Source organism: Panthera leo, chromosome E3 (assembly GCF_018350215.1).
Source record: "Panthera leo isolate Ple1 chromosome E3, P.leo_Ple1_pat1.1, whole genome shotgun sequence".
Classification (NCBI taxonomy): domain Eukaryota; kingdom Metazoa; phylum Chordata; class Mammalia; order Carnivora; family Felidae; genus Panthera; species Panthera leo.
In genome coordinates this window covers 19,104,758-19,337,434 of record NC_056694.1, presented here as the reverse complement: position 1 = coordinate 19,337,434, position 232,677 = coordinate 19,104,758, and the positions used below count along the sequence as shown (strand labels likewise).

Genomic DNA, 232,677 nt, shown 5'->3' with positions numbered 1-232,677 from the left:
TGACCGATGGATGGATGGATGAGTGGATGATGGATGGATGGATGATGGGTAGATGACGGATAATGGATGGATGATGAACGAATGATGGGTGGATGGAAGGGCAAAGAACATTCTCTACTTGGGGGAAAGCTCTAGAATTCCTTCTGGGAAGAGATGAGGCTCTGGTTCAGACCCCAATTCTGCCATTTGCTAGCTCTGTGATCTTGGGTAGGTTACTTCATCTCTGTGACTCTAAGTTCTCTCATCTTTACAATAGGCCTGTTTCCCCAGGCATCTGAGCCCTAGGACTTGATGTAAAGGTAGCTCCAGACACAGGGTAAAGGGTCCCCAGGGGGTCAGGGCAGCGTAGGGCCCGGGCTTGAGGGCCTGTCTCCCAAATTTTCCTCCTGCCTGACCCACCCCCACCTCGCCCACCCTCCGGAATCCAGGGCGGCCTGCCAGCCTGGCTCCACCCCGACCCAACCCCCTAGACCCAGCTACACTCTGCTCTCCTTCCTTCCCGAACCTCAGTGTCTGGCCCTGACCCCAGCACACTCAGGCCGTCTCACCTTCAGGTTCCTTGAGGACCCGACAGGGTGGGGCCACGGGGGGCAGCCACAGCCCAGAGAGCAACTGGCCTCCACACACAGCAAGACGACAGGTTCAACAAGCATTTATTGTGGCCCTGCCATGTGCCTGCTGTGTGACCCCCCTCCCCCCTGCGGAGCCAGCGCCGGGAGGCCCCACCCACTCCCTGCCTCGCGCGGGGCTCCACACCGCCCGGCCCCTCCTGAACTTCCTGGCCGGCCCTCAGCGGCCGATGACCTTGCCTCTCCTGGCGTCCCAGCTGCACCGAACAGGGCGCCGCATGTGACGGCAGCAAGGGTGAGGAGCTGCTGTCCCAGAGTCGCCGTGCGCAGCCCTGCGCATTCCCTCAGGCCACCCCGGCTCCATTGCCAGGGCCCCGAGCCCCAGACAGCGGTGGGAAGGGTAGGCCTGCGTCTCCCACACAGGCTGGGTCAGTTCACAGCACACGGGCCGGGTCTCCAGGGGCGCCAGACCGGTGGTCTTCTGGCAGGGGGCCGGTTCCGACGACCGCCTGAGGTCCGGGGGCCAGGCTGGGTCACACCCAGTGCCCCAGGACCCAGCACTGACGGTTCAGCTCCGGCATCTCGTGAGCGGAGCTCCGCGGCCAGGAATCTCCCATGTGTGGGTGGTGTCCTGCCAAGAGACGGGGCGGTCAGTGCCGACGGCCGCCCCCCGCCACCCACACACCCGCTGCCCGCCGCCGGCACCCTCCTCTCACACTCTCCCCACCCACAGCCCACCCGCTCGTGCCCCTGCCACCTGTCAGCACGCCCGCACCGCCCATCACAGCATCCTCCTCCCCCCTGCCCCCTCGACGCGCCCGGCGGCCCCGCTGCCCTCATCCCCATCCACCTGCAGCCCGCAACACCCGCACCCTCCGCCTCACCTGCTCGCTTGTCCACTTCCCAACCTGCCGCCGCGTCCGCTAACTCACCGCCGTGCACCCATCCGCCAATGTTCCATCCGCCTGCCCTGTCCCCCCCGCCCCGCCCCCCCCGCAACCACCTCTGCACGTACCCGTGTGCCCACCGCCCCGTCAAGCGTCCCTGAGCTACACTGTGTGGGAGGGCGAGAAGGAGAACAGGGTCCGTGACTCCGGCACCGAGGGGGAGGGCCCGGGGGCACCCAAAGCAACTGTGAGCAGCTTCCTGGGCCAAGGCAGCTGGCAGAGACCCCACCACGCCCCTTCCACCGCCCACTGCTCCCAGGGGCCCCGGGCCAGCGGAAGGCTGGCTGCTCTCGCCCCAACCCGACATGCTCGCTCCTGGGTTTCTCTGGATTCTCAGACGCTCACCGCCTTCTAACACACCAGACCCACCTGCTGAAACGTCCCCATACCTATTGTGCGTCCAACCCCCCAGGCCCGGCTCACGTCTCCCCTCCTACAGGAGGGCCCTGCCATCTCTTTGCCGCCCCTGGGTGTTTTGCTCATCTCAGAGCACACACCCCAAGCGGCAGTCCCCAGCTCCGCCCCCGTTAGGCCCTGAGCGAAGGAGAACGATGGCTTGACCTGTGGCAGATGTTCCCTGACGGATCAGAGCCGGAGGAGCCCGAGAGGGGAAAACAGAGGGAGGAGAGACGGGCCAGCGACCTGGCGTTCACGGTCTACACCCTACTTGATTCCAGCCTCACAAGCCTGTGAGGTAGCAACCACCCATTTTACAGATGAGGGAACTGAGGCTCAGCGGGCACAAGCAGCGGTCTCGCGATTCACAGCTATGGTAGAGCCGGACTCAATCAAACTTCCGCATTAAAGATGTCTGCTCCGTGTTCTGTTCCCCTTGGAGCGCTCGTGGATGCTCAGACATTCCTGTCATCCTTCAGGGTCAGACGGGCCCTTTGTAGCAAGCCCCCCGGAGGTGGGAATTCCTGCTGAGGCCAAGCGCCTGCTTGCACACCTCTTAAGACAGGCAGCTCATTACTCTTCCTGCACCCCCAAAGCAGCTCTATTGGGACGGTCTTCCTCATGACAAAGGCCAGAAGGGAACAAGCAAAGGTGAGGACAGTTGTGCCCATTAGGGGGTGGGGGACGGTTGTGGGTTTTGTTCTGTGTTTTTGCTTTGACTTTTTGGTTTTTTCTTTTTTAATTAAAAAAAAAATTTTTTTAACGTTTATTTTTGAGACAGAGAGAGACAGAGCATGGACGGGGGAGGGTCAGAGAGAGAGGGAGACACAGAATCCGAAACAGGCTCCAGGCTCCGAGCCGTCAGCACAGAGCCCGACGCGGGGCTTGAACTCACGGACCATGAGATCGTGACCTGAGCCGAAGTCGGATGCTTAACCGACTGAGCCACCCAGGCGCCCCTGACTTTTTGTTTCCAATATTTTTTAATGCTAGTGCTTTGTAATTTTACCGTATTTTAAAAAGGGTGCGAAATATTTGGCAAACATTCTGGAACCGTTTGGCCTCAGGAAAAACATTTGTTTTGGCCCCAGTCACCAAAATAGTTGCATTCTTTGGAAGTAAATGCTGCCAAGATTATAGGTGTTTGGATTTTTTAAAAAAAAATCTAGAGGCAAATATTTGATGTGCAGAAAGATTTGATTGTTTTTCTAAATGAATATTTAAAAGTGATCGTGGCTGCTCTTACCGTTGCCAACAGACAGAACCCCGGAGAATTTGTTGGAACAGAGAAGTGATCATGCATTCTGAAGGAAAAAGGAAGGCCATGATCCCTGCCCTTCCTTGAGTTAAAATCAGGCTCCTTGTCTCCTGGATCCAGAGGCCAAATCACTGAGGACTGGGGCCCTCCTTTCCTCTTCGGCCTCCCGGGAGGGGGTTGGGGCCCAGAGTCATTTACAGTGGAGAGCAGGGATTCTGTCCTCCCCATGCCTGAGGAGGTCCCCCCACCGCCACTCCAGGCCACCATGACCTTCTCTTCCCTTCTCTCAGTCCCTTTACTTTTTGGCTAGTCATCAGCCAGTGTAGGCAAAAGAACACCTTATGCTGTAGACTGCAGAATCCCACCTCAAAATGTCAACGAGGCCCAATCAGATGACATAAATGGGTGAAGCAGCCAGAAGGGGCCATTCTTCAGCTCTGGCCAACTGTTGCCATGGAAAACGGGCCCTCAGATTTTCCAAAAAGTTTAGAGACAATGAAAATCAGAATTTCGTAATAAAATCTCCTGGCTTTAAATAATGACCATGGACGCTTTTAAAACCATCTGTGGGCCAAGTAGCATCTCTCAGGCTGGACTCGGTCCCCATGCACAGGAGGCCATTTCTGACCTCTGACTATTTCCCGCCTGCATTTTCGTTCCAGGCTCTGTTCCGTGGCTTTACACATTCTGGTCCCTTGGCCCAGTGCCCTTCCCTGCTGTTCTCTGGCTATTGAGTGCCCCATTTGTCTTTCAAAGGCTCCCCCCCGCCCCAACTGGAAGAATTCCATGACCTTATAGGCACAGGCCTCGCTCCCTCCTCTGTGTTCCCACAACACGCTGCAGATCTCTTCTCCCTGGGCTTGTCACTTCGTGTTAATGAGGGTCCCCCCGGCTAACCTGGGGACTCAGTGCAGGCGGGAACCGGGGCTGCTGTCATCCTGGAGCCTTTGGCCGCCAGCACCTGGCCGGGCACAGAGCTAGTCCTGAGCTGACTTTTTATAACAAACGAAGAAACCATGCGGGACGAGGATGGAGCGATTCTTAAGCTTGGAGAAAGAGCTCTGCCTGCCGTTCCTGTTCAGAGATGCTGTACGTTACGAGAGGCTCTTTGGTCAGTCTCTCCTTTTTTGGACCCAGGCTGAAGGGGAAAGACTATACTTGCAGTCTGGCAGTCAAAGGTTCAAATCAATGGGGCGCCTGGGTGGCTCAGTCGGTTGAGCATCTGACCCTTGATTTCGGCTCAGGTCATGATCTCACGGCTGTGAGATTGAGCTCCACGTCAGGCTCACCCTGAGCGTGGAGCCTGCTTAACATTTTCTCTCTCCCCATCTCTCTGTCCCCCGCCCCCCATGCTTTCTCTCTCTCAAAATAAAGATTTTTTTTTGTTCAAATCCAGGCTCCACTGCTTTCAAGCTGTGTCAGCTTTTTTTTTTTTTTCCAAGCTGTGTGACTTTTGACAAGTGCCTTCTCTCTGAGCCTGCAATGGATGTGGGTTACAAAGGGGTCAGCAGGCCCAGCGGGCCCCCTTGCTAGAAGTCCTTCATTATCTGACTTCGGACAGATGTGGAAATAGCAAAATACCAGCACTAGAGAGGATCTGGATTCAACCACCTCTCTTCACAGATGGGGGAGCCAAGGCTCCAGGGGGTGGTGGGGGGCAGGGGGAGGGGGGAAGAGATCTGTCCAAGGTGCCACTCAGAGGGTTGATAGCAGGTACTGTGTTTTAAATTCCCTTGGAAGCTCCCAGGCTTAGCAGAGTATTTGGCCCAGATGAACATGAACATATTTAATGTCCTGTCTCTTCGGTCCTAACTTCTCCATCATTCAGTGGAAAATCATTGTCACGAACTCCCTCAAGGCACCTAGATCCCAGGGGATCAGCTCTTAGCTCTGCTGAATTGTGTGCAGTCACATCCTCTGTTCTGGAACGGATTCATTGAGTTGGAAGGGTCCTTTAAAGCCAAGAATGCCGATGCCACCACACAGGTGTCAAAAGGGAAAGGGGGGCACTTATAGGGGATGTAACTTGTCCAAGGTGCTCTGAAGCTGGTAGAGGAATCGATGACGGTGGGCACGTGGCTGGGATTGGCGTTTCTGACCCCACAGCAGCCCAGCCCAGAAGAAACAGAGGAACGCCAACACCCCCGCCCCGTCCCATCAATCCCCCCACATGCACTCTCCAAGGTGCTGAAAGCCTCTCTTCAAGACTCATGGCCCCACCCACGGCCTAACCTCGAACTCTTTCCTCTAGAAAGAGATGGGATTAGGGGAGTGATGAAGAAGTGAATCAAGGTTGGCACTGAGGTGTCTGGCTTTGGGGGCCCTTCAGCTAGTGACACTATCATCCCTTTGCAGTTCCTAAAATGTCACCACCTTGGCGAGGGCACTATGACTGCCTCTCCAAGCCAACCCTGCTCCATAAATCTGTATCCTGAGGGCACTTCAGAGACTCTGGCATATTTGGTAATATCCATTTACTTGATTCCTCCCAGTTTCCCCTACGAGGCTCTATGTGACATGAGGACACAGACTAGCTCTGCTGTTCTTACTACTGTGTCCCCAGCACCTAGCGCAATTCCAGGGACGGGATTGATAATGCAGATCTGGGGAGAAGAGCAGGTGTGTGTGAGATCCACGTGGAGGGGAGGCTGGATTGTGTCTACCTTGGGGGCAGCTTGTTTTAGGAGCCCGAATGGGGGCCTCGTCCTTATCCTCGCTGGAGTCCATCTTCTTTTTTTATATATAAAGGTATTTTTTTCTTTGGGTATTTATTTATTTTGAGAGAGAGAGAGAGAGAGAGAGCATGTGCACAAGGGGGAGAGGGGCAGGGAGAGAGAGGGATAGAGACAATCCCAAGCAGGCTCTGTGCTGTCAGTGCAGAGCCTGATGCAGGGCTCAAACCCACGAACAGTGAGATCATGACCTGAGCTGCAATCAAGAGTTGGATGCTTAACCAACTGAGCCACCCTACCCCTGGAGTCCATCTTCTGGGGACCCCATGTTTCTTGGGCCATAACATGCTCCTCGTCTGTTTTCCACACTTGGGATCAGGTTGAATCCACGTAACCTTCCACCTCTCCCAGGACCACTGATTTCTTCATTCTCTCATCAAACATTTGTTGGGCACCTACTGTGTGTCAGCCTCCATGCTGGGTGCTGGATCTGCACACCTGGGTGAGACCTCTGCCAAGTGCTAGTGAGGGAGACAGACACACACCGGAGGAAGTGACGAGGGCACACGTGTCCCCAGCTCTCCCAGTGTGGCAGGACCCATTCGCTGTGCCTCACGTACACTGGCTCATTTAATCCCCTGAAATATGAGTGACGTGCCATTACTATGCCCATTTTACAGATGAGGAAAGTGAGGCCCAGACAGGCTAAGTCATTTGCCCAAAGTCTCACTGCTGGATTTCAACCCAGGCAGCCTCCAAAGGCCGAGCTTGTAACCACCATAAAACCCCACCTTATAGGGGCGCCTGGGTGGCGCAGTCGGTTAAGCGTCCGACTTCAGCCAGGTCACGATCTCACGGTCCGTGAGTTCGAGCCCCGCGTCAGGCTCTGGGCTGATGGCTCGGAGCCTGGAGCCTGTTTCCGATTCTGTGTCTCCCTCTCTCTCTGCCCCTCCCCCGTTCATGCTCTGTCTCTCTCTGTCCCAAAAATAAAAAAAAATTAAAACAAAAAAAAAACAAAAAAAAAAACAAAAAAAAACCCACCTTATAGACATGAGCCTCAGGGCAGGAAAATGCAGAGGTGAACATGTCCACCTCTGGCAAGGGGTGAAGAGGGGGCCTGGCTGTCATCCCCAGACCCTTGAACTAGACTTGGAAAGCAACGTGAAGCGCGCAATTCCACTGGTAGGGTTTGTTTTTCGCCAAGCAGAGGAAGGGAACAGGTCTTTTCAGGCAGAAGGAACAGAGTGTGAAATAGGTTCTTGGCAGGTAAATGAGGTTTTCAGGAGGTGTGAAAAGCCTAGCAATGTTGGTGGCGAGCAAGAAGGTCTGTGTGGCTGGAAAGCAGGGTGTACGCGGCTGGCGGGGTGAGGCGTGGAGAGCTGTGGTTGCCAGAGTCGCTGGGTGCCGGGGGGTAAAAGGTCCAGCAATGCCCCCTCAGGGGGACAGGGTTCATCTGCCCCTGGGGTTTGCACCTTATCATCAGACTTCCCTGATGTGGATTCCTCGGCCCTGCCCCAAACCAGGAAAGTGGAATCTCCAGGGATTTCTGTATTTTAACAAGAGCCCCCAGCGTTTCTTAGGACCAGGCGCCCCTGGAGGAACACTGCCCTGGGCAGAAACGGTCATGGACTAAGCTAAATCATTCGCCAGAAGTGTGCTGATGGCCGACAGCAGGCTAGGCACACAGATGTGGTGACGAGGCCCCGTCCTCCTGGTATCTCCATTCTAGTGGGGAGACACTTAGCAAAGAAGGATTCCGAGAGGGACGGATGGCGGAGAAACAAAGTGGGGATGGGATGGGGGGCGAGAAGGCCTCTTTGGGAACGTGCAGGAGGGGTTGGCATGGTGCCTGACACCCGCCATGGGAGCCAGCATGGGAGGTTTTGGAGCTAGAGAGGGATGGGGCGGGGGGGAGACAGGATCAAAACTGTGTCTTAGGAGGATGGATTGGGGAGGAATTGGCCCTAGAAGCAGCAGTTTCCATCCAGAAGCCACTGAAGAGCCCGACCAAGCGACAAGATGCAAACTCGCTCCCGGCCGCAGCTTCAGAGGGACAGGTGTTGGCTCCAGGCCGAGGACTGCTCAGAATCTGGTCCACAGAGCAGCAAGAAACAGTATCACTTGGGACCCCTTGGGAATGCAGACTCCCAGGCCCCGCCCAGCCCTCTTGAGCCAGAAACTCAGAGATGGGGTCCGGCAATCTGCATTTTAAGGAGCCACCCAGGTGATTCTGGTGTCAGCGCTGGCCTGGATCTCTCAGCCCCCAGTGCCGGGGACTCGGATGTCTCCAGGCTGCACACCTGTCTGGTGCCCAGCGACTTGGCGTTCGTGTTTATTTCAGAAATCTGTCTGTTTCCATTTTAATAAAGGAAGCAGACTTGAGCAGTACGATATTGGATTTGATTTTGATCTAATAAAAATGCCAAGCAGCTCAGGACCCAGGAAAGTCTTCGCCCAAATTCCCTCTGCTATTTTGAGGGCGGCGGCGGCAGAGACCCATCGAGACGGAATTCCCAGAAGCCACCTCTGCACCCGGCAAGTGACAGCCTCTTGCCCAGCCTAGCCTGGCCTTACAGACACACCTGGCAAAATCAAAAGCTTGTCTCAGGCATTGAACCTGACAGCTGCAATCAGCTGCAAACCCCAGTTGCCCCTGAAGGAAAGATGCAGACACCTGGACCGTATGGCAGCATCGCCTCCATCAAATGTCACATCCGATGTGCTCCCGAGCTAGCTGGTGGCACTGCAAAGCCCCAAAGGCAAGTTTCAAAAGCAAATGCCTTCCTCGGGAAAAAGAAACTGTGGCAGAATCCCTATCACAGTAGCCCGAGAGAAAAATAGCGACTCCCGGAGCAGTTACGATCACCAAAGGTGCATGGAGTGGCTTAGGGAAAAGCGGCGGCTTGGGCGGGAGGTGGTGGGAGAAACCTGGAGCCAACAATCGAGCACCTGCTGTATGTAACGCACTGTTCTAGACTCTCAGAATGCAGACGCGAGCAAAACAAGACGGGGCACGGTTCCCTGGACCCTGGTTGGGAGAGACAACCAAACAAAAATCAAGCCCGTAAACATAAAAGGTAAGTTCAGAGAGGGACAGGCGCTATGAAGAACAGAAGGCAGGGTGCTACAAGGGCCACCAAGGAAGCTGGTGCGGTCAGGGGAAGCTTCTCCAAGGAAGTGGTCTTCTGACCGAGCAGTCAAGGTGGGACAAGGTGAGACGTGCGATGAATCAGAGGGAGAGCATGCCAGGCAGAGAGAGTGGCGAGCGCAAAGGCCCTGTGAGGGGGATGCTCTGCATGTTCTAGAAAGAGAGAGGCCAGGGGGGCTGGGGCAGAGCGAGGGGGGGGGGGAGTGAGAAAAGGTGAGGGTGGGAGTTTGGGGGCCGGAAGCAGAGATAGCACTGTACCCGGAGGAAGGGGGAAGATGGCCCCCTGGGCTGGGCTGTATCCGCCAGGGGACCAGAGATCCCAGCAAGTCAGGGTGCCTTTCAGCTCCTCACTTTTTCCACGCCCACAGGGAGAGCCATCACCCCTCCTTCCCAGGGCTGCGAAGTGCTGAGCAGAGACCTGCAAACAGTAAGCCTTTAATAATGTGGGCTCGCTGACGTCCTTCCTCCCCCGCTCCTCCTGCCCGCGTCAGCCCACCACAAAGCCGGAGCAGCTGTTCGGTGCAGAAATATTGCAAAACTCGACCAGGCATTTCCAAAATATTTTCTTGGCCCAAACCCCACTCGCGGCTAAGAGGCTGCATGTTCTGGAGATGGCGTCGTCTCCCCAGACGGCCCGATCAGGCTGCTTTTGTCGCCCGTGAGGTCGGCGAGGACCAAGTCCTCGTGTGGCTGGGCCCTGGGTCCCCGCACCCTGCCGGGCGTCTGTGGGTGGCTGTGCCCAGCCCAGGAGCCACCCACCGACACGGGGCGGCTCACCTGGAGCCAGACAGGCTGGGTGCAAATCCCAGCTCCGCCACTTGCTGGGCCTCGATTTCCCTGCCTGTAAAACGGGACGGTGTTTAGGATCAAATTAGTGGATAAATGTCAAGTTCTCGGAACATACACCGGGGTGACATAGTGTCAGCGGGCCTGGTGGCACCGAGCTCCTCTTGTCGGCTATTTTGGTAACCTAGCCCGGGAAGCGGTGGAGCTGTAGGACCCTACCAAGTTGGATCGCTGCTGGCCAAGTGTCCCCTCCCTGTCCTGCAGCCCGCCCCCAGCCCGAGCCAGAGGAGGCGCCGCGCCTCCGCTGACACGGCGCCCGCGCTGAGCCTGCTTCAGTTCTGGCCACACCACACGGCCATGCTTGGGAGCTGCCCAGTCCAGGAACACACCCCCCACGTTCCAGAACCCGGCATGGGCCCGGCCCAGAGAAGCATCTTTCCTAAAGATGTGTTGAACAAGTGGAGGAACAAATGACTTTCATGGGACCGCAGCAGCAGCCACCTGAGGGTAATTAAAGTGCCCGAAGCCAAGTCCCCCTCTGACAGCAGATGGGATCTTTCCTTTCCTGGCTTTACTGGAGCCCCCAGTGCCTCCTGTGGCCCCTGGGGTGGACAGCCATCCTCCCCCACTACCCCGGCTGGGCTACCTGATAAAAGGCACTCCCTGGGAGAAGTGTTATGGGATCCGCCGAACCTCCCGGGGGCCGCAGGCAACCCTCCCAAGCCCCTTCCCCACCACCTTCCATGGCTCCTCTGTGACCCCCAAGGCATTAGGATCTGGCTGCTTCGCCGTCCCTCCCCACCCCAGGTGTGCTCCCTAGAGGATCTCATCGGCTTCAACTACCTCCCTTCCCACCCTGCGAGACGCCTCAACCCCACGCAAACCGCACACCACGGCCGCCCCAACCCGTCCTCTCCATACCCGTCGGTCGGGGATGCCAGGCCCTCGATGGCTGGGGCAAACTTCTGCACCTGACTGCCCCGCCCCTCACCTCCAATCAGACAAGCCGATGCTAGGGGTGCCCCCGCGGAGGAACAGGCTGCTGACCTCCAAGTGCGCCAGGGCTCGCCCACCCGCCCCAGCGGAACGCAGGCACCGTGCCCCACCCCCAGCAGCCCTCAACGCCCGAGGGGATCCGCTGTTGAATCTGCGGCCAAAACTCGGACACGTGCGTCCTGCACTGGCTGCCCGCGTCCCCCCGCGGGGCTCAGGGTGGTCCCCTCCACACTGTGTCCTTCCCTGACGCCCGCCTCTCCCTGCTTAGGCTGCCTTCCCCGCTCCTTCTTGTGTTTTCTGGGCTCACCCAGACAGGGGCTCGCTGCTGAATCCTGATCTCTGGCTCTGCTTCGGGGAGAACCCAAAGGAAGCCATTCGGACAGTTCTGCCAGCAGAGAGTTCCTGAACCCACCCACTTGTATCTTTATCGCTGCTTTCCCTGCTGCGGCCACACTGGCCTCTAGTCCTGGCTCCTCCTCCGTCGTCGGGGACTCTGCATTTGCGAGCTTCTGCCAGAAGGGTCTTCCCCTGGCCGGCCCCTTCTCATTCATCAGGCTCCCCCGCTCCTTCTGAAGCCTGGTCTGTACCTGAGACTGTCGTGTTGGTTCCTGAGTCATTTCTTACTTTCTCTCTCCCCCTAGACGGTGAGCCCCGCAAGGTGGGGGCCTCCGTCTGCTGTCGCTCATGGCTGTGTCTTTGAGGGAACAAATAATGGATTCTCTGCTGGCTGCGGACCTGGTGATTGCATGTGATGCTTGTCTTGGGGAGGAAACGCTGCTTGGGAGATGACATGGGCGCCAGGGCAGGGGTGAGGGCCGTGGGGGCTGGGCTGTGGGGGGAGGGCTTCTGCAGTTCCCCCCACCCTGGGTGTCCTCATTCTTAATTCCGGGGCTTGCTCTTCGAGCCAGACTGGGTCTCCTCCACTCTTTCTTCGTCCTCGGGCTTCCGGGATTGGCCTTTCCTGCCCCCAAGACAGGCCCTGTGGCTTCTTTCCACCCAGAGTTTCCTACCCATTCTACAGGAAGGCATGGGGAGGCCCAGGATCAAGCAGGAGCCGATGGCACTTGCACACGGCCAGGGTTCTCAGCCTTCGTCCGTACTACGTGACTTCTGAGCCCCTCGGAGGGATTTCTGCACCTCCCTGTTATCCCTGAGGTGGGCCCTCCCCAGCCCCCTCCATGCCCTGGTTCCTGACCCCTTCCTCCAGGAAGCCCTCCACTCCAGCACAGACACCTGGCCTGCAATCTCAGTGTGTGAGCCCAGGGTCCACTGCAGCGCCCCCCCCCCCCCCCCCACCGCCCCGTTCCTCAGGCAGATCACTGGCATTCTGGCCACCTCACCGGGCCAGCGCGTCCTTCGGGAGCCCCCAGAGTGAGGACCAGACCTCTCCTCTTCTCCTCCCAGGCCCCTCCCTCCAAGCTGAGCCATTTCTCCTTCAGTTCCCGGGATCTGAGGTCAGACAGACCTGGGTGTAAGCCTCTACTGTCTTAGTGTGAGTCTCCCCCAGCAGACCTTGCGGTAGGGATGGGAGCGTGTGCGATGTTAAGCAGGTGCAGGGTGCACAGAAGGAAGGCGGCCAGCCCCGGGAGGGCTGCGAAACCCACTACCCGGATCTGTCACCCTGCAGGGGACCAGGCCAAACACAGGCCCGGAGGGAGCCCACGCAGGGAGCTCCCCAGGCACTTCCCTCCTTCTGTGATAGCAGGTAGGGGAAGCCCCCTGGCACAGAGATGCAGATACTGGCAGCCGGAGGGCACTGAAACTTCGCTTCCCACAAGCCCTGAGACAGCAGGCACGGACAGCGTCTGCTTGAACTGCTCTGCCACAGGTGGCCAAGCTGTGTGACCTTGAGCAAGCTACCCCACCTCTCTGAGCCTTAATTTCCTCAACTGCAACATGCTCGGGGTCAGCAAGCATATGAGATCAGGCATGAAAGGCCCTTGGTAGGGGGGTGAGGTGGGCATCTGGCGGGCTTAGCTGAGATGCTGCCATTTTCACTTTAATCTCACGTTGGCTCCCTCTTCTTCCGTCTGGAACAAGGCCCTCTCTCCTTTCGCCTCCCTTCGCTTTCTGGTTCAGACATTTGTTTTCCTAATGGGTGCCCTAGATTCTGCCGATGGCATCCCCCACAGCCAGGTAGATGAAGACAGTGCACTCTGGCTGCCACACGCCTCCACGGCCCAAATCTTGCCCACTGTCACCTGCCGTCGAGCCCGGAGCCGTCCTCCCTTCCGGACAACCCAACTTGGACTTGAGCTGTGGTTCGCCTGCCTGCCCTTAGGCACCCAGCGTCCCTCTCGCTTTCCCAGCAGCCCACCCCCATGGTGAGAGGGCCACGCCCGCTGCGTGCAGAGGACTTGCTACAGCCCAAGGTGCCGGGCCTCGGTTTCCCCATCTGCGGTGTGTGTCTGCGGGAGCGAGCAGGGGTGCAGGGAGAGGCGGGCCTGGCTCATCTCCGGGGTCCCCTCTCCGCGGATGGCCCACGAATCTGTAGCGCAGGCTACTGCAGACGAGGCCACTTACGGGCAGGGTGTCTCTCGTGGCGACAATCTAAGTGAAGGTCCTCCTCCTCGAGCCCATCCCCCTTCTCGAGCCTGGAAAGAAAAGGACCCAAAAGCCTCCGTAAGAAAGAGCGAGCTGAGTTGGCAGAGACCCAGGACCCCGAACAAAGGTACAGTCCTTTCCCCTCGAGAACAACTGTGCAAAGTAACTCTGTGCCACCACCCCCCCCCCCCCCGCCCCGTGGGAGCCTTCCCGCAACCCCCTTAGATGGGCGTCATTATCTCCACTTTGTCGATGGGGAAACGGAGGCACTGGATGCTAATGAGACCAGTCAAGTGCCACCAGCTAATAAGTCAGAGGCGGAGCAGGGACGCCAACCCACGTGTTCTCACAAAAAGACGTTCCGCTATGTACACGACAAAAGACTGCGCACAGTTTGATTTAAAAATTATACACTGGGACGCACAAAAGATTATTTGGCAGAATCTATACCAAAAGGCTAACAGGAACTAACCCTAGATAATGAGAATATAGGGATTAAATCTGTAGCCTTATTTTTGCTTCCCTCTATTTCCTGATTTGGGGCCAATGGACTCCTATCAGCTGGGTCTCTTTTCTTAACTAAATCAAAGCACTTCCTCGAGGCACGTCTACGCATAAACAAAGCCCCGGCCCTCCGATTTCTGGCACAGAAGGTTTGGAAGGTGGCTCCTTCCCACCAACGTGTGTGGCTGCCTTCTCCTCTGGCGTCTCAGGATCACTGCAGCTCCAGAGGGGGCTGGCATTGGTGTGGCGGAGAGGCGAAGCACGGAGCAGAGGCTGACGAGGGTCTGGTGGGGGCAGCTGCACACCGAAACCCTCACCCCTGGCCCAGCACTGCTTGGGCCCGAGACTGGGCAGGGCCGTGTTCCCACAATTGCGCTCGCCTCTTTGTAACCCAGATAAATTGCAGAGCTCCGCCTGGTCCAGTCCAGAGGAGCATCACCCTTCCAGGAGCACGGTCTGGTCCCCAGAGGTAGACACAATTCCAATCATTATCATGTCTGCGGGAGAACACCGCCCGTGGCCGTACGTTTTGATATCTTTCCTCAATTCCTTTTTGCCTTTTGCTTGCTTTGCACTCCTCCACTCGCCTCCTCTTTGCACCGATACCCTCGTTTCTCTCATGCAGGGACGTCTCCGTCCTCTCCCAGGCAAATGCCCCACCCCTGTTTTCGGATTCCTCCTAGCGAGTCTTATGTCTAGTTGCCCGGTGTGTCCAGATGCGTGGGGCTAGAGAAGGAGACATGGGAAGGTGATGAATGACCAGCGAGCAATGCCAGATGCCTAGTAGAAGGGACAGGAACACTCGTGCACTGATCATTTTGGTTCCCTCAGACTACTCATTCATTCATTCATTCATTCACTCAACAAGAACTTCCAAAGGACCTGCTCCGTGGAATCTACACCACATGCTGGGTGCACCACAGAAGTGCCTACGTCCCTTCACAGTCTCTGCCCTCAGATTGGGTAGGAAGGCAGCTTGCACACGAGTCAGAAAATGACAAGTGTTGCGGCGCCTGCTGACGCAGTTAAGTGTGTGTTAAGCATCTGACATTGGCCCAGGTCGTGATCTCGCGGTCCATGAGTTCGAGCCCCGCGTCGGGCTCTGTGCTGACGGCTCGGAGCCTGGAGCCCGCTTCGGATTCTGTGTCTCCCTCTCTCTCTGCCCCTCCCCCGCTCCCTCTCCGTCTCTCTCTCTCTCAAAAATAAATAAACATTAAAAAAAAGAAAGAAAAGAAAATGACAAGTGTCGTATAACGGCACCCAAGATTGCCCACTGTACTGAGGGGCTAGGCCTAGGCTTCCCAGGGAGCAAACACTGAACACAGTTTTTGTCGTCGTTGTTGTTGTTGTGTTTTGTTTTTTTAACAAATATTTTCTAGGGCCTGGATGGTTCCAGACAGCAGAACAAAGCCCTAAGTGTTAACGCTACAGGAAGGCAGACATCATCGGCCGATAGCCTCGTCAATGCTATGAGAAGGTTCCGTACAAGGAAAAATGTTGTTTTTTTTCTTTTCTTCTCTTTTTTCTTTTCTTTTCTTTTCTGTTCTTCTTTTTTTTCATCCCTAGGAGAAGCATCTTTGTTATTTTCCTGATAGCACAGGCTTATTCCAACAACTATAACTCCCACACAATAGAGCAAAAGTCCCCCTATAATGACACCTCCATGTGATGGGATCACCACTGTTAGGAGTTTAGTGTATATCTTTCAGAACTTAACTTTTTTTTTAACATATATAGTCTCAAATTAAACATGCTTTTCGGGGCGCCTGGGTGGCGCAGTCGGTTAAGCGTCCGACTTCAGCCAGGTCACGATCTCGCGGTCCGTGAGTTCGAGCCCCGCGTCAGGCTCTGGGCTGATGGCCCGGAGCCTGGAGCCTGTTTCCGATTCTGTGTCTCCCTCTCTCTCTGCCCCTCCCCCGTTCATGCTCTGTCTCTCTCTGTCCCAAAAATAAATAAAAAACGTTGAAAAAAAAATTTTAAACATGCTTTTGTAACCCGTTTTCTTACCCACAAAAATCTCCAACATCTTTCCACGTCAGTACACGTAAACCTCACTCGTCTGTTTCCTCATATTGTATGTGAAAGAACAGTTAACATTCAGTCCCCTACTGACAGATATTTAGGGGTTTGTCCAGTTTCTCACGCGTCTAACCTGCAAGACGCTAAGCCCCCATCCCCAGAGGTAATCAAGGAGAGAATATCACCATTTGTGAAACTCAAACGCTGGATGGAGGCTGGACTGTGTAGCTGAGCCCATCCCTGTCCCAGAGGGCCATCTTTCTGGCCATGTCCAGTGACTCTGGGTCAACAGATGCCTGCCCCGTCATGTAACGGGCCTTGAACATCCTCCTGCGTTTCACAGCCCTAACCCTGAACCGATTGTTCATCTACCCCAGGCTCCTAGTTCTCATGGCTTCTTATCTTCTGAGATCGTTCTTCACCAGGCCTCATGCGGTGCACCTCTCCTTGGGCTCTGCCGGGACCCTCAGCCCTGGGGAGAGGGGTCAGTGAGCCAAGGAGCTGGTGTTTAAGGAGAGAACCGGCCCCACCCGGTATGGTCCCTCCTCTCCCTGGTCACCCAAACCTCCAGGCCAAGAAGCTCAAAGTGCAATAGTTAACATATCAAAGAACACCTGCCAATTAGTGAGCATTTGCTGGGGCCAGGCCTTGTGCTGGGCTTGGGGGCCACAGGTACCACTCAGAGGGGCCTCTGCCCTTAAGCTCACGTTAATCCTGACTTAACATGCCAAGTTCTAGGCTAGAGAATGTTCATTCAGAAGGTTGGCAGGGCGGACAACTGCCTAGACCAGGTGTTGGCAAACTTCTTCTGTAAAGCTCTGGGTAGTAAATAGTTAATACGTGAGGCCTTTCTGGCCATACGGTCTCTGTCCCGACTACTCAACTGCCCCTGTAGTTTGTAAGCAGCCGCAGACCATGTGTAAACCAAGGGGCGTGTTGTTTAGTAGGTTATTTACAGCAGGTGGTGGGCGAGATTTGGTTTTCGGGAGACAGTGTGCTAACCCCTGGTCTTAACAAGGGTTCTCCACTTGGAGGCCCACCGAAGTCACCCTGGGAGGTTTCAATCACCAGGAGACACTAACGCACAGCCAGGGCTGAGAACCACCTGTTGGGACCAGCAGAGGCTGCTTTGAGGGAGCCCGCCTGCACCTGCCACTGAAGCCGCATGCTGGAGGCCACGGGACCTGCTCACTTCTCAGACAGGGAGCTGGACTCACACAGGTCTGCCTGTCTCTCTGCTGTGCCGTGTGGCCATTCTGGAAAGAGCTGGTTTCCTTGCTCCCACACAGCCCCCTTTACCCGAGTCGTCCATGAAAGTAACAGATTTGCGGGCCCTCGTGAGGGGCTACGGCGTGGCAGCAGTCACGGCACGAGCTGATGGCCCTCCCATAGCCCCCCAGTGCTTCCCAGCAGGAAACACGTGAGGACGAGGAGATGCTTGGGGCACGACTGAGCCCTGCGCCCTGCGGCGAGGAGGGATCGCGGCCAACGGCAGCCCTATTACCAGGCAGCGTGGCCTTGTGCGGCTCACCTGGATCCCATGGTCTAGCGGTTTCTATGTGGCAACGGGCACACAGCGGTAAGCATGAGCACACTGCCCCGCTGGCGAGTGCGGAGCCCGGAGCCTGGCACCTGACGCAGTGAGGACGCCAGACAGGTTCACCACCACTGCTCGTAAACCTGCTTAATCGTTCTTCCCCGGTACGCTTTGGAGTCCGAGAGAAGAGGGTGGCATCTCGCTCATTCCCCACTCGGAGGCCTCAGGGTCTAGCCGAGCGTTTGGTTAGCCGGGAAGGAAGGGAGAGAGGAGGCGCACAGGCGGCCCGAGGCTGAGATCAGCCCACGTGGGGAGCATCCAAGGTGCTGAGTGGAAAGGAGAGAACTTTCCACCGTGCGGAAAGGAGAGAAACCATGGCAAACGGCACCAGGTGACAATTACATTTGACCTGACCTGTGATTTCCTGGAGGAAATATTATGTGCTTTCTGGAGACAGGCTTTTTTCTTTTTTAAACGGTGGTGTGAGAAATTACCCACAAATCCCAGTAAGGGCCTTGCTGGGGAAATGGGGGGTGCTGGGACCGAAGCAGTGCTCAGAAGGGTGGGCGGCGGGTGGGGGGAGGGGCAGCGAAACCCCCCCCCCATGCGCTTCCCTCTGCGGGTGCTGGGCGTCTCTTCTATGAGCTACTTGAGTCTTGACATGTCCCGATCGCCTGTGAGTCTTGATTTCCTCCTCTGACCAGTGGGCAGAAGAAGGTTACCTCTCGAGGCGGCTTCGGGATTAGCTGAAGGATTCCATGTAAAGCGCTGTGTAGAGTTCTTCCCGATACCGTTATTACGATGGTCGCCAGCGCCCTCATCCCCCGGGGACTTTACGGCCTGTCCCTCTGTGACTTCACCTCATAGCCCCTGGCGTGGAAGGATGGTGTTTTAACATGCTCACCAATCCCCACCCCTCAAAAGGAGCCACACACCCCTTCCCTCCTTCCATGCCATCAGTCAGACCTGAGCCACGTGCTGCCACAGGAAAGGGGTGTTTTGGAAAAAGCAGGGAAAAGGCTTCAAGGCATCAGGCATGTCTGGATTCAGAGCAGAGGGCACCCACAGGAGGAGGAGGAGGAGGAGGAGGAAGAGGGGGAGGAGGAGGAGGGGGACTAGAAAGGGGAGGAAGAGGAGGAGGAGGAGGAAGAGGGGGAGGAGGAGGAGGGGGAGCAGGAGGAGGGGGACTAGAAAGGGGAGGAAGAGGAGGAGGAGGAGGGGGAGTGGGAGGGGAGGAGGGGGAAGAGGAGGCGAGGAGCCTTCTGCCCCAGAAGAGACAGAGTCTTCCCAAAGTGGGGACAAGGAGAGTCAGAGCAGAAACTCACAGTGAGTCGATGCTGTGGCTGGTGCCCAGTGAATGACCCCCGGGGAAGGGTGACAGGAACCGCGGTACCCGCTCTGACTTGCTGGCGCAGGTTAACCCTGGCCCAAGAGCCCTGCTTTGCGGCATTGGTGACTACTCCCGGCGTGGCTGATCTGAAGGGACCGGTGTGACATCACTGACCACGGAGCACATCGGCTCCAGCCCCGCGGCTGGCTAGCGGCAGGACTGCGTGTGAACTCAGGTTTATTGGTCCTCGTATCTTGAGTGTTTGTCCGTGTCCTGCAGGGATTCTCAGCCGCACCCCCCCCCCCCGCCCCGCCGGGTGGTACCTGCCCCACCTGCGTTGCGAGGTCCTACAGGCAAGTGAGGCCGATGTCCCGCCTCCTCAGGAGGCCCCCAGTACCTGCCCGCTTAATTCCAGGGCCAAACGTGGCCACAGCAGGTCAAGTCGCCACAGCCAGGGGCTCTGCCAGGCCTTCCCTCTGCTGTGGCAGGAGCCCCGGGGCCTCTCCAGCACAGCCCTTCCAGAATATCCTCCCTCCCCTGTGACCTTGTTGTGCCATCCTCAAAGCCGGCCCCTCTCTCGCCGTGCCCGGGTTGGCTTCTGTTTTCCGAGCCACCAGCCACTTCCAGGTATGAACTGGTACGTACGTTTCCCCCTCAATCTTCAATCTACCTTGGACCAATTTTTTGAAATAAAATACAATAAAAATGAGTAACTAGAAAATGAAACGGGAAAACCACATACGAAGAGCAAGCTCGGGTGTCCCAGCAGCCCCTTCCTTCCTTCCTGCCTTCCTGCCTTCCTGCCTTCCTGCCTGTTGTTGAGAGAGCTTGTGCATGCTCGAGCAGGGGGCAGGGGCAGAGGGAGACAGAGAGAAAATCCCAAGCAGGCTCTGTGCCATCAGCGTGGAGCTGGACTCGGGGCTTGATTCCACGACGCCGGGATCGTGACCTGAGCCGGAATCAAGAGTCGGATGCTCAACCGACTGAGCCACCCAGGCCCCCAGGCAACCTCCACTTTCTGCGAGAGCCTCCAAACTTGGACCTCAACTCCTGTCCTCACGTCACTGTGGATGTCTGCAAATGGGCACTGGTTCGGGAGCCACACTCTGCGTGCTGCTGGGGTGCGGGGCCTTCCTTTACCCGCTGGCCACGTCCGCCTCCTGAGTCACGCGCGGGCCGCCTCTGCTCTGTGCTCCGGCCCCCGTGTTTCCTGGACTTAGTAGTGCCCACCAGTCACCGGAGCGGCTGGTTAAAACGCACATTAGGGTTCGGCAGGTCTGGGGCGGGGCCTGAGATGCCGCATTCTAGCAGGTTCCCAGGCGAGGCTGATGCCGTTGGCCTGGGATCACATCTGAGGAGCCAGTCGCCGGACCCTTGGCTTTGGGAGCGTGTGGGGCTCCGCTAAGCTTCGTCCCGGTCGCCCTCTGCATCCTAGGCCGCGGCCCAGCGGACCAGGCCTCCAGGGTCCCCCCCATAGTCCTGGCCACACATGGGCATCACCAAAGAGCTGGGAGCAGTGCCGGTGGGGCAGGAGGGCGCCGGGGGCTGAGGGGGGAGCCTAGCCAGCTCCCTGCCGCTTCTCATGTCCCCTCCAGCTGGCTGTTATTTAGGAGAACACGTGGGAGTTCAGGGAGCGGCCGTTCCTTCCAGATGTTCTCCCCGCTCCCCTTCGATCGTTTTCCACTTCAAGGGCCCATCTGTGCGCTTAGCTTTCTTTTCACGCACCGGCGGCCGGCGGCCTAATCGTGGAGCCGGGCGGGGGTCCTGCAGTGTCCACGGGGCCACCTCCAATTTCTGGGCATCACACTCCTCTCCAGAATACACGGTGATTTCAAAGGACCCCAACAAAGAGTAAGGAAGCGTAAGGCGCACTGCTGGCCGTGGAAACAGCCGGGTGAGAGGATGTCGTGCCTGAATGGGTCTCAGAGGCTAAATATCGGGGGACAGTCGCGGAGGACAAAGGACACCGTGATTCTGAAATGATCCATGTGCACTGGAATAAAAGGCTGGAATTACAAGAAACGTCGGCAAACCGATGACCACAAATGGGAAATTAAGATTCCACAACGTCTTATCAAAAGCGCCATTCCAAAATAGGGGGCAATAAATGAGTTTTTCCAAATGATGCCTTTTTTTTGCTCTTCCCATCTCGTGAGTGGTATCATCATGATGCGAAAGACACATTTGGAAAATAACGGAAAAGATAAATAGCCACGTAGCCAACGCCTTCCCTGATGGTTACGTGCAGTTGGCAATTTTTTTTCCTCTCCAGTCTCTCCGATACTAGGGTTTTAAGTGAGACCTCTAGAGAAGAGTGCCTTGAGATTATTTTCAGAACCACATGGGTGAGAAATTGCGACTTAGGAAAAAGAAACAAATAATCACTAGAACAAAGTGGAACCCCCACCTCACCTTCAACGGCCTCTTGGGGGCTCCGGGGGCCCTGTGGTGCCCTCTAAGCCCCTCCGTCGGCCTACAGGGCGGTGGGCACACCTGAGGCGGGGTGCTGTTCAGCTCAGCCAGGGAAACAGGGGGAAACCGCACGCTCTACCCATCAGACTGGTGGGGGGTAAAACAGGTGAGCGGACAGGTGTCCCTGCCCCGTGGACCTTGCTGAGTACCTGCGGGCTTAGAACTGAGTGCAGCGGGGGACGGTTCACGGGGCTGTTACAGGACAGATGGGGGTTTGCGCAGCTCAGGGTCAAGGCCGGAGGCACCACCTGAAGGCTGGACCTCGACACAGCAGAGTGGGGGGCACTCCGGGCAGAGAGGACGGCAGTCCGGCAGCTACCTGCAGGCAGGGGAACCATGTGGCTGGGGGACTGCGAGGGCCCAGGGGGTGCTGCACACAGGGGAAGGGGACCGGGGTCCTCAGCGAAGCTAGGCAGTGGCCGCATAGGTGATGGCGAGAAGCTATCGGGAAATGGAGAGGTGTTTTAGGCAGAAAGCTGGGGGCAGGGGTGCCCGGAGACTAGGAGTGCAGAGAAGGGGAGGGGGTGGGCTGACGGCAGAGGTGAGGCCAGATGCAGGAAGACCACGCAGGGCCCGCAGGGGTCTGGCTCGAATACGCCGGACCAGGAGGCAGAGAGATGCGGCAAAAGACCGGGTTTGGAGGAGACCATCGTGAGTCGGTCCTGGCCCTGCTGATTTTAGGTGCTTTTGAGAATCCGAAGTAGCAGGAACAAAGAGGCAGATGGATATGGAGTGAGGCGGTCTGGGGTTGACTAAGAGTGTGGGAGTCCTGGCACATGTGCGGCCACTGAGGCTCATGTCAACTGAGGACAGAAGAGGGCCTAGAAGGAGCCCTGGGAGCATTGCCATTTAACAGAACGGGGGCGGGGGGGGGGAGGGGGAGTGGGTGGGGCCGAGGGAGCTGTTTGGGGTGGGGGTGGGGGGCAAAGGGCAGACTGCAGGGGGCTGTGCGGTGAGAGAGAGATGACGAAGTGGACACAGACCTTTCCGAGAGCTTCCCTACAACAGATGGGAGAGGAGAAAGCACAGAGCCCCCTCTGCACCGGGCAGGGGGATGGGCAAAGTGGGGCTCAGCCCCTCGACGGCGTGTGAGTCGTCCATGCCCGGGCCCATCTCCCCCCACCCCCCCCCCACCCCGGCTTGGCATCGAGCCGCTCCGTGTCTGCCTCCAGGGACCAGCGAGGGCTGGGCCCCGGGAAGCAGGCCTGGGGAGGGCTCCCAGCCCACACTGTCGCCCCCGGAACTGTGGGAGGAGGAGAGAGATCGGGGATCCAGGTCCAACTCCCACTCCTAAGTCAACCAAACTGCTCAGCTTTTCCTAAATACGTTTGTGTGCCCCCCCCCACCCCCACCCCATCGCCAGCTTTTGCTCATGCTGCTGCCTGAGCCTGAGAACGCCTTCTCTCACCCACCGCCCTCTGGCCGCTGAGCGCTGCACGTGTCTTTCAAAACTTGGCTCAAGGGCCTCATCTCTGAAAGCCCTTCTATCTTCTAGCTCCCGGGGATGGGCCCAGGCCCTCGGCCTGCCGTCACCTCCAAGAGACCCCATGCTTGGGGTGCTCACTAGACGCCGAGGCAGGGGCAAGGCGGGTGATGGAGAGCCCCGAGGACTCCCCAGGGGCACCTGCTCCTCCCTCCAGCCCACAGACACCACGCAAGAACAGGGGCCCAGCGAGGCCAGACCCTCCGCTTTCTCGTGAGAAGCAAACCCCTGGATGTTTTAACGTGAACTCTCCTGATTTTTACAACTCAGCCGAAATCGAAAAATGTGGAAACCACCCCGGGGGACCAAACAAAGCACGTCTTTCTGCTGAGTTCTCCAGCGGCCGCCAAGAGCACAGCACGTGCTGTGCCCCTTTCTCGGGCAGGGAGCGTGTCTTACTTGCCCTGGGTAGGGAGGTTTCTGGCAGGGGTGTGGCTGGGGAAAGGGGGGCCCTGGTTTAGTTACAAATGCTCCGCTGCATCATCTCACGTAATCTTCAAAAGTGCAAAGAAGGTGTCAGCCCATCTTCCAGCCAGGAAAACCGAGGCTCCAGGAGGTGAGGTGACCCACAGCTGGGGACGGACCCACAGCCAGTAAACTCCGGCGTCAATTTCCACCCTGGTGGATTTCTTAATGAGCGCAGCCGGGGTTCGACGAGGACGTGCAGGCCAGGCCCAGGAACAGCGCCCGCAACAGGAAGCACAATCCTGCATTGTGATCGGCAACGTAATTATTAGGGAGGGTCAGTCAGATACCTTATTGGGCCCCTGAGGTTCCAGGCGCCAGGACCCAGTGGAAACCAGAGAGACCATTCCCGGCTTTCTCTGGCAGCAGCATGCACACGGGAAGGAGGCAGGCACGGACGAGGCAGTAAGGGAATCAACACGTTCAGAGAGGGCCATGCCACAGAGCAAGGTGAAGGGCCCCAGCAGAGGAGCAGGAGCTGTCCTCCCTCCGGAAGCCCCGGAACTTTCTCTCTCCCACCCCCGCGGCTTTCCCCCGGGAGGCGGGATGTCTGTTCAGTGCAGCTGAATTCCTCCTGGAGTCCAATCCAACAGGTCTGGCTCTCCTCCACGCGTCGTTAAAGCAGATCTCAACATTAAGCATTCAAGAAAGCCGGGCCTGCAAATATTTACCTTTCGTTCAACAGCTTCCGACCCTCCCCTCAGGAGGCCCCATTAAGACGCCCTCCTCGGGGATGGGAGGCAGGGTGACTGGGAGAGCTTAATTCCAGACATTTCTCTGAGCAGGAGAGGCTGTTCAGACTCAGAGGGAGGCTCCCCAGTCTCTGCTCTGCTCCGCATGCGTGTGCACATGTGCACGCGTGTGTGTGCATACACACACACACACACACACACACCCCTTTCTTCCACATCCCACTGCATTTCAAAACCTCTAAAATTGTCCTCAGTCCAGGGTACAGCAGGAGAGGCCTGGAGGAAGGGGGATCCACAAATGCCTCTCCCCCAGACAGGAATGGGAGGGATGCCTGGGAGACCCTGCACCGTCTCCCAGGGCACCAGCCCCACTCTCACCCTGTGACCCTCGGCAGACTCCCCTCATTCACCCCTGCAAACCCAGCTCCCACCTCAGTGTCAGGCAGAGGCTTCTGACCAGTCCTGAGAGGCCACACCTCACGAGACTGACCGTGGCCTGCTTCAAATCCCAGCTCTAGCACTTACCAGCTGTGTGACCTTGGACAAGTCACTTTACCTCTCTGTGCCTTGATTCTGCATCTATAAAATGGGGACACAATAGTACCTACCACCTCACACAGGGGCTGTGGAATTCACTGAGGCCACAATCTAGAGCAGACAGAAGAGTGTTTGGCACAGGCCATGCACCATACGTCTGCTGTGGTTATTCATACGGTTATTAGATTCCCAGTATCTGAAATGCCGTCTCCTAGGCCGATCATCCTAAACTCATCATTACCAAGCTTTACGTTTCACATGAGTAGCAGACGAAATGGATGCCTAAACACAAAGCGTACCCAGCACATCACCTGGGGTATCAAAGTGTGACTTCCCAGGCTGCTGACGGCTCAGGGCTCTCCCACTTGGGGTCGGAGGACACTGGCCCAGACAGGCTCAGTGCCTTACCCGAAGTCACACAGCAGCGAAGCCACAGGACTGGAACATGCCTACACGCAGATCGAGTCTTCCTTCCACCCCTTGCTCCTTCCACAGCACGCCCCAGCCCCAAGGAGGAGGGAGCAAAGGCATGGTGGGCCCCCGGGACCTCCCCCGTCCTGTCCCTGGCTGCAGTTCTGAGGACACTGGCCACTGCACCCGTGCAGAGATCTATCCATGTGCTCTGAGCTCTGAGTGGGGAAGGCACCAAAAAAAAAAAAAAAAAAAAAAAAAAATAGAACAGCCCAGCTAAGCTGAAATGCTCTCCTCAGAGAGGAAGGGAAATAAAATTTGATGAACCTCTGCATAATGTTCAAGTTATGAACGCGTAAAGTGATATTCTGCACATATGCTGGGTCCCATTCATCTGCCCCCACATTGCTGGGGCCTGAGCTGTTAGGGACCGTTCCAACCAGGGCACTGGCAAACGGCAACTTCTTGCTGATGGGGTACTGTCTTCTGTCTCAGCAAAACAGGGCTGGCCGTGGGTGCCCCGGGCTCTCCCACGGCCGAGGCGGCAGCTGGTGCAGTGTTAATGGGGCGCTTTCAGACATTGGGCTGTATGGCTGCTATAAACGCTTCCTGAGCTCCTACTGGGGGTCCCGTGCGACGCCAGTCACTGCCACCTTCCTAATGAGTGTGCTCTGTCCACGCCCGGGGGCAAGGCGGCCCTGTATGCCTGGTTAGTCTGACTCCCGTCCCGGCCCCAGCTGCCCCGGGACTGGACCCCTGACCTGGGACTTTGGCGTGGGGGTGCTGGGAAGCTAAATCGCATCCTGATGATCATAAAGCTTGAGCTGAATGAGCGTGAGGCACAGCCAGGCCTGAGGCCTCCCAAGAGAAGAATTCAGTTTACGACCCCGAGAAAAAACCAATTTAATAAGCACCTACTAGGGGGCCTGGCCTAGTTGTAGGTGCTCGGAATACAGTGGGGAATATGACAGCAAAGGCCTTCTGCCGTGGAGCTCGCAGCCTGCAAACTATCCTACAGACAAACAGAATAAGGTCAGATTGTGTAGGTGCTCTGAAAACAACAGCGACTAGAACAGAGTGTGTGGGGCAAATTTAGACCGAGTGATTAAGGAAGGCCTCTCTGAGCAGGCGGCATTCAAGCCGAGGCCTGAGTGACCCAGCCAGCTGAGTCTTCTAAGCAAGGGCGTAGCAAGTGCAAAGGGCCCCAAGGGGGTGAGCTTGCAGTGCTCAAGGGACAGAAGGGACACCCACGTGGCACAGGAGAGACAGGTCCATGTGTGCCTCTACATGCGACTCCTAGGCTTGAAGCCCTTCTAATGCCCCGCAGAGAGTCCAGCTCCTCGATGCTGCCCAGCCCCGCAGCCTCCTTCCCCCTTTTCCTCCCCAGGCTCTGTCATCACTCTGGACAACCCTTCAGTTCCCTGCCACTGAGAGGCATTATTACACATCCAGTGTGCTCTCCTAAAAGCAGACCCTGTGATAAGGATTTGACAGGTAGTTTATTCAGGAGGTGGTCCCAGGAAATATGCTAACTAGAAAGTTAGCCTATCTTCCACTCATTCATTATCCACCATCCATCCATCCATGCATGCATCCATCCATCCACCCACCCACCCACCCGTCCACCTGTCCGTCCATCCATCCATCCATCCACCCAGCCACCCACCATACATACATACACCCAACCACCCATCCACCCATCCACCCACCCAACAAAACATACATACACCCAACCACCCATCCACCCACCCACCTACCCATCCACCCGTCCACCCACCCATCCGTCCATCCACCCACCCACCCACCCACCCAACAAAACATACATACACCCAACCACCCATCCACCCACCCACCCACCCGTCCATCCATCCATCCATCCACCCACCATACATACATACACCCAACCACCCATCCACCCACCCACCCATCCACCCATCCACCCACACACACATCCAACAAAGCATACATACACCCAACCACCCATCCACCCACCCACCCACCCATCCACCTGTCCATCCATCCATCCATCCATCCACCCACCCACCCACCATACATACATACACCCAACCACCCATCCATCCACCCACCCACCCATCCACCCATCCACCCATCCACCCACACACCCACCCAACAAAGCATACATACACCCAACCACCCATCCACCTGTCCATCCATCCATCCATCCATCCACCCACCCACCATACATACATACACCCAACAACCCATCCACCCATCCATCCACCCACCCACCCATCCACCCATCCATCCACCCACCCACCCATCCACCCATCCATCCATCCACTCACCCACCCACCCAACAAAACATACATACACCCAACTACCCATCCACCCACCCACCCACCCGTCCACCCGTCCATCCATCCATCCATCCATCCACCCACCCACCTACCCAACAAAACATACATACACCCAACAACCCATCCACCCATCCACCCATCCATCCATCCACCCACCCATCCATCCGTTCATCCATCCATCCGTCTATCCACCCACCCACCATACATACACCCAACCATCCATCCACCCACCCACCCATCCACCCATCCACCCATCTACCCACACACACACCCAACAAAGCATACATACACCCAACCACCCATCCACCCACCCACCCACCCATCCACCTGTCCATCCATCCATCCATCCATCCACCCACCCACCCACCCACCATACATACATACACCCAACCACCCATCCATCCACCCACCCACCCATCCACCCATCCACCCATCCACCCACACACCCACCCAACAAAGCATACATACACCCAACCACCCATCCACCTGTCCATCCATCCATCCATCCACCCACCCACCATACATACATACACCCAACCACCCATCCATCCACCCACCCACCCATCCACCCATCCATCCATCCACTCACCCACCCACCCAACAAAACATACATACACCCAACTACCCATCCACCCATCCACCCACCCGTCCACCCGTCCATCCATCCATCCATCCATCCACCCACCCACCTACCCAACAAAACATACATACACCCAACAACCCATCCACCCATCCACCCATCCATCCATCCACTCACCCACCCACCCAACAAAACATACATACACCCAACAACCCATCCACCCATCCACCCATCCATCCATCCACCCACCCATCCATCCGTCCATCCATCCATCCGTCCATCCACCCACCCACCATCCATCCACCCAACCATCCATCCATTCATCCATCCATTCATACACTCACCATTTATTGTTACTTCCTCTATTCCCAACTGGACTCTGAGGACTCGGGTGATCAGATGCCTGGTGGTCAGTCCCTGACCTTGAGGAGACTGCTCCTCTAGCAGCCATCAACAAACAACCCCACTGCTGGGTCCTCTTTTCACTCAATGCTGTGACAGAACCCAAGAAGGGGACCTGGGTTCACTCTCTGTGCACCCTTATCTTGGTTCTAAGAAGCATGGGGCTAAATGGCAAACTCTCAGACTCAGTTTTCTTCTTCTTAGTTCCTTGGGTTCTGAGCACAAGGCAACCTCATGTCCAACAAAACATCAAAATGTCCCAGAAATTCCAACGCAATGGGGTCCAAACTCTGCCTCACCCAGACAGTCCCTTCTACCCCACAACCGCCCAGGGATGCTTCTGTCAGATCACTCACTCCAGTTTTTGACTGGAGCCCTGTGGCCACTGAGGCTGAGCCCCAGGCTTTGGCTTCCCAATGGTGGCCAGAGGCAACCCCGTGTGTACTGACCTCTCCCGGAAGTACTTGATGGCCTCAGGGTCTATGAAGGTTGGCTCCTCCCGGTGGCCCTGCTCAAAGACCTTGCGCTTGTGCCGGAACTCAATGACCGTCTTGGTGTAGGAGTTGAGTGTGGTGACAGAGGCTGCCATGCAGCAGGTAAAGGAGCCCCACGCCAGGCTGCCAACAGACGAGGAGAGAGGTGCCACGGTGAGGGTGGGCCGGGGACAGGAAACCCCACCCACCAGACAAGCGCTCCTCCTGCACAGCTGCCTCCTCTGGGCCAGACCTGAGCAGGTGTTGCTGTAGAGCAGAACAGGATTTGGTCCCTGCCCCGCTCACAGTCTGTGCACTGATGCAGACATGACAGAGTTCATCACTGGGAGGCAAGAAAAGGGCGAGGCCTTCTATCCAAGGGGGCCAGCCTCCGGGAAGGTCACCAGAACACAATGATGCTTGTGTTGCACAGGGTCTTGGAGGATGAGTGAGCCTTTGCCAGCGGGAAGGGCATCCCAGGAAGAGGGAAGGGAGTGTGCAAAGGTGTGGAGGCATGAGGCAGTAGAGAACAGTCTCCGGTCTGCAGGAGGTTGGGGATGCTGGAGTGAGGGAGAGCGTGATTAGGTGAAGTTGATGATAGAAAAGGGGATGGGGGCAGACACCCAAAAAGCTGGGTTCCATGGGGGTTAAATTACCTCTGTTCATGCATGCTTTGGGCAAGATGCTTAACCCCTCTGCCTCTTATTCCTCATATCACTTCAACGGACACATCAACAGCACCACTTCACAGCATGGTTGCAAGGGTTAAAGGAAATGAGCCATTCAAAACATCTTAGAACAGTGCCTGGCGCATACAGCGGGCACTCAAGAACAGCTTGCAGTCATTACTACCATTGCTATTTTCAACCTTCTTACTACCCACCCACTTCTATCTGACTTCATCTCCAAACTCTCCCCCTGAGAGATTAAGTTATAACGACCCGTGTGGCTTTCTGTTCTCCACTTCCTCCAAGCACAGCTGCGGACTCTTGGCCACACGCACCTGATGTGTATGCTGAGCCAGCCGGGGCTGGAGAATCTGTCCTACCAACAACTGGAAAGCAGGGAAGGGCGGCACGGGGGTAGGAGACCAGCTGTCCAGGCTGCTGTGTCTCTGACCCAGTGTCCGTTCTAGAAATGGTCTCCCACCTACTTCTGACCAGGAGTGGGTACCAGCCTGGTTCTACCGGTCAGGCCTCCCGGTCCCTGCTCCCCAGTCTCTGCCCTGATGACTGGTTTCCTCCAAATCAAGAGTTCAGCTTTGCTGCCCTGTCTCAGAGCATCCCATCTCCCCTTTTGCCCGCCACCCATTGGGTCTCTCAACGTGACCACCACGCATTCCTCAAGGTCAGTGCAGCCCATCTCCCACACCCACTGCTCTCCTCTTTGTCAGCCCCTGGCCATCCAGAAGAAAAGGAAGGGGAAGTATGCGGATTCAGCCTTTTTCCCAAGGATCCCCTATCATCACCTGAACCTTATCACCAAAACCATTAATGGATTCCTTGTTCTTTCATGATAATGAGCTAATTTTGATCTCCCAGAAACTCTGAGTAGCTGTAATAGACAGGCATGGGGTCCACTTGGCCCCCTCTTAGAACGGCCTTGTCCATCAAAGAGTCCAGTAGGTGACCCCGCCCCCCTGTTCATACATGACTGGATGAGGGCTGAACATCTGGGAAGCTGGTCCAATCAGATACTCTCTCCTCTGAGCAATGAAACTCAAGACTAGTTCAATGTGGGGTACGTGTTTAGACAGGTGGAAATTAAAAGCATGATGATGGCAAATGAAGAAGCAGGCTTTTTCTGGGATTCCACAAGGATACATTGGTTAGTTTTGCCTGACCAGCATCCATTCTGTTAAGGGACCAGTGCTCCCCTCTTCTCAGGTCATGTGGTTTGTATGGAGCTGGCCTCACCCCCCCCCCCCAACCTTTAGGCGTGATCACATGGCCAACACCTGGCCAATGAGAGCATCACTTCCCTCTGGCCACAGATATTGGTTCAAGGATGGGCATGTGACACCCGATCCCAGGACTCTTGCTCAAGCTGTTGGAAAACAGGGCTCATCTTTCTCCTGGGGTACCACACGGGTGGGATTTGAGCCTGGAGCTGCTGGGGCCTGCCTTGCCACTATGCAACCTGCTAATGAGGCTGCCTCAAAGCAGAGCCACGAAAAGGAGCTAGATCCTTGAGCTGAAGCCATTATCCCTGGATTTTTCAGTGATGGGTGCCCAAATTCCTTTATCAGATTTTTTTTCCCCTAAGCCAATTTGAATTGGGTTTCTGTCATTGGCAACCCAAGTTCTTATACAATTACTTTTTATACATTCCCTTCTTCTACATAGCTTAGTTTTAAAGTGAATTTCTAGTCTTGTCTAGGAGCAGGTCAACTACCAACTCTGATGACCCAACGAGAGGAGGAGTCTCTCTCTATCACATACCCCTGTTCAGCGTCCTCTCAGCCCTCACCACACCCTGTAATTCCCCTGTAGCTTTGTTTCCCCCTATTATTTATTATTCTTTGTTTTTAAATGAAACTTTCTATTTTGAGATAATTATAGATTCACATGCAGTTGTAAGAAATCATGCAGAGCGATCCATCCATGTACGTTTTCCCCGGTTTCCCTCATGGTAACATCTTGCAAACACAGAACAAGCATATTGACACGGATACAATCGAGATACAGAATATTTCCATCCATCACCGCAATGATCTCTCCTGTGGCCATTTTACAGCCACACCCACTCCCCTCCCAAACTCTGGCAACCAGTAATCAGTTCTTCATTTCTATAATCTTGTCATTTTAAGAATGCTATATAAATGGAATTGCACAGCATGTATCTTGGGGATTGGCTTTTTTACTCGGTGTGATTCTCTGGAGAGTCGTCCCTGTTGCATGTATCAACCATTTGTTCCCTGATATCGCTGAGTTTCTCCACATCTGCATCAGCATTTCATGTTGTCACTTTTTTTTTTATTTTAGCGATTCTGATAGATGTGTAGTAACACCTCATCATGGTTTCCATTTGCATTTTCCTAATGGCTAATGGTGGTGAACATCTTTTCAGTTGCTTACTTGCCATCTGTTTATCCTCTTTGGCAAAATCTCTGTTCATGTCTTCCTGCCCACTTTTTAATCGAGTTGTTTTGCTGCTGTTATTGTTTACTTTTGAGTTTTGAGTGTTTTCATTGATCCTAGCTACGAGTCCTTTGTCAGAGCGGAGGCTAACAAGTCTTTTCTTCCTCAGCAACTTGTCTTTTCAACCTCTTAACAAGGTCTGTCACAGAGCAAAAGTGTTTAATTTTGCTGAAATCCAATTTATCAAATGTTCCTTTTATGTTTTTGATCCAATCGATATTAAATCTAAGACCTCTTTGCCTAGGTCTAGATTCAAAGATTTTCTATTTTTTTCTTCTAAAAACTTCATCATTTCACAATGTATATGTAGGTCCATGATCCATTCTGAGTTAATTTTTAGATAATGCATGGAGTTTAGATCGAGTGCTTTTTTGTTGTGTTTTGTTTTGTTTTTTTTACCTATGACTGTCCAGTAGCTCCTGCAATATTTGTTGAAAAGGCTACTCCCCCCTCCACGGAACGGAAATGCATCTTTGTCAAATATCAATGAGGCATATTTTTGGGTTCCTTATTCCACACCGTTGATCTGTGTGTCTACCCCTCCACCAATACCACACAATCTAGACTACCGTAACTATGTATTAAGTCTTGAAGTTGGGAAGACTTCCCAATTTTAGCCTTCCACTTTTAGCCTTCTTTTTCAAACTTATTTTAGCTATTCTAGCTCCTTTGCCTTTCCTAATAAATTTTAAAATAATCTTACCTATACCTACAAGAAATCTTGCTGAGATTTTCACAGGAATTGCATGAAACTGTATACTAGCTCGAGGAGAACTGACATCTTCACCACAAACACGCTGTCTCTCTCCATCTATTTGGATCTTCTCTGATTCCTTTCATTGGCATTTTGTGGTTTTCACCATGGAAGGCCTACAAATGTTTTGTTAGATTGATGATGAAGCGTTCACTGTGTTGAATGCAAATGGTATTGTATTTTTAGTTTTGTTGTCCAACTGTTCAATGCCGGTTTATGGAAACATAATAGGTTTTTACATTATTTGTCTCATATCCTGAGACTCTACTGAACCTATACATCAGGTCTAGGCATGTTTTGGTAGATGTCTTGGACTTTTCTACATAGACAATCCTGTCATCTGCAAACAAGTCTGGTTTATTTCTTCCTTTCCAATCTGTGTGCCTTTTATTTACTTTTCGTGCTTTATTGCACTAGCAAGAAATTCCAGCACTATGTTGAGGAAGAGTGGCGCTCCCAGTCTTAGGGAGAAAACGTTCAGTCCTGTTACTGCCTGCTGGGGGTGAGGTCCAGGCTCCCCGTGGGATTTCCACTGCCACTTGGGGATGGGTGGGGCTTGTTACTTTCCCAGCAAAGTGACAGTCCCAGCTCCCTACTCTGGCACCACCACAGCAGGTGAGGGGGCATGCAGTTAGGTGCCTCCTTATAGCCTGGTGAGGGGAGTCTAAGCTTGGCATGAGTGGGGGTCAAACCACAGTTGTTGGGGTTGTTGTTTTTTTTGTCTGTTATGTATCACTATACGGTTATTGCTAAACATTCTGTCTTGGTAGGCTGCCCCTTTCCTGGTCTTTGGCTATAGAAAGCAGACTCCATGGTGTGTGTGTGTGTGTGTGTGTGTGTGTGTGCACGCGTGCACGCCTTTTCACATTGCTGGCTTGCTGACTTCTTCATTTGTAGATCGGGATGCGCTAGACAAAAAGTACTCACCAATGTGCTCTCAGTCCCTGGCCAGCCTGCTGTCTCGTGTCTACCTTTTAGCATCCTCTTATGCTGCTTTATGTATAATGTTCCAGGAGTGCTAGCCGGGACTTAGCAGGAGGAATAGGGAGAAGGATGTCTATTCCATCATCCCAGAAGCGGTAGCTCCCCCACTCCCGCCCCAGAACATCAGCTTCATGAAAACAGGAGCTTTGTTTTGTTCCCGGCTATATGCTCAGCACCAAGGACAGTGCCTGGCACATAGCAGGTGCTCAATAAATATTTGCAGAATGAACAAACACAGATTGAACAGCTATAAAAATACTGCCCTGCTTTTAATGTGGGTGAGGGGCTCAGAGCCTCATCCTCCCTGCCGTGCCTCATCCCAAGACCCCTCTGGTCCCTCACGCAGGACACTGTTTGAAAACCTCGGGACTGGAACGCTTCCTGCTGTTTGCAGCTTGCAATTCTGAGCTGGTGCACCCCTGGGCTGCTGCCTGAGGTACGTGGGTGGTTGGCCTGGTTTTTGGAGCCAAGAGCAGAGTGGACACTGTGGGGAGGAAAGGGGAGGGTGATGGGGTGGACAGAGTGACTGTCAACTACTCTGTCCTCTGGGAGCTGTGGGGGGCAGGGGCAGGGGAATGCCGGGGGCCGATTCAGAGATGCATAGATGCCACCTTGCAGTGTCCCCCAGGCCCTCCTCCGTGGGAAGACTGTTAACTGACCACTGAGGGGGGCAGCCCTAGTTCTCTTTCAGGCCAGACGGGCACAGAATCATTGTGCCCAAATGCTCGGTCCAGGCCATGCTCAGTGCCCCAGAGCTGATGGGACCAGGAGCTGATGACGGCAGGTTCTGGGGCCCCAGGCAGTCCGGCCATGGCCAGCAGGCGTCCTTGGGCGGCCACACCTCTCCTTCCCTTCCCTGGTCTTAAACAAAAGGAGGCAAGAACCACCTGCCTTGAGGGACATGAGAAAGAGTGAGAGCTTCCTGCTGATCACACAGCCTCTCAGCAGGGACACCAGCAAACACATCCTCCCCAGTGGCTCTTTGGGGCCAAGGTTCTTCTACGGTCATGGCAGCAGAACCCCCCACCCCTAAGGGATCGATCTGCTGAAATGCCAGCTAAGGCCTGCAGAGAGGGCAGGGCAGCCAAGGGTCCTGAGAGAGAGGGAAGAGGCTAGCCTTCTATTTCCACAGGGTTGTGGAGACTGGAAGGGAACAAGGGGAGGAAGGGAGGGGGCAGCAGTGAGGCCATCACACTTCACACAGATGGGGTCCCAGAAGCAAACAGAGAGGCACCACCTCTCTGGGACCTGGCCCAACTTGCTGCTCTCTTGCTGTGTGACCTGTGCCAAATCGCTTAACCTCTCTGGGCTTCTAGCTCTTATAAAGCTACAACTCCACGATGCTCTCCTACCCTCAGTCTGCAGACTAAATGCTCAGGACTGGGGTTTCACTGTGTGTGTTGTGGTAGGAGGGGCCCTTTTTTCCTATCTTTCTCACTTTGATCAAATTGAAAACAGAAGCACAGAGTGACTAGCTTTCCCCTTCCCCGCCATCGCCAGGAAAACGGACACGCTGACATTCCACGTGGGGGTCACAAACACATTCCCGCAGACTCAGCTGGATGGTGAAGTGAGGAAAGTATAAGGCGAGAAGGAGTGGTGGGGACAGGGGTGAACCGGACAGCATGGGCCCCATCTACGGGGGCAGCCACCCCTCAGCTTCAGCTGCCGGCTGCCATGTGGCAATGCCAGTTAGGCAAGGACATAGCCCCTAATGGTCAAGAGAAGCCCAAAACTTGGATTTTTGCCTAAAATGTTTGCCTTTTTTTAGACTGTTAAAAGCAAATACAACTTTTATAGAACATCGTGGCAGGCCACCCAAAACGTCTACTGGCTGGGTTCAGCCCCTGGGCTAAGAGGAGAGTTTTTTTTGGAAAAAAAAAAAAAACAAACAAACAGGCGGGAGGGCTGGAGGGGCTCCGGGCTCAGGGTGAGGATGGGGTTCTGAAGCTCTATCACGGCCACACCAGCGAGCTGGGCAGTGACAGGAAGTCACGGCCAGGGCTGGATACTAAGAGAACACTAAAGTCCTGGGAGCAAATGCGAGCGGTGCATCCAGGGCGGATGGAGACCCTGTGAGGCATGCGTTATTATTATCGACTCGAGAGATGAATCACTTGAGACGCTGGGTTGCTTGCCTTTAATAATAACATGCGTGGAGCACATCCTCTGTGCTAAGCACCTCACACGTGTTATTTCATATAGTCCTCATTGCAGCCCCTCCCTAAGGATGCCCCCGCCGGGAGCCTCACCTCCCGGGGTTCATGCTTTGTGTGGGCCCCTTCTCCTTGAATCTGGCCCATCACTTGCGCTTGACCAACAGACGCAGCGGAAACGACAGTGTGACTTCTGAGGCAAGGTCACAAAATAAACTTGTAGGTTCTGCTCGGATCTCTCGGAATGCTTGCTCCCCACAGGGGCCCGGCCACCGGCCTGGAGAAGCTGGTCCTGCTGACAGCCTAGCTGAGCCCCCAGCCCCCGGCCAGCACCCACAGCCAGTGCTGGGAGGGCCCAGCTTGGACCGCCCACCCAGCCAAGCCCCAGATGACTCCAGCCCTGGCCAGCATCCCACCGAAGCGTCATGGAAGACGCCGAGCAAGGAATACCCAGCTAAACCCAGTCAACCCGTTAAGCCATAAGAGACAATAACACATTTTTATTTTAAGCCACTACATTTTAGGGTGATGTGTTGTAAATCCACAGAAAACTGACAGACTGCTTGCCAAGAGACTCGGGCCATCTCCCCATTTTACAGCTGAGGATACTGAGGCATGGGGAGGCGGAGGGACCTGGTGCGAGTCCACGGCTGGTGAGGGTCAAAGTGGGGATATGCTCCCAAGTTGTCTGAGCCCAGAGGCCACCCTTCAACCACCCCTCCGCAGTGCCTGCCCCCAGCGGCCCAGCAGTGCATGTCGGCAAGGTGTGAACGAGGCCGTCTGACTCTCAACCGTGGACCCTTCCCCTTCCTGGGCACGTGTGCCTCCCAGAAGCCGGTGCCCAACATCAGCTGGGCATCTCTGATCCCCGACCTCCCAAGTCTCCGCGGCCTGTCTCGCTCTGCTGGGCGGGGAGGCAGAGGCTGGCGCTGTCTGGCCTCAAAGCTGCTCTCCTGCCTGGTGCCTGGGGCGGGGATGGGGGAGGCGCTGGGGCCAGAATTTTGACAAACGGCCTCACACATATTAAACAAGAGAAATGACACAATGACGCTGCACAGCCCTGGCGAGGCCCCAAAAGCAAGGGATGAAAAATGGGGCTGATCCATCTTGCAGGCCTTGGTGACAAGAAGAAATGGATCAGCCCTAATAGGGACCGCACGTTGGGCCCCGGCCTTAAATAAGTCAGATGAGAATGAGGCCAGCCCCAAGGGAACAGGAGCAGGGCAGGAGGCCTGGCTTCCCGGGAAGGAAAGCTTCCCATGGCCGACACCGGCAGGGGTCGGAGAGTGCCAGGGCGGAGAGCCAGGGGCTTCTAGAATCCTATTGCTACTTAAGGCTGTGGGACTCCGGGTGCGTGACCCAACCTTTCTGAGCAACACGGGGGGGGGGGGGGGGTTGTGTGTGTTAAATTTCATATGGAAATCAGTAACATCAGAAGGGCTGGTGTTTGAGAGCACTTCCCGTGTGTCAAACAGCGTGCCACGCACATCCACAAAAAGTGTCTACGTATCACCCCGTTCTCGCAGAGGCAGAATACAGAGGTTAGGAGTGTGGGCTCTGAGGCCACACTGCCCGGGTTCAGATCCCAGCCCTGCCGCTCAGCGGCCAGAGAGAGCTTGGGCGGGTTACTTAGGTTGCCTGTGCCTCAGTTTCCCCTCCACAAAATTTCCACCGCACCGCGCCGTTGCGATGGTGACATACCAGGCCTCGATACGTGGCATAGGTGGTCACATACGTGTTCACACCCAAGAATGTTCATTCCTTTCCTTTGCCCCCTTCTCTAGCTCAGGTGACCACCGTCCAAGGTCGAGAGCTCAGGCGACAGCTGCTAGGAGGAGGGAAGTGTAGGGCAACAGGGGGCACCAGAGCCTTAGCTGGTTTCCCCGTGAGCCTTCCACTTAAGAGGGATCAACGATGGTGTTGGGAGGGTCAAGGTCCCTTTAAGACACGTGCCTTTGCAAAGCAGAAACCAAACAGAGGGTGGGAAGGGGTGAAATTAGCAAGAGTCCCCAGTGGTCTGGAAGGGGGTCCTTCTTACTTGAAGCTCTACTCCTACTCCTACTCCATTCTGAGGATCCTCCAAAGTCTCTGTACCTCCTGTCCCCTCTGCCCAGCACATTGTCTTATTCCCTTCTCCACATTTTGCCCGATCACATTCTCCCCAGAGGACCCTCCCTGCCCGAAGCTGGGTCAGCAACCCCTCCTCTGTGCTCCCACAGCAGTCTGTGAGCCACCCCCATATCCACATTACAGCTTGTTTCCTTGTCTCATTCACCTGTCACCACGCTGTCTTCACCACTGCTGTACCCCCAGCACTTAGGAGAGCGGCTGTCCCCGAGTAAGCAATCGGTAAATGCATGTAAAGTGACTGAGTGGATAAGTGATTCCCGGCCACCAGAGGCAGGCCTGCATACCTCGTGTAATGGACAACTGAGGTCGTTGTCTTTCCTCCTTCTGATAACCCCGCCTCACCCCTAATTTTCCACTGGGGAGGCTCCTCCTCCTGTCTCTGTCCAAGGGATTGGGTGGGGCCAATCCCGCCGCCTGGACCTTGTGACTCAGGCCAGACCAATCAGGGTCGAAATCATTGGTCACGGGATGGGCACACGACTTAAGCTAATCCAATGACAGCCATAACCAGGATTTTGGCGGGAAATATGGGAAAGAAGCCTCATCTCTCTGCTGGTATTGCTACGTTTGTAAAATGGAAGCCTAGAGCTGGGCATGGTGACCATCTTTGCTTAGGGAAGGCTGCCTGTGAATGAAGACAAGACAAAGGACAAAGGGAAGAGAGACAGGCAAGGGGGCGGGGAGAGCTCCTGATAAATCACCTGAGCACCTGGACCCAGCTGTGCCTGGGGCAGATGCTCACCCAGCACCCATCCCGGTCATTCACCACCGGAGAGCTTTGGGCTCATTCCTCGCCCGAGAGGTAAGCGGGGGCAAGCAGAGCCAATACGCTCCTGGCCCTCCCTCAGCTGTGGTGATGATTCGGGAGAGAGAAGATGACCCGTGGCCCCTGATGGGCCCATCAGGGGGAGACCGGGGACTTCGGTCAACGTTGGGGAAAGAGGAACCCTCCCTTCCCCCGTATGTGAAGGAAGAAGCACCAGGAGGGAGCTTTCTCACCACCAGGAGGAAAGCCCACCCAGGGACAGGGTTAAATTCGCAGAGGGTCACGACGGATTTTTCCGTCGTGACCCGAGGCCCCCCAGCTGACCCAACTGGACTTCTGGGTCACCCGAACTAACACACACCCCTTGTTTACTTGGCTCGGGAGTCTACTGATTCTGTCTTGCTCTTGCATACAAAACTTATCAGACCTCCCAGGCCCGCCCACCCCCACCGCCCCCAACTCATCAGCTTCCACCTCCACCTTCCAGAACAGCCTGTGTGGCAGGGGTCGGAAGCTTTACTCTGTAAAGGGCCGGGCGGTGGACATTTTAGGCTTCGTGGGCCACTGAGTGTCGCCTGCAACTGCCCAGCTCTGCCATTGTAGCGTGAAAGCAGCCACAAGACAACGCGTGAATAATGACAGTGGCTCTGTCCCAATAAAACTTTATTTATGGACACTGAAATTTAAGGTGCACATTATTTCCACACATCACAAGATGTTATTCTTCTTTTGATTGATTTCAAGCATCTGAATATGTAAAAACCATCCTTAAGTTGAGGGCTGCATAAAAGCAGGTAGTGGATGGGCCATAGTTTGCCAACCCCAGAGCTAGAGTCTCAAAGTCCCTGTGCACTCTGGGTTACCCTTGCCTTCTTCTGCCCTTCCTCCCTCGCCTGGGCCGAGCTGCCGAAGGCCCAGCATGCGTGGGGGCTCTGGTGTCTGAAGGTCAAAGGCCACTTACCAGAAGGACCATCCGTAGTCCCAGGAGTGGGGTCTCCAGTCTTCAGGGCCGAGGCTCACGGTGACCTGGAACACCTGTGTGTACATCATGTGGGCGACCATTCCCAGGAGGCCTGTGGGGGGAGCAGAACAAGAGGTCAGGAAGCAAGGTGGAGCTCTGTCCACCTTTGTCCTGTGGGCCTGTCAGTGCTGGGGGACAGCACGGAAGGGGAAGGGCCGTTGGTAGGACCAGAGCGGGGAAGCCAGAGGGTGGTGTTTTCTAAGCCAGCCAAGGAGCTTGAGTCTGAGCAAAAAGGTACAGGGAAGGCGTGGAGAAATTAAACAAAGGAGACACAGGGTCAAATCTGCACAGATGGGCAGACTTTTTCTTTGTCTTTTTTTTAAGTTTACTTATTTATTGTGAGAGACAGAGACATCATGAGTGGGGGGCGGGCAGAGAGAGAGAGAGAGGGAGAGAGAGAATCCCAAGCTGTTGTCTGGGAGCCTGACTCGGGGCTTGAACTCACGAAACCGTGAGATCGTGACCTGAGCCGGAACTAAGAGTCAGATGCTTAACCGCCTGAGCCACCGGGAGCCCCGAACCTTTTCCGTTAAGTACCAGGTAAGTAGATATTTCAGGCTCTGTGGTCCACGCAGTCTCTGTTGTAACTACTTCTCTACTGTCGTAGCACAAAAGAGTCAGAGACAATAAACGTATGAATGGATGAGTATGGCTGTGTACCAATAAAACTTTACAAAAACAGGCACCGAGCCAGATTTTAACCCGTGGGCTATAGTTTGCAGATTCCTGTGTTAGGAGGTCATTTGGGAGAAGCAGCCTAGAGGGTATTTTTCAAACTGCAGGTGCTGATTCGCTAGATTAGTGGGTCATGAAATCACCTTCAATGATTGCCACTGTTGACTGCCACATTAAAAAAAAAAGAAGAAGAAGAATGGAACAGAATGGAACGGAATAGAAATATCTGATACGTCAAACGTAGCAGGAATGAATATTGTTTTGGAGAACTTTTCAGTTCTATGCATGTGTACATGGGCGCAGTGACTGAAACATGAAATGTTTTTCTGCGGCTCATGGTCAAAAATCTTTGAGCCCACTGGCTGGAAGAACTTGGATTCCAGGGGATCTGAGTGGGAATCCTCTTCCACCACGTTTTCATCACGTAGCACGGGGCAAAGCCTCACTCTCTGAGCTTCAAGTCCTTGAATCCGAAGACGAGGATTGTGACACGTAAGGCAAAGAGTAAGTGAAGTGAGGCAAGGCAGCCTCAAGTCTGTGCTCAGTGGCATGTAATCATTATAGTCACCAGGATTATTATAAATCTGGGGACCTTTCTCTGTGTGGACTGTGGAATCTGGAGCCCTTAGGAACCTAACCTTAAGATAGAGTGATACCGGGGCGCCTGGGTGGCTCGGTCGGTTAAGCGTCCGACTTCGGCTCAGGTCATGATCTCACGGTCCGTGAGTTCGAGCCCCGCATCGGGTTCTGTGCTGACAGCTCAGAGCCTGGAGCCTGCTTCGGATTCTGTGTCTCCCTCTCTCTCTGACCCTCCCCCGTTCATGCTCTGTCTCTCTCTGTCTCAAAAATAAATAAACATTAAAAAAAAAATTAAAAAAAAAAAAGATAGAGTGATACACTATTAATGAGAAGGGGAGGGGTAGATAACAAGAAGAAAGGAAAACACCCATGTTTGTGCACCTGCTATGTGCCAAGCACTCTGTATGATTACTTCTTAATTTTCATAACAACCCTCTGAAGTATCATGAAGTACCTTGATCAGGACTATGTACCGTTGTTCAGGTTGCCCACTGCACATCTCCATAGGGCCCCATTCCCAATACAGTCTATGTTGAAGCAGAGTTGAAGCAGAACCATGCCTACAAGGCCGTATGTGGTAGCCCTGAATATGATTATTCCATTCCACAGGGGAGAAAATAGAAGCCCGGAGTGGGAAAGTCTGTCCAAGGTCACAGAGGGAGTCAATGGCATAGTTGTGACTGGTGCCCATATCCAAATGCCCTCAACTCCAAGGCTCTCCACCCTCTCCCCTCTTCTTGAAGAGGAGGCCAGAGAAAAGATGGAGATAAGGAGTGGAGAGATGGAGGTTCAGCAAAGGCAGAAGTAAAGAGGGAGTGGGGTTCTGTGTCCTGGAACCCAGGGTGGGGAATGGAGGGAGGAAGCCATCCTGTGTTCCCACAGGGTGAAGATAAATGGTTAACAACTGATTCTCCAGAGGCAAAAGAAAAGCCCTGATTTGTAGCGTCTGTCAGGTTCCACGGTGCAACTACGGCCAATGCCAAGCGACCAATGTGAGGTCACGGAAGGCAGAGCAGAGGAGAGGTGTGCCCAGTTGGCACCAGTAGGCTCCAGCACACCTCGTGCCTGACGCCAGTCACTGGACCCCAGGCCCAAAGGAGACCAAGGACTCTGTGGTTGTCTGCGTCTCTGAGCCTGGGTCAGCCCCTCATAGACACTTCTCGCTATTCTCTGACTGCAGATTAGAGCTGGTGGGGAGCCCTCGAGTCAGGAAATCCCAGGGAGGAAATCCAGGCACCACGACAGGTGCTGAGGCCTCCTCAGGAGCCTCCTAAAAGTCCATCCTCCCCCAGGCTGTCTCTGCCAGGCCCGAGTACATCCTAGACCACATCCTTAGTTGTGCCCTGGCAGGTGGCGCAGAACTGACCTGGGCTATCCCACCCATTCAACAGCACCCTCTCTGGTCCTCTCTGCCTTGGCCCAGTCTGTTGAAAGGAGGCGAACGGTGAGCCATATGGATATCTTCTTTTTCGTCACTTGACACAATTCTGGGTGAACTTGCCAAGACGTACGTAACTGATATAGCTTATTCTTCGGAGCCAACGCATACAATTGCTTAATAACGAAGGAATAACGAAGGAATTGTTTTATCTACCCAATCGATGGATGGTACTAGGTCTTGTCCCGTTTTCGGCTCTACAAGAAATGCTGCGATGAACACCTTTCTACAAATCTTTTTGGGGATGCAAGCAAGTACTGCTCCAGATGGAATAATAAGAGTTGCTGGGTTATAAAGTATATGCATTTTAAATTTGAGTCAATGTCAGAAAATTGCTCTCCTGCATGGTAGCCCCATCATGTGTTTCTGCCAGCTGTCTGGGGGTACTTACCTAAACCTTCACCAACACTGCAGATTCCAAAACATGAAAAGCTGTGCCCATCGCATGATGCAGAATGACACCTCAACATTGTTGTAAATTTTATATTTCCCTCATACTAGTGAGCTTGGGCGTGTTTCACACGTTTATTGACCATGCCTATCTCTGTCTATATAGCGCCTGTCTGTATCCTTTGTCAATTTTTTCTTTAAAAAAAAAGTATTTTCTCTTATCAGTTGGTAGGAATTTTTTATGTATTCTAGATACTAATCCTGTCTGTCACGTAGACTACCCAAGAGTTTACTGCTCTGTCTTTTCCCATGTACCAAACACCTTTTTGTTTTTTTAAATTAATAGACTTTACTTTTTAGAGCAGGTTTAGGGTCACAGAAAAAGTGAGGGGAAATTATGGAGAGTTCCCATGTGTCCCCAGTCACCACCGCCACAATCTCCCATATGATTAACATCTTGCATTCGTGTGGTACATTTGTTACAATTGATGAGCCAATACTGATCCATTATTATTAACTAAATCCTGAGTTTACATTAGGGTTCACTCTTCGTGTTGCACATTCTATGGGCTTTGATAAATGTATACTGACAGGTAACCACCATTACTGTGCCGAATCGTTTCATAGCCTTAAGAATCCCCTGTACTCCACCTTTTTATCCCTCCCTCCCTCTCTGCCTCCCTGAACCCCTGGCAAACACTGATCTGTTTATAGTGTCCACAGGCTTGCCTTTTCCAGAATGTCATATAGTTGGAATCACATAGTACATAGCCTTCTCAGGCTGGCTTCTCTCACTTAGCAATATGCACTTAAGGTCCCTCTCTGTCTCTTCATGGCTTTTTAGTGCTGAATAATGTTCCATCGTCTGGACCCATCACAGGCCATTTACCTGTGGTCCAGTTATCTGTGGAAGGACATCTCAGTTGCTTCCAAGTTTTGGCAATTGTGAATAAAGCTGCTTTTGTCAAACACTTTGATATCTGATATAGTCAAATTTACCAGGCTTTTCCTTTGCAGTTTTCACATGCTGTGTCTATCTTTTTGGAAAAGGAACACCTGTAAATGCATTGTCCTATATTTTTATATTAATTCACCTAGAATTTATCTTGGTGAATGGTGTGAGTTAAGGATGTAAGTTAAGTGTTTTTAATGAGTAGCTGATTGTCTTGAATCCTCATAGAATGACCTGTCCTTTCCCCCACTGATTTCATTTTTATTTTATTTATTTTAATTTTTTTAAATTATTACGTTTCTTTATTTTTGATAGGCAGAGAGAGACAGAGCATGAGTGGGGGAGGGGTAGAGAGGGAGACACAGAATCGGAAGCAGGTTCCAGGCTCTGAGCCGTCAGCCCAGAGCTCAACGCAGGGCTCGAACCCACGAACTGTGAGATCACGACCTGAGCCAAAGTCGTGAGCCACCCAGGTGCCCCTGATTTTATTTTTATTTTATTTATTTATCTTGAGAGAAAGAGACAGCACGAGCAGGGAAGGGGCAGAGAGAGACAGAGAGAGAGAATCCCAAGCAGGCTCCACACTGTCAGCACAGAACCCGATGTGGGGGACAATCTCATGAACCATAAGATAATGACCTGAGCCGAAATCCAACTGAGCCACCCAGGCGCCCCTTCCCAGCTGATTTTAAATGACACTGACATTCCAAGCCCCACCTGTACATGAGTGTTTCCTGATGTCACTCTATTCTACAGGTCTGCCTCTGTTCTTGTGTCAATGCCACACTCTTTTACCCCTTATAAGTCACAGTAGAGTCTGTTATCTGGGAGGACAGCCTACCCCCCGCTCACTTCCCAGTGCTCGTTCCCCCTAGAATTGCTGCCTTACCCAGGAACCTTGCGCCTTTAGTGGGGTCCTGACCCCTTCCCTAGCCCCAACCAGTCCCTTTCTGGGTTTGTGGGGGTGGGGGGGTGGGGGGGAGGGCTCACTCTCCAAACCCTCAGCTGTTCTAACTTCTTGAGTTTCTTCTGCACTATGCCAGTCCAGATGCTCTCCGAGTTATGTGGCCTCTGCGTGTCTTGTTTTCTCATCTATAAAATGGGGACATCAGTAGACACAGGTAATCCCAATGAGCATCTACTAATGAAGGAAAGCGTTCATGAGAACAACCACTCCTTCTATTAGGGCAGTGGGGACATGACGAAAACACCTAGCGAGACCCAGAAGCCAGACCCAGCCTGTTGGCAGAACAATTTTCTAAACTGTTAGTTTGGAAAAGCAGTGATTTCTCAATCGGATTCCATTTACTCCCAAATATGAAAGGCCTTGCTTTAAGAAAAGTCAATAAATGAAAATTATTTCTTCATTCAAAGAATTCAAAGATAGGCTGGTGAGTTTCTCTGACTGCCTTTTGAAGAGTCTCCTTTAAACATCTGATCCTCGCCTGTGTTTCTGGAAGCATGTCTGTTCTGCACAGGGAAGTCCGTGGTAGCGTCTGTCACACAAACTCTCCGCAGAAGGAATTGTTTCCAACTCCTGCGAATTAGAAAGTGACTTTCTGCAGTTACCGCACCTCCTGAAATTGGCATGAAGGAGGCTTTCCTGCTCTGCGACTGCTGCTTCCTGGCGGCCGCACACCAGGAAGCGAAGGGCCGTAAATCTCATTTTCCAACTCCTGACACCGTAAGTGGGGGCCCCGACCCACATGGTGAGGCAGGCGTGGCTCCTTCCAGCCCCTGGGGGACACAGGAGGGCACTGGGGGCGAGGCTGACTGCGGGGTCAGAGCTGACCCCAGAGCGGGCAGGGCTGCCGTGACCCCCGCCCTGGCCTCCGCTGCTCACACTGAGGAAGGGAAAAGTCTGCTTTTAAGTCCAGAGGGGCTGGCGTGGGCCCAGAGGGAAGAGACAATGTCGGGAGGGTCAGGACGTTAGGCCCAGGGTAAAGCCACAGTGAAACAAAATGAGCACCAGCTATGTGACCTTGGGTAGGTGACCTCCCGTTTCTGTGCCTCAGTTTCCTCAACATAACACAGGGATAACAATAGCACCTACCTCATGGACTCATATGAGTATCCAGTGGCTTATATTCGTAAAGCATCTAGAACAGTGCTTGCATGCAGGAGGTCCTACAGTGGTGTTTCTTGAATGAATGAATGAATGAATGAATGAATGCTTGAGGCTCACTATATGGGCCCTCTAGACTCTACACTCGTCCAGGAACCTGGTTTGTGGCCCCCAGCACTCGGTAATATGTGTTGAATGAATAGATGACCACGGATGTCAAGGTGCGTGGGGGAGGGGCACTAGGCTGCCTGGTGGGAAGTCCTGGGTCTAGGATGTGGGAATGAACGAGGGCAGGGCCAGATTTTGGCAACTTTGGAGAGCGAGTTATCTACAGGAGCTAAGATGCGAGTCATCATTCATTTATTTATTATTCATTAATTCAATCAGTCAATGAATATTTATTGAATGCTTTTCATATGCCAGGCATTGTTCTAGCGCGTGGGGACCAGTGACACAGACAGACCGATGCCTTGCCCTTGAGGCCCAGACAACGAGCACGTAGGTTAACGAGAACACATCAGGTAGTGAAAAGTGCCACGATGCATTATAAAATAGGACAATGTGACGGGAGAGATCCCAGGGGCTGCTCAGACTGGGTGGTCAGGGAAGCCCTCTCTGGGGAGGTGACGTTTAAGCAAAGGCTTGAATGGGAGCTGGAGGCAGCCACAGGGAGGTCTGGGGAAGAGCACTCCAGTCAGAGGGAGAGGCCTGGTAAAGGCTGAAGGCAGGATCCTGACCTGGTGGGGTGGGGGGAGGGAGAAGAGGCTCCTGCAGAGGGGGACGGACAAGGTGTTTCGAGACCGGCCAGGAGGGCGGGCGGTGGCCAGGATCTGCTGGGCCACAGTGATGAGCCCGGCTTTTATTCTAAGCGTGACCGAAGCCAGCAGAAGGCCAAAGCAGGGGCCCAATTTATGTTTACAGCACATTCCGGTTACTGGGTAAGGAGAGAGGATGCAGGAGGGGTGGGGAAGAGGGTCCCCCGGCTGGGAGGCCTGAGGCTTGGCCCAGAGTTGCTGGCAGCTCCGGGGCAGGTATGCAGCTGCAGCCACCGGGACGTGCTGAGGGACTGGACGTGGGGCCGAGGGGACCTGGAGCCTAGGATGACCTCCGGAGTCTCGGTTTGGGCAACTGGGCAGACGGTGGTGCCGCCCACTAAGGCGAAGAAGATAAAGGAAGGAAGATGTTAGGTTGGGTAGGCTCCAACGTGGGCCACATTAGCTGGAAATGCCTATCTTATATGCAAACAGAGATAGCAAGCAAGTAGCTGGGCGTGCAAGTTTGGGATTCGGGGAACAGTCCGAGCTGGGGATTAAATGCATGAGGCATTGGCAGAGAGAGAGAAATGACCTGCAGAGACGTTGTAGGAAAAGCAGGCCCCGGACAGAGCCGATGCCGGGGCCGAAGGCGATAGGAGGGAGCCAACAGCAGAGGAAAGCAGAGTGGCTTCACCAGGGCCGGGTGAAGCACCCAAGTCAAGAAGGAGGGAGCAGCCGGTGAGGTCAAAGATGAAGACAGACAAGTGACCATTGTATTTACCACCATGCAGGCCACTGGGGACAGGTGATCGGCGACAACAGGCTGATAAGAGGAGAGAAAGCAGCGAAATAGTCCCAGAGAAGGCAGAAGCGGGGGATAAAGGGGTGATGGTGGGGCTCAGGGAGGGCTGCTGAAGAGGGGAGATTGAGCGTGCTCCCGCGCTCACCCCAGGGGCGATCAGGTAGACAGGGGGACACTGGCAATCAGAGGAACCCCAGGGCGACTGCGGAAGCTGGGCAGAGGGAAGGTAGCAAGCCGCTACGCAGGACAAAGGGGCTGGAGGCAACTCTCCTCCTTCCTTTCCACCCAGCCGGGCAAGGCCACCAGCTGAGCGCGAGCCAGAGGGTGAAACAGTCTTTTCCGGGAGTGGGGGTGGAAGCGCACGTGGCCCGGGGCAGGGCTGTGTGCGTGCAGGACCTGTGCTCAGGAGCCTAAACCGAGACCAGGCCGCAGGGCAGCAGACGCCGGCGCTGACACAGGACACGCGGGGGCACCGAGCCACGACGCGTCCCCGCAGCAGGGGCTGTGGTGGACCCTGGCCCAGGTGACCCCTCCTGCGGACACCGTCTCTGGTCCGGAGATGCCGCCTGGATCAGCATACGGAGCACTGATGGCCAGCTGGACTCCAGGACGCGTCTGGCATTTGACCTGGCTCCCTTTTGCGGGATTTGCACACGGGGCGCTAACGGCATGCTCCGTTTATTTGCGGTATCAGGGAAGCGGCCGATTGACTCATTTATAATGGAGTTTATTATTGAAGATGCTACGTTATTGCTCGGAACGCTCAGAGAGCATTCGCGGCTAAATAAATATTCTTGTGTCCCCGGGCGCTGATCTGGATTTGCCAACATGCCACGCATGTCATGTCGGGATGGGACACAGAGGGGCTGGTGGGGACCTGGAGGAAGCTGAAACCCGATGACAAAGGGCAGGATGGCGGCAAAGGGGACACCCCTGCTGGGGTGGCCTGACTTTCAGTTGATTAGTCACTGAGCACATATTGAGTACCTGCTGTGTGCCGGGCTCTCCTCCAGCTGTGGGGGATACACTGGGAGCCAGTGAAACAGCATCCCTCCCAGTGCTCTGGAGGGATGGGAGAAGCGGACAAGCTGGGGACGGGCATGTGCCAGGGCAGCCAAGGGGGAAGGCCAGGGGTGGGAAGCCCGGCTGGGCTCCCCGAGGAAGGTCAGAACAGAATGTCTCCCAGAGGAGGTGATTTCCAAGCTGAGAGTTAATAGCTCGGAGGGAGCAAGAAGGCGGGCCGGGCAGCGGGACCGGGGACCGCAGGCAGAGCCCCCGGGCAAAGTGGCTTGGTGGGCTGTAAGGGCCTGAGGCAGGGCACGTGGGTGGGGGAGCTGCTGCTACAGGAATAAACAAGACACTGAAAAGTTCTAGAACCGTCGTAGGGAGTTTGGGCTTGGTCCTGAGGGCAAGTGGGCAGGGATCACGTAACTGTAAGCAAGAAGGCAAGAATCAGACAAGAATCAGACGTGCTTCTGTAAGATCCCTCTGGCTGGTGTGTAGAGAACGAGAGGGTGGGAGGGAGTCGGGAGAGGCCACAGCGGCGCCCCAAGCGACAAGGACCAAGGACGTGGCCCGGCCAAGGCTGCTGAGGTCAGGAGGCGGGCCGGCAGGTCACCAGGGTGGGTGGAACTTTGCTGAGATGGTTGAATTCCCAGTCAACCCGCAGGCACTGAGGAGCCCTGCCTCAGGAATGGGGAGAGACTGGGGGTAACTGGTGGGGCTGACCCAATTAACAACAGCTCTGGAAAGAAAACTTTGACATTCTAAAGGCTGGTATTTCATGACCACCATCCGTGGGGCGGCAGACAGGAAAATAAATCTCTTATCTGTACATTTCTAAAATATCCAGTTGTTTGGACAGAGACCAAAGGCTGATTCTGACTGTCCCTTGTGCCCTTTGACCTGGGAGGGACCACATACAGCGCGTCCTCGTGCACGGAAAACCGTGGCCAAGAAGCCGAGCTGAGGCTATGTTTAAAGCTTGCCCAGAACTATTTTTAAAGAACAGGCTATTTTTAGACACTCTCCCGAGAACCCGAAGCCTCTCTTGGTAGCATATTTCAGGGTTTAAAAAGTTCCTCCTTACACATAACCTAAATCTTTCCAGCTCCAATTTAAGCTAATTTCTCGCTCTGCCCTCGAGGACAAGGGGCCGAACCGGTTGGCTTCTTCTCAAGGGGAACCTTTGGGAGCTTGGCAATTACCGAGTCGCCCCTCAACCTTGTCTGCCCGGTACTAGATCATTGCCATTGCTCTGCCCTTCCTGCAAAGGTCTCCTTTCAGACCACTTGAGTCATTAGCATCACTGCTTGTTTGGATTCTGCTCACTCTTCTATTTGCCTTTTAAAGTGAAGTGGCCCAAATCAGAAGTGGCATTTAATAGGGGGCCTTCCCATTTTAAAAACTAGGTTTACTGAACCACCACTGGCCTCGTCTACCCCAGTCACCTCCATCAAGCCCCGAGGCAATGAGCGGGCTCAGACCCTCCCCAACACCCCCGTCCCCACCCCCGCAGGTGGGGGTGGGGGTCTAGAAGGGTACTTGAGGCCATGACCCTAGTTCCTGGTGAGTCTTGGGGTAGCCCAGGGCAATCTGGTGCTGGGATGGATGGCTTTTGATATTAAAAATCACAGATTTGTCCCCCCCCCTCCCCCCACCCCCGGCATTTCTTCATTTGGGTAACTGGAGAGAAGATCTCAATGACCTCGGGGCACAGGTATCAGAGAAGACTGGGAAAACCAGAGTCAGAGTCCCAAAGCCCACACTGTAGGTGTTCACTGAAAAGGTTCGGAAGAGCGTTTGATGAAGCAGAGCCAGCTTCTCTCCCCTCCACCTGGAGACCAGGTAAGCTTCCCAGCCTGGGGTGGGGGGAGAGGGAGGAAACAGAGGAGGAGAGGTTGGTGGGTCCCAGGAAAGAGTGAATTCAACTTCGCAGACGGGAGCAGAGCAGCCCCCGCAGGGCCCCCAGCCTCCGCCTCGGGCCCCCTCCAGGACTTCCCCGCGGGGGGCACATGGGCTTGAGATCAGCCCCCACCAAGGGTCCTCTCCCAGTATGAGTGGACAGCAGACAGCAGTGGACGTCCTATGGCAGTGGGGCCACGTGCTCATAGACACAGCCAGTGCGCCCTCGAGATTGTTCAGGGTGATGTCCTCCTGGGGCTCCCATGTGACCCTTCGCACGCACTAACCCCACTTTGATGGCCTCGGATGTTCATAAGCCCCCCACGACAGAGGGTGGGCCCTCACCTGCAGGAGGATGGCGGGAGGAAGGGGAGCAGGTGCCCTGGCCTGTGCCTGGGTAGGAATGAGGGGGGCAGGTTAGAAGGCCCCCTCGACGTGCCCACACCCCTCAAATCACAGTCCTGGCCCTCTCTCTCCCCCTGCCTTCTGTATCTCTACCCTGGAAATTCACATGCCCCAGGAATGTGGTGCTGACATTCTACCCAAGCCCGGGACTCGGGCTGCATCTGTGGGGAACAGCCCCGATTCCAGCATGATAATCAAAGCCTTGTCTGCCGAGGGGTGCCTTCTCAGCAGCTCCCAGCCGGCCCCCCCCCCAGCCTCTAGGCCCTGCTGCTAAACGGAGATGCTCCGAGCACCCCGTAAGGGCAGGGTCCCTGAGTGGTGGGAACAGGCCCGCTCTCTCAAGCCTCAGTGACTGCTCAGCTCTCCACATGCCCCACTAGACACAGGGCCTGAGAGTGAGGGGGGCCGATCATTGACTGTCCGGGCCGGGACACTGGAGACGAAAGGGGGTCCAGTTATAAATTACCCCGGGACAACCTGATAACCGCAGAAGACATGAATGAGGCAGTGAGCCCGTGATCTCTCCAGGGACCCCTGCCACTTGCTGATGGCCCCTAACCTTTACCCAGGGCTTTCCTTCCGCCAGGGACTTTTACACATGCTGGGTGCTACTGGGGACAGCATTCCTATGAGTGTGTCCCGTTCACAGGTGAGAAACAAAGTACCTGACAGCCAGCCAGACAGTAGGGGATCCGGGACCCCCACCCAGCTATCATTCATTCCACACAGGAGCACAGGGGCTAGGAGCCAGGCACCGTGCTGAGGGCTAGGGGACGGTGAGACAGGTGTGGCCCTGCCCGCTTGCAGCTCTCATCGGGGACATGGACGTGGGCAGGAAAACAAAGGCCAAGGGTCAGAGCGTCAGGAGATGGGAGGTGCAGGGTCCACAGGAGCTGACACCTGGAGTCCTCTGCTCTGGGGGTCTGGGGAGACATCCCTGCGGTGGGGGGTGCTGCAGCTGAGTCTGAAGGATGAGGAGCTAACGAGGTCAGAGCTGCCCAAGTGTGGGGCACACCTCCCTCGGGCGCTCGAGCTTATTTTAGACCAGAAGTTCTAAACCTCAGCACCATTGACATCCGGGGCCAGATAACGCTTTGCCGTGGGGGTGGGATGGCCAGCCGCACCCCCGGCCTCTGCCCTTCCATCAGATGCCAGGAACATTCGCCTGCCCCCTCCCCCAAGTGCCGACAACCAAAAACATGCCCAGACCTTACCAAGTGTCCCTGGTGGCGGGGTGGGGGATGGGGAGAGGGCAGAGTCGCCCCAGGGGGAGACCACTGGTTTAGATGCTACGCAAACCTTTTGACAGTGGTGATGTTTTTATTTTTGCGGTTTTACAGTCCCCTTCTGTTTATTGCAAGTGCTACCGGCTTTTCATTTCCGGCCGTGATCTGAAGCTTCCTTTCTGAACACATTTAAGTTTGACACAAAAAAAGTGAGTGATTGAGGAAGAAAAACGGCGGTGGAATGGCGGCCTGTGGATGTGGATGTGGCGGTCGTGGAGGAAGAGGCAGGGGACAAAGTGTGAGGAGTGCAGGGTCAGGTGAGAGCAGGCTGCGAGGTGCCCAAGGCGGCTGCAGGCTGCGGTGTGGCCCATCAGCTGCACACCCAGGGACAGGCTTAGGAATCTGGGTGTGTGTGGGGAGGGGGGGGCATTCTAGAGGGCATACACTCTCTCATGGAAGTTCAAGGCCAGCTTTCCTCCAATCTGCCCACAGATTGTCTCTCTTGGGTTGGGCACCAGAGGAAGGAACTGGCTTAACTTTGGGGCCCCTGTGGCACGAAAGAGAAGAATCCTTCAACACTGGAAGCACGCTCTTTGAGGCAAGAAGCTGGCATTAGGGAAAGCACTGGGGGCCCTGAAATCACGGCGGGGGGCGGGGGGCGCCCACTAGACAGTGACATCTCACCATCCATCTGGGGTATGTGCTCGCGGGGGCCACTGGGCAGGCCCCTCCCTTTGGTTGTTTTCTCTCTTCCTGCCTCTTTTTCTGTTTCCTTCTACCTCTGCCTTGGACTGTTCCTCCCTGTCTGGGTCTCTCTCCCTCTCTCTCCCGGGAGTACCTGTACATGCGCCCAAGTTATAGGCAGATGTACTCACTGTCCTCGGGTGTCACGCAGTGGGCCTCCCCCTCACCTCCCCATCCGGCCCAGGAGGGACCCTGGCCTGCACAGCGTCACCCGTGATGGGTCCGGGGCCCCCGCCTCATGCCTGGCCAGCCTTGAAAACATTCCTCCCGAAGCTCCTCTTCCGTCTGCCCGTCAAGTTAGCTGAAATGCAAATCCTATTCTCCCGGCCGGAAGCTCTGAGCTTCCACACTTCCCTCCGGCGACGCTGTGATGCCATCCCATTAGCTTCACTGCCCAGGAAGCCGCCTGGGCACCAGGAAAATGAGCTGAGTGGACGCTTTGCCGCAAAACCTCCGGACAGCCCTCCCTTCCCTGGGCGCTTTACGGTGTGCAAAGCGCCCGACCATCCCATTCATCCCGCGTCTCATGCTCTCCCTGCCTTATCCCAGGAAGGCTAGGTTTGGCTGCGCCGGATCTGACGAGTGAGTGAGTGAAGCTCAGAGAGGGAAAGCAATCCACCCAGGGTAACGCAGCACAAGCGGGTCCAGGCCCACCCAACTCCAAGTCCAGATGCGTTCACATTCCATCACAGCCTCTCTCTCCCATTCACACCTTCATTCAGCCAACGTTCGGTGAGCACTTGCTGTCTGCCAGGCTCCCCTCGTGGTTCAGGAAATGAAGGCGTGTCTAAGACACGCCAGGTCCCTGCCCTCACGGAGCTGACATGCTTACGAAAGAAGATAGAAAAGAAGCACATACTTTGAGAATTCAGAGTTTAATAACTGCTTTGAAGGAAATGAGGGCATGAGAAAGTGGTAGGTAGTTTGGCCCAGGAGGATGGGGCTGGCCCTTCTGGGAAGGTGACAGGTAAGCTGAGACCTGGCCGCAGGTCTGTTCTCAGACTCAGGGCAGGGAGGCCAGAAGTGCGCCGGGGGGAGCCGCTGCGGGGTCTTGAGGACATGGGGCGGGGGGGGGGGGGGGGGGCGGGGGGCGCTGTCGGCCCTGCCTGTTTGGAAGCCCAGCCTGTGCCTGTCTTTTCCGGACCCCTGGCTCGGGGGCACTCACAGAGGGGCACAGATGCCAGTGGCCTGCAGGTGCCTCCCGGCCCACCCCTCTCCTGGGACAGGAGCCAAGAAGGAGCCACACGCGGCCAGGTGGCAAGAGGACGAAGCTGGGGTGACGGTGCAGAGGAGCTTGGAGTCGGGTGCTGTCCCCGGGTCACCCTCCGGCCAGCGCTAAGAGCTCCCACAGGGTTGGTGTCTGCGATTGCCTGAGTCTGAGCAAATCTCAGGGCGCAGGGGGTGCTCACGGAGGACGGTGAGGAGGGGCCCCGGGAGCCCGGGCTGTGTCACGGCATCAATGCCAGGCCCTTATGTGGCTGCCTTGGCTCCTGTCGGCCCTGGCTGAGACCTTCTGCTCGCCCCCTCCGCGCTCATCTCGGGTGGGCATAGGTGGGCCTGTCTCTCCTCTGAGGAAGGCCCGGGAACCAAGCTCCCAGCAGGGCTCCCTGGGGCGCAGGGCAGGGACCAGACCGCAAGGCCCTCAGACCTCAGACTGCCGGGGATCAAGGCTCAGCTGAGTTTGTGAGCTGCTAAGCAAGGGGCGGAGGCAAGTGAGGGGTCGCTCTACGCACACTCCGGGCACAGCCTACAGCTGGGGCTCCTCAGTCGGCCCTGCCTGCCCCAGCAAGACTTGGCGATGCAGCCAGAGATTCCTGGCCACAGGCTCAGCTGCCCTGCTCCTGACCCAGGGCTCCCGGGGGTGGGGTCTGCTCACCTTCCCTAGGCCTGGCCCAGCAGTGGCCCTGTGGACCCCACCCTGCCCCCCAAGCTGACAGACACCTCCCCCAACCATACCGCCAGTTCCCTCCCTGGATAGCTGACTGTCTCCTAGGGCTCTCGGGAATATACCTTCCCCATCGGCCCACTCCTGGATCCCAGACAAGACCATCTCTCCCATCCCCATATACGGCATGGGCCTCTTCCCCCACCCAGCAGACCACTCAGACACCGTCACGGTAGGCCAGACAGTGTGGACTCCGGAGTTAGACCGCCTGCGTCCAAATCCTGCCTCTAACACTTACTGACAGTGCGACCCGGGCAATTCTGTTAAATGCTCCGTGCCTCAGTCTCCCCACCTGGTATAGGAAAGAGCCATGAGTTCATAGAACGGCGCCTACAGCAATGTCACTGCTCTACAAGTGTGGGGGCCCCCCTGATCGCTGACATGCCCCGCTCCCGCCTGACCCCAGGACTCCTGTTGCAGTGCTCCGCCTGCCGGGCCAGACGTCCTTGGATGCTGGCACATGCTGGGCAGAGTCTGAGTTCTTCTCATCCTGGGGACCATGCGATCCCACTCCTGCTAGTTCCCCCCACATTCCCCAGCCCCCCCTCCCCCAACCACTCTCAGCTTGTTCCACTCCCCTACCAGACCACGGGGCAGAGGGCCCTCTGTGTCCCAGGTCAATGTATAATACCTTTACTGATATATCTGCTTGGCCATGACTTGTCCCTGCAAAGGGGGTTCAGGAATGATGTGTGTGTCCTCCGGGAGAAGAATTTGGAGGGGAGCAAGTAACTGGGAAGTGTGGTGGCAATTTGAGAGATTATGTAGGCATGGGGCACCCCAGGCAGGCTTTGAGGAGGGAAGGAGGCCTTGTAGGGCGATGCTTGGGCTACATGGTGACTAATATGAAGCTATTGCCATGCGGTGCTTGACAGGTGCCTGAGGGAGGGATTCTACATGTACCGCCTCATTGATCCTGCTTGGGGACTTTACGAAGGAGAAACTATTACTCTCTCTCTCTAACAGATAAGGAAACGGAGGCTCAAAAAGATTCAGGATGTGTGCGGAGGGCCAACTGGGCTGGCTCCAGAGTGGGCACCCCTGAATATTTCTCTGCTGCCCCTGGAAGGGCCAGGTTCTCCAGATGAAGAATACCAGCCCTGCCTTCCCATGCAAGCCGAACCTCAGGAGAAGAGGTACGACTAAGCATGATGACAAGAAAAATGGGAATGTGGCTGGGGAGGAGGAGGGACTGAGAGCCATCAGTGACCCAGATGGTGATCCAGACCTTGCCTGCCTTGTCACTGGTTGACTCTTACGTGGTCTCCGCCCTCAAGGGTCTCAGAGCCCGCAGGCCCTGCCAGGACATGTAATGTCACATGAACGGCATATGGTGTGGTTCTATCCAAAGACAGGAGGGTGAGGAGGGCTGCCCCTCATTCCAGCTTGCTTCCCGGACTCCCAGCACACCTGCCGAGACACTACTCACCTTCAAGTTCCCAGTATTGGCCTGACAACTGCCAGTCCGCTCTGGACAGCCAGCGACGTCTATCAAGGCCAACCGGCTAGGGAGAGGGCACTGAGCTGGGCTCAGACACACCTGGGTCTGAATCTCAATTCTGCAACTTCCCAGCTGTGTGTCCGTGAACGAGTCACTTCACATCTCTAACCCCCCATTTCCTCACCTGGAGAGTGAAGATAATACCCAGTCACATCCACTCATACAACCACTATCCCTTGAGCACCTACTGTGTCCCAGATATTTTACTAAGTCTTGGGGACACAGAGGAGAGCAAGATAGAGTCGCTGTCCTCATGGAGCTGAGAGTCAAGCGGGGGAAACAGATAATCAAGAGGTAATTTCAAGGAAGAAACAGAGTGAGGAGACAGAGTGACTAGAGGAAGCTGCTTCAGATCAGGTCATCGGGGAAGGCCTGAGAAGAGGCTTCAAACGGCAACCTGAAAGATAAGGAGTTGGTCATGAAAAAGCCTGGGAACAGTCCCAAACAGATGGAACAGAGGTTGCCGAGGCCTTTGGGTGGGGAGAAGTGGTCAGTGTGGCTGGAGCCTGTGAAGAGGTTTGGGGGGGGGGACATTCAGGGAGGTGGGGAAGGACCAGTTGGGGGAGGGGTTGGGGTTTTATTCAGAACACAACAGGAAGCCACTAGAAGCTTTGAAGCACGCAAGTGACACTTCCCCCACTTAGTCATATTATACACAAAAGCAGAGCACACAGGGCATGCTCGGTGAATGGTGGTTGCCGTGTATGTGGTCTCCACCCCAGTGGGTCTCAGGGCCCCCAGGCCTCGCCAGGCCTTGCAAATGTCATGTGGATAGCGTGTGGCTCGGCTTTCTGCAGAGGGGGAGCACAAGACGGCCACAGCCTCTCCTTCCAGGCCAGGTGTTCTCCGTGCTCTGCCCTCTGGCAGACTCTGCCAGCCGGCCACCTTCTCAGAGATAAATGGTGGGCAAACACAAACGCAACTCATTGTCCCAAAACAGCCATCAGGGAATTTCCAGCACCTGGGAAAAGCACACAGAAGGTACCGTTTGTGAGAAGAGTTTTCCAAGCGCGGAGAATTTCCATCAAGGGGAAGCGTCCTCCAAGGGGCTCTTAGACTCCCCAGCCATCTGCAGCGGCAGAGGCCGTCTGGAGGGAGGGGGCGACCGAGGGAAGACGGGAGCCTGGGAAGACAGCACAACCCTTTAATGTGGAACAGCCAGGAGAGGACAGCAGGCCAGGGCAGGGACCAGTGAAGTCAAAGGCATGAAGGACCCTCAGAGGAGGCCGGCAGGAAGGTCAGCTCTTGGGGAGGGAATTTAGCTGCCAAAGCTGATAGTGCAGCTTCCTTTTGACCCAGCAGTTTCACCACTGGGAATTTACCCTCAGACATATTTGCATCTGTGGACAAGGATATTCATTGCCGTAGAGGGTTAAAAAACACCCTGAACGTCCACCAGCCAGGGACTAAGTGACGGAAAGAGAAATCTCCATCTCCATCTCTGATCAGACCTCCTCCACCTCTCCCATTCTCTCCTCTCCAGCCACTCTGGCCTCCTTGTCTTCCCTTCAATGTGCCGGGCATGGTCCTACCTCAGGGCCTTTGCACTTGCAACCCCTCTACCTGAGCCATTCTTCCCTCAGATCCCCACTTCTGCGGTAGGCAGCTTCAAAGATGGCCTGGTATGATCTCTGCCTCGTTGCGGAACCATTATGGAATCCCCTCCCGCAGAGTACGGGCTGGGCTTGCTGACAGAATACAGATGTGATGGAATGTCGCTTCTGACGTTAGCTGCAAAAAAACACCATGGCTTCCACCTTGGGCTCTCTCTCCCTCTCTTCTTGGCACGTATTCTCTCTCTTTCTCTGTCTCGGATCAGTTGTGCCGGGGGAAGCAGGTGGCCCTGTTGCAAGCGGCCCTTGGGAGAGGCCCAAGTGGCCAGCCCGTGAAACAGAAGCTGCCACAACCATGAGTGTGGGCTTGTATGTGGGTGCCTCGGCCCCAAGCAAGCCCTGGGGTGACCACAGCCCCGGCCCCCCGCTGGACTGCGACCCATGAGAGACTTGGGGCCAGAGCTTCCAACGCATCTGTGCCTAGATCCCGGACCCCATAAAACGGCTGAGTTTGGGGGTGATTTGCTGCACAGCAAGAACAAATTCAATTTCCTCCTCAGATGTTTCTGCTCAGATGTCTCTTGGCCATAACGGCCTCCCCTAACCACACCCACCACACCCGACACGTCATTTGTATACTTACCCGTTATCTCTCCCTACCAGCCCAGCAGCTCCTTGGAGCAGAAACGGGGTCATTTTTTGAAAATTTTTTTTTATTAGTTTTCTTTATTTTTGAGAGGCAGAGAGAGCCACAGCACGTGTGGGGGAGGGGCACACAGAGAGGGAGACACAAAATCGGAAGCGGGCTCCAGGCTCCGAGCTGTCGGCACAGAGCCCGATGTGGGGCCCGAACTCACGAACCGCGAGATCCTGACCTGAGCCGAAGTCGGACGCTCAACCGACCGAGCCGCCCCGGCGCCCCGAAACGGTGTCCATTTTGTTCACTGTTGTGTCTCTAATGCCCCGAACGGCACCTGGCACATAGAAGGTGCTAAGTAAAGACCAAGCTAATAATCCACAAGTGAAAAAGAAGTGGGTAGATTAAAATATGCTGACCCAAAATGACCCCCGAGAAATATTAAGTGGAAAAAGCAAGGCACAGAAAAGGATAGACAAGAAGCTGGTAGCCGCGGCTGAGGGTTTCACAAGGAGACATTACTTGACCCGGGGCTGGAGGGGAAGGCAGGAAAAAGGAGGAACAGGGTTTTAGCAGAATGAGCGGCCTGGGTCTCCTCTGGACCCCGTGAGGGTGCCAGCCCAGGTGCTCTTCTGAGGCGGCCCAGCCCGCTCCCACACACGGGGCTCTTGGCCACACACAGCGCCCGCCCAGCAACCTGCTGGGCCCTCCTGCTTCCTCCCCACCTCAATCCTGCTCCTACTCCAGGTCTACCGGGCACCTGACCTTTTATCTTCCTGCTCCTGGCCTGTACCTTGGCATATATTTTCCCGAACTGGATTCATCAAGATTCGTGGGGTGCCCGGGTGGCTCAGTCGGTCGAGTGCCCGACTCTTGGTTTTGGTTCAGGTCATGGTCCCAGGGTCACGGGATCGAGCCCCAAGTCAGGCTCCGTGCTGCGCATGGAGCCTGCTTGGGATTCTCTCTCTCTCTCCTCTCTCTCTCAAAAAAAAATTAAAAAGAATCATCCACAGGCCCCTTTGGCTTGATATCTCCCTGGGAAGTGTCGCCTGCCTCAGCACCACCTGGGATCCAAGCCCTGGCTATTCTGTCTGCTTGACTGGGCTTCTCAGTCCCTGGGGGATTCAGAAACTGCCACAGGGTGGGGAGCGGAGGAGGTACAAGCGGCCTCACTGGATAAACATGAACAGCACGGCTTGGCTGCACCCCCCGCCCCCACCCGCACCTGTGCCCTAGACACAGGCGGTAAATGTACTTTCGTAGACTCTCCCTCTATGTACCTCTCCAGTTCTGCCTCCCTGTGTCTCTATCCCTTTTCCCCTGTTTTTCTCTGTACGTCTCTCTGTCTTCGCCTCTGTCTCTGTCTCTGGTTGTCTATGTCTCCATCTATACTATGATTCTCTGTTTCTGGGTGTCTCATACTCATCCTTCCCTCTCTGTGTCTGGCCTGGTCTGTGCTCCCCGCCGCCCCCCTTACGTGAACTATACACATCCCCACTGTAATGCTAAATTGCAGCTGCCATGAAAATCCCCAAACTGCCATGATATTACCAGTTGTGTTACAGTCATCACCCCGAGAGCCAACCACATACCAGGCACGGTGCTAAGTGCTCGGCACACGCTGACTGCTTAAAATCCTCACAAACCCCCCTACGGTAGGTGGGGCTCTCACCCTGTTTGGGGGAAGGGGTAGTTAAGGCTCAGGGAAAACAGAGGACTTGACCAAAGACACACAGCTGGTGGTGAGGCCAGAATCCGCACCCAGGCAACCTGCCCTTCATCCACACACATCGTGGCTCCTCACCTTCACCTCTCCATACCTGTGGTGGAGCACTTTTCAGGGAGTCTCCAGCCTCCACCCTAAGAATGAGCTCAGGCTGATACATGCAGCTTAGGTGCAGCCCCCCTCCATTCCCTATGGGTGGCCCACCCCGGCCCAGGGGCAAGGGGACTGCTGCTGATGTGAGGGGCAGGAAGGTTTTGCTGTCCCCCCTCCGCGTGCCCCTTCCACCCACAGGCGCCCTCTTCGGTCGCTGCGAGGCAGGTTCTGTCACACTCCTGTCATGAACGAGCATTGACGAAGGCCAGCTTTGTGCCAGCTACGGGAACGGCGAGACAGACCCGATCCTGTCTGAAAGCTCATGCTCCAGCAAGGAGAGTGCCTGGGACATCAGTGCCGTGAAGGGAGTCCCTGGGAATTGAGGGTGGGCCTGGCGCCTGCCCTGATCAGTCAGGCCCGGTGCAGACTAGTGAGCCCTGCCCCGACGAGTTGTCCCAGGAGTCCCTCGGAGCCTCCTCCCCTCCCGTTAATGGAGAACTCCGGTCCCTACACTCGACCTTCACCCGGCTGCTCCCCACCCTCCCCCCCACCGAGTGTAAGGGACTCCAGAGCACAGCCTTTTCTTCTACAACAGGGCTTTGGTCTCAGTTTCCCTGCTTAGTTCCCCGCCCAACCGACTTCCCTGGGTTTGCGCCCTATGCCTGTATAGTCCCCGGCCGGCTGAAGTCCTGACCACTGGGGAGAGGACAGACCAGGCTCCTCCTAAGGATCTCCAACTGCCCTGCCCACTTAGTGTCTACCTAAGGCGACACCCCCAGGCCCTGCCCCTTCCCGGCCACACCCCCAGGACACCTTCCTGGCCATGCCCCTCAGACTCCAGCCTTCCCTTGGGCCAGTGCCTGGGCCTCCTCATGTTTCCCCTGAGACCAGGCCCCTGAGCGCCCAGCTTCCCTTGCTATACCCACTCCGCTAAGTCATTTAAAACCGCTAGAACTGAGCAGTTCCAGGACTGTGGGTTTTACTTCCAGTTTTTATTAAGCTTATTAAAATTCTCACCTCCTCCTATCCCCCAAAGCCCAATTTCTGCCTGGCCCTGTGCCTGGGGCCAGACTCATTTGTATGAGAGGCCCAGTGGCCTGCATATTCCCCCAACCCGTGCTTCCAAGAGTACGCAGAGGATGTGGCAGAATTTCAATCACCGTGACCAGCCTCGGCAAGGCCAAGGACACAGCCTGCCCCCTCAGCCCTACCTCCTGAAGACACGCTGGCTACTCCCAGCTAACGGATCCTGGGTCCCACCTAGAATCTTCAGACTGCTCTGCAGGCCCTGACTTGCTTCTAACATTCCAACTCATTCCTTCAGCAGATATTTATTAAGCGTCCTCTATATGCAAAGCATTGGACCAGCCACTGAGAATACAGCTGTGGATAAGGCATGGCCATTCCCCCAAGGCTAATGAGGAGGACGACATAAATAGAGAAGTAAAATCAATTATTACAAATACTAAAATAGAAAGACAGAAGCTGTATCTAAAACTAGCAGCCCATGGGCTGAATCCAACCTGCAGATGTTGGCTAGAGCTGTAAAAAATGGATATATTTTTTTTTTTTGCCAACATTTAAAAATCTGGAGGATTTCCATTAAAATCTGGGAGTTACGGCTTCTCTTGTAAAAGTAGGAAACTCTGGCGACCACGGGTCCACAGTGTCCCTCGGCGACCCTCAGCCGTCTGATCGGACCCGTGCCGTTTAGTTGGAGCCTGTGGCCACCAAGCCTCACAGGCCCCGCCGGGCCCATGTGTCCCTGTCCCCTGCCTGTGCCATTCCTGTCCCCTGTGCCATTCCTGCAGTATTCCTACTCTCTCACCCATCTTCCCTCCCAGGCCACTGAAGGCATTTACCTTTTCGACCCCCGAAAGGGACCTGAGGGAGAGAAAGGCCCGCTTTACCTGGGCGTGGGGGAAGGCCTGGAAAAGGAGGTGAGCTTCGAGCTGGGTCTGGCAAGGTCAGCATGTGTTCATCGACAAGGGGCAGCGGGAGGGAGGGAAGGAGGAGACAGGCAGCGGGAGAGGCCCAAGCAAAGTGGGAGGGGCAGAGCAGTGCACTCTGGGCTTCCCATGGCTGCTGAGTTTGGCATCACCTGTTCTCCTGGGGCCCCAGACTCAGGACTGTTCCAGTTCTGCTTCTGATCTGCTGGGACTTGCCACAGACAGGTGAGAATAATGCTACAGGAGAGTGTGGGCCCAGGGGCTTAGGGAACACAGAAAGGATAGGTTTCCAGAGCGCCTGGATGGTTCAGTCGGTTAAGTGTCCTCCTCTTGATTTCGGCTCAGGTTGTTATCCCAAGGTTTGGGAGATCGAGCCCCGCATCGGGCTCCACACTGTAAGCATGGAGCCTGCTTGGGATTCTCTCTCCCTCTCTCTCTGTCCCTCTTCCACTTGTGTGGAACTCTCTCTCAAAATGCATAACTTTAAAAAAAGGACAGGTTTCCAACTGCATCGCCTCTAAGGCACGTTCTAACTCCAGTAACTGGAATTTTTTTTTAACGTTTATTTATTTTTGAGAGAGACAGACAGACGGCACGTGAGGGGGAGGAGCAGAGACAGTGAGGGAGACACAAAACCCAAGGCAGGCTCCAGGCTCTGAGCTGTCAGCACAGAGTCCAACGCAGGGCTCGAACTCCTGAGCCGTGAGATCATGACCTGAGCCGAAGTTGGACCCTTCACCGACTGAGCCACCCAGGCACCCCTGGAATTTTCTTTTTTTAAGTTTCTTACTCTGAAATAATTATTGATTTGCAGGAGATTGCGAAGAACTGTGCAGGAATGTTTCACACACCCTTCCCCCACTATTAACACACAACTCATACGGTCCTAGGGTACAACAGCCAAGTCAAGGAGTTGCCCTTGACCCAATCCATGGAGTTGATTCAGGTTTCCCCAGTTATGCATGCACCTGTGAGTGTGTGTGTGTGTGTATAGCTCTGTGACAATTTTGTCACGTCCGTAGCCTGGCCTACTCACCACTGCAGTCAAGAGACTCGACTGCACCATCACAAGACCCCCTAATGTCACCCCTTTATAGCCCCACCCATCGTTCTGCCACTCCTACTCCCTGGCAACCCCTCATCTGTTCTCTGTGTCTATAATTATGTTATTGCACAGATGTTACGTGAATGGAATCACGCAGTATGTATCCTCACAGATTGGCTCTTTCCCGCTCAACTTAATACCCTTAAGGTCCGTCCAAGTTGTTGTGTGTTATCAGTGACCAGTTCCCTGAAAAAGAATCTTATTGAAGTATAGTTGACATACAATGTTGTATTTGTTTCAGGTGGACCACGTAGTGATTCGACAACTCAATACATGACTCGTGCTCTCCATGCTGAGTGTCGTCGGCGTCTGTCACCGGAGAGTGTTACTGACTGCATTCCCTGTGCTGTGCTTTCCACCCCCCTGGCTTGTTTTGTCACTAGAAGCTTGTACCTCTTAATCCCTGTCACCTATTTCACCCCCCCCCGCCACCTCCCCTCTGGCAACCGCCGGTGTGTGCTCTGTATTTAAGCGTCTGTTTGTTTTTGTGCCCGTTCATTTGTTTTGTTTTTTAAAATCCTGCATGTCAGTGAACTCATACGGTATTTGACTTGCTCTGACTTATTCGCTTATTCCCTCTAGGTCCATCCACGTGACAAACGGCAAGATCTCATTCCTTTTTTATGGCCGAGTAATATTCCACATCTCTATCCACTCATCTATGGCTGGGCACTTGGGCTGCCTCCATTTCTTGGCTATCGTAAATAACACTGCTATGAGCATAGGGGTGCGTATATCTTTTCAAAGTAGTGTTTTTTTCTTTGTGTGAATCCCAGTAGTGGAATTTCTGGGTTATAGGGTACTTCTATTTTTAATTTTTTGAGGAACCTCCCTGCGGTTTTCCAGAGGAGCTGCACCAGCCTGCATTCGCGCCCACAGTGCATTCCCTTGTCTCCACATCCTCACCAACGCGTGTTATTTCTAGCAGTTGGTTGGTTCCTTTTTGTTGCTGAGTACTATTCCATGGTGTGGATATGCCACGGCTCATTTATTTACTCCTCCACTGACGGACATTTGGTTAGTTTCCAGCTTGGGGCTCTTACAAATGAAGCTGCTATGAACATTCATGTACAGTTTCCTGCGTGAAAAGAAGTCTTCCTTTTTCTGGGATCAATGCCCAAGAACGCAATTGCTGGGACCGTTTTTACTTCTGAGAAGGAAGTGCCGAAGTATTTTCCAGAGTGGCTGTAGCGTTTCACGTTCCTGCCAGCAACGTACAGGCGATCGACTTTCCTGGTAACTGGAATTTTATTTAAAAACAAAACACTACAGTTCTCATGGGGGCTCAACTTTGCTGCAGTCTCGATCTCTCTGAGCAACCCCAGGACGAGGACCTCCTCCACCCCCCATCCTTGGCAGCCTGTCGGCTGGCCATCCACCTGGCGATAAGCCCGCAGAGAGCAGGGCCGGGCCCTGCTCAGATCTGCCCCCCGGATCTGGCACACGCATGGGGCCTAGCAGTCGCAATCACACACAACAACTAGTGAAGGCAGCAAAGACCCACAGCCAGCCAATCAGAGGAGGGCAGAGGCCAGCCCCGGGGTTCGCAGGGCATGGCTTAACTCCCTCTGCCAGAGGCAGCCTCACGGGAACATGCTCAACTCAGCAAGGCCCCCATCAGGAGTCAGGCTTGAACAACACGGGTTCGAACAGCACGGGTTTGAACAGCACAGGTTCACTTACAACATGGGTTTTTTTTCAATAAGTACAGTACTTTAGACGTATTTTCTCTTTGTTGTGATAGTCTCTTTTTTTTAATTTTAGAAAGAGAGAGAGAGAGAGAGAATGAGCAGGGGAGAGGGGCAGAGAGAGAGAGAGAGAGAGATCCAGAGAACCTTAACGTGGGGCTCAATCCCACAACCCCGGAATCATGACCCAAAGTCAAGAGTCAGATGATCAACCAACTGAGCCACCCAGGCGCCCCACTTAGGGTATTGTTAATTGTATTTTCTTTCCCTGGTTATTTTATTGGAAGAATTAAAAAAAATTTTTTTAACGTTTATTCATTTTTGAGAGACAGAGCACGAGCAGGGGAGGGGCAGAGAAAGGGAGACACAGAATCCAAAGCAGGCTCCAGGATCTGAGCTGTCAGCACAGAGCCTAACACGGGGCTTGAACTCACGAACCATGAGATCACGACCTGAGCCGAAGTCAGATGCTCGACTGACTGAGCCCCCCCGGGCACCCCAAGAATACAGTATTAATACATATGCCAATATGTATTAATCGATTCTTCATGTTGTCAGTACGGTTTCCTGTCAACAGTAGGCTATTAGTAGTTAAGTTTTGCGAGGGTTAAAAGCTATACATGGATTTTTGACCGCATGGGGAGTCAGTACTCCTAACCCCCATGTCGTTCAAGGGTCACCTGTACATGCAAAAAAAATCTAACTCTTCTTATAAAAAAGCACAGATGAACACAGAATACGTACACAGACATGCGGCACACCCGTGGAGTTAAAATTTCACGGAGGAAGGGAGAATTAGGAAGAAGCACTTCTAACAAGGCTCCTAGGAGAGCAGTGATGAAAACAGGGTTGAGAAACACTGCCCTGGAAGCACATCCTCGCCCCTCCGCCTGTGGAGGAGGCCGCTCTGACTGGCCGAGGAGCAGAACAGGACCTTCCAAAAAGGCACTCCTGCCTCTCGCACTCCCCTGATCTAGCACCGCCACTGGCTCCCACTGCCTCCAGAGGGAGGTCTGAACCGCCAAGCATGCCGTCTCTCCAGCAGCATCTCTCCCCGCACCCCCCATGCTCTGGCTCACGCCGAAGCCGCAGGTGAACTATGGATTCACCCTGTTGGGCCTCCTTGCCTTTGCACCTGCTGTTCCTTCTGCCTGAAATGCCTTTCCCTACTCTCTGCCAATCTCTGTTCGAGGAATGGCCCACTTGTCACCTCTGCGGGGGTCCCTTCACCTCTCCAAGTGCCCCAGATGACTGCGATGTTCCCCGTGCCTGTGTGGCAGCCTTTAACGCACCCGGTTGCCACAAAGCTGTGTCCTACATGTCCTAGATGGTTCCTCCAACTCGGCTCTGGGTTCCCTGGAGACAGAGGCTGCATCTCTCACCTGCAGCGTCTCACAGGCATCTCGAATTAGCCTCGAATCTGAGCTCCTGATTCCCGCCCCTGTGCCCATCCCTCCTTCCTCCTCCCCAGCCTTCACCCCTCCCCCCCTTCATCTCCTTGCCCCTTCTCCGCCCCCACCCCCACCCCATCCCTCCGAAGTGCGACCCATCAGCACCTCCTGTTGGTTCCACCTTGCAAACATATCCAGTAGCCAACCACCTGTCACACCTCCACCATTGCCGCCCTGGTCTAAGCCACCCGCATCTCTCACCTGGACCATCCCAGTAGCCCTCTCACATCTTCCTTGCTTAAAACCCTCAGGGGCTCCCCACTACCCCACCATAGCAAGCCCCCACGTCTCCTGGCCCGGGATCCTCAGACAGCCACGAGCCCGCCCCACTTCCCCACCCCCACCCCCACCAGCACAGTCCCCACCAGCCACTCCAGGTGGCACCTTCCCCGAACCTGCCCTGAAAACCCTTCCCTGGCTTCCTCCCTGATGCCCTGGGGAGAAGACAGAGGCCTTGCCCCCTCCACCTCTGATCTCACATCCGCCTGCCCTTGCTCTCCAGGCTCCTCCCACGGCCACCTCGTCATGGATTGTCCGTCCTGAGAACATGCCCCTGCCCGGGGCCCTCCTCCTTGCTGCCCTTCTCTCTGGAACACGCTCTCCAACCCCCTTTACCCCCTCCCCCCCAACTCAGCCACCGACTAACCACCCCCATCCTTTACGCCTCAAGAGGGCGCACCCCCTTCTGGGCAAGGTCCCCTGTGACAGCCTTGGGGCTGCTTCTTCCTATCAGTGGCTCCACCACTGCTTAAATCACCGCCTCCGCCTCTAGACAAAAGCCCCCAGGACAGAGAGCCTGTGGGGTTCTCCCCGCACCTGGTCCCGGGGGAGATGCTCAAGGACTATCTGTGGAAGGAAGAAAGGGAGGGAGGGAGGGAGGGACGGATGGAAGGAGGGAGGCAAAATGAAGGAAGAATGTCTGTCTGCCTCTGTCACCCGTTACCTGACAGCGAGGGCTTTCCCACCTTTCCAACCAGCCTTTAAGGCTTAATTCGATGCGGAGCGTTTCTCCAAGTTTCTGTCTGTCCCAGGGTGAAAGACCCACCTGCGCCCAGCGGAGAGGCTGGCGGTCCGGGCCCACCTCCCCCAGCTCCCAACTGACCAGCCCTGCCCTCTGCCCCCCAGCACCACCCGCCACCTGCAGTCACACGGAAAACGAAGCCCAGATGACCGGCAGCAACGCGGAGTCAAGACACATTTGAAACTGAAGTCCCGTGGCCCCAGGAAGCAGAGAGAAGCCAAGGGAAAAGAAGGAGCCCGGAGGCAGGAGGAAAGAGCAAATCCGAGGGAGGGGCTGGCGCTGGGGCAGGTGGCTGGGTGGTTTCCGCCTCAGGAAACACGAGGGCAAGATATGCCCTCTTTTAAGGAACTAGGGATGCAGACACGGAGTGATGTCCGTGCAAAGTGCCCCATAAACGGGGCAGGCAGATAGCTTATCGCCCGAACCAGAGCGGCCAGGAGGCATGGTCGCCGATCCTTGGTTCGGTTAGGCACGCACCAGTGCATCCGGGCCCCTGTTCTCACCCGAGAGCCCAACCCTGTTTAACACACTCCACGTGGCCACTCGCGCCACCGGCTCTTCTGTGGGTGGTTTCATCTCATTGCTCAGAATCATCCTGCCGCTGCTTTTTCACAGGCGACGCGGGGGCCCGGAGAATACAGGTAACTTGCCCCAGGCCGCGCGGCGTGATGCGGCTCCGCTGGGGTCGGATCCCGTCGGTCCAGTTCCAGGGTCCACGCTTGCTCTGTGAGCCCAAACTGCAAACCCAAAGGCTCAAGCACCAGCAGCCCCGCTGCGGGGACTCTAGTCGCCTCTGCGGCTCTCACGCGTTCACTGAGGATGAGCTGAGAGGGCCAGGCTTTCGGGTTGCAGCAGTGAAGCAGAGAGACAAGGCCCCCGCTCTCACAGAGCCCACCGTGTAGGGCATGGTCCTCAGCCAGGCAGGATTTCGCCTCCCAAGGAACATTCGGCATTGTCTGGAGACACCGTGGTTGTCGTGACTTGGGGACGGGGGTGCTACCGGGGCATCCGGCAGGCAGAGACCAAGGATGCTGCTGATCCCACCATGTCCAGGACAGCCCCTCTCGTCCCACAACAAAGAATGATCTGGCATGAAACGTTGGGCCAAGGTCGAGAAATCCTGGTCTGGGGAGAAGGGAGGGGTGCCATTAGTAACCAAAAGGGTATATAAGTTCTTGTATCATTCAACAGACATCCACTGAGTGCTGAGTGCGTGAGGCAAGCTGTGAACCATGAAGAAAAACAATACAGGAGGGAATAGATAGCAAGGGTTGGGGGAGAGGACCCCCTAAGGAGATGACCTTTGAGACAGGCCTGAAGGAGTGAGGGAGCTAGCCAGCAGCCCCGGGGTTGGGCTGGACAAGCTCAGAGTGCGAGGAACAGCCAGGAGGGACTGAAATGCAGGAGAGGAGTTAGTTCGAGAGGAAGGCAAAGGCCACGCTTTGTAGTCAGGGGAAGGTTCTGGATCTGATTCTACAAATGTAACCTTTGATAAATACCAACCAGAAATGGCAAAAACAGACTTCGTTTTAAAAAAAAAAAAAAAAATCCTGAAAGTGGTCAAATTAGGCTAAGTGAGAAAAGACTTCTATATATTTTTACATCTCTAGTGGGGCTGGAACTTGATCACACAGAGAGCTGTACATTTGATGAATATTAACCTCGGGCACACCGCGGTATGCCAACTGATCCTTAAGCAAATGGGTGTGGCTGGATAATATTTTAAGATGTTAATTTGTGTTTTTTCCCCTTGATTCCAATCCCCCTCCCCCCCCTCCCCGCCTTAGCTTTCCCATCATTCAGAGGCTCTGAACTTCCTTATCCCAGAGGTTTTGCAGGAAAGGGGCAGGAAAAACCCATCTGCAAATCCTTCCGTTCCTGGCTTTCATTTCCAGAAGCCTTAATTTACTGAGATTAGGTCAGGGGCCTCTGAGTGGGGAGGTGGGAGGAGAGAAAGAGGGAGCTGTCTTCGCTCTAGTCCTCAGGACGAAAACCAGTTGGTTTTTGATTTTGGCTGGGGCCAGGGAGGGAGACGAGGGTCTGCAGTGAGGTTCTGTCGGCTGGCACATTTACAACGTTTTGAGTTAAAAAGTTGAAGCTCAGGGTCACCACACGACCCGACCTTTCCTCCCCTAGGAAAGCACACGTCCCCACAAACTTTGGTACGTGGGGGGTCGTGGCCTCACAGCGGAATGCTCCCAGCTAGCCAAAAGGTGGAAACAACACACGGGGCCATCCACTCCTAAGTGGAGAGGCACGACGTGCTGTGTCTGTGCACCATGGAACGTTGTTCGGCGGCAAAAAGGAACAGAGTGCCCACAGCCTACTGCGACACGGACGAACCGTGAGGACCTCACGCCGAGTGAAAGAAACCAGTCGTGAGAGACCACGTGTCGTGTAAGTTCACCGATCCAGAATGTCCGGGACAGGCAGAGCGATGGAGACAGAAAGTAGACTAGCGTTGCCCACGGCTGGGGGACTTGGAGGCAAGTAAGAAGGGTTTGTGGGTACAGGGGATTTTGGGGGGGGGTGATAAAAAGGTTTTAAGACTGGATTATGGCGATGGTTGTGGGAACCCGTTCAACTGCACTCTTCACATGGGTGTGCTTCATGATATACCAGTCGTGCCCCAATAAAGCTATTTTAGAAACAACGGAGTTAAAAATCTGATTTTCTCATAAAAAGCCAGATTTGGGCTTTCCCTGGAGGCCAGCCGTATTTCTCCGTGGCAACCGTGGGCTGCTGACGGCGTGTGCCATCCCATTTGCCACGGTCCTCAGGGTCACTGCTGTAATGCTTCCAGCTGGCTTTACCCGTTGCTGTCCCCCACACTGTCCCTGTGGGACCTGGATTCGGGACCTCTGTTCCGGAGTGATAAGACCACGGGTACCGAAAGAAAGTGTCAGCCTCGTTCTCCCATCTCCCATCTGGCCCTGGCAACAAAGCACCCTGGGGACCAGAGGGGACGCTGTGCACAGGGCGGCAGCAGCGGCCTGCATGCACCCGTGCAGTAGTGAAGCGCCTGGAACTTCCCTTACCAGCCCTGTGCCTCAGTTGTCTCAACTGTAAAATGGGGCGTAGTAACAGCACCTATCATCACAGGGTTCCACAGAGGGAATGTGTTTAGAAGGTGCCTAGCCCACAGTAGACACTCAATAAACGGCAGCTACCGAGCCTACAATTTCGTGTCTACGACTTCAAATTCTCTGAAATTCTGAAATCCAAAAGCTTCTTTGTAACTCATTTGAGACACAGAAATCTGACTTGGCCTGAACTCATTTAGCAGGAAGGCCTGACCTGAATGGATGTGAAGCTACTACCTTTATTTATCCCCCTAGCATGAATATTCATGGGCTTTATGCAGAAATATGAACGTGTTTGCTTACAGGGTGCTGCCCAGCCCCCCCTGCAGTGTTAGGTAATAGATGGTCTAGGTATCACGTTACCTTCCCAAATCTGGAAAGTTCTGGATTCTGGGATACTTCTGGCTGGAAGGGTTTCAGACCAGTCACTGTGATCAACCACCTCGTGGACACAGGAGGGGTTGGAACCGGGAGCTGGAGAGAGGCATCCCAGACCCTCCAGGACTCCCCACGGAAGCCCTCGGGCCAAGCAGGCCCAGCCCTCCTGCAAGTGCTTAAGGTACTTGTCCCAAATAGGAGGAGACCGTCCAGGCCCCTCCCCGCCTCAAATGTGATCGGTGCCGCCAGTCGGCCCAAACAAAACCCAGCTGCAGGCAGGCGACAACTCAGCCACGGGTCCGGCTTCCAGTTCGCCCACCCAGACCCCTGTTTAATAAAGAATGTGACTGGCCTTCTTCCTCCATTCTGAGAGGGGAACTCTAAATCCTTGGGATTTCCTGAGTAATTGGAGGGTCTTTGTTATTCAGGAGTCATTGGATCACGCCTGAGGTTTTGCTAGTGAATGAAAGGACTGAAGATGGGGGCTGGGAGAGAGAGAGAGAGAGGGAGAGAGAGAGAGAGAGGTCTCCAACCTGTGATCAGAGCATAGGGCTTTCAGCTGGCTCAATACCAATCAATCAATCATGCCCGAGCAATGAGCCCCCAGTAAACACTCTGGCCCCCAGGCTCCAGTGAGCTTCCTGGTTCACGAACAACACTGCTGGGCCACAAGGACGGTGCACTGATTCCGCCGAATCAGGTGGGCATGGAGGGTCTGCATCTGAGGCCCTCCCAGACCCCACCCTGAGAGTCTCTTCCTTTGGCGGCCCCGACTGCATCCTTTACAACAATACTGTAATCCTAAATATAGCGCTGCCCTGAGTTCTGTGAGCAGTGCCGGTGGACTATCACGAGGGGGTTGTGGGAACCCCGAATTCGTCAGCTGGTCAGAAATGAGGCTGGCCTGCGGTAAGGCCGCCTCGGGAGTGACTCTTAACTAGTGACGGCCAGGAGCTAGCTGGCAAGTAAAAAACTAGCTTTCTCACTCGTTGGGTGCACAGTTCCGAGGTACGTTCTGCACACTCAGAGGGGCCCAGCGGGACAGAACCCCAGGGGCCCACAGCAGCCGCCTGCTCATCAACTCTCCCTTTACTGGCTTTCCTCCCTTCCTGTCTTCTTCTCCACACTCCCGCCGGACTTCCTGGATCACCTTCCACATAAACCACCTGCACCCAAATCTCCATCTTAGGATCTGCTTTGAAGGAATCCAGATTAAGACCTCTGCCATTCCTGGGGCTGAGTCCTTTCGCCCCACCGCTGACCTCCTTGACGACCTCCCGGCTTGACAGGCCATTTGGATTGGCAGTCAACCTGTTCGTCTGGGCAACCACTTGTCCACCACTGCGTAATAATCCTGCTTGGTCCATGGCTAAGCCCATGCCATGGGTATGGCTAGGGACCCAGGCCTGGCTAATCGGAGTACTGCATTCTCTCGCATGGAGACTGGTTCAGGAATGAGTCTGTGAACCTGTGGTCCAGTCACGATACTCCTTGAAGTTTCGTAGGAGCTATTGGAAAGGAGCTCTCTCTACCTCTGGAATCTTATGTGAGCCTGGAGCCTCTCGGGACCATTTTCTCTCCACATGGACAAAGCCTAGCTGAGAACAAAGTCAGAAAAAAGCAGGGTTTGGAGATATAGATAGATACCTGATGACATGAACACCTGGATGCAGCCATGCCTGAAGCTCAGCCACCTTGTATTTTTCAATTACATGAATCAATAGGGTCCTATCATCACCCTCTTTTCTCTGGTAGCTAATACGATTGGGTTCTTGTCACTTGCGACCAAAAGAATCCTTAATAATATGGAAAAAACTCTTTTCTCTGACTTCGACTCTCTGCATTTTTAGACGCAAAAATACACAAAAGTACTTGCTTCTAGGTTATGGACAAAAGACCCGGTCTGACCAGAGCAGGGAGACTGAACAGAGGGGGTTATTAATGTGGGATTCTTTTTTAGCCCAGACCCAAGAATTATCAAGAAACTCATCCTAAAATAATAAGTGATGGTTTATGGTAAGAAGTTACAAATCACCACACTAAGAGAAGCTCTAAGGTCCCTAAGCCTCTGTCTGTAATTTCCACCTTGCAGGCCGTGGAGCTGCTCCCTCTTCAATTCATACCTCGCTCTGAAAATGGCTCCTGAAACCCAATTCCAAACAGCAACCTCACCCTGGCCATTTGTTTGTTTTATTGCAAAATCTCCTTCCCTTCTTACTTAACAAAATGCTCCTTCTGGCTTCTGCACGAGGTCTGATCATTTCCCAGAATTGGTCACGTTTCTTTTTGTGCCACCGCAGTTTTTACTAAAAGCCCACAGTTAGCTCGACTGTGCAGGGACTCTCCAAATGACTTTGTGTTTTTCCCAAGTGGATCTGTCTCATTTTTCAGAGGGACTGGGCAAAAACGGACATCTTCCGGCCTGCTCGCACACCCCTTCGGGTGTGTAAGACTCTGGTCACTGGGGAAAGAAACAGGGAGTTCTGTCTTTCCCAGCACCTCTTGGCTGAAGTCACAGGACTGGGCAAGGGGACACTGCTAGCTGGAGTCACCCCCCTGTGCTGCAATCGGTCTTGCTCAGTCCCGAGAGCCCGAGAAAAGCTGTGGCCCACTGCAGGGTCACATCAAGACGTGCAGGGGCCCCAAACACTTTTGTCTCCTCCATAAAGGAAATGGTAGGGGCACCTGCGTGGCTCAGTCGGTTGAGCACCCGGCTTCAGCTCAGGTCTGATCTCACGGTTCGCAGGTTCGAGGCCCACGTTGGGCTCTGTGCTGACAGCTCGGAGCCCGGAGCCTGCTTCGGATTCTGTGTCTCCCTCTCTCCCTCTCCCTCCCCTGCTCACATTCTGTGTCTCTTTCTCTCTCAAGAATAAATAAACATTTAAAAAAAAAAATTTTTTTTTAAAAGAAATGGTAAAACTTGTATGTTATGACTGCAACAGTTAGAAGGACAATTATGATCCGGTCTGGATTCACTCTTACAATTTCATTATTATTACATTAATTTTTTTTTTCTCCCAATTTGAAAAGTAGTCAAAATTAAAACATTTTGTGGGGCCCTAAAAGTACTGTGAGCCCTAGGCCCTGGGCCAGTGGGCCAGCAACCACAGCCCCCACACCCAGGCCTCAGGGGCCGTCCCTGTCTGTACAACCACCTTGTGCCAGGAACACAGCCCCGCTGGCCGGAACCTGTCACCAGCTCCTCCCTTCGCTGAAGAGCATGAACCCCTGGGCCTCGCTGTGGCGGGGCTGGTCCCTGGGGCCATGATCTGCCCCTCAGCTCATTGGAAAACGGTGGGGGCTAGTCATAACGACAAGAGTCCCAGGTGCTAAGCCCTACTCTAAGCACCTTATAGGGCAGGCTCGGCTGGAGGTCCAACAGCCTAGCAGCTACGTGCCTGCAGGCAAGTCGGCATTCCCATCTGCGGAACACATGCAGGGTCAGACCCTCCCCTGCAAGGGCACCGTGAGGGGTAAAGATACTGGCACGTGTGGCAGGCTGAACCCCGTGCCAGTGCACGGTGGCACCTCGGCCAGCACTGGCTATTACCGTTAATCATAATCACTTGGTTCATTTTAATAACTGATCATAATAATTGGGTAACAGTAGGGGCTGCCCCAATTCTGCTTTCCCGTCTACCATAGAAGGTGTTGACCTTGGGCTGAAGACCCCTCGGCATAAGCTGGGCTGGCAGCATCAGAGGACTTGGTCAGGGGGCTTGCGCACTCCTTTCCCTCCCATCAGAGCAAACCCGAGGGCCACCCCCCTCCTCCGGGCCCCTCCCCACCCCTTACCCTGTTCTCAGGGGGCTCCGGAAAGGCCAGGGGCTCCAGGGCCACGCAGCCCTCTCTTGGTGTCCTGTTGCCCCCCCCCCCCCAACTTATCTTCTCCCAGGCGTGAATACAAAATCCTTTCTCTCCACCACTTGCTACTTCTGTCTTATGACGTCAGCTGGCTCACACATGCTTCTTAGTTACTGTTTTCGGAAGACTTAAAAGTCTTCTCCCTCCAGCCCGGTCACCCCTGCAGCTCGGATCCTATGAAAAGAGCACGGGGCTTTGAAGCCAGCAGGAGCTGGGTTTAATCCTGGCTCCGTAACTGACCAGCTGTGTGACCCTGGGCAAGTCAATTAACCTCCCTGAGCCCTGTATTGTTTATGTGTCTGGAATGACTGAAGACAAACTTATTTTCTTCAGCAGTGGGCCTCTGGGGGCAGGCTTTTCGAGGGGTGAGAGCTTTGATGAGCCCTTTGAGGCAGGGGAAGGAGCCCCCACCTCCAACCCCAAGAGAGGTCTGCTTGAAGACTTGGGGATGGTTGCCTTGGGCCGCCCACCAGCTTTTGTTCTGTGACTGGAATGAGCAGGTTGAGGGGGAGGGCTGGGTGCCCGGGATAAGGGGGACTCTTCGATGCTTGCAGTGGGGAGAGGAAAGAAAAGGTGAAGCCGCTAACAAGAGAGAGGAGACCGGACACCCCACAGCACATCACACCCCACCTGCTCAGATCGGATCCATCACCCCCACTACCTGCTTTTTCCACCTTCCCCATCTTGGGGGTCCGGGCCCATCCCGTCCCTGCCCAGATGCCAGCCACGGGACACAAGATCAGGGGCTCTGGCCATCTGGACCTATAGGTCCCTCCTGAGAATCGCGTCTCCGGATACACAAAATAAAATACGTGGGATTATAAAGCAGACCCCTTATATGGAAATCTAGTTAGCGAAACATTCAAACAAGCACGTGGCATGGGAATATATGTGCTTCTTCGTTAACGCGCGAGTTTGCCTCCACTCACATTTGAAGGACAGCCTAAGTGTCCGTTACGAGTTAGAGAATTACAGATGGAACTTCTTCCCCACCAGGCTCATGGAGCCCCCGAACTGTGTGGATTCCGAACTAGGAAGCTAACCTGGGTTCTCTGTCTTCCGGGCCCACCCGGCTCTCCTGACTTGGCCTCCTAGCTGGAGGGTGTGTGTGCCCGCGACCCGCGTTCCCACTGCCCCCGCATCCGGGTGGGGCCTCATCTTTTCTCACCTCCAGGCCGGTCACCTCACCTTCACCCTTGCTCTGCTCTGTCCACGCCGCAGCCCGAACCCTCACCCCCAAATGCAAACCTGACCGTTATCCCCCTCTGCTCTGGATTCTCAGCGCGGTCAGCTACATGGTAACATCTAAGGATCACTGAAAAGCACCAAGACCCTCACCCAGCTGTCCGATTTCATCTGTCAATTGTGCTCTCCCTACTCTGCCTTCCTGTCATTCTGAACTACTCAAGGTTTCCAGAATATGCCACCCTTGTCCATGCTGTTCCCTCTATCTGCACTGTCTTCCCCAAGCTGTCCGTCAAGCAAACTCTTCGGTTTTTTTCCAAGTCTCATGCCCCACCCCGCCCATCCCCACTCCACCCCCAAACAGGACACACAGGACCAGAATCGTCCGCGGCGCAAGAGCTAGGAACCAAAACCGACCCTTGGCGATGACGATCACTCTATTTCTCTTTTCTTTCATTTGCTATGATGGTCAGATTTCCACATCCTGAGAAGTCACGCGTGTTTTCATCTGCAGAGCGTGCTGTAATCTCTTGGATGCAGCTCTCAATCTTTGAGGGACTCCTCTGTTGTACACACATACTTCAGTTAGGGGGAGATTATGTCCCTTACCAAAAGGCGCCTCGTTTCGGTTTCATTAAATAGAGGCTTCTTCCAACGCATGAAGAATAGGATTAGATTTATAGAAATTCAATTTACACTTGGCTTTTTAGGAACAGATGTCTTGCACAGCCAAGCCACCACTCTATCTGTCAGGCTGCCTGAAGTTATGGTTTGGAGGCTCCTTTTACTCCTTTCTGGCACATTCCCTGCTTAACCCCTCGTGACCTGGATCTGCTGAAACAACTCTGGGCTCCTGGCCACCTGATCCAATGGCCTTTTCTTGGAGTCTTCTGTCTCCGGCTCCCTGAGTCATAATGTCCTGACCGTCCTGTTCCCCCTAAAGCCCCCAAAACCCCTGGCTCTGTGGCCTTTACGCACCGTCTCTGCCCACCCCGCACTGGTAGCTGAGCTTCTAGAAGTGTTTGCTCCCCTCCAGCTTCCACACGTTTGTCTCAAAGGCAAATAAGCCAAAGCAGATGAGTGATGTGCGGGCCACCCCAAAACCGGCCCCCCCTTCATGTCTCTATGGAAGACACCATCATCCACTCATTCCAATACACCACCTCCCTGTGCCCTGTCCCACAAACACAGTCCGCCACTAGGGCGTGGGGTGGTCATCCCCTGAATACACGTCAGGCTAACCCACCTCTCTCTCCCACGCCTGTTAAACTCCACGGGCTCTGGAACGGTCCCTCCGTTAGGAAAGCCCTTGTTAGCACGGTACCTGGCACACGATATTCAACAACCACCGAATGAGTACGCGAGCGCGCAAATCCCATTTTAAAACCGTAACGCGGAGGCTCAGAGCAGCGGAGTGATGGGCGCAAGGTCACCCGGTGGGAACAGCCAGGACTCGGCCCGGGGCGGCTCCAGCACCCACGTTCCGCTCTGCCGGAGGTCCAGGGTTAGGCTCCACCGCCAGAGGCCCTCCGCCTTACCGGACAGCACCGTGAAGACAGCTGCGAAGGCGTTGAGCTTGAGCCCGTCGATGACATTGCTGGAGTGGAAGAGCTCGAGACACATGAGGCTGAAGCCGACCACCAGCAGGAGGATGTACAGCACCTCGGACACCACCGACAGCCACAGGACCCCTGCACGACAGAGGCAGAGCGGCCGTGAGATGAGGGACGCCGCAGGGTGGCCCTGCCCCGTGTACCTTCCACACCACGCCCCGCGGCTGGGGTCCGAATTGTTGGAGCAAGGGCCGCAGTTCCAGGGTGGGTCCCCGTGACCCAGCTGATCACGGCGTCCCGTCCTCCGCGCCAGGCCTGGCGCAGGTGCCCAAACCTAAGTTGGTGGAGGCCAGCGCCCCCTCCCCCAGCCCGGTGACGCTCACCGGTGGGCAGTGGCGTGCGACCCCTCTGTGGGCCCGTTCTGACGGGAGGGAGGAACCTGCGTCCCGGTCACACTTTCTCTTCGCACCTGGTAGATGGCTGCGCCAGGGAGCCACCTGATGGCCAGGAGGGTACCCGCCTTAAGATGAAGCTGCCACTGTAGTTGCTGAGCAGTGGTGACACCACTGGGGCCAATCACGAGCCCCGAGGGCTTCCCACCGTCGAAGCTTTCGGGGCCAAGTTCTCTGTCACCCGCAGCTAGGAGCGCACCCCTACATTTCTAACGTCCCTGTACCCTACTCCACCTTTTTTCTAGAAACTGCTACTCCTGTGGCCACAGCTTCAACCTCGCGACTCTCCCCTGGACCCGCGGTGTTCTAAAGCGGCCCTGTCTTCCTGGGCAGAGCCGATTGGTCGGGTTTGATCACGTGGCCTAGAATTGGCCAATCAAAGTCCTGCCCTGTAGCAATCCGCGCCCTCGGAAGCACCGAAGTAGATAGAGGGGGTGGGGGGGGGGGGTGTTCAAATCGGGGTGTGAGCCTTTTTTTTTTTTTTAAGTTGATTTATTTAAGTAATCTTATTTATTTTTAATGTTTATTTACTTTTGAGAGCGAGACAAAGCCGAACAGGGCAGGGGCAGGGGGGGGGGGGGGGGGGGTGGGGAGAGACACAGAATGTGAAGCAGGCTCCAGGCTCTGAGCTGTCAGCACAGAGCCCCGCGTGGGGCTCAAACCCGTGAACCATGAGATCCTGACCTGAGCCCAAATCGGTGGCTCAATTGACTGAGCCACCCAGATGCCCCAATCATCTTACTTGTTTAAAAAAAAAAAAAAGATCAAGGTGGGGCTTGAACTCACGGGGGGGGGGGGGGGGGGGGGGGGGGTTCGCAAGCTCTTCCAATTGGGCCAGCCAGGCGCCCTGAGAACCTGAGCCTTATGACAGCGTGAGTGCCTGGTTCCAGCTCTTCCTGAAGGCCGGCTGCCCCACTATCCTTTCAGTGGTTTGGCTGTTCAAACGTTTACGTTCCCTGAGCCGCCACAGCTCCCTCCCCCCCCCCCCCCCCCCAGTTTTTTCCAAAATTCGGTTGCCATCATTTGCCCCCTAGTTTAGGGGGCATTTTCTGTTTTTCCCACTTTATCCCTCCCTTCTGACTACAATCCTTTCACTGGGGAGTCCCTTTCTTCTCTCAGTCTGTGCAATTCGGATGCAGCTGGCTCCATGTTTGGGCACATGACTCCTGTGTAGCCAGTCAGAGCTTCATAGCCCCTATGACTCTAGTCATTGGTTCAGGAGGGAACCTCTCTATGCCTCAGTTTCTTTACCTGTACAACAAAGATAAAAATAACGCCGATTTCATATACTGTCATGCTGTGAGGATGCATTTGCACAGCAATGAAAAGAGCTTGTGCTTAGCATCTAGTGAGGGCTCCATTTGTGCGATAGTATCATTGTTGTATGGGCGGAACATGTCCCCGCCATGATCCCCTGGAAATGGAGCCCGAGAGTGCTTGAGGGAGGTCGAGGCAGGAGACAGAGTCAAGAGGGACAAATACAATTGTGGGAGCAGGTATCATTTCTGAGGAAAAGGGTGGCCAGGGGAAAATGTAACACCTCACATGACTTACCCTCCAAACCACACTAATCAGTGAGCGAGGCCCCCGCTTTAGAGGAGGGACTATGGACAAAGCCTGGCCAGTCAGAGATGGACATATGACCCAAGTCAGTTCAACGAGAGTCAGCCGCTGGACTTTTGCCGGACCTATTGGTGGAGAAAATTCCTTTCTACTGGGTTTGAGCCTGGGGGAGTGGAAGGATGAACCTGACTGAGTCACCAAGTGGCAAGGGCCTTCCTGAGAGCAGAGACAATGCCAAGGAAGGCAAAGCTGAGATAGAGGAAGATTGTGTCCTATGACGTTGTTTGAGCCCCTGGATCCAGCCGTGCCTGAAGCGTCCCATCATTTGTTCTTTCAATCGCATGAACCAATGAATTCCTTGTCTTTGCCTAAGCTAGTTTGAGGTGGAATTTCTATCACTTACAACAAAGAGTCCCGATCTTCACCTTTTCTGTTCTCCAAACCTGTCAAACATGTCCTTCCTACATCTCAGCCTTTATAAGATTGTTCCTTCCACTGGGAATGTCCTAGGGACATCCAATATGTACTATTTAGTGAATGAAGCAAACAAACAGAAAATTCTCGGTCCTTATCTGCTCCCTGACAAAGAATCCAGATTCTGAAACACCCACTATCATTCCTAGCACAACGGGCTTTGAGAGCTGTGGAGAAATTCTTTTTTTCTCCCCCCCCCCCCCCTTTTTTCTTTGGCTACAAAAATATCACATCTCCTGGGCAATCCCTTGGATTTCTGTAAGAGAATAATGTGCTCTGGCAGTCTGGATGTTGTTAAAACACCCCCTGGCTTGGCACACGCATAGTCTCCGAGGCCCTTCTCTGGCCCGAGGCCCACCGAGGCAGCAGGGAGGAAGGCAGGAGATGTGGGGCGAGCTGAGCCTCGCCAGGAGGGCGGCAGCTCCCGCGGAGGCCTGGCCTCCCTCCCAGCAGCCTTCACCTCCAGCTGCTGTTGGCCTGGTGGCTTGAGGAGGCCGCCCCTCACCACCGTGCTGCTTACTGACTCAGTGCCTCTCCCGAAGCACCCCTACTCTCTCCGGGGGGGGTGGGGGGGTGGGTTGCTCTCATCTTTGCCCTCGTGGGCCCCAGGCCAGGCTTCCACCCCACTCCACCCCCTACCCCCGCCTCCCTTCCCAACAGTATCCAGCTCTGTTCTGTCAGATAGGCTGAGAGGTAAGGTTGGTGTTAGGGGCTGAGATGCTTAGAAAATAAGTAAGTTTAACCATGGAGAACCAGGCACTAGCATCCCCAACGCCCGGCTAGGGTTACTTAGGCTTCTTACTCTCTCCAGCTTGATTTCCCTGCCCTGCCTCCCCCAGTTTCCCTACCACTCTCCCCCGGGGCATTTCCTTTATAAACGCCTTGAACGTGAATCCTCACCTCGGTGTCTGCTTCTAGGAAATCCGATCTCAGACACTGGCATTCACGTGTGTTCTTTCCCCCATCCTCCTAAAACCTGACGAGGTAGTTTGAGCCTGATACTGTTTGAGCCCCTGGATCCAGCCGTGCCTGAAGCGTCCCATCATTTGTTCTTTCAATCACATGAACCAATGAATTCCTTGTCTTTGCCTAAGCTAGTTTGAGGTGGAATTTCTATCACTTACAACAAAGAGTCCTGATCTTCACCTTTTCTGTTCTCCAAACATGTCCTTCCCACATCTCTGCCTTTATAAGATTGTTCCTTCCACTGGGAATGTCCTAGGGACATCCAATACGTACTGTTTAGTGAATGAAGCAGACAAACAGAAAATTCTCGGAAAATTCTCATCTTTTACAGATGAGTAAACTTAGGTTCGGAGGGACTAAGCAACTAGTCTACGCAGCCAGATAGTGGTACAGTCTGGGTTCAAACCCAGGCCTCTCTGACTCCAGGATTCATCATGGCTGTAAGCTGGCAGGCTAGAGTAGCCACCTTGAAATCATATCATTCCCTGCTCTTGGGCTGGTCAGAGGGGCCCGTCTGGGTCTGAGGGCACAGGGTTCCCTGGCCATGGCTCTTATCTACATGCTCTCCAGCATCCCAAACAATTCCTGAGCCAGAGTTCCTGCAAGGGGGTGGCCACTGAGTGGGATGGGGAAGAGAGTGGATTTCAGTCCCCAGAGATCCTGAGGCCAGCTGGCCACCAGATGTCGGGGGGAAGGAGGTCCCAAGGAAGAGCAGACAGGTCTTGAGGATGCCAGAAGCCAGGCCGTGGAAGGTGGGCTTGGCCCATGCTGCTGAGGCAAGTGGGGACCTAAGGGTCTTAGCAAGGAAAGGACACCTGTCAGGAGGCCCTCTCTAGAAGGATGGGGACCACTCTGCTCCAGTGCCTGCCCACCCTCCAACCGTCACCCGCCTGCTGGACTAGGGGGTTGACATCCCCGTCCTGCCCCAGCTGCAACCCCCCAACGGATGCCTGATGTGAGCTGCTAAGTACCCCAAGTGAGTAACACTGGGGGGTGCCATCTACACGTCTGTGTTTCCCCCCAGGGGAGAGGTGGCGTCACACTAACCACAACACTGAATTGTCTGAGTCAAAAAGTGAAAAAGCTATTCACTTCTCTGTTATTTTTATAATTCTTATCACCTCGATCAAAAGAGCCTCCGTTTGGTGCTAATGTGTCCTTAACACCTTTCCACCACTTGTTAATTATTTAAAACTGTGAGAGGGCTCACAGAATCTTCAGCAGGTCCCAGGCAGACTCGAAGGACATTTTGACAATTTCCTTCAGCCCCGCTCCTCTCCCGCCCTCCCCGAGCCACTGCTCTCCGCCCTTCTCTGCCCGGCTCTGGGCCTCAGGGGCCTGACTCCTTAGAACTGCACCCCCAGACTCCCCAGCCCTCTGGCTGAGCAATGAGGAGCACCAGCTAGAAATCAGAGGGTGGGAGGAGGAAGGTCTGATTGTTTTCTCTCTGCCCTGCTCCCTGTCTGGAGCCCCTTCTCTGGCAGAGGCTCCATCCCAAGTTTGTGGGATCCAAGCATCTGCGGCTTTCACACTGTTCCCACCCTTTCTCCTCCCCCCGCCAAGGCTGGTGCTAACAGCTCCCCTCTGTTGCCAGCTTTTGGGGGCCTCAGATGCTCTTAGCCCTTCCCGTGCCTCTATGTGGACTTTTTCATTAAAGCGCCTTCATTTGAACCTTCTGGGGGATTCCGATTCCTGCAGGGGCCCTCCCTTACACTTCGCGTTTTATGGCAAGGGGTCCAATTAGAGCAGCGATCTGAGCCAGCATTCTCCATGTGGCCCCCAACCTGCAGCACACAGGAACACGGGATGCTAACCCTTGGGCCTCCAGACCCATGTATGTTGTAACGAGCTCTCTAGGTGATGCTGATGCACCCTCAAGCATAAGCACCACTGATCCAAAGTTCCCTTCCGAATGTTTGTACAAGAAAGTGAGTCGACTTCAGAAAAAGACGGAGCCAATGCCAGCCGGCAGATGTTGGCGTCTGGCACACAGAGATAGAGAGAAGGTAGAACTCGAATAACAAAACATTGGAACCGCCACACAGGGCCTGGCTGGCAGTCGGTGCTCGTCACGATTCGTGTTAGGGAGGCACGCGTGTGACTAAAGGAAGTCAGAAAGGACAGTGGGCGGGCAGCCTCTGGCCGGGACGGTGGGGTCTTGCCTTGGTGACGCCCGGAAAGCCTCAGTAATCACACAGATGATTGTTTCGGGTCTCTGAAACTTGGCACGAAAGGCTCGATTTGCAGCTGAGAACCGGTGACCTCCCGGGGCAGAAGAAATGAAATGGCTTCTCATCAGGTACAGGGCCCGTGGGGTGACAGCTAATCCCGTTAGCTGCACTTTCTGCCTTTTTAAAAAACAGCTTCATAACATCAACCCTGACCCTCCATTGATGGAATTGATGGGTTTGCAAGAACAAATTCCCTTTCGCCCCAGTCCCTCCTTTGCCAAGATAGTTTCCAGGGCCCGTCTGGCTGAGTGGGAAATCACGGGTGGGAACCGTGTCTTGCATCTATGGCCTTGGCCAGAGGCCTCATCCGACTCTGTCCCTCGGTTTCCTCATTTGAGAAATGGGCATAACAGACTTGTCCTGAGCATGAAGTGAGACACTATCTATAAATCGCGCAAGCCTGACACTTGGGAAGTATTCAAAAGAGCTAAGTGTTACCATCGCTTCCCGCTAAGTATAATTATGGGCGATTAGAATAATTATAAGTGGGGGCGGGGCAACAAGTGTGATGATCACGGACCCGGGCTGGGCCACCTGGGTTGATCCCCGGCTCTGCCAGGCGCTGCCTGGGACGCTTGGGCAAGTGACGTGCTCCCACTGAACCGGTTTTCTCGTTGGAAAATCGGGGATAGATACAGCACCCAGTTTGCAGGCAAAGTGAGGACAAAGCGAGTAAATTGATGAGCAAAGTGCTTAGGGCAGTGCCTGGCGCACAGCAGGTGTTATATAAGCGTGAGCTGTTACTATTATTGTCATCGTCATTGTTAGTCCCGTAGGATGTGACCAAGGAGTAGGCAGCCTGGAACCGGCACATCTCAGTCACTGGACAAATAAAATCCTTCTGGGGAGCAGAGGGGAGTTGTTGCAAAATCAGATGAAATCCCAAGGCACCACGGCATTTCAAGAGAAAACATTCCCCCCCACCCCCCAAATCCATCAGTCTAATATGTCAAATCAATAAGGTATGGCACAGTGGCTGCTGGCTCTGGGCTCGGCGACACGCCCCCTGAGACCCAGCATGTGAAATCGTGTAAATGACGCAGGCCAGGACCTCTGAGGCTGCAAACGGCTTCGTGACAGCTGCTGTTTGCGAAATGTCAATACGCTCAGGCTCCGGGATGCTCAGGGGCTGGGAGGAGAAGGCCAGAGGCCTCGGGACAGACTCCAGGGGTCGCTGAGCCCTCCATCTGCAGATGAGAAGTTAGCCCAGTGAGGACTTAGGATGCCCATGTCACAAAGCAGGTTGAGGGCAGATTGGGGGCAGCGGTGGTGGTGGTGGTGGCGGGGTGGGGGTGGGGGGGGGCTTCCACCTGCCAGGCTGCTTGCTGTTGTGAGACTGGGAAGCAGGGTGACCCTCTGAGAGGTGCAGGGAATGAGGTTTGGGGGAGGGGCATGGAAAGGGGCTTCCCCGAAGAAGAGCGGCCGCAAAAGACCACAGGAAGGTGACTGCACCGCGTGTCAGCAGCCCTGAGTTCCCGCCGGCGCCGTGGGGCCTTCCGAAGGCGCCTCTGCGGGCCTCAGTTTCCCTCGCGGTAAAACAAGTGGATGCTCCAACAAGCTGCCAACAGGCCGAATCCAGCCCACAAAAATGTCTTGTTTGGCCCACACAGTATTTTAAAAATATCTGAATTCATTATCAACATTTAAAAATAGGAGCCTTCACATAAAATTTCATCCAGGTTTCTGGATTCGCTTGCAAGACGGGTGGATACAGCCGTGCCGGACCCGCATCCTCATACAAGGACTGCGGGGCTGAGCTGGGGCTGCTCCCCCTCAAACAGGACACGTACTTCTGAGTCAGCACAGTGCCCATCACCCTTGGCTCCCGTCTAGCTCTCTTGAGCCTTTGAGTTTACAGCCCCCCGTGCAACGATGTCTAAAGCCATTTCTGTCCCTGACGCTCTGCAGCGAAGCAACATTTTAAGACCCTGCATGGTCCTTGCTGATATATCTCCATGTAGGAGTGAACTATCCAGCAAAGCCTCAGCTGTCCCCTTGCTCAGGGACAGGGGAAGTTCCAGCAAATACCACGCCACCCCACGCACGAAGGTGCCAATTTTCAAAGAGTTAGATTAAAAGGAGAGACAATTCAGCTCTAAAAATATGCCCACATTGTTACAAGGGAGTCAAGAGCACAGATCTGAGAGCTGTTCCCGAGAGTCATCTTGTCCGCCCCAGCCCACATCCTTTCCACGAAGGCCTGAGAAGGCTAGAGCGATCCTTTTCTAAAGCTTCGCTAGCCCGCCAGCAGCAGCTGCAGCCCCTGGGAGCCTGTGATAAATGAGGATTCTCAGACCCCACCCAGACCTACTGACTCAAGGTGTGTGCATTTTCACCAGATCCGCAGCCGTCCAAGTGTGAGCCGTCCACTGCTCTAGAAGACGAAGTTCAAAAAAAAAAAAAAAAAAAAAAGATGAAGTTCAAATGCGCCAACGCGGAATTCAGTGCCCTTGACGCGTGGGTCCTGATCAGCCCCTCCCAACTCTAACCCCTCAGCCAGGCTGCCTGCTGAACATTCCACGCCCTCCCGTGCCTCAGGCATGGGCCCGGCCCTCAAAGTGTTGTCCTCTCCTGGGGTCAGCTGAATAATGGCCTGCAAAGATACCCACATCCTAATTTCCCGAACCTGTGACTATGTTATCTTACAGGGACAGAAGGGACTTTGCAGATGTGATTATGATCTTGAGATGGGGACATTATCCTGGATTGATTTTGGCCTCCCTAAGGTTCATTTGGAATTCTGACCTCCAGTCATTAGGTTTGTGCTAATTTGTCACACAACAGCAATGAGAAACTAATACACCTTCTTTCTTCGTATAAGGTCACCTCCTCCAAGAAGCCTTCCCTGACCACCCCAGCCTCTGCTGTGGCCCCCAGACAGACCTCTGCAAAGAAGGCAATCTCTCCACCCCTTCCAGGTAGATGCCTTGCTAGGGGGGGAAAGAGCCTGGACTTGAGGGTCCAAAAAGCCTGGATTTGAGCTTGGGCATTTATCTAACCTCCCTGAGCTTCAGTCTCTTTGGCTAAAAAATGGAATCAATGCTACCACCAGTTGTAACACGTTTTCTGGACCAGTTAAATGAGACCATGGCTGCAAAGCCTCCTGGTCTGGTTTCTGGTACCCCGTAGGTCCTCAGTAAGTGTGGGTGTATCAGGCTGACAAGCTGGGCCCAGAGAAATGAGCCCTTCTCATTTGCTCACAAGTGGACAAATTATCACTGGAAGGGTTTCTGACAATGCCTTGTTGCCCCCAGAGTTCTGCAAGGCTCTAGTCCCCGTCAATTTAAAAATGACTCTGGCAGACATGCCCTTTAGAAACTGCTCTGTTGGAATCCAGGGATGGTCACTGAGCATTTGAGATGTGTCATGCTGACCTTGGCCTTCAGCATCAGACTGCAATGAGCTTTCTTTCTCTTTAGAGTCCAGGAGCCGGCCTTGAAAATAAGGTCTGACCCACATGGGCTGGGGCCTGGGGAGGAGGCTGGTAGGGGGAATGTCGTGGGTAAAGCTTGGAAGGCTGAGGTTGGGGTCTGGCCCCCAGCCCCACGCTGGCCCCCCGTCGTCTTGGGCAAATGCTCTCACCTCTCTGGGTCTCCCCTTCTCCCCAAATGAGGCTGCTGTGCAGGCAAAGGAAGTGGAACAGGTTAAGTCAGAAGTTGCAGACTGGCCTAAAAACAAGTTTCTGAGATTTTGTTGTTTTTTGCAGGGTGGGGGGGTTGTTGTTGTTTTCTCTCTCTCTGTCTGCCTCTGTGTGTCTCTTCCTCTCTTGGTATACGAGGTATTTTTTTAAATTTTGAATTAGATGCCACCATTTAAAAATGGGAACACCGGGGCGCCCGGGTGGCTCAGTCGGTTAAGCGTCCGACTTCAGTTCAGGTCATGATCTCATGGCTCGCGAGTTCGAGCCCCGCATCGGGCTCTGTGGTGACAGCTCAGAGCCTGGAGCCTGCTTCGGATTCTGTGTCTCCCTCTCTCTCTGCCCCTCCCCTGCTCATGCTCTGTCTCTGTCTCAAAAATAAATAAGAACATAAAAAAAAAAAAAAAAAGAACACCTCTGTGGACATAAAGTGGGGCTGGTCCCTGCGGAGGGGAGGAAAGAAGAGAAACACTTCTCTGCTGTGAGGTGGTGGTGTGCCCAGGGCTTAAGGCATGGCCTGGGAGCCAGACCACCTAGGCAAGCCCCAGCTGTGCTGCTGACTTGCTGTGTGACCTTGGGCAAGTTACTTCACCTCTCTGAGCCGCAGTCTCCCCAGTGGCCTCAGAGAGTGGTTGTGAGAATCAGACGGGGCATGGAAAGAGGCATAACCAAGGCTTAGCTCATGGCGGGCCCCAATGCACGCTAGCTGTCCCCATTCAACAGATGAGAACATTGAGGCTTCGAAAGCAGCGGAAAAAACTCATCTGGCTCAAGCCTGACAAAGCCAGGCTGAGCGGGTGGTGGGGCGATACTATCAACTAGATTATCTGGATTCATTATGTGCCCAGGACCCCAAGGTGACGTGTGCTCTAGCCCTTTGTCCTTGCCTCCCTGTGGCCCCCTTGCTGAATCCGGGGTCCACTATGGCCGCGGGGGCATCCGACTTGCCCTCCATGATCCTGACCTCTAGAATAAGTGTCCCTTCTCCCTTAACTCACGTGAAAAGTAGCACTCACTGCAGCAGACACATTTCCTAAACCCAGACTCTGTGTCAGGTACTATGGGGGATGCAGAGGAGAGCAGGACTCGGATCCGGCCCTCCGGGAACCCCAAACGTAACCTGAGGGGTGAGACGCAGCCAATAATGACCACCTTATACATCCCCCAATGCCAAGCGCCGTGCTGGGCCCTTGGCACATAGAAACTCATTTCATCCCCGCAACACCTTATGACCTAGGTGCCATTATTACCTCCAAGTTATGGAGGGGAAACTGAGGCACACAGAGGTTAATTGCCCAGCCCAGGTGATGGAGCTGGGAGTCAGAGCTCAGCCAGCCTGGCTCCCCACTCCCTGCTCAACAAGCCCAGCTGGCCTCAAAGTCCTACGCGCCAGTGGAAGAAAGGGCACGGTCTGGTGCCCCTGGGTGGCCTGGCTGGTTCCTTCCAACAAGCATTCGAGATAGGTGCTATCTTCCAGGAGGCACAGAGGAGGAAAGCAATTTGCCCAAGGTCCCTCGGCATTGGCAAAGGGAGTCAGGAGAGGCATCCAGCTCTGCCTGGGCCCCCACCCCCACCCCCACCCCCCCAGCTCTCTGCAGGCGTTCTGTACCTTTTCTGGGCCGCGGACCCCTATGGCATCTGACAAAACCTAAGGACTCTTTCTCTGAATAACATTTTTAAATGCATAAAACAAACACACACAGAATTGCAAAGCAAGCTAATTATTTTGAGATGGAGTTATCAGGACAAGTTTTTAAAAAGTCAGATGTATGATATTAACCTACACGCCTCTTTATGAATGCATGAAATAACAAGATCTAATAACTCCCACGACTTCGAAGCAGCGAGGAGAAAGTGGTCTTTTCAAGATCTCTACACGCCCTGCAATGTGTTGTGAAAATTCTGTGACTCCAACTGGCGACAAAGTCCCAGGTGTAGCTAGGAGGGAAACGCAGACTGCCAGTTAGAGGCTGGGAGAGAAGAGACATAGTATTTTGCTACCCGAACTCTTGCGGCCCCTTGAGTTCTGTCTGCTGACCCCTTGGTAATTTCCACGTGAAGACCCTGAACCTGAAGCAGTGGTGCTCAAATCTGTTACGTGCTGGTTAAAATGCACATTCCCAGGCTGCCCACCCCCTGCTCCCCCCCCCCCCAGTAGCTGATGCCGCAGGTGAGGGCAGAGGCTGGGATCCACCCGTTGAACAAGGGGCTCCCGGTCGCTCTGCTGCCTGAGCCATATTCGGAGAAAAAGGGATCTTTCAAAAATGTAAACGCCATTAATATATCTTGAAATCTGGGAGCGTGATACCTCCCGCTTTGTTCCTCTTCCTCAAGGTTGCTTTGGCCACTGAGGGTCTTTTGTGGTTCCATCCAAATTTGGGGATTCTTTGTTCTAGTGCTGTGAAAAATGCTGTTGGTATTTTGATAGGGATTGCGTGAAATCTGTAGATTGCTCTGGGCAGTATGGACATTTTAACAGTATTGGTTCTTCCAATCATGATCATCGAATATCTTCGCGTTCGTTTGGGCCATCTCCAATTTCTTTCATCTTATTGTTTTCAGAGTACAGCTCTTTCACCTCCTTGGTTAAGTTTATTCCTAGGTATTTTATTCTTTTCGGGGCAATTATAAATGGGATTGTTTCCCTAAGGTCTCTTTCTGCTACTTTATTATTAATGTATAGAAATGCAACAGATTTCTGTATGCTGATTTTCTGTTCTGCAACTGTACTGAATTTATTTATCAGTTCTAGTAGTCTCTTGGTGGAGTCTTCAGGGTTTTCTATATAGAGTATCACGCCGTCCGCAGATGGTGAAAGTTTTACTTCTTCCTTACCAATTCGGACGCCTTTTATTTTGTTTCTTTTTCTTGTCTGATTGCTGTGGCTAGGACTTCAGTACTGTGCAGAATAAGTCTCTCCCTTGTTGTAATCTTCTGGAGATTCCCCACTGCACTTTAAATAAATGCCAACTTCCTGCCTGGCTTTCAAGGCCCTACCAGGTTATCAAGCCACTGCACACCCTTTGAGGTCTCCTTACCCACCAGACTCCAGCCACCTCAGGGCCTTTGCACTTGCCGTGCCCTCTGTCCAGAATGCTCATTCCCCGGCATTGCTTGGTTGACTGCTTCCCAGCTCAGATGTCACTGACCGCTCCATCTAAAGTAGCCACCACCAACACACACACCACTTTCTACCCTTTCCCGTTTTACTTTTCATTATTTGAAATGGTGTTATCTGTCAGTTTACTTATGTGTGGTCTGCTCCCCCCTCCGTAATGAGAGCCCGCTGCGGGCAGAGATTTCGTCTGGCACGTTCAGTGCTGTCTCTGAGAGCAGGAGGCACTCAGTAAGTATTTGTTAAGCCAATGAATAAAGAAATGACAAGTGGTGCCCGGGTGGCTCAGCTGGTTAAGCGTCCGACTTCGGCTCAGGTCATGATCTCGCAGTTCCTGAGTTCAAGCCCCGCGTGGGGCTCCGTGCGGACAGCGCGGAGCCCGGAGCCCGCTTCGGACTCTGTGTCTCCCTCTCTCTCTGCCCCTCCTCTGCGTGTGCTCTGTCTCTGTTTCAAAAATAAAGAAACATTCAAAAAGAGAAGAAGAAGAGAAGAAATGACACAAGCAAAGAGGAAGAAGAAGTGGCCAGACTACTTCAGCAGCAAAGTTAAGGGGAGAAAGTAATCCCAAAAGGAGGAGTCGCTGTTGTGAATACCACCCAAAGGTCAAGGGGAATGAGGAGGGGGAGGAGAAAAGTCCGCAGGCTTTGGAGATTCGGGCCCTTCTTATGACATGTGTGGAGAGGGAGACAGATTCTTCAGAGGCCGATGCCAAGGGGAATCTGACTTCAGTGGCTGGCTGGGGGCTTCAGCTGCCGAGACTCCCTCCTGGGGACTGTGGAGGGACAGTGGCCTCAAAGCTGGAATTGGCCAGGGGATCAATTCTTGCAGAGCAAGCCAGGGATCTGGGGCTCAGCACACAGAACGCAGCACCCACCCTCCTCCCCACACTCCCATGTTTGGACTTCCTGACCTCAGGAGGGCCCCAGCCAAGACCCTCTGGGGCCTCCATGAAACCATTCTGAGTAGGCGTGCCAGCTGGCTCAGCCTTCACCCACCTGTTGGGGTCAGCAGCCACCCGTGCAATGCCTTTAAGTCCCCCACACCTCCCGGCCTCATCGCCTACCCTCCTGCCCCTTGCTCACTTCCTTCTAGTCATATTGGCCTCCTTGGTGTTTTTAACGCTCCAGGCACACTCTTGCCTCAGGACCTTTGCAGTAGCCATTCCCCCTGCCTAAAACGCTCTTCCCCTAGATCTCCCTCCCCTCCTCTAAGTTTTGCTCAAATGTTGTTTCTTTTTTTAAAATTTTTTTTTACATTTATTCATTTTTGAGAGACAGAGAGAGGGAGACACAGAATCCAAAACGGGCTCCAGGCTCTGAGCTGTTAGCACAGAGCCCAATGAAGGGCTTGAACTCACGAACCATGAGATCATGACCTGAACTGAAGTCGGACGCTTAACTGACTGAGCCACCCAGGCGCCCCTCAAATGTTGTTTCTTAATGATGTCCCCCTTGACCTCCCTATGTCAAATTGCCAACACCTCTCCCCTGTACTCCCGAGTTCCCTTCCCTTTTAATTTTTTCCCTGGCATTTATCATCATTCGGCAGCCAAAATGATCTTTCTAGAATGTAAATCAAATCTCCTTCCTTTAAGCCCTTCAGTGCTCCAGTGGTTTCCCATCACACTCAAGTTCCCACCCCCCTGTCCAGCCTTTTCCCTCCACAAACATACAAAACTCATTCCTTCCTCAGGGCCTTTGCACATGCTTTTTCCACCTTTGCGAGAAACATGGGAATGAGAAATCTCTTACTTTTCCTCCCCTAAGTAAAGGCACAGTCCCAATAATAAATGGGAACTGACTCTGCTTCCATGTCAGGAAGACGACCAGACCTGATGGCAAGTGCAGCGACCTGGACCAACCCCTTTATCCCCAGGATAAAGGAAGAGGCTGGAGCCAAACGGCAGCTCCCAACCGGTGGGAGCATGTGCCCAGGGTTGCTAGATCTTGCAACTTTTCAAGAGAGGCCAGAAATCCTGATTTTTGTGTGAAATCTCCACATTTTGAAACATCAGTGAGGCATTCTGACATTTTCAAACATCAGGGACGCCTGGGTGGCTTAGTCAGTTGAGCATCCGACTCTCGATCATGACTCTCAGGTCATGATCCCGGGGTCATGGGATCGAGCCCCGCATTGGGCTCCACACTGAGCATGGAGCCTGCTTAGGATTCTCTCTCCCCCTCTCTCTCTCTCTCTCTCTCTCTCTCTCCCTCTCTCTCCCTCTCCTTCTCTCCCCCACTCTCTCTCTCTAAAATAAACTTAAAAAATATATTTTTTTAATTTAGAAAAAGCATCATGTGAGTCAACTAAACACAGCTGAGCAGTGCCAGGGCCCTAGGACACCTGTGCCCAGCCCTTCACAGAACTCAGACACCCCATCATAATTGAGTTCACCCCGCTTCGTTTTCCAGATGGTAAAAATTCATCCCAGGGAGGACGCCAGAACTGAAAGAGGTCACACAGCTTCTGCAACCAGGGGGGGGGGGGGTGGGGGGGGGCTCCCACCCAGGACTTCTTAGCAACAGACATGTAACTCCCACTGTGCACCAGGCTGGACCCACAAATTGGAAAATGCTGTACAAGTTCATGTCAGCATCTACAAGGCATGGACAGAATAAGGGGGAAAAAAACGTTTGTGGGCAGCAACCTTTTAGGGCTTAACCCCGAGGTTAAGCACACAGGGCTATTGTAGCACAAAGACTGGACTTTTTTCTGAGCAGGATATTCATCTTGCTGGGGGGGGGGGGGGTGGAAACTAATGCATGATTTTTGCCTGAGTCTCCCTTGCACTCAGAATCCCTATTTTATTACGCGGGAGCCAGACAACATCTTTTCTCTTGCCACTCCCCTCCCCCCACCACCTTGGCCAAAGAGGATCTTTGTTTTATCACGCCAGCAGAAGAGTCTAAAAATATCTAGACTCACCAACTTCAGGGGTTTATTCTCTCATCCGGGAGGCACCCACAAAGCTTTTGCCAATATAAATGGCATTTCCTTTGATATTTTTAAAGATCAGAGAATCCAGGAGAATATGCAAGCTGGATGGGCCTTTGAGATCAGAGCTCCCAAATACCTCCTGTCTCAGGTTCAGGAGAAAAAAAAAAAAAAAACTTTCCTAAGGAGGCCCAAGAGGTTAGGTTTCCAGATAATTCACAAAAGAAGAAATAGACCCAGTCAAAATCATATGGAGGCATGGATTCAGCCTCATTAGCAATAATTTTGAGATTGAAACATCCTTGAGAGGGCGCGTCAAACTGGGATATTGAGCAAAGATTTTTCAAACGGTAGAAGGTGGTGAAGGGTGGTGGGTTTGCCCTGCAGGAACATTTACCTCTCCCTCAATAGCCATGCCATTCCCCCTGTTTCCAGGGCCCCCCCCCCTCCGTGCAGATGGGAAGGACGGGGTGACTGGTCACCCGGCTCGGGGCGGAAATACGCATCACTTTCGAGAAAACGCATAGAAACACCTGGCAGGGGAGCTCTCCAGCTCTCACCCCTCGCCTATGTTGACATGTCCGTGTGTCCTTCAGCCTGGGTCCCCGAGAGACCAAGTGTCCTTCAGCATCAGGCCCTCTGCACTCAGTTGCTCCCTCTGGAAGGTTCTTTCTTCTTGCCTTCACATGACTGCCGCTCTTTTTCCATTCAGGTCTCAAATGTCGACTCCAGACGGGATCCAGAAAGGCCCCAATCTATCCACCGATCCAACCCGCTTCTCCCCAGACCCTCCCCATTCTGCCATCTTGTTTCTCTTCCCAGCGGCTTCCCCACTTTGAAATGACCATATCCTTGGCTCAGTCTCCTTGTCTGTGAAATGGGCAGTCGGACAACAGTTCCTAAGGGCCCTTCCCTCCTCGACGTGACTCCTGGGACCGTGGTAGGTACAGACACCCGGCCACCACCCCTCCTTCTCCTGTGCCCTGAGCCGGCCCAGCGTCCTTTCTGGGAATAGAACCTGCCTTTCCTCCCAGGGACCACTGCGCCCCTTTCTCAGCCCTTGCTAGTGGGGCAGGGCAGACCCTCTCTTCCCTGTTCCAGCTGGGCTGTGACCCAGGCCACAGTGATTGGTTCAGGGGTGGGCGTGGGACTCGAGCGGGGCCAATCGGAGCCAGTCCCGGGGCTTTGCCTAAACACCTGGGAATGAGGTGACCCCTTGCCAGTGGTGGTTGCTAAACAGGGGAGGATGGACCCAGGAGCTGTCGGGGGCATCTCGTGGCAATTCCACAGGGCACCTGAGAATGAGGCCGACGCCGGAAGGCCCCGCTGAGAGTCAGATGCTGCACGCTGAGAGCACTGGCTCCAGCTGTGGATGACGGAATCCACCCCTGACCGCTGAGTTACCAGAGCCAGCAAATTCCTCCTCGGGCTCAGGCCCGTTGGAATGAGTTTTCTGTTTCTGCAGCCAAAACAGCCTTTAGCCTCCACCGTCCGCGTAAGGCTGTCTGTCACAGCTCCCCCGGAATGTTTGCTGATAGTTAGTGTCTCTCCGGGGCTCTGAGCTCCCTGGGCAGGGCCTCGGGCCTCTCTGCCCCGTCACTGCCGCCCACAGCCTGCTCAAGTGACCAGAGGGGACAGAAGCTCGCTGCTCCGGGTCCTTAATTGGGGAGGTTTTCTGTCAGTCCTGGGAGCCTCAGACTCTGTGATCCAGGCAATTAACCTTTCTGCAGAGGCCAAGGCCAATTATATCCCGGGGGCCATCTGCAACATCTGTGTAACAGACCAAGGGCCTCGGCCTGACTCCTGGGTTTTTATGGGACAAATGTGGCATAATCAATCTCTCCTGTCCCCACCCCTGTTGCCTTGGTCCAGGCCTGTGTCCTTGTTTGTGCTCGGAACGGCTTCCTTCCTCCTCCCTTCTTCCCGATGGCCTCTGTGTCCTCCCCAGATCATCCCCCATGACCTCATCTGCAGCACGGCCACGCTGCAGCCCTTCAGCACACGCCCCCTAAACTCCCTGGGTGCCAGACTGCAGACGGGGACCCGATGCCTCACCCCTCCTTGCGTCCGTGCCCTCTGCATGCACTTTGGGCTCAGCCATGTGACCCGCTGCGGCCGGCAGAGTGTTAGCACAGCACATCGCACAGCTGGGGGCTCCCCCCGGCTTGTGGTTCTTTCGCCACCACGAGGTCATGCCCGGGCTAGCCTGCTGGCGGATGAAGGACCCACAGAGCAGGGCCGAGCCCTAATCATCCCAGCAGAGGCCAGCCTAGGTCAGCAACTCTCAGCCCCTGCCTAGACACCTGAGCCACCCAGCTGGATCAGCAGGACACGTAGCCACCCGCCCCAGGAGCTTGGCTTCTCCATGCTCATTCTCAGACGCATACTGTATGGGCACACACACCCTGTCGACCTGCTTTACACAGCGGAAGCCTGCCTCTGTCTCCCCAAATACTCCGGTTCTCTGCCTGGAGCCCCAGGCAAGTGCTGGGGCCCTGACGCTCTCTTTACATACAACTGCCAGACCCTGCCACCCCCATCATCTCTGAGTTTCCTGGCAGCCCGAATCAAGAATCAAGGGTGCCGTTTGCGTGGCAGGCACAGTGTGGCCCCCTTCCTGTCTAGCCCCGTCTCCTCTTACTCCCTCCCCCATTCTCTTTGCTCCAGGCACACTGGTCTCTTTGCTGCTTGGCTGTTCTTTGAACATCCTGCCTCAGAGCCTTTGCACCTGCTGGTCCTGCTGCTTAGAACATTCTTCCCCCAGACGCCCTCACGGCTTGTTCCTACCACCTTCAGATCTTTGCTCAAATGTCACCTTCCCAGTGAGGCCTGTTCTGGCCACTCCATCTGACGTGCAAACGCCCGCCTACACCCCCCGTCCCCCTCTACTTTTCTCCACACTTCCCACCGCCTAATAACGCTTTATCATTTTGGTTTTTTGGATGTTTGTTTCGCTCGGCAGGAGTGTAAGCTCCATGAAGACAGTGATTTCTGTTCCTTTTATGTACCACTGTCCCTTAGCATCTTGACCCCTGCCTAGAACACGGGAGACATTCAATATTTATCAAAGAAACAAATGATTACCTTGTCAGCTTTGAATTCAAGCTATAAGACCACCGACCACCTGCTGTGGGGGGGTCAGGCTGAGGCTTGGCCAGGTCCCACGACTCCTACAAGGGTCTGACTGCCACCATCCCCGCTCCCAAGCTCCCAGCTTGCCCGTGGCCCAGGCCCACTCAGGGTAAGACAGCTGGCATTAAGCCTAAAGGTCTGGTTGTCATATCTTCTGACTTCCCAAAGCTTTGGGGTGTAAGGTAATACACTCAATAACAATATTAAGATGAAAAATTATTAGGGTACGAAGGTAGCAAGTGTTGGTGACAATATGGAACGACTCTCATCCCGTGGCGGAGGGAGTACGGGTCAATCCAACCACCTTAGAGAACAACTAGCTTTACCTAGTGTAGTTGAAGCTGTTCAGATCCTATGACCCAACAATCCCAATGTTATTTGAGCACATTAAAGACACTCTCGCACCATAATACAGGCTCAAGAATGTTCTGAACAGAGTCTGAAATGGAAAAAAAAAAAAACAAACAACAACCTGGAAACAACCAAAGGACTATCCACAGGACAACGGATAAATAAATTATGGTAGATTCACACCACGGAATATTATGCAGAAGGGCAGAGAAATGGATCAGATATTGGAATGCACCTATTGTCATATTTAATAAAGTCATTTTTAAAAAGGAAAACGATAGTAAAGGTTGGGTAGAGCAGAGATTGGCAAACTATGGCCCATAGGCCAAAGCCGGCCCACTGCTTATTTTTGTAAATAAAATTTTATTGAAACACAGCCACATGCTTTCATGCTACAGGGGCAGAGTTGAGTAATTGCACCGAGACCATATGGCCTGCAAAGTCGATATACACTATCAGATACTGGCTGTCTGGCCCTCTTTTTTAAAAATTTGCCACACCTTAGGTTAGAGCAAGGAGCCATTTGGCTCAGACCGAGCTTAGTTATTTAAAACAAACTTTTAAACTGATTTTTAAAAATTTAAAGTAAACGTGCTTATTGTGAAGAATTTTAAAAATACAGAGGCGCCTGGGTGGTTCAGCGGGTTAAGTGTCTTGATTTAGGCTCAGATCATGATCTTGCGGTTCATGAAATTGAGCCCCACATCTCTCTCCGCACCGAAAGCATGGAGCCTGCTTGGGATTCTCTCTCTCTCTCTCTCTCTCTCTCTCTGCCACTACCCCTACCCCACCCCTACCCCCACTACCCCTACCCCTACTTATTTACTCAAAATAAATAAGTAAATAAATTTAAAATATATATATATATATAGATAGATAGATATAGATAGATAGAAACATGAAAAAAATAAAATTTTTCCATATAAAGTCATCCCCCAGCAATAACCACTGGTAAAATTTAGGGTTATTTCCCTCCAGCTTTTTTTTTTTTTCATGTGTCTGTACCTTTCCCCCCCTCCATAATCAGAAGCACACTGATTATGCGATTTTGTACCCTGCTGCGTTCACTTAATATCATCTCAGGAACATTTTCCTGTGTGGCTTAATTACATTCAATTTTTGCTATTATAAGTAATGATGTGATTAGTATCCTTGTACACACATTTTTGTTGACAATATGAAATATTATATAGTCATCCAAAATGAGTTCTTCAAGGCATTTTAATGATACAGAGACTGTCACAGCTGCATTATTTATACCAGCAAAGAGACTGGAAACAATATAAATGGCCTGGAAGTAGGAGCACCATTAGGTGAACTTTGCACATCAATGGATGCAATCTTCTGTAGCTCTTAAGTGCGATGTTCACAAAGAATGGTAAAATGACAACCTTTCTGAGCCTGTTTCCTTATCTGGTGTTTTTAAAGCATCTCACACAAACGAGCCCGGCTATAGGTGGCACCTCTATTATTATTTTAAATAATAATATGTAGGGGTGCCCGGGTGGCTCAGTCTGTTAAGCGTCCAACTTCGGCTCAGGTCACGATCTCGCAGTTTGTGAGTTCCAGCCCCGCGTCGGGCTCTGTGCTGATGGCTGGGAACCCGGAGCCTGCTTCGGATTCTGTGTCTCCCTCTCTCTTTGCCCCTCCACTGCTCACTCTCTGTCTCTGTCACTCTTTCAAAATTACATAAACATTAAAGAAACTTAAAGTAATAATATATAAATGGGGGTGGGGTGGGGAAGGATACAACCGGGCAGATTGGTCAGTCCTGCATCCTGCCAGCCGCTCAGTATTTGGAAGATCGCCCTGTACCCACACCTAAGGAAAAAAAAACAAGCATCTGGAAGGAGCCCAGCCAAGTGGCAGGCGGCACTCTTTCAGCTCAACTTTGCAGCTCTGTGATTGCTGCTCCCGTATCATTTGTGTGATAATCAAAGGGCTGTGATCTCAAATGGGCTTTGAGGAGAACCTGCCTGCAACCAAGCAAGAAGCAAATGGCTCCTGATTGCAGGCATAACTAAGCCGCTACAACACAGGTATTGATTGGAGATAAGGCAAGGCCAAGCTTGAGTGATGGGGCTACCACTGGTGAGGACGGAGAGCATTTCTATCCGACAGGAGGTATGCACACTCATGCACACGCATGCACGCACACACACAACTGGTTTCAAAAATAGGAAGGAGGGGGGTTAGGGCAGGGTCTGTACATGTGGCGTGCTGCCTGGGAAGTCTGGTGATTTAGGGGGCACTTGCCAGCCTTCTGTTTCAGATATGAAAGAAATATTTGAAGGCAAAGAAATCCATGAACAGCGGGAGGCCTTGTGGGGCCATAAATAAAGACTGGGCATCCAGGACAGGGTAGTGAGCAAACAAATGACAGTGGAGAGTCAACGTGGCTTCCCGGGTTCATGGACCCAAGCAGCCCTCATTTATTCCACGAACGTGATTGAGCACCAACGCCGGGCAACGTTGGAGGCACCGGGGATAGAGCTATGAACGAAACGGGGAGTCTGCTCCCTTGGGGAGACTGAAAATGAACAAGTGAGGAGGTAAATAAGATCTTTTCAGATAGTGACAGGATAGCAGAGCGGCTGAGGGAACAGAATGGACAAAGGCACAGAGGAGGGTTGGGAGAAGAGTCTGTCGAAAGTGATTTAAAAGTCCAATTAACCTAGAGCACAGGATGCCTTCATCTGAGGCCAGAGAAAGAAAGTGGGGCCAGACTGCGGGAAATCTGGGGTGCCAGGTGAGAATTTGAACGTTCCTCCCAAGGCAGCGGAGAGCCATTCAAGTTTGAAGTAATGAGTATAAAACCATCTGTTTGTTGCATATTGAATGTAAAATTTATATCAGTCGTCTTTTAGGTGTAAGGGACAGAAAATACAACCCAAATAGGCTTAAACAGAAGAATAATTTTATTGGCCGAAAAGGTGTAAAGGCAGGTCCAGCTTCAGGTCCAGCTGGACTCAGGGCTTGGTCCTCTATCTTTTGGTTCCACCTTCCACTCTGTGGCTCAGGTCTCAGGCTCCATGCAATGGCAAGAAAGCTGCTGGCAGCTCCAGGCCAGTGGCATGCTGGCAGCCTGTCTCTTGGGGGACGGGAGAGCCCTTGATTTGTAGCAAATGCTCCCACTGTGGCTGATTTTGGGCTCCCAGCGTGACATCACTGAATGTCAAGTTGAGAGGACATGTACAGAATCAGCACTCGAGGCCATAGGAAACAGCCCATGTCCCACCACCTTCAAATCCACAGGGCACAATCTCCTTCCAGGGGCTGCAGCAAACATTTCGTTATATCCCCTAACCTATGTGCAGTCACGGATGCTTGAGATCTCTCAACCTGTTGCCATGGCTGGAGGGCTATGGTGGCAAACGCCCAGGTCTCATGCTCTGTCCTCAGCTCCAAAACACATGGCTTGAGCATAGAAGGGATTGGCACCCAAGGAAAAAACCTGGAGATGGTTACCAGGAGAAGGGAAGCTGGGTAGGAGGCAAACACAATGGATTGTTAGGATCAATGAGAAAATGGCCATAAAAACTCTTTGTAAAGTGGGAAGCCCAGCGTAAGCTCCCTAATTGCCAGACATTTGTGTTCCCGGCTGGCGCTCCAGGCTGATACATCTGACACAAAGTCCCATAAAATGCTAGGGGAGACACCTCCAGGAGCGTGCAGTCTGGATGTGAATGAATCACCGCTTCCTTTTCTTTACCCATGGCAGACATTGCTAATCGATCACGGCACTCTCCCACAGACCGTGGGTGATGCACACAATCCTTCTCCTCACAGCTGTCCAGGAAGGCACTGCCCGGTGAAGAGAAAAGGGACGAAGGATGAAATCGCCTTGTTATCCTTGAACTAGTCCAATTCCATCATGAACCAGAGTGGGAACAGGCCCAGAGAGGGGGTGCGGCTGGCCCCTTTCACTGAGCAAGTTATCAGCAGAGCTGGAGGATGTTCCAAATCTCCCAGCTCTTAATCAAACCTGGTAATATCCAAGATACCTCGTATGGAGAGAGATGTCAGAAGCAAAGAAAGTTTGAGGGCGTGGGCATGCCCAAAGTGGTAATGGGCTTCTCACTGCTGTTAGAATCGACTGCAAATTCCCTACTATGGCCTTCAGGGCTTTCCATAGTCTGGCCCCCGCCTTCTTCTCCCACTTCATCTCCTGCCACCCTCCCCTCACCCTCCCTGCCTGGCCATTTGGTCTTTCTGTTCCTCAAAACATGACAAATTCAGTCCCGCCTCAGGGTGGGGCAAGATCTCCCCCAGCTGCCACAAAGACATTCGCTGGCAGCTCCAGGCTAATGCCCCTCCCGCTTAGCCTGCAAGCCCAGTTGGAGAGCCCCAGTTTCTCAGTAAGTACAGCAAAACCCCAGAGCTGAGTCTCATTAGCCTACTAGAATCTAGGGTCCATCATGGTGGCCAAAAAGATGGAAAACTCTGGCCAGGCCTGGACCCCATGCCCATCCCCTGGAGAGGAGAGTCAGCCTCTTCCTGACCACGGATTGAGAGTGATGGAGAGGTGGGTGCCCAGGGAGAAATTACAGCAGAATGGTAAAGGAAGGAGGAGCAGGCTCCACATTCCACTCTAGTCGATAATATAGAGTTCATATCATTTGGTTTTCACCCTGAAGGAGGAAAACGAGAGACAGGATGTTTGGATGCTTGTTTATTCCCTAGGAACAAGAACAAAGGGTACACAGGTGAGTGGATTTCTCCCGTCTCTCTTGATGAAGGTCCCTCTTACCCCATGCCAAATGACATTTCAGAGGGAGCTGAATTGGGGAAATATTGAGGAATCTTGACAGGGGCGGGGGTGGGGCGGGGAAGAAACCTCCTACAACACTGTTATAATGTCCTCCTCTGAGGCATACTTGAGGTCCTTCAAGAAGACAAGGGAAAAAAAAATCGCTCATTGTCTTATTTGAAGCTACCGCTCAGCCCTGAATAGCCAACCCTCATATCCAGGCTCCTATAACATTCAGGCTTAGTGGTGTCACGATCGATTAGCAATGTCTGCCCTGGGCAGAGAAGCAAGGGAACAGGGGGTATGCATGCTGTGTATTTGCTGACCCTAGTCTATGGACTTTCTTGGACTCTTAGCGTGGCTGCCTAAGGCCAAAAAGATCCCCACCTGGACCTGAGCTGTCAGCACACCAGGCCGGCTTAATTAAAGTGAGCAGAATTACTGAGTCATTATTTAACAAATGTAAAGAGGCTCCGGGAGTTGTTGGAAGCAGGCACCACCTTCAGGGGAACCGCTGTGCTTTCTGTCCTCCACCCTGGCAGCACGGCCCTCTCTTTTATCATCTCTCCTGCTCTAAGTGTTTTCCCCGTTTGCTATCTGATCTTGCAAAACGGGAATGAGACATGTTTTGCTCAGGAAAATGCAGAGCAGCCCAAGGAGCGTGGGCCGGCCACTGGGTACAGCCACCATGCAGGGAAGCTGCTGTTCATCGCCGCACGCTACTGTCCCCCTCCCAGCAGCCTGCAGGAGCCCTGTGATGGGCTGAAAGGCCCTCGGGGAACCTGTAATTAAATCCCAGAAGACTGCCAATGCTCCTGCTGGTGAGGGGAGGAAAGAGCAAAGCACAGCAGGCGTGTCCAGACAGGGCTGAGTAGAGACAACCAGCCAGGGACAGAGGCAGCTTGGGCTGCAGTGGCCAAGAGCAGACAATGTGGGGAGCTAGGGATATGTTCAGTCACAGGGAAATGAAGAGCCAGATGGAAACAGGTGATTTCTGGCCAGGAAGGACTGAAAAGGACTTTTACATTCTGTCAGATGGAAAGAAATCAGCCCAGATCCCTATCCATTCCAAAATTCTATGACCCATCAATCCACCTGGTAAACAAACATTTGCTGTGACTACAACCACTCTTCAAAGCATAAATCCAATTGTAACACTCCCCTGCTCTCAACTCAAGCCTGATACGCAGCAAATATGCACCAGTACAGTCATTCTGATGGTTCAGATATTGAAATGCTTTCATATCAGTTAATGCCGGTAAATAGTTGCTATCTTGAGCCCCACCTGCCCCCACCCAGGTGCCCCCCGCACATACACACATGGCTCCTGCCCATCTCTCCGAGACCTTAGGTCCCCCTTCCAAGACTTGCTCCAGCACCACGGCCAGCGCCCATTCTTCCCATTGGCCTGTTGGCTGTTAAAGGATTTGAGCATCACTCTTAGCACTATTTGAAGACCATAGCCTTTCATCTGGCACATTCTTTTTCAACTCTTGCCCCCACTAACTTTTCCAGCCTTATCTCCTACAACACAACCACCATGAACCCCAGCTACATGAATTCCCCAGCACTCCCCCAAAGAAGACAAACAAGGCACATTCTCACTGCCTGGGTCTCCTTTCCCCACATCTTTCCTCCAAAACTCCTACTCATCCTTCAAAGGCTTTCTCAATTGTGCCCCAGTTCATATAGATGGACTTCCTGTCCAGCTGGGGTACGGGATTGATAGCTGGGATACCACCTCTGTATAACCAGATCTCTGTCTTGGTTTCTTTTCCAAATTCTTGTTTTGGTGACGTGTCTTAGACGGTAGCACCCTCCTGAGATGAAGATTCTGCCTTGATTGTCCGTGTCGCCCACCCTCTTTGGCAGCAGCGAGAGACAGGGAAGGAGACCGAGGCAGCAAGATGTCACAATTTCTGATAAGTCAAGTCAACCCCCCCCCAAGACCACCAGGAGAGTACCTGCCACCCTTCCCCCAGTCCACTGTGTCCTCTATGCAGCTGTGCTGATGAACAGAACACAATAAACAAATTCATCAACATTTCATTTATTTACCCTTGCTGTGACCATGCCCATACACATCTCCTTTATCCATCACCCATCCCTCCTGCCTGAAAATGACTTATTTCTCTCTCCTCTGCACTAGTCTAGTTCCTCCATCTCTCTAGTGGCCACAAGAATGTCAAAACTGCAGTTTCCCTCTCTTTATCATGCCCGTGTCTCCAAGCATCTTACTGCACAAGATATTTGTCTGATTCCATTGATCTTTCTCCAAAAAACCCATAACTACAATATATTTTCAAATATGCATGGCCATATAATTATGCTTTCTCCTTCACATACCTATAACCAAATACATCTTATATATTTATTACTGAACCTAGTAAGTTTCCCCACTTGATTACAATAGAGTGGCCCCTGGTCGATATGACTAGTCACCCCCAGGGGAAGATGGGATTCACTGATGCAGACGCTGACCCGGATTCCCAGTCCCTGCGATTCCCTCCCCAACTCCTTTCCCTGTGTTCACTCCACATTCTGCTTCCTCTCATGACCCAAGCCTTCTGCACTGCCTGATGGACAGCTCCCCAGTACCATTTGCCCCAGGATTTGAATCCAAGGATGGGTAGTACTCATTCCGCATACCAGCCATTTCCCCAGTCACAGACAGATAGAGGTATCCTATGCTAATGTTCATGAACCTCCTCACCCCCCCCCCCTTAGCCTCCACAACTGCTTTAACACGTCACCATTTAAGCATACCATTTGCATGTACAGATTTGACAAATTGAACCAGTATTTACTGGCTGGTTAAACCCTGCTGCTGGGATACGGGCTGGACACGATCATAAAGCTTCGCTCTGCTGCCCGAGGCCAGGATCCAGCCTGTGTGTGGCACTCAGAACACCACAGCCATCTGGGCCACACTTGCTGAACGACTGCCTCTGTCCCTGCACTCTCAAGAGGCTCCATACCCCCTCCCAAGGTGAGGACCACCTCCCACTCCCATATCCCTGACACACTCTGTCAAGCCCATGCCCTGGGATTACTAGCAAAACCAGCTAGCATTATGGGAACCAGTTTTTATGGACACTCAGAGGTAGGGCGCCATGGTGATTAAAAGCCCAGCTGCCTGTGTTCCAGTCTTGTCTCCCCACACACCAGATCTGTGCCCTTGCACAAGTTACCCAGCCTCTTTGGGCCTCAGTCTCCTCAAAGGAAAAGGGGAATGACAATCATACCGTCCTCAGAGAGTTTGTGAGGGTTAATTCAGTTTCATATGTAGGAGGTACTTAATATTTAATACTTATAAATGTAATATTTATATTTACAAAGTGCTTAAATCAGTAAGAGCAAAATTACATATACACAGATATATATAAATGCATATATAAATATACATAATGTATATATATAACTATATGAATATGTGCCATTGTATACAGTGCTCTGTTCAGTATATACTATATAGATTTATTGAGCCATGTGGTAAATATTACATATCATTATAGCATACCACATACTATGTACAGTAAATTCAATATTATGTATATGTATGGGTGAGTATGTACATAGCACGAAAGGTTGCAAGAAGTGAAGGAAGAAAGGAACAGGTTTACTACCCTAACACGGCCATCACCTTTTTTAAAAACTACTTTCCTCTGATCTTTTCTCATTTGCATACATTTCTGTATCATGCTGGACTAACAGTTCTGTGTCTTGAGTGCTTTGCATAAATAATGTCATAATGTTGTTTCATGCAGCTACACAACTCAGAGTTTCTCTCTTAATGGCTGTATAACATCCTCGCGAGCAGACAGGCCTACTTTGACTTTGCTATTGTCCTTGTATCTGCCTGGGTGCTTTAGGCTGCAAGTAACAACACACCCTGACTCGACTGCCTTGAACGATAAGAGATTTTCTTATCTCACATGAAGGAAACCTTGGAAGGAAAGCATCTCTGGGGCTGGTTAATTTAGCGGCTCAACAATATCATCGCAAGGTCCTTCCCACATTTGTGTTCTGCCGTCCTGACAATGACAGATGATGGGTTGTCCTAATTTTGACCTTGACAGTCATAATATGTTGTCAGCAATCCAAACTGAATTATCTCTTCTAAGAGTGAGAAAAGTTTTCCATGGTCTCCCAGCAAAACTGGGTCACACACCTACTTCTAAGCCAATCACTGTCAAGGGGACAAGATAACCTTGTTGATTTAGACCTCGTTGAGTGATCAAGATTCACTCCTGGGCTGGGGACAGGGGCCACATTCCCCAAGAATGGATACATGTGGATTGCTGAGCCAAAGCAAATTCTTCTTGAAAGGAGTTGGGCAGGGTGCACAGACATCGGGGAAACAGCCAACCGTGTCTCTCTTATTCCTCGTCTGGACATTTCACTTCCTTCCAACTCGGAGGAGCAATTAAGTCTGAGCAAAGAGACTGAAATTCGTAAAGGAGATGGCATTTGATCTGGGTGTTGAAGGATGTGTAAAAGTCAACAGTGGGAGGGGCCAGCATTTCAGCCCGCAGTTCCGGTTTGAGTAGAGTCGGAGGGGCGGTCAGCTGAGGGGCATCTTCCAGGAAGAATGAGTGCCCCTGGGAAGTTGGGGTGTTGGGCGGTGGGAATGGGAGGAGGGTGGAATGTATGGCTATGCTGAGGCAGAACCGGGGGAAATGTTTAAACGCTGGCTGAAGGAGGCTGGACTCAGAAATGTGGAGCCATGGGAAGCCACTAAAGCTTTCAGAGAAAAGAGACACAGGAAAGCTCAGATTTGGGGAAGACTGGGTGTGGATACAGGATGCATAGCAGGGGAGAGGTGGGCCAAAAGAGACCAGTTAGGAGCGAGCCACCTTTGCCCAAGGGGAATACCACAGGCTCACCCAGGACTGCGTTCGTGGGAAGGAAGTGAGAGAATCCACCCATCCAGGGAGGCGAAATCCACGGAACCTGCGGTGCCTTTATGCTAGGGCCAGGGGGCAGGGGGTGACAAGATGAACGATGGCATCACTAACCAAGCCGGCAAAGACGCAAAGACGAAGGATCAACCAAACACACGGTCCCACCTGCAGCACGCATGAGTCCTTGAACGGTGACAGCAGAGGGCAGCCCGGGAGGTCCAAGCCATAATGTATTTATGCCAACGTCAGAGGGGGAGAGAAAAACCTGCCGAATAAACCGTGTGCGTTGTGTACGTTTGAGAGGCACGCTCCGTGAAAGTTTTTGTACATTAATTGAAGTGGGGCTCTTCATTGGATTTCAGCGAAACAGCCTTCACGACTATGAGACAGAGAAAAGGAAAGACAAAGCCTTACTGTCGCTACTGCTCCACCTGCTCCCAGAGGAGGCACCAGACATTAGATCGTAAGTGTGGGAAGCCATCACTAAGTGCTCCAAAGCCCCTGACCGCAAGCAGTCTGTACTCAGTCCAAAAAACGTATGCATTCGTGAACACATTTATTAAGTACCGCTGTGTGCCAGGCACTGGGCTAGAAAGGGAGCCCTGATCAAAGCGGTTCCGGTCTCTGCCTTTGCAGCGCTCCCGGTTAGCCCAGCGGGGGCCGCAGACAAGTGCCACACAGTTGATAAAATGCTTTGACAAGGAATCCCAGCGGAGAAAGAATGAGCTGGAAGACGTGACATCTGGGGCAGGGACTGAAGAGTAAGAGGGAGCTGCCTAAGTAGAAGTAGCCGGAAAGGTTGACATCAATCAGGTGCCTACTGGGATGCAGGCAGTTCATTATCTCCCCTTTAATGATCACGACGACCCTGGGAGGTGGCTATTACTACTACCCTGGCTTTTCAGATGAGGAAACTGAGGCTCCGAAGAGTGAAGAGAACATGGTCAGAGACTGAGGCCAAACCCAAGCCCTTGATCTCTACACTGAGCTCCCCCCTCATCCAACCCTCTGTCTCTGCTCACCCACGCGACTGCCGTAGCCTCCTCCGGGGTCTCCCGTGCCCAAACGGATCCCCTTCCCATCCACCCTCCACACAACAACTAGAGGGATCTTTTGAAAGTGCGCCCCTGACCTCGTCACCTCCCGCCAGAATCCTTCAATGGCTCCCCTTACTGCTCGGATGGAGGAAAGATGTCAAAGTCCTGTGCAGTCTGGCCCCTCCCCTGACTCCGCACTCATCCCCTCTGTGCTCCAGCCACACTAGCTTTTCCTCAGACCCCCTCCTCGGTGCCATCCTCCTTCAAACCACAGGGCCTTTGCACTTGCTGTTCCCTAACCGGAACTCTCTTTTTCAGCATCGCCCCCACCGAGCCCTATCTTAGTAGGCTCATATCTGTCCCTCAGTTCTCACCTCCCCCAGGACCCCCTCCCCGACCTCAGTTCAGGCAAGTTTCCTTTGTTGTAAACAGCTTGTCAAACATCCTTTTATTTGGTCAGTGATTCTCGACCTTGGCCACACACCTAGGGAGAGTTTAAGAACACTGATGCCCCAACCCCAGCCTAGGACCGGTGGATCAGAATCTCTAAGTGGCAGGGTGGGGCATCCGTATCTCTTAGATGTCCCCCAGGTGAATCCAGTGTGCGGCCACACCGGAGAATCCGTGCTTTATCACAATTTCCTCGATGCAAAAATCATTCCTAGCTTCATTTTATTCATATTTGTCTCTTTCACTAGACCATAAGCTCATGAGGGCAGAGAGTGTCCCCGAGTACCTCCGCAGGTCTCGGCGAGTACTTATTCGGCAGGTGACGATGATCGTCACAGCCCGCATGCGCCAGGCCCACAACCTTCACTACGCTGCCCTGTTCCACCCACAAAAGCCCTATCAGGTAGGAATTCCTATTAGCCACATTTGACAGGCAGGGAAACTGAGGCTCAAGAGGTCAGGATCAACATCACAAAGAGAAGCGAGTCCCAGACCGTGGATGGCCGCCCTCAGTCCATGCGACTCTAGAACTTTCTCCCGACCCAATGCTGCCCAAGTCCTCAAGATATGGTAGAAAATACACCTGTGAAGATGCTTCCCCTGAGGAGACCCTCATTATGTGTCCCTTGGTCCTTCCCTGGCTCTTCGCCTCCGGGCCCAGTTCTAAGGAAAACGAAATCCTTGTGAGTAGAGAGAAAACTAAACAAAGACCAGGGCTCGGGTTGTTTAGGGTCCACCTCACCCCAAGGAGAGGCAGCTAATTGGATTCCGTTCAGCTGACCACACGCTTCCTGCTGACACAGGGCTGGTGGCCAAGGCTCAGGGGCGGGCTGGGTCAGGGGGCCCTCGGAGCAGTTCACGGCCCAGGTGGCAGGAGTTTGACCTCAGCGGCTTTGATGCCCATCAGAAGCCACTGTCTGCTGAAGGCCATCCTGGTCCCCGTCCCAGGAGACCTGGAGGCCAGTTCAAGCCTCAGTTTAATATAAGCCAGAGACCGGCTAAGGGCTTAGAGCCCAGTTATGGATTCCTCTGCTCCCTCTTAATCTTTCCTTATAAGAAAATGGTAATACATGCAGTGAATTAAGGACTGGGGACCCGGAACCTTGCTTCTCCACCCTGACGGCAGGAGGAGCCTTTAAAAAATAATGGTGTGGGGCACCTGGTTGGCTCAGTCAGTGGAACATGTGACTCTTGATCTCAAGGTTGTGAGTTCAAGCCCCCCATTGGGCATGAAGCCTACGTTCAAATAATGAGATGGAATGGAATGGAATGGAATGGAATGGAATGGAATGGAATGAAATAATATAATATAATATAATATAATATAATATAATATATATAACATAACATAATAGTGGGGGGGGGTGGCCTTACCTCAGACCTAATGCACCTGCATCTGTCAAGGTAGGGCACAAGGCACCTGTATTTCTTTAAATTGCCCCGGGGTGGGGGCACCTGGGTGGCTCAGTCGGTTGAGCATCCGACTTCGGCTCAGGTCATGATCTCACAGTTTGTGAGTTCGAGCCCCGCGTCGGGCTCTGTGCTGACAGCTCGGAGCCTGGAGCCTGCTTCGGATTCTGTGTCTCCCTTTCTCTCTGCCCCTCCCCCGCTCACATTCTGTCTCTGTCTCTCTCAAAAATAAATAAACACTAAAAAAAATTTTTTAATTACCCCAGGGTGCTTCTGAGGTACAGCCAGACTCAAGAGCCACTTTGCTAGTGGGTAAATGTCTCCTTGCTGGTGTTGGAGGGTGGAAATCATAGCGTGGGGGGTGGAATGACACGGACCATCCTCCCTTCTGGTAACAGCTGCCCGGGTTTTCCTTAGAGAACCACCCTTCTCCGCCGGCCTCAGTCTTGTGGTTGGAAAGATCTCGCCCCCAACCCCAGGGATGAGCCAGTCCTAGCCAACTAGAGGTTTGCATTTTCCCAATGACTGTGATCAATTCAGAAAGGACAAGTAGCCAAAACCATCCCAGGGAGAATCAGCCTGGGGCTTTTGTGGGTGCTGCTGAGGGAAAAAAGCTCTCTTCCTTCTGGGATTGCTGTACGTGGATGCTCCAGCAGCCATTTTGCTACCTTCTGGAAAGAATCAGCTCCAGAATGAAGCCATAACGGATGAAAGCCGAGAGCTGACAAGAAATCGATGTAGTCTGAATCCTGGATCCATCCGTGCCTAAAGGGGGCTTTTCGGTCACTTGGACCCATACCTTCTCCTTTTCCTTTCAGCCTGTCTGAGTTATAGTTCTGTTGTGTGTGGTTTTTAAAAGTCTTGACTATTGTGGTGGTTATTGGTACATCTGCCCCCTGACAAGCTGGGTGCGGTGACCCAGCACTGAATGAAGAATGGGTGGGCAGGGTCCCAGCTTCCTTCTCTCTTCCACCACCCTCTCTTTTCCTGTTCTGATGGGTCTCCTACAGTCCAGATTACCCCCGAGAAAAGACCCTCTGCGAGAAAGCGGTAGCCAAGCCCCTGCATAGCTGGCACCCTATGTGTGCAGCAAATTTACGGGGTGCCTCACTCTGAGTGTGTCAGAGACCTGGGTCTGAGCCCAGCTGCACCTCTTAGCCAGGACCAGGACTTGCACGCCTCTGAGACCGAGGGTCTCCTAAACTTTGTCCACTCAACCCCTCGTCTTAGTCCCAGCCTGCTCCTGTGACTTTAGGTGGGTCGCGTGACCCCTCTGGGCCTCCACATCCCCGTGGATAAGCCCTAATGGTTTTCCACGCTGCCCAGCCACTGTCGGGGCTGCTCCAATAGCTTTTCTAGAATGCCTCACTGACCCCACATGGCTGGCCGCCTTACCTCCTTTGGGTGTTTTGTTGTTGTTGTTTATTTCTTTTAAGAGAGAGAGAGAGAAAGAGAAGAAGGGAGAGGGAGAGCCAGAGACAGAGAGCGAGAGAGGAGAGAGAGAATCCCAAGCAGACTCCGCAAAGCAGAGCCCAACTAGGGGCTCGATCTCACAAACCATGAGATAATGACCTGAGCCGAAATCAAGAGTTGGACGCTTAACAGACTGAGCCACTCAGGCAACACGTGCCCGGCCCATAGTAGGTGCTCAGTCAATGTTTGTCGACAGAGTGGATGGATTCGATTCCCACAAGCCCCCTGCGAGGTAGGTCAAATTCTCATCCTCGGAGTGGTATCGTTATCCCTGAGAATTCAACGTGTAGGAGGCTGCTAGCACATAGGAGGTTCTCAGCTGGGGTGGCTCAGAACCGCCCTTTTCTCGATTTCCATAACAGTTTGAGGAAGGAGGGCTTGGGGGGGTCTCGTCAGTGTCTCCCGGGTCACTCGTAATACACAAAACAATCTGACATCCGCTTCTTCATTTGGGTTCTTCACAGGGCCAAGCAAAGGACAAGTTCCCCACTCAGAGCTGCGGCGGAAGGCTGAATAATCAAGGCCAGGACAAAGCGGACGAGCCTGGACTTCTTTCCAGCACCACGTCTGGCCTGTGGCCCCTGAGGACTCAGCCACGTGGATGCCCTGCTCTGACCTCAAACCCCCTGTGTCCAGGTGGGGGGTCTCCACCCCTGCCGCCCCCAGCCCAGCCCTCTTCCCAGCCCCCTGGCCTCTCTCTTGGTGGAAGGCACACAGTGCAGAGGACAGGAAGAAGCAGTTTCCAGAAGCAGAAATCCGAGCCTGAGGCACACGGGTAGAAACACTCAGAGGCACCACTGATCCGAGAACTGCAAAGGAAGGAGGCAAGGAGGTGTCCCTCTGTGCTTTCTACTCGCCAGACAGGCAAGCACGAGCTGTGGGGGGAACAGGCTGGCGTTCATGTTGCAAATAAACAGACCCCGCCCTACAGCCCCGCAGTCCTGCTCCCGGGCTCACGCTCCAAGGACATTCGCACACGCGTCCTCAGGAGCACGGGCCTGAGGACGCTCCCTGCAGCCACATCCGCGGTGACAGGGAACAGAGAACAAGCTGGGCGTCCATCTCTAGGACAGGACATCAAGCAGCACAGGGAGGAGACGCTCGGCACGGAGCGTCGGGCAGGTGTTGGGCTCGGGGCGCACGCAGCCACATGGATGCCTCTGAAACACGAGGTGCCTAACGGGCACTTCGGAAAAGAGACCCATAGCACACGGTGGGATCGACCGCATCACTGTTCTCAGCAAATACTCATCCCCCTGACTCGCGGGGCAGAATGCGCTCCCCCACCTTACTGACTTGGGGCCTGGCCACGTGCCTTGCTTCGTCCACTGGGAGACGGGCAGACGTGGCTGTGCAATGTTCCTCAGCTGAGGCTTACGGGGCATCGCAGATTTCCCTCCCGTCTCTTGCGCTTCTGCCACCGACACGAGAATCTGCCCCAGGGAAGACGCTGACTCCAGAAAGACAGGAGACGCGGGGCGGGACCTGAACCCAAGTCTGGAAGCAAGCCCAGTCAGCCCACAGCCCACAGCAGGGACCCCACGCAACTCACAGACCCGCAAGCAACAATAGTCCTTGGGACGCCTGGGGTGGCTCAGTCGGTTGAGCGTCCGGCTCTTGATTTTGGCTCAGCTTCCGATCTCACGGTTCGTGGGATTGAGCCCCGCGTCCGGCTCTGTGCTCGCAGTGCAGAGCCCGCTTGGGATTCTCTCTCTCTCTCTCTCTCTCTCTCTCTCTCTCTCTCCCTTTCGCGCTTCCTCTCCCCGACTCATGCTTGCGCGCTCTCTCACACACACACAAAATAAATAAATAAACATTTGAAGAAAGGACAGTCCTTGTTTTTGAAAGCCACTGAGTTTGGGCGTGATTTGTTACAGAGCCTTACCGCAGAAATAGCTAAAAATAATGGACATAATTGTGACATCGATTTAAGATGGACAAAAGCGACACCTTTGTAAGAACACCTACAAACATAACTACGTCAAGCAGAGTTGCTGGCAGGGAAGAGAGGGGAAGGGGAGGGGATAAAGAGAAATGAATAGATCGGTCGGTCGCCTGCAGACCTGCGCGGACAACTGGTGATCACCGACTTGAACTAAGAGTAGCTCCAGGCCACTCTTGTCCCCTGAGTTCCTGCCTCGCCAAACACAAGTCCGTGGGGACAGAGACCTGAAAGAGTCCCTGGGAGGCCCCCGGTTGGTGCTCAATACATACTTGCTAAACCGATGACTTAAGGTGAAGAATCTGAAAGCTTCTGTGAATTCTCAGGAACCAGAACCCCCTTCTGGAAGGCAGTTTCACATTATCTTGTCAGAATGTAAACCTCAAATGCCTGGGGTGGGGTGGGGGGGGGGCGGTCTTCGTCACCTTTATCTCACAGGCTCAGAAACAGGTCCGAGGTCCCCGCACTCAATGCCAGATCTGCTGGACGAGGAGCCCCTATCTTGAACCCGGCCCACCCCGCTCCCTCCGCTGGCGTGAGTGCAAGAGAATAAAGGGCGTGGAGTGAACTAAATTAAATCCTCCTCACCGTCTCAGCCAGTTTATTTGTCAACTTTAATCCTAAAGAGACACTGATGAAAACTCCACGGGAAATAATGAGACAGCCGAGGGGAAGGCTCACCGCGGCCAAGTGAGAGCCCCCCACCTTCTCCTGCTACCCTCCAGCTCACTGGATTCTGGATAAACCTCCAGGGAGGGATGCCATTGAGGTGCAGGAAGGGAAGGAGGGCTCAACAGGTGAGCTACGAGTTTCATTTCCAAAGAAACCCGAAGCGGAGCAAACCCGGAGCGAACAGCAGGGGCCCCACCACGGAACCCCAGCGTGCAGTCTGGTCAGCCCTGGGCCAAATCCCGATTCCGTCACTTGGTGGCTGGGCGAGTGCTGGGTAAGATACTCAGCTTCTCTGTGCCTCGGTTTTCCCGTGTGTGTAAAGGGGGCAAGAAGAGCCCCTACTTCAGCGGGCTGTTGGGAGAATTAGAGGAGATGGTCTATGCTCAGAGCACCCACTGGGGGAGCGCTGAATGAGGCAGGTGAGACCGCGCCCTCCCGGAACCCCAGTGTCTTGTGAACACAAGACAAAAAAAACAAACAAATGCACACATACAACAAGGTTGTCCCAGGGATCTGTGGAAGCGGTAAGACAGGACGGCTAGAGAGGAGTCTTTTTTTTTTTTTTTTAAGATTTTATCGGGGTTTGTTTTTTTTTTTTTGGAAGTTTATTTTTTTGAGAGAGAGAGTGACAGCAGGGGAGGGGCAGAGAGACAGCGAAAGAGAGCAACCCCAGCAGGCTCCACGCTGTTAGCGCAGAGCCCCGATGCGAGGCTCGAACGCGTGAACTGCGAGATCACGACCTGGGCTGAAACCAAGAGTCCGACGTTTAACCGACTGAGCCCCCCAGGAGCCCCTAGGAGGGGTCTGTGTTAGTGCCGTAAGGGAAGGCTTGTCCAGGGATGGCGCTGAGATGGGGCCTGGGGCTGAGAAGGAGCCCATCATGCAAAGGGTTAATGGAAATGGGGCTCAGGAAGAGACCCCACTCCCAATTTCAACCCCCTTCCCCGACCAGGAAGGGGCAGCCAGGGTGGCTGTTGGGAAAAGCCCCGCTTCCCCGGCTCCTCACCCCGTGATGGGGAAAGGAAGGGTTCAGAGTCAGCACCCAGTCTCTGCTTGGGTTTTTATTCCTGGTGCCAAATTGCTTCTATAAAACAGGTTCTGACTTCAGGCTCCTTCCCCCTGGAGGCTGTGAAACATGGACGTTGTCAAACTCTCCACTGCGCACTCACGCGGCGTCGGGCTCCCAGCCACCCTGCAGACACAGGTATGCAGAGGGCATGTCCGTCAGGCCCTCCACGAGCTCCCTGAGTTTCGGTGACCACTGCTTCCCCCTCTGTCTGGGGACAGCTGTGAATCAGCTTTCAGAGCTCAGATCGGATCACACCCCATCCCCCAGCCACAGGAGCCCTGCCAATCACTGCCCCCCTCGGGCACAGCTTCCTGATGAAACTGACCACTGTCTTGTGTGACCCGCCCCCTGCCTGAGCCCATGGGATGTGAGCTGTTTCCAGCTCGGAAACTGGACCAATCAGATTCTCTCTCCTTGAGTTTTTGAAGTGGGGCCCAGAGACTTAATTAAGTGCTGGAAAGTTGGGAGACTACCACAGGGCCATGGACATCGAGTAGGGGTCGCCACAAGAAAAGTGAGAAGCAGCTGTGCTGAGGGATAGAGTCAGACCCTGGCCAGCCCCCTTCTCACGCCCCAAAGTTCTGGTCTTCTAATACTTCATCTCTGGAAGCTGCGGGGTGGTCCTCTCAAAACCGCTTGCTAGGGGCGCCCGGGTGGCTCAGTCGGTTGGGCGTCCGACTTCGGCTCAGGTCATGATCTCGCAGTCCGTGGGTTCGAGCCCTGCGTCGGGCTCTGTGCTGATAGCTCAGAGCCTGGAGCCTGTTTCGGATTCTGTGTCTCCCTCTCTCTCTGACCTTCCCCCATTCATGCTCTGTCTCTCTCTGTCTCAAAAATGAATAAACGTTAAAAAAAAAAAAACAAAAAAAAACCTTGCTAGATCCGCTAGTCTGAGCAGGCTTTCGGTCCTTGTAGCCAATCTTTCTTCTTCTCAAAAACCCCCACCAGTCCCCAATCCAAAGGTTGTGCCAAGGATTTAGGAAGTGTTCTCTGCGTCACTGCCCTGGTATGTCCCACTAGGAGAATGATCTAGATGTAAATGATTGCCTAAACGGTTGACAAGGGAGATGGTCTCCCGAGGGGGCGGAGGGCCACGCAGGACGCCCATTGACTTCCCAGAACGCTCTGCCTCCCAAAGGCTTCCAGAGAGCCTTGGCAGGGATGGGCGCAGGCGCCCCCGTGGGGAAGGGAGATCTTGTAGGGCTGGGCCAGCGCCCTCTGCAACAACCGCTGGCCAGAGCTACAGAGGGCTCCGCGGTCCTGTTCAGTACAAGAATAACAAGACAGGGAGGAATGGGCAGCTCGGAGCCCAAGGTACGGATGTCAAATCCCGACAGCAAGCGAGCAGAACTCTCCCGATTCTGCTTTGTTCCTAACTTCTCTGGCAAGGAAGCAATCTGCAAGCCGGAACCCAGCTAGGACCCTCCGTGGGGGATCCACGGGCCCTTTGTGGACGTGCAGTGGGGAAGCCTGGGGGACCAGGGAGGAATCAAGTCCCTGAAAGCAAGGATGACATTCCAATTTCAAATAGAGCAAGAAACTAGAATCTGCAAACTAAAAGGCGGCAGCCAGTCAGCCAGATTCTTGAGTGAACTGGGGCAGGAGAACACGTTGAGACCTTCACTGAGGTTTCCCACGGCCCTCCTGAAGCCCCTGTCCTTGGCCACCTGTATTCACTGCTGCAGGGGAAGGCGGGAGCTGTGGGGAAAAGCAAGACCAGCTCTTGGGCCGCAAGAACAAGGCTGCCGAGCTGCCCAAGTCTGCACTCCTAAGTTCACACGTCGCAGTTTGTACCGTAAATGACGTATTTAGGAGGATGGAGGAAAGTCTGGGCCACCTCCCCTCTCCCCCACATCCTACGGTTAAACTACATTTCCCTACATCCATTGTAGTTGCCTGCAGCCTTAAGACTGAGTTTGGGCCAAAGGAATGTGGGTGGGGATGAAGTGAGCCGCTTCTAAGTCTGGCCCTTAGGGACCTCCCCCATCAGCCTTCACCCTCTCGCCCCAGCCACTGGCTCAACAGAGAACACTCCAAAGTCCTGCAAAGGAAGGAGCCTGGATCTCTGGGTGAACATTTGGAAGGGTGCCGGCCACCAGAACACCCACATTGGCATCCATGTGAGCAGAAAATCCACTTTTATCGTGGAAAGCCCCTGAGATTTGGGGGGTGTCTTTGTTATGGGAGCTAGGGTTACTATACAAAGGGGAGTGAAGAAAACAAGGATGCCGGAGTGGATCACCGAAGCGGGCCCCTGCACCCTCCCCCAACACACATACGCGCGCACAAGCCATCCCATAAGGGAGAGAGTAGCAGGCTTTAGGAAACCTTAAAGCAGAAAGAAAAACCACTTGATCTTCCAAGGAGAGACAAGGACAGTAACAAGACTTGAGTTATCGTACCCCCAGCACCGTGCAGGAGCAAATGAATGCAAAAGGTCTCCAGACAAATGGATATAGAACAGCACTGGAGTGTTGTTCATGAGGGCAGAACTGGTGTGTGTGCAGCTAGAGAATCAGCAGAGCTACCGAAATTTTGAGGTCAACAAGGACCGAGTAGAATCTGCACAGATCAACATATATATCCCCAGTATCTGATACAAGGTAGAAGATCAACAAGTATTTACTGGATGGATGGATGGATGGATGGATGATGAATGGATAAGTAAATGGATAGATAAGTACATAGATGGTCTACAGCCATCACCCTGAACACACCTGATCTCGTCTGATCTCAGAAGCTAAGCAGGGTGGGGCCTGGTTAGTACTTGGATGGGAGATAGGTCATAGATGAATTGATGGATGGATGAAGGATGGATGGATGGATGGATGGATGGATGGGTACATAGATGAATTGGTGGATGGATGGATGGATGGATGGATGGACATATGTACGGATTGATAGGTGAATGGATGGGTAGATAGACAGATGGTTGCATATATGTATGGATGGATAGGGGGATGGATGAGTGGAGAGACAGGTGGATAGGTATATAAGTAAGTGGATGAATGGATGAATAAGTTCTGGGTATGCTCATGCTCTTAGAAGAAAACATAGGGGAAAACTTCATGACATTGGATTTGGCAATGACCTCTTAGATACGACACCAAAAGCACAGACAACAACAACAACAAATAAGGGCTCCTGGGTGGCTCAGTCAGTTAAGCATCTGACTCTTAGCACACACTTCACAGTCAGGAGGTATAGCCCCCTGTCAATCTCCACGCTGGGCGTGAGGCCTGCTTAACATTCTCTCTCTCCCTCTGCCACTCCCTGTGTGCACTCTCTCTTTCTCTCTTTCAAGAAAGAAAGAAAGAAAGAAAGAAAGAAAGAAAGAAAGAAAAAGAGAGAGAGGAGAGGAGAGGAGAGGAGAGGAGAGGAGAGGAGGGGAGGGGAGAGGAAAGACAAAACAAATAAATTGGACTTCCTCAAAATCAAAAGCTTTTGCACACCATCAACAGAGCAAAAAAGCAACCCACGAAATGGGAGAAAATACTCGCATATCATAAATCTGATCAAGAATGATATCCAGAATATAAGGAACTCCAAGAACTCAACAACCGAAAAACTAACAACACAACTCAAAAACAGGCAAAGGACTTGACATTTCTCCAGAGAAAGATATCCGAATGGCCAAAAACACAGGAACAGACGCCCAACATCACCCGTCACCAGGGACATGCAAATCAAAACCACAGTGAGATACCCTATCGCACGCATTAGGATGGCTATTATCAAAACAGAAAATGACAAACGCTGGTGAAGATGTAGAGAAATTGGAGCCCTTGTGCACCGTAAGTGTAAAATGGCGCCGTTGCTATGGACGGAATGGCGGCTCCACGAGCAAACATACAGTTATCGTCTGACCCAACAAGTCCACTTTCGAGTATCCATCCAACAGAGCCGAGTGGGGGCTTGGATTGATATTCCTACCCCAGTGTTCACCCCAGTATTATTCACCAGAGCCAAAAGGCAGAAACAACCCAAATGTCCATCAACAAATGGGTAAACAAGTTGTGATATATACGCCAGTCCGCAGCAAAACATTTGCTCCCGACCCATGCTACCGTATGAAGGAACCTCGAAGACGTCATGAAAAGTGAAATCAGACAGACACAAGAGAGCAAGAAATATCGCACCTTATATGAGGTGCCTGAAGCAGCCAAATTCTTGTTGTTGATGTTGTTGTTGTTGTTGTTGTTTTGTGTGTATGTGCGTGTACGTGAGGGAGAGAGCGCAAGGGAGGGGCAGAGGGAGAGGGAGAGAGAATCTCCATGCCCAGCCCAGAGCCCAACACAGGGCAAAATCTCACAACCTCGAGACCACGACCTGAGCCAAAATCAAGAGTTGGACACCGAGCCAACTGCACCACCCAGGCACCCCTAGAGTAGCCAAGTTCTTAAAGACAGAAGGTGGGACGGTGATTGCCAGGGGTCAGAGGGTTGAGGGAATCGGGGGGTTAGTGGTTAACGGGTACAGAGTTTCAGTTGGGGAAGAGGTAAAAGCTCTCTAGAGATGGATGGTGGCGATGGTCATACAACAACATGAATGTGCTTAATGCCACTGAGTTACACGCTTAAAAATGGTTAAAATGGTAAATTTCACGTTACGTATATTCTACCGCAATAAAAAAAAAAAATTCAGAACTTCTGTTCCTCAGAAGACATCTGTGAAAAGGTAAGCCACCAAAGGAGAAAAGGAGTTTGAAATACCTGTAAGCCCCAAAAGATTAAAACATGTAAAAAAAATTTTACACTTATATAAATCAATAAGAAAAAGACAATCTAATGGAAACATAGGCGGGAGACGTGAACAGGCACCACAAGAGAAAATCCAAATAGCCATAAACATGAGAAGATACTCAACCCCGTTAGTAATCACAGAAGTGCAAATTGAAAACCACAGGGAGATACCACTTCTCATCCATCAGGTTGGAAAATGTTTAATATCTGATAAAGCTAAATATTGTCAAGGAGAAAGCAGTGGGAATTCTCATACCCCATTAGTGGGCGTGGAAACTGGTACACCCAACCCACTTTGGACATTGGGAAGGCCTTGCCTTGTAGAACTGCGGATACACAAAGTTGACCAAGCAAGCCCTCGTCGAGGTAAACACCAGAGCGGTGATTCTCAAACAGGAGTGGTTTAGTCAGAGGGCTTGTCAGACAGAGACTGCTGGCCCCAGACCCAGAGTTTCTCGCTCAGGAGTTCTGGATGGGGCCTGAGAGCTTCCATGTCTAACAAGCCCCTGGTCTCAGGATCACATGTGACAAACCAGCAGCGTTATTCATAATAAAAACAGAAAAGAGCCCACTAAGAGAATCCATTAAGAGTAGAATGAGCAGGGGCGTGTGGGTGGCTCAGTCGGTTAAGCACCTGACTTGGGCTCAGGTCACGATCTCACGGTTCATGGGTTCGAGCCCCGCGTCGGGCTCTGTGCCGACAGTTCCGAGCCTGGAGCCTGCTTCGGGTTCTGGGTCTCCCTCTCTCTCTCTGCCCCTCCCCTGCTTGCACCCTTTCTCTCTCTCAAAAATAAAGAAATACTACAAAAAATAAAAAAGGAAAGAAGTTAAAAAAAAAAAAAAAGAGGAGAATAAACAAACAGAAGAAGGTTTAGTCATAACGTGGAACATTACATAGCAATGAAAATGCACAAAACACAGGTCGCTATATGATTGCTATAGACCGAAAGTTCGTGTCCCCCGGAACTGATATGTTGGCTTCCTACCTCCTGGCATGATGGTACCTACAGGCGGGGCCTTTGGGAGGAGATTAGGTCATGAGAGTGGAGCCCTCGTGAATGGAGTTAATGCCGTATAATCCCCCAGAAAGCTCCCTAACCCCTTCCACCACGTGAAGGCACTGTGAACCAGAGGCCATGTGGTCTCTCTCTCAACCCCTTAATTCTGCCATTACAGCACAAAAGCTCTACCCACATAAGACAATGGGTGTGGCTGCGTTTCAATAAAACTTTATTTACACAAACAGGTGGCGAGCCATGCTTTGCTGCCCCCTGCGATACCCTTAAGCCAGGCAGTGATTACTCTCCTCTAGGGTCAGGAGTTGACCCCACTTGTGAAGAAACACATTGCCAGGGGGCAGGGCGCCAGCGACAATCTCTGTCTTGACCTCAGTGGGAATAAAAAGTTTTTGCTGGACAATAGATTACTAAGCTACGTGTTTGTATTTTAGGTATGTTTCTGAACTGTGCTATCTTTTGCAATTTTAAAAAGTTTCAATAAATAGGGGCGCCTGGGTGGCTCAATCAGTCAAGCGTCCAGCTCTTGACTTTGGCTCGGGTCACGATCTCACGGTCATGAGATCGAGCCCCGCTTCCCAGGCCCCACGTTCAGCGTGGAGCCTGCTTGGGATTCTCTCTCTCCCTTCTTTCTTCTTCACCCCTGTGTGCGCTCTCTCTCTCTCTCTCTCTCTCCCAAAAATAAATAAATAAACATTTAAAACATTTTTTTAAGTCTCAAGAAATAAATAAAAGATAAAAGATAGTATACCCATACAATGAAATATTATTTGGCAGTGAAGAGAAATGAAGGACCGACACCTGCTACGATGTGTACGACCTTGAAAACATATTACGTGAGAAAAGCCAGACACAAAAGTCCTCACGTGACACGATTCCATTCATATGTGTCCAGAATTGGCAAATCTACAGAAAGCAGACCACGGGTTGTCTAGGTCTGTGGGGTCTGGAGGATTGAGCGGGGGGGGGGGGGGGGGGGGGGAAGGCTTAAAGAAACAAGGTTTGTCCTCAGGGTGATGGAAATATTCTAAAATTCATAGTGGCAATGGTTGCACGTTCCTGAATGTACTGAAAACCACTGAGCTGTACACGTTTAAGTGGGCGAATTGTATGGTAAGTACTCATATCTCAACAAAGCTGTTACGGAAAAAAAAAAAAAAAATTAAAAGTTAATGAATCAAATCGACAGCCTGTGTCCTCGCCACCAGAGACGGGCCAGGCAAAGGGGCACGAGTGCCGAGACCAGCCAGACACCGGCTTTGGAGAAGCCACCTGTGCGTCCTCCCGTCTGCAGAGGCACCCCATCACCGCCCCCCACGTCACGCCTCCATCAGCCTCTGGCAAAACGCGTGCTGAAAATCCGAAGCCCAAGAGGCCGGAGAGACTGCGGACAAGCAGGGGCCGGGGCATCCCAGCCAAGAGACGCCAGGCTTTTTAAACTCAGCATGAGATTTCAGGCAAAAGCCTAAAGGAAACAAAGCCTGTAAGAGTCGGGCTGGCCCCGGGCATCCACCCCAGGGCTGTGGGAGTCAGTTCCCGGGCAGCTAATCGGGGCAGAGGCTTCAGCCTTCCAGAACCTTCCTTTTGAGACGGCTTCTCTCTTGGGTTTGTAGTTCCTAGTGGCTTCGAGGCGTGGGGAGGGTTTCAGGGGGCTTGAACCCCTCTGCTCCCCAGGCGGGCAAAAGGCAGCACATTCGGGGGTTTCTGCGTTACATCCCAGGCCTTTGCGGGGCCTCCAGGGAGCCCGGCAGATGGCTGCAAATGATGAGGCTGGAGAAGCCAGCAGATGGGATGTGTGAGGAGCAGAGGGTGCCGGGAACAGGCGCAGCCGTGGGGCCCCTCGGCTGCTCCCTCACAGCTGTGAGCCAGTGGGGCCGCCTGGCTGGCTCAGAACACACAGCAAAGCCAACCAAAGACTTTTCTGGGCCTCAGAGGCAGAAGAGGGGCCGGGAGGCACCAGGCAGAGCGGAAAGACCTGTGAGGCGTGGCGGCAGCAGCCCGGGACTGAGGGATGCATCGCTTTGCTGTGTGACCCCGGGCAAGTAGCTCAACTTCTCTGAGTCTGTGTCCTTGGCTGTAAACCAGAAATCACAGCACCTACTCCAGAGAGCTGTCGAAAGAATTAAACGAAACAAGGGGTGGGGAAGTGTGTAGCAGTCATGGGATCCTGGGATTTTTTCGAGAAAGGTTAGTCGAGTAGAAATACATGCAAATTGAGTTACTTTCTGAGTTAGCTTTCTTGCTGACTGAGCTGGGGAGCTGGGGAGCTGGGGAAAAATACCACAGAACATTCAAGCTGCGTTGACCGGGCCAGACCCCGAGCCAACCAACCCCTGGCACAGATGATTCCATTTGATTCGCAGAAGAATCCCACAAAGGAGATGCTATTATCCCCATTTTGGGGATGAAGAAAGTGAGCCACCAAGAGGCTAAGTGGCATGCCCGAGGCCCCCAGCCAGTGAGGCAGAGTCAGGATTTGAATCCAGGGCCCACGCTCTGCATGAGCACTGCCCTCGGGAGCTCTGTGTTTAAATCCCAGCTCTGCCAGCACCGGGACCGGAAGCGAGTTTCTTAACCTGTCGGAGCCTCAGCTTTCTGTCCCGAAAGGGGGGGGGGGGTGATAGTAAGAATACCTACTTTGCGGGCCCATGAGAGGATCAAACGGTATGACACGCCTGGAAGGGACCGGTATGCAGCGGGCGCTCAATACGTGCTCACTGCATCGCCAGGGCTGGCCCCGTTTCTCAAGAGTACTCAGTTGGTATGCTCACTATACTCAGTCCATGGCAGCCACGGAGAGCTTTTCCCTTGGGGCCTCAGTTTCCTCATCTGCAAAATGGAGCAGGTGAGATCAAGTCCCTGGGCCCTTCCGACCTGGACGGTGTGTGCGTTGAGGCTTGGGCTCCCTTCTTGGAACAGGAGGTGCCACAACAAGGACGCAGAGGAAGGTGCATGTGGTGCGACCGCCCTGGGGGATCACGAGTGACGTTCCCACGCGGTGTGATGGCTCTTTCTTCCTCCCCGGCCCCCGTCTGGCCAACGTGTAACTTGTCCTTCTCTTTCATTAAGACCTCAGTCCTTCCCAGTCCCGACTCGTTTTAAGATCCTTTTCTATTTTATTTGTTAATGTTTATTTATTTATTGGGGGGGGGAGGGGGAGAGCACAAGCAGGGGAGGGGCAGAGAGGGGGGAGAGAGAGAATCCCAGGCAGGGTCTGCACGGTCAGCGCACAGCCAGGCGTGGGGCTCGAACTCGCAAACCGTGAGCTCGTGACGTGAGCCGAAATCAAGAGTTGGACTCTCAACCAGCTGAGACACCCAGGCGTCCCTCTTTTCTATTTTAATACCTCGTCTTGAGGCAGTAAGTGGCACGGTGCCATTCGAGGACTGCGGCCCGCGGGCCCGGGTTCCCACCCCGCCCCGCCGACCCATATGGTCTTGGGTGAGATGACTTAATCTCTCTGGGCCTCAGTTTCCCCACCCATGACTCGGTGTACCAGCAACCCACACCACATCAAGCTGCTGGGGGCGCCGCTGGGTCTGGCATGTTGGCAAAAGGGAAAAAAAAATGGGCGAGGGGGGTATTATTATTATTTACTCTAAAGCATCTTGGAAAGAATAAACACTCACACTAAACTGTGAGTTGACAGATATCATTACTCGGGACGAGGCTTTAAAAAGTAGGCTTTCTAAGCAGCGTGGAGGTTCCTCAGAAAATTAAAAATAGACCTACCCTATGACCCAGCAATAGCACTGCTAGGAATTTATCCAAGGGATACAGGAGTACTGATGCATAGGGGCACCTGTACCCCAATGTTTATAGCGGCACTCTCAACAATAGCCAAATTATGGAAAGAGCCTAAATGTCCATCAACTGATGAATGGATAAAGAAATTGTGGTTTATATACACAATGGAATACTACGTGGCAATGAGAAAAAATGAAATATGGCCTTTTGTAGCAACATGGATGGAACTGGAGAGTGTGATGCTAAGTGAAATAAGCCATACAGAGAAAGACAGATACCATATGGTTTCACTCTTATGTGGATCCTGAGAAACATAACAGAAACCCATGGGGGAGGGGAAGGGAAAAAAAAAAAAAAAAAAAGAGGTTAGAGTGGGAGAGAGCCAAAGCATTAGAGACTGTTAAAAACTGAGAACAAACTGAGGGTTGATGGGGGGTGGGAGGGAGGGCAGGGTGGGTGATGGGTATTGAGGAGGGCACCTTTTGGGATGAGCACTGGGTGTTGTATGGAAACCAATTTGACAGTAAATTTCATATATTAAAAAATAAAAAAAAATAAAAATAAAAGTAGGCTTTCTAAATGAATCGGTGTAAAAAGAAATAGTGAATAATAATTTTTTTTGGGGGGGGGGAGTATACAGCCCAAATTGGAAGGCAGTGAAAAATGAAAATGCTGCACCCGTTGTTAGAAAACTTATTAAGAATTTCAAGACAGTGACCGTAGAGCGTTAAACCAAATGTAAAGCCCTTCTATGCGTGAGACCTTATGTGACTATATGGGTCGCATGCCCATGAAGCTGGCCGTGTTTTTTTTTTTTAATGTTCATTTATTTATTTATTGTTGAGAGAGAGAGGTAGAGAGCAAACAAGGGAGCGGCAAAGACAGAGGGAGAATCCCAAGCAGGCTCCACGCTGTTAGCATGGAGCCCGAAGCTGGGCTCGAACTCACAAACCGTGAGATCATGACCTGAGCTGAAACCAGGAGTCTGACGCTCACCCGACTGAGCCATCCAGGCGCCCCATGGCCATGGGTCTTTATCTGGACAGGGGTATGAGCTACATGCGTGTAAGCACTTCTTGAAACTCACTGAACTGTACATTTAAAACCTATGCAATTCAGGGCGCCTGGGCGGCTCGGTCGGTTAAGCGTCCGACTTCGGCTCAGGTCACGATCTCGCGGTCCGTGAGTTCTAGCCCCGCGTCGGGCTCTGTGCTGACCGCTCAGAGCCTGGAGCCTGTTTCGGATTCTGTGTCCCCCTCTCTCTCCGCCCCACCCCTGCTTGTGCTGTCTTTCAAAAATGAATAAACATAAAAAAAAAATTTAGAGGCGCCTGGGTGGCTCAGTCGGTTAAGCGTCCGACTTCGGCTCAGGTCACAATCTCGCGGTCCGTGAGTTCGAGCCCCGCGTCGGGCTCTGTGCTGACCGCTCAGAGCCTGGAGCCTGTTTCGGATTCTGTGTCTCCCTCTCTCTCTGCCCCTCCCCTGTTCATGCTCTGTCTCTCTCTGTCTCAAAAATAAATAAATGTTAAAAAAAAATTTTTTTAAAAGCCATGCAATTCGCTGTGCCTAAATTATACCAATGAAGTAATATCGATGAAAACAAGGAAACCCGACAAAACAGAGTCACAAATCCCCAGCTCATACTAGGCAGAGTGGTTCAGTGTTGAGGTGTAGGTATAAATTGTGTGTTGAATGTTTTCCTTTAACCTTGCCTATGTATCCCTGGCCCCTACGTACAACCGTACGGGATGCGTACTGCCCAACCCCACGCCATTCGCGTAGACTCCAGTACGAACCGTGACTCCTAGACTCGCACAGTGAGTAACCTGCACAACTGAACGTGGTGAACCTGATTTGTAGCTGTATGTCTAACCTCATTTGAAGGAATCATCGTGGGTCTAAAGTGAAAACGCTTTGCGGATGCAAGACCCGGGCTAAATCGAAGGGCCTTGTTGCAAATTCCATCCCGAGGAGGGGTCCAGGAAGAACCAGCCCATGGAAAGACTTTTCTGGGTTCTGGAAAGGCGCCAGCATCCTTCAAATTCTGCAGGCCCCGTGCAGCTCAGCAAACCCTATCCCCTTTCCCGCCCCGCCCCCTCCACACTGCTGAAAACCTCTGCTCAGGCAAAAGGCTGGATTGAAGCGTCCAAGCTAATTTCTCACACCAAAGTATGATAAGACACGGAGTCATTTAGAAATTTAAATTACCACTGTTTACACTTAAGAGGGTCTTCTCACCGTGGGGAAACTGTTTCCAATTACGAAACACGAAAGCTGGTCACCGTTTGGGGTTAATACGACGCTCTCTGAGAGAGTGAGCAGGCAAGACTACCCAGACACCCAATTACCTAGAAAGATAATCTTGAATAATTGGAATGAGGGCAACTAAAGCAATTACTCGATGTTGTGATCTCCAGAAGCAGTCCTCCACCAGCCGTCGGGATGTAATCACCTTTAATAAGAGCGCATAATTAGAGGAATCCAGAATTTCAGGACAGAAGGTGACAGATCCGTCACTTGAGAACGAGGGAGGTGAGAGGACCATTTGTGGTGCTGGAGAAAATGACACCGGCGGGTGGTGGGAGGGACGGGATGGATGAGAATGGGTGGGTGGGGTGGCAGGGTGGGCAGGCTGCTGCTGCTGCTGAAAAGACCTCAGAAGCCTGGGGCGGGGGGGGGGGGGGGGGGGGAGGAGGGGGAGCCTGACTCTAACCTAAATGTGCTGTGTGACCTCGAGCAAGGCATTTAACCTCTCTGGGCTCCACCTTCCCTCTTCCTTTCATCCCTCCAGTAACCGTGCGTTGTGCATCTGCCTCATGGGACTCTTGACCTACGGGCCACTCATTGTTCCAGGAATGACAGCCCCTGGGGCCCCTTATGCACCAGTCGTTCGTCCTTCGGGACCCTCCCTGCTTGGCACCCCTCCCACACGGCCTACCCAGACCGTCCTGAGCCCCTTCCACAGCCCTCTGGGCCCCCGGGTCCGCAGATGTGAGTCTCCTCCTCGTCGGTCCCCCACTAGAAGGCTCTGCAACAGCAGGAGCTGCGGGTGACCCCCCCCCTCACTGCCCGGGATCCTGGCACACAGCCTGGCACCGGAGGATACCGACCACCGGCCTGCGGCAAGGGGGACGAGGTCAATGTGGCCGGTGTCCGAACACAAGGCTTCGGCCTGCCCTGCCTCCGAGAACGGCACCCAGTGAGGCGGCCTGTGTTATGAGTTTATCGAGAATGGCCAGGAGAGAATCTCTTCCTTTAGGATTCCAGGGCTCTGCTGGTTCCACAGATGACCAGGGCCATTCAGATGATTGATGAGTCCCCACCTCAGCCAAAGGGCTGCAAGAAGGATCTCAATATTGTCTGGGAATGGCAGGTGAGAGGGAACAATGGACGTGTCAGCCATCGGGGCTGGTCCCCTGTCTCTTTGTGTCCTGAAGTCTCTGCGTCATGGGATGAAAGCATCAGACCTCTCCTTTTGCCAGGCCCCGGGGCCACAGATAGGTACCCGGGAATTTGGAAGCAGGGAGGACTCTGCAGAGGCAGGACCTTTGGGCTGGCTCGTGACGGTTGACAGAGAGCTCCCTAGGCAGACAGAGCGAAAAGATCACCCGGGATTAACGCACAGGCCCGGGATGCGCCGGCCACCCGGCGTGCTGGGGCTGCAGCCAGCAGGCTGACCTGCGCGAAGCTCCGATGTCAGATCCCGGGCAGCCGTGACTGTTGGTTTGTCCCCTTCCTTCCCTGCCCAGCGTGTTCTGATCTATGCACGTTTCAGTTCTATGACATAAATCAATGAAATGCACTAAATAAATTAAGTGAGCAGCAGAATTGTAAATCGATTTCAGACGCAGAACAGAGAGGTTCGGGGAACCAACAAGAGACTATTATAGAAACTGAAGGGAGAAATGACTCAGGCAAGACTCAGGATTGTGGCCGTGGAGCCACCACATTGTTACACGTCCCTGAAATATGAAACAAATGAAACCTACAAGCCTTGGAGAATGTTTCACCAAAAAGCTGCCAGCTGGTGGCTGCCAGAAATCCCAGCTCGCTGGGAAACGCGAGCAGGGACGACTGGGCAGCTCAGCCCAGGGGGGTCAGGGGAGACCACAGACTCTTGAGTCAGGATCCAAGTTTCCAAACCCAAACGGGTCACCCAGGGTGTGCAACATGGACCTCCCTACCTTCCTTCATTCAACAAACATGTGCTAAACTCTTGCTGTGTGCCAACCCCTTCTGGCTGGGGCATGGGAGCCGTCAGAAGGACAAGACCCGGTGCCTGTCCTCCGGGAGTGTCCAGTCTGATGGAGATGATCTCAATGCAGAATGACGGGTGTTCTTGGGACCAGTCACCGTGGGTATCTCTGCGTTCAGGGGTGGCTTGGCAGAAAACGTCATGTCTAAGCTAGGTTTTGAAGGGTAAATAGAAGTTTTCCAAGGTCCACAGACCAAACGGAGGGAACGGCATGTGCAAAGGCACAGAGGCCTGACAGATGGCGGAGAGCTCAAGGAAAGTGGATGCAAGGAGAAGGACAGGGCTGGAGCCCAGGGTCCACGTCAGAGACGGTAGGAAGTGGAGTAAGAAAGGCAGACCAGACCACAAAGGGCCACGGACACCGTGTTCAAACATCCTGGGATATTTAAGCTTGGGAGCCAGGGAAAGGGTTCAAGCAGAACCCTGATACGGTGGGATTTTTCACTTCGGAAGGATAATTTAGAATTCAGTGTGGGAAACTGTTTGACTCTTTCTTGAAGCATCACATACAGACAGAAAAAGCGCATCTATCGTAACTACACGGCTTGATGACTTCTCATAAACTAAACACATCCATGTAACTAGCACTCAGACCAAGAATCGGAACATCGCCAGCCGCCGGGGCCCTCCGCACGTCCCCCATTCAGGCGTCGAGGGCAACCGCTGTCCTGACTTCTCACAGTCTAGACTCATCGTGCCTGTTTTCCAGTTTTACCTAAGTGGCATCGTCGTAGGAGGTATTCTCTTGACTCTGGCTTCTTCTGCGCAAACCCACGGTGTAGACCGTCCACTCCCCTTGCCGAATTGTGCTCCACTGTGTGTGTCGATGGGGACTGAGGAAAAGCAGATAGGAGCTGAAGGGTGCAGGCTTGATGGCAACTATGGGTCACGGGAGGCTCCTTCATTCTTTCACAGTGACAGCCCATCGACCTGTGAGGGACAGCTCCCAACTGGGGTGTAGGAACCGGGAGCATTCCCCACATGACTCCGTGACAGGTGACTTGGGACCAATCCTTACCGGGGAACACCGTTAATAAGGTAAAGGGAGGAGAACCCCAACATCTTCCCGGACTCTCTGCAGGGATCTGAGGCGGCAGAACATTATTCCTCCTGCCTTTTCCAGCGGAGGGTGGATTCTTTAGCCTCTGTCGGAGCCCCTCCCCGAAGTCTGCTAACCATTTTTAGCCCTCTCCCCACCCGTAGGGCAGAGACTTTTTTGCCCCGTTCGTGTCTACACCGCCAGAGCTTAGCCTAGAGCTTGCCACGTAGTGGGTGCTCAGGAAACGTTTGTCACATGGAAGGGCGTGCGTGCAAATGACTGGCATGCAGAGGCTGTTCAGTTGGTACCCGGCAAGGAAACCCACCCGAACATGTGGGTCCCTTTTGGAGAAATACATAAGTCACTTTGGGATGACAACGACCGGGGTAGACTTTGACCTGCAAATCAATGAGTCTCACACACACACACACACACACACACGCCCAGAAATCCGGCTGAGCCAATTCCAACACAACCATCCCCGAGGCTGTGGTCAGACCCGGAGGTCCCCACGTGGGTAGTGTATTTCTTGCCTCGCCGATGTTGGCAGTGGCCGTGTGACTTGCTTTAGCCAATGGGATGTTGGCAGATACGATGCCAGCAAAACTCGAAAACGTTTTTGTGCGGTTAGGCACCTTGCGTTTCTGTCCCCTCTACCCGGCCCCCAGAAGGAACACACGTGGAACAGACGTGAGCCCAGACCACATCCTGGAACCAAGATAACCCCCAACCACGGGAGCAAAAAGTAAATGCCGAATGCCCCTGCGCTCCAGGGCGGCTTGCTACCCAGCACGATGGTGGATGTGGCATGATTGCATGGTTTCTGAGTTCGAGCCCCACGTCCAGCTCTGTGCTGATACCTTGGAGCCTGGAACCTGCTTTGGATTCTGTGTCTCCCTCTCTCTCTGTCCCTCCCCTGCTCTCTCCCTCTCTCTCTCTCTTCCTCTCTCTCTCTCTCAAAGATAAACATCAAAATAAATAAACCTTGAAACTTTTTTAAAAAAGAATTATTATGATTTTCATACCAAGAGTATATACTGTTAAAATCAATGCTGATTTTTCATTCATTCAACAGGTGTTGTGAAGTACCTGTCAGCGCCAGGCTTCCCTCCTGGGCAGTGGGGACACAATGAGTCACAAAGGAGACAAAATCCCTGCCCTCGCGGGGCTGACCGTGTTAATCAGGCGAGCACTGAACACACTGCAGGCAGTAATAAGTGATGCAAAGGCTTCCCTGAAGCTGGGACATTCAAACCGAACCCTGAATGACGAGGAGGTACCAGCTGTGCAGAGAGCTGAGCAAACAGTGCTCTGGGAGCAGGGAATGACAAGTGCAAAGGTCCTGAGGCACACACTAGTTTGGCTGACTCAAGGAACAGTAAGGATCCGGGGGTGCTGGAGTGTGGTGACGGCAGGGGAGGGGAGAGCGCAGGAGACGAGTCCCAGAGGTACGGGGCCAGACCCTACACACCTTACAGGCTGTGATGAGAACGTGTGCTTTTTCTCTGAGTGTGACAGAAGCCAAGGGCGGGTTTTAAACGGGGATTCGCATGAGCTGACTTACACGTTAAAAAAATCATTCTGGCACAAGTGAATCAGGGGGCAAACATGGAAGGAGGTAAGCAGTTAAGAGACCGTGGCAGGAATCCAGATGAAAAATGGATGTGGCTTAGGCTAGTATAAAACAAAAAGATATTTCCCATGTGAAGCACAAAACTAAAATGGTCAGGCACAAACTGAGAAAAATGCACGTCATGCTAAAAATACTGATGACAGACAAATAATTTTCCAGGGGACAGGGTCGGGAAGCAAGGGACCAGAGGGTACTGGAGAAAATGGCAAAGAGGGGGTGCCATTTGTGAAGGGCCTTGAAAGTGTGACTATGGTTTGCCAGGCGGAAGGAGGTCAAGAAAAGAAGGGGAGACCTAGTCTGAGGACACCCTGAACTTGGCTCAGAGGTCTTGGTGCAGGAGGAGCAGGGAGTATCACCCAGTACACACCCACGTTCACACATGCACGCAAACATGTATGCATCCCTGCGCATATACACACGTATCCACGCATGTGTGCACATTCACACGTGGACACACACTGTGCATCTATGCACATGTGCACACACACATCCATGCACGCTCACACACCATGCATCTATGCACCTGCACACACGTGCACACACATCCATGCACGCTCACACATAAACACATGCTGTGCAGCTATGCACATCCATGCACGCTCACACATGCCCACACACCGTGCATCTATGCACATGCACGTGCACATGCGCACACACACCCATGCGTCTGTGCACATGCGCACACATCCGTGCACACACACACGTGCACACACATCCATGCGTGCTCACACACGAACACGCCCCATGGCTCTATGCACGTGCACAGTCTCACCTGTGCACACATTTACATACCCCCATTCTCACACGCGCTCACCCACCAGCATGAAAGCACACCCGTGAGACACCCGTGCACACGCTCTCACAGCAGTACCTGCTCACGCATACACACACCGAGCCTTGACCACACACACACACACACACACACACACACACACATTCACTCACCCGCTCACAGAGTCTTGGAAGGCCTGGCGTATTTAAGAGCCAAAGGGCTCAGGTTCAAACCCAGCGTCCTAACCATATGACCTTGGGCAAGTCAATTCACTCTCTATGCCTCCGTTTCCTCACCTGTAAAATGAGGACTAGAACGAGTCCCTGCGTGTAACGTTCTCAGAACACTGCCTGGCACGTGGTAGTGAAAGCCAGTCCGTGTGAGCCTCGTGGTCATTACCGTATCCGGCAGACCAGAAGGGAAGTCCCAGAGGGGGCGGGCACGGGGACAAGAAGCCAGGAGACGCGTGCGCTTTGGGGCGAGAACACACCCGGGCTCCAACACCCGCCCCGGACTCCCCGCGTGGCCCCGACCCAGCGCTCCGTCTCCGCAGCTCGGGGACCTCTTCCGTGACACGGACAGTCACCGTGGGAGGCGGGCACAGGGACGGACCCGTGAGCGTCACGTTCCCGCAGGCCTGGGGGGGGGAGGGGGGGGGCCAGGCCGGGGGCGGGGGGGGGGGGGGGGCTCAGGGAGAGGCCACAGCAGCTGCGCGACAAACCCCGCCGATCTGAGGGGACAGCTGACGTGCCTGAGAGGCCGGGAGGGCGCGAAAATCGTTCTGCAGCTTGGCGGCAAAGCCAGCCCACTCAGCCTCCTTATAAATGTTTTTATATGCGCCGCCAGAAGGTCCTTGACGTGGCCGCCAAGCCCTGAAGGGAAAATCACGAGGCCGGAAAACACAAAGATACAATCTCCCCGGGGCCCTCGGTCCTCGTAAAAGAAGCAGGAACAAAGGTCGACTGCTTCCAGGAGGAGGCGTGAACGACCCGCCCGCCGCTGCACGCGGACACGCACGCACGTGTACCCGCTCCACAATGCTCACACAGGCACACACACGCACGTGCGTGCTCACACGTGGACACGCACCCTCCACATGTGCTCACACCCCCGTGCGCGCTGGCACTTGGGTCACACGTATGCACACGCTCACATGGACGCTCACACGTGTATGCACTCCACACACGCACGCACATGCGCACACACACGTGCATGCTCACACTTGGGACACACGTATGCACACGCTCACATGGACGCTCACACGTGTACACACACACACCCCACGCATGCTCACACTTGGACACACGTGCTCACCTGGACACACACGTATATGCACTCCACACACACTCACACGTGGACACACACACCCGTGCATGCTCCCACTTGGACACGTATATGCACGTGCTCACATGGACACACATATATGCACATATATGTATGTACTCACACGTGCACACCCACACTTGTGCATGCTCACACTCGGATACATATATGCATATTCTCACAATGGACACACACTCCACACGCTCACACGTGCACACACACCCATGCATGTTCACACTTGGACACACATGCACGTGCTCACATGGACACACATGTGTACACACTCCACACATGCTCACGCGTGCACATACATACACACCCATGCATGCTCGCAATTGGACACACATATGCACATGCTCACATGGACACTCACACGTGCACACACACACACACCTGTGCATGCTCCCACCTGGACACGTGTGTGTGTTCACACACACGTATGTACTCACACACGCTCACATGTGCACACACGTGCATGTTCACACTTGGACACACATATGCACATGCTCACATGGACGGACATGTGTACACACTCCACACATGCTCACATGTGCACGCACTCATGCATGCTCACACTTAGACACACATATGCACATACATGGACACTCACGCGTGCACACACACATCCGTGCATGCTCCCACTTGGACACGTGTGTGTGTGTGTTCACACACACATGTATGTGCTCACACGTGCACACACGTGCATGTTCACACTTGGACACGCATATGCACATGGACACACATGTGTATGCGCTCCACACATGCTCACATGTGCTCACGCTTAGACATACATATGCACATGCTCACATGGACACTCACACGTGCACACACATACCCGTGTATGCTCATATGCACATGCTCACATGGACACACGCGTGTATGCACTCCACACGTGCCCACGCGTGCACACACCCTTAGACACACAAGCGCATGCCCTTTCACACGCACACGCTCAGCCACCGGCGCGCGTGCGTGTCCACACAGGAGACACACGTGTGCAATACTCACGGGAGCACCTGATGGCACACGTGTACACTCGCCCTCAACCCGACACGCACACGCACGCTTACGTGCGCGCACACGGGCCGAGCTTCCCGGAAGCCAGATGCGGAGCACAGTTGAGCCCGGAGCTCCCAGGCCTCGGGGGGATCACTGGCTGGGCGTTCTCGAGGGCCGCCCCCGGGGCCGGGCTCGCAAGATGCCACAGCACAGGGGGGCCCGAAGCGTGGGCTCTGCCCCACGCGAGATGTGAGGCGTAGGCGGCTTCATGCCTCTAAGGCTCCGATTCCTCACCCGTCAAGTGGGGCGAGTCTGTCAGCGCCCCCCAAGGTTGGGGGGAGGCTTCTTGGTTAACGCCTGGGAAGCACCTGGTGCGGAGGAACCGCTCCGTGAACGTCCGCCCCGTATTACCCAGCAGTATTCCTGGCGCTTCTGGACCTCAGTTTCAACTTTTCTTGGTTAAGTTTACTTATTTTGAAAGAGAGGGAGAGCATAAGCGGGGAGGGGGGGCAGAGAGAGAGGGAGAAAGAGAGAGAGACGGCATGACAGGGTCCATGGTGTCAGCGCAGAGCCCGACGTGGGGTTCGATCCCACCAATCGACAGATTATGACCTGAGCCGAAACCAAGAATTGGAGGCTTAACCGGCTGAACCACCCAGGTGCCCCTCCTGACCTCGGTTTAGAAGCTGGGGCCCGGTTGCTCAGCTCAGAACTTCAGGGGTGACCACGAGTAGCGGCCACATAGGGCACAGTCGCTGGGAAAGCCAAGGAGGAAACGGAGGAGGAAGTGCCCCCTGCCAAAAGGCTGCTCGGCGGGGGCGTCTGGGCCTCTTCCTGGGCCTGAGGGTCCCTGTCTCATGAGCTGCCACTTGGTTGAAGGTCTTCAAGGGGACAGTGTCTGTGAGACAGGAACATTAGCAGCCTCCGTGACATAGGTCCCCCTCACCCACTCCCTCTCTGCCATCAGCAGGGATGGGTCAGAGACGGACCCTCCAGTCCCCGAACCTCCAGACGCTGCAGGGCCACCAGCCCCACCAGCAAGAGGCACGAGTGGCCACAAGCCCCGGACAGGCACACCGAGATCCCCCTTGTTGGGACAGTTTCTAGCACTGGACTTCTGCCTCAGTTTCCCCACCCTGACTTCCAGAACCAGAGCCCTCTCCTCATCTCTAGGCTGTCTGAAGACACCTGCACACCTCCCCTCTCCTGGCAGCCGTCCTCCTTGGGCAGGGGTGGGCAGGCGGGGAGGCGGCCGCACCCCTACGTCCCTTCGGCAGCGAACCCTCCAGCATCCATTCTCCTGCTCTTCCATAATAACAAAACCCCTGACTTCTCTGAGCACATGGTTGCCGGGATAGCGGTCTCATTTCCCAGCTTCCTTTGCAGCTGAGTCTGGCCCTGGGATCACGTTCTGGCCAAGGACACATGAGCAGGTGCCGCGGGCAGCTTCTAGAAACCTTGGAATTGACCAGCAAGCTTTGCCCTTCCTCCTTTGCACCCTTCTAAGTGGCTTCCCAGAAGGCAGGTGTGACCGCTGGAGCACCAGCCGCCATCTGAGACCATGAGGACAAAGGCACAGAGATGATGGAGAGGGGCAGCAAGGTTCCGGATCCTGAGAGCTTCGTGGGGCAGAGCCTCCCTGGATTGCCTACTTCCAAACTTTTATAAAAGCAAGGCACATTTGTCCTTTAAAGCCAGCTACTGTGGATCACCATTCCTGTGGCTAAACTTAATCCTGACTGCTGTGCTCACCCCACAGGATGGCCGGCCCCTGACCATCCTACCGGAGCATCACGGGGGGGCAGAATCTCTGTTCGTGGGCCCCACACACCAGGGAGTCATCTCTGCACAGTGACTGGGGCCTCCCCACGCCTATTGAGATGACAGACACAGGGCATCTGGCTTCCTGCCCCCGAGGTCAAATCCTGCGCTCAAGGCAGTGCCCCCAACACTGGTCTAGCCTGACCCCAACGTCTGCACACCCGTCCTACCTCCCGGAAGTCCTGCTGTGCCCTGGAAGGATGGAAGCGTAATGACTCTCAGGGCCACCCCGATTGCGGAGGGGAGTGGTGCGGCGGTGGCGGGGGGTGGGGACAAGATGATCCCCCACCTGCTTCTGTCCCCTTCCCAACAGCTTAAGAAACTCAGAGCTGCAGGATTCAGGCTCCTCTGGGGAGCCGTCGCCCATGAGCGCGGCAGGAAAAGCTCTCATGGGGCTTTGGAAAGCCACCTGGGCAGGAAGCGTCTCTGCAGGGCGCTTGGCTCACACACCTGAGACCTGAGCGGGGGCCACACTTACCCTTCTCCGATGCTGGGGCCAGGTCAATGAAGCTGCGACATGTTTCACCTTCGAAAAGAAAAGAAGGGTTTTCAGAATGTGAGAGGCAGCGAGGGCTTCAGGCTTTCGCCTCTCCCCTTCCCTGAGCCCTGTCGCCAAGTGGGCGTGGCACCCGAGCGTCTCTAACCTTTATTCCCTGAAAGTCAGTGTCCCCAAGGAATGTTTGCTGCCAACTCGGCTGAACAGCCCCGGGGAGGCCGCCTCCGCTCTCACCTCCTGAGCCAACCCATCCAGCCCAGTCGCTGGCACCTGCTCCGAGCCCTCAGTCCCCCTCCATGGCCTCAACCCCATCCAGACCCACCAGGATGAGGGCAGCCGCTCGCGGGGCTCCCTGGGCCTCCACACTGCTGTCGCCAGAGGGATGCTTTGGAGCCACACAGTTCCGATCACATCTCACACACACGCACACACACGCACACACACGCACACTCTCCCCCTCTCTCTCTCTCTCCCGCTCAAAACCCTCTGATGACTTCCTGAAGAATGAAGCCCAAGTTCCTTCACGGGGACCCCTGAACTCGGCCCCCGACACTCCTCAGGCTCCCTCCACCACGAGGCCTCCACACGTGCCGTCCCCCCTGCCGGGGACACACTTTCCCTGTTCTAAGCTCTCACGGCACCTTGGCCTTCCCCTGTGGGACATCCGGTCACCCGACAGTTCTAGCTTTTGCATGTGACTCTTGGACGGACGGCCCACAAGTCGTCAGCGCCACGAGGGCGCGCCCCACATCCTCGTGCACCCCCGCCCCCCGCTCAGGAAACGGCAACTCCGGCCTCCCACGCGCTCGGGCCAAAACCGCAGCGTCAGCCTTGACTTCTCTCTTGCTCTCACATCTCCACGTCTGGTCTGTGGCTCTGGCTTTGGAGGTATATCTAGAATCCGACCACTTCTCACCCCCTCCGCTGTTCCAGCCACCATCGCCCACAGCCTTTGCTTGGGTCTCTCTGTTTCTGCCCTTATTCACACAGACGGATCATGTCCCTTCGTTCAGAAGCCTCCCGTGGTTCCCAGTTCGCTCAGGGTCAGAACCCAAGTCCTCAGGGCGGCCAACCAGGCCCTGTGCGATCTGCCCCCCCATCACCTCCCCGACCTCGTCTCCTACGAGCTTCCCCCTCACTCACTCCACTCCAGCCACATCGGCCTCCTTGCTGATCTTGAAATGTGCCGGGAACCTTCCCTCCCTGCCTCAGGGCCTTTGCACAGGCTGCCACTTCTACGTGGAGCATTTTTCCCTCAGAGAGCTGAATGGTTTACTTTTCCTCTTTTTTACCACTTTCCCCACATGTTACCTGCTCAGGGAGGCCTTTCCTAGCTAATCTATTCAATATTCCAGAGGTCCCGCCCCTGTCTGCCCATCTCTCTTCCTGATGGGCCCCTATCACCTAAAACGGCTTCTGGTACATAGTGAGCACATTATAAACTAAATATTTGCTGAAGGAATATATGAATGGATGAACAAACCAACGGATGAACAAATGAGCGAAAGCCTTACACCCAAACCTTATGCCTATAAGAAACCGCAAATTTTCAGTCTCTTCCGGGGCCTCCTCGATGCTGGGCACTGTGCTGACCACTGAGGACACACGGCCCAGCCTCCAGCCCCTCGGTCACAAAGGTGGCGCAGGCTGGACCCCCACCCACAGACACATTTTGTGCGGCCCACACAGGATCCCAGCATAGGGAAAATGTTGCCTTGTGAGCCCAGATGAAGACTCAGAAACCCCGGCCGTGCTGGGCCCCCAGGGCACACAGCCACAATCACACGGGCCGGAAGCTGCCCCCTTCAGACAGCGGACGAGCCTTGGAGTCGGCCACGGTCCCTGCCCGTCCCTGCCTCACTGAGGCCACCCAGCTGGCCCCCGGGGGCACTGGATTGGCTGACCTTTAGGGTCTGCTTTTAATCCCTGGTTTAAGGATTTTACTGGATACAGATTTTAAGGATACAGATTTTTGTGTCCAAACGGAACGAACGTGGGTTGGAGGGCAAAAAAAGATCTGGAAGCTTCCGGCATTCTCAACTCATGTGTCTGCTTGACGCTTGTGAATGCTTCTCTAAGAAGGTCCCTGGAAGCCCCTGTGGGATCCTGAACGTCCTTCCCGCTCCATATAAATAAAGGGTGTGCTGGCACGTGAGGCTGAGAAGGAAGGCGGGGGCCAGATCACAAAGGGTCTTGAGTGCCAAGCTAAGGAGTGGATTCCTGTCTTATTGACGTCCCCCCTTCCAAAGATTCATGAGGCCACAGGGGGCTGGACGGCACTCTTGTGGTTCTGTCATGCTCGTTTCCTCCCTCAGGCTCCGGGGCCCCGCTTCCCGTCACAGATGAAGACAATAAGACTCGGGGCCACAGAGAGAACAACCGGGGCCACATAGCGAGCCAGAGGTACCAAGATTAGAACCCATGGAAAGGGATGTTTGTTGACAGCCAACAACTGGAAGTGAGGGTAAAAAAAAAGAGAGAGAACAGTGGCAAGCCAGAACGGACAGATCTGAATGAATTGTTTCATGCTTTCTTTAATGTTCTATGGTTTTCTCAAAATCTGGAGAGAGAAGCTTTTAGTGGCCAAATGCACACTGACGCCACCCAGGGCCACGTTCAGACCTTGTGGGTCCTAGGCATTTTGGCCTGTTGGGCTCCTTCCTACATAAAGAAATTAAATTAAATTAAAAATTGTATTTTTGCAATTGCATCGGTTAAAGACAAATACATTAACATTAAATGTTAAAATTTTTCGTCACCTAGAAGTTTATCTTTTTTGTTTTTGAGAGAGAGAGAGTGAGGGCATGCAAGTAGGGGAGGGGCAGACAGAGAGAGAGAGAGAGAGAGAGAAAGAGAGAGAATCCCAAGCAGGCTCTGTAATGTGAGCACAGAGCCTGATGCAGGGCTCAAACTCATGGACCGCCAGATCATGACCAAAACCAAGAGTTGGCTGCTTAACCGACTGAGCCACCCAGGCACCCCAGTTCACCAATTTAAAGTAACAGTTTAAAGGTTTTTAGGGGAGCCTGGGTGGCTCAGTCGGTTAAACCTCCGACTTCAGCTCAGGTCATGATCTCATGGCTCGTGAGTTCGAGCCCCATGTCGGGCTCTATGCTGAGCGCTCGGAGCCTGAAGCCCGCTTCGGATTCTGTGTCTCCCTCTCTCTCTGCCCCTCCCCTGCTCATGCTTCTGTCTCCCTCTCTCAAAAGTAAATAAACATTTTTTAAAAATTTAATAAATAAAAAATAAAGGTTTTCAGTGTATTCCTACTATATTCGCAAGATTGTGTGACCATCACCACAATCAACTTTAGGACGTATTCATCACCCCCCCCCCAAAAAAACGCTATACCTATTACCAGGCAATCTCCCTTTCCCCCAATCCTCCCACCACGGGGCAACCACTGATGTATTTTCCTTGTCTCCAGATTTGCCTCTTCTGGACATTTCACATAAATGGAACCATACAATATGTGGCCTTTTGTATCTGGCTTCCTTGACTGTTTTCTTCGCGTGATGTCTTCAAAGTTCATCCACGTTGTAGCGTGCATCAGCACTTTGTTCCTTTTTTTGTGGTTGAATAATATTCCACGGTGTGGATACAACACATCGTATTTATCCACTCATTGGTTATCGGGCTTTGGGTTTGTGTCCGCTTTTTGGCTCTGGACGAACATTGATGTACAAGATTTCATGTGGGCAAGTTTTCATTTCTCTTAGGTATATACGTAGGGGTGGAAATCCTGGTAACTCTATGTTTAACCTTTTTGGGGAACCACTAGACTGTTTTCCAAAGGAGGAGCAACATTTTACAGTCCCGCTAGCAATGTACGAGGGTTCCAATTTCTCCCCATCTTCGTCAACACTTGTTATTGTGTCATTATTATTATTATTATTATAGGCATCCTTGCAGATGGAAAGTAGTATCTCCTTGTGGTTTTGATTTGCACGTCCCTAAGAACTAGTGATGTTGAGCATCTTTCCACGTGCTTATTGGCCATTTTCATTTCATCGTCGGAGAAATGTTTATTCAGATCCTTTGCCCATTTCAACTGGATTATTTTGTCATTTTATTGAGTTGTAAGAGTTCTTTATATATTCCACATACAAGTACCTCGTCAGATATCTGACTGCAAACATTTGGTCCCACTCAGCAAACAATCTTTCTGCTTTCTCGACGGTGCCCTTTGATGTTGATGAAGTCCAATATATCTCTTGTTGCTTGTGCTTTTGTGTCATATCTCAGAAGGCTTTGCCTAGCCCAACACCATGAAGGTTTACTCTTCTTCTCTCTTCCAAGAGTTGTATCCCTTTAACCATTACCTTTAGGTCATCTATTGGACATTGACTTATGCATACGGTATACAAAGGTGTCTGACTCCATTCTTTTCTATGTGGACGTCCTATTGTCCCGGCCCCATTTGAAAGGCTATTCTTTCCCCATTGGACTGTCTCGACACTCTTGTCAAAAATTAACTGGCTATGAGTGGAAGGGTTTATTTTGTTCTCTCAATTCTATTCCATAGATCTGTATGTCTATCCTTCTTACTGGTACCACCCTGTTTTTGATTACTGTAGCTTTATAGTAAGTTTTGAAATGGAGTGAGCCCTCCAACTTTGCTTTTCATTTTTAAGATGATTTTGGCTATTCTGAACCTCTTGCATTTCCATGTGAATTTTAGAATCAACTTGTCAATTTCTGAGAAAAGAGCCAGTTGAAACTTTAACATGGGTTGCACTGAATCTGTAGATCAATTTGGGGAATATTGCCACCTTAATAATATTAAGTCTTCCAGTCCATGAAAATGGGATGCCTTTCCATTTATTTAGATCTCCTTTAATTTCTTTCCATAATGTTCTGTAGTTTGTTGCATATAAGTTTTGCACTTCTTTTGTTAGATTTATTCCTAAGAATTTTATTCTTTTTGGTGCTATTGTACATGGAATTGTTTTCTTAATTTCATTTTCAGATTGTTCCCTTCTAGGGTATAAAAATAAGATTAATTTCTGTGTATCGACCTTGTACCTTGCAATCTTGCCGAATATGTTTATAAATTCTAATGGTTTTTAGTGGATTCTTAGGATTTACTCTATACAAGATCATGCCATCCACAAATACAAATAGTTTGACTTCGTCTTTTCCAATCTCAATGTCTTTTATTTCTTTTTCTTGCCTAACTGCTCTGGCTAAAACCTCCAGCATAATGTTGAAAAGAAGTGGCAAAAGCAAATGTCCTTGTCTTGTTCCTGATCTTAGGGGAAAGCATTCACTCTTGTACCAGTAAGCATGATGTTTGCTGTAGGTTTTTCGTAATCTATGTCAAGTTGAGAATACTCTTCCTATTCCCAGTTTGTTGGAATAACCTGCAATGATGTGACCCTGAGAGTGCCCCAAGCAAACCAAGGCTCTGGGTTTTCAGTGATTTGCTCAGGACCACACCAGTAAGGATGCCCTAAAGTCTTTCTAGCTCTCTAGTCCAACTCAGTCTGTCAGAATTCCCTACTGCAGCTAGCCATTCCCACTGTGCAGAGCCATCAGATCCTGAAAGGAATCCCCTGAGAACATACCTGAGTGCAGACCAGGAAAATCCACCAGAGGCCAAATACAATGGCTCTCACACTTCCATTTCTGCTTACGTGGACAATACTGAACAGAAGATGTTTGAGCAGAGATGGCCAAACTTGGCCCACACTGCCTGTGCAGGACAATGCTGAAGGTTAAGGAAAAATCATAGTAATGACATAAGGAAGACTGGATCTTTCAATGGTCAACAAGTCTAATAACTGAAATCCAAACACGGAAGGAAGTTTTTTCTCCAAACCCTTGGTCTCCATGATAAAAATTAGCTAACCATTTGTGAGAAAAATATCAAACTGTACCATATCGCCTTAACGCTGTTAGAAGTAGCTTTTAAAACATCTGTGTCAATTATCAGTAAGTTGATACGTTTAACTAAGGGATTTAATTGAGGTATAAAACTAACGATAAGTACACTTTATCTCTTCAGACTGAGGCTTGTCAATTAGATCACGGAGCTGTGGCATGTTACTGCCACCTGATGGCAGTGTATCTTCTGTGAACTGTGGAACAAGAAAGCTGGGAAGGATCCTAGAGGGAATCCAATTTAAGTGGTTCTCAGCCCTGGGAAGCCCAAGTCCCACTCACGGAGACCCTGGTTTAATTGACCAGTGTGCGACCTAAACTTCAGTGGGGTTTTAAAAGTTCCCTGGGTGATTCCAACATGTAGCTCGGCTGAAACTTACACTCCAATTAAAACAAAATCTATTTTCAACATTAGAAGAACCATAGTCAGCCATCTTAGTGACGGCCCATGCTATCGCAACGGACGTTCCTTCAAGCAACAGCTTGAGATAGGGCAAGATAGCAGAATGGCCAAGAGTCTGGGTTCTGGAATCAGCAGAGCTGGGTTCATATCCTGGCCCTGACGTTTCCTGCCACACGAGTCCCCAGTCTTTCTGGGCCTTGATTTCCTTGACTGTCTAATGGGTACAGCGCTTGTAAGGCTGTTGTAAAGACTTGACAGGGGCACAGAGGTCAGACATGATGCCTAGAACAGAGTGGGTGCTTAGGAAACGGTGGCTGTCATCATGGCCATCATCATCACGTAGCTCACATGGGGCATGGCCTCTGCAGTCTAACGGAGAGGAGACCAGATAGATGCACAGACCACCATCGTGGCGGGTAGAGGCGAGGAGTGGGGCTCAGAGCAGGGGCTCGAGAGCCAGACCAGCCTGGGTTCAGCCTGGCTCCATCACTTACTTACTGTGTGACGCAACATCAACCTCCTGCTGCCTCGGTTTCCTGACTAATAAAGAGTGGAAACCACCAAAGCTACTGTGTCTATAGTGCCTGTAACAGGGTGGATCCGAAAGGTTGGTGCCACCCACCAGGTGGTACAACTAGGACAGTTCAGTGGGCAGGAGTCCACACTGCCAAGTGGCAGCCGCAGGGCTGTACAGGTTCCCCTATGACTCCGTGTCTGGGGTGTGGCCCTGCATTGTCCGTTGTTTCCCCCAAGTTCATGGGCATTGTCTGGTAACTGCCTCATCCTTGCGCCTTGAAGAGCCCTTTCTCCAACCACTACCTCCCATGCTATTCCCTTTGGCGAACGGTGAGCTACTAAGAATCGAGAAGGGGAAAGAGTTTCTCCTCCCCAGGAAGGAGAGCTCCCTGAAGACCCACCGTGCTCCCACAGGCCCACCTGGAGGGTAATGCTGCCCCAGTTCACAGAGGGGACAGAAAGGAGGAATTTGTGCAGGGGGAAAGTACGGGGGGGATCCACGCGTTGAAGAACATCCACGGCCCCCCAAGGAGATCTCAGGACCTTCCAGGAAACCAATCTGGGAGAGCTGAACATCAATCAAGGTCGGGGGTCACAGGATTAACCCAAATCTGCACCCCCGTGAGGATCCCACAGCCCCCATGGGGCCAGGAAACCATCAGCCGTGGGGAGAAGAGGGGCAGGAAGAAACTAGAAGTTTCTCCCCAAAGTTCTGAAAACTTCCCATGCCCCAGGGGCTGGCGGGGAGTCTCAGTTTATGTGGGGTCTGAATCTCTCCCTGGAAAAGCTCAGTCCCGTTAGGCTAGTAAAAGAAAGTCATGGGAGATTCCCTGCTTGTACGAAGCAAGAACGTGTGTTCATACCCACCACAGCCTCCAGAGGGAACATCCTGTATGGTATTCTCATCGCTGCACCTTGCCCTGAGGCAGGTGGCCAACAGGTGAGACTTGGTACCCAGCCCCAGCGCAAGGGTGGCCAACTCATGAGATCTCAATGGCTGACAGTGACTGAGGCAAGCCGGCGGGTAACCTAGAGAGGGTGTGCCTCATCAGAAGTGACCTCCTGGCCATCTGGACCAAGTCGGGGCTCTGGCAGGAAACAGACGGCACCCTGGAGGGCTCACTGAAGACAGCTGAGTGAAGGGACTATTCGCAGAAATGCGGATGGGGTGAGGGGCTAGAACTGTGGAGAGCCCCCACTTCCCCACTCAGAGGGGCAGGCAAGGAAAAGGAGCTTGAGGAAGAGGAAGCCACCCAGGAGGAGTTGGCACTAGGAGCCCAGCCACCCTGAAGCAAACATCTGGGCAGGGGCCCAAGAATCTGCATTTCTAACAAGTTCCCAGGCGCTGCTGATGCTGCTGGTCTAGGAACTGCGGGGTTTTTTTTTTATTATTAAAATTTTTTTTAACGTTTATTTATTTTTGAGAGACAGAGACAGAGCGCAAGCGGGGGAGGGGCAGAGAGAGGGAGACACAGAATCGGAAGCAGGCTCCAGGCCCCGAGCTGTCAGCACAGAGCCCAAGGCGGGGCTCGAACTCACAAACCGTGAGATCATGACCTGAGCCAAAGTCGGACGCCCAACCATCTGAGCCAGCCAGGTGCCCCCTGGGAGCTGCGTTTTGAGAGCCACGCTTTAGAGGAGCAAAGCCACAGTCAAAACTTCAACAGGGAGAGAGCGAGGCAGCAGGTGGGGGGGGGACATACCCCAACCTTTCTCTCCTTCTACCCTCGGATTTCCTACTGGCCAGAACCACGGAGAACCCAGAGGGCGCAGGGGTCCTGGCCATTCCGTCCGCACAGGGCAGTCTCCCCCAGCACAGAGGGGTCAGAGGACAGACGTCTACGATCACCACAATCACTCTCTGAAATGATCTTGTGGATGCATTTGTTTACTGTCTGTGTCCTCTACGGGATGTATGATGGACTTTTCTGCTGTGGGTGCTACTCAGGTGCCGATACATGTGGACGGTGGGCTTGACCATATTCTGGACCAGGCTGGAGGCTCCAAGCCTTGAAATAATGCATTAATGCAAAATACTCTCTCTCTCTCTCCCCCTTCCTTAACTCTCTTTCGCTCTCTCGCTCTCTCTCTGAATCTTAGGAATCCAAATCACATCAAGCAGTGATCTAGGGAGGTGTCTGAATTAGTTTTGAGCCCTAAAAACATTCTTCTCTTGGATTCCCAATATCAGTGCTCTGTATTCACGCAATTGTATTCGACCAACAATTACTGGGCGCCTACGTGCCAGGCAGTGTCCTAGGCACTGGGGGCACAGCAGTGAACCGACAGATAAACCCCCACCCTTGTGGGTCTCCTGTTCTTATACTAAAGCGTATACATCAGCCATTCAAAATCCCTGCACCAAAGAAGGGCATTCCCTAGCTCTTCTGAATAACGCTCAGACAACGCTCTGCAACCATCCGAAGCTCCCGTGACCACGTCTCACTCACGGCTGTGTCCCCAGAGCCTGGGACAGTAACAGGTGCTCCAGATACGACTGTGGATACACGAATACGTGAAAAGCACTTCGTAAGCTGCCTTTAGCAAGAATTACCGCAAGTGGGGGTCCAGTCTGCAGAATCCTACAGGTGGGCAAAGATGAGACCGGAAACTGAGCACTGGAGTGTCTCGGGGCCAAGCGAAGACAGAAGAGGCAAACAGAAAGGAGGCGTCTTCACTATCGAGGGAAGAGGCCCCGTTGCGCAGCCATACCCAGCGTCACCCGCACCGTGATGCAGGAGGCGTGGACACCTGAGGATCACTTGGACGTGACCCTGTCACACTTCCTGTCCCCTGTCCTCTCTTCTGCTGCTTTGTGCCCTAGGGCTCCGATTTACATCCTTCCCTTTTCCCACCTCTCCGTCTCAACATCTTGTCTCCTTCCTCTGAGCCATCCCCCAGCCTTGGGGATCCGGCTCAGTGCCCACCCTACACCCCAGCCAAGAAGCCTGCCTTGCTCACCGACCACCTGCCCCATCCCAAGGACATGTCTCCCTGCTCTGAATTTCCAGCATTTGATCACAGTGTCTCCGTTATATCGTCTCACTCTACCCCGGGCACGGCAGGGGCCCCCTCTGGTTCGGTCCCTTCTGGGGCTGTAAATGGCAGATCTCCCCACCAGCAGGTGGAAGCTAGGGTGCGTCATGTTGCCCAGGATCCAGGAGAGCCCAGAGTAAGCACCACACTAAGAACTTGCCACACATCACAACTGGACGAGGTCAGTACCTGTCCCCATTTTACAGATGAGGAAAAGCAACCTACCCACGGTTACACAGCCAGGAAGCGTCAGAATCAAGATCGGGGCTCAGGCGTGTGTCTTTCCTAAGCTCTTTCCACCACGCAAGGGACGGACTTGTCCAGAACAGAACATTCCACAGCCAGACGAGATTTTCGCGTTCAGGCAAATCAACAGTGTCTCTGAAATGTCCTTTTTAACTATTTCGTTATGGGGGAAAGTCCCAACTTTTACAAAAGCAGAGAGATTAGCGCAAGGAGCTCCATGGCCCCACCAGCAGCTTGGAAACTGTCACTCCACGGCCAGTCTTGTCTCTCTATGCCTGTGGCAGCGCCCCACCCCCGCCCCCCGGCCCCCGCACAGGGTTATCTTGAAACAAATCCCAGAAGTTGTGTCTAAATGGCTTTTCGAAGGGTTTGCTCCCTTGCTCAGAAAAGACAGAGGAAAGGTCGTTCCTTCCTAGACTCTGTGACATCACCTTGTGGGGCTGGTGGCTTTCTGCAGCATGGGAACGAGACGTAAAACCCAAGAGGCCCTGACCTGCCCCCACTGCTGACTGCCTCTGACCCAGTGTCTGCAGAGACCCGGCTGAGCTAAAGACAGGTCAGCGGGCACGTCGCTCCCACACCAACCAGAGCACCTGGCACACGTCCCCAGCAGAAACGACGCTTCCAGAAATCCACCCCTGACGCAACCGGCCAGGTCACAGCTGCCTCCGCTCTGGCTCACGGCTCGCACCTGCTGCCAGGAATCCAACCCGAGGTCCCTCCTCCGGGTCCCGTCTACTTGGGAGAAAAGCTGGCGTGTGGCGGTGGAGGCCGGCAGGGCGAAAAAGCCTGGGCTCTGACTTCACGCAGATCTGAGTTCAAATCCCAGCCCTGCCATCTGCCTGCTGTGGGTCTGCGGGGGAATGATAGATTTTATTTATTTATTTTTTTGGGGGGCGGTGGTTGCCGGTAAAGGATGATCGTTCCCACCTCACGGGGTTGTCTGAGGGCCAAACGAGGTAACGGGGAAAGACCAGCTTCGTGTGCGGCCATCCACACCCCCACTGTTATTCATCGCGGATTGCAGGCCTCCCTCCTCGCAAAGGGGTGCTCTTCAGGCCAGTGGAGGTATCTGGGCTCGGGAGACATGACTTCAAATCCCTCCTCTGCCTCTCCTTAGCAGTGTGACCGCAGAGAGCGACTTAAACTTCCTCACCTGCCGGATGGAAGCCATCAGGCAGCTGCCTTCTAGGCTTGCACAAGCAAAAAGCAAAACAAAACAGGAGAGTGCACGAAACGCCTGGCTGTGCTTGGCTCTGTAAATGAGAGCTATTTTTGAGTTTTGATTTCCTCCCTGATTCGCCGGTCGGAGACACATTGCGCTCTTCCCAAGGAGACCCGGGAAGCCTTCCCGAGCCAGGAGCAGGGGGGCTGTGATGGTGCAACGTCACCCTGAGCAGGTGGAGGAAAGCTGGCAGGGCACAGGCGGAATCCAGGGACGTGGCCAGAAGCAGGTGCCCGAGGCTGGCAGAAGGTACGTGGGGCACTGAGGGTCGGCCAAGCTGCCCTTGGCACAAACACGCGGGAGTCCAGGTCTGGCAGGCAGCGGAAAACGGGCAGCAAGTGAGATGGGCGCTTGGGGAGACCAGCGTACTTGGCTGGGTCCCCGGTTCCTGGGTCTGAGGATCGTGACTTAATTCCATACCCCACCAGATGGTGTGCTGAGGTTTCTGTGGAGCGCGGGGTAGGGAGAGGCATCAGCCTGGGTGACATGGTGAGGGACCGGCGAGAGAGGAGCAGTCACACTGGCCTCACAAAGCCGGCCAACAGGTATCTGCTGACATAAACCGTGCACGGGCTCTGGGCCAGGCCCAGAGTTCTGTACAAACTACCATCCCCGTTTCGCCGATGAAGAAACTGAGGCCCGGGAAGCCTGAGTAACTTGTCTAAGTTCACACAGCCAGGGGTGGAGCCAGGATTCAAACTGAGACGGCTCGGCAGAGCCTCCCCATTTGGCCACGACCACCTCTTAGCCGAAAAAGCAGGTTCTAGAAAACTCCACCCTTCCGCACGGGAGGTTCCCAGAGGCCCTCCAAAGAGGACTCCACCCACGCGCGGTAGGAGAAATCAGCGACCACCAGGAAGTGAGGGCATCCCCGGGTGCCCAGCCAACAGGACCCAAACGTGGCTGGTGCTGAGTTTGGTTCTGAGCCCCAGACTCCGTGGAGCCCGGCCTCTTGGAGACGCGTGCGCAGTTCCCTCTACGGTCGGCGCCTTCCCCTGGCGAGGAGGGCTGAGAAGAGCTGGTCCCGGCAACCGCGGCCGATGAGAGATCATTTTCACAGTTGGGCAAGGGCAAAAGTTCACACACCTTCGCTGGCTGGATTCAAGGAATTCAGCTCCGGAATCAGAGGATAAAGAAAAATGCCAGCAGATCCTGCGCGAAGCTTCTCTCTCGCTCTCCGGGCTGTGGCAGCGGAGTCTTGGCAAGCGCTTCCTTGGAATTCTCCAGAGGCCTCTGCCAGTTCAACTGACAGGGCAGCAGATGGTGCGCACTTATCTGCTGATGATATTTTGATTTATTTATCTCTTACAGATGGTACCATGCCTTGATTTCTGGCAGGAGTCCAAACCGTGGGTCAACTTTCTGGGGATAATCACTCCTCCAAGTGGATAAAATGCCGGAGGCTAAAATCCCGCCTGGCATCATGACCTCTTTACCGCGGCCTCCAGACGTGAGCCTTGCTCGGGCATTTCAGGCACCGTGGGCAAACCGTAGGGGAAAAAAAATTGTTCTATGGAATTCTACGGCCAGAAAACCTCAATGCTTATCTGCAACGAATACAGCAGTGGCTACATGTCGGAGCTCTGCGTTCACCGAACCCTGAGATGAAGGATCTGTGACCCAACCCAGACTCCTTGGGTCTTGGTTTCCTCATCCGTAAAATGGGTATGATTGGCACCGCGACCACATAAGGTGTGACAGCAGCAGCTAGCTTATCCGCTAAAAGTTGTGCTCCTCCTTCCGTAGTGCGGGGTTACTGCTGGGAAGTGGCCGCCCAGCCAGGCACAATACTTCCCAGCACCCCCTGCATTCTGGTGGGGCCTTGTGACTGGTTCTGCCTGTAAAGTGTGAGAGGCCTGTGGCCCTTCCTGGAGAGGGCTTTAAGAAGTGGCTGTGCCTGGGGCGCCCGGGTGGCTCGGTCGGTTAAGCTTCCGGCTTCCGTTCAGGTCATGATCTCGAGGCTCGTGAGTTCGAGAACCCGCGTCGGGCTCTGTGCCAACGGCTCGGAGCCTGGAGCCTGCTGCAGATTCTGAGTCTCCCCCCCTCTCTCTCTCTGCCCCTCCCCCACTCACGCTCTGCCTCTGTCTCTCAAAAAACTGAATAAACATTAAAAAATTAAAAAAAAAAGTGGATGTGCCTTCAGCAAAGGAAACAATCAACGAAACGAAAAGGCAACTGACGGAAGGGGAGAAGATCGTTGCAAATGGCCTATCGGATAAAGGGTTAGTATCCAAAATCTATAGAGAACTTACCAAACCCCACACCCGAAACACAAAGAATCCAGTGAAGAAATGGGCAGAAGACATGAATAGACACTTCTCCAAAGAAGATATCCAGATGGCCTACAGGCACATGAAAAGATGCTCAACCTCGCTCATCATCAGGGAAACAGAAATCAAAACCACACTGAGAAACCACCTCACACCGGTCAGAGTGGCTAAAATTAACAACTCCGGGAACAACAGATGCTGGCGAGGATGTGGAGAAACAGGAACTCTCTTGCACCGTTGGTGGGAATGCAAACTGGTGCAGCCGCTCTGAAAAACAGCACAGAGCCTCCTCAGAAAATTAAAAACGGAACTACCCTACGGCCCGGCAATTGCGCTATTAGAAATTTATCCAAAGGATACAGAAATGCTGATTCAAAGGGGCACATGCACCCCAATGTTCACAGCAGCACTATCGACAACGGCCAAAGTATGGAAAGAGCCCAAATGTCCATCAACTGATGAATGGGTTAAGACGATGTGGTTTGTACATGCAATGGAGTATTACTCGGCAATCAAAAAGAATGAAATCTTGCCCTTTGCCACAACACGGGGGGAACTAGAGCGTATTGTGCTAAGCGAAATTCGCCAGAGAAAGACAGATATTCACATGATTTCGCTCATATGTGGAATCTGAGAAACCTAACAGATGATCATAGAGGAAGGGAAGGAAAAAATGAGATAAAAACAGAGAGGGAGGCAAACCGTAAGAGACTTCTTAAACACAGAGAACAAACTGAGGGTTGACGGGGGTGGGGGAAGTGGGTGATGGGCACTGAGGAGGGCCCTTGTTGGGATGAGCACTGGGTATCATATGTAAGTGATGAATCACTGAATTCTACTCCCGGATCCAAAGACGACACGGGATGTGAACTAACCTGAGAATACAAAATAAAAAAAGTGGATGTGTCTTCTCTCTCCTCTGCCACCCCGGTATAAAAGGCTCCAAGATCCTGGGGAGCTTGGAGCCACAATAGGAAGATTTCCTGGTCCCCCGATCACCGGGTGGAGGAGAGCTGCCATCCGCGGGAACCCCTGGTATTGAAATGTTACACGAGCGAACACGAAATTGCTACTATGCTGACCCACAGGCACCTCCGCGTTTGTTTGTTACAGCGGCTACCGTTGCCTGCCACGTAGTTGGGGACCCGACGGGACCACACGTGTGAGACACTAGTGCATGGCAAGCACTCCGTTAAGCATTCACAATTATCATCATCATCTTTCAAGGGAGCTTGATAAATTAAGGAGATCGTGATTTTTTTATGGCATCCCATCTGTCGGATTTGGTTAAAGCAAATCTGCTTTTCCTAATACCTCGGTGTTATTACTGCCCCCCCCTTTTTTTTTTACCACCAGGAATCCATGAGCCGTCCTGTTTTGACAGGACAAAATCACGTTCTGAAAGAGACATTTAAAAGCACACGGCAGCTGACACGGCGATCACGGCCCACGGTCGTCTCGACCCGGGGTTCCCTCTCTGCCCTCCGCACAGAATTACCCAAATTCAGCCAGAGATGGAGGAGGGGGCGTAAGAAGGTGGAGCCCACTGCCCCCCGGTTTCCAGATGTAGAAACAGAGGCCCAGGGAGGGCTCAGGCGTTGCCTGAGTTCTGTCACGAGTCAGATACTGAGCCGAAGCTGGAACCCGCGTCCTCCGCCTTCCCATCCAGAAGGTAAGGGGGGACAGAGAAGCCCACAGCGCCTGGTGACAGAAAATGACAAAAGCAAACACTCACTGAGCACTTCCTATGTGCCACGCCCTGCCGTCAGTCTCCAGAGGCACACTTCCTTACCTACTTCTCGAAACCACACAAAGGAGCTACTGTTTTTGTTCCCATTTATCAGATGAAGACACTGAGGCCCAGCGAGGTTACGTACCTGACCCCTTTCAAGGCACAAGAATAATACGTGGTGGGTCCAGGATTCCACCCAGGGTGCTGTAACTACCCTATAGAGGCCCCACTTTTAATCACGTTGGAGAGATAGAACTTGTAAGAAGGATCCACTCCAGGGAGCGGAACTAAACCCACTTGAGCCCAAGGAGCGGGCGTCTGTCCGATACAACCCAAGAAGAGTCCAGCCATAGAAAAGGCCCCTCCGTGGGGCTCCTGGGTGGCTCAGTCCGTTAAGCGTCCGACTTCGGCTCAGGTCACAATCTCGCAGTTCGTGAGTTCGAGCCCCGCGTCGGGCTCTGTGCTGACGGCTCGAAGCCTGGAGCCTGCTTCCGATTCTGTGTCTCCCTCTCTCTCTGCCCCTACCCCCCTCGCACTCATGCTGTCTCCCTCAAAAATAAATAAACTTTAAAAAAGAGAGAGAGAGAAGGCAAAAGTATCCAGCTAAAATCTGATAGCATTGCGTTGTTTTATACACGTGCACGTATATATATTTCTTCCTTTTTTGGCAAGTTGTGCTGGTTTTCTATTTCCAATTGTCGTATAAAGTTTCCCATTTGAATTCATTTATGTAGGGAAGATGTGAGCCAATACAGAAGAAAAGAAAAAAAAAATCATAGTGGAACAAGGGTATGTGGCTAAGAACAAATTCACAAAGGTCATATGAGAAAAGCTAAAATGCGGGAAACATTGGCATAGAAGGATCCTGCGCTTCCACGCCAAGAGCCTGCAGGGCCACCACCCTGAACAACACTGGGAGCACCATTCACACCGTGGTTTATACGATAACACTCCCTGGAGTCATACAGTGCACAGCCTGTGTAACTGTACACAGCAGCCATGGATATTTTTAGAGTAACAAATATCACAAACACGGGAAGGAAGAGGGATAATCTTCTGCTCAGCTGCCCAAAGTTCCTCATTGCAAATGATGGCACTCTCTGATCCTCCAACAGTGTCCCCACGCTCAAGGGGCCACCAGGCCGTCCAAGAAGAGCTGGCACTCGACTCATCCTCAGGAGGAATGGAAGAAACACAGGCGCAGCGTTCAGGCTTCAGGAGGATAAATGACAAGGGAGCCGCCCGACATTCTCAGCCATGAAGTACTTGGAGAGTAGAGTATCGGTGAGCCATTCTCGAACAAGCTGGATGACATTGAAACCAGCTCACCCAGGGAAGAGTCAAAACTAACTCAAGAATGGAGAATTCATAGTAAAAACATCAAAGTGAGTAAGAAACCTATGGAAACATACAACCAAAAGAAAACAGTCGGAGGTGTTACAGTGGCTGTAACACCCTGACATAAATGTAAAAGTCAGACAAGCGTCAGGGGCGCCTGGGTGGCTCAGTCGGTTAAACGTCTGACTTTGGCTCAGGTCATGATCTCGCGGCTCGTGAGTTCGAGCCCCGTGTCGGGCCCTGTGCCGACAGCTCGGAGCCTGGAGCCTGCTTTGGATTGTGTGTCTCCCTCTCTCTCTGCCCCTCCCCTGCTCATGCTCTGTCTCTCTCTCAAAAGTAGACACACATTAAAAAAGAAATCAGAAGGCCAGAGGCACGACAAAGGCCAGAAGGCGCTCTCTTCTTTTCTCAGAATCAGCCTAACACTGAAAACACCTCGTTTAAAGGCTGCAGGGACACATCTCTTTATTCCTCCCTGCCACCCCCCCCCACCTTCCCCCCCCCATCACAAAGGTCATTATTTGCCCAGGGTCAAAGTGAGCAGGTAGAAGAGAGATTTGGATTCAGGCCTTACTTGTCCCAGGGACCCCGGCCCCACGTGGCTCTCTGGCTCAGGGTCATTGAGAAGGAGGCTCTCAGGTCCTAGGAGCTTCCCAAGCAGATAAAAAATAAATGAATAATAAAATCAACTTACATCATGCCAGGCCAGTCCTAAACATTCCCTTTCTCCTCCTTTCCCCCCTCCTTCTCGCTCTCTCTCTCTCTCTCTCTCACACAAACACACACACACACACACACACACTCACATGCACATCTCTCTTGAGGTCCAGTGCCTCAGTCTCTCCCCTGGCCTCCCTGCCTCCCCACCGTCAGCCACGGGGATGTTTACGGAGCCCAGATCTGAATTCCGTTCTGCAATCTCCATGCTAATTTCAATTCTTGCCACAATCATCGTGCCCTCAAACATTTATTAAAAATGCAGAACTCCCAAAGGCGCATATTTTCTGTGACCCAACAATTTCACTTCTTGGAACTCCTCTTACAGACCTACTCACATGCGTGCAAAACCACACAAGGTCAAGAGAACCTGCCGCAGCATTCTTTGAAGAACAAAGGGCTAGCGATAACCTAAGTGTCCATTAATTAAACAAGGACCATACATTCCATTTATGGAAAACTCAACACTCACGAAGACAAACAAGGCAGCTCTTTCTCAGAAAATTAGCACAGAGAGTTCACATTAACTATCAGCGGTCCCGAAAGAACATCAATATTACGTGAGAAAGCGGGGAACCCCACAGAAGCTGGAGACCCAGCACGCATACAGAATAGGAGCAACTCCCCCCGCCCCGCCTTCTGTCCGGCGTGGGCAACTTTGACCTTCTCCATCAGACACAGCATTCATTGCCCATTGCTGCTGTAACAAATTACCACAAACGAAATGGCTTGCACAATACAAAAATCTTGCTTTCAATTCTGTATGTAAGAATTCCAACACGGGTCCCACCGGGCTACAGTCAAGGGTTGGGAGGGCTGTGTTCCTTTGCAGAGGCTGTAGGGAAGGCTCTCTTTCCTCGCCTTTTCGAGCTTCTCCGGAGGCGCGCAGTCCTTGACTCCCGCCTTCCCTTCCAGCGTCTGCAAAGTCGGCCCCATTGCAACTCTCCTCTCTGACAGACACACCTCCTCCAACTACAACTGAGAAAGCTTCTCTGCTTTTAAGGGTTCACGTGATCAGCGCGGGCTCATCTGGAAAATCCAGGATAATCTCCCCAAGTCAAAATCCTTAATTGAATCACAGCTGCCGTAAGTCCCTTTCAGCATTTCAGGTAGCATATTGACAGGTTACAGGGATCGTGACGTGGACCTTTGGCGGGGAGGGGGCATCGTTCCGGCTGGACTCCAGCCCCCAGAACACTCTCATTAGACGCAAGACCTCGTGATGATGTTCCTGTCCCTCGGCCTGAAACACGCCTTCTCACCTGATTCTTGCGCCGACCTTCAAGGCTGAACGCCAAAGTCCTCTCCTCCGTGAAGCCCTCCCTGATTCCCCCAAGCAGAACTGGGGACGCGGCTGGCACTCTGAAAAAGGCCCTTGGCGTTCGAATTATTTGCCTTCACGTGCATCATGCAGCAGCCTGCGAGCGACCTAAGAGACTCAGTGACATTCACCACACATCCCACCCTTCGGCTCACACACACACACACACACACTGAAGGAACGAGTGACCGACCGAGTCCTTTCGATTTCACTGTGCTAATCCGAAATACAATTTTGTGTGTCTGCGGTTGTTACGACGAGTCCACGTGCCTGGCACATGGCAAAAGCTCAATAAAGATTTGCTTTGTAAATAAATTAGTATGCACGCTTAGTATTTATCGAACAATGTCTACATGCTAGGCACTTTGCTAAGCTCCTTACAGGCTCTGCCTCCCTGTTTAACTTTTCTCAACGACTCTCAAAGGAGTACTACTGTCTTCCTTTGGGTGGTTAACACCGGCCGCTGGCGCAGACGCCTCAAAATCCCAAAGTCGTATTTTGCAGCTGTGTCTCCGGCGTGCCTCCTATCCACGCAGTGACTCAGGGACCCAGGCTCCTTCCGTGTGCAGCCACACCACAAACAGGGGATGGAAAGTTCCAGGGAGGGCACGCCATACGCTTACCCACCTCAGCCCACCAAAGGACATCCGCCACCCCTGCTCACACCCATCGGCCACACCAGTCACGTGGCCAATCCAACAGCAAAGGAGGCTGGGACATGCGGGGCGCTCCCGGGTATTGATAAGCGAAGCGATCGCTGCCCTGTTTGTTTCCTTCCTCGTTTTATTGCGGAAGCACCAGAGATCCGGAGGGACGGAGAGGTTGCGCCAGGCTTACACGCTGTGTGTAGGAAACCGGTGAGGCTTGTGCAGCCCCCCACCCAGTCCGTCTGCCTGCGCAGACCGCGTGCAACCCCTCTTTGCACATATGAGCACATCCTGTGTGCTCGAAAGTCAGGCCACCCCAGAGGGCGCGGCCTGGGACGTCGCTGAGTGGCAGGAAGGACCAGACCAGGGTGGGGTGGGGGAACATCCCTTCTGGAGAACCCCCACCATGGGTAATCCACACAGAGATCACTGGGAGTCGCCTGGGTCGTGTGTCCCCATCTAGGCGCCCACCCCGGCCAACGTCAGTTTATTCAGAAGCGTCTAAATGACACAAGGCAGCTGTTATGTGCTTGATTTTCCCCTGCAGACCGTTGCAAGAGGGGAAACAAAATCTTTTTTTTTTTTAAGCGAGCCTCAGATGAAGCTTGAACAAAACCAATAACTCTTTGAGGACGAGCAGCTCTCAGCTTCCCACAGACGCCTTTGGAGCATTGTTTCTGGGGGTTATTTGGCAGTCGCTTACTGTCTAGAAAGAAATATCGCTCCTTCCTGTGTATGTTTCTCCTCTCCTCCTCCCTGCCACCTGCCCCCCACAGCGTTAGCCCTTTGCCCTTGCAGTTTAAAATTGTAATAAAAGGGGGCGCTTGGGGGGCTCAGTTGGTCAAGCATCTGACTCTTGATTTCGGCTCAGGTCATGATCTCATGGGTTCGTGAGATCGAGTCCCGTGCCAGCTCTGCACTGTCAGCACGGAGCCTGCTTGGGATTTTTTCTCTCTCTCTCTCTCTTCCTCTCTCTCTGCCCCTCCCCTGGTTTTGCGCTCTCTCTCTCTCTGTGTTAAAAATAAACATAAAAATAAACATAAACAATGTTTACATTGTAATAAAAAACCATTTCCCCCCACCGCCGAGTTGCTTTGCCTCAATCTCCGATCTCACGTCCTCTCTCCAGACCCTCTCGTTCTCATCTGCCTGTTCCTTGTCTCCCAGAGTCGGCATCTCTAGGCTGAGACAAGTGCAATGCTCTGTCAACTCTCAATTATTCAGGGCTGATTATTCAAGGAGTGGATTACTCGGGCTTCTGGCTCCCCCCTCCGCCCCCGTGGCACTGCTCATCGGTACCTCCAGCCACAGGCAAGGAAGGAAAAGAAAGTTCGCTGAGCTCCCATCCACCAAGACCGGCTGCCGGTTAGCTGTTTCTACCTGGCAGGGAGGTGAGGGGGGCTCTGGACCCGGCTGCCCCTCCTGCCTCTTCCCCATTCGCCCAGGTAATTTGGAGTTTGCAGTCATTTTTCCAGAAGGAAGGGGGGCCTATGATGCTAGTCCAGACCTTCACCCTCAGGGCTTTCCCACCAGCCTGTGATGTCACCAGCACTGCCTGATGGCAGGGTGGTCTCTTTACAGCATGAAATAGGTCACAGGATCATCATGCGATGACGTATCTAATACATACAATGGATTTTTAAAAACAAAGCAGAGAGAAAGGCAGAAGGCAACTCACCCTCACGGGCCAGCTTATCCCAGAAAGGGCTCGCTCCCAGACATGAGACCCCTCCCCAGGCCAAAGCCCCCGATCTTGGGGAATCTGAACCATGGTCACTTTACTAAAGGACTCTAGGGAAAACAGGGATTATTTTCTAGGGGGTGAGGGGAAATTTTTTTTTATTACAATGTAAACATTTTTTATGTTTATTTATTTTTGACAGAGAGAGAGACAGAGAGACAGCAAGCAAAACCAGGGGAGGGGCAGAGAGAGAGGGAGAGAAAGAGAGAGAGAGAGAAATCATCCCCAGGGTCCACAAGAGGAAGAACACTGATCCAGTGGGCGGAGTGCCTGTCAGTCCAGAAGGGGACCGGAGGGGACGGGAGGATCCGAGCCAGGATCCTGCACGGGGAGAAAGAGGTGGGTCCTTTACCCCTCTCCCAGCAAACCCGGCCACGCCCCACGGAGTCTCTCAGCCCGCGGACTGCTTTTGTTGCATTCAATCAGCAAATCTTCATTAAGCATGTGTCGGGCACGGTTCGGTTCGAAGCACTGAAAATTCAGTGCGAACAAGACAGGAAGTTCCAGCAGAGGAGACAGGCCGTAAACAAGTAAACAAATAAGTAAATACCAGGTGGCCACATGCACTCTGAATGAAACAAAGCAGGGAGCTGGGGTGGAGTGACGGGGGCGGGGAGGCATCTCCGACAAGGTGACCGAGGCCTTCTCTGTAGTGAGAGAACATTCCAGCTACGGCCTGATGAAGACAAGCCAGCCATGTAAGGATCCAGGGGGAGAGCATCCCAGGGAGAAGCGTATCAAGTGCAAAGGCCCCGGGGCAGGGATATACTTGGAGCACCGGGGGAGCAGCAAAGAGGCGGGAAGGCCTGGGGCTACGTGGGTGCTGGGTGAACAGAAGGAGGGGACCCTGGAGGAGAGGGCAGGGCTGGGTCACGCAGGCCTTGGGCTGGGGCAGACCCGAGGAGCTAGGCTGGGGCTCTGGGAAGTCACTGGAGGGAGCCAAGCACAAGAGTGCTGTGACCTGATTTGCATTTTTAAAAGCTCTATCTGGAGGCTGTGTGGTTGCAAAAGGCAGAACCCACTCACAAGGCAAGGCGTGGAAGCTTGTTAACGTGGAAGGATATAAGGGTGTCTCACTGAACCCAGATGCAGGTGCTGCTGGGACTGGGGAGCCATCGCAGCCAGGATGGCCTCTCTCTCTGGTTGTCCCAGCTCCAAAGTCTTTCTTCTGGGCCCCTCTCGGCTCTTCTGAATAGAGGCAGTCACTTCAGCCCTTGCCCTGCGTCCGGCCCTACGGAGCCTGACCCGTCTTTCAATTCTCCAAATTCCCAGGACAGAGAAGCTGATTGGCCCAGCTCAGGTCAGGTGCCCAGCCCGAGAGGCCAATCAGCACAGCCAGGGAAGGACAAGGCCACCCGGGAAATCACGGCCGCCCTGCCACCACTGCTGGTGGGGAAACGCTCAGAGAAGGAGGTCTGGGCTGGGCAGACACCTTCCTCGACTTCCTCTGTCCCCGTCTCCGTCTCAGTCCCCAGCCCAACTCCACAGGAGGCCACCAGTGCTCCTGGAGCTTAGGGAAGTGAGGAGCCTCCCATTCAGAGCAACAGGGGACCCCAGACGCCAGGGCAACAGAGGGGACAGGCCGGATCCTAAACATGGGAGCCTGGGGTGAGGCGGGCAGGAGGACTGCTCTGCAGACCCCAAAACCAGGAGCCGGGAGCAGACAAGCAAGAGTCCATGCGCCAAGGTCAGGGTGATTGCCGGAACCGTGGCTGGTGCCCATGGCCGGTGTCCCGCGCCTGCCAGGCCTGGCGGGGCTGCTGGGCTGACAGCCACTCAGTCGGAGGTTCCTGTGTGCACAGCAAGGTGGAGAGGAAGGAAGAGAGCCCACAGGGGGAGCAGAGAAGAGGGGGCCGGGTTTGGTTCCTCTTGCGGCTCACCGGCCTCCTCTCTCAGACTGGGAAGGCTCTGCACCCAGCCAGGGAAGTGCCATCCCAGCAGAGCAGGGGCTGGCATGTTGGGACTCGGGCCTCCATCCATCAGCGGTGCAATTACAGAGGAGTGCTCTGAGAGGAGCAGTGGCTGGACGGAGCTGGGGGGCCCCTCTCCATCTGCAGGGCAACAAGGGAAGGAGGGAGGCAGAGAGAAACAGATTCAGCAGGATTAAGCAATGAGGAGACCCGGTGGGGGGGTGGAGGCAGGGACAATGAATGAGAAAAAGACAGAAGACAAGAGCGAGATCAGGACAGAGCAAGGCAGAGGCAAAGGAACCAAAGAGAGAGAGAGAGGGGGGTAGCAATGAAAGCGAGGGGTAAACAGTCAGTCCAAGAGGGAGAACTGCCTGGATTTGAAGCCAGGCACCACAACTAATATAAATTACTCGTATCAGTTTGCTACCACTGAGTGGGTGGCTTAAACGACAGCAATCGACGGTCTCACAGTTCCGGAGGCTGGAGGTCCAAGATCAACGTGTCAGCAAGGTGGGTCCCTTCTGAGGGCTGTGAGGGAGAATCTGTCCCAGGCCCTTCTTCAGGCTCTCACATGGCTGTCTCCACGTTCCCACGGCGTCCTCCCTGTATGCATGCGTGTCACCAAAGTTCCCCTTTTCATAAGGACACCAGTCATATTGGAGGGAGGGCCACCCTAATGACCTCATTTAACTTCATTACCTCTCTAAAGGCCCTGTCTCCAAACAAAGTCACGGTCTGAGGTCAAGACGTTGACATATGAATTCCGGGGAGGCATAATTCAACCCTTATCATTCCTTAACCTGTGTGTGCCTCAGTTTCCTCTAATATAAAACGGGCATAACAATAAAAGATCATTCTGAGGATTCGGTGAGTTACTGAACATAAAGCGTGTCGTGTAGTAAATACACAATAATTGTTAGTTACATTCCAATCTTTATCATCATTACCTGGTGTGGTAGGCAGACTAAGGGTCACCAAAGATGTCCACACCTTCATCCTCAGAACCTGTAAATATGTTCCTTTCCACGACAGAAGGGACAATTAAGGTTGCAATTCCAATGGCGAGATTATCTGGGATTATCCAAGTGGACCCAACGTAATCACAGGAGTCCTGGAAAGCAGAGAAGCTTTCCTGGCTCTGGTCAGAGACAGGTGCGATGTGAAGAGAACTCAACTGCCTTTGCTGGCCCTGAAGATGGAGGAAGGGGTCGTGAGCCACAGACCACGGCGACCTCTGGAACCTGAGGGCAGCCATTGGTTCCCAGCCAGCAAGAAAATGGGGACTCGCTCCTACAACCTCAAGGAATAGAATTCTGCCAACGACAAGAATAAGCAGAAACAGATTTTCCCCTAGAGCATCCAGAAAGAAACACAGCCTGCCCACCACCTTGAATTGTAGGTGGGGGAGAGTATATGGCACTTTGAGCCCCCAGAACTGTTAGCTAATAAATCTGTGTGATGAAGTCACGAAATCTATAGTAATTTTGTTGCAGCAGCAAATAGGGAACTAACACTTTCTGAAAACACCAATCAAATGGGAATAAGTGATCTGGTTGACCAAGCCCTCTGGCTGGAAGCCAGAATGTCATGGGTGTCCCCTAGGCCAGGGAGCAATTCTGGCAACCACAGAAAAGTACCTCTGCCCACCTGGAGGACCCCCAGCACACTGGCCTTTGGTGCTGGCACAACACCTGAAGGTCTAGAGCAAAAGGTGTATCTGTGCCCAGACTGGGAGACACCTGTGGGCCCCCAAGGAGCTAAGAGAGTCTCTGGGCCCCCATACCACAGACCCTCCACCCCTCCAGAGTGGCCCCTGCCTATGGCCGGCTGTATAATGGACCCAAGGATGTTCATGTCCTAATCCTCTGACTCTAGGAATATGTTACCCTACGTGGCAAAAAGGACTTTGCCGACGTCACTAAGGATCTTGAGAAGATTATCCTAGATTATCTGGGTCGGTCCAAGGTAATCACAAAGGTCCTTATAAAAGGGAGACCGAGGCCTCAGAGTCAGAAAAAAGATGTGACAACAGAACTAGAGGCTGGCATGATGTGTTCTGAAGAAGGAGGAAGGGCCATGGGCTGAGGAATTCGGGAAGCGTCTAGAAGCTGGAAAAGGCAAGGAGACAGATCCTCCCTGGAAGCCTACGGAAGGAACGCGGTCCTACAGGTGCCTTGGTTTTAAATTTCTTTTTAATTTGTTTAATGTTTATTTATTTTTGAGAGAGAGGGAGAGAGAGAGAGAGAGAACGAGTGGGGGAGGGCAGAGAGAGAGGGAGACACAGAATCCAAAGCAGGCTCAGGCTCCAGGCTCTGAGCTGTCAGCACAGAGCCCGACGTGGGGCTCGAACCCACGGACCGCGAGATCATGACCTGAGCCGAAGTTGGACGCTTAACCGACTGAGCCACCCAGGCGCCCCAGATACCTTGGTTTTAGACTTCTGACCCCCAGAACTGGAAGAGAATTATGTTGTTTCAAACCCCAACGTTGATGGTCATTTCAGGACCTGGATTCGGAGTCAGTGGCCCCAGAACTGAGTCCCAGCATGCACTTCACCCAGCTGGGTGACCCTGCGTTGAGTCACTGCACCGCTCTGTGTCCCTTTCTCATCCGTAAAATGGGGGTGATGACTTCCTGGGGCCCACTCCACGGCTGTGAGCCGCATAGCCAGGTGAGGGAGCCGTCTTGTCCTAGCTGCTGGCACCAGAACTCCTCCGGGGGGACAGAAATGACTTCGCTGAGACAAATGTTTCGACAAGTGCTTGCGTAGGAAGCACACACACACAAGATTGCACCTTGGCTCCAGCACGGAAGGCCTCAGGGGAAAAGGGAGGCCTCGGGGCGACAGAGGGGTGGCGTGGGGCGCTCCCTGGAAGACCCAGGTGGAAAAGGACGGGCCAGCCGGATCTCACGGTGTGACAAAGCCTCCCACAGACCTTCAGGAAAATCAGCACATGCCCTGAGCCTCTTTGAGAGGGTCGGTCAGCATGGAAACCAAAGAGGGGGCAACATCTCATCTGGGGGCGAACCCCCTTCAGGAGGACAGCCAGCTGTGAGACACCCCAACCCCAAAGAGCTCAGGAGGCCTCGGAAACCTGCAGATAGAAGGGGGCCGGGACCCCAGAGACCACGCGCTCTGCGGGGAACCGTGCCAGACGAGCCCGCTTCTCAGGAGGCACGGAGGCCGCACCTGCCAGCCGGTGCTCAGGAAGAACAAATTAGACCAGACTTGGACTTGTATGGGAGAGCCCTTTAAGCACACTGTGAAGTCCCGTTTGACCTTGAGGTGCCAGCTTCCGATGCGGTTTCCTGCCCACGGGGACCTGTACCCCGAAGCCCGCACCCGCTGGGAAACTAGCCTCCCTGCTCTCCAGCACATTCTTCCACATGTGCCCTGAGAGGAGAGCCATTCATCCCCCCCTCCCACCCCACGGAGCGTCAGCTCTGGAGGCCCGGTGTTAGCAATAACGGATAAGGACAGCGTCAATTCTCCCTACCCAGGAAATCACACCTAGGCGACTGATCCCCGGCAGGGCTGGGAAGAATGCAATCTAGAATGCATCTAGAGTTTCCACAGGGCCCTGACCACAAATTCCCTCCACAGTCGCCCTCCACAGGAAGTCTCGAGAGCCTCGCAGGCAGAATGGCTCCCGCTGCCCTTTTGGGGGCCGGCAAAGCAGGTGCCGGGGCCTCCGTGGGCCGAGGAGGGGGCTCTGCTGAGCCGGGCGCTTGCCCGTGTGGGGACCTCTGGTGAGAGGGGCACCCGGGATGGCGAATGACAGCCCAGCCCCCAGACCCAAAGGGCCATTTGGGGAGGAAGTTCAAACTCATTTCCAAGAGGGCCTCCTGGAGAATCTAAGGGTTTGGAAGGTGGAGGGACCAGCTGGAACCACATTCATCAGGAAAGAAGGCACAGACCTGGGAGGGTGTTTGCAAAGCCGGCGCTGGCTCCTGCCAGCCGCCCCCCGGAGCGGGGTCCCCTGGTTCAACACCTGCGGGCACCCTACCGGAAGCAGGGGCTGTGAACCCCCAGGCCTGCGGGGTTGGGGTGGAGCTGGGGGGCTGGGGGGTGGGGTGTAAAGGTGAGTGCTACTCAGCTCTACCTGTGGGGCCGTGCACGACTGCCAAAGCCTTCCTATCCTCCAAGAACCCGAACCCCAACTCTCTTAATCTTTCCAGTTTGAATGGAGAGGGTCCTAAGGGACCCCAAAAGCCACCCCATCTGGTGGCTGGAATCCGGCCATGGCCGTGGCCCATTTCAGACCATGTGGACAAGAGTGGTGTCTTGGGGAACCGGCGGAGGAACTGTCTAGAAGAATCCTGGGTCCCCGATATGGAGCAGAGGTACCTAACCAGTTGGGACTTTTAGGGGGAGAGAAAATAAAAAGCTTCTATCTTGTTTAACCCACTGTCAGTTTAGGCGTTTGGCTCCGTGGCCAGAATCCTAACGAATAGACTTGGCCACAAATTCCGCTGCAGGTCACTCGGGGAGCCGAGCCAACCCACGCCGGCAAGCTCCAGCGGGCAGCCCTGACCTAAGGGGATGTTCTGAACGGAACCTACTGGATCATGTCACCCCCCTGCCTAGGAAATTCTCAGAGTTCCCAACGGCTTCAGCTGAGCCCAGACACCCTGAGAGCCCAAAGCGGGGCGTTCACAACGAGCCCAGCATTTGGTCCCACCTCCCACACTCCTAGACCGTCACTAGAGCTGCTCCAAACTACCCACAGCTCCTAAGTCTTCAAGGTCATGGCCCCCCTCCAGGCAGCCATCCACTCCCCCAGGCTGAGTCGGCCATGCCCTCCTCTGCCCTCCCACCACCCCTTAAACGAAGACCCTATTATAGCCCACGTCACGTGGCCTTCTCGTCGCAGTTCGCTCTGAAAGCGAGGGCTCTAGAGACAGGCTGAAACCTGGGTGCCCAAATTCGCCAGCCGTGTGATGTTAGGCCAGTCGCTCAACCTCTCTGGGCCTCAATTTCCTCATCTGTGGACTGGCAATAACACCGATTAAACATTTAACAGGTGGAGACAGGATGGCTATGGTGCCAGGCGCTGGGTGCTGAGCACACAAAAATATACCGATCGCCGCGAGGCTGACTCACTCATGGCACGGGTTGGCTTGAAATAAAATCGCATCCCACCATAAGTTACCTCAACACAGCTGTGATCAGGGGACCGAGGAACAGTACCATGTGTGGATGATGGGAAGGATCCCAACCCAGTCTGGAAGAGGGGCCAGAGAAAGTTTCCCCGAGCAGGTGACATTTGTGAAGAAACCCAAAGTAGGGGCTGGGTAGGCAAGTGAGGAGGAGAGAGCCGCAGGGAGAAGGACGGTATGTGCAACGGCCCTGAGGCAGCGAGAGAATTTCCTTTTCCGGGAACCCCAAAGGATAATGATAATAATGTCTGAGGTCTCCGGGGCCCCGCACAGGGCTTGGCACACGGTGAACACGGCCAAAGGAGTAAGGATTCTGTTCAAAGTCCACCGCCCTCTGACTCAATGATTGAACTGCCTTACCACGCATTACCAGTATGCTGGGTGCTGCGTGGGCCTGAAGGAAGGTGCACCACGAATCAAGGAAGACTTCTTGGAGGAGGCTAGCGTTTGCACTAGGCCTCACGGAAGTCCGTATTTATAAATATTTACAAATAAACGTGTACCCACTGGGGGATTACTAAACAGCTATTCCAGCAATGAGGCAGAAAACGAACGAGAACCTAATCCGTATTCCAGACTTGGGGAAATGCCTGAGTTCCGCTGTCAGGGAAAAAGAGCAAGGTCAGAGTCATGCCCCCCGGCTTCCGCTGCCCTACGTAAGTATGTGGCTGTATATGGGGAGAAAACAACAGGGAAAATGCGACTCAACTGAAGAGTGGACCCAAAGAACAAAGGAAGGAGAGGAAGTTTCTTAATTCTCACCTATTGTCTTACTTTATTGGCTACTTTATCTTTTGACCACAAATACGTACTACATTGTGATTAGATGTTTCTGTGTTTCTAAAGCAAAGCAAATTAGAAATGTGAGTCTCCGTTCTTGCCTGGACCCTGCCCCGCCAGGACCCCTCGGTGCACCTGCTCGTCCTCAGAGTGTGGATTCAGGGGCTCTGGGGCCAGGGACCAATGCAGAAGTGGGGGCAGGAATCAACTTCCAATGAGGTCTGAGCTCAGTGGTTTTCCAGAGACAGAAGACTGGGAGGCGGGGAGTCTGGCCTCTCCACGGGGGCCAGGAGCAAGGAAGTGGGGGCTCACAGGCCCCGGAAGTGGGTAGCCAATGAGGGCCGGGGCAACATCCTGCCAGAAGTGGAGGGTTCCCTGTTTCCTGTGGCACCAGGGATGAATAGTGACTCAGGAAGGGAAGCTCACCCGCACGGCAGGTGGCCAGATAAATCACAGCTGCTTCGAGCAGCGACTCCTCGGATCTGATCTGTCCCAGGTCACAAAGGAGAAACTGAGGCAGCTCAGCTGGCAAATGGTGAACTTGTCCCCACTGTATCGTGGACAGCAAGCTTCATCAGGACTTGTACTGGGCTCTAGGGACCCAAAGCAGGAAAAGGCCATGGACGCCGGAAATTGACAATTTTCATAATTCTAGTTAGGAGTCAGAAGACTCTGTAAGAAGCTGCATAATAAACATTTGAGGCTTCCTGGGCCATTTGGTCCCTGCCGCGAGTGCCCAATTCAGACACACTGTGTCAAAAAAGCAGCCACAGATAATACATAAATAGATGAGCACGGCTGTGTTCCAATGAGACTTCATTTACAAAATGGGCAGTGGGCACAATTAAAAATAAAAATTTTAGGGGCAGCTGGGTGGTTCAATTGGTTAAGCATCCAACTTCAGCTCAGGTCACGATCTCATGCTTCATGGGTTCGAGCTTCACATCGGGCTCTGCGCTGACAGCTCGGAGCCTGGAGCCTGCTTCGGATTCTGTGTCTGCCTCTCTTTGCCCTTCCTCCACTCGCGCTCTCTCTTTCTCTCTCTCTCTCTTCCTCAAAAATAAACATTAAAACATTTAAAGATAAATAAATAAAAATAAAAATCCATAAAAATTGTAGGGGGCGCCTCGGCGGCTTGGTTGGTTGAGCGTCTGACCCTTGATCTCAGCTGAGGTCTCGCTCTCAGGGTTGTGAGTTCGAGTCCTGTGTTGGACTCCAGACTGAGCACGGAGCCTACTTAGAATAGAATAGAATAGAATAGAATAGAATAGAATAGAATAATTTGAATTTGAATTTTGAATTTTGAATTTTGAAAAAATAGGTAGTGGGCTAGATTTGGCCCCCAGACTATAGTTCACCAACACTTGTTCTAGAACACTGGAGCCACAAAGACCATCAGAGGGTACAGTCTGTTCTGCTCTCAGACAGGTTCCTTTAACACAGGTTACCCCATCCATGATTGGTAAGTAGGGGAAGGATGTTGAAATAACGGAAAAAATGTGTCCGTATAGGATCCTCCCCAGCATGTTAATTTTTTTAAATAGCCAGGAACAAGCACAATCTAAGAAATACCCATAGCGCACGCACACACGCACACACACACACACACACACACACACACACACACACACACAAAGAAAAAAAAAGAAATACCCTTACTTAGCAGGATTGAAGAACTTAAGGAAGGAGCTGGAAGTCTGTAGAAGGGCCTTCCCTTGTTGCAAGTAGCCCCTGGATTAGGGGCCTCAAGGACCTCTGTGCTGTCATGGGATTAAACAATCTGGGGACGTGGCAAATTGAGACGAAGAAGCTATAAAGTCATCTCTGCCTCTCCTGGCAGAACGGATTAACGAACACTATGCTTTCGATTGTATCTTTAGTGTTGATGAGAACGGTTCCAACGAGAAGCCTTCTAGGACCTACATCTCTGGAGGCAGCCAGAGCCTCCGGGTTTAAGGGCAACGTGCAGCCGAGGCTGACCACGGCTGGGTGCCAGTGCCCCTGGGAGTCTGCGCGCCCCCGGGCGTTCATCAGGACTGTTCCTGGTTTCGTTAGTGGAACCTGGGTGGAAGCTTCCAGAGATGGACCCAACTCTGTTTAGCTCACTGGCCCTTCTTAGCACATAATTGCGCAAATCATGAGTCATAGGGGCACGCTTATGGCATGACAGCAGTGACGCCTGGGACGTCTCTCAACCCCACCGCAGCCCGCTCCACGGATGAGAACTCTACCGACGGTGGCTGCTAACATTTACTGACCACCTGCTGCATGCTGGCTTTGTACTAAATGGTGCTGTGTGCACCCTCTCTCCCACGACGACCCAGTATTATCACCCCCGTTTTAATAGAAGGGGACACTGAGGCTGAGAGGTTAGGGGACCTGTCCGTGCCAGTAATTAGACCCAGGAGAGGCTCTCTCACCTCCTGTCAAAACTTCCCGCCTCCCCGTGGTGTCCCCAGTGTCCCCGTCTCCCTGCAGCGGGCGTGCCCAAGAATCCTGCAACTTGCCTCCACCTGTACAGTCGATTATTCAAAACACAGAGAGCGAGAACCCGGGGAGAGAAATCAGACGCTGATCTTGAACAAGAACACTCCCGCTGACATGTGGGCAAACCGAATCGGGTGCAGTTCTGATAACCGAGAAAGTCAAATCGGTTTGTCCCCTTATTGGAAACTCCGAGATCAGTAGCACCCAGAGAGAAAGGCCACTAGTCAAGCCTCGTTGCAGGACCCCCCCCAAAACAACTTGGGGGTGATCGCTTAAGGACGTATAAATGCTGATACTTAATGGCAAGTTGGGGCAAGTTCAGAGCTCGGAGGTCAGCTCTGCTTGGCCACAGCGCCATTCAGAACGGAACGCGCCCAGGACCAAGTGTCGGTGAGGGACGCAAGCAACGGGAGCGTCCAGCACCTGCTGCCAGGAGTATAAACTGGCGCGGCCCCTTTGGAAAACCGCTTGGCATCGTCTAACGGGGGTAGCAGGTACATTCCTATGAGGCAGCATCCCCACTCAAAGGCATATGCCCCTGAGCGACTCTTGAACACGTGTACCCTGAGACACGGACAAAAATGCAGCCTGGCTGGCAAGGGCGAAAGACGGCAAGCCTCCGGAACGTCACCGAGCACAGAATAAACACACCCCCTGCGAGCTGAACCCATACGGCCACGAGAATGACGGAACCCGCGCTGCACGCTAGGCACGCACGGAACCCAAGATCGACGTACAACGAGGTAGGACAAGAGAGCCAAGAGATACAAGTTACAAAAGACCGTGTGCAGTCGGCTTCCGTTTGTATACCATTCAAGGACAGGCGAAAGTAAGCATGGTGTTGTTTGGGGTGCGTGTATATTTTACACGCTCTTTTGCACAGCTGATGTGTTTGGCAATTTGATTTTTTTTTTGAATTTAGAGATATAAAAAAATAGAAAAAATGGGGCGTCCGGGTGGCTCAGTCGCTCAAGCATCCAGCTTCGGTTCAGGTCGTGGTCTTGCAGTTCGTGGGTTCGAGCCCCACGTCGGGCTCTGTGCCGACAGCTCGGGGCCTGGAGCCTGCTTCGGATTCTGTGTCTCCCTCTCTCTGTGCCCCTCCCCTGCTCGCACCCTGTCTCTCTCTCTCTCTCTCTCAAAAACAAATCAACATTAAAAAAAAATTAAAAATGGCCTAGGAGTAGGACAGAGAAAATGCGAGTCGTGTGAATGTTTAAGGGACACTCAATTCTTCATACCCTCAGAGGACATGGTCAAACACTCCCTGTAACATTGAAAATGCAGCTTTTGGCTGAAACAAATCAACTAGCAGCGGCTTAAATAATAAAGTCCTTCAACTCTCTCTCTTAACAAGAAGGCCGCAAGTAGGTGGCTAAGGGTTGACCTAATGGCTCACTGATACAATTCTCCGAAAGTCTCCTACAAAATGGCTGCTACAGCTCCACACATCACCTCTTCACCCCACCACTCCCACATGTAGGAAGTAGGGAAGCATCCAGGATGGTGAGAAAGACTTTACCCATACACCCGCCTCCTTTCATCAAAGGGAAACTATTTCCCAAAAGAGCCCCCAGCAGAGTCACATTTATACCTTACTGGCGAACACTAGATCGTTGGGCCACTGCTGGCCACGAGGAAGGCTGGGAAAACATCTGCCTTCTCCAGCCTCCTGGTCAGGCGGACAAGAAGGATGACAAGGAGGGAGAGGAAACGTCCGCTGAGCAGGAAGCCACGGTGCCTATCCTAACCCACCCCACCTCTGGGCAAGCTAAGTACATCTGTCCCACTATTGACGCCCTCAGATCTGTCAAACAACCCAGGTCCCACCTCACATGGCAACTGGAGTGCATACCATCACACAGCCCCCGGCCCCCCAGTGGACTGCTGCCGTGGGTCTGTTTCCTCCATGAGACGCTTAGAGGATGCTCTCAGTCGCCTTTGATCATGACCTGGCAGAGAGTGATAAGCCTCACTTTGTCGATCAACGGCTGCCATCAGACGGAGGAAGTCAGTAACTCCTCCCCACGGCTATGACGCGGCCAGGCTGAACGCTGGTGGAGGAGAGGGCGCCGGGGCTAGCGGCCTACGGAAAAGAGAGAAGTTCATCAGAGGGGGCCGCTGGCCGCTCTCCGCACGGGTTGCCCGTCAGCTGGAACACTTGCGCACAGAGGACCCGAAGTTTCGCTGTCGCGGCAGCTACGCGCTGAGAGGAGAGGGGCAGAAACCCAGGCGGCAGCGGCCCCGGAGACGGGGCATCTGTCGGCTTGTTCGCCGCAGTCCCCACCACTCTCTACCGTGTCTCCAACACTGAGGCCAAGGATGGCTGCCCTTTGGCAACACGCTCACCTGGGTCCTCTTCCCCTCGGCCGCTTCCCCGATCTGGGTTACCTGTCCGGCCTCGTAGGCGCTTGAGTGTGGGATCCTTGAAGCAAAACCCCAAAGATGGTCAGGTTTCCCGTTCTTTGGAGACAGTAACGAGTCTACTGTGACATTAATGGCTTCGTTCGTTCTGGGCCGCTGATGTGGAAAGTGATTGAAGTCAAAGCCTCAGTGTCTGTTCCCAAAGAGATGAAAATCAGCCCTGCCGTCTGCTGGGCGTTGGTGACCCGGTCCTCGCAACAGAGCCGACATGCAAACCCACTACGTGGGGTGCCGTCTTCGCGCAGCGGCTCAGAAGCGGCTCTGGCGGTTACTCCAAAGTGTAGCTATTTGTAACTGCTACGCGGCGTGTCATTCCAGGAACCCTGAGAACTGACTTACAATTGGAACGCTGGGAAGTCAAATGAAACCCACGGCAATTCGTGGAGGTGACGCGTCGGGCGACTCACTTAACCTCACGGGAGCCCCAGCAGGTGGGTGCTTGTATCCCTATTTCAGGTGGGATGGGGGAGCCAGCCCCTACGCGACTCCCAGGGAGCCCCGTTTTCTGCTCTTCATGCCCTCGTACAGTCCCCCTCACACTGCGGCAGGGATGATCTGTGTGACCGATTCAATGCCACGGCAGTGACGGTGTGGGACTTCCAAGGCCAGATTACAAAAGGCACTGCAACCTCTGGGTTGGTCGTCTGGACTCCCGGCTCTGGGGGAAGCCAGCCGCCGTGTGCTCAGGACTCCGGAGCAGCCCCGCGGCGGGTGCCTGTGACAAGGGACCCTCCGGCCAGCTGCAACTGGGCAGTCGTGCGACTGAGCCACCGCGGAGGCTGACTCTCCAGTCCCCGCCCACATCCACTGCAGCCTCGCGAGAGACCCCCACGCCGAACTGCCCCCCAAACTGCTCCCCGAATTCCCGACCCATAGAAATCCGTGACAGGTGATCAATGATTTTTGTTGGTCAAGCCACTAAGTTTGGGGTGATTTGGAAGGTAGCAACTGATAACGAATACAGGTGGTAAAACTCAGGGGGAGGGACAGAAGTTACATCGTTTGCCTGGTGGCACACATCTGGCAGGTAGCAGAACCAGGACTTGAACCCAGGGTACCTGTTCTGGAGCCCATGCCTCTAACCGCACCACTATGCGGTCCCTCTGGCCGCTCCTGGGAGAAACTCAGTTTGCGTTTGCCCGTATCCATTTCCCCTTCCCCGAATGCCTACTTCGTGCTCCAGATTTTACCAACAGGAACTCATTTCCTTGTCCCCCACAACTCTGACAAACACATATTTGCCCTCCATTTTCTTCTTTTGTTTACCATGTAATTCGCTCACAATGGCATCCCTACATTCCTCTTTCAGAAAAATCTAAGTCGTAGGGGCACCTGGGTGGCTCAGTTGGTTGAGCGTCTGACTCTTAATTTCCGCTCAGGTCATGATTCCAGGGTGTGGGATCGATGCCCACCTCAGGCTCCACGCCGACAGTGCAGAGCCTGCTTGGGATTCTCTCCCTTTCTTCCTCTCCCCCTCCCCTACTCACGCACGCTCTCTCTCTAAAAAAAAAAAAAAAAAAAAATCCAAATCACAGATAAGATCCCTAAATCTCCTGAGAACACTTCTATCCGAGTTGGATGCTCAACTGACTGAGCCGCCCAGGCGCCCCTGAACATTTAGAGTTTTGACAAACGTCGCCAAATTGCCGTCCATTGTGGTCGCGCCAGCATCGGGGGGCGACCCCGCCAGCATTATGTGAACGTCCCCACATTCCTACATCCTTACCGACTCATGATATCATCGGACCGTTCAGTGTTGTGGCCACCTTGGGAAAGGAAAATGGTGCCTCCATTTCATGGATGAAGAAAAAGAAGTTCAGGACCTTAAATGATTTGCCGGGGACCATACAGCAAGGAAGTCGCAGCGAGGGGGGACTTGAATTCAGATCTTTTGTCTCCAAACCCAAGCCCTCCCCAAGACATAGGGTTTCCCTCCTTAAAGAACAGGTGTTGGGTGCCTGGGTGGCTCAGTCGGTTGAGCGTCCAACCCTTGATCTCAGCTCAGGTCTTGATCTCAGGGTTGTGAGTTCAAGACCCAAGTCAGGCTCCTCGACTTAAACAAACAAACAAACAAACAAAAACAAAAACACAACAGGTGTGCCTGAGGTGTGCCACAGGTGCTTCCTGCTGAGGGCTGAGGGCAACCTGATGTCCCCAGGGTCACAGCCAGAGGAGTTGCGTGTGGAGCCTGGCCCAGGGGCTGGAAGATACTACCTGCATGGAAATCATCAGAGAGGAAATGAGCTCGAAATGGAATCGACAAGGTACTGCCGCCGACTCGGATAGTAAATGAGATAAACTTGCATCTGACACGATGCATTTAGAGCAAGGGCACACCAGGTTCTCGGCTGCTCCCAAGCAATGAGCCACTGGGAGTGAAAAATAAAACAATGTATGAAGCCACAAAACGCAATAATGAATGATAACAGGCCCCAGAACAGCAGGAGGGAATTATTGGAAAATCAGCTAAGAGCCCATCAAAAGAGAGGCCTGGGAGGCTGGCGGCAGGAGATGGTGACGTGTAGCAAAGAGACAGCAGGGGCTATACTCAGAGATGCCGGAGTTGAAGCGGTTCCCACACTTGCCGGCTAGGTGCCCTTAAGCGAGCTCCTGAGGCTCTCAAAGACTCAGTTTCCTCGACCGTCAAATAGCAGCGAAAGCAGAACGTATTTGCCTCCTAGCACTGTTACGAGGATTAAATGAGATATTGACTAGACGGGGCCCAGGGCTGCCAAGCACAGTTGTTCAGGCTGTGCACAAACAAGGACACTTACCTGAGGCTAAGTGGGACTGCAGTGGAAGCCATCCTCCATGCTCAGAGTAGGAGGCTTTCTCAAAGTTAACAAAGCCTTTGTGCGCTGCAGCAGCCCTGAAAGCACTGGGCACGTAGTAGGTGCTTGATAAACAGGAATGTTATGATCATAGCAGCCTGATTTCCCACCCGGGGGCCCCACGCTGTTCTGACCGCGGCGGTGACAAGAACTCCTCTCCAGAACCAGGAGAAAGCCCCGCACGGGGTCCTGAGAGCGAACCTTGCAGGCCTGCGCAGAACGAGTTGCGGCCCCTCGGCAGCCCACGGGGGACAGGCAGGGCGCTCCAGTAAGAACTAGATGAACCAGGTGGCTCTGTGTCCCGTCCCCATCCAGGAGCTGCCTTGTGCCGGTGGCATGGAGAGCCACATCAACAGGGAAGGAGATGACAGAGTTTGACACTCCCCATACGGAACGCTTGAGGAAGGGTGGGCATGAGACAGGCAGGAGCCCCACCTCCGGAGGGTCACCCCCACGTTCCTTCTGCCTCCAATGCTCTCCGCGTGCTCAACTCACCCATCCTCCCGGGCCCGGCTCAAGTGCCCCCTTCTCCAGGAAACCCTCCCTGGCTCCCCAGGCCTCCGTACCCCCCATCCCAGGCTGAACCGTGTCTTCACCACCCTTGTCACCCCCACCCCTTGCAACTGGACATAACTGGCTCTCAAGGCCTGAGAAATTCATGGATAAATGAGCGAGAAGAAAGCCGCGCCTTTACACAGGAACCTATGAAAGAGCCGGGACCCCCATCCCCAGCCTTGCTTTTATAATGAGGACCAGCAAGGTCTGAAGTCAGAGAACAGTGTGTTAGGACAGGAGAAGGCTGACAGTCGGCGTGACGCGCCTGTCACTCTGATGGCCCCGGGGACTGCAAAAGGAGTAAAATGTGACCCACAGCCAAGGCAGAGAAATGCCATGGCAGGCGCTGCGTGGAGGATAATGAGCTCAGGGGGGAATGTTCCTGGCACAAAAAGAAGAATCTCGAGGGCCCTCAGTCTCGCTGGATGGCCTGCACTGTAGGACCACGTTTCGATCCCACGGGCATGTTGAAAGAAACGAATAAGACAAACGCGGTGCTCGGGGTCCAAGGCCAGCCCCGTTCAGCACAAACCAAGCCCCCAGTCGTCTTGGCCCGGGTCGGCCAGAGCCCTGGTCCTGCCGGCCCGCCACTCTCCTCTTCCACTGGGAGCACCCGGCGGCAGGGACCGGTCGGGCGGGATCTCGCGGTTCCGGCACCTGGCACGTTGCAGGAGCTCGGGAAATGTTTCCGGCTGATGAATGGTAGCCGAGGAGAAATCAGAAGGGGAGCCCCTATTGCCCCGGCCCGTTTGCTCTGCGCTGGAGTTCGATTCTGCCTCGGATCTGACACACACCACCGTGTGCCTTTGGCAGAAGCCCAAAGGCAGGAAGCAGGAAGCAGGAAGCAGGATGGGACGGGGTCGGGGGGAGGAGGATCAGGTATGTACGAGGCAGCTTTTGCTGCAGCGACAGGCAGGCCTAAAATCTCAGCAGCTTCCTCCAATACCAAACAGTTCTCCTTCCGCGAGGACGGCAGATGGGCCCCGGCTCAAGCGGGCTCCGCTGGGCTCCGCTGGTCTGGCTGCCCTGGGTTCCATGTGCCTTCTCCCTCTGGGACCAGACAGAAGAGACAGCCACTCTCGGGGGCCCTGGGTTCTCGGGGCAGAGGCAGCAGCTGAAGGGAGACAAGAGGCTCGCGGTGCCTGGGTACGGCATCCCTCACATCCGCTCAGATTTCGATGGTCAAAGCAAGTCACGTGACCAAACCCAGAGTCAGGGGCGGTGGGGAAGTACACACAGCCTCAGAGACCCGTGGCAACGGCGGAGGAAATGAATAACCCTGAACGAATAATACCATCTACCACAGGACGTTAGTTTTCACTCTCTGCCTTCCCCTCTCCTCCATTCCAGACACATGCCCCAGGTGGTTTGAGCTGGTTTAATCGTCCCCACCATGATTTAGGCCAGCCAATCAGAGGGCTCCATTCACAACCCCCCTGGGCCATGGTGATTGGTTCAGGAATCGCCATGTGATATAAACAGACCAATGAGAACCTTCCCTGAGAATCTTCTGCCACCGCTTCCAGGGAAAAAGCTCTCTCACGCCTAGATTTGCCAAGCAGGTAGGGCGCGAGTGCAAGGTTTCCAGGCAGCTCGCTGATTTCCGCAGAGAACAGCGCAGCCCAGCACGGAAGCAACGATGGAACTCTCTGTGCTGCCCACATGAGAAATGTGCCTGGGCCGAGGGAGTTACGTTTTATGTGAGGTTTAATTTCAATTCTGTTTGACTTTAATCCATGTGCATTTCAACCCACTAGCCTATGCAGCCAGCAGCTAACATGCTAGACGGAACCAACAGAGGGGCAGTCTACGTGCGACACGAAAGAGCCGTTTGTGACATTCTCGGGCCCCTGTATCTGTGCTCTGTTGTTCGTAAGTGCAACTCAATTCATTTTCTTGGCGTAAGCTGGTAGGATTTCCATCATCAGGACCGGAAAGTGTCGCAACTAATGCCGTCAGCGGCAGTTCCGCCTTTACTGCTCCTGTCCTACTGCGCGCCAGGCACTCGGCTGACGGACGCGTGTCGTTTCGTTCATCTTTCCAGCTGAGCCCGTGAGGACCTCGGGAGTCAGACAGCCTTGGGCTCAAATCCCGCCTTCACCAACGACTGGTTGTAGGGATTCGGGCCAGGTGCTACCCTGCTTGCTGCCTCGGTTTCCTTATCTGTCCAACGGAGACAGTGGCAGTCCCTATCTCAAAGGGCGATGAAGGCCAAGTGAGTCATTACAGTACAGAGGTGCCAGGCACGCGGCAAACGCCCCCTAGTGTTGACTTTGGTTTTTTTTTTTTCTTATTTCCATCCTGATCCAGCAGGTGAGCAAACTGGGGCTCGCGGAGGGTGAGTCACTGGCAAAGTGGCAAAGGTAACAGGTGACAAAGCCGGGATTGGAACACGGGCCTCTATGATTCCAGAGTGTAAACTCTTTACCACCACATTATTCTGTTTGTGGCTTTTCAACTCTGTCTGTGGTGCTGATAAGAGTAATGTTAATAAGAGTTAGCCCTCATTGCATGCCCGAGAATTTAAATCTTGGGCAGTTTTGCTTCAAAGCCCAAGCTTTTAGCTCTCAGAGAAAGAAAATTATTCCCTTTTTTAATGCTTCTCCTGTCCTTCTATTAATACCAAGAAGAAAGTTTCAGCTCGGTGCTGATATGTCTTTAATGCCTCTCTAGAATATGCACAAAGAGAGAGCCAGCCTCGGGCTCATACTATCTAGAAGGGACCTAATAGGCCCTACGCTTAACCTCCATTTTACACACCCAGGCAGACGCAGTAATTCCCTCTCTCTAGAGGTGCTGTGGCTCCCTGTCGCCAGGAAGGCAGTGGTTAGGGAGGGGAGGCATCAGCTTCGGGAGCTCTTGGAGCCTGCCGAGGTGACCAGCGGTCAGGCAGGCTCTCATTCCCGGCCCAGGTAAATTACAGAGGGTGATGGATGGCAGGGCACTGGGGGGGCAGCCGCCTTCTGTGACACCACCAGATGTCACATAGCCTGCAGCAGCTGATAGACAGATTCTCAGCCCGAGGTGAGCAAAGCCGCAGGAGGCCTTGCCACACAGCATGCGATCAGGAGCCAAAGACCAGATCCGAGTACTTTTTCCAACCACGCCCACGGCGGCGAGGGTCCTTTGGCAGCTCCCTGCCCTCTCTGGGCCTCAGTTTCCTCAGCTGAGAAATAGAGATAACCATGCCTACCCCTCAAAGGATGGCCCTGAGTCACAAATGAAGCCACGCATGAGAAAACACTGCATAAGGAAGTGGAAAAATGGGAACTGTTGCCATTTTCATTACTGGAGTATAAGTATATTATATGCAAATGGGCATCATCAGCATAAAGCAAATGGCTGACACTGAGGTGCGAGGGGGTCATCTGTCTCTTTTTAAATTATCGTTGCCTTTGGACCTCTCTCTTTCACGGTGTTTTTCTCTTCCAGAGCAGGGATCTTCTTATCCCTCTGGGCAGTCTCCTGCCAAAGGCAGTGTGCCTGGCACAGCAGAGGCATCGACAAATATTTGTTACACGGGTGGATTATGGATGACACATAAGTGGATAACTGGATGTGTGGATGGATGAGTGGATGGATGGAAGGATGAAGGATTGATGGGTGAGGGATGGATGGAGAGATGGATGGATGGATGGACGGCTGATGGATGGGTGATGGATGGACGGCTGATGGATGGATCGATGGTGGGTGGAAGAATGGAGGATTGATGGGTGAGGGATGGATAAATGGAGGAGGATGGACAGGCGATAAAATCCAAATGCAATTTGGGATGCAATTCTTGACTGGATCAGAACTTTAGTCTGGCACTGGATCCCAACTCTCCAAAACTCTCAAGCCACAAGGATAGCGTGTACGTGTGTAACTGGTTGTGCCATCCCCAGAGAGAATTCTACAGAAAATGTGGGTTGTGGGGGGACAAAGTTCAAATATAAATACAGTTTTAAAACAACTCGTGGAGTGAGCCCTCTGTGCGTCCTCCCCGATCTCTTATACTGGCCACATGCCCAGAACCACATGAGGAAGGCTTGTCTTCGGAGGCTGCCGGTGAGGCTGGTCACAGTGAAAGATCCTGAGAAGGCATCCATCGTGCCATTCAACACAGCACAGCCCCAAGGGGCACTGATTTATCTCAGATGGATTTTCAAGAATGGTTGGGCATGAGAACGCCTCGGCTCACTGCCGTAGGAATTTTCAGTTTCCATCCCCCAGGCAGGCCTCCTTATGATGGTTGTCTGGGTCTCTAGGGGACTCCTGGTTTTAATTTTTTTTTTAATGTTTTATTGGAAAGGGAGAGAGAGACAGAATATGAGTAGGGGAGGGGCAGAGAGGGAGACACACACACACAGAATCCAAAGCAGGCTCCAGGCTCCGAGCTGTCAGCACAGGGCCCGACGCGGGGCTCGAACTCGTGAACCGCGAGATCACGACCTGAGGCGACGTCGGATGCTCAACTGACTGAGCCACCCAGGTGCCCCTCTAGGGGCCTCCTTGAGCCAGAGGTGGGGACAGAGTGGTCATTTCTCCATCCCACAGGAGGGAGTAACCTCGCGTGGTGGAACCTGCAGCCCCTCTTTCCACCTCACTAGCGGGAACCACAGAGCTGTGACAAACCGCGTCTACAGGGGCCACGGACACTTTATCAAGGAAGCAGCGTCAACCGCGCATTAGGGCTTGAAGGACACAGAGGAGACCACCAGAAGTCTCAGGGTGGCTTGCCAAGCACACAGTCCAAATCCCGGGGACTTGGCCCCGTGCACACAGCGCCTTCCCCGGTGACACAGTGTGGGAGGAACAATGACTTCACACTGCTGTGTGAGCTGTGGAGACAGAACGGGGTGTGGCGAAGCATGCCGGGTCACAGACAGAGGGAGCTTCATACAACCTTGAAGGAAGGAGGAGGAAGGAATTTTCCAGGAGGACCAGGTGGGGGCCGCTTCGGAAGGGAAGTGCGCATCTGAGGCACAGAGTGAAGGAGCTCTTTGACGAACGAGGTGGCCAGGTGCTCGCCTGTTCTGCCTGCCTGGTGTCGGTGCCCCCCAACTGTGGGAGCAGCATCCTGGCTTCCCTCCGGGAACAGCCCCTCTGGGTCTGTGAGATTCGGGTGGGGCTGACCCCACCCCCAGTTCCAGAAGGGAGCGGAAGGCACAGACCTCGCCTTTTAGAGCCACACCCCTCACAATGGCAGGCTTAGGGAGGGCATGCGACCCACGCCTGGCTAACGAGCCCCTCCCTGGGAGGCTTATCGAGGCCCAACCAGGGGGTATAGACGAGGAGCTGTTAAACGCTACTACAGGAAGAGGGCTTCCATAGCGTGAAGCCAGCCAAGGAAGCAGAACTCTGAGAGAGGGGGGAAAACACAGGAACAGAAGGAGAGACAGAGGGAGGCGGAGAGGAAGAGAGACGCCGAATCCTGTCGACACCGTGCAAGCACCTGGATCTAGCGGAGCCTGAAGCCACCTACCTCCTCGCGTGTGGACGCTGCTCCGTAAATAGCTGCCCGACGAATTAGTTACTGCTACCTTATGTAAATGTTAACAGAAATACGAGATTCACTTTCTGGATGTACAGGGCACCGAGTCTGACGGAAGGGGAACGCCGTGTCGATTTCCAAAACGCAGCCACTCTGAGAAGGTGCATGTCCCGATTCCAATGCCTCGATGTCGAGGAGGGGAGCGGGGGGGGGGAGGAAATGTGTCCTGGGGCTTCGGGGGCGCGGATGGGAATTAGAACCCCATCAGAAAGGAAAATAATCTGGAAGTAGAGAAAATCAGGACTTACGTTGAAAAAGTAACTAGAATTCATTATAGTAAGATCAGGGGGGAGCCACATCCCCTGAGTATTCGGGAGACACACGGAAGGAGCGTCAGCTCCCGCTCTTTACTGGAAGGTTCCTCTCCAGCGAGCACCCCTGGCTTTCAAGGTAGACATGGCTGGAGATGCATAAATGCGGGAAAACCAGAAAGGCTTTTTTTCCTCTTCGGTTCGGTCCCTGGCTGACTTTGGTTCTCACCCCAGATGAGGTAAAGACACTGAAACAAGTAAGCAAGCCCCCAGAATGCAACCACAAGCAGCCACACAATGTCTTTTAAGTTCACTGCAGGCCATGGAGATTTAGAAAATTACAAAATAAACTACAAAAATGAGTGATAATGCCCAGAGATTCAGCCCTCCCCAGGAATGGCTTCTCAGTCGGTGTCTCTGGCCTGGATCACACTCTGATCCCTGGGGCCTATTTTCCCTCTCCCCTCCCCGACATCTCCCGCCGCCCCCCCCCGGCCCCGCCCCGGCCCCGAACTTGACATTGCCTCTGGGCTGTCACACAGACACCACAAACTTAACCCGGCCAGGACTGAACTCCAGATCCCTCTCTCCCCACTAAATAATCACAAAAATAAACAAAACACAACAACAACAACAACAACAACAAACCCCCCACCTGTTTCCACTTCAGCCTCCCCCATGACAGTAAGAAACACATTCATTGGTTCAGGACAGATACCTAGTCGTCCTCAGTGCCCCTCTTCCCTGACTCCACATCCAACTGGCCAGCAGATTCTGTTGGCTCTATCTTCAAACTGCATCCTGAATCCGTCCAGTTCTCTCGTCTCCCCCCAAAAGCCAAGCCACAAGGTCTCTCGCCTGGACCACCACCTGTCACCCCTCCTATTTCTGCCTGTATTCAGTATTCTCCGTGCATGAGTCAGAATGCTCTTTTGTTAAATGCTATCCTATCCTGCATAAAAACCCTCAAAGGCATCCCAGCGTATTTAGAACGAAGTCAAAATGTTCCGCCAGGGTCAACAGGGCTCTGCATGACCATGTTCCTCCCAAGAAATTTGACCTCTCTTATTCTGCAATAGCCCCATCAGCCTCCCTAGATGTCTTCAAACTTGCCAAAAACTCCGACCCCAGGGCCTTTGCACTTGCTGCCTCTTCTTCTGGTTTCGCCTCTTCCATTCGTAGCATCCTCTAGGTTTCCGCTTGAATGTCACCTCCTCAGAGAGGTCCTCTTTGCCTCCATAGCCCCCCCCCCCCCCATCTAAAGGAGATCCGCTCCCACACACACCCACAGGCAGAACAGTGGGCAGACTGTGACACCATTTATAAAAAAAATGTTAGAGATGAATACTTGAAAAATGCTACCAGTGGTTGCCCCTGGGAGAGGAAGTGGGTGGCCGGGAACAGGGAGACTTTATACTGTGCATCGCTTTATGCTTTTGAATTTCAAATCATGTGCATATATTATTATTCAAAAAATCTAAATGATATCAAATCAAATAAGGAAGGAAAGAAGGGAGCGGGGAGAGAGAGAAAGAGGGACAGTGAGGAGAAGGGGAGAGAGAGGTGAGAGGGAGAAAGGGAAGGAGGGAGAGGGAGGGAGAGGCAGGGAGAAGAAAGGAGGGAGGGACGGAGGGAGGGGGGAAGGAAGAGAGATACTCTTGGGAAATTGTTCTAAGGAAATAATTCCACAAACAAAAATGATCTATTCAAGAAAATAATCATTGTGGTATTAAGCTATAAAGGAACCAAAAAGATAAAATAAAGGCCCAGCAACACAGGAATGACTCAGAAAAGAGTGCTTTGTGAACAGGATGGAGTCGTAGGACGCCCTTAATCATGATCATTATTAGGACTGCAGGAATGTGGAGAAATGTTTACGACAAAAATTAATGGAAAAGCAGCCTATAACGGAGTATATTAAGGAGGGGAAACAGCCTAGCGGGAAGAGGAAAACTGTCGAAGACAGTAGGTCCGGGGCTCTCCACGCCTGCTCTCCAAGGAGACCACGACTGAAAAACATCGGTAACATCTCCGCTCTGAACGGCCAGTTTCCCCCACCTTAACATGGGAGTGCCTAGAACCCAGGTGAATTCTCTCTCCAACTCTGTACATGCGAATTACAGCTATCGTTTTTAAAGAATATGTATATTAAACGGTGTTTTATGGCGCCTTTTAAATGAAATAAAATAGGTGAGGCTCCTTCTCATGGGACCCTTCCCCCCCCCCAACTGCTAGCTTTTCGGGGGCACATCCCAGTGACAGTAATGACTTATCATCTTGTCACCCCCTCACCCTTCGCGGGCTGGTCTTAGAGCACGCGTGCGTTCCCTCACAAGGGGCTTTAATGGGGCCACGATTCATTCATAAAATATTAGGAAGCACTTTGCCACACCATGGTAATAGCCCCAATTTCCACCCAGGGCCTTTGTACTTTAATGGCAGCTCAAATAATAAATTGCTTTAATGTCTTATTCAAGCTTTTCCCGAGACCGAAAATGTCAGCTCTAGAATTAGAGATTTCCTCATCCAACCCTCATCTTACAGATGGGAAATCTGAGCTCCCTCCACCCGAGGGAAAGTGACCTGTCTGAAGTCTCACAGCAGAAAGCTGGGACGAGGGCCATTCTCCTGGTTCTCCGGGCCGCTTCACCGCTGCCAGGCCACACTCCCTCGGGGAAAACGCACCAGGGTTCTGGAGGCCTCCCAGCGCTTTGGCCCCAGCACGGGTTCAGCCAGCACCCAGGGTGGGGACAAGTTAGTGACACGAGCCGTGGCCCATGGCAGATGGTGGGCAGTTGCCTGACTCCTCACGTCACAGGGGCATCTCCCGTAGTCCGCGAGTGAGCCGCCAAGAGCAGGTGTGAGCGTCGCCCACACCCCCTACCCTGTCTCATGGTCCCCCTTCTCCACCAGAACTTCCGGAATCCCCTCCCAAGTACACTGCCACGCACAAAGCCTCGAGCCCTCATCTGAGAGTTGGCTCCTGGGGACCCCACTAAGGCAGTCGCCCAGCAGCCCAGTCCTGTTAGACCTCCCAGCACTGTCTTCTTCCGATGGTGACACTGGGTCTCATAAGACAAGTCAGACCCTTTTCCCCCCACAGACGCCCTTGAAACATTTCAAAACAACTCCCAGATGCCCCAGACCACTCTACCTTCCCTTCTTCCCTTGGCTTAAAATGCTTCTCCCCAACAGCGGAAACCCCTACATTGTTAATGGCATCTCCCAGCGTGTAGGAGAGCCATGCGCCTGGTTTATACGTTCTAGAAGAGTATATGCTCCATGAGGGCTGAATTCCTCTGTTCCTTAACTCCTAGAATTGCAAGCCAGTAACGGGTGAATAAGACACAGCCTCCTTTCCCCCGTGAGCATCACCCGCCTGCTTCCTCTTCGGAAAACCCAAAGCAGTTCATTAACGTCCCTCTTCACCGGGGCCACCCACAGCTGAAACCAAATGCCTCGGATGTGCCTCTACGGTGGCAAGGAAGAGAGGCGCCACACCTCCCTCGTGCTGTATACGATGTTTCTATTGATGGGACCCAAGGTCACATTCTGGTTTGGGAACCTATTTTTCGCTGTTGGCACAAAATAACAGAAACAACAGTAGCAGCCGCATCAATAACAATAATAATATAAAAACTCATGTACATCCTTATTATGTGCCGAGGCCCCGTTCTCACATCAAAGTCAGTTAACCAAAGCCTTATCCAGTCTTGCCAGCTACACCGTTTGTCCGCTCTTTGGACCCGAGTGCCACACGTTACATTTCTCCATCTAACGTTTCCCCTGGTGGGATGCAGCCACCTCCAACCTCTCTCTGTCGCTCTGGACCCTGAAACCTCTCCCAACTGCCTGACAGTCACACGTTTGATCTGAGTCCCTCCCACCACCCCCCCACCTTCCGTCTTGCGGGTCATGGATTAAGTGTCTCCACATCAGCACCAAGGACAGGTCCTCACCACCACCTCTAACCCCCAGCCACCCGCACTTACAACCTGTCCACTTGCCCCCATCCTGCCCTCAGCTTTGGGACCAGCTCTTCAGAAACTGGATATCAAGTGTCAGGCTTGATAAACTTGACTGACTTAACAAAGGCTCAGTTGCCAGACGTGGTCCTACAAAGCTGTACTGATACCAATGCATTTAATCTTCTAACAACTGAGGTGAGTACCATTTTTATCCCAGCTTACAGATGACGAGCCGAGGCACAGAGAAGGTCAGTAACTTGTGGTTACACAACCAGCAAGACCAGAACCGAGAGAAGCATCCGGGCAAGCTTCCCAATCTGGCACTCAGCACGGCCCCACACTGCAGGACTGCTAGAGTCATGGTCTCACTTCTCCAGGGCCCTTATTAAACACATAAATAAAATACAGTGAGGCCACACATGGACCCAGGGTGAGAGGACACTGCGAGCCGCAGGTTTGGGTTTGTTGGCTTTTAATCAAGGATTTTGATTACGGTAATTCTGGGCTCCTGAGGTCCATATTAGCAATACAGCAAGTGCGGCCACATTCTAGAGTCTTTTAGAGCCCGCAGAGTGCTTCTGCCCTTGAGATGGGAGTCTGACCCTCACCCCTCCCCCATAACCCTGGGGGAGGGGAGGCAAGTACTTTATCTTCATTTTACAGATTAGGAGACGGAGGCTCCTAGAAGCTCAGCGATTTATCCATGATCACACACTCCAGAAGGGGCAGAGGCAGGGTTTGAAGCCACAATGCTGGCATTCAAATTCCAAGATGCTGTCCCCGTCTAGATCCTTCTCTGACTCCTCGCTTCTGCCCAAGCCAGAAGGAGTCGCGGTAGAGGGAAGGGGGCCAGGCATGGATGGTGTATACACAGTGCAGGAGTGTGGAATCAGCTCCACGGAAAGAAGGGGGGGGGGTGAGTCTGTGTCCATGGTTACGCAGAACCTGAACAAAACATCACGCACAGATTACCGTAGCCTTGAGCACCGCTCCGTCCTCCCAGCAATATAGCCTGACAGCCGGTTGCCAGGCCTTCCAACCTGCCTGCCCACCTCTGAGAGCCTTTCCTTTTCGTTATTCCCATTATTAAACCTGGCACTTTAGAAGAGCTAAATGTTTTCTAATTATTTACAGGTTCACCTTCACAGCACCCCATGAGATAATGATTCAGCTGTGCATTTCTGTAATACTCTGCCCGCCTCCAAAAACTCAAATTGAGTTACCAAGATTATCTCATTGATCCTCCCACTTAAGGCTCTGTCAGATCCATAGAAAGCGGTTAGCTTCGCTTTCAGCTGACACGCAGGGACACTGAGGCACAGATGGAAAAGGACTGCTGTCGAGGGTTCAGTGTAAATCGGTGTGTGGGCCACAGAGAGCATTCTGGTTTCTTTTTTTTTTTAACCCTAGAACAGGGAGATTAAGTGGATTTCCTCTTATTACCAATCTCAGTCACTGAGGATGACTATTGGTCAGTTGCGTTAAGAAGGATCCTGATGTGGCGTCTCAGATTCGTAGGAAAAAGTAATATGATCCGTTAAGGATGTTGGCCCCAGGATGTGAGGAAGGGGGTGGTGCTGTGTGTGTTCCATTTCTTCCTATGACAACCGTAAGCATCCCTGTGAAGATTTCATGTTGCTTCTCAGCCAGGAGCGATTTTGTCCCCCAGAGGGCATTTGACAATGCTTGGAGACATTTTAATGGTTATTTTGACCCACTCGGGTGGGTGCTAATGGCAGGGAGGCTTCTAAATGCCTTACATTTAAGGCACAGGACAGCCCCCCCGCCCCCAGCAAAGAAAGATCCAATCTAAAATGTCAACAGTGCCAGCTTTGAGAAACTCTCAGCACAACACACACACACACACACACACACACACACACACACTAGTTTGGACTTCTGTCCTTGGTCCTCAGCAGGTCAGATGTCAACATGAGTATCTATCCCTTAATATGCCCCAAAACGAAATTCCTGATTTTCTCCCTTGAGCCTGCTCCTCCCTGGTTTCTCAGCCAATGGCACCACCCACCAGTCTCTCGGGTCAGAACCTCAGGGGTCACCCCTGACACCTCTCCCTCCTTTGCTGGCCTCCTCATCAAGTCCTGTTGCCTATTCCTGCAAAATAAGTCCCAAGCGCATCACCCTCCCTTATGCCCACCCCTTCCAGCTCAACCTACCATCTCGTGGGGATCACTCCACAATCACCTACTCACCTCTTCCCCGACCCCCGCGCCCACTTAGGGACTGCGCACTTGCTCCCTCTGCCTGACAGCTTTCCAGACCTTCACTGGGAGGCTCCTTTCTGACAGACGAGTCTCAGGGAAAACATCAGCTGCCCAGAGAGGCCTCCCTCCCCTGACCTTTCTTTCATTGAGTTTCTCACTCTCTGAAACCATCTTATTTATTTATTTTTTGCTTTACTACCCTCCCCCCTAAAAAAGTATTAAAAGTTGATAAGCATAGAGACCTTGTCTTTTTCGCCACTAAATCCTCATTACCAAGAAATAGCCCCCAAAACAAAACAAAAAGCACTTGGCATATAGTACGCACTCAAAAAACTTTCTGATGAGTGAATGAGTGAAATTTCAAGGATACTTTTCCAGCAAAGAAAAAGGAGAATCCCTTCAGTCGGGTGGGACCTAGGAGATGATGGTGTCTCCCAGCACCCAGAACCAAGAACCTTCACTCCGCTGAGCTCTGGCCCTCTGGGCACTCAGGGCCCCTGCCCAGACTGGCCTGCCCAGCATCTCCTGGAACCCGTGAAGAACGAACAAAACTCTCTTTTCCCACCAGTGTCCTCACCCCAGACCCTCTCTCTACATTCCAAGTGCTTCATCCAGACATAGCAAACGTGCTTGTGGACCCCAGGGCCGAGCACGTGGAAGAGACCTCACCTGTATGTTGCAGCCTCTCAAGCTTACAACGTCCCTTCAGACATTTGGGCTGTTGTGGTTGTTTTACTGATGAGTAAAATGAGGCACTACTAGGGTGAGTCATTTAGTCAAGATCACACAGAGCTGGTGCTGGAATTCCTCCCAGGACAAGGACCCAAGGGCAGCCATCTTTTATTTCTAGAACCTATCAAGATAAAGGACCTGATAAAACATTAACATAAATCCAGAGCTTAGTACATTGTCATGTGATGAATGAGGGAATGAGTGAATAAATGGGTCATGGTACCAACTTATATTTTCTTGATTCCAAATCCAGTGGAGATGTCTACCACACGTTCCCCTCCTCTCTATCAAGACCTATACCCATAAAAAAATGGGGGGTTTCTAGGTTAAGACTGGTGGCAGACCAGGGATGTGTGATTTGTCCCCTCTTATTCGTCTTTCAGTCAAAACCTCAAAGAGACACACAAAGCAGGGAAATGTTACAAGAGAAGCTAGAAATGGGGCCTATTGGCAATGCTCTCTGCTGGACCAAGAAGGAATGTCCATGAATCAATGTATCTTTGCAGCCAAGAAAGGGGACTGAAGGATTCCACTGCCCTAAATCTGTGACATTGCTGGGTCTGGTAGAGGCAGGGCCTACCCCCTGTAGCACATGAGCCACTTTCCATGGAGACCAGGACCTTTCACCTCCAGCTTCCATCCATCCAGCATCTGTAATTCCCAGTGAGGGCACGTGGCTGAGAGCCTGAGTGGAAAGGGCAACAGTGCACTACATCTTGAGTTTCAAAGAAAACTGGGCAAAGATGGAGAGAAATGAAGGAAGGGGGCACCTTGGGAAGTGAAGTTTTATATCAACCGTTTCTGTTAAGAAAGGTAATTCCTCTTCGCCATATTCAAAACATCAGGAGGTGAGCAAAGGAGTCTGACCTCTAGCTAGCAGAGTCACAAAATATTTTAAAAATCCCCCCAAAAAACCCAGGGGCGCCTGAATGGTTCAGTCAGTTAAGCATCTAGAGCTCTTGATTTCCACTTGGGTCACAATCTTGCAGTCTGTGAGTTCGAGCCCCACGTTGGGCTCTGCACTGACAGCATGGAGCTTGCTTGGGATTCTCTCTCTCCCTCTCTCTCTGACCCTCCCCTGCTCATGTGCACTCTCTCTCCCTCAAAAATAAATAAACTTAAAAAATAATAAATAAAAATAAAAATCCCCAAAAAAAACAGATATTGGCTTAGTGATATAAATGCCAGCCATCAGGATCAATTAAGACCTTAAGATAGGTGAGGAGGAACCTAACAGCAGCCAGGTGTAAGCGAAAAAGATCAAAGAAAACCCACCCTACTTATGAGGAAATACTAGGCCTGGAGAGACAGTTCCATACCCCAAAATGAGGAAACACGTGGGAAATAATCACACATAGGGCACTGGAGGACAATTCTACAACCTGAAAAGAGGAATGATACACTCAAAATAGAACAGAGAAGCACCTCTTTGAAATGCACTCATTAAAGGAAGCACGGGTAATTCATGAAAACACTCATTTGTGTCCCTAAGAAAACTCTATAGCCAAGGCTCAGGAAACTGGAGGGTAAGACAACAGATTTCACTGAGGAGAGCTGCCAGGAGGGCAGTCCACGTGAAATGGGAGCCATATGAGGACAGGAAGGTCTATAAGGTACCATAGATACGAAGGCAGGGGTGAAATACCCATGAGAATCAGTGAAGGGCAGACCCAACCCTGCAGAAAACTGAACTGGCAGGGGCAGAGTGTTAGTAACACCAAGCTTAAGACACTTAAACCTCTGCCAAAGAGAAGACGTTTCGACACGACTCAGGGACATAACAAGACTCAACTTGAGAGGCAGAAATTTTTCTTTCTTTTGTGTCTCTGCTCCTCTGAGCTGGAACTGAAATTAGGTCATCAAGCCTTCTCTTGCCCTGGTGGAGGCACATTTCCCACCCTTCAAGCAGAATCAGGCTGGGGCACAGGGGACAGAAAGCAAGGCACCCTCAGAGCTGGTCTAGCACAGTCTCACCTTGATCACTAGAGTAGAAAAGTATGAAGGATTTGGGGTGTGGAGGCCTCTCTCATGAACATTCAGAGATACCAGAACCTGGACAACAAACTTTATAAACTATTTTGGAATGCAAAAGAATGATACAAAACAGGACTTTCAGATTCTGGCCCAGCATGTAAGAAGCCTGGAAGTCACTGATCTGTCCTAACGAGAAGTCAAAATCTGAGCAACCAACAACTCTTCTTGTTCCCTAGGAGAAACGAGGTCACAGGGCAAACTACTGCCTCCAAAACTGGAGAGACAACCAGATAGAATTACAACCTACTGGAACAGAAACCGCTAAGGGAACCCCCCAGGGTGTGACTCCAGAACTGTAACTGATGAGTTGCTGGAGGTTCAGTGTGGACAAATCTGAGAGAGGACAACTCCAGGGGAATCCGGTCATCAGGGCCCCCATACTTTTGTGGGTTTTACCTCCAGAAGCTCTACCAGGTCCGCACAATGAATATCAGATAAAAATCCTCTCATGCTTCCAGCAGGGGGAGTGGGAAAGGAACTATTTTGAAATAAACCAGAGCATGCTGTACTTCCTAACAAGGCTTGCCCTCCAGAAAAACTAGTTAACCAAATCCCAATCCCTAATGCTGGGGTATTATCAGAGCCTAACTGACCAGGAGGCAGACAAATACCCAACCTCAGCCTGCTCTAGCTATCCTGTTCCACCTAACAGACAAGGGGACTGAGAAGTATATGTGCAGTCACAACCCAGAACACAGGCTGACTAAAAGACTGACACCCAATCACAGGACAATAGAACACTTGTCTTCCCCCCCCCCCCCCCCCAGCTCACCACCACTAAAAGCCTGTTTACAGCAGTTCCTTTGACCCAATACATCATGTCCAACTATTAGGAAAACAATTACAAGGCATACTTCAAGGCAAAAACAAAAACAAAACCATAATTTGAAGAGACAGAGCAAGCATCAGAACCAGACTCAGAAATGGCAAGGCTGTTGTGACTATAAGACCAAGAACTGAAAACAACTATGATTAACATGTTAAGGGCTTTAATGGATAAAGTAGAAAGCATGTAAGAATAGATGGCAATATAAATGGAAAAACTAACAAAGAAGCAAAAAAAGACACCAGAGATCAAAAACACTGTGACAGAAATAAGGAATGCCTTTTTAAAAGTTATTTATAGCAGGCTCTGCAGTGTCAGCACCGAGCTCAACATGGGGTTCAAACCCATGAACTGTGAGATCATGATCTAAACTGAAGTTGGATGCTTAACGTACTGAGCCACCCATATGCCCCAGAAATGCCTGGTTGGTTTTTTTTTTTTTTTTTTTGAGAGAGAGAGAGAGAGAGAGAAGGAGAGAGAGACAGAGAGCACAAGGCTGGGAGACAGAGGGACAGAGAGAGAGAATCCCAAGCAGGCTCCATGCTCAGCACAGAGCTTGACATGGGGCTCAATCTCATGACCCTGGGATCATGACCTGAGCTGAAATCTAGAGTGAGACTTTCAACTGACTGAGCCACCCAGGCACCCAGGAAGGCCTTTGTAAGCTGATGAACAGACTGGACATGGCTAAGGAGAGAATCTCTAAGCTTGAGGATATTTCAACAGAAACCTCCAAAATTGAAAAGCAAAAAAAGAAAAAAGAAAGGAAAAAGAAGAAAGGAAAAAAGATAGTACAGAATATCCAAGGATAGTGGGACAACTATAAAAGCTGTAACATACGTGTGATGGAAAGAGGGGAAAAAAGGAGAGAGGAAACAATAATGTCTGAAACAATAATGACTGAGAATTTCCCATATTAATGTCAGACACCAAACCACGGGTCCAGGAATCTCAGGGAACACCAAGCAGGGTAAATTCCAAAAGAATGAGACAAGGAGAACATTAAAATTATGAGAGAGAGAAAATAATAGACATAGAGGTCAGAGAACAGAAACCAATCTCATAAAAAAAAGTGGCCTTCTTGAAACAAAGCTTAGAACAAATGGCATAGTAGAAATAATTGAAAAAAATAATACAAATCAAGCCTCCTTAAGCCGATCACAACACCTACCCAGCAAATTTAAAAAAAATCAACATTTATAAATTCCGTGATGAAATTCTCTATATTGTGGATAAATGAAGAAAAAATTATACAAGAATTCAGGGAGGAAAGTGTTGCCTACAGAGGAAAAATTAGGCTGACTTTAGGCATCTCTTCCTCAACACTAGATGCCAGAAAGCATAGAGTGACGCCCAGAGGATGCTGAGGGAAAAGATTTAAACCTGTGGATTCTATACCCAGCCATAGTATCATCCATATCCAAAGGCCAAGGAAAGCTATTCTTAATGTTTGTTTTTTCTTGTTTTCTTTAAGAGCTAAGAAGTAGATCATGTGCATTAAGGACCAAGCCCCACCCCTCCAAACCTACAAAGCTCTGCCCTTGTCTCTGTTGCCTCTCCCACTTTTCCCACATCACTTTCCTGGCTCACTATACTCCAGCCACATCCATCTTCCTTCTACGCGCTCACCAAGCTCTGTCACTACACAGAGGCTCTGCACGTGCCATGTCCTCTGTCTGCCCATGGTTACTTCTTCTCATTCTTGAAGTCTCAACTAGACGTCCCTCCTCTGAGGGGTTGGGTTTGCTTACTTGTGTATTATTCACACACACTCATATATGAGGGCACATGGACATGCACACACATACACAACTAGAAGTTCCATGAGGGCAGGAACCTACCTAGATTATATCCCAGCATCTAGCATAGGACCCAGCACACCATTGGTGGCTGTCATACCTCGCATTCAAATCCACCCAACATATGAACAAAAACAGAGGGAAAGGTAAACTAAAGGGACTTGTAATTAGCACTGAAACCAGGTCAGCAAAGGACCACACTGCAATTGCTGTTACAAATACAAGTGAAAAGCAGATTTCGAAAAAAGGCACTATATGTTATATCACTCTGCATCATTATCAGAGAAATAGGAGTCCAAGTATTAAAAACGGAATTAACAGTAGCATGCATATATTTGTAAATCATTAGTAAAGAAAAAGAAACAAAACCTAACCCGTATAGGAAAAGATGAAGAAAAAGGACTAAAAAATTGGAAGCATTCAACAAAAAAAGAGAAATGAGATCAAATGTGTTTATAAATGTTATTCAGTTAAGATGCTCCAGTTGTCCAGAAGACAGAATCTAACCATATTGCTCTTGTCAGATATGCACCTAACAGAAAGACATGGGAGGTTAAAATGAAAAGGCTGGAAAGAGACACATCAAGAGGACACAAACAAAACAAAGCTGAGATAGCAATATTAAAATATGAAAACCTAGAATCCAAAGCAAAAAGCATTCACTAGGGGAAAATAGTCATTTTATCTTGACAAAAGATAAAATCCACAATCTCACAATGAAAATATAACTGTCACGAATCGTTTTGTGATGAATAACAGAGAATCAAACTTTATAAAAACAAAAACTATCCGAAACACAAGTAAAAATGGAAAGAATTCTATGGAAGGGAAAGACTTCGACCTACTTTATCCAACTTTTGACAGAGCAAGAGAGCCAAGAGAAATAAACAAGACAGTCCTTGAATAACACTATCTATAAAGCTGCTTTACCCTACACACAGGGAACGGCCCTGTTTTGGTGTTTGTTTTTTTTTTTCAGGGACATTTACCAAAACATTTACCAAAGAAAAATTTTTTAAATATGAAGCAGAAATTTCACAGGCCACTTTCTCTATCATTCAGTAAAACTAGAAATTGATGCCAAAAATTTAAGCAAGTAAGTCAAAGCACTGGGAACCTTTTAATGCTGTACTAAACTATTCTTGGATTATACTTGGATTATTCTGAAGTTTCAGAACTGTTAGAGACAAAATTGTAACTTCAGAATTTTTAGAAAATCATTTCAAAGAAAGCACTGCATTTCAAAATTCAGAAGATAGGGCCAAAGTGAGGCTCAGAGGCAAACTCATAGCATTAAAGGCATCCATTTTTTGTTTTAACTATGGAGACAAAGTTTTCAACTCAAATACTTGAAAACGCTAACAAACCTCAAAAACCTAAGCCAAAGGAAAACAGACCATATTTGAAAACTTAAACAGTATTGATAAATATAGGAGAATGGATTCTTAACCATGGGCAGGGAGGAGGGGAGGAAGGGAGGGACCATGAAACAGCCTAGCAAGACCTGGGCTGAAAAAAGGGGGAACAAATTATCAGGGCTTCCAGCGTGACATCTTAGCGCAGATCCCCTGTAAAGATTTCAAGCCAGGCTGCATTTTCTGGAGGGTCTGAAAAGCAGTTTCCACCAGGGCCCCTATCATACTCAGCAGACTCCAGCAAGAAAAATAAGAGAAAGGGAGGAAACACAAATACACAGGATTAGGAGTACAAAAAGAAAATTAATCAAAGGAAGGCTTTTCCTTTTAATCATAAGGAAATACTGTGCTAAGTTATGCAAGTAAGTTCAAAACGCTTGATAAACAATTTTCCAAGAAAATGCAACTCACAGAAAATTAACTTGGTAAGTAGAAAACTGAGATGAGGGGAGCCTGGGTGGTTTAGTCAGTTAAGCATCTGACTTCAGCTCAGGTCATGATCTCATGGTTCCTGAGTTCAAGCCCCACATCAGACTTTCTGCTGTCAGCTCACAGCCCGCTTTGGATCCTCTGTCCCCCTCTCTCTCTCTGCCCCTCCCCACTCACTTGTGCGCGCTCTCTCTCTCTCTCTCTCAAAAATAAGTAAACGTTTTTTAAAAAGAGGGGTGCATCAGTGGCATAGTGAGTTAAGCATCAGACTCTTGGTCTCGGCTCAGATCATGATCTCACGGTTCATGAATTCAAGCCCCAAATTGGGCTCTGGGTTGACAGCAAGAAGCCTGCTTAGGATTCTGTCTCTCCTTGTCTCTGTCCCTCCCCTGTTTGTGTGCTCTCTTGTGTGCTCTCTCTCTCTCTCTTTCTCAAATAAATAAAACTTAAAAATTTTTTAAATAAATAAATAAAAAGAAAAAGAAAAGAAAACTGAGGTGACCCATTACTAAGGACAGACTAATTCTGCCCAGAATGCTACTCGCCCCCAGACTGCTCCCTCCCTCTGGTCATCCAGGTCTCACTTCAAATAGAAGTTTCCATGACACCCCATCAGAAACTCCACCCTTGGGGCGTCTGGGTGGCTCATTCAGTTGAGAGTCCAACTCTTGATCTCAGCTCAGGTCTTGATCTCATGGTCATGGGCATTGGAAGTAGAGCCTACTTAAAAAATAAAAGAAAAAAACACCACCTTCAAGTGCCACCGCACGATTCTATTTCATAGCACTTATGTCTATACGGAATAACTGGATTATCTATTATTATTTTATTAACTGACCTATTTTCTCTCTCTCCACTGGGATGTGAGCTCCTTGTGAGCAACGACCTTATTCACCACATTCGCCAAGTATTCCTGGTGCCTAGCAGAGGAAGACCTCAGTAAATGGGTTGAATGAATAAGTGAATGAATAATAAATGAATGAAGACCAAAGAAGACAAGAAACCTTCCAGAAAATCCTTCCAAATAATCTCATCTTACAAAGGAGAATAAATCTTTGAAGACGGGGAGAACTATCCCAGAAAATACTTCAAGGTCCAGAACAACATGGCCGGGGAGGGTTCATGTATGGAAAGATGACCATGGGTCTCAAAATTCTACTCCACTACCTTTAGAGGGAAGCAGGTTTGAAAAGTCACAGAGGTGTGTCTGGCTTGCACAAGCAAGAACACAAGTGGAAAAAGCAAGTCAGCCTTCGCTCCCATCAGCCTTCGCACCCATCAGCCTTTGCACCCATCAGCCTTCGCTCCCATCAGCCTTCGCACCCATCAGCCTTTGCACCCATCAGCCTTCGCTCCCATCAGCCTTCAAACCCATCAGCCTTTGCACCCATCAGCCTTCGCTCCCATCAGCCTTCGCACCCATCAGCCTTTGCACCCATCAGCCTTCGCTCCCATCAGCCTTCAAACCCATCAGCCTTTGCACCCATCAGCCTTCGCTCCCATCAGCCTTCAAACCCATCAGCCTTTGCTCCCGTCAGCCTTCGCTCCCATCAGCCTTTGCTCCCATCAGCCTTCGCTCCCATCAGCCTTCACTCCCACAGGGAATCCACTTGTTTTCTGAGTCCCAGGGTCATTCTGGCCTCAATCTGGGGCCACATGAGCCGGGATCACCAATAAACCCATTCTTATGGTCTATCCCGCTTCAGATGTCAGCTCTGTGAAGACAAGGCCTTTGTTTAGCGAAGACAGTGGCCTTAGTAGGGGCTCAGCCATCCTCAGTACAATGCACAAATGTACACACAACCTCTCGTCGGTCTTTCTGCCCTAGAATGTGATCTCCAGGAGATTAAAAGCTGCCTCTATCTTGTTACCTGCTATCTCCCCTGCAATGATAGACAAAATGTAGCATGTACTAGGTGCTCACAAAAGTCAGTGAAAGCATGAGGCTTCCTTCAGACTAATGCCAACTGTTCACTTCCTACCCACCCCAGGAAATGTGCCTTCTGGGGGCCGGGGAAGGGCTATTTTTAAATAACCGTCCTTCTGACAAATGGAACAGAGGTCATGACGCGGAAGGTCCAGGTCTGCGGATCTTTAAGGGATAATTGAGGACCAGCACCTGGAAGCCAGGGCCAAGGGGAAAAGCCTGGGTCCCGGCGCCAGTTCTGCAAGTGGTGGGCCGTGGTGTCAAGGAGGTCCTTTCTCCGCAGAGACTGAGTGTCCTTGTCCATAAAACAGAGTCGAGGTAGCTCGTGATTCTCAGAGCCGGGGCCACATGTCACCGGGGCATTTGACGTCAGTGAGTGTCAGCGGGGAGAAGTGTTATGAAAAACAAATTAAGCTGAGTGGTAGAAGAGGGGGTTCTGGGAGTGGGGGTCACAGTGGGGGTGATCACACAAAAGGGGACATTTTATTAAAGCGAGGGAGTGGGAATCTGGGAAAGAGTGCTCAGACTGAGGAAACTGTAAGTGCAAAGGCCCTGAGGCAGAGGCATGCCCGGGGAGTGTTTGTGCCAAAGCCCGAAAGAGGAAGCGAGCGAGAATGTAGCAGGACAATAGGAACAACTCATGTCAGGTTCTGCAACCGCTAGGAGCCCTTTGGCTTTACCCAAGTGAGATGAGGCCATTGGAAGGACGTCATCCAAGGTGCAGAGGCCCCCTCAGCAGACTATGGGGGACAAGGAGAGGCTGGAAGACCAGTGAGGGGGCTCCTGGAGTCATCCAGGCGAGGGATGGTGTTGGCTCAGTCGTGGTGGCAGAGAGAGGGCAAGAAATGGCTGGACTCTGGATGTGTTTTTAAAAGAAGCCAATAGGATTTGCCGATCGATTGAACGTGTGTGTGTGTGTGTGTGTGTGGTCATTTGTTGAGATGGGGCTGAGAAGGGCAGGGTGAGGGTGCAGTAGCCATTCCTGCGGCCACCAATCTTCCTGGCTCCCCGCTTCCTAGGCCTATGATAAGGCCTAGGCCTTATAAGGCCTTATAAGGCCTAGGCCTTCCTAGGCCTATGGGGGGCAATCCTCCAGCCCCCCGAGGATATTAGATGCGACCATGGGATTTGCTTTGACCAAATGGCAGGTGCCATTTCGAGGCAGAAACCCATCCCCCTCTCTGGTCTCAGCAGCCATGGCAGCCTGGAGGTGGAGCCTCTTTTATCTGGGTCCCCGATGAGGACAGCGTGAAACACACAGCCCGCCCCCCCCCCCAGGTTGTTTGAACCTTCCCAGATTTGCAGGTGGTTATGACAGCATGACCCAGCCCGCCCCCTGCTGGTGAGGGCAGCAAGTGGTTGGTTTGGGGTTTGTTCGTTCCCTTCAAACCTCCAAGTGGAGGCATCTGCCGAGGGGTGACGGCGAGACTTGTGTCCACCCCTCCCAACTGTGCTCTGGGGAGGGTCTCTCTACCTCTGTGCTTCTTCCAGAACCACCCAGAAGAGCTCTCACGAGGCAAGGAGGGGGGTGCGGGGGGGGGACAAGTCTGGCAGCTGGGGGGGGGGCGCAGGGGACAGACAGGAGCAGGGAGTTAAGCCTCTCCCTCCCCTTTTCCAGAACCGGACCCCCCAGCAGAGAGCGCAGGGTGGAGGGAGGCCCTGGGGAGAAGGAAGGACAAATGGACACGGACAGAGGGGAGTGCAGGATCCACAAGTGTGTCCCACAGGCAACAGGGCACAGATCCAGCTGGCTTGCTGAGAAGCCGCCTCCCACATCCTGAGTTTCCTAGACTGTGAACGACTGATAAAAATAACGGGACAGTTTGGAGAGGCCCGGGGAGCCAGGATGAGCTGAAGCCCCCCAACACCAAGCTGCCCACTGCCACCAATAGGACACGGGCGGGGGAAGGAGGGAGAGTGGGTGAGGGTCTGGCCCAGCTGCCTTGCCTTCCCCACGCGCCCAGGGCCAAGGGCGGAAGGCCTGGAAGGGCCGCCCCAGGCAGAGCCGCACATTCAGGGGCTCCGGGAAAAGAGCAGAGAAAGGGCCACATGGGCCCCTTCCTGCCTCCCCGGGCTGTCTCAGGCTCCCCTCGGCCTCTCCCCTGCAGCTCCTCAGGCCCGCTCCCCCCTTGTCACGTGGGTTTGTGCATGCGTGTCTGTGTCTGCGTGTGCATCTGTGCATGTCCCCGGGTCCGTGTCTCTCTCCCTCTGTGTCCCTTTGTCTCGCTCTGCCTCTCTCCACCCCACTCTACCTTCCTGTCGCCATCCCGGTCCAGTGTCACCGTGGACCCACTCCCTGGAAGGCTGGGACACAGGACAAGGCCCCCACAGCCACGGGCCGTCCCCCCCAGCTCTGCTCCCTGAGGCTGGAGCGCAGACGCGGCCCTCGGGACCCCACCAGCAGGGAAGGGGGCAGGCCCTACATCCTATAACCAACTTATCCAAACAGTCTGGGCAGCTTGGGGCCAGGCCACCTTCCACACGTCGCCAGCATCGCCATCCAATTCTACGGTTCAGCTCCCCTGTTTTTGGAGCCGAGGGACTGTTTGGGGTCAGAGATACCGAGTCAATATCAACCAGGAATCCCTGGAAGGAACCAATCCCAGAGCTTGGTACCATCATTAGCCCCACTTTTCAGAAGCAGAAACTGAGGACCATGCTTCCTCTGAAAACTCGGAAGAGGAAAAACCCCTGCTTGCCGCGTTCTAAACCACTGTCTCCACCAGCGTCCCCACCCAAACCACAGGACAGGCCTGGGGAGCCATGGGCGCTCCCCACGGGCGGAGAGGGCGGTCTGGCCGCCTCCGCTCCCCCTGACCCACACACAGCCTGGCCCTCCCGGCAGCCCTCAGTGATCCGTTTTGGTTTGAGCGCTTCCAAGGCAGCGCACACATTCCCGGGGCGGTGAGACACTGGGTGTCAGCTCTCCGATCCAAAGGGATTTTGCCGCGTCCTCAGGATGGCTGCGATCTGCTCCTGGGACACCGCAGTGGGAAGCTGAGCACTGTCTCTGATCTCCGAGGTGCTCACTTTAGGATGGGACACACACATCGCAGAGACGCACAGAAATAAACGAAAAGGTCATCTCAGCGATGAAGAGAAGAAGCCTCGGGACGAGACAGCAGCCAGGGCCGGGGCTTGATGAAGGCCTGCGGGCAGAGCAGAGACCTAGAGATACAGAGGAAGAGACTTCCAGGTGAGGGAATGGCAAGAGCGAACGCCCTGAGGTGGGAAATCAGCTTGGAGCGGCCAGAAATGCAGGGGGCCAGCTGGCCAGAGCAGGGTGAGGGGAAGGTGGTCCCGGAAGATAAGAGAGCTGGGGGCCGGCCCCGCCCCACACTCTGCAGAAGCCAGCGCCAGGCCTGCCTCAGTCCCAGATGCTAAATGACAGGGCTGACTCGGAACACGGGTGCCCACGCCCGCCGTGCTTCCAAAACCCCTGGGGAGCTGGTTAGAAGTACAGATTCCCGGACCCACGAAGCAAAAAGTCCAAGGGCGAGACCCTGGGCACATGCATTTTAACAGGTTCCCTAGAAGAAACTGGGGCATAGCAAAGTTGGGGGACACCAGGTGAATCAGAGGGACGGGTCTCAGGGGACGGACCAAGGGGTGTGTTTAGGGGATGCCTCTCTCTGGGATGCAGGCACGTGGTTTCTGGAGCCCCAGAGCCCCAAACATTTAAGAACCTCTAAACTCAGGGCGCGTGGGTGGCTCAGTCCGTTGAGCACCTGACTCTCGATTTCAGCTCAGGTCACGATCTCACAGTTTGTGAGTTCGAGCCCCGCATCGGGCTGTGTGCTGTCAGCCCGGAGCCTGTTTGGGATCTTCTGTCTCGCTCTCTCTGCCCCTCCCCCTGCTCAAAAATAAATAAACGTCAAAAGAAAGGAAGGAGAGGGACCTCTGAACTCAAGCACAGCTACAGCGTCTTGGCTAAAAGAATGAGGCCAGGCATGAAGGGCACGGCCACAGACTCTCTGGGTTCCCAGATGTACCCCTGCTGCGTAAGCGTGTGAGGAGGGGCATCTCTGTTCTCACCTGACCGGCATCCACCGCCCCTTTCCCTAGGGCCAGCCCCCCGAGTCTGAGGAACGTCTGTGCAACAGTGATCGCTTTCATGGCCCCAACGCGTCACCCTTCCGCGTGTCCGTGCCCTTGGCCGTCACGACTCAGCAGCGCCCCCCACACACCGACTCCGGGCTCAGCCTGGTGACCGGCTTTGGCCAACGGGATGTAAGCAAGCACATGCGATGTGTGCAGAGGCTTGAAAGGCACTCCCGCGGCGTGGCTGGCTCCAGCTTTCACGTCTCGGACGCAACCGCGAGAACGCGCCCCAGCGAGCCTGGTGAAGGATGAGAGGCCCAGTGGCCCCCATCATCCGAGCCCACAGCCAAACCACTGCGCAGCAGTGAGCCCAGCCCAGCCCAGCCCAGCCGAAATCGCTGAGCTGCAGACTCGAGCTGAGCCAAGTGCCTGCAGCTGTATGTGGCTGAGGTGTGGCCCTTGTTGTTACGCAGCATTACGTAGCAAGAGCTAACAGCTACACACCTCTCTCACTCTCAGAGCACGTGGTTTAAGCAAAGCTGTCCTCCTCTCCCGCCCCAGGGGTGTGACCACGTGACTAAGGGTGAGAGTGGAGGGACCAAGGCCTGGCCAACCCACACAGTCCAACCCCTTGGGCCACTCTGATTGGTTCAGGGGTGGGGACATAACCCAGTTGGTCCTCTGAGAACCAGTTCTGGGAGTTCTGTTCGGGAGGGACTTTTCCACGGAAGTTCCTGGAAGGACAAGAGGTTAAGTAAACTCAAGGCTTTCAGGAGAGTCAGCCTGAGAATGAAGCTAACCCAGAGGAGGGCGGAGCCAAGTGCTGGAAAGACACAAATTCTCAACAACCCTGCTTGACCCAGCCACGCTACGGACCTGAGCTCTTCTTACGAGACTTTCTTTTTTTTTTTTTTTTTTTGACGTTTATTTATTTTTGAGACAGAGAGAGACAGAGCATGAACGGGGGAGGGGCAGAGAGAGAGGGAGACACAGAATCCGAAACAGGCTCCAGGCTCTGAGCCATCAGCACAGAGCCCGACGCGGGGCTGGAACTCACGGACCGCGAGATCATGACCTGAGCCGAAGTCGGACGCTCAACCAACTGAGCCACCCAGGAGCCCCACGAGACTTTCTATTAAGAGGGATCACAGGGGCGCCCGGCTGGTTCAGTTGGTAGAGCATGTGACTCTTGATCTCAGGGTTGTGAGTTTGAGCCCCATGTCTGGTGCAGAGATTTGAAAAAAAAAAAAAATTCAGTGTCTAAGAAAAAGAGACCATAGTTCCCTTGTTTTGCTTACGACCATTTCAAATGAGTTTCTCTTGCTTGCAGTGACTCGAGGATTCCTGGCCAACAGAGTTCACTCCCCTTGGAATGTCTGCCCAAGCCCCATCCGTTCCCCTGGCCCCAAGTTCTGGTTCCCCTGCCCCACAGGACTGGCTGTGTTTCCTACACTCCCCTCCCAGCACACAGCAGACTGGACCAGCCTCGGCCACCTGCACCACGCCGTCCGGTCAGATCCTCAGGACCGAGAACCAACAGGCATGGAATCGAATCATGTCACTGGCAGAGCTCTGATCTAGAAATCGCCGACTGGCGAGAGGAGAGTTTACTCGCCCCCTCAGAAGGGGTTGCTTTGGGGCCCGCAGCGCAGGCCTCTTCTTTTTACTTGAATCGGTTCCCAAATTTTAGCAATCCAGAGATCTCCTATAAAAACCGGGAGTTTTGACAAAATGGACAACGGGGCCCCACGCGGGCCCCCACCCTGCAACGAGAATGGTCATCTGGGGCTCAGCAGCTGCCCCTGTAGCCGAGGGAGATGCCCCCAGCTCCCCACAGCCCCCGCCACTTCCTCTATGGCACTCTTGGGTTTCTGGGTTGGCCCCTGCGGGATTTTTGCCGGTGGGAGGACCCATCAACTCCAGCCTCCAGGAGCCTGGTGGCCCTGGCCCTGACCTGCCAGGCCCGGTGGTTGCATCTCCGCCTGGACACTGCAGGGGGCAGCAGCCCCTACGAAACCCGCCTTTTTCACACCGGGCTTGCGTCAGTTTCGGTCACCTGATACCAGAAGAGCTTAACCGCCAGGGTCCTGCAGGGAACACAGAGGCCCGAGGTCGTAGCATCCCCGAAAGATGGTTCTGAACCTGGTGCCCTGGAATTCAAACAGGGGCGATGACCACACTGAGCCCCTCCGGCTCCTCACAGGGCCCCACAGAGCACTGTTTCCCAGGAGCAGAACAGAAGAGGGGGTGGCGAAGAAAGAGTGTCTGACAAGTCCGTGGGAATGACAGGTACAGAGCACTGGGCCCCTCGCTGCACACAGCAGCTCAGAGAAGTTCCTAGAATCCCAAGTGCATTCAGCACATAGTCATTGATCCCTTACTAAGGACCGGTTCGTCTCAGTCCCAGAATGTGGCGTTCTGTGAAATGGACCAAGTCCTGCCTCCGTGGATCTGGCATGTGAGCAGGGGAGAGAGATAATAAAGAAGATAAGTGAGTATGCTATGTAGTGGGCAAAACAGCAATGACAGCAATGGGGGGGAATAAGGTGGGAGGAAAGAGCAGGGGGCGGGGAGGTCGCAGATTGAGAGGGCGTGGTCAGGGAAGGCCCCGTGGGAAAGAGGCCATTTGGGCCCAGACCCACCTGAGAAGGGAGGGAGCCCTGCAGACATCTGGGAGAAAGAGTCCGGAGGTGGCAGGAACAGCAAGTACAAAGGCCCTGGGGCAGGAGGGTGTTGGCCTGTTCAAGGGCCAGCAAAGAGGCTGTTGCAGTGAGGCAGAGGAGAAAGAGGGTGGAGCCAGGCGATGTGGGTACATCACGGCCAGCCTCAGGCCCTGGAAGTCGTTGGCCCTGAATCTGAGTGAGACCCACTGCACAGGAGGGCCCTGCCCAGAGTGGGGAGGTGATCTGACTTTCGGCTTCACTCCTGGGTGGAAAGCAGAGGGCCGAGGGGGCAGAAGCAGAGAGCCCGGGGAGGGGCTACTGGCCTAGTCCAGGGGAGGGGAGCCAGGGCACAGGCCACAGGTCCTGATCAGCAGGGGCTGGATTCTGAATGAAGAGCTGGCAGAAGCCACCAGCGGACGAGACAGGGATGTGAGAACCGAGGCTCCGAGGAGGAACCCCAGGCCTGGGGCCTGAGCCCTGGAAGGTGGCGAGTCGTGTCCCCGGGGAGGAGGTGGATGGGGTGGGGGGTGGCCCGTGGCACCCCCCCCCCGGAAGGGGCAGCTCCCACTGCCTTAGGACCCCCGGGCCCTTGTTCACAGACCTGCCAGGCTTTTGAGGAAAGCCATAAATCCAGATGTTTCTGTGAAGCGTCTCAATTTTCAAACGTTGGCAACTCATTCAGAGACTGTAAACACTGCAGGGCCAAACAAAACAGATGGACAGTTCAGATGGGACCCGCGGGCCATGGGTCGGCAGCCTCTGCCACGGGGTCGATCACAGCCAGCGTGGTTATTGAGTGCTTGCTGGGCCCGCGTTATGGGCTTCAACTCCAGCAGGGCTAGAGTGAGGCAGCTATTATAATCCCTGTGTCCCAGCCAAGGAAACTGAGGCCCAACGAAGGCGAACCCCTAACCAAGGCCACGTAGCAGGCGAGTCATGGTGCGGGGGCTGGAGCCCGGACTGTCTGTCCCCGAAGCCTGTCATCAAGAGGTGTTCTGTTGCCCTTGATGGATGTTACCAGCCAGACCAAACAAGAAGAAAACAAAAACACACAAAAAACCCGTCACCTCACGCTTGAGGGAAGAAAAGACCAGAGAGTGAGGGAGTGTGACTTATCCAAGGTCACTCAGCACTGGAGTGACCTCGGGGTCTGGACTCAAACCTGGGGCTTATGACTCCCCGGGCAATGCTTTCTGGGCGAAAGCCAGGTTCTAGAACCTTCTGGCTGGGTGCACATCCCAGCTCTGATAGCTGCGTGACCTTGAGCAAGTCACCTCATCTCTCTGTGCCCCAGAAAATAGGTGTAACCCTGGCACTAGGTTGTCATCAAGCTGTTATAGAAATGCAAGGAAATGACACTGGTCTATGGGACCTTTCAAAGTCCATATCTTCGCCCATCAGACGGTCCTAACACAAAGCCCATCCACCTGTTACTCCAACACACTCCCAGCACTAGAAGCCCGCTCTTGGGGGGCATCATGTCTGTGCTCATACTCGTGAAGGAGGCAGCGACATAACTGAAGGGAGCAGGCAGAAGGGCTGGGGTTTCTGTAGAAAAGGGGAAGCAAGAAAGGCGTAGAAGGTCAGCTAAGGGCTTTCTCCTCCTGAGTAAGAATGGCCTCGCCCCACACGCACTGGGGTGTGTAAAGGGGCGGGGGGCACTGCGTGTCGTGGGCACCTCAGTGAAAGGGAAGGGGTCCCCGGTTGGCCCCCTGACTCACTGCAGGGTAAGAAGACACTTAGAGCCGAAGAAAGAGCAGCAGCCGTAACAATCGCCACCATTCACCCCACAAATGTTTGCTGAGCACCTGCCAGTGTTCTGAGCACTAAGGGACCCGCGGTGAACGATGCAGAGAAACTCAACCGCCAACTTCTTGGAGCTGGTGGGCACCACTGAGGAGGAGTCGGTGGCGAGGGCTAGAGGAAAACTCAAGCAGGAAACGGGTGGGGGAGATCGATTTTGCGCTGGGGGCTCAGAGCGAGCTCAGCACTGACTTGAAGAAGTTTCCAGAACTAGTCTTGCGGCCATCTAGGGGACAAGCATTTCAGGCAGAGGGAAGGACCCGCGCAAAGGGCCTGAGTGTGCCTGGTTTTGAGGGCGGGTGTGACCACGATTGGGGGTGGGGAGCAGGAGAAGAACCCAGAGAAGTAGCACGGCCGGGGACGGGCCACGGGAGGACGTGGCTTTGACTCTGAGAGTGGAGCTGCCGGAGGGGGCCGCACGAAGGTGGGTGAGGATCTGGCGGTTACTCTGGGGCTGGGGGGAGAGCAGACTGAGGGCCGAGGGGGGTCAACGGGGGAAGCAGGGCGACGGCTGCAGCAGTCCACGGGAGAGACGCGGGGGCTCAGACGGGGTGACGGGGCACTCGGAGGTGGCAAGGGGCACTCACACAGCACCTCCCCCGCGCTATTTCACCGAACACCCCCGCCTCCAACAAGCGCTACCTGCCCGGATCCCCAGTCTGCAGGGCAGCAAACTGAGGCTCTTGCCCAAACCACACTGCTAACAGGAAACTCGAGAAACTTCCATCTTTCACAAAAGAGAATGGGCATTTGTCCACCCATCCCAGGGGACAGAGTGGGTCTAGAGGCGAACAACAGCATCCTCCGCCTGTCCCTCCCTCTCTCTGGCCCACCTCCCTCCAGGCATCCTGGCCAGCCGCCCCATTGGTCTTCTGAGTCACCTACTTCCTCAGGTCAAGCACAGGCCTGACTAAGTCCAGCCTCACCTGTGCTCTCCCTGCTGGCACAACCACACCCCCCGCCAGCCCATCTCCCTTCCCCTAGTCACTATTGCTTTTCCAGGCCTTTACTCCGCTGCCCCCACCCCCCCAGAACGCCTCCAACGGCAACCACCCAGCCCTTCTGAGCATCGATTCCAGAGGAGAAAACCAATTGGCGTGAAGGGCTCGGGGTAATTCTGTGTCAAGGCCACGCTCCCTTTCTGTTTGTTGAAGGAGGTCGATGCTCCTTCTTGGACGGAGAAAAGCTTTCTTTGTGCCCAGTCTGGTGAAATTGTGTCTGTTTAGGACAGGCTGCAGTCTTCTTTGTGAACGCGGTGGATTTTTTTTTCATGTGGGTAAAAGGGCTTATTAGATTTCCCTGTGGCTGCCCAGAGTGGGGAGAGGCTTTTCTGGGCACAGAAAGAAATGATCGAACAGGCGTTGGAGACGAAGGAGCAGTTCGCAGCTGCCTCTCATGGAGAGGTCAGGGTTTTGTGGTTGGTGTTTTCACTGGGGGAAACGTAAAAATGCTGGGAAGGAAAAGAAGGCCTTCCCCATAGTTTGGGGCAGGAGGGAAGGAAGACAGTCCTCAAGGCGATGCCTCGGGGGTGGGGGGGGAGAGGGGGGCAGGATTTTGTTGGGGGGGCTTTTGGACGCTTTCTTCCTCTTCGAGCAAAAAGCAAATTAAAAAATGGTCACCGAACGCAGAGGAAAGGTTGTCATAGCAACAAAAGTTTGAGGCCAGGTACTTCCTGACATCCTTTCAAGACCACAGAGGTGGAGAGGCGGGATTTGGGCACGGTGGGATCAGCCAGGGAAACCATCCAAGCGGGCTCAGACCTCCCAAATTTCTCACCGGCGGCGCTGACAGGCTGATAACTATTTTCTGAGCTCTCGGGGAGGAAAATGGTGATTTTCTGGGAGGGGAGATCTCTAGCCAACAGCGATCAAGAGAAAAGAGAAAACTGTGGGTTTGTTTTGTTGACCCAACAAACGAACCACCCATGTGTTTATAAACAGAGGACTAGGGATGAAGGTCTTAGGCTGAGTGGCCCCCCCCCCTCAAATGATGCCTGTCTCGGACCCCCCAACTGTATCATTCTCTTCCCTTATCGCTTCGCCCTGATCTCTTTCTGCCCCAGAGAAGGCCATCCAGACCCCCTTGCCAGCTGGGGCGCCTGGACAAAAAAAAAAAAAAAACTCTCCGAACCCCCAATTCCTCATCTGAAAAGTGGGCCCCCTAAAAGGTGCTGGCAAGGAGTCAACAAGATCCGGCAGGTGAGAAGCTTCCACAGTGCCTGGTGTACTTGAAGGGCTCGATAAATGCAAGCTAACACGACTTTAAATGTTGCTCAACTAATAATTTTTAAAGCTGCTCGGGCTTCAACATCCTGTGTCAAGCCCTGGATGAAAGACACAGGGAAGTAACGACAAGCGGGGGGGCTGTGGCCTTCAGGGAGAGGCCAGGGGAGACCTCAGGGAAGAGGCTCAGCCGGCCACCGAGGGCCAGGACACCCCGCGGAGGCGGGGGCCGGACAACTCCAGAGACACAGCGTGGTATCTTTAAGTACGTGCACAGAGAAGGCACAAGGAGGCTGTGTTTCTGCACAAAGAAGAAACTTGGTGGCAGGCCGAGGTGACAAGCGGGGTTCACCCCAAAAGGCGCAGATGTTCCCCCAGGACAAGGCATTGCGAGGCCTCCGTGGAAGAGGTCAGGGTCGGACTGTCGGAAAGCAAAACAAATAGCGAGCGTCTGGCAAACAGCTAGGTCCACGCAGGTGGTCACAGAAAAGTTCAGCGGGGCACCCCCAGAGGCAGGGCAGAGCAGGCGGCACCCCCAGGAAGCCTCTGGTTTACCCTTCCAGGGTCTCATCCAATGTTAACCCCGCAGAGACATATTGATGGCCTACTATGCACCAGGACACCGCCCAGAAGCTGGGGATGACGGTGAACCAGGCAGCCCAGGCCCTGCCCTCACAGTGACATCCTGTGGAGACAGGGGACGGGCAGCTAGTGACCAGAGGCAGCCTCTGGACGTTTTCAGGTTGTGCCAAGCGCGACGAAGGAGATAAAGGTGGTGATGAGAGGCAGTCAGGAAGACCCTGCCTCCAAAGGGGGTGGGGAGGCCTCCCCTCCACAAGACCCTGCCTGGGAAGGGGCAGGAAATCCCCCCCGGAACTGGGAAGCAGCCAGCAGGGGAGACTGGGGAAGGGGATTCCAGGCAGAGGGAGCAGCCTCTTCGGGCTGATCTGACACCTTCTCTCTGTCCTTTAAGACAACCAGTCAGGCCAATGGCTGATTGGGGCAAACTCCGCCGTCGCCCACCCCATCTACATCTGAGCGCACACATACACCGTCCGCACGCAAGGGCTGTGTATGCACACACTTTTCACCTTGGGGAAAGAGGTCAAGTCACTCCAGACGGTCCCCACGCCCGGACTTAGAGCAACATGGTCTGGGAGGTACCCGCTGGTGTGGCCAAGCACCCCCCCCCCACACACACACACACACAGCCTCACGGCGGGTCTCAGGGGCACTCCCTCCGACCTGGCTGCCCCGGGCGGACCCGGGAAGAGGTGCGGTGCGGGGCAAAGGGAGCACTTTGATCTGCCTTCTGAAAAGTCACCCCCTCCCCCCCCCCCCCCCCCCCCCAGTTCTGATCGGAGCCGTCCCGCTTTCCCGCCGCCTCGCCCCCCTCCCGTCGCATCCTCTCCCGGGCGGGGGCAGGGGGGCCAGAACACCAAGGGGGCTCCCCGCCGGGAACCCACCGGGCTCCTCCCGTCCCCCCCCCACCCCCCGACTCTCGTGCTTCCCGAGCCCCGTCTGGGAGAACGACCCCGTCGGCTCCCGGCTCCGGGGATCCGCGGGGAGTGGGGGGCTCACGGCAGCAGTCGGTGCGCCCTCCCCGCGGCGGGCCGGGCCGGGAGGGGGCGGCCGGTGCCCCGCGAACGAAGGCGGGGGAGGGGGCGCGCCCGGAGACGACTTCTGGCGCGGAGGGGAACGCGCGCCCCGCCGACCGGCCACCGCGCTAGGTCCCCGGGAGACGCGCCTCCCCAGGGCGCGGCGACGTCCCCAAAGGCGCCCGGCGCGCTCGGAAAGGGCAGCGGCTGCGCGGGGAGCCCCGGGGTCGGCGGCGCGTCCCGGACGCCCCCCCCCCACCCGCCCCCCGGGCCCGCCCCCGCGCGCTCCCCGCCCCCCGGGCGTGCAACCGAGCCCTGCCGAGCGCGGGGCCCCTCGCCCGGCCGCGGGGAGGGAGCGCGCGGGGCTGGGGCTCGGGCCGCGGGGGGCCGCGCAAGCCCCGGGAGGGGGGCCGGGAGCCGAGCCGCCGGCGCCGCCGCTCACTCACCGAGCCCGCCGAGCTCCTCCTCGCACGAGTACCAGATGCCGGTGTGGAAATTCCTGAAGAGGAAGCGGTCGTCGCCAGTCTCCCAGCTGTAGAGCGCGCCGCCAGGGGGGCCGTTCCCGGCGGCGGCGGCGGCGGCGGCGGCGGCGGGGGCGGCGGTGCCGTTGGCCGTGGCGTTGGCGCCCGAGTTGGGGCAGTTGGCGCGCCCGCCCTGGCCGCAGCCGGGCTTGGGGACCCGCTGCGTGCCCTGGCACCAGTGCGTGGTGAGGAAGGCGGTGGTAGCGAAGAGCAGCGCCAGCAGGTTCAGGGCCACGGCCAGGAGCGCTCGGCCGCGGCGGCTCGTCTTCATGCCGCCCGCGCCGCCGGGGAGCTCCGCGCGCGAAGTTGGCAGCCGGCGCCCCGCGTCAGCGGCCGCTGCCCGCCGCACCCCGGGGCTCGGGCGCCTTGGATCGGCGGCGGAGGACGCCGCGCGGGCCCATGCCCTCCCCCGCCCCGGGGTGAGGGCGCGGCGCGGGGAGCGCGGGGGGCGCGGGGGGCGGGCGGCAGCGGCCGAGCGGCTCCGGCGCGCCCGGAGCCCGGAGCGCGAGTGCACCTCGGCGAGGAGCCGCTGGAGCCTGGCAGCGGCCACGGCGCAGGGACGCGCGCCCCTCCGTGGGGAGACACCTGCAGGCGGCCGGCGACACTGTTCCGGCGCCCGCCCTAAGCAGGGAGAGGGGGCGCCCCAAGCCGGGCGCGGGCGGGGGACCCGGAGAGAAGGGACGCCCCCAAGGAGCCCGGCACCCGATTGGAGGGGCTGGGAAGCAAGGAGAACGCCAGGCAGCGCGCTCTCGGAGAAAGAGGCTCCTCGCGAGGGACGTGGGGCAGCAAAACCGGCCAGGAGGGGGCATCCTCTTCAAGACCCGGAGAGGCCCTGCCCTGGGGAGGCAAGGGTACAGCGTGCCGGGTTCCGCAAGAGGGACAAGGACCGGCAGGAGGGAGCCCCAGGAAGGAGCCCCGAAGGGTCAGAGCTGCAAAGTTTTCTGCGCTTCCCAAAGCTTCCGGCTTCAGGGAGCTTCAGGCTCGGACCTCGAGTCCCAGGCCCCATCCGAAGGGGCGTCCCACCAGGAATGCTGGGTGGGAGAGTCTTTGGGGCTTGTGCTTTCCCTGGGGGCCGCCCAGGGGGGCCTTAGACTGTGTAAGCCAACAGGAAGCGCTTCTCTGGCAGGATGAAGCTAGAGTCACCTGGGCTCTCTATTATGGCACGGAAGGACAAGCACGGTGGCAAAGAAGTATCGTGAATGACAAATGAGACTTCCTCCTGCGGGCCATCCCCGCTTGAGATCCTGAGCAGCATGACCCAAGGTGGTCTAGACACGAGGTTGTTGGAGTTGCTAGGTAAGGATGCCCTGCAGAGGCCGCCAACCCAGAAACTTGACGGTTGGGGTCGGGGCAGAATGGTCAAGAATGCCGACCGTGGGGCTCCACCAGCTGTGGGCTTTGAACAAGTCGTCGCACCTCTCTGGGGCTCTTGTAATGAGATGATGCCAAAAAAAAAAAAAAAAAAAGCATTTGGCACGTAGTAGGTGCTCAGTAAATGCTAACCACTGCGATTAACATCTGAACCAAGACCCGTGGGCCAAATTGGCACAAAGCTTTTCGGGATCTCCTGTGCAGTGGGATTGCCCGACTGTGAGCACGCCCATCCCCACCTCTGCTCTAAGATGACCTGAACTTCCTTCACACCAGCAGTGCATGGGGCCCAGATGCCCAGGGTGTACATCAATTAATTGCATGTTGATTGCAAGAGCTCCTTTGAATTCTGCCCAAGCTGAGAACTGTTGTGGCAGGGCTTGCAGAATTCAAGGTTAACAGATTGTGAATTGCCTTTCTCTGGTAGGTGAACCTGTGCTCCCTGTCAGCCGCTGCTACTCTGCCCCGGGGGCGGGTGACAGTAAGTGTGGGCAATGTCCCCGGCAGGAGGAACTCCTATGAACGATGGCCAGGGGTCTCCAGGGATCTTGTTCATGAGACCCCTTTCCGAGGCATTTCCAACTGTTTTTGACAAAGAGGATCTCCGTGCAATACTGATGGGAGTTGAGGGTATTGGTTGACAGAGAAAATACATCATGGCCAAAAAGTTGCAAGGACTTCAGTGTCCCTTTTAAATAGGCATGCAATATTCATCACAGGAGTATCTGCACGCATTTGAAAATCAGTGCCTCCGAGAGAGGCTTGTGACAGTGGTTGGCGTGCGTGTGGCCGGGACTCGGTGACCTACAGGCTGGAAACTCTGTCCCGGGCATTCAGAGCTGACAGATGCCAACTGAAATATGTCTCAGGGACCACATTGTTTTCAGAAATACCCAGAGGAAGCCCGGAGGAATTTGAAATTTCCATCTAAGACACTCGTCCACTTCTTGAGCACCCACTGGATGTTCAGAACCAGGGAGAGAAGAGAACATGAACATTAATACCTATGGATGTAGGGCACACAAAGTGTTAAAAGCCAAGGGGACAAATAAAGCAGGGAGGGGGCTAGAAGTGAGGGTAGCAGGTTGTGATTTTTAAATCGGGGTTTCAAGGAGACCCCACAGGGAAGGTGACATTGGAGCAAAGACTTGAAGGAGGGTGGGAGCAAGCCATGGGGATATCCCAGGAAAGGAGGTTATAGGAAGAGGGAGCCACCAGTGCAAAGGCCCTGAGGTAGGGTGATAACTCAGAGAGCAGTATGGCCCGAGCCGATTTGGGGGGGCGGTGAAGAGAACAGCAGAAAACAAGGTTGCAGAGGTGATGGGGAGAGGGTGAGAGATCATGGTCTGGACAGACCCTTACGAGGACGATGGCATTTACCCTGAGTAGGGCGGAAGCCTCAAGCAGCTCTGAGCAGAAGGGAGACGTGATCTGACTTAGGATATAACAGGACCTCTCTGGCTGCTAGGTTAAGAAGGGTGGAAACATAGAGACCGCCTAGGGGCTAGTGAGTAAATCCAGGCCAAGGTAACGCCGGTGGCTCAGCCCAGGGTGGTGGCAAGGAGGTTCAGGGTCAATTTTCAACGCAGATCCAGCAAGATGTGTCCAAGGATCAACCACAGGGCGTGAAAGACAAAGCTGCCATTTGCTGAGACAGCTTGGGAGAGGCAGATCTGGGGCCACACGGGGAAGATTAGAAATTCTGGATGATTCCACCCCGGGCCTTATGCTTGAGGTGCAGGTAACGACAATAGGTAGAGGTAATGTCACCTCGTGTGGCTGCACACCCTTCCAGAAACGAATGGAAAGTCATCAGGCCGCCCCTTGGAGAGGATGGGTGTTTTCAAAGAGCCATTGACAGTTGAAATCCCTTTGGCTGTGGCCAAGTGTTAAAGAAAATTCAGTCCTGACCCTTGTTAAAGAGGGTAAGGCACGCTTTCTTTATTCAAGGGGCCACAGCAATGGGGGGCTGGCCTGAGGGGAGACGGGTGGGGCTCAGCTCTGAGCACAGTCAGGAAAAGAGGGGATGTGTGGCCCGAGGAGCAGGTGGGGGTCAGGGGGAGAAGGTGTCCAGGGTGGGGATGAGGAATTTGGGTTTCAAGGGGGAGGGATTCTTGTTCAGCTGACCCGGTGGGATCCTTGCTAAAAGGGGACTAACCAGGCCAAGGACAGAGCCCAAGGTCAGGGCCTGGTTAGGAATCGGGCTCAGAGGGGCCTGGCTCTGCTTTGGTCAAGGAGAGTCTATGTCAGGGGCGAGTGCAGGTGGGATTTGTTTAGGAGGACGCAAATGTGGGCCCAAGGCCCTGGTGGCCCTCTCTTGGGCCACCGCTGTAGGTCAAGGCCTCCTGTTTCCCTGCTGTCCCCCAGCCTGCCCCCGCCGCAGCCATCCAGCCCAGCCTCTCTGCTTACCCTCCTCTGAGGAACCCCCTGCCCCCACTGCCTGCCCCAGGACAAAGTCTAAAGGCTGTCCCAGGTCCTCCTAGGTCTCCCAGAGCCTTCCAGGCTCCAGCCCCTTTGCCCGCTCGCTCCTCCCACTGCCCCAAACCACTTTGCAGTTCCCAGCAGGCCAGTGAGACCAGACTCTAGATGTCTGCCTGCCCTCCTCCCTCTGCTGGATGCCCTTGCTCTCCTCTTCTGGGGTGTCCTTCAAAGTGCGGTGGAAACATCACTCCCCGCAGAGCCTTCCCTGGCCCGGCCCAGCCTTCCTCCCAGCTGTGAGGCCTGTGTCTGTACCTGTCTCCCTGACAGGCCTGGGGGCCCCTCAAGGTGACCCCCCCCCCCCCACTGACGGCCTGCGGGCCAGTCTGGCCATAAGTCTGTTTCGTTCGGCCTGCGTGGACTTGCCTCCACGGTGTGTTCAATTTTCATGAGTTACCAACGTTTAATAATCATGAGATTTCGTACACAAATCGAGATAGACTCCTAGCTGCTCTTGCGAGATCGAATGACACTGGGTCTGCATCTTTGCCTGGTAACCACTGGCAAAAGTCCCTGTACAGGGGGCCACGGGGGGGGGGGGGCACAATCCCTCTGGGGCCCTTACATCCTCAGGGACACCTGTCTTGCCTCGGGGGGAGGGGGGTGGGAGGGAGGGGTGGCATTGGAATCCGATCCATGGTGCTAAACGTCAGGATGATGGTTATACTTGGGAGGTGGCATGGTGGCTGGGAAGAGCCACGCTGGGGACACCCTCCGGGGCTGCTGCACAGGTTATGTTTGGCTTATGAAAGCTCATCGACTTGTCCAGCTGGCACTTTTTTATATTCGATACACTGAACCGCAAAAAAAACGTTGCTATTCGTAACGAACTTACTGCTTTTCAGGAAGTAGAAATATGCATGGAAGGGACAAGACCCACTTGCATTTTGCACCCCACACTTCCTTGGGGTCGGCTGATACAAAGACATTTGTCGGCTTCTGGGCCTCCTAAGTCACTTCCTGGTTCCTAAACCTTCAAAATAGAGCTTGGGAAACGAGAGCATCCCTGGCCTCTGGGCCCTCCTAATTATAGCAAGGGATTAGTCAATTAACAATTATCGGTGGGGTTTTTTAAGCATTCATTCTCGAGGTATCTAAGCATAATACCCTCTTTCTTCCCCTGGGGAAGACACCACTCCAGAGTTTCCAGGAACGCCTGACCCTCGGTGCCGGGGTGCTTAGTGGCTGCTTGCCGCTCAGGGCGAGTGTTCCGAGGGGACGAAGGGACCCGGGAGCTCCGTGCAAAGAAGTCCCAGGGGGTGGGTTCTCCAGAGGGGAAAGGAACCCACTTCATTACCAGATCAACATGTTCTTGGAAACCATCTTAGCTCTCCCAGCAACTGTTCAGGAAGAATTTACTGGGTCCCTGCTCTGTGCCAGGCATTCGGTGAACAGGACCGACCAGGTCCATGACTTCATGGGGCTTCTGTTCTTGAGAAAGAGACGATGATAGGTGGTAAATGCAGAGAAAAGGAAACAGGACGGTAGGGAGAGGGAGCAAGCAGGGGCCTCGCTAAGGAGGGGAATTGGAGCCGGAGAGAGTCCGATGTTCCAGATTGAGGGTGCAAGGTCTGAATTTTAATTCTGTCTCTGCCAAATCTGGGCCACACCTGTCTCTCAGAGCCTCTGTTTTCTCCTCTGTAAACAGGGTGGGGGAAGGGACCATCAGCACGTGCTGAGCACTGGGGATCCAGCGATGGCTGTGGAGCAGGCGCACGATGTGTCCAGGGCCGTGTGTCTGGAAGGTTCCTCGGGGGGCTGGCAAGGGATTGGGGGTGGGGGGAAGGGTCGTGGGAGGTGAGGCGTCTTGCGATGCCACAGGTTCCGAGCCATGAGCAGGAACCCTCAACTTGGTACCCAGCTGCGTTTGCAGAGAACGCGGCCGAAAGAAAGCACATCTGCTCAAAAGCGTTCTCAGAAACCACAGGGATGTGGCGACTAGCAAATCAGCCTCGGCTCGGCCAGGCCGGGGAAGGTCTCGGCGGACCGGAGCATTCACGAATCGTGATTAAAGGAGTCACTCGAGTCAGAGCCTGTGAACGTTTATCGGGCACCAACTGCATGTCCGGCACTTTGGCCAAAAGGGTATCAGTGAACCCTTCTGGAATTCTTACTAGATTGGCTGGGAGAACCTGAAGCTCCGGAAGGAGCAGGGCAGGGGTCGGAATCCGCAGCTTGATCCCCTGTCGTCAGCAGGTGGGTCAAGCAGCAGCCCCACCGCCCCAGATGAGCCCTTCAGTGGGAGTTTTCCTCCAGCCCCAAAGTCTGCAGCTGGTTTGTGTTACGCCGGTCCTGAGGAGGGACAACAGGAAGACTGGGGAGAAAACAGGCGTTTTTAAGGTGTCTCCTGGACCAGTCCCTTCTTGCGTGTTTTGTGTTGTTTTTTTTTTTTTTTTTTCTTTTCGTTTGAGTTGTTTGCTTCCCTCTGCTGCCCCCTAGGGGCCGAGAGCAGGACAGCTGACCTTGCTTTCCCGCACCGGGGAGGGAGCCTCGCCACCCACCCACCCACCCACCCACCAAAGAAGCAAACACGGGAGGGGAGGGTCCTGGGGAGGAGGACCTGGGACACCATAAGCGATTAGGAGCAGGAGCCTGGAACTAAGTATCAACATTTGCAAACTCCATCGCGATACACCAAGACATCGTGAACAGTAAACACATATATGTATGAAAGCTAGAAAAATTGTAAGGGCATAAAGACAAAACACTACTTTCAAATGTCTCTATTTTATTAATGAACAGCATAGCACGCCTTTTGGCTTTCATTTAAACATTCTTAACGTTTTCATTTATTTATTTTTATTTTTTATTTATGTATTTTTTTTTTTTTTACTACTTGCAATGCATGTGTTCTGTTTGTTTTTGAGGGTTAACACTGCTGTCAGTCAAGGGTCAGATTTTTTTTTTTAAGTTTATTTCTTTTAAGAGAGAGAGAGAGCACAAGCAGGGGAGAGGGGCAGAGGAAGAGAGAGAGAGGGAGAGAATCTTAAGGCTCCACGGTCAGCACAGAGCCTGACACAGGGCTCGATCCCATGACCCTGAGATCATGACCTGATTCAATCAAGAGCTGGATGCTCAACCGACTGAGCCACCCAGGCGCCCCTAAAAGTTTTCTTTTGAAAGATTTTGGACTCGGTAGGAATTTTCTGTTCCTAAAGTGTGCAGACTCCCAAGAGTCCTTAAAGAAAACCCACTTTCATCGCTTTGGGGCAACAAAAGCTCGGAACAATGGAACCATTTTCAAGGATCTGCTTTCAAAATGCTCTCTTCCCAACACCTGAGTTCTTCTCAGAAAAGCAATCAGTCTCAGGCATTGTTTAAAACTCACCTTCCTCTTGAAGGAGTAGATTAGGCCCATTGTTTTTGGGGGGGGGGGGAGACAAAGAGCTGACAGTCACGTGTCACCCCAGAAGATGTCAGCGAACTTGGGCGCTTGTCTTTTTCACAAAGGAAAAACAGGAGACTCACATTCAAGGCTCAGCAGCTGCTGAATGCCACTCTCAGGGTCGCTCCCACCCGTCTCGTAGCAAAGGATCACAGAGAAGTCTTCTGGGTCAAGGTCTCGCTGTTAGCAGTAATAATATAGGTGATAAATATAACAATAGAAAATACTGATTCTGTGCCAGGAGGCATGACAGCAGGCTCCTGCGTGCTAACTAACGCATTACACCCACAAGCACCTCTCTGAAGTAGGGGCAGTTCTAATCCTCTGACAGATGAGGAAACTGAGGCACAGAAGTGGCAGAACTGGGAGAGGTCAACCCGAAAGCGTTGCTGTTGTGGCCGTGACGGATGATAACTGTCAAAAGGGAGACTGTTGGGGGGTGGGGGGCAAGAGGGAGCCCCCAGTGTAAGAACATGGGGACCGTTGACCTTGGGGACCAGGGCTTCTTTCCCCCCTCCATGCAGGAGACCATATGAGCTTCTAGAAAACTGAAGTCCAGGCCTGTGGTTTCGGCACAGACTGTAAGGGATGCTCGAGCCCCACACTCTGATGGCAGGTGAGGGGCACAGAACTTGCTGGAAAAGGGTGTGCGCAGCTCATTTGCCTACGCTGCTCTGTGCTGCCTTGTCTTCCTCAGGTTTATAAGCAAGGGACATCTTTTCGTCAGCGCTGAGGTTCAACCCCGAGTGTGTGACTCCAGCTCCAGTGGCCCAGGATGTCTTGCCCTGGAAAGGGAGTCCCCGGGAACCTGCGAGGGGTCCACTCCATTCTGTGGGTTGGAAGGTTTTGACCAGACATGTATTGAATTAAAAGAGGGTTTCACTGGGGGCGCCTGGCTGGCTCAGTCGGTCGGGCGTCCGACTTCGGCTCAGGTCATGATCTCGCGGTTCGTGGGTTCGAGCCCCGCGTCGGGCTCTGTGCTGACAGCTGAGAGCCTGGAACCTGTTTCAGATTCTGTGTCTCCCTCGCTCTCTGCCCCTCCCCCGCTCACGCTCGGTCTCCAAAACAAATAAACATTAAAAAAAAAAACAAAGATTCTCTCTTTCTCCCTCTTCCTCTACCTCTCCCCACTGCTCATGTATGCTCTCTCCCTCAAAAATAATTTTTTTTGGGGGGCGCCTGGGTGGCTCAGTCGGTTGAGCGTCCGGCTTCGGCTCAGGTCACGATCTCGCGGTCCGTGAGTTCGAGCCCCGCGTCGGGTTCTGTGCTGACAGCTCAGAGCCTGGAGCCTGCTTCAGATTCTGTGTCTCCCTCTCTCTCTGCCCCTCCCCCGCTCATGCTCTGTCTCTCTCTGTCTCAAAAATAAATAAACGGTAAAAAAAAAAAAAAAAATTAAAAAAAAAATAATAAAATAAATAATTTTTTTTTTAAGAAAAAGAGGGTTTCACTGAAAGGGGTGAAGTCAGTGACAACATGGAGGAAACAAGGGAACCCCCCACTAGGGTTAAGGATATTAGAGAAAATCTAGCCCTGACCGGCCGTCCAGGGCACGCTGGGCTGGAAAGGGGCTCGGCTGGGGTTTGCACAGTGAACCAAGGACGGGCACACGAGAGGGTGGATTGGGGCTGGAAATCAAGGGGACCGTGATAGGTCTTCACAGACAGGAATGTTGGAACCACTGGTCGAAAAGGGCCATAATGGGGGAGAGGGGCGACTAAGCGGTTGTGACTTCGTGTACCTGGTAGCCAGGCTGCGGGAAAGAGGGTCCTTGGCCCTGGGAGAAGGCGGAGCCTGCCTTCTTGGTCGCTTTGCAGAAGTACAGTGGAGCTGGGAAACTCGAGTGGCCTTTCTTCCCGGGCTGCTTGCTCTGGCTCCGGTATCTGTCCATCGGCCATGCCTTTTGTCACTCTGCAGTGTCCCTCCACTGCGGGCCTACCTCCCTGCCCCTTGACTCGGGATTTGGCCACGTGACTTGCTCTGCCAATTGTATAAGGCATAAATATTGACGGGCCGGTTCCCAGGAGAGCCATCAAGGTAACTTGCGTGTTCCCACTGGCCCTCTGTCATTGCCATGACAAAAACACACCTGAGCTAGGCCGCCAGCCCCAGGAGGAGAACCTTGACTGACGGCCCCCCAGCTGACTTCCAGATAAGTGCCCGAGCCCAGCCAAGACCAACGGAGCTCCCTCCCTGACTCCGGCCTAGATCAGTCAGCCAACCGGCCCACAGTACTAACAAGTATTAAGGCATGGGCTTAGGGGGTCATTTGTTATGTAGCATTTTGGGAGCAAAAGCTAACCGATACAGTGGCCATTTGTGTTCTCGTGATTTCTCTCACATTTCCAGCCCCAAGCCCTCTCCCGATGACCTGTGCACGAGGAAAGACACAGATGGGAAATACCGCTGGCCCCAGGCACCTGGCGCAGCAAGTCTGGGTGGCCAGGGAGATGGGAAGAGGTCCGCTGGACACATCTCCCTGTTAGAACTCACCAACCTTCTCCACAACCGAAGTATACAGAATCGACAGAAGGGAAAAAGAATGTGGAGAGTAGAAAGGGCCAACACACGTCCCAGAGATGCTCATATAATATGTCTTCATAAAAACGTTCCTTTGCAACACGGGCGAGAGGCAAGAACGCATGGGAACTCACAAGGACCGCGGCTGCGCCAACTGCTGAGCCTCGGTGTCGTCTCACAACATGGCGTGATGGGCAGAAGCGTAGACCCCGGCGCCAGACCAGTGTTAACACGGGTAATGCGTCAAACCACACTGACTCGTCACAGACACTACATGAGAGTTTGTTGAGGGGCTCAGGATGAGAATGCTTGTGCATAAGAATAAGGACTCAGCATAAGAATATTTGTTCCAGGACAACGCAAGGGTCTAATAGACATGGGCTCCTGTCTCTTGGTGTACCAGTCACCAGTTGCTGTGTAACAAATTACCCCCAAACAGCAAGAAGCTTTCATTAGCTCACAGTATCTCTGAGTCGGGAATTTGGGATTGGCTTAGTGGGGAGGTCCTTGGGGGTTGCTGTCAAGATGTCAGCCAGGGCTAGAGTCTCTGAGGGCTTGACTTCCAAGGTGGCTGCCCCACAAGTTCATGCTGGCTGTTGGCAGAAAGCCACAGACCCCCGCTATGCTGGCCTGTCTATAGGGCAGCTTGAATGCCCCCAAGATGGCAGCTGGCTTCCTTAGAGTGAGTGACCTTCGAAAACGTGAGGTGAAAGTTGCAATGTCTTTTGTGACATAGCCTTGGATGTCACACACTGTCAATTTCCATAATATTCAAGGCGCTCACAGAGGTTAATACCAACCAGCACGAGAGAGAAGACTACTCAGAGATGTGAATAGAAGGAGGGGATCGTTAGGCGCCATCTTGGAGGCTGTGGGCCATCTGGTCAGGATCCAACACCAGTCTACAGATGATGTCCTTTATCTTCTTGCAATTGGTTTTCCCATTTGAGAGCTATTTTCCTTTTCGTTATCCATTCCTTCCTTTCTTCTTCCCTCCCTCCCTCCCTCCTTTCCTTCCTTTCTTCCTTTTTAGTAGCCTTTTCTTCTGATTATAAAGATACTGTGTTGCAGAAACCTCAGAGGAGACAAAAAAAGTGTAAAGAATGTCTACATTGCCTATAATTTTGCAATTATTTGATATTCACTTGAGTGGATAATTTGGTGTTTTCATGCAAAATTTTATGCACGTTTTCTAAAATCTTAACACGGCGTGTTCAATTTTGTATCAAGCTTTTTGCATTTGAAATCATATCACAACCACTGCTCAATGTCATTAGATGTTGTCAATAATAATAACAATTAATTACACATTTCGGAATATTCCAGGCACTACACTGAGTGCTTCGCGTAGCTCATTTAATTTGCACAAAAATCCTATCGGTAGGCATTATTACTGTACCAATTTTAACAAAAGAAGGGATTGAGGCTCAGAAGAGTTACATAACTAGCCTAGGGTCACACACAGGAGATAAATGGCACCCTCAAGACTTCAATTCAGATCTGAGGCCCCGACTCTCCTCTACTGGATGCAGAGTGTTTCACTGTGTGGATGTCCCGCCATTGACTCAAACAACCTCCTGTTGTTCAACAACTAGGTTATTGCTAGTTTTTCCATAGAAACAATGCTCTAATGCACAGCCCTTAACATAATGCTTTGTCTCTACGGGCCCCAACGTCTTAAAAGAAAATAAAATCGGGGCGCCTGGGTGGCTCAGTTGGTTGAGTGTCCAAGTTTGGCTCAGGTCATGGTCTCGTGATCTGTGGGTTCGAGCCCCGCGTCGGGCTCTGTGCTGACAACTCGGAGCCTGGAGCCGGCTTCGGCTTCTGTGTCTCCTCCTCTCTCTGCGCCACCCCCACCCTCGCCCCATGCTCATGCTCTGTCTCTCTCTGTCTCTCAATAATAAATAAACGTTTAAAAAATTCAAAAAAAAAGAAAAGAAATGAAAATCTGTAAGTACCCCCTGGGTGTTCTTGAACCACATATAGGAGGGAAGTGCGTCATTTAGGGCTGGCTTAAACCCATCGGCTCATACAATTGAAAAGCCCAGAAGGAAGTCTTGCTTCAGGTGTGTCTTGAGGTTGCAGCTCAAAGATGCCAAGGACTTGGGTCCTCTTCTGCCTTCTGGTTTATCTCCCACGGCGTTAGCTTCATCCTTCTGCCCTCGGTGCCACATGGAAGTCCCCAGAATGGCTGCCTTGATTCCTGACCTCACATTTTCCCACCACGTCAGCTCTTGCTCAGGCAGTGAGGAGACTTCTCTCTCTAGGAAGCCCCAGCACATGGCTCCCCACCCCTCACCACAGACGGGGAGAATGGGATGCGCCGATCGGCTTAAGCCGGTCGAGATGCACCCCCCTGGATCTACGGCGTCCATAGACCCCGGTCAGTCCCCACCCAAACGTCACGGCTGAAGCTAAGAGGTGGCTACAGCTGTCATCCAATGCCATTTAGCAAACTTGCAAAACTCCGCGCTGTAAAGCAGAGATTATTTCTCATGATTCTATGGGCTGGAGTCTGTCTCTCCCGGCACCATTCACGGGCTGCAGTTTTCAGTTGGCACTGTGCTGGCTGGGGGGGTGGGGAGGTCTCAGCTCTCCTCCTCGGGAGCCCCCCGAGGTGGGGGGACAGTGAAAGCTGCAAGACTTCTGGGGCTCTGGCCTAGGCACTCACGTGAGTCATTTCCCTGCATTCTATTGGTCAAAACACCCCGGCCGGAACTCAGGGGAGGGCAAATAGACCCCACCCCCGGATGGGCGGGGCACGTTGCGAAGAGCCTGTAGGTCTGCAGACTCTCGGCCACCGGCCACCGGCCCCCAGGGATTAGGGCAGGTGCAAAAGTGGGTGATTCCCTCTGCCACGGATGCCGCGACGAGCTCGGCGAGCAACAGCCCTGGAGACAGTGTTGGTGTCCAACACGGGAATGTTCCAGAGACCAGCACCGGGGATAATCTCCGAGATCAGGGCAGGCGGGGCTGGGATTACGTGTCTCCCTCGCGAAATTGAGTCATGAAACTTTTATTAAAGGATGTAGTTTGTCACCGCCAAGAAAACAAGGCAATTCTGGGCAGCCTCGTTAAGAGCAAATCCTTCTCCACCAGAGCAGGTGCCGAGTCTGATGGGATTGTGAAATGAGACAGCGCAGGCGTGCTTTCCCGGGCCCCTAAAATGCAGGCACAGAGGGGCATCCATTTTCCCAAGACTTCTTTGACAGAGGGCTGCCTCCTTGGCAAACGTGAGTGACAGCTGCTTCCATCGGCTGGGGGGGGGGGGGGGGGGGAGGGGGCGGTGCCCAGCCACTTGTCCATCAACCGAGGAGATTCACATGTGGCCTTGTCCCTTCAGAAAGCTGAACCTCACCTTCTGGGCCCCTCTGGAGGTGACGGGGACCCAGCTGTCCCAGCTGGAGAGACACCTCCTGAGCCTCTCGCCCTCCACCCAGTGGGTGGGGCCCAGGGAACCCTCACTGGGAAAACTGCAAAGGCACCGACAAGCAGACTGGCCGTCTCACGGCGGTGTGCTGTTGGTCAGGCAACGAAGCCCCCGCCCACCATCATAAGATGGGTGTAACAATATCCATTCAACGTATGGAAAGTTCCTGGCATGTGTTTTTTTAATTTGAGCCAAGATACTTTTTTTTAAGTTTATTTATTTAAGAGAGAGAGAGTGCAAGCAGGGGAGGGGCAGAGAGAGAGGGAGAGAGAGAGACTCCCAAGCGGGCTCTGCACTCAGTTCAGAGCCTGACTCGGGGCTCGATCCCACGCACCGTGAGATCATGACCTGAGCCAAAATCAAGAGTTGGACGCTCAACCGACTGAGCCACCCAAGTGCCCCAAGATTTTGGTTTCGAGCCAAGGTTTTGAAATCAGGAGATTTCGTGCAAACAATTGGGTTCTCCACCTTCTCAGGAACAGTCTATAAAACTCGGCCAGTGCTGGGCCTGCACTCCCAGCTGGCGGAATTAGCTGGAGCTGAGGCATTGCCGGAAGACAGGAGATGGTCTCTCCACTTTGCCACACTCCCCGCCACCCCCAGTTGTCCCACGCCAGGCCTCCTTGGCTCATGTACATTCCTGGCCTAATCCCAACAGCCACTGACCGACCGGACCGTACCACCCCTCGGTTAGAGTTTCACCTCCACTGTCCTCAGAACTGGACCCAGATGGTCACCCCAGGATGCGCCCTTCTAAATACACAGCTCCCCATCCGATCTGTGTAGGGAGTGCCTGTGGCCACCTGCCTCTTCCGTTGCTTTGGCCCTCAGGGCACGGCACCGACCAGCACTGAGGGCCCGGGAACGACTTCCCCAGCCAGCCTGCAGGGAATCCAAATCCATTTGAATTCTCAGGGAGTTCAGGGCGCCCGTGGCTGCATCACGGTGTCTGGGCTACAACTTGACTGGACCACCCAGCCTCCTCCTCTGATGTTTCTCTAGTCCTTCAGCAAAAACTCATTGAGCATCTGCACAGGAAGCAGCAAACTGTGGCCCACACACCAGATCCCACCCACTACCTGTTTGTGTTCGGCCCACCAGCTCAGAACGGTTTTTACATTTTTAAATAGTTGCGGTGGGGGGGGGGGGGGCAGAAATCAAAATAAGACTATTTTGTGACACAGGAAAAGTATCTGAAATTCAGATTTCGGCGTCCATAAGTACAGTTTCATTGGAAAACGGCCCTCCGGTTTTCGTATTATCTGTGGCTGCCTTCCTGCTCCGTCGGCAGAGTTGGGCTGTCGCGACAGAGACGTGTGGCCCGCAGAGCCTCAAAATGTTTGCTCTCTGGCCCTTTCCAGAGAGGTCTTGCTGTTCTCTGCTCTGCTGCATCCCGGGCCCTGTTCTGGATATTGGCCACGCAGCGGTGTTCCGTGTCCTGGGACTGTCCTAAACGCTACCACCAACTGGGCGCCTTGCAACAGTGGGTGCTCTCTTACGGTTTCGGAGGCCGGAGGTCTGAGATCCGGGGGTTGGCGAGGCCACGCTCCCTCCGGAGGCTCTCTGGGGGAGGATTCTTCCCTGCGTCTTTCAGCTTCCGGGGGGGCTGCAGCGTTCCTGGTGGCTACGTGCCTCCGATCTCTGCCTCCCGCCTTCTCCTCTGTGGGTGTCTTATAAGGACACTTGTCACTGGAATTAGGGCCCGCTGGACAATCCAGGATGGTGTCATCTCAAGATCCTTAGTTAAATTCTATCAGCAGAGACCTTTTCTTTCCAAATAAGGTCGCATTCACAGTTTCTGGGCTGTTGGACGTATCTTTGGCGTGGAGTAGAGGGGCACCATTCAACCCACTACAAGCCGTTGCTTGCTTTCTAGAAGCTTCTATTCCTTTGAAAGGAGGCTAATGACAATGCTTCTCCCTCAAAAATAAGAATAAGGAGGAGAGGGGGCACCTGGGTGGCTCAGTCGGTTAGGTGTATGACTTGGCCTCAGGGCGTGACCTCCCGGTCCGTGGGTTCGAGCCCCGCGTCAGGCTCTGTGCTCACAGCTCAGAGCCTGGACCTGCTTCAGATTCTGTGTCCCGCCCCCCCCCCCAACACACAGTCGCTCCCCCCCAGCGCGCTCTTTCTCAAAAATATATAAACATAAAAAAATTTTTTTAAGTAGAATAGTAATAGGAGTAATAATAATAATAGGAAGAATAATAGGAAACAGTAAGGGCTGAGGAGAACAGACAGCAGGAAGGAGGCTGCTGTTAACACCCCCCTTGAACAGAGACCCGGGGGAGTGAGACGCACAGATGTGGGGGAGGGGCCAGCAGGTGCAGAGACCCAAAGAGGAAGGAGGTTGGCACACGTGAGGAGCAGCCAGGGGTCCCCGTGTGGCTGGAGGGGACAGAGCAAGGCGGGGAGAGGATTATAATCTCGGGAACCGTCAGTGAAGCGGCTACCGTGTCCCAGGTCCTTCCCCACATGCCAAGCGGGACTAATTTCTACTGTAATTCTTTCCACGTACCTGTGTCTCATGGGGACAATGTCAGTGGATTGCCACACAGTTCCCTAACTGGGAAACTTATGATTGACTTCCTTTCCCCCTAAGTGACTTGTAGGAGGTCACTTAGCCCATGGGCAGCAGGGCGGTGAGCCCAAGAGTTACTTCCAGACCTGGAGCCCCCCACGCCCTCACAGCCCTTCTGGGGACGGGGGGGGGGGGGGGGGGGTGCGTCTTAAAACAGAACTGGACTTAACAGGAAGAAGCCTCGCCCAGATTACAGAACAACAGTGGGTGGCTTTGGAGGAGTTCAGGAGGGGGCCGGGCCCATCGTGCCTTGCCTTGACTTTCAAGGTTCCCTTATCATAGAAAACAGTGTTCACACTGGGCCCTCCCATGGGTGGACCTCTTCTGTGTGATCCAGGCTGAGCCACCAGGCCAGCCAGCCCTAGCACTCTCTGAGCCACCTCCCTGTTCCCTACTCCCTGTCTGGGGCCCGAGGGTCTCGGCAGCTTTCAGGCTGCCCGGGTTTGGCGTGGGGGCCCGGGGGTCTCAACGAGGGCTGCTGAGAGAGGAAGGGTGGAGGCCCCTGGCAAGCAAGGAGCTGTGGCAAGACATCAGCTCCCGCCTGGGCAGCATTGGGGGGCTGGGGAGCCCCGTCTTGCTGACTTTCCGTTACTGTTGAGAATTCAAATCGAAACAATAAGATCAATAATAGCCCCCAATACTCCCCCTCGCCCTCTAAACTGTAGCCACACCGGCCTTCCTTCTGTTTCCTATCAGGCCTTGCGGATTCCTGCCTCAGGGCCTTTGCACAGCCGTTCCTCCTGCCTGAAGAACTCTCCTTTTGTCGCCTCCTCAGAGAGGCCCCCCCAAACCCCTGTGGGTGTATCTACCCCATCACCAACACCATCTCCCTCACTTGGGCACCGCCCGAAATGGCCACACGTAGTTCCCCAGTTGTTCTCGGGTCTTCTGTCTCCTTCACTGGGATGCCAGCCACGGAAGGGCAGGACCAGGCCTGTCTTACTTACCGTGGAGGCCCCTGGACCTAGAGCAGAGCCTGGGGCATGGCAGATTCTCACTGTTCGTCAAGCAACGGCCACCGCCTTTCTGTTCATCTCCTTTCTTACTCCGCCCCTGGCGGTGGAGCCCAGTGCTCACCCACAAACCTGCCGCCAGCACAGTAGCCGCTCTTCTGGGGGAGGAGGGGAGGCGGGTAGGAGTAGGGGCCGTGAAGGTGGGAGGCCCATTGCAGGACTCCGGGCCCACCATCGATCTCCACCTGAAGACCTCAGGGCCTTTGCACTGCACCCGGAGCACAATGCACATTTTTTTTTTCCTCTGCAGCCCTCGGAAGGGTAGGTAAGGACTCCCTTAGTCCCAGCGGAAGTTAGAGGAGAAGTGGGCGTCACGAGATCACCCCGGTGACCACAGAACTGCAGGCTGGGATGGACTCCTGACTGGACACACTACTGAGGACTGAGCCACGGTGGGGGCCCAGCTCAGGGCCGGAGGGATCCGGGGGGAGGCTGGCCTCTGCTTCATGATGTACGTGGGACCCCATCTATAGGGCCTTCCGTGCCTCCAGCCCTGGAGGAGCCAGGAAGCGGGAGAGGGTCGAGGACGGTGTGGCAGAGCCTGCCTCACCCCTGCAGGCCGGTGTGCGCGTCTGAACGGGAGCCCGGGCGGGCAGAACTCGGAGTCTGTACCTCTGCCGTCTCGTCTTTTTAAAAAAATGAAACGATTGCGTGTTTATACTCCAGGTAGTTAAATTCCCCCCAACAAACCAGTCACTTCGTAGGTGCCCAAGAAAGGTTAGCTCCCTGGCTTTTGCCTCCCACTTACCTGAACCACCACCACTGTCCCTGTTTCCATGGTGACCCCTCCCAGGGACACACAGTGGCTCCGTGAGAAGAAGTGAGTCAAGCTGGGCTCTGAGCCCGGCCGCCACATCTGGCCAGGCCCCCTTTCGGGCCTCAGGCTCCCGAGCCGTAAAACAAGGGCACTGGACTTGGCTGGGATCAGGGCGGGTGTATCAGCACCTCTCGGGACACGGTGAATTCTCTGCCCCCTCCGTTCCCGCGCTCCCAGACGGGTGCGTGCCCACGCTTGCGTTCGTGTGTACGCGTGTGTGTGTGTGACCAAGTCACCGGCTGTCTCCCTAGAACAGGGCAGAAGGTCTGGGGGCAGGAGAAGGCCACAGAGGAGCCCAGGAAAGCCCAGCGCCGGCCACTTCGGGGCAGAGGTGATCAGGAAGCCCCCGCACCTACAACAGATGCAGCGGGAGAGAACTGAGCCCAAACTGCTCCGCAAGCCTGGGCTTGAATTCCTGCTCCGCCGTGAGTGACACTGGGCAAGCCTCGGGTCCTCCCTTCTCAGAGTTTCTGCCCCTGAAAGTGAAAATAACCAGCCGCCTCTTGCGGGGGTCTGTTTCCGGGGAATGCATGAGGGACGTGGGGGGATGCCAAGAGATGAGCACTGGGGCCCAGCTTGGGACGGTCTCCTCTCCTGACCCCTGACTCATGTCTCCATCCTTTCCAGATGAGACATCAGCTGAGCGCCGCCCCCCCTGCCCCCCCATCCATCCCGGACTGCTGCTGACCAGCCGACACCAGGCTTCAGCGCTATGGGGAGCACATCCCAACAGCACCAAAGACCACTGTTTATTGAGCAACTACTTCGTCCCAGGTTCGGAGCTGAATACTCTACAGCTATCATTTCCCGTGGTCCTTCAACATCCCTGGGAGGAACTCATACTCACTCTACTGAAGTAGAGCCTAAGTGATTCGGCCAAGGTCACGCAGCCGGACTGACTGATGCGTGCTCAGAAGCCCAAGAGAGAGAAGTCAGCCTACCTGCAAGTGTAGCGTCACTTTGAAATCGTAAATCTAATCCTATGACTTACTATTGTTCTTGTTGTTTGTTTTTCTTCCCCCCACCCCCCACCAAGTTTTACTGAGGGGTCTAATTGGACTTAGAACTTTTTTCATTTTGAATTTCTTAGGGGTGGGGTGCTGGCACTACCCTGTTTTCCAACCTTTAGGGTCTGACCCTGCAGTTAGTAAGGAGTAGCATCTGCACTTGAACCCGGCTCTGCCCGAGTCTGACTCTCGCCTCCTCGATAAGGACGGACAGGTTCTTGACACCCACCAAACTCTCAGACACCCACCTCTCTGGTTGCCTCCTGAGGGATCGTGCCTGGAAGAGAGAGGACAGAGGGTGGGGTCCCCCAGGAGGCCCAGGCCTGCCGCCTCGCTGGCCGCCCTCACCAAGGGGTGGGTCTGTGGGGTGGGTCTAGCTGTGGGAGGCCTAAGGGCCGCAGAAGATCTAGAAATACTTGTGTGGCCATCTAGTGGGCGTGGGTCACCTTGCAGCTACCCACCATCTTTCAAGTAGGCTTTGTGTCCGGGGAAAATTCTCCTGTTAGGAGCCCAATTCTCAAGCCCAACCCCTCTTTCACCAGATATGCCTACGTAGGATTCCAATTTGGGAGCAAGTCAAGCCACTTCCCAGAGCAGAGGGTGGGTGGTAAAGGACATCAAGACGTTAGGGGCAGGCAGTAGGACCGAGTGGCGGTTGGGAGGGTAGCCCCTCGTGCTAGAGCTCCAAGCCTGAAGAAGGATTCCCTGAGCAGCCGGCTGTCCTGATCAAGTCCCACGGGTTAGCACCGAAAGGCGCGAGACCATTTGTCAATGGCCAAGGAGCACCTTTCCTTACGGAGGTGGATTCCCTCGGCTCTCCCCAGCGTGAGCGGACAGCCACAAAGCTGTCCAAGACTGGCCCCTGAACTTGGCCCCCTGGGAGGCTGAAATTCAGGCCTGGAGGGGGGAGAGGGCAGACAGACGGAGGGAGGGGCTGGAGGGACAGACCACCTGGAGGGGCCGGGGGCATCTGTGAGCCGGTAGCCGCTCCCCACGCCCCGCCCCCTGCCACCCACGGCCTTCACCTGTCATCAAGTCCAAGCTGCCAGAGCAAAGACTGACCAGGGAGGATCGGGCCCCTCGGGAGCCACGCCGGTCGAGCTCCCCGTTGGGAGTCCACTGAGGGCTTCCTGTGGGTGGCAGCCAGCATGCTGCCCGGGGACTGACCAGCAGGACTGACGCCCGCCTGTGCCTGAGCCCTGGTCCTTCAGCTCTGACATCCCTTCTCATTGCCAACTCCCTTTTCGGGGGCCACGGCTTCCCCAGAGTTGTCTAGAAGGGCAGTGGGAGCTGGCTCCGGGGGAGGGGGGAGTGGTTGAGAGTGCAAAGGGAAGCCCTAAACCCCAGGGCCCAGGGGGACTGGAGGGAGGCCGCTGAGTCACCCCAGCCGGGGCAGGGGGATGGGAGGGGGAGGCCCGGTTCCCACGATAGGAGGGGACACGGAGGCTCGAGAGCAGGGCGACCCCGGCCCTACCGAAGGCAATAGGCCACCCGGGGAGGAGAGCGGCTGCAGCGCACGCGCCCAGACCGGGAGGGCTGGGAAGGCAGGGGTGCCCCACACCTGTTACTCTGCGGTGGCACCAAACGGCACGGAGGCCTCAAGTGCCAGTGACAGCTTTCATTCGTATTTCGCCTACCACGTCCTTCTGGGGACTGGTGAAAGCGAGGTGTTCCAGGCTGGGAATGTGGCCTACGGACGCACTGAGCCTCGGGTATGGGATTGAGTCCCCTTTAGATCTTCAGGCCATGCCCATCTACTAGTGACCCTCTGGTTCGAGGGTCTAAAGTCCGAAACGAGGGCTGGATGCCTTTCCCGCAACCCCCCAGGCACATAAGCTGCACCCCTCTGAAGTCACCCTGGCAAGAGGAGGGATGAAGGGGAGACCTTTTGAGACAAGGCAGTTTTGACGGGGAGTCTTGACAAATCTACCAGGGACAGCTGTGCAAGTTGTTCACCGACCGAGAAGGCCTGGCTGAGGGGACAGGGGCCCGCCCTCCACGCTCCCGGTGCAGAGCTGCACCTGCCTAGAGGAAGAAGTGCCTTTGAAATCCACACAAAGTCTGTTTGGAGTTTGAACTTTAACTGAACGTTTTATCCAGAAGAGCCTGTTTTCGATCTGGAGAGAATGAGTTCCGTTAAAATCAGCGGGTTTTTTTTTGTTTTTGTTTTTGTTTTAAATACCTTTTTCCTGCCACCAGTTTTCCAGAGCAAAAGGGCATCAGTTAGAGAAACAGGTACATTTCGTACACATCTGACTCTGCTCAGGGTACATTTTGTCCACCACCCGACTCAACGTGTGGCACCTGGCGCACAGTAGGACCCCTCCTCCGTTTCTGGAAGGCAGGACTCGCGTTATGTCCACGTTTCCCTGTCGCGGAGAAGACCCTCAGTGAACTAAAAGGCCGAACTGGTGAGTGATGTGTAAGTGGGAAGCGTGTCCTTGAGTCGAGGGTGAGTCAGACACGCGTCGTCATAGCGAGGAAAGCCTACACAGCCGGCCTTTCATTCCAAAGCCCCATCCACATAGAAACCCCAAGGGAACCTTGCACTCGGTGGGGCCGGAGTGCCCAGGGCCTCCCCCCATCCGGACGGTCACCTGCAGACTCAGTTCTGCCAACGGCTCTGAAAGCCCCTGGGACCCAGCGGCAGGGACAGCAGGGCCGGCCGGATATGGAGCCCTCCCGTCCTGGGCGGGCCCCCTCCTCACGCCCACTGGCTGCCTCTGCACCACACCTGGGGAAGAGATGGCCCAGGAAGGGAAGGGGACCCGCAGACACAGTGAATGCCGGACCCCCGGGGACCCAGACTGCAAGCCCTCAGCAACCCGCTCTTCCCACAGCTCGGGCTCTGGAACCCCTCCAACCGCTCCGCCCGCAAAGTGCCTCCACTCGGGTCTGTCACGAGGCAGACAACGGAGTGAAGCAGCCACACAGTGCCTCTGGCGGGGAACAGAGCAGGGTGTGGAGCCCTCCAGACCCACAAGTGGACCCCAGCTTTGCCGGGGCCTTGCTGCTGTGTGGCCTCGGGCAAGTCACTTCCCTTCTCTGAACCTCAGTGTCCTCATCTGTAAGCATTTGCCCTGAAGGCGGGGGGGGGGGGGGGGGGGTGTATCCTAAGGGGGTGGGTGGGCACCTGCAAAAGGCAAAGCTGGCTGCATCTGGGAGGCAGTGACGGCCTGTCTCCTGCTGTCTCTTCCAGCATGGAGGAGGCGGGAACCGTTTTTGGAAATGCCACAATACAGATCACGAAGGTAATAAAAGCCCCCAGAGCTTCCTCCGGGCTCCCGGCCCCTCCCCAGGCAGGCTTGAGAGGGAAGACCGAGATGCTCGGCGCCTCCATCTCTGGAATCTGAATCCCTCCTACTCGAGTGCCCCGCAGAGGCCGGGAGCAAGGTCGCCGCCACTCCTGGGGTGCCCAGGAGTCATCAGCTCCAGCGTGGAACACCAGTCGGGAGAGGCAGGATGAGGACTGGTTGTGACCTCTGGGCCTCAGGCTCCACCCCTGCAAGATGGGGATTATGCCTTCCTCAGCGGCTCCGAGAATAACAACGGTTGTCTGTCTTGACTCTTCAGGGAGAAGACGCACGTCTGGATGAGCTTCTCCAGATACCAATGTGAGTCTGAGAGACAAGGTCCCAGCTTAACTTCCTGCAATGTTCCAGAGGACACTTGCAAATTGGCCCGCCGTGGCTTAGGTTGAAAGAGCTGGGGTCTCTAGGAACCACACAGCTCACCTAAAGGGGTGTGTGTGTGTGTGTGTGTGTGTGTGTGCGCGCGCACGTGCGTGCAGAGACTGAAGGAGGCAGGACCTTGCCACACAAGTCACATGATCTTATTCCCGCTGAAAGATAGAGGTATGCGGATGGGCATATAGGATATAAATGCAAGGAAAGGTCTGGAAGGCCACCCGCTGAGACATGATTAAACGGCTTTGGAGATTTTTATGTTTATCTCCAAGAAACATACATTATTTCTATAATAAAGGGGAAAAAACTGAGCTTATTTCTATTTTTTTTTCATGTTTATATTTGAGAAACAGTTCGCACATGCAAGCAAGGGAGGGGAGAGGAGGGACACAGAAAATCTGAAGCAGGCTCTGTGAGGAGAGCAGAGAGCCCGATTTGGGGCTCGAACTCACGAACCATGAGACCATGACCTGAGCCAAAGGCGGACACTGACAGAGCCACCCAGGCGCCCCCAGAACCAAGCTTATTTTTATTAAAAAAATTTTTAATGTTTATTTTTGAGAGAGAGGGAAACAGAGGGAGAGCGGGGAAGGGGCAGAGAGGGAGAGACACAGAAACCGAAACAGGCTCCAGGCTCTGAGCTGCCAGCACAGAGCCCGACGCGGGGCTCAAACCCACGAACTGTGAGACTGTGACCTGAGCTGAAGTCCGGCGCTTAACTGACTGAGCCACCCAGGCACCCCTAAGCTTATTTTGAAAAAGAAAATATACCTGTTGCCCAAATGCTCACCTATGTCTGCCCTTTGTTTCATTTAAATAATTTTTCAACCAACCCCCCACCCCACCCCAGGAAGGCACCCAACGTGACCTCTGCACGAGCTTCTGGTGCCCTTCAGGGTCCTGGGGCTCAGAGCCAGCTTCCGGCCCGCCCCACACAAGGCTCCCGGCCTAACCCGGGAAGCCGCATGACCTGTGCGATCGCCCACCCCACCCACCCCAAGGCTGGAGCCAATTAATTAACATGAATCTCAAAGATGTTTCCAATGATGCGAGCAGGGAAGGGCGGAAAAGCGAGTCCTTGAACTAAAGAAATCCTTCACTGAAGAGCTGTTCACTCGAGTGCTTTTCCCTGAGGAGCCCTGAAAAGTAAGGCCAGGCGTTCTGAGCAGACACCAAGGACGTGGCTTCATAATGTTAAAAATTAGTAAGACACCTCAGTGTGACTGCAGGCCTCCTCCTGTGAGGAGAAACCCATTTGGATAAATCTGGAGAATCCTCGCGCACTCGACATTTTGGGGCACCCGCTGTGGGCCAAACCCCACACCGAGCACTGCGGAAACAGACCCCGCGTCCCCTGCCTTCATTGTGGCAGGGGACACCGCAGGGGCCGTGAGGAAGGCCCTCACTGTCAGGACAGGCTCAGGGGGGCTTCTGACTCCTCCGATGAACCAGGTGGCTGCATTTCACCAGTGGGACTTCGTCCCCCCCCCCCACCCCCCCAGTCTCTGCTGACAGGCCGGGCCCCACAGAGCCGGATGTTTTCTCTTCCAGGAGTAGGGAGACCAGAGGTCCCAGTTGACCCCTGCTGGCCCAGGATTACTGCAGAGACCGTCTGTTGTAACTCCATACATCTCCGTTTGGCAAAACAAACAAAAAACGGACGGTCACCCGGCCCATTTCCCCATCAAATCTTCGTGGCAATTTCTGAAGTGTCCAGGCAGCCCCGGCCTCACCCTTTCCTCACCCACTTGCCCGGCAGTGAGCTCGTCCACACCCTGCAGAACCGGCTCAGTGGCCGACACCCTGGGTGAAGCCCTCCGACCCTGGGCCCCCCATCCGTTTCCTGGCCTCCCAACCCCCATCACCGCACTCAGCCACTCAGCATGCCACTCTGCAACAACCTGTCTGCCTGTCTGTCTGTCTGTCTCCTCGCAGGTCTGGGCTCCTTGCAGGCACAGGCTGCCTCACTGGCCTCCCAGTCCTTCACGTGCAGCCCAGCACCCGGCTAGGAAAAGTATTCGGGAAATAACGTCTGTGAAATTCACTGCCGTCAATCGGGAGTCCCGTCAAGGCCCCGGGAGTCAACCAGAGCCATCGGCACCTTTCCTCTCCCTGGTCCCAGCCACCCTGCAGCGATGTCACTCTAGGATCACGGTGGCACTCGGGAACGGGCAGGAGGCCTGGTCGGGCCCCACCACTAAGCTAACCAGGCAGGAGAGGCCCCAGGATCCACAGAAGTGGGGGCTGATTTGGTCAAATGATCTCATCGGAGCCTTTCGAGCTCAGACACTGTGCAACTCTGGAGTACGCTTCTTCCGAAGAGAAACCAGGCCCAGCAAAACCTGTCACAAGTCGAGAACGTTTGTGCCGCCAGCTTCGCGTGTGGGAACCGAACCTATGGAAATAGACAAGCGCTGAAATTTACGTGTGAGAATGTCCACAGCGCATCATTGAGAATAAGGAACCCCATAAACGAAGCGTGTCCGTGAAATGCCATCTGCCATTAAAAATCATGTTTTACTAGAATAGTAAGTAAAAGGGTCACAACGTGTCAAGTGAACAAGAGAGGCTGCACTACAACACGAACTCGCTTTTACAAAACCAAAAATAAAGGAAAAGCAAAAACATGTGTTTGTCCACATGTGGGAAAGAAAATTCACCAAAATATTAACAGTGGTTTTCTCTGATCAGATGTCTTTTTTTAAGCTTTCTACATTTTTTACTACAATATTTTACTCAGGAGAAAAAAAAAAGGCTATTGAAAAAAAAGTCGACCCTCCACTGTCTGAGGCCAATGGCAGGCGAGTGGCAGAAAATGCTGGAATTCGGGAAGCTGTTACCAGTCCCCAGCCAAGACTGACCTAAAGGCTCACTGCTGTCCGTGTCTGGCCTTTCCCTGTCCCCTCCCTCAGAATGCAGACAGTCTCTGGGCTTGTCAAGCGCCTGAGAATGCACCCAATTCCAGCCACACTTCTTAAGGCCTGCTCTTGTGCCCACGGAGGGGGGCGGGAGAGCCACTGCAGACAAGAGGGATCAGATGCAAGTCAGAGGATGACAACGAAGGGAGCAGACCCTTTCTGCAGGTCACCCAGACTCTGCTTGCACACCTCCAAGGACGGGGAGCTCACTACAATGCACACAGCTGGGGCCACGTCCAGCAGAATTGGAACAAAAATCCCCCATCTGGGCCCACCTTACTCCCCACGGCCTCTCCTCTCCCACCCCAAATCCTGCCTCGAGTTCTGTCCAAGGGTACAGCTCTCGGGCAGCAGACCCCATCGCTTCACCCCTTCCATCTGCAAGGCATTCAAAAAGCCCTTTCATTGGCTCAGGCACAGACCACACTCTGGCCTCCCCTCACGGGCAGGTGAGGTGGTATTTATAGCCCAGGAATAATTGGATGTTAATTCTTTTCTGCAAAAGAGCGACCGGAGTTTCAATTTCCTCCTCTCCGAACTCTGAAGTGGGGCTAGCTGTAACTGGGAGGCTGTGACCGACACGGAGCAAGGGGCCACATCACGCACACACAGGCACACACACGTACCACCCAGGGCCCCCGGGCCCCTCACCCCTGCAAGTGGTCCTTGTAAAGGCCTCAGAAGGAGAAGCCCTTCCTCCCCAGTCCTACCAA

General features: G+C 53.6%; 1 protein-coding gene and 2 long non-coding RNA genes across 9 annotated transcripts; 2 read left to right on the top strand and 1 right to left on the bottom strand.

Annotated features, from left to right (window-relative positions):
* Positions 1-649: 649 nt before the first annotated feature.
* On the bottom strand, positions 650-207,038 carry GSG1L (GSG1 like). 7 transcript variants are annotated; one of them, XM_042921540.1, is made up of 7 exons: positions 206,690-207,038; positions 135,541-135,588; positions 77,143-77,295; positions 39,431-39,542; positions 28,516-28,683; positions 13,296-13,366; positions 650-1,200 (listed from the first exon to the last, which is right to left on the bottom strand). In XM_042921540.1, the coding sequence occupies exons 1-7, from the start codon at positions 207,033-207,035 to the stop codon at positions 1,103-1,105; spliced, it is 996 nt and encodes a 331-aa protein (XP_042777474.1). In that variant the 5' UTR covers positions 207,036-207,038; the 3' UTR covers positions 650-1,102. The 7 variants fall into 7 exon arrangements, 6 of the variants coding, with proteins under 6 accessions (XP_042777474.1, XP_042777477.1, XP_042777476.1 ...); XM_042921543.1 differs by lacking the exon at positions 206,690-207,038 and adding an exon at positions 201,222-201,273; XR_006197664.1 differs by lacking the exon at positions 650-1,200 and adding an exon at positions 23,417-23,783 and having other exon boundaries at positions 13,295-13,366.
* LOC122209571 lies at positions 53,227-63,568 on the top strand. The gene is made up of 3 exons (XR_006197665.1): positions 53,227-53,392; positions 55,337-55,506; positions 63,176-63,568. It is a non-coding gene; the product is annotated as an uncharacterized LOC122209571 (long non-coding RNA).
* On the top strand, positions 63,625-67,718 carry LOC122209572. The gene is made up of 3 exons (XR_006197666.1): positions 63,625-63,661; positions 63,759-64,170; positions 67,199-67,718. It is a non-coding gene; the product is annotated as an uncharacterized LOC122209572 (long non-coding RNA).
* Positions 207,039-232,677: the final 25,639 nt, after the last annotated feature.

What these genes read in the sequence shown, in the direction of transcription:
- GSG1L (XM_042921540.1), bottom strand. Translation starts at nt 207,035, where the DNA reads ATGAAGACGAGCCGCCGCGGCCGAGCGCTCCTGGCCGTGGCCCTGAAC. An exon ending in TGTCTTCACGGTGCTGTCCG is followed by an intron (nt 39,543 to 77,142) that starts GTAAGGCGGAGG and finishes CTCCCCCCACAG; the next exon opens with GCCTCCTGGGAATGGTCGCC. An exon ending in GACTACGGATGGTCCTTCTG is followed by an intron (nt 28,684 to 39,430) that starts GTAAGTGGCCTT and finishes GTCTGTTGGCAG; the next exon opens with CCTGGCGTGGGGCTCCTTTA.